We start from the raw sequence: 288,358 nt of genomic DNA, 5'->3' as shown, positions 1-288,358 counted from the left end.
CCTATCTCGGGCATGGCTGTGTGTGATGTCCTTAGGTTAGTTAGGTTTAAGTAGTTCTAAGTTATAGGGGACTGATGACCTCAGAAGTTAAGTCCCATAGTGCTCAGAGCCATTTGAACCATTTTTTCTGTAAATGTAGCCAAGGCATCCATTTTGTTCGTGGTGGAAGAGGATGTTGAGGAAGGGCAAGGCACCGTATTTTTTCTAGGTACGTATTAAACTAGATCTGAATTTAATGCTACGTTCTTATATTTTTCCTTTCTGTCCGATATAGAAAGAACCAATTATAGAAAACACACAGTATCCTTTACTTCAGCGGTCGTGTATTTGTCTGTAGTCGATCAGTTCAATAAAGGTAAAAGATCATTTGTTACTAACAGCAAGATATTACTTTCTACCACCATCTTACACCCTCACATGATGTACTCATTAGCCTGTGAAATATACCAGGTTGTTATAATTCAAATGATAATGCTGACAGACCTGCAGTGCGGGCTGTATACATAGCAGGATATTGAAACATCGTAAGTGTGTTCATTAATAGATGCGCTTGTGGTGTACGCTGAAAAACTAAGTTACTACACTTCCGGTCATCAGTTGAAAATGTGGCTTTTTAAGCAGTCAGAAAGTAGTGTGGTTGCAGGAGATGGGGTGAAACGATGAGACACTTGCTAACGGTGGTTCTGGACTTTTGTTAGGATATGGTCGAAAGTTACAACATTTGTTCATTATGGTCTCCCGACCCAACCATATGTTACATTATCAACATGGCATGGTAGACAGTTGCTCGCAGCACATCCGGTGTAACCGGCTGTTGTGGCCGAGAGGTTCTAGGCGCTTCAGTCCGGAACCGCTTTACTGCTACGGTCGCAGGTTCGAATCATGCCTCGGACATGGATGTGTGTAATGTCCTTCAGTTAGTTAGTCTTACGTAGTTCTAAGTATAACTAACTGATGACCTCAGATGTTCAGTCCATTAGTGCTTAGAGTCATTTCAACCATTTTGAACCACCCAGTGTAATCGGAGCGATATGCCATCGTATGCTACCCTTCAGATCAGAAAGAGTCCGGACACGTTCCTGATAGTCACGATCATTCAAATATCCACATAACCGAAAGAAATGTGGATTTATGTCTTGTGAAGTGGAAGGCAACACATCTTGAAATTGGCCAGAGAAGATGCGGTCATTACCGAATGTTTTTAGAAGCAGGTCTTTCACCTGGCAAGCAACATGTGGTGTCGCCCCATTTTGATTGAAAATAGTGCTGTGGACACAGTCGCGTTTTTTCAAGCCTGGAACCACGTGCTGCACAAGAAGGTCCTTATGACGCGTAGATTTCACTGTACACCTAAAAGGTCCATGAGTGGTCACCTCGTCGAGAAAAACGGATTGAGAACGAAATATCTTATAAAACCACACCACAAAGACACATAAATTGAGTGCAGTGAAGGTTCCTGCATAGCATGTATTGGAGCAGGGCTCCATATACGAAAGTCCTGTGCATTCATGGCAACGCACTGAGTAAAACATACTCCCAAAGAATATTCCCTCACATCGTGTCATCCATATTCATGCGTACCAAGGAACGAATGGCAAAACCAGAGCGTTCTAGCCTTTCTTCGGACATGAGTTGGTGCAGATTCTGAATCTAGTAGGAATACCAGTTAAAATGGAAAGTCTTTTGAAATGTTGAGCAGGAGAGATAGTATTCCCATGGCACAGCTAAAGCGTTGGTTGCAGAATCTAATGCATGTGCTGTACGGTTGGGTACAGCTACAACAAGTTCATCAATAACTACTGTGGGAATTGGCTGCCTCTCTCTCCCTGTTGCACCACCTAATCCACCTGTATCTTAAGATTTGTTAATGAAATTCATTTATTTATATGGGTCCTCTTTGCAGCTGTTTCTATTCAGAGATATCCAACTGTTGCCATGCTTATAGAACAACTTTACCAGCAGTGGACTCTCTTTTCTTTTCTCGATAGCTGCTGTAGTTCGCACGGAAAACTTCACCCTTGTTAACCCTTTACACCAACAGTCACTTCAGAAAACAAATCAACACGCGTTACCAAGTGACAAATAGCATGTTGATTTCAAAACAGGAAACATTTCACATTTTTACCGCTTACGGCGCAATACTGTAACCTCCTGCCAGAAGGTGGAACTATTATTTTTCCAGGACACTTTGTGAGCGCACCGATTAACGAACATACCTACGATATTTTAACGTCCTGTGATATATACAGCCCGTTCTACAGCACTCGGAACACAGTTAGTTCAATTATAAGTACCCGGATTCTACGGCCTATCACATCAAGCCTCCAGAATGTGCCAAATCGTCGGACTGATAATGAGCATGGTGCCAGTGGAAAGCTAATAACGCATAAGTACCAACGGGGACAGCATCTAGCTAATAACGCATAAGCACCACCAGAAACGTTAAATACAGTCCGATACAGCACGGGGGCTATTTACACAGTCAAGCTTCCGCCGTAACGCGGTCCGAATGCGTTCATTCTCCGCGGTAAACAACGAGTGGCTTACAAGACAACAAAGAGATGGCTCGATAGCCAATTAATTCATAGTAGTGCCGCTGATCGCTTCCGGTAATCTCTGCAATGATTAATGGGGACGCTATCTATCCCGGCATTAAAGTTACTCGCCGCAACAAGGGCTGTCGGCGCAAAACAGCGCGCTGTTGCGGTCCACGGCTGCTGCAAACGACAGCAGCGCCGCAGAGTGGGTGGCTGCGGAACTTTGCTACAAGCGCACTCGTTGTTCGCCAAACTCTGCTGCTCGTGGGGTGGTGCTGTGGCGAGTGCACCAGCCCGAGCCGCAAAACCGTGCTGAAAACGAAGTCTGAGTAATTAACGAGCTCACCACCTGGGATGAGAAATTTTCAGCTAATGACCCACAAGAAAGTGAGAAAATATTTAATTAATATTCGAATTCTTACTAGTAAAAATGCTCCGAGGTGTGTTTTTCGGGATTTCTGATTTAAAGCAAAGTGAAAATATTCTCCCACTGATCACGCCAGAGGAGGTAGGAACGAAGACTTGAAGAAGATACACACATCAAAAAATTTTTTGCAATATGTCTTTATTTCGAATGTCATGGTTAAGAAAAAACAAGAGTCGCCTTTTGCGCATAAGGTGATAATGCTCATACGTTCATTGATTGCTGTTATCCTTAGTGTCACGATGGGTGCTTACACCTTTGTTCCTCTGACGTCTATAACGCCTTCCTACTTTCAGTTGAATGCTGCAGTCCATTCAAGTGCGGCGTTTTACCCTTACGTAGCGCCTACGGTAACACTGTGTATGTTTACAAACAATGTCAGGGATGAGCTCGCAATCCGTAGAGGAACAGTCGCATTAGCAGCATCCCTGAATGACATACGGGGGTGACGCTAAACTTGATGTGTGTATATACGCAGGTAGAATAATATTGTCATTTAGAATTACAAGTATTTCACACAGTGAAGCTGTCAACTGGACCAAAATTAGAAAGAGCATTGTGGGCATTCGTGCTACAATAACAATGGTTTCAGGTGAGGATGCCACGCTAGGCAAATTTTAAATTCTGTCTACGCCTGGTTACGTCGGCAGCGAATTTTCTCTAATGCATGATGAAAACAAATTATTAATAGTATTCCGGGCGGGAAGGCGTGCCGGTCCCCGGCACTAATCCTCCCGGCGGATTGGTGTCGAGGTCTGGTGTGCCGGTTGATCTGTGGATGGTTATAAGGCGATTTTGCATCTGCCTTGGCGAATGCGGGCTGGTTCCCCTTATTCCGCCTCAGTTACACTACGTCGGCGATTGCTGCGCAAACACTACCTCCACTTACGCGTACGCCATAATTACTCTAACATGCAAACATTGGGGTTACACTCGTCTGGTGTGAGACGTTCCCGGTAGGTTCGCTGGGGGCCGAATCGCACAATAACCCTGGATTCGGTGTGGGGCGGCGGTGGGGTGAGTGGACTGCTGTAGCCTACTGTGAAGTTGTGAACCACGGCGGGGACGAAGCTCCTGCGTCGCCTTAGGTCCCCAGTTCAATACAATACAATGAATAATATTATATCATCTATGATTAAAGTACGATAATGATATTAACTTGCTAAGACGATAACACGCAAACATTGGGCCGAGCTGTTCTGGGCACTTCAGTCCAGAGCCGCGCGACTGCTACGGTCGCGGGTTCGAATCCTGCGTCGGGCTTGGATGTGTGTGATGTCCTTAGGTTAGTTAGGTTTAAGTCGTTCTAAGTTCTAGGGGACTGATGACCTCAGATGTTGAGTCCCATAGTCCTCAGAGCCATTTGAACCATAAGATATAGCCTTACGACTTCTCTTAGAAGATAAGTTCAGGAAAGGCAAACCTTTTATAGTATTCCTAGACTTAGAAAAGCTTTTGACAATATAGACTGGAATACTCTCAAACTCTGAAGGTAATAGAGGTAAAATACAGGGAGCGAAATGCTATTTGCAACTTGTACGGAAACCAACGGCAGTTGTAAAAGTTGAGTGGCGTGGAAGGGAAGCTATGGTTGAAAGGGAGGTGGGACAAAGTTGTAGGCTATTTCCCATGTTATCCCGTCTGTTCGCCGGCCGCGGTGGTCTAGCGGTTCAGGCGCTCAGTCCGGAACCGCGCGACTGCTACGGTCGCAGGTTCGAATCCTGCCTCGGGCATGGATGTGTGTGATGTCCTTAGGTTAGTTAGGTTTAAGTCGTTCTAAGTTCTAGGGGACTGATGACCACAGATGTTAAGTCCCATAGTGCTCAGAGCCATTTGAACCATTTGAACCCGTCTGTTCATTGAACAACCGGTAATGGAGACGAAAGAAAACATGGAGTATGAATTAAAATATAGGGAGAAGAAATAAAAGCCTTGACATTTGTCGATGGCACAGCGATTCTGCCAGAGACAGTAAAGGCTTGGGAGAGCAACTGAACAGAATGGACAGCGTCTTGAAAGGAGGATGTATAATGAACATCCACAAAAGCAAAACGAGGATAGTGGAATGTGGTCGCATTAAATCAGGTGATGTCGAACGACTTAGACTAGGGAATGAATACTGAAATTAGTAGATGAGTTTTGCTATTCGGCAGCAAAATAGCTGATGATGACGAAGTTGAGAATATATGAAATGTAGACTGACAATGGCTCGAAAAGAGTTTCGGAAGAAGATAAATTTGTTACTATCGGATATAGATTCAAGTGTTAGAAGTGTTAGGAATTTGTTCCTGAAAGTATTTGTGTAGACCGTAGCCATGTATGGATGTGAAACATGGACGGTAAACAATTTAGACACGAAGAGAAAGGTGGCTTTTAAATCGTGTTGCTACAGAAGAATGCTGTAGGTTAGATAGGGTAATCGGGTAGTTAATGAGGAAGTACTGAATGGAATAGGGGAGACGAAATCTGTGTCACAACCTGAGTAAAGGAAGGGATCAGTTGGCAGGACTCTTTCTGTGATATCAAGGGATTATCGGTTTAGTATTGGAGGGATGTGTGATAGTTAGAAGTCAGAGACCAACAGATGAATACATTAATCAGATTCAGAAAGATGTAGGTTGCGGTAGTTACTCGGAGGCGAAGAGGCTTGCACAGGGTAGAGTAGCATAGGAAGCTGCATCAAACGAGTATTTGGAGTGGAGAAAAAAATGGTTCAAATGGCTCTGAGCACTATGCGACTTAACTCTGAGGTCATCAGTCGCCTAGAACTTAAAGCTAATTAAACCTAACTAACCCAAGTACATCACACACATCCACGCCCGAGGCAGGATTCGAACCTGCGACCGGAGCGGTCGCTCGGCTCCAGACTGTAGCGCCTAGAACCGCACGGCCACTCCGGCCAGCTTGGAGTGAAGACTACAGAAAAGACAATAAGCTGTACTGGACAAACAGCAATGTAGTAAGATGTTGGAATATGGTGCTACATGGCTCAATTTTATTAATAGTAATATCTGAAGACCACATTTTTAATCCATTGTTATTGTACAGGGAATTTATTCGAGCCTGTATAATAGAGCAGTAAGTGTGAATTAGGTCAACGGTAAAAAAAAATAACAAAAAAAATAACTGACTACTAGACACACACACGTACGCTTAGCAACCTGTCTTCCACGCTCGCTTCTCTGACTGGTTCTCATGTTAAGAGCAGAGTACTAGAACGCTGAATTTCCGACCTGTGGTTATGTGCAAAGTTTAGATCCATTACGCTATTACGACCTCATGTTAGTTTTTACATTCCCCTGCGTACACTCTCATACAAAATGAATCCGATCTTCTTAAAAGGGCTTTAATTTGTTGATTTTGGGTATGCTATTACTTCAGGTACCACATACGTTGACCAGCCATAACGTTATGACCAACGACCTACTATCGATATAAACCTGTCCAGGCGATAGCAGCGTCACCTGTGAAGGAATGACTGCTAATCAGGCACACGCACAGTGTAGTATCAGTGAGCTTGCTGGCCATCTGTAGAATGGAGAAGGCGTGGTTCCTATCTTAATTGGACCGAGGGCATATTGTGAGGGCCCGGGGCTCAGCACGAGCATTTCGAAAACTGCAGGACTTGGGTATTCGATGTGTGTTGTAGCAAGTGTCTTCAACACATAGCGAAACCCGAATGAAACCACGTCCGGAAGTCGTGTGGTTGGGCTGCCACCCTTCATTACAGATGCCAGACGTCATAAGCTGGGCAGATGATAAAACAGGACAGGGGGCGAAAATAGAATCAGACTTTAAAGCTGTGCAGAATACGAGTGTTTCTGAACACACAGTGGACCAAATACTCCTAACAAAGGGCCTCAGCAGGCGACGAACCATGGAATAGCCAGAGTTAACAATACGACATCGGCAACTTTGAGTGAAATGGGCATGTGACCATCAACACTGGACGTTGGCGCATTGGCATAGCAGTGCATGGTCCGATACCTTCTTCATCATGCCGGAGGGAGGGAGCGAATGTCTGGTCTTCCAGGGGAACAGCTCCTTGACACTTGTATTGCGGGACGGAGACAAGCTGGCGGCAGCTCCGTTATGGTCTGGGGACCCTGCACATGGGCATCCATGGGTTCAGTAGATTTCGTGCAAGGTACGATGACACCAAAAGTGTGTCGTACGCTTGTTGCAGACTACGTACCATCGTTCATGACGATCATGTTACCCGACAGCAATGGTAATTTTCAACAAGATGTTGTGCCATGTTACAAGGCCAGGAGTTAGATAGAGTGGTACATGGGACACAGTCCCGCATCCGGCCATCCGGATTTAGGATTTCCGTGATTTCCCTAAATCGATCCAGGCAAATGCCGGGATGGTTCCTTTCAAAGGGCACTGCCGACTTGCTTCTCCGTCCTTCCCTAATCCGATGAGACCGATGACCTTGCTGTCTGGTCTCCTTCCCCAAAACAACCCTACCCCATGGGACTCAGTGGCGAGTTCCAGCTGATGTGCTGGCCCCAAACTCGCAAGATCTGAATCAGATCGAACACATGTGGAATGCGATTGAAAGTGGCGTCAGAGTTCATCGCCCACCTTACGGGAATTATGTTACGTGTGTGGTCAGATGCAGTGCCAGCTCCCTCCAGTCAACTACCAACGCCTCATGGCTTCCATGCCAGGACACGTCGCTACTGTTATCCGTGCGAAAGGTGGACATACCGGCTGTTACGTAGGTGGTTATAATGTTCTGGCTGATCAGTGTATGTAAGTGCACAAACTGTATTAAACGTCTCGCAGTCCGTCAGTTAGTGTACATTCCATAAGATTCTCGAAAAAAAAGTTATTCTTCGAGGTGCGTCAATGACTTACACCCTTTTTTAAAAAAAGGCATCATTTGTGACACGTGCCGCTTCGAAAATAAAACATCAAGCGCAGCAACTTACCAGTGAAGGTATTTTCCATCAACAAAGTAAAGATTGATACAAGTGCGGTGTATGGCTACCATGATGGTGAATTCAAGAAGAGTCCACATGAAGCTTGTTGATTTATAAAAGAATGATGTAGCATGCCAGAAGAATACTCCGAGCTTCATATATTCTCATACAACTTCTCATTTCTGAATAAGAATCAGTCAGCAGATTTCTGTTCTAAATAACCGATTCTGGGAGATTCATTGAAATTCGACATTACTTTCCAGAGAGAGAAGTTCTACTTCCTGCGTTCGTGTTTGTCATACTCTACGTTGGCAAACAGGGTCGCCGGTTTTCTTCCCAGTTGTGGAAATTTGCAGCACTAGTGGCGAGCCGTCTACCATCTCGGGATTTTGACGATGTATCTCGCCAATTGGACAGAATGTGGCACGATACACGTCAGGAGAACATCCAACAACTCCATTAATCAATGCTAAGCCAAATAACTGCTTTAACAAGAGCCACAAGCAGACCAATGCTTTACTGACATGCTCAATTTGTTAAGCTCTTTCCCGTGCATAAATCATCAAATATTTCTGGAATTGTAATAATTTGTTTGTCTGTACAGTTATATCACGCATACCGATTTCACACCCATTCTGATAAAGCCTTTGTGATGCGTCTTTTTTTGTCTTAGTATGTAATAAAATATATTTAACAACTATGTAGCTCCTCGAAGACTTGAAGAGCATCAAAAATAATGACAATGAAATGAATAAAGAGCAAATATTCGATGTAGTTTGTCTAACATAAGAGCAGCAAGGGTTAATTACAATTTCTTATATTTCACACTTGATTAGCTACATTTTTGCTTGTTGTGTTTCAAAACTGCTAATGTAACTGCCTTGATATCAACCATCCCAATGTAATCTTTCGCAATCAATCAAAACGCATGTGTTACATTTCACACAACCTGTTGCTATTGTAATAGCGCTAGGGTCTCTTCTGTCATTCTGACCTTCTAGGATGTCACGATATATATACTCTCGCTGTCTCTCAGGAGGGTGGAAACTAGCTGCAGTAAGAAATTATTTGTCTATAAAACATGACTTTTGTACATGCGTTTCGGAGTGCTTCAGTCGTCATGTTGAGAACTTTTATTGTAACGACTGCATGATTGATCACTGTATGATTGTTATATAAAAGAGAACTCACTACTATAAGCTCACATCCTACTGTGTACCATCATATATTGTTTCTAAGAATGCGGTATTTCGTCCAAAGAACAGTAGTTCAGTTAACTGAATTAATGACTGAGTCCTTTACTTTAAGTGGTTGTTTCACCTGTAATGCGACTAAGGCCTTCATGTAGACTGAAGTACGTATATGCTGCTGGAGATTGTGATTACATATCGTTAGGTGTGTGAGCACTGCCAATGTGTTTGCAGATATTTTCAATAATAATATCATTCTTTAAGATTACTGATAATGAGCTTGATAAATATTAGAATTGGTAACTTTCTCGTTGCTGTATCTGACAAACCATTTCAGCCCTTTGGAAACGTAGTGATTATTTTTCCCACTATTCAGGTGAGTCAGAAAATATCTTAATGAAATTTAAATAAAAATGAAAAAAGGAGACATGCATCTTGTCGCAAGGGCGATTGATTCGGTTCCGAATGAAGACCGTTCGAACCAGATGCGAAATGGGATTCCATTATTGTTTTATTAGTTACGTTAGCGAACTGTCGGTGTATCTGAGGTATCAAAAAATTTAAACAGTTAGTTCAACATTGTGCTCAAACTTACTTTTTGTTTAGTTACAAGCAAAATTTTCCTTTGTTGTGAGAGATGTTTACTATTTTCCGGAAATTTAACATAAATTTTGCAAAGTCTATTGCGTTGCAGACGATCGTGCTATGAAATTCATTTATTAAATTATCCTGCAGCTGCAACGAATTTAATAACCTTCCCGTTATCCAAATGAACTATGAATATTTCAGTAATCTGGTCTGTCACTCTCTCTTCAGTGAGATTATTTGGTTATTGCGATTACGTTTACATTATCAATTATCACACGCCCAACACGTAATTTTTAGTAGTTAAATATTTCGCTTCTTAGCTGCGATGTTTCATGGCGGCTTATATATTTCACATTAATAGAAACCACCCCTGATGAAACACTTACAGAGAATGCCAGTTTTTCGCTAAAGTTTTATTTATTTATTGTTTTAATTAGTCTTACTGGATTCGGAAGAGGAAATACACATATCAAAATTTATTACGAACAATTTTCAGTTTGTTTCAGTTATGTACATCTGATACGAGTATAATTACAATTATTACTGACACAAATATTAAATACGAATAATAATTATAATTATAATAATAATAATTATTATTATTATTTTAGTAACAGAGATTAAGAATAACAATAAAGTTAATTGGTCTAGCACTTCTGAAGCTATGTGTAACATCATCATTCACAGTAGCAACTATCACAGTTGCCAAGACTGATATGATATCAGAAACTGTTTAGAGGCATACATTGTAGGCTCTCGCAGTCGTTGTTTGCATTTTCTGAGTTTGTTTTATGAGCATCATGCCATCGTCGAGGAGTAATATGCAGAAGTAGGAAGATAAATAAGTCTTGGGCCACGGCCTAATACCCATGAAACAGATATAACCAAATATATTATGAAGTATTTCTATACAGGATTCTTTTGACAAAGAGGTAGGAAAGGTAAAAGGGGGGGGGGGGGGCGTTAACTGGAGTTAGCTGATACAAAATGGACGACTACTGAACTATTGAAAAATTGTAAGAGCATTCCTTTCTCCGGAATGGCGAGGAGGATCATTTCAATGTCGGTACGCGCTACAGCAAAAGTTTTTGAGTTGATAAATGTTATATGTTGGAACAGAGATTATCTACATAAAATCTCTAATCATATATGGGGTGGTACAGTGATAGTGACCGGGCCAAATATCTCACGAAATAAGCATCAAACGGAAAAGCTACAAAGAACGAAACTCATCTAGCTTGAAGGGGGAAACCAGATGGCGCTATGGTTGGCCCGCTAGATGGCGCTGCCATAGGTCAAACGGATATCAACTGCGTTTCTTTAAAAAGGAACCCCCATTTTTATTACATATTCGTGTAGTATGTAAAGAAATATGAATGCTTTAGTTGGACCACTTTTTTCGCCTTGTGATAGATAGCGCTGTAATAGTCACAAACATATGGCTCACAGTTTTTGACGAACAGTTGGTAACAGGTAGTTTTTTAAAATTAAAATACATCACATAGGTACGTTTGAACGTTTTATTTCGGATGTTCCAATGTGATACATGTACCTTTGTGAACTTATCATTTCCGAGAACGCATGCTGTTACAGCGTGATTATTTATAAATACCACCTTAGTGCCATAAATGCTGAAAATGATGTCCGTCAACCTCAATACAGTTGGCAATGCGTGTAACGACATTCATCTCAACAGCGAGTAGTTCGCGTTCCGTAATGTTCGCACATGCATTGACAAAGCGCTGACGCATGTTGTCAGGTGTTGTCGTTGGATCACGATAGCAAATATTCTTCAACTTTCCCCACAGAAAGAAATACGGGGACGTCAGATCCAGTGAGCGTGAGGCTTCGACGATCAATTCACCTGTCATTGAAATATGCTATTCAATACCGCTTCAACCGCACGCGAGCTACGTGCCGGACATCCATCATGTTGGAAGTACAACACCATTCTGTCATGCAGTGAAACATCTTGTAGTAATATCGGTAGAACATTACGTAGGAAATCAGCATACATTGCACCATTTAGATTGCTATCGATAAAATGGGGACCAATTATCCTTACTCCCATAATGCCGCACCATACACTAACCCGCCACTTGTCGCAGCCATCGTGGATTTTCCGTTGCTCAATAGTGCATATTATGCCGGTTTACGATACCGCTGTTGGTGAATGACGCTTCGTCGCTAAATAGTACTCACGCAAAAAAACTGTCATCGTCCCGTAATTTCTCTTGTGTTCAGTGACAGAACTGTAGGCGACGTTCAAAGTCGTCGCCAGGCAATTTATGGTGCATAGAAATATGGTACGGGTGCAATCGATGTTAATGTAGCATTCTCAACACCGATATTTTTGAGATTCCCGATTCTCGTGCAGTTTGTCTGCTACTGATGTGCGGATTAACCGCGACAGCAGCTAAAACACCTACTTGGGCATCATCATTTGTTGCAGGTGGTAGTTGACGTTCACATGTGGCTGAACACTTCCTGTTTCCTTAAATAACGTAACTATCCGGCGAACGGTCCGGACACTTGAATGATGTGGCACACGATACCGAGCAGCATACATTGCACACGCCCGTTGGGCATTTTAATCACAATAGCCATACATCAACACAATATCGACGTTTTCCGCAATTGGTAATCGGTCCATTTTAACACGGGTAATGTATTACGTAGCAAATACTTCCCGCACAGGCGGAATGTTACGTGATAACATGTCCTTATACGTTTGTGACTATTACAGCACATCTACACAAAGCGAAAAATGTGGTCCAGCTAAAACATTCATATTTCTTTACGTGCTATACGAATATGTAATAAAAAGTGGTAGTTCCTATTTTAAAAAAACGCAATTGATATCCATTTGACCTATGGCAGTGCCATCTAGCGGACCAACCACAAAGTCATCTGGTTTCCCCATCCATGCTAGACAAGTTTCTTTCTGTGTGGTATTTTCGTTTGATACTTATTTCGTGAGATATTTGGGCCGGTGACGATCAGTGGACCATCCCATATATATATATATATATATGTATACTTATTTTCTGATGGTAGAGGAAACACAGAGAACAATATTCTCTAAACTTAACTGTACGGGCCACTATAATTCGTCTGACAGATTAAAGAACGTCGCACATATGCGTTAATCGCCATATCCAGTTGGCGTGAGCTGTCATATGAAACTACTTTAGGAACTATTTTACAGTAATAAAAATGGGAGTAATAATGTTTCTAAGAGTTCCAATAAAAGTGCAAGAGGAAATATCTTAATTCTGTTAATATTTTTCTATTTCTATAGAGAAAGAAGCAACACAGACACCATCTTACAGACGATAGTGTTCAATGAAGTCTAAGTGATGGTCCGGAATCATTTCCAAAATCTAGGCAGTGAAGGAAAACGTTGTATCCTTACCTTACACGATTAGGTGTAAAGGTGATTCTCTGAAATGGCTGCCAGTAATTATTTTGTGAACAAAGAGAAGTCGTTGTGTCTTACATAGAGAAAGTTTCAAATCCGTACTCTGCGCCCCGAATCGTAACTGGTTCATGACGGCGTTTCCATTCTGGATTGCTGTGCACAGACTCTCTGGACCTGTACTTATGTACAAGTCAGTATCTTCAGCATATACGTGGGTATTAATGTGACTCAAGAGAAGTCTAGGTTCCATTATATGACGAGTAAGGGATATAAAATCCTGGTTCAGTTGAATAAGAGGAAGACGTACCCTGGGCAATCCAGTACCGGTGTTTAGAAAAATCCTCCAACTGAACGTATGAACATAGTGGTTCCTATGGATACTGCCCAACCCTGACCACACCAATAGTTTCTCACATTGAAGGGAAGGTAGCCATAGTAGCAAGTGCAATGCCTTTATTTTTAGTTCAGATACAACAGAATATTCCATTTACTCGTTTACTTAGTAAGCACGGTCGTGGTCACGTATAGTTCTTACTTTTTATTTGTGGATGACCGCTCTAGGTCTATAACAGAGATCATCATTAACAGCTCTATCCGTGATGACTCTGAGAACACTGCAGTGTTCTCAACGCCAGCACGGACTGTCCTGCTCCACGTCAGGGATTCCTACCACGGAATGTAGATTTGATGATTTCTCTAGTAGATCGAGATCGGTTGTCCATAAATAAAAAGTAATAATTGGTAGGCGACCACGACTGTGTTTACTACACAAATTACAGTATTTTTAGGTCGTTGTTTCTTGGGTCAATGTTCCAGAAAGTTTTGTTTATTCGTTACTTACATGAAATAATTTCTAATATGTTAGCGAACAAACGAAAATGGTTTCCTTTTTGAATTTATAGTTGTTTCAGTTAATTGTATGTTGTTAAGTGGCACTGTGGCATGGCAAAAGGTAACGACTTATTGAAAAAAGGTCCAAACTTTCACTCAGTAACTGCGAAGTAGCATTCCAAAATTGGAACTGGAAGATAGTCTTATGTTCATAAGGGAGAGGAAACCTAGTTTTCCTTAGTAACCTGTTGACGTAGCACATAACAGTTCTGTGTACATCATTGCGATTGAAGAAACAGTCAGATTTCGATAAATCCGGGGATGGAAGGAAGGCGAAAGTTTGGACAGCGTCTATCACCTGTGGTTTTAGAGAAAACCAACAGCCCTCTGAGCAAGCAGATCCTGTTGTGGAAACATAAGAGTGAAGCGAAAAACATTCAAGAATTCTGCAAGTCATGTATTCATGTACTTGTAATTCAAATCTTACAAACAAATTTTATTGAAAAGAAAGATTGTTAATCATTCGCTGATGACAATTTTATGCATATTTTGCCCATATAAATTAACAGGCAAACTTTATCTATGAGAATCTTGTCAAATGGAGTATTCTACCATATGTTAAAGCTTATTTATCGATAGAATATCATCAAATAAAGTCCCTTCTTGAAGTTATAGTGCCATTCTCAAGTAAACTGTAGACGTTACATTTGGTGAGTAGTCTACGTATCTTCATAAAAGTTGTAGATAAGGGTCAGTTTACATATAAAATTACATCTAGTTTGAACAGATGCCAATATTGCATCAGTGGTTAAATTGTCAGCGATCTATTTGTTGCTAGATTGTTACAATCACGTAAGTAATATTTTTATAGAATATTTTCGTGAAATAATTTTGGGAGCTAGCTTTATAATTTATTATTGTTGATGCTTTACGCTTATAATATGATCTTTGCTGCTTAATGATGTTATTTATGTTTTATTGATATTATAACATAATTTGCTTAGATACATTGTCAAACTAGCTCTCAAACGTATTTAACGCAAATATTCTATATAAACAGATTGATGCCCTGAGAGAAACAGCAGCCTAAAAAGAATTGGACTTTAAAACTAACTAGAATCTCCGTTAGCGAATGCATTCTCATGGATTTTCTTTCAATGCTGCTGGGCCTGTTCTTTATGCAAGGCGGACCACGTAGGGAATTTATTGTTTGAAATTGTCATGTTCTTCGAAGAATCTGAATTACCACCACAAGAAAATATTGCAATTCGAAACATTACATTCGTTGTTTCCTTATAGCTGTTTATGGTTAGGCGTGATTAAGTGCTCATTCTCAAACCAAATCACCTTACTGATGTCTCTGTATACTTTTCAGTTTTATACAAATCCTATTATTGATCGTAATATCACTCATGGGTCTTTATAAAAACGAAAACATCATTTCTGCTGCTTGTTTCCTGTTTAGTCACCTTGCCATGCTTGATGCTCGTCACGCTTCTGGATCAAAACTGAGAATCATCGACGTATTAAATCGTGAGGCATGGCCAAGAGACAAATACACTGCAACGATTCAAATTGGAATCGAAAAATCCCAAGAAGTATCAACAGTTCAAACCAAAGGGAAGGTTGCCTTTAAAAGGAGTATTTTTTATCAAATTTGATCTGAGTGACAAGTTCCTCAGGAAAGACCCTTGTAAGTGGCATAAAAGTAAAGGTTTCGTCAACGTTCAGCAACTAATTGCTAGACGAAAAATTGTAAATGCTTATGGCTGAGATGGCTGTCAACCTCATGATGACTGCAATACCTAAACTCCACCATCATCCTTTACTACACTTCTCCACCTTCTCCTCGCCATCCCCGCATCAGAGTAGCACCTTACACCTTTTTAGAGAGGTAAGTAGATTTCAGTTCACCTGGTTGTGGCACTTCCTATGTTTCCTACTTCTGATGGTTTGTATTTGTATCGTATTTTCGGTAATCTGTCATCATCCATCCTACAAATGTGACCTTTTCATTTCATTTTGTATTCACTTTTTTAATTTAAGTATATTACTCCTGACTCAGCTGTTATTTTTCACTTCAGGTTTCGATCTTGACTTATGTATGCCGCTGAGAATGTGAGAATTCTCGTTTCGGCGTTCTGTATTCTTAGTGTATCCTTTTTGTTGCTATCCAAATTTCGCTTTCGTACTTTACAACTTACAGCGTCATTCTTTTGTAAAATTTCTGAGTTGTCTGTCTGTCACTTTAATTTATGTGGTTAGTCTAATAGTAAATTGTGCTGTTAGTAAGCTTAAATTTTCTGTATGAGCTGTAGAAAATTAATTTCTCTTCGTGTGACGGATTTTATGACGAATATTTAAAATATATTGCGAGCTCTACTATTTTCCAGTTCATAACATTTTACACCTAAGTTCCTCTTTTCTAAAAAATAATTTGTTATATCAGCAAGTTGAATGAATTATAGATTCATTGCTCTTGATTATACCCAAGAAACGTAAGTCGATCAGTAAATACAGTCAGAAAAACGTATTCCACTCATCTTTCTTTTGTGAATTATTCATCTCTACAATAAATAATTAATAAAAAATGAGAACAGTAAATACAGGCACTATGGATTTCTAGTTGTATGTGTGTATTGCCACCAGTATCTTTGAAACATAGCGGCTAGCAAAGCATACGATTTTTTTTAAAGAAAGTGCGATTTTGTCGTATTATCTTTTGTGGCGGCGTTCGTAGCGACAAACAATTCGCTGTAGAAACGGCTTACGAAGTCACCGCCACACTTTTAATAGCGGGCCGACCGGTCCGCTGGAACAGTGAACAGAAAGATGAAAACCCAAACACTCTGGTTAAATAAAAGTCGGTACTTATCTTTATTACGAAGATACAGAAACACAGTAGTGAACTCCGTGTCTACAGAAATCTGTCTAGTTCGAGTCGGAGCGGATAGGTCAGTGTCGGCTGACGACAAACAACAACTCTGCTGCGATGAACACACAAATGACTAGCAAGTACACAATTCGGTGGCGAGTATACAACTGAGCGGCGAATACAGAACTGTCCTAGCGCTCGCGACTCCAGCGCTTAAGAAGCCAGAAGCCAGCGGTGGCGCGCGCAGACTTGCGGCGATTTCCTGTCTCGCTGGCGCTGCTTATGTGGACGGCGTCCGGACTTTGATGCTGCCAACCTTTTGGCAGCGGGCTCGGGTGGCATTACAGGCTAGGATATAACACTCCTCCCCCCCAAATCGCCGCACCGTCGTTGAATAATGACGTGGCGAGCGTCGACGGCGGGGGAGGGGTCTGGCCGCAGGCGTAGCAGAAGAGACCGGGGCGGAGACTGTTGTCGGTGGCAGTCCCCGGTCCGCACCCCAGCATTGGCTGCGCGGGGCCTCGGGAAACACCGACTGAAAACCGAGGTCATGGTGCACGCCTGTGACCACGGGCGCAGCTTCTGGTACTGGACGCGACGGGGCGTCGGGACCCACGAAGAGAGGCAGCGTCTCCTGACGCTGCGTCGACGGCTGCTGAGTGGGCGCCGGACAAGGCGCTGCGGTGTCAGACTCCTTGGGGGTGCCCAAGGAAAGCGGCTGCAGGACAGGCTGCACAGCCACCGCTTGGGAAGGCGGACCGGCTGAGCGGTCGACGTCCATCAGCTCCGAAGGCGGTGGCGACTGAAGAGGGACCGCAGGCGCCGGAGCGACCACCTGGGGCGCTCCCGGATGAAGCTGCGCGGGAGGCATCAACGGGACGGGCTGTCGGCGTGGTAGCGGCGACGGCTGCTGCTGCTGCTGCCCTGGGGGCGGCAGCGAAGTCGGAAGGCGCGGCTGGAACCCGCCGCGGACCAAATCTGTGGACAAAGAACGAGCGGCAGAATCCGGGCGGCCAGCGCGGCGCAACTGGTTCTGATGCCTCCTGTGCACCCCAGTAGCACCTTGAACAGTATAAAAACCGCGACCCTAGACACTTATCACGGTACCACGTTCCCAACGACGGCGACCGTGATAAACTCTGAAAAAACGGCGTCGTCGCGCTGAAAACGCGTGCGATGCTCAGAAGCGGCGGGTCGATCCGGGGGGTGCAACAATCGTAGTAGGGTGCGATGACGACGGCCGTGGAGAAGCTCCGCAGGCGAAGGGCCGTCGCGTAGCGTGGTCCGGTACGACGACAGGAACGTGATGAGGGCCTGCTGACGAGAGTGCGTAGCACGAAGGCGGTCCATATGATCCTTGAATGTGCGTACAAAACGTTCCGCTGCACCATTCGATTGAGGGTGGAACGGCGGAGTAAGAACATGGCGAATGCCATTGGCGGAACGAAAACTTTCAAATTCAGCAGAGGTAAATTGTGGACCATTGTCAGACACTAAAACTTCTGGAAGACCCTCAATACAAAAAATTGAAGTCAACGCCTGTATAGTTTGTGCATACGTTGTAGACTGCATGGGTACAACAAACGGAAAATTACTAAATGCATCTCTCACGATGAGCCAACGAGAATTCCAATTTGGACCAGCGAAATCAATATGTACTCGCTGCCAGGGACCGGCAGGGCGTGCCCACTCAAAATAGCGTTGAGGCGGAGCAGCTTGGTGTTCGGCACACGTCGAACAATCTGTAGACATCTGCGTAGTCTGCTTATCAGTGCCGATCCATGTACAATGACGGCGGGCAAGCTGCTTGGTGCGGACCACTCCCCAATGACCTTGGTGCAACAAGGCGAGGACCTTGGATTGGAGCACTCGGGGAACCACGACACGAAGCTGGTCATTCTCGGTGCGTAACAGCAAAACTCCGTGCGAAACAGACAACAGATGACGTTGCGGATAATAGCGACGAACCACAGGATCCGATATGTCCTTTGCCTTGGACGGCCAACCACGTTGAACAAAACGTAATAGTAAACTCAGATGAGGATCCGTAGCTGTCTCACGTGCCACCTGACGATAATCAATTGGAAAATCCCGGAGGGATTGATGCTCATCGGCGTCAATCTGATGGCAAGAGTCGTCAGAGGAATCGAAGACATCATCCGCAGCAATCGGCAATCTAGAAAGCGCGTCAGCGTTTGCATGCTGAGCTGTAGGGCGATACATTATCTCATACTGGTATTGTGCTAACAAAAGAGCCCAACGTTGTAGTCTCTGAGATGTCCGCTGAGGAACTGGTTTAGACGGATGATCTGTTACTAAATAGAATGGTCTACCATAGAGGTAGTGATGGAATTTTGTGACACCGAACACAATAGCCAACGCTTCCTTGTCCAATTGGCTATAATTACACTGAGCTTTGTTTAGCAATTTAGATGCGAACGCAATAGGACGTTCGGTGTTACCGACTCGGTGAGACAACACAGCACAGAGTCCGAAAGAAGAGGCATCACAAGCTAACACCAGAGGCTTGTTAGGGTCGTAATGGACCAGACAACGATCATTCAATAAAGCCTCTTTAACCTGCTGAAAGGCTGATTGGCAATCAGCTGACCACACAAACGGAACATTCCAACGGCGGAGACGATGCAACGGTGCAGCAATCTGTGATGCATTAGGTATAAACCTAATATAATACGTCAATTTGCCAAGAACTGCTTGCAATTCATGCAGATTGCGAGGGGCGGGCAAATCACGAATAGCTGCTAAATGTGACTGGGAGGGATGAATGCCTTGAGCATTAATAACATGTCCCAGATACTCCATCTCCGTAAGGAAAAATGAACATTTATCGATGTCGCAACGTAGGCCTGCCTGAGACAACACTTTAAACAAACACTCCAAATTACGGAAATGTTCAGCAGGCGTCCGACCGGACACAACAATATCGTCTAAATAGTTGCAACACGATGGCACATTAGCCAGAAGTTGTGACAAAAAACGCTGAAAAACACCTGGAGCTGACGCACAACCAAAAGGCAAACGCAGAAAACGGAACAACCCCAACGACGTGTTTATGACAAAATACTGTTGTGATTGCTCGTCGAGGGGCAATTGCAAATATGCTTCACGGAGATCAATTTTGGAAAGGAAACGAGCTTCCCCTAACTTATCCATCACCTCGTCCGGTCTAGGCAAAGGAAAACAATCAATGACAGTCTGAGGATTAACTGTCGACTTAAAACAAGCACACAAACGTAACTTGCCAGACGGTTTCTTTATAATAACTAAGGGAGAAGCCCACTGGCTCGCTGAAACGGGTTGAATAACACCGTTGTTTTGCCAACGACGAAGTTCATCTTCTACAGGTGCCCGGAGGGCGTGAGGCACTGGACGAGCACGACAAAATCGAGGCTGAGCATTATCTTTTAACGTAATATGAGCGGCAAAGTTCGCAGCACAACCAAGTTCGTCTTTAAATATGTCACTGTATCGTTTACACAAATCGGTTATGCTGTCTTGAGGAACAACAACAGAATTAATTTGCAACACATTGCCTTGGATAGACAGGCCAAACAAGTCAAAACAGTCTAATCCGAAAATGTTTACACTGTCTGTAGCGCGGAGCACTGTGAATGAAACTGTTTTTGTATTGCCACGGAACGTGGCTGGCACGCTACATACACCTAACACAGGAATTTGTTCTCCACTATAAGTAGCCAAAGAATGTTTTGCCGCTGAATGTTTAGGGCGGCCGATAGCCGCATACGTAGCACTATTTATGAGAGTCATAGACGCACCAGTGTCTAATTGAAAATTGAAGGTCTTATCCTGGATGCGTAGCTTCACAAATAGTTTATTACACTGTCTCTGGATCGGTGCAGTGGAGGCGGAAGACACAAAATCAGCGCGTTTAGCGCGTGTTCGCTGCGTACGACAACTCGTGGGTTGGGCGGGTGGAACAACAACTCCCGCTTCACTTGCAGTCTGTACATTACTTTTTACAGCGTTTGAATTACGCTTCGGTCGCATAGCAGAGGGCTGGGTGGGTGGCTTATTGCGAACAAGTTTATTACCCACACGAACCGTGGAAGAGTCTTTAAACGCGACCTTCTGGGCGGGCTGGCTTTGAAGAACATGAATATCCAGGGGCTGGGCAGCACTAGAATTGTTCTTGCGTTTACGCAAACAAACAGTCTGGATGTGTCCTTTCCTTTGACAAAAGTGACAAACCGCGTTTCTTAACGGGCAACGTTCACGAGGATGAGCAAGAACACACTTAGGGCAATACTTAACACTATCATGTTGCACACGCGGCGGACGAATGTGTTTAACATGACGCGGCCGGCTAGTGTTTACAGTCTGACTCTGCCGGTGGGGCCGCGGGCGTGACATAACTTGCGTAGCACAGGCAATTTGAGAAATACATGGCTGATCTAACTCACACTCAGCATAGTCAAAAGTATCTTGGGCTTCAATGATGTTCATCACAGTCTCTAATGACGGGTCAGGCAACTTTAAGATAGCAGCACGGATACGAGAATCTGCAATGTTTTGAGTAATAGCGTCTCGTAGCATGACATCACTGTAGGAAGCTCCACACACACAATTAAATCGGCACTGACGGGTGAGGCCCCGTAAATCTGTTAACCACTGTTTATTAGATTGATGTGGCAGTTTCTTTAATCTGAAGAACTTGAATCTGGCTGCTGCCACATGAACTCGCGACTCGAAATACTCAGCAAGCTTGTTAACAACAACGTCATAGTCTAAAGCTTCTGGCTGGGATTCCGGAAACAACTTACAAAGTAGTCGATAGACTTCCACGCCTGCAGTGGAAATTAAATAAAGCTGCCGCTCAGTACCTGTGATTTTGTAGACTGTCATGTGCGCCTGCAACTGCGCGAAATATTCTCGCCATACTTCGCTTGATGCATCAAAAGCACGGAAAGGTGGTGCTGCCTGTGCTTGTTCCTTTTGTGTTGGTGGATTAGCCGCTTGTTTGGCGATTGCTTCCACCAGACTTTGTATTTGCTGACTCTGTAACAAGATCAACTGTTGTAATTCGGCAGACATAGTGAACACAAATTAAACCAGCCCCCAAAATTTTATCGCTATAATTAGTATAACAAGAAACAAGTTGAACCAGCCCTGCACACGAGTTCGGAAGTCCTCGTCGCCAGTTTTGTGGCGGCGTTCGTAGCGACAAACAATTCGCTGTAGAAACGGCTTACGAAGTCACCGCCAAAAAATGGTTCAAATGGCTCTGAGCACTATGGGACTTAACATCTATGGTCATCAGTCCCCTAGAACTTAGAACTACTTAAACTTAACTAACCTAAGGACAGCACACAACACCCAGCCAATACGAGGCAGAGAAAATCCCTGACCCCGCCGGGAATCGAACCCGAGAACCCGGGCGTGGGAAGCGAGAACGCTACCGCACGACCACGAGATGCGGGCAAGTCACCGCCACACGTTTAACAGCGGGCCGACCGGTCCGCTGGAACAGTGAACAGAAAGATGAAAACCCAAACACTCTGGTTTAATAAAAGTCGGTACTTATCTTTATTACGAAGATACAGAAACACAGTAGTGAACTCCGTGTCTACAGAAATCTGTCTAGTTCGAGTCGGAGCGGCTAGGTCAGCGTCGGCTGACGACAAACAACAACTCTGCTGCGATGGACACACAAATGACTAGCAAGTACACAATTCGGTGGCGAGTATACAACTGAGCGGCGAATACAGAACTGTCCTAGCGCTCGCGACTCCAGCGCTTAAGAAGCCAGAAGCCAGCGGTGGCGCGCGCAGACTTGCGGCGATTTCCTGTCTCGCTGGCGCTGCTTATGCGGACGGCGTCCGGACTTTGATGCTGCCAACGTTTTGGCAGCGGGCTCGGGTGGCATTACTGGCTAGGATATAACATTATCCATCTCACAAACATTGTTTGTGGAACCTTGTTGATAGTATTTTTAAGGTTAATATAGCACTATTACGAATTAGATAGAAGGTAATAAAGTTATCGGCTAATTATCTGCTTGTGAATAACTTTTTCGATACCAGTAAAATTTTTGTGCGTTTGTTGCTTTCGAATGCAATGGCCTTAGGATATCACTTCTTATTTTTCCTGTCTTTTAGTTTTTCTAACAGAAAGAAACTGGAGGTAGCATAAAGGAAACGAAAAAGTGGAAAAACAGAGGCACTTTAGTGATTATTTACTTCAGTTATAGAAAAAAACGTGACACATGAAAAAAAAAAGATATGAAGCAAATATAAGGGAAAAATATCTATCCATTGTTAAATTATACTATTTAGAGGTGTCATAATTTCAGAGATCCATCATTATGTCCGTGTCCAGGTTGCTTACCCATGAGATAGACATTGGTGGGCTTCTTGGAGGCGTTCCAGCCTCCTCGGAATCTCCTTATTGGACATTGAAGAATAATATGCTCTAGTGATTTGCTCATTGCTTCACATTCATGTTCAGGGTTTCGAACTACCGTTCACTCATGCAGGGATGTTCCGCATCTTGGATTCCTGGTTCTGATGCGACTGAGGTGGCTAAATGCAAGGCGCATGCAACGGATAGAAGGCGATGAACACTCCGTGCTTCACTTAAGTATTGAAAGTGCCATACTTTTCGCTGTTAATCTTACAAGTAATGTCATAGCTATCAAAATTTCACAAGCACAGATTTTCAGGAGTATCCTTCCATAGTGATCTTTTAGATCTGATCACTACCCATTTGTAGCGGAATCGCTATACAGCACTTGAAGACATTTTTGGCTTGTGAGTTTCGCAAGCGTAATGTTGGTTAGCAGTGTCTGATGCTTTGCTAAAGTTCAAAACACACATAATAGTCGTATCTTGCGTGTCCACTGCTAGTTTCAATTAATCCGTCACTTTGTATAAAAGATATGATACTTCAAAACCTTGGATGTTATTTGCTTAGAAGGTTATTTGGGGTTGTGTAGTTACTAAGCCGATTGTGAACTATCTATTCCTAATTCTTATCAAATGCTGCCAGAACGCTAAAGGGACGGCACTCAGTGGGTTCTTACGTAGATTCCTTTCGGTTGTTGGTTTTGTATGTACTAGCGTCCTGACTGTTGACAAATCTCTGGTGGAGAAGAGAGCAGTAAAAGATGCCCATTATTTTACAAAGCAGTGCATCGACAATAAACTGCGTTATTCACGTTTTAATGTCTTAATCTCCTGCAGCTACCGAATGAATCGTGTAATTAATTTTCTGGCACTGATAACAGATATGCATCTAAGAAAATACGCTGCCTGACATAAAAAGTGAAGCAACTAGAAGCCATGATCGCATGTCAACGAAACAACGTGCACCCCACAGGCATGGATGTAAGTGATTAGAGTGGCAATTGTACCTACAGTGCGTTAGTTTTGGCCCTGTTTAGTAGTTACCATGCGTGGTGCGGTATATGTGGTGTAAGAGAACGTCGTTTTAAAAATTTGAGACAATATAAAGAAAGACATTTTGTACGTTCTAATACAAGAAACCTGCAGACAGGAAGGTAAAATAAGGTTTCTACAACACTATGCACTTTAGCTATATTTCGCTGGCTAAATGAAACATCAGAATACTGTATTTTGGAAAATAATAATTAACATCAGAGTTCAATCGCTCACTGTAAACCGAATCTATGGTTTCCCTACTGTAAAGTTCAATGTAACGACCATCAAGTTCGTTACATAATGTGCAACGACGAACCATGTTTAGAGGGATTCTGTATGATAACGTACACTTCTCTTACTGTATCAAACGCTGGAAAGATGCGCTGAATAAGTTGTACAGGTTAATCTGGAGTTGAGCGCACGAGGTGCTTGGTGCTTCACACAACGCCAGAGGAAAGTGTCAAGAGATGTGTGGTCAGTGGAGTGCACAGTTCCAAGATACTATAAAAAAAGTTTCAAATGGCTCTGAGCACTATGGGACTTAACATCTGAGGTCATCAGTCCCCTAGAACATAGAACTACCTAAACATAACTAACCTAAGGACATCACACACATCCATGCCCGTGCGACCGTAGTAGTTTCGCGGTTCCGGACTGAAGCTTCTAGAACCGCTCGGCCACCGCGACCGGCAAGGGACTAGACATCTCGTTCCAATTACTCGCTGTCCGAAGTTGTAGTCGCTTCCAATTACTCTCTGTCTGAAGTTGTCTGTGAGTTATGCCCTGGTCCGACGGTAAAAGTGCAATGGAGTACCATCGTTCTGAAACGGCTAACTAGTACGCAGTTGCAAATGGACGTCGATCAGAAGTTCAGGCAACGCAGTCTCCAGAAGTTCAAATACCATGCACCATTCAAACGATCTGCTAATATGTGCTTTCCAGTAAACTGATCTCTGAAAAGATGATGTTTGGTTTGTTGTGCGCTCAACTGCGCCTTCATCAGCGCCCATACAAAGTCCCAATTTTTACGTAATCCAAACTAGCCACTGTCGCGAATGATGATGACGATGAAATGATGACGACAACACAAACATCCAGTCCCCGGGCAGAGAACATCCCTAACTCGGCCGGGACCCTGTGATCCAGAGGTACCAAAACTAGCCACTAGACCACGAGCTGTGCACAGATGATTTCTAAGAACTCCAGTGTTCAGTGATAATCTCACCTCGTAACGTCTCATATCGTTAATATGTGGATTTTAATAGGCCAGTGCAGGCTGTAGAAACCTATAGGTCCCTTACATCAAAACGTTCAAACTTTCGTCCTGTATCCTCCCTCATTTTCAAAACTTCGTGCTCTTACAGTCTGTATAAGGGGCGTGAAATCTTGGCTGATCTCTGTGAAGGACACACAAAAGTTGAGTACTACTGTCAAACATCGTTATCAGCAGGAGTTTGAAAGGTACTCAGTGCGGATCTCCATTTGACTGGTCGAATTGTACAATATCCAGATTTGTGGGGCATTCAAAAGTGACGGTCGTCCACTGACGGAGAGCTTGGGAACGTTGAGGTCAGGCATAGTCATCGTCAAAGTTCCGGTCGACCGCATCTGACTGCTACAAAGGAGGATCGCCATTTGTGCAGCAAGCACATCGTAAAAGCTTCACGTCTGCGCCTGCTATCAGAGAACAAGTAATGGACTATTTGCAACATTCTGTGTGGTCCCATATCGTAGGTTAGGGAGTAGCGGGAGTTATCGCCCTGTACAGATGCTACTGTTAACACAAAAATAAAGGCAGCTGTGTTTGGAATGGTGCCGTGACCGGGGATGGGTGTCCCATTCGACATCTTGCCTCCTCAAGAGTTCCCTCTCTGGTGACCGTATGATGGAGCCATACGCGAGGGTGGATTGTTTATTAACGTCCTATCAGTTGCGATCACGTAAATATGCCTAGAAAATAGTGTCTTCCGCCAAGTATGCTTGGTGAGAGATTTCGTCTGATCTTATACAGCCCACATAACGTAGCTGTCACGCATTTTCTTCTTCGTGAAGATTCTCGACCGAGCGAGGTGGTGCAGTGGTTAACACACCAGACTCGCATTCGGAAGGACGACGAATCAAACATGCGTCCGGCCATCCCGATTTAAGTTTCCCATGGTTTTCGTGAACCACTTCAGCTAAATGTCGTGAAGGGTCCTTTAAAAGGGCACAGCCCATTTCCTTCCCCATACTTCCCTAATCCGATGGGACCGATGACGTCGCACTTTGGTCTCCTTACCCCCAAATAAACCAATAACTACGATAATTCTCGGTTCCACACTGCAGGGCCAATGAACATGCCCTCGCAGCATTTTCGAAGGAAAGTGTTCGATTACCTACCATAGAGCCGATATTTGGCTCCCTCTGAGTTTCATCTCTGCTCACAATAACATTCCGCCCCAGAAAACCAGCAGCAGACCGGCGTAGAAAGTCGGAGGAATTCACAGGAGGCTGCCTTCAGTGACAGAGCGGCGATTACGTAGAGAAATAGCTAGAAGGTGTACCTAGCAGTTGCAAATAAAACCATTTTGATGTTCACTGTGGTTTCCATTCGCTTCCGATCGAACTTTAATAAGCAGTTAGCCCTATATATATATGGTGTTACAAAAAGGTACGGCCAAACTATCAGCAAACTATCAGGAAACATTCCTCACACACAAAGAAAGAAAATATGTAATGTGGACATGTGTCCGGAAACGTTCTCTTCAAATCACATTACTCATGGAATGGAAACACACAGCAACAGAACGTACCAGCCTGACTTCAAACACTTTGTTACAGGAAATGTTCAAAATGTCCTCCGTTAGCGAGGATACATGCATCCTCCCTCCGTCGCATGGAATTTCTGATGCGCTGATGCAGCTCTGGAGAATGGTGTATTTTATCACAGCCGTCCACAATACGAGCACGAAGAGTCTCTACATTTGGTACCGGTGATGCGTAGACAAGAGCTTTCAAATGCCCCCGTAAATGAAAGTCAGGAGGGTTGAGGTTAGGAGAGCGTGGAGGCCATGGAATTGGTCCGCCTCTACCAATCCATCGGTCACCGAATCTTTTGTTGAGAAGCGTACGAACACTTCGACTGAAATGTGCAGGAGCTCCATCGTGCATGAACCACATGTTGTGTAGTACTTGTAAAGGCACATGTTCTAGCAGCACAGGTAGAGCATCCTGTATGAAATCATGATAACGTGCTCCATTGAGCGTAGGTGGAAGAACATGGCGCCCAATCGAGACATCACCAACAATGCCTGCCCAAACGTTCACAGGAAATCTGTGTTGATGACGTGATTGCACAATTGCGTGCGGATTCTCGTCAGCCCACACATGTTGATTGTGAAAATTTACAATTTGATCACGTTGGAATGAAGCCTCATCCGTAAAGAGAACGTTTGCACTGAAATGAGGATTGACACATTGTTGGATGAACCATTCGCAGAAGTGTACCCGTGGAGGCCAGTCAGCTGCTGATGGTGCCTGCACACGCTGTACATGGTACGGAAACAACTGGTTCTCCCGTAGCACTCTCCATACAGTGACGTGGCCGACTTTACCTTGTACAGCAGCTTCTCTGACGCTGACATTAGGGTTATCGTCAACTGCACGAAGAATTGCCTCGTCCGTTGCAGGCATCCTCGTCGTTCTAGGTCTTCCCCAGTCGTGAGTCATAGGCTGGTATGTTCCGTGCTCCCTAAGACACCGATCAATTGCTTCGAACGTCTTCCTGTCGGGACACCTTCGTTCTGGAAATCTGTCTCGATACAAACGTACCGCGCCACGGCTATTGCCCCGTGCTAATCCATACATCAAATGGGCATCTGCCATCTCCGCATTTATAAACATTGCACTGACTGCAAAACCACGTTCGTGATGAACACTAACCTGTCGATGCTAGTAGTGTAGAGCAATGAGTCGCATGTCAACAGAAGCACCGAAGTCAACATTACCTTCCTTCAACTGTGCCAACTGGCGGTGAATCGAGGACGTACAGTACACACTGACGAAACTAAAATGAGCTCTAACAGGGAAATTAAGCGTTTCCGGACACATGTCCACATAACATATTTTCTTTATTTGTGTGGGAGGACTGTTTGACTGTTTCCTGAAAGTTTGGCCGTACCTTTTTGTAACACCGCATATATATATATATATATATATATATATATATATATATATATATATATATATATATACAGGGTGTTACAAAAAGGTACGGCCAAACTTTCAGGAAACATTCCTGTCCGGAAATTTTATATGGAATACCTTACTATATACACAATTCAGTGTGTTGGTGATTTTTCCCTCTGTGTAGAACAGTATTCCCACAAACGCGTCACATAATTAAACTGCATAAGCGGTAAGTGTGCACACGTCCACATTTTAACTCCTGACCCGCTGCCCAGGCGCCCTTCAATTCTTCTGAGATTTTCTCGGTTTTCGAGATTCCTGATATTACTTTAAGAATTTTTGGCGTTATGTTTCTGTGGTCTAATTTCCATAATTCTGTAATAATTCCGTCTTCAAAAGGTACTCTATTGTTTTTTACTGATTTGATTATTTTCAGTTTTTCTTCACGTGAAGGCGGAAGCGAAGCGTGATTTGGTACTGATTTTACAAATAGGAGCCATTCAGATGACTCTTCGCAGTTTATTGCTGTACTGAAATATTTGACTATAACTTCAAAATTATTCTTTTTTTTAGTTTCCAGTGACCAATCAGGACATCGGAAACAAAGGCGAAGAGGCTGGTGGGTAACCAATTTTTCTTTGCCCGTCTTGTAAAATTTACTATTGTTGTTCTTGGTAAAATTTTTTTCTATTTCAATCAGCCTCTTTTATGGTATTTGCATTTTTCTCGTCGAATAATTTTAGAGGCGTTTCCCAGTACATCTGTTGTTTTATGACTCTTCGAGTTCAGATCATTTTGTGGTATCAACACTACGGATGTCTTCAGTTTATTTTCTTCTTGTTCAGTTCTAGATGATCGGGATCAGTGCGGAAACTCTGGGTTGGTCTTGTTCGTTTTCTGTTGGGCTAAAATTTTCCTTTGATTTTGAGTAAGAAGTGGTTTGACTTGAAGAAGCCTCTCTTAGTTTTTACATTGAGGACTTCCTTGGTGTTCCTTCTGGGCATAGCAGTATGCTCAGTCTGGAATTTCTATATCTTTATTTTTCGTGTGGGTATTGTGTTGACATAATTTTGAGATTAAAATTTCGACAGAAGATTGTACGGTGTTCACCATTTTTATTGGTCCTGTTATGAGCGGTGTATTGTCCTGTGATTCTCCTGTGTTTTTTTCTTTTCCTAACTGACCACTGAAGTCACGTAGTGGAATCTTGATGTAATGTTTAGAAATTTTGAAGGAATTTTGTTCATCATTTCTTCCAGAAATTAGCAGAAGTCTAACACCACCGTGTCTTTTCTGTTGTGGTCATTTGTTGGTGCGCGTACGTTAATGAGCGTGTATGCGTTTATTCCCAATTTTAGTGATAGTTTTGAGAGTCTTTCTTAAAGTGACGTAAATCAATGACTGAAGTTGTGATGGACTTTCATTCTGCAAATACTTGTGCCAAATTGTTTCGCTGCTGTGTTCATATCCACTGCAGGATTTCCTCTAGATAACCTGTAATTCTCAAGTGATTTTCGTCTGTAAACCGGATTTCGTGTCATAATTTTGATGCCCACACACACTCAAACACACACACACACACACACACACACACATATATATATATATATATATATATATATAGGGTGAGTCACCTAACGTTACCGCTGGATATATTTCATAAACCACATCAAATACTGACGAATCGATTCCACAGACCGAACGTGGGGAGAGGGGCTAGTGTAATTGGTTAATACAAAACATAAAAAAATGCACGGAAGTATGTTTTTTACCACAAACCTACGTTTTTTTAAATGGAACCCCGTTAGTTTTGTTAGCACATCTGAGCATATAAACAAATACGTAATCAGTGCCGTTTATTGCATTGTAAAATGTTAATATCATCCGGAGATATTGTAGCCTAAAGTTGACGCTTGAGTATCACTCCTCCGCTGTTAGATCGTGTGTATCGGAGAGCACCGAATTATGTAGGGATCGAAAGGGAACTGTGATGGACCTTAGGTACAGAAGAGACAGGAAAAGCACATTACGTCCACATGCTAACACTTTTTTATTGGTCTTTTTCACTGACGCACATGTACATTACCATGAGGGGTGAGGTACACGTACACACGTGGTTTCCGTTTTCAATTGCGGAGTGGAATAGAGTGTGTCCCGACATGTCAGGCCTATAGATGTTCAATGTGGTGGCCATCATTTGCTGCACACAATTGCAATATCTGGCGTAATGAATGTCGTACACGCCGCAGTACATCTGGTGTAATGTCGCCGCAGGCTGCCACAATACGTTGTTTCATATCCTCCGGGGTTGTAGGCACATCACGGTACACATTCTCCTTTAAGGTACCCCACAGAAAGAAGTCCAGAGGTGTAAGATCAGGAGAACGGGCTGGCCAATTTATGCGTCCTCAACGTCCTACGAAACGCCCGTCGAACATCCTGTCAAGGGTCAGCGTAGTGTTAATTGCGGAATGTGTAGGTGCACCATCATGCTGATACCACATACGTCGACGCGTTTCCAGTGGGACATTTTCGAGCAACGTTGGCAGATCACTCTGTAGAAACGCGATGTATGTTGCAGCTGTTTGGGCCCCTGCAATGAAGTGAGGACCAATGAGGTGGTCGCCAATGATTCCGCACCATACATTTACAGTCAACGGTCGCTGTCGCTCTACCTGTCTGAGCTAGCGAGGATTGTCCACGGACCAGTAATGCATGTTCCGTAGATTCACTGCTCCGTGGTTTGTGAAACCCGCTTCATCGGTAAACAGGTAGAACTGCAACGCACTCTCTGTTAATGCCCATTGACAGAATTGCACTCGATTATTAAAGTCATCACCATGTAACTGCGGATGTAGCGACACTTGAAACGGATGAAAGCGGTGAGGATGTAGTATGCGCATGACACTACTTTGACTCAGTTCACTGGCTCTCGCAATGTCCCGTGTACTCATGTGTGGGTTCATGGCAACAGCAGCTAACACACCAACTGCACCCGCTTCTCCTGTGACGGGCCTGTTACGCACCCGTTTGCGTTCTACGACCATACCTGTTGCATACAGTTGGCGGTAGATGTTTTGCAATGTGCGGCACGTTGGATGCTCTCTGTCCGGGTACTGTTCTGCATACAGCGTGCAGGTTTCAGCTGCATTTCGTCGACACTCGCCATAGATGAGTATCATCTCCGCCTTTTCAGAGTTCGAATACACCATGGTCACAGTTCCTACAACACTACACTATCGCAGACGTCTGGTAACACGGTGTACTACATCTGGTCTGCATGCGGAGACGAATGCTGAATAACAATAGCAGCAAGCTCTTCATGCGGACACTGTGACAGCTAGACCAAACCACAACACTGCACTACAGCCACACTCGTAAATACAGTCGTCATCGTAAACATGTCCCTGCAGATGCTGCTCGCCGACCGTGGTCGGAGTTTGTTACAACCCGCAACTGAACGCCGGAGGTTTCAAGCGTCAACTTTAGGTTACAATATCTCCGGATGTAATTAACATTTTACAATGCAACAAACAGCACTGATTACGTATTTGGTTATATGTTCAGATGTGCTAACAAAACTAAGATGGTTTCATTTAAAAAAAACGTAGGTTTGTGTTAAAAAACATACTTCCGTGCATTTTTGTATGGTTTGTATTAAACAATTACACTAGCCCCTCTCCTCACGTTCGGTCTGTGGAATCGGTCCGTCAGTATTTGATGTGGTTTACGAAATATATCCAGCGGTAACGTTACCCTGTATATGAGATGATTTTCAGAAGTCGGGTGCGAAATAGTAAACCAGCAAGTAAGATGAACCTGACTATTTCTTGCGAGTGGACAATAATATCGATAAAATATGTGCGGTTACACACGTAACTCATTGAACAAATATTTTCGTTCTCGTTCTTCTTTGTCACAGAGACTAGTTCACTTCGTCCCTCAAAGACTATGATGAGCGTCTGACTTTGCTTAAGGAATCATTCATCAAATACCATTGACGAATTTCTAATCATTTATGCAAGAACTTACTCCTGCACAATATGCTAACTTTAATTTGAAAACTGGTCAAACTATTCGGATGAGCAAAATAACTTCTCGTAATTACTAAACCAGTGGGCTAAACTTGGGTGGTTACCCGTGAGGGTATTACGAAACTGTCTCAGGCATAAAAACAAAAATGTTTCCGTTACGTTTCAATCATGACTTCATCAAGTTTTTATAAAATATTTTCCATTAACAATTTTTCAGTAGATTGAAACATAAAATAAGTACTCGTTTTCAACATACACAGCTTTCTGTCATGATCTACTTGAGATAGATCTAGTCTAAACTTTTATGTGTATTGCCATCTTATAAAAATCTATGATGCTCCTACACATTTTTTCAAGTGTTCCATCCATTTTTCATCTGGTTGTCATCTCGTTTTTGGTTTTCCATGAATCCAATCATTTATTGATGTACCATCCATCTATCGTTTTATGAGTCCCAAGCAATTCCAGTTTTTTTGCGTTACGTTTACCAGTCCAGACTGTTCCCTGGATCTTTGTTGGGTTTAGTGTCTCTCTTAGTAATCAGCACCATGTGTCTATCCATTGATCACGGACCTCCTACACTTTTTTAAATGTCCATTTCTGACTGCCATTAATCATAACTGTTAACGCAGACCGACTGTAAATTCTCTTTTTCAGGTACTTTGGAACCTTCGAATTGAAAAGTTATTGTTGCTACCTAAGAGAATTCTCGCTTTTTTAAACCTACTGTTTCCTTAGCTAACGATCTAGCGGTAGGATCTATCCGCTATCACGAGTAATACTTTTCATACTAACTATATTTCTGGTGTGTAAGAACTAGCAGTAAACGTCTACGAGCAAAGACCAGTTTCAGCGAATAATGAAATATATTCAGTTAATGAAATTCGAGTCAAAGTGAAACATATTGGATTTCACAATGACGTCATACTAAATTCAGATTTTTGTTAAGGCAAATGTGGCATAACTTCAGGGTTTAGTAATAATATTTTTTTTAAAGAAGTCGTAACAATCCCGCAGCTTTCAAGTAGGAAAGTAGATATTCGACTACGGTAGCAATGATAACAAAAATGAAGATTCCTATGTACTTGATGTATGAGTAATACTGCCTGATCAAAGGAGTCCAGAACTCTTTAGTGGACATTAATTTGAGGTGTGTCCACCATTCGCCTTTATGATGGCTTGAACACTGCTGTGGACACATTCAACGAAGTATCTGAACGTCTGAGGAGGAATGGCAGAAAATTGTTCCTTAAGAACAGAAAACAAAAATCGACGTATTAATTCATCCCATTGGGTTCGGGTCGGACTTGTTTGCAGACCACGCCATTTCAGCAATATTGTCCACACACTACTGCCTCACAAATGCTTATTTGTAACAGGTGGTAATGTCTTGCTGATACAAACACTCTCTCCATTGTACGCAGTACATGATGTAAAATAGTTTCATATTCTTCCTTGTTTAGAATTTTCAAAATAAGGGATCCACATCCCAAATACGAAAACCGTGTGCTATAATATCATTTAATCGGCATTTCGCTGTTGGCAGTACATCTGATGGCAGATGGCGGGTAATGTTCTCCAAGCATTCGCCAAGCCCAAACCCTTTCGTCGGATTGCCACTCGGTACACTGTGGTTCATCAATGCAGATCACTACTTTCTTTTCATTATCTGCGCCGTGGCGTTGCTGCTTACACCACTTCGATCGCCACCTAGCTCAGAATAGGACACGTGTGGCTTATGAGAAGCTGCTCCACCACTATATCGCATTGTTTTTAACACAGCCACTGTGAAAACAGAGCTGCTAGCAGGACTTTGGGACTTCATGACATTTTTTAAACCCCACTCCGCAGTGATCGACGTTCTCTGTCGCCAGTAGATGATGTCTGCCTGGCGTTGATTTATCAGTAGTTGTCGCTTCGCTTTTCCACTTCACAGTCACATCACCAACAGTCGGCTTGGACCACATTAGAAGGAAAGAAATACTTCTGGTGGGTTTGTTGCTTTGGTGACATCCAACGACTAGTCCACGGTCGAGCTCAGTGAGGTCTCTTGAATGACCTATTCTGGTGTTACAGTTTCTCTGACGATAACACAGTGCGCCCCACTTCCTTTTATGCTGACAGGTACGCCGCTCTTGAAATCTAGTGCTAAATTTCACATTGCGTAGGAGTGAGCGGTTACATTTCAGATAGTGGATAATACACTTTGTGATCAAAAATATCCGGACACCTGGCTAAAAATGACTTTCGAGTTCGTGGCGCACTCCATCGGTAATGCTGGAATTTAATATTGTGTTGGCCCACCTTGAGCCTTGATGACAGCTTCCACCCTCGCAGGCCGGATGCTGGAAGGTTTCATATGGACAGGCAAGTCCATTCTTCACGGAGAGCTGCTCTGAGGAATGGTATCGATGTCGGTCGGTGAGGACTGGCACGAAGTCGGCGTTCCAAAACATCCCAAAAGTGTTCAGTAGGATTCAGGTCGGGACTCCGTGCAGGCCAGTCCATTACAGGGATGTTATTGTCGTGTAACCACTCCGCCAAAGGCTGTGCATGATGAACAGGTGCTTGATCGTGTTGAAAGATGCAATCGGCATCCCCGAATTGCTCTTCAACAGTAGGAAGCAAGAAGGTGCTTAAAACATCAATGAAGGCATGTGTGCCACGCAAAACAACAAGAGGTGAAAGCCCCCTTCATGAGAAACAGATCACACATAATACCACTACCTCCGAATTTTACTGTAGAAACTACACACCCTGGCACGCGACATTCACCGGGCATTCGCGATACACACACCATGCCATCGGATCGCCACATTGTGTACCATGATTCGTCACTCCACACAGCGTTTTTCAAACGTTCAATCGTATAACGTTTACTCTTGTCACACCAAGCGAGACGTCGTTTGGCATTTTCCGGTGTGATATTTGGCTTATGAGCTGCCGCTAGCCGGCCGAGGTGCCCTAGCGGTTCTAGGCGCTACAGTCTGGAACCGCGCGACCGCTACGGTCGCAGGTTCGAATCCTGCCTCGGGCATGGATGTGTGTGATGTCCTTGGGTTAGTTAGGTTTGAGTAGTTCTAAGTTCTAGGGGACTGATAACCTTAGAAGTTAAATCCCATAGTGCTCAGGGCCATTTGAACCATTTGAGCTGCCGCTCGACCATGAAATCCAAATTTTCTTACCTTCCGTATAACTTTCATTGTACTTGCAGCGGATCCTGGTGCAGTTTGGAATTTCTGTGTGATGGTTTGGATACATGTCTGCCTATTACACATTACGACCCTATTCAACGGTCGGCTGGCCGGCCAGAGTGGCCGAGCGGTTCTACGCGCTACAGTCTGGAACCGCGCGACCGCTACGGTCGCAGTTTCGAATCCTGCCTCGGGCATGGATGTGTGTGATGTCCTTAGGTTAGTTAGGTTTAAGTAGTTCTAAGTTCTAGGGGACTGATGACCTCAGAAGTTAAGTCCCATAGTGCTCAGAGCCATTTTTTCAACGGTCGGCTGTCTCCGTCGGTCAACAGACGAGGTCGGCCTGTAGGCTTTTGTACTGTACGTGCCCCTTGAAGTTTGCACTTCACTATCGCATTGGAAACAGTGGACTTGGGCATGTTTAGGTGAGTGGAAATCTCGCCTACAGATGTATAACACAAGTGACACCCAATCATCTGACTACTTTCGAAGTCCGTTTGTTTCGCGGAGCAGCGCATTCTGCTCTCTCACGATGTCTAATGACTACTGAGGTCGCTGATATGGAGCACCTGGAAGTAAGTGGCAGCACAATGAACCTGTTATGAAAAACTTATGTTTCTGGGGATATAGGGATACTTTTGATCACACTGTGTATATTTTGGCCATTTCCCAACCAAATATGGAAAACGATGGCTACAAATAAACAGACCAAATGCCTCAGCTGCTCATTATTTCTTGGTTCAATAACAAAAACTAGAAAAACACACCAATTTTTATTTCTTTTAACGGTAAACAAGTATAGATTATCCTTCGTCACTTATGAACATTAGACTGTATTTCTTTTTCAGTCCTAATTTTAGTTGGGTTTAAAATTTTGATGGATATACTCACATTTATTTCAATGAACACAAAGCTTGCAAATATTCGCTGCTTCTATTTGTTTCAGAGTTAATAAGATTTCATTTCTCATTATTTTCTTTCGAACATGAGTTTAATAATATTTTTCGGTCTGTAGTTTGAGGAATTCTCCGATATTTCATATCGTTCGGGCGTTGTGGTATCATAAATGATAGACAGTACTGTCCTAAAGCGAAGACCAACCGTTGTATACAATATAAAATTCCTTCGTGAACCTGCTATACACATTTTTAAAGATAATGGAACCCCTTAGTTTAGGATAGGGATGGGGGCACTAACTAAAGGACATCAACAAGAGACGGAAGTGAAGAGAGCGAAACAAAGATGGAAAATTTGCTGTACTAAGGCCAAGGGACAGAGAATTGTCAGAACTGCGATTCGCTGAGCTCAGGACTAAACGCGAATGTGGAACTATTTCAGCGTAAACTACATTTATAGATTGGCCTAATTACGTAAATTCCAACTGAACTGTTCGATATGATCCCAAAAACTATCATCGGCATGCCAGTGTGGAGGAATCGTGGCCTGGCCTATGTCAGATCATTCAAAAAATTTTTTATTGCTAAATAGTTAGAGCTCTGGCGCAATGGACGCAATAATCGTCATTTTGGAAGGAAGAGTGCTGTAGTTGATTGACAAACCTCTATGTAGTCGTTCTGATTCACCATACCTGTCCCCTAAGGTAAAGGAACATTCCTTGTGCTTCCAGTGGCCTACAGTTAACAGATATTGTGCATCATTTACGTGCAGCAACGTAATGTAACTTGCTAAATGAAATCCCAGGGACAGTCCCATATATCACAGTCGAAAATGCGCTACAGGAAAAAAATTATTACACTCTTTTAGACGTTTCCAGTTTATTCAAGATTTATTGTTTCTACTGTACATATGGAGTATTTGAAATGATTGCATCTACAAATCAATAGCGCAAGCGGTTTGAGGTACCAAGTATCGACCCATGCTGAAAAACCCACATTAATAAGAGGTGTAGCCAACGAAGGCGCTGATACTGGCGTCCAGTCGATTGCACAAATGGCAAATACTGTCCTCACATACGTCATGTTATGCCTACCAAAACAGTTCACGTAGTTCCCTAAGGGTTGTTGGTTGTCGAATCCCACGACTCACGTCTCGTCCCATCACATCCCACAGGTACTCGATTAGAGGTAAGTCCGGAAATCGTGCTGGAGAGGGAAATTGCTGCCTGTCTTGCAGAGCAGGTTAGACTTTCACGGACAGCATTATCCTGTTGTAACAACTCATCAACTTCTTGTTGTGAGAACGGCCAAAACAACTGGTGAAACAACATTCTGCGCGTACCTAAGGGTGGTTAGCACCTCCTGAGATACATCAAAGGTCGAAGTGAGTTGTTTATCGCAATCCAGTTTATGTTAAACGAATGCACTCTACGAGACAGCGCTCACAGGTATACGTCGTATGCGCAAGCGACCATCACTTGCTTGAGGGCATTATCTGCTTTCATCGCTGAAGACCAAGGAGCGCCATTCTATCTTTTAATAATCTTCTGACAGCTGGTCAATACTGTGACGTGAGCGCAGGACTTGCTAGAGGAGTGCGTGTCCACAGTCGCATTGCTGATAACCGGATCGTAGCAGTTCGGTTTCACACATCTGACCCTACAAGCCCTCTTATGGGTGCTGTGGGAGGTGTATGATCTGCCAGTGCTGCCCTCACAATGCGACGATCCTGGAGAGCTTCGTCTGTACTGCGGGACGTTCACAACCTCGTTTACGGATGTGGAAAAAATCACGTGACATCTGATACCAGCATGGTTGCACAACTGACTGAGTTCTCATGCTATCATTCCTTCCTTACTAAAGGGTAGACACAGATGGCGCTCTGGTTGCTAACCTATCCCTTGATGGGCGACGTGAAATCATTATCAATACAGCTACTATCCCTCAGATGGCATACGCCGTCATCGGATCGAAATCGACGTCGTCTTTTTAGGTGTATAATTTTTTTATCAGTATATTTGTTTCAGCGTTAACAAGGTTTAATTTGTCATTCTTTGCTTTCAAACATAAGATTGACAATTTTTTTTCAGCCTGTAGTTTAGCTAGGTCCAAAAATTTATTTGGGGCATTTCTCGATATCTCATGCCATTCGGTCGTTGTGGTTTCAGGAATATTAGACAATAATGTACTGATGACTGACTGATTTGGATGTCACAAGCTGCGACATCGTCGCGAAAAACAGTGACCCGTATACGTAACAAGTTTGCGTTAATTTACGTCTATGGTCACAAACTTTTTGTTAACAGGGAAATTTCTGCAAGTCAGTAGTACTACTGACAACATGACTCGTGCATGTGATAATATTTATATGTATTTGACGATGCTGGTGATGATTCCGCATTTAACATTTGACGATGCCACTATGGCTGCAGTATATTAGGACTTTGTTTTTATGAAACAGATCTGATGATGATCTTTAAAGACCGAAACCGGTAATGTGTTAACAAAAAGTTTGTGACCATAGACGTAAATTAAAGGAAACTGATTGGTGTATACTATAAAATTTCCTCATGAATAAACTTTGCACATGTTTGTAAACATAATGGATCCCATCTGTTTACAATAAAGATGAGAGCACAAGTGGCATCAGTAAGAGAGAGCAGTGAAGAGAGCGATTCGCTTAGCTGAGGGATACAAATGAAAATGGAATTGCTGCAGCCACAACTTAATTTGTAGACTGGTCTGATTACATGAACACCAACAGACATGTTGATATGATCCCGAAGAGTTCGTCGGCATGCCAGTGTACAAGGACAGTGGCCAAAACTTAGTGATATCATTCGGAAAGGCTAAAATACTAAATATCGATATCATTGGCGCGGTGGACAAAATAATGGTCGTCTTGGAAGGCAGAGGTCCTAGATGATTGGCAAAACTCGATTTAGCCATTCTGATTCACCATGTCTCTCCTCTAAAATAAAGGAAGAGTTTCCACGTAATGGACTCATCTTGGATCGTTTGTGAATGTTTTCCAACTTTCAGTGGCCTACAGTGAACAGGAACTGTGCATCATTCACGTGCAGAAACGTAACACAGCTTACTATGACGGGCGCTCAACCAGTAACGCAACTTTTTTCTTTCTGGAAGCAGGTTGGTTTTATTCAGGATTTCCACACACCGTGTTACTCTCCACTCTTTCGACTACAAAACCCTGTTTTTCAACACAATCTCCTTTCAATGTGACATCCTGAAGCCATCGTAAAGGGAGATGGTGTATGTCCGCATCGTACCACTCTACTGATCGACGTCGGAGGCAGCGTTTTGCTGCATCTGTAGCCTCCCTATCACCCACGTACCGCTTCCTGCGGAGTTCATCCTCCGTTAGGCCAAACTGATGGAAGTTGGAACAAGAGAGGTCCGGGCTGCAGGATAGATGACAAAGAACCGTCTGATGAAGATTTGTGAGCTCCTATCTGGTGCGTAGCCTTGTGTGAGGTCGTGCTTTGTCATGGAGAAAGAAAAGTTCGTTCGCATTTCTGTGACGACGAATAGGCTGAAGTCGTTTCTTGGACTTCCTGGTTGGAGCACTGTACTGTTCAGAGTTGATAGTTGCACCATGAGTGAGTACATGAAACAGAACAACCCCTTCAGAGTCCTGGAAAGCCTTCGCCGGCTGACGGTGTAGCTTTGAACGTCTTCTTCGGAGGAGAGATGATGTGGCACCAGTCCATGGGTTGCCAATTTATTTACTGATCGAAGTGACGAACCCATGTTTCACTGCCTGTGACGATGTTCAAAGAAACTATGTCACGATCAGCCTCGTAACGTGCAAGCAATTCTGCACAGATGCTCCTTCGTAGCTCCTTATGGTCTTCTGTTAGGTGCGAGGAATCCAGCGAGCACACACCTTAGAGTACCACAACTGGTGGACGAGTGTGCCCGCACTATCAACAGAGACGTCCCGGTGAACAGCGAGGTGTTTGATAGTGATCCGTCGAGTGACAGTGTCCGCACGTTTAGACATAGTAGGAGACACAGCTGTGTGCGGCCTGCTGGCCAGTGGGAGACCGGACAGTTTTTCGTGACCTTCTTGTGATTACGGAAGGCGCCTCGCCCAACGACCTACTGTGCTTTTATTCATTGCCAAGTCTCTATAGACATTCTGCAAGCTCCTATGAATACCTGCGGTGCTGACGTTTTCCGTAAGAAGTAACTCAGGGACAACTCATTGTTCGGGACGCACCTCCGTTACAGACCGCATTTATAAGGCTAGGTATAACGCCGCGAAACTCCATGAAACTATAGAGGTTGAAGCGGGAATCATCTTCAATGTATCATAACAAATTCCATCTTTTGTTTTTAATCGAAACTGGCCGAGAAAATAAATTCGATGCAGTAGTATCGCTCGTAGGTGAGAACCGAGGCACAGCCTCACGTTTCACAGTCAAAAACATTTTGCTGGCGACTGCTTACAAAACGACTTGGTCAGCGGCTCTTGACTTCATATTTGTGCATTGATTGGACAAAATATTAGTTTCCTCTTGAGAAGGCACAATGGTCCATCTGAAGCACTGTAGTGTCACAGAGCTGGTGTCATGTGGTTATATAACCCTCCACGGCTGAAGTAACTGGAGATGTGAAGCTATAGCACGGAAGGAGCTATGGAGTTTGAATGTGACCGTGATGACACTGTGAATGAATTTACCCGATTCGAAGGTGTGTCAAGGCGGACCGTACTGCAAGAAATGGTCTATCACTCGTAGGCATTCAGAAATGCCTTGGTACAGTGGTCACTGAAAGACCTTAACTGAGAGCGACCTGTGAAGAGACCCACGCCTGTTCAGTTACTGCCAGTGTCACGTATGACAGGAGGTGCTGTTGTCCGTGATGAACCCCCTCATAAACCAGTTTCAAAGCGAACTTTGCAGAGGAAACTGCCTTCAACAATAACTAAGAGCCATTTACCTCGCAAAGGGCCATTATTCACAGCGGGACACAAAGCTCGAAGTATACAGTGGGCCAAACAACGCAGAAGCTTCACAATAGCTCCCTATAGATGTGTAGATGATGGAAGAAGTCGAATGAACCGTAGGTCAAATGATGCGTTTACCATACACAATGTAATTTGTAGTTCTGTGATGTTTTGGTGGTGTTTTATGCCATGATCTAGGCATAGTTAGGGTACCATAAAGAAAACCAGTGCTCATACCTCTACAAGTATGCATTTTAGAGCATGTTTTTTTTTTTTTTTTTTTTTTTTTTTTTTTTTTTTTTTTTTTTTTTTTTTTTTTGTTTAGGTGTAAGGAAATTTTCACTAAAGCTTGTACGCTACGGATCCTCCAGTTCGAAAACAGCCAGGGCCGCAATCATGCGCGCCTGGGTTGTTGAACACTCAGGCGCCTAAGCAGTTCGCCTAAATCATCATATCTACATCCGAAAGGAAATGTCGGAGACTGGTGACCATGAAGTAGTCAACACCCTCGCAATTATGCATTTAGCTAGCTGATTCTGATCTAGATATCAAAGAGAAGCTTCAGTTTATGTAGTATCCGTCAAACTGGGTGTGGGTTCGCTCTTAGCGCTGGACTTTAAAGTTCCACTAGAAATGCCCCTGATTATAGATGCACCATAAGCAAAATCAATGAAGCGCAAAGGAAATAATATTACTGCACGATTTAACTGCCCTCAGGAATGGTAAGTCACAGAGAAGTATAAGTAAAGCAACGGAAATTCTCTTGGCAACTGTAACGATGCAGTGCTTATTGTGACGTAGTACTATAACGTTGTTACAAGACACAATAGCGAAATGACGAAACAGGTGCGGGCCAGTAGCTCTCGATGCAAACTTATCTTCCGCGTTCCGAAAACAATTAGTAATGCTGAAAAAGCTTAATACTTCAGTACATGGTTCCAAGTGAGCAGCTGATAGAATTAAAGTACGGGAATATTTCTACAATTACCTCTGCATAAACCAACGGCCTTACAGCAGCGGTAACACCGGTGCCGGTCAGACCATCGGTGTTAAACGCTGTCGGACTGGGCTTGCAGTTGGATGGGTGACCGTCCAGTCTACAGAGCGGTGTTGGCAAGCGGGGTGCACTCAGCCCTTGTGAGGCCAATTGAGGAGCAACCTGATTAGGAAGCAGCAGCTCCAGTCACGCAAACTGACAATGTCCGGGAGGGTGGTGTGCTGACCTCCTGCCCCTCCATATCCGCATCCAGTGACGCCTGTGGGTTGAGGGTGACATGGCAGCCGATCGGTGCCATTTGGCCTTCATGACCTGTTTGGACGGAGTGAAGTTTTAGTTTTCACCTCTGTTTAACGCAATAGTGACTATTCAGTGCTCCTTCCTAAACTAATGCTTCCAGAAGTAACGCTCCATTTAATTAAGAAGGCGAAACGAAAGAAATAGCAATAAAGACCTGAGATTTTCTTCAGCGTTATTATTTGATCCCAGAAGGTTCAAGGATTCTACACATAACAGTTACATTAATATTACATGACTCATGTTTTGGTTTCAGCGCTGCCATAGAAAGTTCCATTCCATGACGTGTATATGAAAAACATTAAATGCAAAACCTCTTGGCTTCTTCAATTTGAACACGAATCAAAAGTAATACGTAAATAAAACAGTATCTGCCTCACATTGGCAGTAATCGCAAATATCAATCAGCTGCTCATTCGGTAACATTGCCTAAGTAATGACACTGTTCCTATATAGCTCGCCAGGCCGTTGAAAGTTTAGAAATAAATTAATTTGTGTGGCAGAATAGGTGCGTACAGAGGAGCTATATACGCTCGCTACAATCATTCCATCAGTACAAGCCCACTGCTGCTTTTACGCATGACTCTCTCTCCTTCTCTCAGTATACGTTGGTGGAGTCCCACCCGATACCATACCACACGAGACACGAGCAAAATACACCTTCAATCCAGAGCAGCCCAAACAGAACAGACGGAAGCATAACGTCATGTTTTCCTTCCAGACCAGCAAGCGATGCGTGGAAACGACTCCAAAGTACTCTCGCCTCAAAAACTGCAGTTAGATACACTTGCATATTCGAAGCAGCTGCGAGTATGCAGAAATCAATCAATGAGCCACGGAGATAATAGAAAAAAATCCCTTGCGAAAAAACTATGTAAAATGGGAGAGTATAATGGACACCTATGAAGATGCATGTGGTATGCCTTAACACAGTTGTGGACTCTCTTCCTGACCAAATAGAAGCCGTTGTCAGCGCTAGGGTATATGTTACACTTTAATAGCATGTTTTACCAAGTGGTGGGTAATTTTTTGCCCCTTCAGATCGTCTTACTTGCGTCCACTATTCACCAGGTGGCGAATAGTTACAGTTGTCATGTCTTTCGACTGGATGTGAATCATATCGCTTGTGTCGTTTCTAGACTTGATATTGCTTTCTGGTTATTCACTGTCGACGTTTCGGACTATCTTGTGGCGGAGTGAAAGCCTATTAAGTGGACGCCCTCAGGCTCTATTTAGTGTATTTAGGTGTCCTGCAGTATGGCATAACTTGGCCTCTGAATCTGACTTCAGATTTGTTGCTTAGGTGAAATGCAAACGTATCTGTTTTCTGACGATTAACTTGCAGGCTCCACTTCCAGAAGTATACATCACAACTTCCAAATCAATGGGTAAAGTGTTTTCTCTATCAGAAAATTTTTGGCTACGGCCTACCAAACAAATGTCATCAGTACAGATGAATTTTCTTGGAGATGTTTCCGGTAAGTTCAGTGTCATCGGACATGAGGTAAACTATGATTTAGTTTAAATACTCTGCGTCTGTCATTCTCACAATATACTTGAAATAGTCTGTTGCCTAGGAGGTGGTAAGGGGGATGCATGAGAAAATACGCGTTCACATGAAATCTGGAGCAACAACTGCTGTTTGAGAGATAATTGAACCAAATTTAGCACATGATATCATTATGGTATTTCATAAAATCTGGATTTTCCACTTTTTTGCCAAATAATTTGATCAGAAAGGTGCCAGATACTTGTGGGGCGGCGGATGGAATTAATGTTGTTGTATAAATGTTTGAATGTAGAAACACTGCATTTCCCGGCCGATTAACCATATGTGCGGCGGCGGGTGGACTTATTGTTGTTAAATGTGTTCCTATTATTTAGAATGTTATTTATGCTGTCTTTCGCCGTTCTCAACACTGGCTCTCTAACTACAATATTGGCAACCAGAAAGTGATTAGTAAAACGTGAAGGCTGTAATTAGAATTCCTAGTGCCCACTTCATCTGAGAATACACTTATAGTTACAGCTTATAGCTCTGAGGGATTAGGAGATTGTCCGGGACTTATAATCAAAAACGATTTTCTAAAATAGTAGAGTATATTGTGAAAGTCACAGATGAAAAACAAAAGAATCCACACAACCTAACTAACAGAGCAGTTCAGAGTCTAATGCGCTGATGCAACTATAATTGCCCAAATTGAATATTTAAATGAATGCTCGCCATAATTTGATGATAAGGTTTATCAAACGCCACGCTTTATAATGGCAGAATGTCTGTCCCGCGACGGCACGTGAAAATACGACATACGCAAACTGAAGCTAGATAGTTAAAATCATCCCAGAATTAACACTTCACTCGAAAATAATTTCATGTTACGCGTATCTCGAGTAACTTACTACGGCATCCGAGGCCGTTTATAGCAATGATACCGACGCGACGCTACTCCCGACACAGGTGGTGTGCTATTCAGCGTCTGGAGAGAACTGGGGCCTTGCTTCCTCGCGCAGCGTTCTTATACACTCCTGGAAATTGAAATAAGAACACCGTGAATTCATTGTCCCAGGAAGGGGAAACTTTATTGACACATTACTGGGGTCAGATACATCACATTATCACACTGACAGAACCACAGGCACATAGACACAGGCAACAGAGCATGCACAATGTCGGCACTAGTACAGTGTATATCCACCTTTCGCAGCAATGCAGGCTGCTATTCTCCCATGGAGACGATCGTAGAGATGCTGGATGTAGTCCTGTGGAACGGCTTGCCATGCCATTTCCACCTGGCGCCTCAGTTGGACCAGCGTTCGTACTGGACGTGCAGAGCGCGTGAGACGACGCTTCATCCAGTCCCAAACATGCTCAATGGGGGACAGATCCGGAGATCTTGCTGGCCAGGGTAGTTGACTTACACCTTCTAGAGCACGTTGGGTGGCACGGGATACATGCGGACGTGCATTGTCCTGTTGGAACAGCAAGTTCCCTTGCCGGTCTAGGAATGGTAGAACGATGGGTTCGATGACGGTTTGGATGTACCGTGCACTATTCAGTGTCCCCTCGACGATCACCAGTGGTGTACGGCCAGTGTAGGAGATCGCTCCCCACACCATGATGCCGGGTGTTGGCCATGTGTGCCTCGGTCGTATGCAGTCCTGATTGTGGTGCTCACCTGCACGGCGCCAAACACGCATACGACCATCATTGGCACCAAGGCAGAAGCGACTCTCATCGCTGAAGACGACACGTCTCCATTCGTCCCTCCATTCACGCCTGTCGCGACACCACTGGAGGCGGGCTGCACGATGTTGGGGCGTGAGCCGTAGACGGCCTAACGGTGTGCGGGACCGTAGCCCAGCTTCATGGAGACGGTTGCGAATGGTCCTCGCCGATACCCCAGGAGCAACAGTGTCCCTAAGTTGCTGGGAAGTGGCGGTGCGGTCCCCTACGGCACTGCGTAGCATCCTATGGTCTTGGCGTGCATCCGTGCGTCGCTGCGGTCCGGTCCCAGGTCGACGGGCACGTGCACCTTCCGCCGACCACTGGCGACAACATCAATGTACTGTGGAGACCTCACGCCCCACGTGTTGAGCAATTCGGCGGTACGTCCACCCGGCCTCCCGCATGCCCACTATACGCCCTCGCTCAAAGTCCGTCAACTGCACATACAGTTCACGGCGACGCTGTCGCGGCATGCTACCAGTGTTAAAGACTGCGATGGAGCTCCGTATTCCACGGCAAACTGGCTGACACTGACGGTGGCGGTGCACAAATGCTGCGCAGCTAGCGCCATTCGACGGCCAACACCGCGGTTCCTGGTGTGTCCGCTGTGCCGTGCGTGTGATTATTGCTTGTACAGCCCTCTCGCAGTGTCCGGAGCAAGTATGGTGGGTCTGACACACCGGTGTCAATGTGTTCTTTTTTCCATTTCCAGGACGGCTAACGGAACGCCTGATCTAATCGGCTCTCCCGACTAGCCGCTGGGCTAGTAATGCACCACTTTAAGTTACCGAATAAATCATAGCTTCTTTTGCTGATGGCTGATGAAGCTCTCAATTTAAATGTGCATTCAGCACACAGGTAAGTAATCATAATAAAATTTTAATGTGGCTAAGTTAAATATTTTGAGCGAGAGAATTAATTTAATTACACTGCACGCATAGACGAGCTCTGAACTGGCCCTTTGGAGATACGATATCGCTATAGTTTTATAGGTATTCAAATGAAACTTCTCAAATCCTTATGGTGATAGCGGGTCTCCATTCTACTTAAATATAAACATCCTAGCCTTATTTATTAGCCTACTTAATCTATCTTGCTTCCTTAAGTTTTGAGACGAAAACCAGAAAATCATGAATTTCCACTAAAATCTTAATTTGTGAGATCCAGAAGACTGTTTTTATTAAATAATCATGAAAAATGAATCTAATTATAAATTTTTAACTCTCTAGCTCTTTTCTGTTGCGCCAATGATTTTTACAGAAGAACGTCCAAATTTCGAAAATGGCTAAAGTTGTCGAACTGATATTTAACACACATTAATTTAGTATTACTCCTGACATGCTAGAAATGTTTTAGGTTATTTGCTTGATTTTTAATGTATTGCGCAACATTTATGACGTCAGAGCTAGTTACAGCGGACTGGCTGGCAGACAATGGAAAGACTGATGTGAATTTACTACAGCATGAGTACGCTGCTACCCTACATCACCCTCTACTTAAATTTTTTGTTTATGAATGTTAATGAACGAAAAAAAATTTAATTACAAAAAGGGAAGCAAGAGTACAGCTTAACTTCCTACGAAAATTTAAAATAGAAATGTAAACATGTAGAAGCATTAAAAGAAAACTGATTACCTACATTAATTATTTAAACTGTGGGCATGTTCACTGCTTCTTAAGCAACATTATCCCTCAAAATTTAAGCAAAATCAATGAAACACTTTGGCATACATATTGCCTTAGACAAACAAACACATAAAAATATGTAAAATTATGAAAATCATAAATCCATTAAATACGTTTTTACATACACAAATTCAAAGAAAATAAGTTATTCAAGATACATAAACAGATGATTATATCTTAGCAGTCTTTTCTAAACCTGAAAGAAAATTTTACAAATCATTTTTACACACGTGGTTGTAGCCGCTTTGGCTGGCGTCCTACACTTCCATTCACGAGGGTAGAGGAGGGGAAGTGGCTATGGTGTGCGTCCTTCACGTTCACTCTAAATTACATGGGGAAAGGGGATGGGTCACTGTGAGTTGTGTCCAAGTCACTCCACGCTTTCACGCAGCTACGAGGCTGCCATTATCTGGTTTGTCCTCTAGAACAAACAAAAAGAGTGCCTCAGACTCTGTTCACTTAACATCTAAGGGTGGGTCACAATGAAATGGGGATATATACATTTAATTAAGAAGGCGAAACGAAAGAAATAGCAATAAAGACCTGAGATTTTCTTCAGCGTTATTATTTGATCCCAGAAGGTTCAAGGATTCTACACATAACAGTTACATGACTCATGTTTTGGTTTCAGCGCTGCCATAGAAAGTTCCATTCCATGACGTGTATATGAAAAACATTAAATGCAAAACCTCTTGGCTTCTTAAATTTGAACACGAATCAAAAGTAATACGTAAATAAAACAGTATCTGCCTCACATTGGTAGTAATCGCAAATATCAATCAGCTGCTCATTCGGTAACATTGCCTAAGTAATGACACTGTTCCTATATAGCTCGCCAGGCCGTTGAAAGTTTAGAAATAAATTAATTTGTGTGGCAGAATAGGTGCGTACAGAGGAGCTATATACGCTCGCTATAATCATTCCATCAGTACAAGCCCACTGCTGCTTTTACGCATGACTCTCTCTCCTTCTCTCAGTATACGTTGGTGGAGTCCCACCCGATAACATACCACACGAGACACGAGCAAAATACACCTTCAATCCAGAGCAGCCCAAACAGAACAGACGGAAGCATAACGTCATGTTTTACAGTTGACATGTATTTCGACTGGATGTGAATCATATCGCTTGTGTCGTTTCTAGACTTGATATTGCTTTCTGGTTATTCACTGTCCACGTTTCGGACTATCTTGTGGCGGAGTGAAAGCCTATTAAGTGGACACCCTCAGCTGTTACCGTGAATTCCTGCTCGTTACATATCAAGAAAGCTGTAGTAACTGCTATAGATTCAGTTTCCTCACAAATATTTTCTACAGATGCATCAGTGTTGACGCAAACGATTTACAGATTTCGAGTACGAAACCCATTTGAGCCGAAATGTTAGAGTAAACAGCAAATACTGTTCCCATGATGATTACCATTCAGTTGCTTTAAATTCTCTGTAGTTCTGTAGGTGTATCCAAGGACCGGAGGAGATGCATGGCAAACTCATCACTATTTGATACCACGTTCATCATTAGCAGTAGTGACCGCTATTGGCAACTCTACATCACAGATCCCCTCAACAATAATTTCTCGAACCTGACTTCCGTTTCAAACCATATCGGATACCATGTATTAAAACAGCCATGTCAGGAGATTAATCTATCTTTCCAATTGACTTTACGTATATCTTTCAACGCCCAGATATTTCTGAATTTAATCTTCGGGCACCCCCAAATTCCTTCCGTAGCCTAGCTGTCACAGTTTAGTGCAAGAGAAATAATTTATTGGTCTCTGCTCAGAGGGAATATTGTACCTGAGCGGTGACATGCAGTTGCCTATAACCCCAACTTTCGATTACTTCGAAAAATTCCTTTTCCTTCCATGACTTCAATTCCGAAGGGTATGAGGCATATAAGATCTAACTATTTATTTATCGTATGATGAAGACAAATACATACATGCAACGTGAGGGTAAAATGTGTACATTCACAACCTTGTACAATCTTCCATTTCCAAATCAAGTTCCCTGATCGCATTATCCAATTAGTGGTGAATGTCAATTTTCTTTGCTTTGTACCCTCGAAGAGACCAGTCTGCAACCATATTGGGGGATTGACTATAAGGATGCATCACAATCACAAGTTGCGGAAAGAGCCCATCACCACTTGTGCCCTAAACAGCCACGTCTGCAGTGTTTGGGTTCGAAATCGGTTCATGATTCTCCATTGACGCCTGGGCAGATAGAATCCTTGTATCCGCATGGAAGGGCTCTTGGCTGCAAGTTTAACGACTACAGATGACTGCTCCTAGTGTATTTTCCATAAACGGTTCACTGTAAAAGAGGACTCAACAGGATTGTTTTCTGCGTTTCACGGCCGTTTCCTTGATTTTCAGTGTTGGTGTTCCGATTGTGCAATATCTCAATGAATGAGTATGTGGTGTCACCGCCAGACACCACACTTGTTTGCTAGGAAAGGTTCACTGACAAATACGCTCACATTTGCCGAGACGATAGTTAGCATAGCCTTCAGCTACGTCATTTGCTACGACCTAGCAAGGCGCCATTATCAATAGATATTTAACTTGTGATTCCTGTACCGTCAGACCGATGTACACCACTTATGGATTAAAGTTAAGTATTCTACCAGTTACCTCCTGTTTTGCTAGTCTTATTTCTCTGACCTGTTCCAGACCTCACGCCAATCTACGTGAGCTTAAAAGCGTGCATTTCGGCCTCCTCTAGCAACACGGTGTTGGCTCTTCTGCCAACACTTCAGAGTAGCTGAGCGAATTGGCTGAGGATTCTTTTGGTTGTTGTACGAGAACTTCAGGAGAGCCTCTTATCTTTTTAGAGCTCGAGTGCGATATTGCTGAAACACTGCGAATATTTCACGTAATTATTGGCATCGCCTGATTGAGTTTCGCGTCTTCTTAACTGTGAGCACTGCTGATCGTGGCCAAATGGAATTACTCAGAAACAGAGTATGATAGAGCTAAGACTGTGAGTCCCATGAAGTGACAGGTAGTTTTTGAAGAATTTTTTTTCTCGTATCGACTTTGGCAACTACGTTTGAGAGATGGTGCTTGTAAGTTCAAGCTCTATTTAGTGTATTTAGGTGTCCTGCAGTATGGCATAACTTGGCCTCTGAATCTGACTTCAGATTTGTTGTTTAGGTGAAATGCAAACGTATCTGTTTTCTGAAGATTAACTTGCAAGCTCCACTTCCTGAAGTATACATCAAGACTTCCGAATCAATGGGTAAATTGTTTTGTCTATCAGAAAATTTTTGGCTACGGCCTACCAAACAAATGTCATCAGTACAGATGAATTTTCTTGGAGATGTTCCCGGTAAGTTCAGTGTCAACGGACATGAGGTAAACTATGATTTAGTTTGAATACTCTGCATCTGTCATTCTCACAATATATTTGAAATTGTCTGTTGCCTAGGATGTGGTAAGGGGGATGCATGAGAAAATACGCGTTCACATGAAATCTGGAGCAACAACTGCTGTTTGAGAGATAATTGAACCAAATTTAGCACATGATATCATTATGGTATTGGATAAAATCCGAATTTTCCACTTTTTTGCCAAATAATTTGATCAGAAAGTTGCCAGATACTTTCCGAACACCTTCTACCACTTGAGGAACATTTTGTCACAGATGAATTTACTTACCACTTTCGAAATGTGATATGGTATTCCTAGAAATTACCTAAGCAGACCTGTGTATCAGTTTTTGATGTCAGTGTTACAACTCTCGCAACGCTTTTCTATTTAAATTTGTGTGTATGAAGCAAAGCAATTTTTATTTCAGAAAATTTAAATAAATTTGACAGGAATGCAGTTTGAAACATTTTGTACCACAGAATGTTGTGTTACAGTACTTACAAAGTCTGTAGGAAGTTGCACCTTTTTATCTGTATTGGTTCAGCAGAAAATCTTCCTTACAGACTGAAAATTAAAGTTGTGGGAATTGCCGAATAAAGATTTTTTTTTTTAGCATTGATGGCAGAAACGGAGACCTTAATGTTGGTCATAATCATGTATTTGGTCTCTCTAGTCTTCTTGTAGCTCTTTTCTTTTAGTCTTATCCTTTTGGAATCCCCTTTCGGCTATATCTTCGACTGATATTAAAGAACTAGCAAGACGTCCCTCCAGTACGTTTTCAGTGAAGCAGCCTGCATTAAATCCTAGCCTCATAAGGGTCGCGATTCTTACCATCATGGAACAGCAGAGATGCATCAGCTGAGAAAATTTTAACAATATTAGATGAGCAACATGTTACCTTTGGGCTTTTTTTTTTTTTTTTTTTTTTGATGAGATTATTAAGGCTTATGTACGGGATTTGTTTTCCAAAACGGGTGCATTTCATTAATAAATCGTAAATAATCGCTTCGTTTATGGGCTTACAACCTCCTACACTCTATAGCTGTGTCCTCTTACGGCAGGAAATAATAAAACATCGCTAACAAGGACAGAGCGGCGTGGAAAAAGGGTGCATGGCAATATGCATTGGTTGAAACCAGATAGCTTTTACATTATTTGTAGCACGAATTTAACTCTGAAAAATTGAAATAATATTTGTAACAAGCTACAAAATTATCTAGTGGTAAAAAAAGAAAAAAAAAAGATTTCAAAGTTTTTGCTAATTTTGCTTACATGTCCCCGTAGTAGCTCCGTAAGTTTAGTCATTAATTTAAAAAGACGTCATTCACGTCCAAAAGTGCCATAAGCAGCTGATAGAGCCAAAAAAGCAATTAGTCTTACTGATTTATTCTCAAGTTCATTTTTCGATATGACTAGCGAGAGCTATAGATGTAAGACAGGGAAATATGACCAATATACACCACGAAGATGACGTGCTACAGACGCGAAATTTAACATACAGTAAGACGATGCTGTGATACGCAAATGATTAGCTTTTCAGAGCATTCACGCAAGGTTAGCGCTTGTGGCGACACCTACAACGTGCTGACATGAGGATAGCTTCCAACCGATTTCTCATACACAAACAATAGTTGACCGGCGTTGCCTGGTGAAACGTTGTTGTGGTGCCTCGTGTAAGGAGGAGGAATGTGTACCGTCACGTTTCCGACATTGATGAATGTCGGATTGTAACCTATCGAAGTTGCGGTTTATCGTATCGCGACACTGCTGCTCGCGTTGGTCGAGATCCAATGACTGTTAGCAGAATATGGAATTGGTGGGTTCAGGAGGGTAATACGGAACGCCCTGCTGGATCCAAACGCCCTCGTATCACTAGCAGTCGAGATGATTGGCATCTTATCCTCACGGCTGTAACGGCTCGTACAGCCACGTCTCGATCCCTGAGTCAACACATGGGGACGTTTGCAAGACAACAACAATCTGCACGAACAGTTCGACGACGTTTGTAGCAGCATGGACTATCGGCTCTGAGACCACGGCTGCGGTTGCCCTTGACGCTGCATCACAGACAGGAGCGCCTGCGATGGTGTACTCAACGACGAACCTGGGTGCACGAATGGCAAAGCGTCATTTTTTCCGATGAATCCAGGTCCTGTTTACAGCATCATGATGATCGCATCCGTGTTTAGCGTCATCGCGGTGAACGCACAATGGAAGCGTGTATTCGTCTTCACCATACTGAGGCATCACCCGGCGTGATTGTATGGGGTGCCATTGGTTACACGTCTCGGTCACCTCTTGTTCGCATTGACGGCAGTTTGAACAGTAGACGTAACATTTCAGATGTGTTACGACCCGTGGCTCTACCCTTCACTCGATCCCTGCGAAACCCTACATTTCAGCAGGATAAGGCACGACCGCATGTTTCAGATCCAGTACGGGCCTTTCTGGATACAAAAAATGTTCGACTGCTGCCCTGGCCCAGCACATTCTTCAGATCTCTCACCAACTGAAAACGTCTGTTTAATGGTGGCCGAGCAACTGACTCGTCACAATACGCCAGTCATTACTCTTGATGAAATGTGGTGTCGTGTTGAAGCTGCATGGACGGCTGTACCTGTACACGCCACCCAAGCTCTGTTTGACTCAATGCTCACGCGTATCAAGGCTGTTATTACGGCCAGACGTGGTTGTTCTGGGTACTGATTTCTTAAGATCTATGCACCCAAAATGTTTGAAAATGTAATCACATATCAGTTCTAGCATAATTTACAGGGTGTTACAAAAAGGTACGGCCAAACTTTCAGGAAACATTCCTCACACACAAAGAAAGAAAATATGCTATGTGGACATGTGTCCGGAAACGCTTACTTTCCATGCTAGAGCTCATTTTATTACTTCTCTTCAAATCACATTAATCATGGGATGGAAACACACAGAACGTACCAGCGTGACTTCAAACACTTTGTTACATGAAATGTTAAAAATGTCCTCCGTTAGCGAGGATACATGCATCCACCCTCCGTCGCATGGAATCCCTGATGCCCTGATGCAGCCCTGGAGAATGGCGTATTGTATCACAGCCGTCCACAATACGAGCACGAAGAGTCTCTACATTTGGAACCGGGGTTGCGTAGACAAGAGCTTTCAAGTGCCCACATAAATGAAAGTCAAGAGGGTTGAGGTCAGGGGAGCGTGGAGGCCATGGAATTGGTCCGCCTCTACCAATCCATCGGTCACCGAATCTGTAGTTGAGAAGCGTACAAACACTTCGACTGAAATGTGCAGGAGCTCCATCGTGCATGAACCACATGTTGTGTAGTACTTGTAAAGGCACATGTTCTAGCAGCATCGGTAGAGTATCCCGTATGAAATCATGATAACGTGCTCCAATGGGTGTAGCTGGAAGATCATGGGGCCCAATCAAGACATCAACAACAATGCCTGCCCAAACGTTCACAGAAAATCTGTGTTGATGACGTGATTGCACAACTGCGTGCGGATTCTCGTCAGCCCACACATGTTGATTGCGAAAATTTAAAATTTGATCACGTTGGAAAAAAGCCTCATCCGTAAAGAGAACATTTGCACTGAAATGAGGATTGACACATTGCTGGATGAACCATTCGCAGTGGAGGCGAATCAGCTGCTGATAGGGCCTGCAAAGGCTGTACATGGTACGGAAACAAACGGTTCTCCCGTAGCACGCTCCATACAGTGACGTGGTCAACGTTACCTTGTACAGCAGCAACTTCTCTGACGCCTACATTAGGGTTGTCGTCAACTGCACGAAGAATTGCCTCGTTCATTGGAGGTGTCCTCGTCGTTCTAAGTCTTCCCCAGTCGCGAGTCATATGCTGGAATGTTCCGTGCTCCCTAAGACGCCGATCAATTCCTTCGAACGTCTTCCTATCGGGACACCTTCGCTCTGGAAATCTGTCTCGATACAAACGTACCGCTCCACGGGTATTTCCCCGTGCTTATCCATACATCAAATGGGCATCTGCCATCTCCGCATTTGTAAACATTGCACTGACTGCAAAACCACGTTTGTGATGAACACTAACCTGTTGATGCTACGTACTGATGTGCTTGATGCCAGTACTGTAGAGCAATGAGTCGCATGTCAACACAAGCACCGAAGTCGACATTACCTTCCTTCAGTTGGGTCAACTGGCGGTGAATCGAGGAAGTACAGTACATTATGACGAAACTAAAATGAGCGCTAACATGGAAATTAAGCGTTTCCGGACACATGTCCACATAAAATCTTTTCTTTATTTGTATGTGAGGAATGTTTCCTGAAAGTTTGGCCGTACCTTTTTGTAACACCCTGTATTTGTCCAATGAATACCCGTTTATCATCTGCATTTCTTCCTGGTGTAGCAATTTTAATGGCCAGTAGTGTGCTTCTTCTTATACCATTCCCGATACTGAAATATATTTTTATTTGATCCTAAAATAACATATTCAAGAATTTCACAAGAAAGCTAATTTCCTATTGAGGCTTTATTCCATTGACTTTTAAATAAAATGCCGTGGAAACGCTCGCTGCTACTGCTGTGCGCTAGACCTCGAGAGCTGCGCAGCTATCCTCGCCCGCCCGTCGGCGAGAGCGCGCCAGTACAGGACGGGACGGGACGGGCGATAGCCAGCCGTCGAGTTTGCACAGAATTCCATTATTGCGCCGTTATAAGCCGCCCGTCGAGAGCTTTAGATCGGACCTCTCCGCCAATATCGGCACGTCCGCTGGGAAGAGCTCGCACGAACGAGCCGGACCCCACGTATCGAAATGCCTCCGTCCTGTGGCGCGTAGTGGCGTTTTATACGTAACAAGGGCGACGACAAAGAACGGAGAAAGATCAGAGATCTACTAGACGGTGAATGGCGTTAGATAAATCTGTGATAACGGTCGTCGTATTGGGTTCTGTGTTTGAAGGAATTGAGGTCAATCGAAGACGGGGACTGCTCCCCTGTCTATAGGATTATTTGAAAATAGGATACTACCCAACTGACAAAAGCTTGCTAGGACAGGAATTTTTTTACGATAACAGCACATTTACGCATCTATAGCGATTGCTTACGAAAAGTTAATACTGAAAATACATTTGTCGAATTCTGCATGTAGCAATGATTGGCCATTTCGCGAAATACATGACAAAAGGCTGCGTTATAACAATTTATTTACCACTGCTATCGGTCACTTGGTACCTGAAACAACGTTAAAAAGTCAAAAATGGAAGCTTAATCGCAATGTACAGAAGACATAAAGACACGAAAATACAAAAACGTTGCTTACAAAAGTCACATGTCAATCATGCAGAACCATAAGAAGGCAATGGTTTTCCCACATCAGCAACCTTCGTACTGCACACATACAGGAAACTGGGTATACGTACTCTGGGCATAACTTGAGAAGCCAAAGTACCTGTAACCTCAAAAGTAACTCTACAGAGATATCTTATCAATATGGACCATCATACATAAATTTAATATTCATTAGCACTACACACCTTTGTATAAATATTGCTTTTGACGTTACTGTAATCGTAGTGTTTATGATCATATTTTACTTCAAATTACTTTTCTGTGAGGTGCTTTACACTGACTAAACATCCTTATGGTGTTTTGTCTGAGGTTACGAGTACTTTGGCTACGCAAGTTGTGTCCAGACAACTATGTCCGGTTTCCAGTGTGTGTGCACGAGAACGATGCTGATTTGAGAAAACAGTTGTCTCCTGTGTTACTATTCATGTACTTGACAGCTAACGCGGTTTTATGGTTTAACACGATAGATATGTGACACGTATTTCCCAATTTTTCGTAAGTAGTGGTCTTGTACTCTCGTGTCTTTGTGACGTTTTGTATATTGAGGTTTTGCTGTGATTTTTGTCTATTCAACGATGATTCAGGTGACAGTAGGTGGTCGTTGACCGAACCGGTAATGAATAAATAAATATTTCTAATGGAGCTGTGTGTCAAGACTTTTTGAAACATATATCCGCTGCTGACAATAGTCTGAAGGAAATTGTTGAACAAGAAGTACGTTGAGGAACGAGAAACATCCAATTTCGTAAGAGATAGGTTACAACAGGGGGAACATTGTAAAAACCATGAAATGTACATTTTTCGAATAGCACGTATAAATTGAGATTTCGCAATTGTTGAAGTCCATTAAGAATCTCGCACTCAGTTTGAAATCAGTGGCGTAGTTTGTGTAAGTGGCTCCCAACGAAAATTTCGGCTATGCGTTCACCTACATGTCGTCCGCCCCAACATACCCATGCTGTTAACAAGATATCACCTCTTAGCTCAATTATTTGTTAACTGAGATCACCACTACTTTTTAGAATGAAGCAAACGCTCCATATTTTATCAATTCTTTTGTGTGTAACACATTTCGAAACATGTAACAAGATGCAGTCCATATTCTACTTGCTTTAAATACTGTCACGATACGTTGTTACCATTGTTTTAATGTAACAAACAGAAAAAAGTCTCAAAATATACTCCTTTCTTCCTAAGTTGCCATGTTAAGAGTGGCTTCTTTAGATACCTATAAACAAGACCGAAGACTCAAAATACCAGGAGAAAGTACGCCGTGGAAATGATGCTCAACACAGTCGAATCCCCGTCACAAATCTCCGCTGCTTTCTATTTTAGTGACTTCCAGTTGTTTCGCTTCTCCTTAAATGTATGTACCAAATCTAAGTGCAGTAGAAACTTACTGAGGGGTAAATCATGACTTGGGCTTTTGAAAGGCTGGGGAAATGGGAGAGGGAGGTTTTGGGTGAGGAGGAGGGGGGGTTGAAGTTGTGGGGAGTAGAGAATTGAGGGAAAGCAGGTCCCTGAATTGTATTCATGAAACTTGGTACATCGTAGGTGTGCAAACTGAGGAACGAGAAGGTAGGTCCCTCCGCTGTCTACCGAAGCACAGTTTCACCAAATTGTACCGACCCTTCCGCAGCTCGCGTTGAAAATCACTGGCGTCGTAGGAGGCAGTTGCGCTTGGGTGTGTTGTTTTTCCACAACGTCACAACATGCACTGCACTGCACTGAATAAATATATGACTTACTAAAATACTAACGTGACAGTCCCATACGGATAGATTCTACGTAAATTTCCGCACACTGTTCTCCATGCCTAGAGGGGGAAATGATTTTTAGTCAACCTCTACAGGATATCTAACGTTCTTTCAGGAAAGCGATCTTCCTCACCTCAACTGTTGTTCGTTTTTCGGATTACAGACAGTTTTTAACTCCCCAGCATATCCTATCCAATTATCTTAGCTGAGCTCACAAAATAACCCAATTGAGCTTGTGTTTGGGTAGCAGTGTTATTTCCAGTTAACTAAGTGAGTACCTATTTACAGCTGATAAGTGAGCTTTTCGTTAAAATACGTTCCTAAAAACAATAGCTGTGAAGCGTTTAATTTTCCCGAGTATTCAGTGAACTATGTAGTGTCAGTGGGAAAGGGACAGAATTGGTAAATGTGGCTCCATGTTTCTTTCTATCGTTGACAGCGTGTTGTAGACCCATCAGTATTGTAGTCACTTGGTGGTGAACCACTGAATGACCAGAAAGTTACTGAACATCTCTCACCATTCATTTTGTTACTGGGAGACTTAATAAAACGCTTCCATTCAGGAATTGCTGGTCCTTGTTGGGTGGACGGGACTGAGTGAACCCACCTACCACAAACATACACACACACACCCAGTTTATCTTAAACTGATCATTTTCAATCTGCTCACAGGGGTAAACAATAAAATTTTTATTTAATAAAATTGCAGCCAAATAGCCATATACAGTTACTTTGCTTATCATTTTACATTTACATTTTAAATTTTTGCATATTCATTTATCGATTTCACTCTTTTACTGCACAGTTCTATGTGATATCACTCACAGGCTTCGTTACACAGTTCACATACACATATTGTGGTTGGATCGTGAAAAGTTTTGTTTTTGCAAATTAGATGATGAAAGTCGTGAACAGAGAATCTAGTTACGACATGTCGCAGCTCGAAGTTTGGCGCTGTCCATGAGCGGTTTGTCATTGCTTCAGTGCCATAGAACACCGGCCACACTTTTTCTCGTTTGTCCTCCATGATCTTCAGTTGATTTCTGGAAGCCCTGGTGTGTGGCATCATATATCGAAGTTTGATGTCTTCAATTAGGAATGTCTCTCTCGCTAGCAGGTACACTAGTCTAGATCTTGTTGTCTTTGAGAGACCTCGTGCTCTTTTTAGATAAGTCGATTTTACCTTTTCTGTCAGGTGGTCCCATATAAACTCCATCCCATAGGCCAGGATTGGCAAGATTTTTGCGTTCAATAATTTCATGGCTGTTTCTAGATTGAGTAGGTGGACGTTTTTGATGTCCTGTATTGCTATTATTGCTTGGGCTGCACGTTCTGTTGTATGTTTTGTGAAGCATTTGGCTGTTGGTTACAATGTCACCCCTAGGTATTTAAAATCAGATGAGATTTTTATTTTTTGTCCTCTGATGTTGATTCCCGCATTCTTGGGTCTTTTACCTCCTTTTCTGAAAATCATCATTTCTGTCTTTGTTATGTTTATGTATAGTTTGTGTTCACTGCACCATTTGTCTATTTTCTCAATGATTTTCTGCAGCGTCTGTATATCTGATAAACGTACGGCTATATCGTCAGCGTATGCACATACGTATATATTTCCTTCACTTTCTCCAATTCTGAGTACTTCTTCAGTGTCAAAAATGTACAGCAAAAGGCTCATTGAGTCACCCAAACGCTATCTTCTCCCATTGCGTTTTCCAGTGAGATCTCTTTCCAGTTGATCAACGGCTCTGGTAAAGTCTATGAACACTGTTTAGAACATTTGTTTCTTTTGTCGATGTGGTTTAGAAGAAGCCTGACTGCCGTAAGTGTTGGTCTTCCAGTTCTGAAACACGTTTGTCGTTCTGGGAGATGACTGTCCACAGAGGCTTTGATTTTTTGTGTAAATATCTTTGAAAATATCTTGAACTGGGTATTTTACAGGGATATGCCTCTGTACTTGTTTGGGTCTTTTGGGTCTCCTCTACCTTTGGTAGAGAACTCTCATTGCTGAGTGTCTCCACTGGGTCAGAATTCTTCCAAGTTCTATGCATTTGTTGAATAGTTTGATCCATACGTGTTGGAGGGCCTCTTTTGCATCTTATATATATATATATATATATATATATATATATATATATATATATATATATATATATATATAATCGGGTCCTGCTGCTTTCTTGTTCTTCATTCTTCATCCTTCATACTTCATTCTGACCACTCGCCACCTTCAAGGACTGAACAACAAGGATAGAGTATCAAATAGTAAAATTCAGGTAGATTTGGGTACATGATAGGTTAAACTTGTAAATGTTATTTGATTCAAATTGATGGTAAGATTTAAATTACGATCATAACGTAATTCACCTGTATATGATCTGTTGTCTAAACATTACAAGATGGCAAATGGTCGCAATGTTCAAGGATAAGTTGTTCAGTAGAACTGTTTGTTGTCGAGACAGTGCAATTGTGCTACATAGTAACATGGATGTACTGGGTTCATTCTCCAGAGACTAAGGCTGCCGTCGTTTTGAGAGATGTCAATAAATTGCTCAGTCTGGGGGCGGCATTTGATAAGATTCAAGAGAATCGTCTTCTTGGCCTTGAGGTACACACGAACACAGAAAACCCTACCGTCCCAACGGTCGAGACGACGCCAGGTTATAAACCCTCTGGTGAAAAAAAAAAAAAAAAAAAAAAAAAAAAAGGGAGCGGCGAATTCAATGGCCCAGCAGGTGACAGCTAGTCGCTTGACCACCCAGCAAGTTGTCGACGGAAGTACATTTTTCAGTCGTAGGCACATTAGCGTGAGTTGCCGACCAGCTAACAAAAACCTTGATCATCGCCAGTATGGCCCACATTCCGTAACGGTAACGTCTTCTTGGAGGGTCCACCAGCTGCCGTCTAGTCCGCGACCGCCTTTTGTCTGTAGATACTCTCCGCTATGCTACGGAAAGTCTAACGGTTCGTTACTTCGAACACAGTCTACTAATGATCTTCGGTGTCGATCGCCGTTCTACCACCATCTCCTCAGCATCAACACAAATACGGGTTTCCCTGCAAGTAGGGTCGTACTCCATGGTCTCAACTGGGTACAACAATAATAAAAGATCCCTATGGCCTAATGATAATTATCTTCGTCTTTTTCTTCTTACATGCATTAGACTTTCACTCAGCCTGTTGCAGCTACTCTTGGGCATTTCATCGTTTTGTAGGTCTTCCAATGCATCTTTTGCCTTGGTGAGTATATCGCCAAAATTGTAGTGGTAATCTTGATTTGTCCATTCGTAACAGATTGGACATCAATTTTTGTCGGTATCTGTCGACCTGAATGTTTATATCGAATATATTTAATTGCTTCCTGATATCTGTATTTCTTTCGTGGAGTATCTTGCTATGTCCCCTAGGAATTTCATTTCATTGACTTGTAATCTTATCTTATCTTTCTTTTCCTTTATCCAAGATTCACTTCCATAAAGGAACTTTGGTACTGACATAAGTTTATAAAATTATAGATACGTGTCTGTTCTTAATTTACGTTGGAAGGCTCTTTTGATAGTCCCATCAAAGTAGTTACATTTCTGAATTTTCTATATCTAGGTCTCCCTTGTATGACAGCATAGTTCGTAGAAATTTTAATCTATCTACTTACTGTATATTCTTTTTGTCTATAATAATTTTTGTTTTTACTGGATGATTACCACAGAAACCCATGGCTTTGGTTTTTTTTATGTTGATATTGACATATTATTTATCTGGCATGTTTGGTATAGTTCAGAGGCAGCTCTCTGCAGTCCATCTTAATTAAACGAAAGTAACACTTAGTCATCTGCGGATAACAAAGTCATACTGTAATCTTGTTGGTTGAAGTTATATGTATAGTTCTTGAGTTTTCTTCTCCATTGCCGTACAATTTCGCCAATGTATGTATTAAAACCAGTGGAGAGAGGCTGGAATCTTGTCGAACTCCTAAATTGATAACCTTTGTTGTTCTTTGTTGTTTCTTCATTACCTCAATTATTAGGATTCTTGTGTTAGCATAGATCTTTTGAACTCCCTGTACAATGTGTATTGAAATAACTATTCTCATTAAAATTTCTCACAATAGCTGTCTATTTACTTTAACAAAAGCCTTTACGTAATCGACGAAAAGGGCGTGTATTTCTTTATTGACCTACTTATGTTTTTGTATAATTTGCTGCAGTATAAATATGAAGGGCTTATTTTAATAGTGGTACAAGTCCATTTTTGTTCATATTGAGATACAGAGTCGTAAAGTTAAATGAGCGTCGAGAAATTTGCAGTTGAGATACTAGAAATGTTCAAGCATATATCTTCTTGCTAGAGATGAACCTTTCTTTGTGTTTGTTTGGCTCATTAATTTCAGAAGTATTATAGACAGAAAAGTGGAGGTAATGGACTTGTACCACTACTGAGGTCTATCATATGTTGTCTGTACTGCTTCTCCCCTTCCTGAATCCTTTTTCTTCTTCTGATAGCAGGCACTCCATTATGGGTTTTAGTCTTTCTGTTATTATTCTAGCATAGGTCTAATACGCTGTATTTAACAGTAATATGCCTCTATCATTTTCGGGTTTTCATCTGTTTCCTTTTTTAAATATTCGTTTTATGAATGACATCATTCTTTCTTTTGGTATTTCCTTTGTCATTCAGCAAAGATTCAGAACTCTGAGGAACTTTTTTTTGTAAATGCTACTGCAGAATATTTTATTAGTTTGCTGTTAATGCTATCACTTCCTAATGCCTTTCGGTTCATTGTACACTCCTGGAAATGGAAAAAAGAACACATTGACGCTGGTGTGTCAGACCCACCATACTTGCTCCGGACACTGCGAGAGGGGTGTACAAGCAATGATCACACGCACGGCACAGCGGACACACCAGGAACCGCGGTGTTGGCCGTCGAATGGCGCTAGCTGCGCAGCATTTGAGCACCGCCGCCGTCAGTGTCAGCCAGTTTGCCGTGGCATACGGAGCTCCATCGCAGTCTTTAACACTGGTAGCATGCCGTGACAGCGTGGACGTGAACCGTATGTGCAGTTGACGGACTTTGAGCGAGGGCGTATAGTGGGCATGCGGGAGGCCGGGTGGACGTGCCGCCGAATTGGTCAACACGTGGGGCGTGAGGTCTCCACAGTACATCGATGTTGTCGCCAGTGGTCGGCGGAAGGTGCACGTGCCCGTCGACCTGGGACCGGACCGCAGCGACGCACGGATGCATGCCAAGACCGTAGGATCCTACGCAGTGCCGTAGGGGACCGCACCGCCACTTCCCAGCAAATTAGGGACACTGTTGCTCCTGGGGTATCGGCGAGGACCATTCGCAACCGTCTCCATGAAGCTGGGCTACGGTCCCGCACACCGTTAGGCCGTCTTCCGCTCACGCCCCGACATCGTGCAGCCCGCCTCCAGTGGTGTCGCGACAGGCGTGAATGGAGGGACGAATGGAGACGTGTCGTCTTCAGCGATGAAAGTCGCTTCTGCCTTGGTGCCAATGATGGTCGTATGCGTGTTTGGCGCCGTGCAGGTGAGCGCCACAATCAGGACTGCATACGACCGAGGCACACAGGGCCAACACCCGGCATCATGGTGTGGGGAGCGATCTCTTACACTGGCCGTACACCACTGGTGATCGTCGAGGGGACACTGAATAGTGCACGGTACATCCAAACCGTCATCGAACCCATCGTTCTACCATACCTAGACCGGCAAGGGAACTTGCTGTTCCAACAGGACAATGCACGTCCGCATGTATCCCGTGCCACCCAACGTGCTCTAGAAGGTGTAAGTCAACTACCCTGCCCAGCAAGATCTCCGGATCCGTCCACCATTGAGCATGTTTGGGACTGGTTGAAGCGTCGTCTCACGCGGTCTGCACGTCCAGCACGAACGCTGGTCCAACTGAGGCGCCAGGTGGAAATGGCATGGCAAGCCGTTCCACAGGACTACATCCAGCATCTCTACGATCGTCTCCATGGGAGAATAGCAGCCTGCATATTGCGAAAGGTGGATATACACTGTACTAGTGCCGACATTGTGCATGCTCTGTTGCCTGTGTCTATGTGCCTGTGGTTCTGTCAGTGTGATCATGTGATGTATCTGACCCCAGGAATGTGTCAATAAAGTTTCCCCTTCCTGGGACAATGAATTCACGGTGTTCTTATTTCAATTTCCAGGAGTGTATATCTGAGAGCATGATCTAGTTCTTGGGATTCAGGATGATCTGGATTTGTTTCAAGATCTTCATCATTTTCTGTGTTCATTTTATCAGTCCATATTTCTTTGTTCTCTATTGTACTGATATCTGCCATATCCTTTTCGCTGCAGTTCAAGTGTCTTACTATTTTACAAGCAAGTGTTAGTCTCCCATGGATATCGTGTTCCATCCTGGCAACAACGTTATCCCAACGGTCTTGATGGAGCTTCCTGCTTAGTTTATCCACTTCTACTGTCTGCTTCTTGTAGGCTTCATTAATCTCCTGAGTTGGGTGTTGTAGATATTTTTTATATAGTTTTCTCTTTATTTCAACAGCCTCCTTAATTTCTTTTGTCCAAATAATACCGCCTTTTTTTCTTCTTCCTGTGTTTCGTTTTACGTAAAGCTTCACTACCTACAGTTTTTAATATGCGCTTTATATGTTCCCACTCATATCCAATGCCCTCTGGTTCTGGAACTGTGCCCATCACTGTGTCTAAGCGTCTTTAATAGATTCTTGACTGATTCATGTTCTATTAAGTAGACTTTATATACCTCCGTTGGATTGTTCTGGAGATTTTTTACGTGTTCTATGACATATTTGCTTTAGGGCAACTTTTGCTTGTAGACGAAGTGGTCTGTGTCAATATCCTGTGGTGAACGGTTGATCTGAGATTCTGATATTCTGCGCAACGGATTAATCTGAGTTGTAACCTTTACCCTGTGACTCCTGCATGATGAAATTTCCACCCCCACACTACTACATAAGTGAGAGAGACGCTCCTAACGTTGTAAAGAGAAATGCCTGGAAAACTTCCAGCAATAAATATCTTCTGGAGTCGTCCGCTGTAAGGAAATGACATAAAAATTCACAAAATTTCTTACGTAACTAGTGGGATAGCTGGGTACTGGAGTAGTGCTAGTTAGTGTAAGAAAAACATGAAACTAACAAAATTTATTATTCATTTTGCAAAAATTCTGAGAAATCACAATGACACTTTTAGTTATGAATTGAACAAGTTATATCCTGGTTCTTTTCGGAATGTGAAGTTACCTCTCAAGGATAGGATTCGCTAACGAAATTTCTATACAAAGTATAAGATTGTTGTTGACTTGGCAGAATGGCTGAGAGGCGCGCCTACTTAACTTGAACAATTATCCTTTAGAATGTTGCTAGGTACGTCGAGGCTGTCACGTGTGAAGTGCAGTGAAGTGTACTGAAGTCGAGGAAATATGGAGCTCGCAATAGCCCTAATGCACATTACCATAAGCTGCGATGACTGCTGTCAGTGCCACCCGCTGCAGACAAATAAGATAACTCTCGGTCTATCTGGATTGACCTTTGCCAATCAAACTCTCCCTACGCCTTGATGAAGTCAAGGATTCCTATCCGCCCCTAGTCTAACTATTGGCGTGGTACACCGGTCAGGTAACCAGTCCATCCTGATGCCACTCAAAAATTCGCTTGCAATCGTTTAACTATAACTCTGTCAGTTCACACCGCACAATAAGTGTGTCGGCCAACACAGTGAACAATGCTTAATCGCAAGGACTCAATATAGAGAGTCACACTTCGATTCGCTCTCGATAGAGGTGCTTTCCCAGTGAATTACTGAGGAGAGTCTTTTTCCTCGCTCCCAGAGCGACAACGGAACGGCGCCTCTCCACGCCAGAAGTGAAGGGGTATATCTTTCGGTCTCTTTCATTACTTCTTCAGCTCAAGGCGTCAGAAATATAGTCTGCCAATCAGCATTGCTCTTCTAAAACGGGAGAACGACGTTTCGTTTAAGGCGACCAATCCAGAAATCTGTAGTATCGGCGTTTGGCGTTTGCTGTCTCCCTGTGAAAATCTCAGAAACTGCGTGCTATGTGTAAAGATTGCATAGGCGGGCGGCTCCAACACAATGTAGCGGAATTTGCATTTAAGCCGAACACGGGGTCGTTCCTCCTTTCCCTCGGGCGAACACCGTCTGCTCCACGGGCGTCCACCGGCCGACGTAGATGGGATGGGACTGGCCACCTGGCGTGCGGTTGCCACTCTCGAACTAAAAGCTCCTGTGACCATCGTCTCTGGAACGTATGTGTGTACGCCAGCCTCGAGTATTTCAACCATGGTGCGCACTTGAGATTTATTTGTTATTCGCATATCGTTTACATGAATTCATACAACATTGACTTTATCTTATCGAGTTTGGATTCGAATGAAGCGTCTTCATGTGCGGAATATGATTGTGAGGGCATAATATGTAAGCAATGAAGGTCAGGAGACCATGACGTCTTACATACCTCCCTCCTTCTGACAAAATTTTTGTCTGGGGTTTGTCAATGCTGAGGAAAACATTGACAAAGTCAGGAAAAAATTGTTCTTTTAGATTTTCCAATCAATTTTTCTCAGCCATTCTTCACAATTTTTTCTAATGATTTCTTTATAGCTTTTGTTTCTATTTTTTTAATTCTACAATTCGTGTTTTGTTGTTAGGCAAATATAGACTTTACAAAGGTTGTTATTCTTTGTCGTTGCCAGTATGTGTCTTTGTTTTTCTTTTTCGTTTCCAAAAATTTGTTTATACAATTTCAATTTTTCTAAAGTCGTCAGTGTACAGTGTATCATGTTTTAGTGTGGTTATATCTTTCCTTTAGTTAAGGTTGCGTAAATGTTCGCAAAAGCTCTGTTGTGTTGCTTTGTTTTATTTATTTAGGCACTATCTTTTTCTTTATGTGTCACTTTTTTTTTTTGTAAGAATGAAGTAGTGTTTCCACTTTCCTCTTAATTCTATCCTCGGTATTAATATTATTACCCCAAAAAGGTGTTTTTGAATGTTACTTAAACAAGAAAATTCCTGCGTAAATCCTTTTCTAATTTTACATTAAAAGAACTAAATAGATCTTCTATGAGTTTGTGAGATTATATAACTATACTAACTAAGTTTCTTTACAAAATGTTTAAGGTATCTATAAATTCTGGACTTTACATACATAATAAAAGTAATTACTTTTACAAGAAAGGAAAAAGGTACTTTTACAAATGTATCATTTCCTTAACTCTACATTTCTGTTATATCAGTCTTTTCCATTTTTGCTGCGTCGGTTCCTGTGCTCGACGATCCCCACTGAAATAATGGAAGGCGTCGAGTCATTTGTATGGGTGTCACAAATCATGAGAGAAGCACTCTAGCATGCGATGCCGGGTCTTACTTGTTGACACTGCAATCATGGAAGGGTACTTTTAACCGATGATGATGACTGTGGTTTACTGCATAAACTGTGATTTCTTGGTACTCCTTTCCTGTCACACCTGCGACGGTATGGCCGTTCGATGATTGTTGTCGACTATCGACGATCGTCACCCAATGTTGTGGTGTGACGTCTTGGTACTTCACACCTGGTTCGGTATGGCGATTTGATGATGTGGTCGGGAGAATACTGTTCATTTTGCTGAATCCATTTTTAGGTAATGTTGGTTGGTACTACTTAATATTCCGTTTGCCTTTCGCTTGTATTTGTTTGACTATTCAAGGTTCATCTTTGGAGAGATAGTTGTAGTAGTTGCCATGCCTCAAAGTTCATGGAAAGACGTTTGTAGCAATTTGCTTTTGTAGGATAGAAGAGATAGGTATCTTGCTGTCTTCTGCCCTTCTTCATCTTGCATCTTCTGTTCTTCTCTTTTTTCTTGCATTCTTCTGTTCATCTTGGGCTAGGAATATGTGAACTTTAGTGTTGGAGAGATATAGGATTTGTAGGATCTGACTGCCTTTCCAACTGTTACTTGATGAGTTTGTAGATCTTAGTAATTTTTTGTACCTTCATTGTCGTCTCGTCATATTATGATTCTCCCCACACTCTTCTGTTCTGTAGCAGTGTCATGACATATGAAATGTCCGTGCTGCGAGTAGTCCCCCGAAGTCCAGCCTGGTTGCAACCTGCATTTCCAGTGTGGCGTTGGTCTTCATGTTGTTGTTGTTGCCCTAAGTGCTTTCTCAACTCGTCTGTACCCTCTCCGTTACTATCTCGAAGCATCTGGTGTTAAGGGAGCTGGTGATTGGTGTTAGTGGCGATGTCCCTCTGACGCGTAGAAATATTTACAATTTTTTGTTTTACATATATTTGTTATTTACAAAAAAACTATGATTTTATATAATGCAAAAATTTTCTGATAGTGACAAAAATTATTGTATATATATATGATTTCTTTTCTTTATTCTAATTATGTCCTACCACTTCTTCATTCTTTTAATTGTTGTGTACCATTCATTTTTTGTGTGCATGTTGTAGTGTACTTCATACTACAAGAGATTGTTAGTGTGTATTATGTCTATTTTTCTTTTAATTAATGTGTAATTTTGTTGATCTATTAATTTAACTCTTATTTAGTGGTTAGTATAAGATAGGGTGGACCTCTTCCACATTTTTCAATTCAATTTTTACGTTGTGCAGTATTTGGTGGCCTAATTTCTACATCTGGTTTCTCTTTGCTGTGTTGTTCTTGTCTTTGTGGACCATAATTTCCTCGGTAATTATTCGCACCCTAGTCTCGCCAGTTGCTGTTTCTGACATCGTGACCTCTTTCAACGTACCCTTGACCGTTGCCATTTTGATTCCTAAATCCATATCCGCCACTGTATGAATGTCCATTACCGTTCCTATTTCGGTACCAATTATTCTGGTTATCGTTTCTATGCTAATTGTCTCCATTGTGCCACTGTCCTTGTCTGTTAGATTGCCTGAAATTATTGATGTTAGGATTATGATTATTATTATTGGAATATTCGTTCCTAGTCCTGTCCTTTTGCTGTTCCCTTTCCTTTATTTTTTTCTTTCACCTCGTCTTCTTTAAACATAAATTCAAGTTCCCTTAAAACCTCTTTGAATTCTTCAGTATTTTCGTTTTTTCCTACTGTCGCCTGTTGATACTTTACCGGTAATTTCTTTCAACACAGACGTATCAACTCTCCGTTAGTGTATGGTTTGTCAAGGTGTTGATTCTTTTTGTCCACCGTATCAAAGAATTTTACCACGCTTTTCTCTCCTGAATTTCGATATGGTGTCATCTGAAGCAACTCGTATTTAATTTTGTTTTGCGCCTCCTTGGACCAATATCTTTCGAGAAATGCTGTTCTCAACTATAGGTAAGACGTACAGGTAGCCGCGATCTTTTGCATCACCTCTGCTACTGTCCCTGACATGTGTGCACAAATGAAGTCAAGTTTGTGAGCTACGCTCCAGTGGTTTGGTAAGCCTACTTGAAACTGGTCGATGAATGTGCGTGCATGCAAGCTACCTCCTTCCTTCTTGAAATGTTGAAATTTTCTAACTGTAAGGAAGTGGTCTGTATCATATCTACTCATAAATCCGGTCTGGGGCTGATTCATGGACTCAAATAATCTGCCACTGCTTGTGTCGTCGTGTTTATTCTCTGGTAATCTGCTGCCTGTCTGCCTATTCTCAATTTCCTGACTCATATCCGCGTCATATCGTATCATTGGTGAACGAAAGTGTTGTTCGTGTGTTTCTACTCTCGTCGTTCGTGGTATAGTACCTGTGCTGCAATTATGTTGTGTCATTGGATTTACTGGTTCAGTTGCCTGTCTTTCGATTGGTATCGGCTGAATGTATGTGTTCTGTTTTTTTAGGTACTGTGCCTGGTCCTGTGGCATGTCATGTATTACTTTAATCTGGGTTTTCTGTTTCGATTTCTGCGCGATTGTTACGTCTAGCTTTGGTTCTACTTGAACTTTCTTAGACGGCGCGTGTTCGCGTACTGATATTAATGCCTGACGCGTCAGTTGTTTCGCTACAGGTTAATCGGTCTCGATCTTTTCTTCGATATTTCGTATCAACTCTGTTCGAAGCTTTCCAAACTGATCTTCGTTTTTAAGATCTATTTTATTGATCCGCTGATCATATTTTTTCAGTGCAACCTTTGCGACCTTGCTTTGCATTGTTTGTTCTTCCGAAATCTGTATTTCTGTTCGAGTGGCTTTTTTCGTAAAACGTTCCACCTTTTTGTCAACGTTTACGATGTCCAATTGGACCTTGTCCACGTCAGTGCGTAATTGCTGCTGACCTTGTGTTAGTACCTGAATTCATTCTCTAGATTCTTTCGCGTCTTAGTTTATCTGAGTGATCTGACTATCAATTCTGGTGATCCCTTCTTCCATCTGGATTTTAACCTGTTGGATCTGTGTCTTAATCTCTTGTCTCAAGTTCTGATTATCCTGTTGGATCTGTCTCTTAATAGCCTGATTCTGTTTCATCATACAAGTGTTCATTTTTTGTAACATCCCCATGATCGCGTCCTGTCCTGTAACACTACCTTCTGCAGAACAATGTATTCTCGATCTATTGTTTTCCACTAGGCCAGTTACGTCGTTTACTGGGCTATGCTGTGGCGTTTCTAAGTTTGATAACTGCAATAACCCGTGCTGTCTGTGTTGAGGACTAGTTGCGTTTGTCATTGAACCATTACGTGGCGAAAACAATTCCGCATTCTGCCCTCTCTGTTGTGTATGTCTTGTGTTTGCAGGTACGGTAGCGTCTGTTACAGAACCTTTTCGTGGCGCTCGTAACTCCGCAAAATTCTATTTCTGCTGTTGGGGCATATTTAGAGTGTGTACGATAGGTTCGACGTATTCTAAATGTTCCCCCTCTTCCTCACTGTCTACTTCTCTTTGAACGTTAGCTAACTGCCGGATCATTGACTGTATTGATGCGTACTCTGTTCCTGAATATGCGGTAAACAAACGCGTTTCCTGTGCTCGTTTCGCTTCTAATCTTTGCCATTTCCTACGTGGGCTGTCTATTTCTGGCTCAGAATGTGCCCTATCTGGAATTTCATATTCTGGAAATTTCTATGTTCTCATCCCTTCGATTCCCATCTGTCTGATCTGTCTCAATTTTATCCCAGTCTAACTGAGCCTGCTGATTATGTAGCTCCCCGACTGTCCTTCCTCTTATTCACCGTCTGTCCTATTATCAGGTTCACCTTCTGTCCTATTCTCAATCACCTCGTTTACTTGCTGTCTATCTGGTTGATTCTCCTCCCATCTTGTCTACTTGCTGTCTCTCACGTAACCTTTTGGCTTGTGCTCTCGTCAACATGGAAATTCTTTCAACGCACCACAACCCTATCTACAAAACTGTGCGACCACTTACCAGTTGGTTGAACCAACAACAACAACAACGTCGTGACTTTTCGGGTAATGTTCTGTCTGCTCTGTTACAGTCTCCAATCTCTACCTGTGCGCTTGCAAAGGGAGGGAAATGTTATTTCTTAATTCTAATTTATATGTTGCTGCGTCACACAATAACACACGCCCTTTTCCCTACAATTCTGCTTTCTTCACTACCTGTATCTATTCTGATCCCAATCTTTGCAAATCGCTATTTAATACATGAAAGGAAGTTCTTCAAAGTGTTACTGCTGCGAGCTGCCATACCTAACTATCCTGACACTTTCCTATCCTGGTAGCTTATGTATTTTACCTATCCTGGCAAGGTCGCCATGTTCTGTGTGCCGCTGATTAATCTCAGATGTACCCTTTACCCTGTGGCTCCTGCAAGATGCAATTTCCACACCCACACTACTACAGAAGTCTGGCAGACGCTCCTAACGTTCTAAAGAGAAATGCCTGAAAAACTTCCAGCAATAAATATCTTCTGGAGTCGTCCGCTGTAAGGAAATGACATAAAAATTCACAAAATTTCTTACGTAACTAGTGGGATACTTGGGTACTGGAGTAGTGCTAGTTAGTGTAAGAAAAACATGAAACTAACAAAAGTTATTATTTATTTTGCAAAAATTCTGAGAAATCACAATGGCACTATTAGTTATGAATTGAACAAGTTATATCCTGGTTCTTTTCGGAATGTGACGTTACGTCTCAAGGATACGATTCGCAAATGAAATTTCTATACAAAATTTAAGATTGTTATTGACTTGGCAGAATGGCTGAGAGGCGCGCCTACTCAACTTGAATAATTATTCTTTAGAAAGTTTGCTAGGTACGGTTGAGACTGTCATGTGTGAAATGCAGTGAAGTGTGCTGTTGTGGAGGAAATATGGGGCTCGCATTAGCTCTAGTGCACATTACCGTAAGCTGCGATGACTGCTGTCAGCGCCGCTCGCTGCCCACAAATAAGATAACTCTCATTCTATCTGGATTGATCTTCGCCAATCAAACTCTCCCTACGCCTTGATGAAGTCAAGGATTCCTATTCGCCTCTAGTCTAACTATTGGCGTGCTACACTGGTCAGATAACCAGTCGACCACCATGCCACTCAGAAATTCGCTCGCAGGCGTTTAACTATAACTCTGTCAGTTCACACCGCACAATAAGTGTGTCAGATAACACAGTGAACAATGCTTAATCGCAAGGACTCAATATAGAGAGTCACACTAAGATTCGCTCTCGACAGAGGTGCTCTCCCAGTGAAGTACTGAGGAGAGACCCTTTCCTTGCTCCAAGAGTGACAACAGAACGACGCCACTCCATGCGAGACGTGAAGGGGTATATCTTTCGGTCGCTTTCATTACTCCTTCAGCTCAAAGCGTCAGAAATATCTTCTGAAAATCAGCATTGCTCTTCTAAAACAGGAGAACAATGTTTCGTTTAGGGCGACCAATCCGGAAATCTGTAGTATCAGCTTTTGTCGTTTGCTGTTCCACAGGCGATTACCAGCTGACGTAGATGGGTTGGGACTGGCCTCCTGGCATGCGGTTGCCACTCTCGAACTAAAAAGTCATGTGTCCGTCATGTCTGGAACGTATGTGTGTACGCCAGCCTCGAGTATTTCAACCATGGTGCGCACTTGAGATTTATTTGTTATTCGCATATCGTTTACATGAATTCATACAACATTGACTTTATCTTATCGAGTTTGGATTCGAATGAAGAGTCTTCATGTGCGGAGTATGATTGTGAGGGCATAATATGTAAGCAAGGAAGGTCAGGAGACCGTGACGTCTTACATACCTCCCTCCTTCTGACAAAATTTTTGTCTGGGGTTTGTCAAGGCTGAGGAAAACATTGACAAAGTCAGGAAAAAATTGTTCTTTTAGATTTTCCAATCAATTTTTCTCAGCCATTCTTCACAATTTTTTCTAATGATTTCTTTATAGCTTTTGTTTCTATTTTTTTAATTCTACAATTCGTGTTTTGTTGTTAGGCAAATATAGACTTTACAAAGGTTGTTATTCTTTGTCGTTGCCAGTATGTGTCTTTGTTTTTCTGTTTCGTTTCCAAAAATTTGTTTATACAATTTCATTTTTTCTAAAGTCGTAAGTGTACAGTGTATCATGTTTTAGTGTAGTTATATCTTTCCTTTAGTTAAGGTTGTGTAAATGTTCGCAAAAGCTTTGTTGTGTTGCTTTGCTTTATTTATTTACCCATTACATTTTTCTTTATGTGTCTCTGTTTTTTTGTGTGTGTAAGAATGACGTAGTGTTTCCTCTTTCCTCTTAATTCTATTCTCGGTATTAATATTATTACCCCAAAAAGGTGTTTTTGAATGTTACTTAAACAAGAAAATTCCTGCATAAATCCTTTTCTAATTTTACATTAAAAGAACTACATAGACTTTCCATGAGTTTGTGAGATTATATAACAACACTAACTAAGTTTCATTACAAAAGGTTGAAACGTCCCCTTAGGAAAATTATACATGACTGTCCTTAAACTGACACACAATATTTTTAGCGCAACGCAATCTGACTTTCAATAATCCCTACAAAAGAATGGCCCTGACTAACATTATCCTATACCTTTCACAAATCACTTACTTCACCAAAAATCTTTGTTACTCGAACTACTATAATACAGCGAGCGCCACTACTGCCAGCTAAATAAAAGATTCAAACTACTGAAGGCACTAACTAGTGATGAGCATAGTTAGCAAATGAAAGATTTTGATAGAGAACAAACAATGTATTTACCTTAATAGTCATAATATATAGAGCAGTTCATGACATCCATTCGTAGGAATGTACTGTTTGTGATGGACACACCCCCAGATTATCCATTCTCAAAAATCCGCCATCTCACTTCCCCACATCCACCACTGCTGGCGGCTCGCCTCCAACTGCGCAATGCTATGCGCTGTTAACATCCAACAGCCCAACACTACAATAGCGACAATTGCAACAATGCTGACCAGCCTCAGACTGCACACAGCACAGTCAGTGATTTTCATATAGAGCGCTACGTGGCGTTACCAATAAAAGTACCTAAACAGCCTACTTACATAGCCGCCATGCCCTCCACAAAAAATTTTACAAATAGTTTTGGGCAGTGGCCAATACAGATTTGAAAAAATTTTTCATCATTACAATAACAAAGAAATCAAATGTGCACAATTGTTGATACAATGTTCGTCAAGAGCCAAAATTTTCTTTCAGTCCCTAAAGACAGTCTTGATCATTCATCACAGTAGTAATTAAAGTTTTTTTCACAAAGTCTCATTAGGAAAAGAAAATGCACATGGATGTAGTGGATTTCCATGCGGTCTTGAAGAAGTAGTGTTGTCCTTCCAACGGAAAGACAGTGCTGACTCTTGACATGCAGACACGTAATGGGCCATAACACAGCAAACCCACAGAAGAGACAGTCGAAGTTTTGATGAATATTGGTAGGTAGGTCACCAAAGAGCAGACCCACTGTAGTCCTGGTAGAGATTACGGTATTTGTGGGCCACCAGAGGTGCAGATTCACTGCAGTCCTTGTAGAAATAATGGTATCGGTGAGTCACCAAAGGTGTAGACCCACTGTAGTCCTTGTAGAGATGGCTAGCAGCCATCCATTGCGACTGTGCAGGTGCACAATCACCATCGAAGAGTCTTGTGGACAATATAGCAAGTCCATGAACCACCACTTGCGCACTCACAAAAAACTTTTTTGAAACTTCCTTAGAACCAGCAATGCTGTTATCCAGTCCCTTGCTGTATTATTAACAGATGTGCAAACACTAACAGTCCCAACTTCTCACATATTGTGCATTACTATGACCAACAGAAACGTGTGCAGTGAAATGTAACTTACAAGTTACTTAATTTGATGAACTAATGTCAATTACAATTTTCTAACATGAGAATGCAATTACAAAGATGCAGAAAACATCATTAAAAACATAATAATACAGATAACATTTGTAGTAATACAAGCTTTACAAAAGAATCGAAATAACATATACATCAGCGTTACAGGAATTATAAGTACATAAATAAAAGATCCGAATAACTTTTGAAACATCAGCTTCACACACAGCAACAAAGCAGAAAGAATAAATAATGTCTAAGCATATTTACAAGGTAAATTACATATTATTAATGCCACTTATATTTGAGGATAGCAGTATTCCTCATCATAGTGAATGTAGCTTAGTATTATAAGAAGAAAAGATTCTATGAAACTACATAGAGACAGGAAGAAAACAAATACACAAGGGTACACAAACAAATAGTGGGATAACACAAAAGGAAAGGACAGGGTTTGTTTTCAGTGTAACATTTGGTACTGCAGTCCAACCCAAAACTTCATTCCATAGATCGTTCCTCTTATTTCGACATTTGCTCCAGCCAAAAGAAAAAATCCTATCCAAGCATGCTTTCTGTATTCTGTTCACATCCTTTTTCAAAAATAGTTTTTCTCCACAGTACACTACTTTTTTTGGCCAAACCATTTTCTTATAGCATCTCAATGCATTTCTTCCAATCCATCATAGTTAGTTTCTTATATAGTCTACTCCCTCTTAAGCTAACTAAAATCTACTGAGCTCAGATATATATACCAATGGACGAGGCAATGCAGCAGCACATAACAAATTAACACAAACCGCAAGGACAAAAAATTCAAATTGGCAAAGCAATTGCAATATTACAACTAATATAAGGCACTGTGCAGTAAACAAGAAAAATAAATCCATAGTAAAACTGATTTAACAGAGTAATGTAAAGTGAAATTTAGTAGCACTATGCCTGGCAAACATCAGCAGCAAATGCAATAACTTACATCTAAACGTGACAAAGCTCAAGCAGAAAAAATATTACATTAAAAATGGCCATGTTTAATACCTATGTCACATCTTAACACTAGGGTGATGCATCACCTTAACTTACACTACTAAATAAGTTACCCAGTCATTGACAAAAATTATGTATGCAATTCCTGTGAAGGGAAATGTCTTTTTGTGCTCCCTCGTTTTTTTGAAGTAGATTATAACATGGTTATTTACTGGATCTGTAGGCATAAAATATCTATATTAGTACATCAATTAAATTTTATTTTAACCAATGCTGCAGTGCAGCTAGGAACTAGATATTAAACAAAATAGGCAAAGCAAGGCGTGAAACGTCATTCAGTAGCCATATGGCATTTCGTAATGCAGTAAACAATCTTTCAACAGCAAGGCAATAGATGTGAAATGTTTCTCATCATTTCATTAGGCATTTTAGTAAACATCATAAATTACGAGCTCTACAGTGTAATCATATGTTTTCAAGTTTGTGCGTGTCGTATTTGCGATGCTTTCTACAAAGAAATGTCAATAGCGAGGATAATGGCCTCCTTTTTTCTCCACCTGTGCCTCTGAAAGGCACACACTAATGGCTTTTTTCCAGGCGACTGTCGTGCAGCTGCCCACATAATGCGTCGTGCGCACGATGCATTACGTGAAGGTCACTTAACTTTCTTACCGAAATATTTACAACACCAGTTTGCACCACAGTGTCAGTCTCATATACAAAATTTCACGGATCGAGAATTTGCGTTGCAAATGAGTAGAAACAAAATCTTATGAATATAACAGTGTCCAAAAAATTTTCAATGGCATTGTGATACATTCACACATTTACGCACATTTCATAACTCTTAAAGTACGATTCTTGGTTTCCAACATCCTTTTCCACAAGTCAGAGTCCCTAACCACTATTCATTACTCCTTACCTTATTACACATATATATATTCGTCGACACGTCAATCTTGCGACGACACTTCAATATTTCATCATATTAAATACATAGCATAATCAAATTCCTCATATAGCATCAGCTTATTGATCATAAACATACCGCAACAGCGTAATACACATCGTCATCATAACATCATAAAACCTCAGCCAAATCTCAAAAAAGGCATAGCTTTCTGCAATAATGTCAAAACCTAAAAAAAAATTCTCTGCTCATTTCAATAGTGTCATCTACCTCCAACGTACTTGAAAAATCATGACCCCATACCAAATACATCACTCAAAGCTCTCATAGTATCACAATGTTTCTGAAAAAATATGAACAGTTCACAAAGTACAGACAAAATACAATTCGTAAGTGTGAAGTTATCCAACAGTGTAATTACGTAAACATCTGTCACTGATGTAGTAAAATAAGTGTTTGTCTCTCTCAGTTAAATGATCACATAGCTGTGTATTTTGTGTTGGAGAAATATGGTACCGATGTGTAAAGTTGTATAAGCAAATACCATATTAGCTAGGGCTCCTTGTGCTTGCCACACACATGGTACACAAAGTAAGCGTGTACCCCCCTGAGGATTAATGTAATTATACCCTCAGGTGTTACAGATTACAGCAATGGAATGAATTGTATCACGGAAAACCTTTGTATCATTGTACTTCAAATATCTTTAAAAATAAATGATTTGAGTACAAAATTAATCACTCAAATACGTGTACTGTAGTGCTAAACTGTGCGTCTTGTTGTAAGATAATCTCTATGTAAGTGTCGTAGTTATCGTCCTCCGAAAGCTAAGTTTTGCAGAAGTCAATGTACTTACCCCATGACAAACAAAAGTGAAATGCTTTGCGTATAGATATCGTTGTTATTACGTACAGTACTGTGATCAAGAAAGTACTACACTGTAATGTATTGTTGTGCTACAAAACAAAAAAAGGCAGTCTTATTGTAGCTATAGCACTATTAAACATGTTTTACTTTCCAGAAGAATTCAGAAAAACTTTGCAGATATAAAGCAGATACAGCACAAAAGCAACAATGTAAATTGTGTCACACAATAGTAGCGTCGTGATATAATTGTGTAGCTGTCAAAGAAACCAAGAGCTAAGTCATCTTTAATCGCACAGAAAGTACTTCAAATAAAGAATGTCTTTTCAAGTAAACCAAAATGTTGCATGAAAATTTCATTAGCAGTGCCGGTATATGTTCTAAGTATGTGAGCCTTATAGTCGTTACGTGATCGTGCAAGTAACAAGGAAGAATGTACAAATAACAACACTGTGTCGTCTGTTCACTATAACAATGCATTCGTAATTTCTGTTTAAATAAGTTCTCTTGGTTCTCGACTCGATATTTAACTTCAAACATTGTTGCATGTTAACAGATTCTAAGTCTGACAAAGCATACTGGTAATGTAAAGTGAAAAGTTATATGGCAAAGACAAAGTTAAGAAGCAGATTATCTTTCAATAAACGGTTTTACATGTGAAATATGATTTAAGCCTTTAGTCTTCCTACTATGCAGAGCTCCAGCTTCTGTCTCTTTGTTGGCGTGCGTCGTTATTGGGATTTGGAGGTCTAACTTCTACAAATTCACCTTGTCGAGAGTGCCCTGCTCTGTTTGAATCCCGCCAGTTTTGATGGAATTCAGGTCTGTCGTTTTGTCGGTAGTTTACATATTTTCTTGTTTGTCGGTCATGTGGTGGAGAATTTCTCCCGGAATCGTAACTGCGCGCTGAACTGTTTCGTCTGAAGTTATTCTGTCTTCCTTGATATTAATTGTTTTTGTTCCCATATTGTCTGTTTCAAAGGTAATCTCTGTCATATTCATTACTACGGAAATGCGATCTTTCTCTGTAACTATTATTACTCTGCCAGTGGTTGTCATATGGGTGGTGTCTGTTTTGGTCACGATTTGCGTTGTAAGAATAGACTTGTCGTGTCCAGTTATTGTTTCTGTCGTCACGGAATTGTGACGGATGTGACCTGTAGTGATTGTTTTCCTGTTTTCGCATCCCGCGACTGTCTGTGTCAATTTCTAATTCTTGTAAGAGTCCCTTAAAAGCTTCAATGTCGTCTTTGCAACGTCCTGCCAAAATAATATGTCGTAAATGTTCAGGTAATTTGATTAAGCAAATGCGGATGAGTTCTGAGGGGCTGTATGGGTTTGACAGGTACTGATTCTTATGCAACATGTCTTCAAAATATTTCATAAGACTGGAGAATTCAGATTGTTCGAAACGTTTCATCATTATGATGCTATGTTTTACTCGGTCTTGTGTAGCTTGAGACCAATACGCTGAGAGGAAGGAATGATAAAATTCTCCTTCACTGTGACAATCGTGAATGACCGATCGCATTCTTACAGCTGGTCCATTCTCTAAATAGCCACACATAAATTCTAATCTGTGATCTAATCACCAGTTGGGAGGAAAACAATGAGAGAATTGATGGAGCCACGCTTGTGGATGAATGTCGTTGCCAGAATTCTTAAATGTTTTGAATTTACGTGTAGTAATGAACAGCTTATAGTAAAAATCATCGTGTCGGCGAGTAGCATATCGGTCATTGTTATGTCGTGTCGGCGGTTCCATCTCAAAATTCGGTGCACCTTGCCAATTTCTTTCATAATTTCCGAAATGCCCTGTGTTATTATTTTGTGACTTTTCCGTGTTTCTCAGTCCCTCTTCCCGTGTTGGAGCGCGAGTGTCCTCTGAAATATGTAATTTTTGTATTACCTGTGACAGCTGATCTTGTACTTCCCGGATGTCTCTTTGGTGTTCCGTATTAATTTGATTCTGATTTTGTTTGAATTTCCTAATTTGTTCGCTCTCTTCTGTGTCATTAAAGACTACCGGTTTTGTGTCATTCAGATTATCATCTACCTTTGTAGATAAGTTAGTGAACTGATCTGAAAGTTCGGCTACTTTATCCGATAGTGAAATTATTTCCTCTGTGTGTTTTTCTGAACTAAGTTTCAGAGTGTCCACTTGTGTTGAAATCGTATCTACTGTGTCCTTTAAGTTTTCCTGAGTTTTTACAAGTTGCGTAACCGAATCGGTAGATGCAACTGAGTCAATTTTAGCTTGCAAGGTCTCATGATTTTCATGAACAATAGTTTGCAGTTCTTTTGTGGGTGCTTCGTGATTCTGTAATGCATTTTCATGCCGCGAAAAAATAGGTTGAAAATGCTCACAAATTTGTGTTTTTACGTCATTACAGACTTTTTGACATTTCGATTCAATGTTACGTAACTCAGTAGTTAAATCTTCACGTGTTTGTTCAAGCGTGGCGTCTAACTTCCGAAGATTTTGTTCCATTGTGTCTAACTTTTGAAGCTTTTGCTGTGTTTGTCTCTGGTGTTGTTCCATTGTGTCTAACTTTTGAAGATTTTGTTCCATTGCTTCTAACTTTTGAAGCTTTTGCTGTGTTTGTCTCTGATTTTGTTCCATCGTGTCTAACTTTAGAAGACTTTGTTCCATTGTGTCTAACTTTTGTAGCCTTTGTCCCATTTGTTGCATTAACTGTAATAACAATGCACTGGTGTCTGAAACATGTTCCTCAGTGCTATTCGGCAGAGCATTTGAACAGGCAATATTCGCATTTTGAAAAGCAGAAAATGTGTCTTGACTTATTTGAGAAAACGGTGAGGACGCAAAACCTGAATCTACAGTGTTTGCAAGATTGTGCCCTGTCATTTCGGATTCCTGAGGCGAGCTGTTGCCGACCGATCGATCGATAATGCTTCCCTGTTTACTATTTGTTTCACTGTCTACGCCATTATTTGCCGCCCGCTCCATTTCCCTATGCGCAATTACCAAATTACCACTTTGAATGTCTGTTAATTCATTACACAGTGGTGCTGAAAAGCTACGCTCGTCGTCACTATTATTTCTCAGTTTACTTTGGAGCCTAGTGTTACGTTTTTCACACGCCATAATTATCACGTATTTCACACGATAACACAGAAAAGCACAATTTGAAGAGCAAAATAAGAATACACATTAACATAGCACTGAAAATAATATCTACTTAATTGCAAGCGCAGCTGCGAAATACTTGGTGCAAATCTACATGCATGTCACAACTGTTTTACTGTACAACAACGAAAAACTACAACTGCAAAGGAAATTCTCTCTATGATTACGCGCTAGCAATAAACAATAGCTACACTAATTACACAAACTACAAGAACAAAATCAGAAGATTCGAGTGAGGTATCCTCGGCTAAGGGTCGACATATGAAACGTCCCCTTAGGAAAATTATAGATGACTGTCCTTAAACTGACACACAATATTTTTAGCGCAACGCAATCTGACTTTCAATAATCCCTACAAAAGAATGGCCCTGACTAACATTAACCTATACCTTTCACAAATCACTTACCTCACCAAAAATCTTTGTTACTCGAACTACTACAATACAGCGAGCGCCACTACTGCCAGCTAAATAAAAGATTCAAACTACTGAAGGCACTAACTACTGATAGGCATAGTTAGAAAATGAAAGATTTTGATAGAGAACGAACAATGTATTTACCTTAATAGTCATAATATATATAGCAGTTCATGACATCCATTCGTATAAATGTACTGTTTGTGATGGACACACCTCCAGATTATCCATTCTCAAAAATCCGCCATCTCACTTCCCCACATCCACCACTGCTGGCGGCTCGCCTCCAACTGCGCAACGCTACGCGCTCTTAACATCCAACAGCCCAACACTACAATAGCGACTATTGCAACAATGCCGACCAGCCTCAGACTGCACACAGCACAGTCAGTGATTTTCATATAGAGCGCTACGTGGCGTTACCAATATAAGTACCTAAACAGCCTACTTACAAGGTTTAAGGTATCTATAAATTCTGGACTTTACATACATAATAAAAGTAATTACTTTTACAAGAAAGGAAAAAGGTACTTTTACAGATATATCATTTCCTTAACTCTACGTTTGTGTTATATCAGTCTTTTCCTTGTTTGCTGCGTCAGTTCTGTGCTCGACGATCCCCACTGAAATACTGGAAGGCGTCGACTCATTTGTATGCACAATAATCGCAACGTTTATATTGACCGAGATAATGAGGCAAGTACATGTTTTTTAAAAAGTATGCTACACTTTTTTTTACCATCATTCGAACGCTCTGGAAAAGACGCGTATAGTGATGTAATCCATGTTGCTATTGTGATTTAAACTTCGCTTAAAAGACGCTGGGAAATATTGTACGATTGAAGGTCGAAGCGGTCGGAAGCGGCTGCAAACTGTAAGCACGCCTCGCGCGACCCGCAGGCCGAGTTGCCGTGCTAAATGCAGCATGCACGGCCTATGCTGCATAGGTAAATCCTCATCCGCGCTCTTTTAAGCAAAGTTTGAATCACAATAGCAACATGAGTGACATCGTTATACGCGTCTTTTCCTGAGCGTTCGAATGATGGTAAAAAAAGTATAGCGTCCCATTTAAAAACATATATTTGCCTCATTATCTCGGTCAATATAAACGTTGGGATTATTGTGCATGTAGCAACGAATGTGCCCCGTAGTCCGCAATAATTCGCCGAAAACCGCATGCCGATACGTGCAGTCGCCCCCGGAATAAAGGGAGTGTTACGTCTTATGCTACTCACCCTGTATACGCACATCCTGAAACAGAACAGCTGGCTTTTGGATTGCTACGAAGTAGTCAATTATGGTTCTGTATCCTTTGGGGACCAAGTGTATTTGTGTATGTCTTTGTGTTTAAAGAAAGAGTTTAATATTCTGAAGTTGTTGAAAGTTGCAAAATCTCCTAACATGTGTCCATTTCTCTTGACTGTAGTCTCTCCAGCATACCCAACTACAGGGTGTTACATAAAGGTACGGCCAAACTTTCAGGAAACATTCCACACATACAAAGAAAGAAAATATGTAATGTAGACATGTGTCTGGAAACGCTTACTTTCCATGTTAGAGCTCATTTTATTACTTCTCTTCAAATCACATTAATCACGGAATGGAAACACACAGCAACAGGACGTACCAGCGTGACTTCAAACACTTTGTTACAGGAAATGTTCAAAATGTCCTCCGTTAGCGAAGATACATGCATCCACCCTCCGTCGTATGGAATCCCAGATGCGCTGATGCAGCCCTGGAGAATGGCGTATTGTATCACAGCCGTCCACAATACAAGCACGAAGAGTCTCTACATTTGGTACCGGGGTTGCGTAGACAAGAGCTTTCAAATGCCCCCATAAATGAGTCAAGAGGTTTGAGGTCAGGAGAGCGTGGAGGCCATGGAATTGGTCCGCCTCTACCCATCCATCGGTCACCGAATCTGTTGTTGAGAAGCGTACGAACACTTCGACTGAAATGTGCCGGAGCTCCATCGTGCATGATCCACATGTTGTGTCGTACTTGTAAAGGCACATGTTCTAGCAGCACAGGTAGAATATCCCGTATGAAATCATGATAACGTGCTCCATTGAGCGTAGGTGGAAGAACATGGGGCTCAATCAAGACATCACCAACAATGCCTACCCAAACGTTCACAGAATATCTGTGTTGATGACGTGATTGCACAATTGCGTGAGGATTCTCGTCAGCCCACACATTTTGATTGTGAAAATTTACAATTTGATCACGTTGGAATGAAGCCTCATTCGTAAAGAGAACATTTCCACTGAAATGAGGATTGACACATTGTTGGATGAAGCATTCACAGAAGTGTACCCGCGGAGGCCAATCAGCTGCTGATCGTGCCTGCTCACGCTGTTCATGGTACGGAAACAACTTCTCTGACGCTAACATTAGGGTTATCGTCAACTGCACGAAGAATTGCCTCGTCCATTGGAGGTGTCCTCGTCGTTCTAAGTCTTCCCCAGTCGCGAGTCATATGCTGGAATGTTCCGTGCTCCCTAAGACGCCGATCAATTGCTTCGAACGTCTTCCTGTCGGGACACCTTCGCTCTGGAAATCTGTCTCGATACAAACGTACCGCACCACGGGTATTTCCCCGTGCTAATCCATACATCAGATGGGCATCTGCCATCTCTGCATTTGTAAACATTGCACTGGCTGCAAAACCACGTTTGTGATGAACACTAACCTGTTGATGCTACGTACCGTTGTGCTTGATGCTAGTACTGTAGAGCAATGAGGCGCATGTCAACACAAGCACGGAAGTCGACATTACCTTCCTTCAATTGGGCCAACTGGCGGTGAATCGAGGAAGTGCAGTACATACTGACGAAACTAAAATGAGCTCTAACATGTAAATTAAGCGTTTCCGGACACAAGTCTACATAACATCTTTTCTCTATTTGTGTGTGAGGAATGTTTCCTGAAAGTTTGGCCGTACCTTTTTGTAACACCCTGTATATTATCGATTCTTTCCTTTCCAATTGTTGCATTGTAGTCCCCACTAAGTAGAATATAGTCATTCTTATGTATCCTAGCTCGTGTTTTCTACAGGTATTCATAGAACGTCTCGCTTTCTTTGGTTCTCCCTTCGTCTATGGGATACACTGCTATACAGGTTAGATGTTTCTCTCGCCCGTCAGTTGGGTCAAGCTCTCTTCATTCATGCTACCTGGTATATGGAAATCACGGCAGTCACCTTAGGTGAGGTAATGCACCTTGTGAATCTGCAAAAGTCGGACGCCACATCCACAGGCCTTAAGGTTCCTTTCGAGAACCAACAGGCCGTTTTTCACATGTACACGTAGACCGCGTTGGGTCATTATCCTCGGTGCAATGATTCAAATTCATACTGACGACTGTTGACAGGCCTACTTTCTGGGACGAAGTTATTACAGTCGTTCCTGCAGGGGCTTGGGTGTCTGACAGATGTTGGCAGCTGCTTTCTTTGGAATTCGGTTTATTATATTCGTCTTGAAGTTCTGATATGCTTTGTAATCTTGTAGCGTGGCCTTTAATTTATTCTGAGTGGTTAGATCTTAATTCACTAAAAGCCCATACGAAATCGGAAGTGCCTAGTTGTATCGACGCAAGATGTGTAACAAGTGCACAAAAGTGTGGACCGTCTTTGTGTCTATGGCATGAACGAGCTAACGGAATCTTCATTTATGTGTGCTCCTTGCTTTTTTTCCTCCAGAACATTCATTAACTTTTGAGTTCGATTAAACTAATAAACCTATAATATTTAGGACGCCTGTATTCAGTTGTGCCTAATAGTTCCCACAGGGGCATCAATCCAAGAGCCGGCTGGGGTGGCCGAGGGGTTTTAGGCACTATAGTCTGGAACTGCGTGATCGCTACGGTTACAGGTTCGAATCCCGCCTCGGGAATGGATGTGTGCGATGTCCTTAGGTTAGTTAGGTTTAAGTAGTTCTATGTTGCAGGGGACTGATGACCTAAGACGCTAAGTCCCATAGTGCTCAGAACCATTTGAACCATCAATCCAAGAAGACGCTACCCAAGGGGCCTAAAAATACAAATCCCCTGCTAATCTGTTAACTATTTCAGCCACCTTGCACTGGATATTATTTCTAGTTATCTGACTTTGTATTCAGTGTGAGTTTCCTCTCCCACGGAACTAACAGGACTTTCAAGGAATAAACAGTATGCCACTTCGACATAAGTATATTTACACACAAGAACGAATGAGCTTTCTCAGTATAATACTCCGACCAAACAATCGCCTTAATAATTTCATTAGATAAAGTAAACTACTAATAACAAGTCAAAAATCTTAGTAATTCAAAAGCGATGTATGGGTATCTATGCAAAATCACGTGTACCTATTATAACCCAAAACGCTATGCATAAAAGCTGGACATTCCAGTGCTCTTATCTCGGATTCTATTGATAATAAAGAGGTAGGGTCAAGTGTTTTTGACAGATCTTGAGCTAGGGACCATTCGTATAGCTAGCAGGAAGGATCGTCTTAGTGTCACTATAGTACAATAGAAGCCAAGTTATGAATATTGCACATTTCCTCTTGTTTAGGCAAATGGAGGAAATCGGTTGGTTCTTCTTACATTTGATGATGTCTGCAATGGGCTTGACAGGACTTATGGAGGCATCATCAGTTCACGGGCTATTTCTCTGAAAATCCCAAAAATTGTTTTTGGTGCTATATTTTTGCCGTCACCAGCGGGCGAAAAGCCAGTCGAGGATTCCAAGACCATTGTGCACAGAAAATAGATGCAATTTTTACGATGTATTCTCAAGATTCATACTTCAAACAATAATGAAAATTTTCTTCCTGTGTTTCGTCGCCTCCAAGACATAATAGTTCAGAGTTAGAATACTTGCACCCATATATCACTCACATTAAATCCGGGGTGAGTCGAAAACGTAGTTTATGAAGTGACGAGGCACGGAGATACGATGTAAAGTGTCTCTGTTACATCTGGCAGCCCTACGTTTTAGTACTGAAAACACTGAAAAATGTTTTCCGTGTAGAATCCTGTCTGAGGTGTAAAATTAGTTTTGCATTATTTCAGTTTCACAAAAGAAAAGTATCAAAATTTTACTGACCAGTATAAGAGTTACATGCCCTGCTGCAGCAAGGAAAAGAAGGGATCAGTAGAAAAACACAAAGACAAAAAATGTAAATATGTTTCTGTTTACTTACAAGACTTCGACTTAATGTGGGGTACCAGCTGCCTATCTTCCTTAGCACCTTTAAAAATTTCCCAAAAAATTTGGCATGAGAACATGTTCACACTTATTTGCGCTGTAGAGATGAGAACAGCGGCAGCGTCAAGGAAATGGGAAAATTATAAAGACTGGAAGATAGTACTTGTGTGCAGGAAGAGCAAAGGAGATAATGGGAGTCTGAGAGAAAGACAGGGACACAATGGCAGTGGAACATAGTTGTCAGTGACAGAAGAATGCTAGGAAAAGAGTGAAGGATACAGTGCCTGGGGTAGGAGAAATAATGAGAAGGTGAGAGTGGAAGTGGGTGATAATGAGAGACAGAGTATATGACAATGACACCGAGGAAGAGAAAGAGATAGTTACAGTGATAAGGAAGGAATGAGATATTAGCAGTAAGAGAGAGCAAGAGGGAGACAGTGACGGCGAGATAAGGCTGTAGTAGTAGGACAGAACGAAGGGGACTGTGGCTGTGTCGCGGGAGACAGTGACAGAAAGACAATGAGCTGGGCTGATCAAGTGAGTGAGAAAGAGAAACTGGGATTGGGTGGGTACGAGCGAATTACAGTGATGAGCTAGTGGATATGAGTGTGTTACAGTTAGGGGAACTTGGAGTTTGAGGTTAGTTTTGCATGTTTAATAAAATAGCGTGTGTGTTAACATGGGAAAACTTTTGAGAATGTTTTTAAAGGGGCTTATGAACGTAGAATGAGAGAGTGGAATACCACTTTTCAGTCACTCTTTTAAATAAACTGGAACGTATTTCTATTCTATTTTTCCTCTGGTTCTTCTTATTCCAATACGTACGAGGAGGTTGCTGCGTAATTTCCTGACGTTCTGTAATATTTCAGTTCAACTTCAAATCGCGTTGAGCTGATCTGGCGTATATGGGCAATACAAGTCATTTCCGTTGACAAACAATACACCACTGAATGATTATAATATCAATAAACAATTCTTTCAGTTATTAGCGGGCGCAGTCAGCCGTTCTTCGACTACTGCTGCCATACAGCCTCACTGTCGAACCTTCACTTTCGACTAGCAGTCACTGTGCCCCAAATCTAATGGAAGAGTTTTAACCAATTTAATGCATGGGAAACGGTAGATCATTGGCCACTCAGCAGTCATGTTAGTGAAAAAGCATTTGCAAATCGTAGTTGTACTGAAACTTCTGTGGTGATAATAGTTAGAAACTACTACTTCCAGCGGCTAGTGCCCTAATCGTAACACTGAAGGCAAAAAAGTGTCTTAACGGAATCCCAGTGCCTTTTTAATACTTAAAATTCAGGGATGAGAACGCGCTGCAAATGTAGAAGGTCGTGCAAAAGTCGACTGTATTAACGAGCATATACCAATTTTCAAACGGTGTGACGTTTCGCAGCGTCGACCTCGACTTTTCGTTCATTTCCCGTGTTTGAAGCAGGTTCATGAAGGGATTCATTACCTTGCACATTATTGTCGTTTGCGGGTTGAGACGTGCTTGAGAGCGTTTTGTTCCTTGATTTTCGCGTTTGATCAAAGTAATAAAGTTATAATATTTACAACTCCTATATTTGGTTGCTCCTTATTGTTTCCACAGAGTCGTCAATCCTAGTGGACGCTACACAAATTCGGGTACAAAAAACATACTCTGGTAATCTTAACTTTTTGAGCTAACTTGCCCTGGATATTTTTTCCAACTATCTGACTCCGTATTCAGTGTGAGAAAAAATGAGAACTATTACCAATGAAAAGAATTTCCGTTTCCATGGAACCTACAGATTTTTCAAGGAATAAGCAGTATACTACTCTGACGTAAATATTTTTACACACAATAACGAATGCTCCATCTCAGTGTAAGACTTCAGCCAAACAAGTACATTAATAAATTAGCTCGGTAAGTTCACTACCAGTCATAAGTCTAGAATGTCAGTAGATTAGTAGCGATGTATCTGACTTCCTCCTGCTTAGACAAATGGAGCCAATCGGTTGGTTCTTTTTGCATTTCATGTAGTCAGGGGTGGGTATGATAGGACTTATGGAGGCATCATCAGTTCATGGACGGTTCCTCGGAAAATAAAACAAGCGTTTTTGGCACTATATTTTTTCCGTTACCAGTGGACCAAAACGCAGTCGAGGATCCCAAGACGGGTATGCACAACAAATGGCTGTAATATTCACCAGGTATATTAAGATCAAGATCTCGAACAACGTTGAAAACTTTGTTCCTACCTTAATCCGTTATGTAGGCTGGCAAGTGGGGCACCATTACTCTAATAAATAAGAACAAATTAAGTGACGATCATGTTTAAAGTCAGTGAATATCGTCATTGTAATGAACTGAACTGAGAAATGACAAATAATCTTACCCCGCGCAGGGCGCCAAAATGTAGTTAAATGGATTTCATCTGATTAACCGAACAAGAAGTAACCCGGATATACGCTCCAAACTGTAGTAAATTAAATTAACTCTATAAATTAATATGCAAATGGCTCCACATTGAATGCCACAAATGCAGTAAATTGATTTCATTTGACTGGGAGATTCATAAGGCCGCATCACAGTAGTGACCTAAAACATGGTACATATACGGAACGTTTTATTTTTATTAGTGGATTAACAGCAGAAATATGATCTCAGGGTCAAATTTGACTGGGCAGAGACATGAGTAAGTAAGAAGGAGTTGTGGGTTGGCAGGAGAGCCAACACCGGTACGAGAGGAAGCCGAAAGGCACGCGTTTTAGCTCACGCATGCTGGTGTGAGGTCTGGAACAAGACAAGGAAATTAGACTTAACAAAAAACGTACGTAGCTGCTGGAATACTTAACTTTAATCCATAAATGGTGAACATCGCTCTTGATGGTACATTATTCATAATCTCAATAGTAACTGGCAATGGCGCCTTGGTAGGTCGTAGCAAATGACGTAGCTGAAGGCTATGCTAACTATCGTCTCGGCAAATGAGAGCGTAATTTTGTCAGTGAACCATCGCTAGCAAAGTCGGTTGTACCACTGGGGCGAGTGCTAGGAAGTCTCTCTAGACCTGCCGTGTGGCGGCGCTCGTTCTGCAATCACTGATAGTGGCGACACGCGGGTCCGACGTATACTAACGGACCGCGGCCGATTTAAAGGCTACCACCTGGCAAGTGTGGTGTCTGGCGGTGACACCACAGAAGGCAATTTGAAAGTACAATGATGAAGGGAGGGGAAATAATGAACACCCTCATCTCAGTTTTGCATGAAGACGTGCATGCGGGTGATTCAAACTCGGCGTAACATTTCGTTCATCGCTCGTCGTGTGGGTGACTGCGGGTAGAGAGCTGGTAGTTTACATCTTCCAAGTTCTGCTGGCCTGAGGCGATGCCCCGGCTTTGAAGTGACGACCTGGGCAGCTCGCTTTGTTCCTTCTCTTTCCGCACTTCCTACCACTTGCCTTCAGGTAAACCGTGGCCTGTTATAGACCTTGCGCTCGCCATCTGCAGCGATTACCTAGCAGAGATAATGTCAGCCATATATTTACAATCTGAGGGCAGACAAGGAAAAGCAATCGTATGCTTGAAGATTCAGGCTCCGGGCTGCAAAGAAGTCGATTTGACATTCAATGGAAAAGGAATGTGTCAGAGAGTGTCGACAGACATTGGAGTAAATACAAATGCTCAAAATATGAAATTCGTGTCTGTTCGTGACTATTGATTGTTCTTAAGCTGGCGCTCTGTTCTTGTACCACTCAATGTTTTCTGCTGGCATCATTGTGACTTGTATACCAGTAGCAACCGCTACAAGTAATTGTCTGTATTTGTGAGTTAAGAAGAAGGAAACACTCCTACAATGACTCCCTGCTTTAATTTCAATTAACGTGCCTGTCGGGCTTGGTCAGTGATCTGTTTAGTTGGACCAGAGGAACCACCCCATTCCATGTAAACAGAGGCACACCATTATGGAGCCACCAGCAGCTTTCACAGTGCCTTGTTGACAAAATGTGTACATGTCTTCGCGGGGTCTATGCCACACATGAACCCTGCTAACAGCAATCACCTACTGAAATTGGGACTCATGTCACAAGGTCACGGTTTTTCAGCCGTCCAGCTTCCAACAGGTATGGTCCAGAGCCCAGAAGAGGCACTGCAGGCAATGTCGCGCTATTAGCGAAAGTACTTGAGTCGGTCTTCTGCTCCATAGCACATTAATACCAAATGTCGCCGCTCTGTCTGCACGGATATGTTCAATGTACGTCCCCATTGATTTCTGCGGTTATTTCGCGCATTGTTGTTTGTCTGTTAGCACCAACAACACCACTCAAACGACGTTGCACTCGGTCGTTAAATGAAGGCCGTCAGCCACCGCGTTGACCGAGGTGAGAGATAATGCCTGAAATCTTTTATTGTCCCCACATTATTAACACTGTGGAGCTCAGAATATTAAATTACATAACGATTTCGAAATGGAAATTCGCAAGCGTCTAACTCCAACAACAATTCTGCTTTCAAAGTCTGTTAATACCCATCGTGTGGTCGTAATCACTTCCGGCAGCTTTTGATATCAGTCACCTGAGTACTAATGATAGATCAGGCATTTCACTGCTCTTTTATACCTTGTGTACGCGATAATAGCGCCACCGGTATATGTGCATATAGCTATCCCGTGACTTCTGTCACCTTAGTGAATATATCAGTAATAATAACAATGACAGGATGTATTAGCGGCATATAGTCGAATTAAAATAAAATTTCGTAATTAAGTTGTTGTCAAATGTGAGAAGTGACTTGTGAGCGAAATGTGTGGCACTAGTACAGAAGGAATCGTTGTGGACAAGATATTGATTCGCCAAACGGAAAGCGGAACATGAAAGGGTAAGGTTACTAGATAAAATGGAAGGAAGAAAACACAAGTAGAAATGTAAACTTAGTTTACAAAATGACAGAGGTACCAGTTCCTTGTTGGAAAGAAACAAAACAGCTGTATTATGCCGAGACTGAAGCTACACCAATTGTAATAGATATTTCATTAAATCCTGATATGAATATAAACAAAGATGTAGTGTTGTGCAATAGAGCAGCCTTGATGGACGTATCCCATCTTTTATTGCAACTATGGAATGATGACAGGAATTTACAACGGTGTGCAGAACTTAAGGACGAAATCTATAACTGGGTGTGTTACATGTTCCCGCCTATAACCATTTGAGGGTACTGAAATTCACCCAGGGACGATGCCCGACAAAATAGTTTTGGTGGTCAATGTGCTACGGTGTGGGAAGGCATAATGTTGCATGGGTGTCCTGACTTGTAAATCTTTGAACACGGTATACTAACACGTCAACGATATTGCGGCAATGTACTGTTTCACCGTGTGCCCCTTTATGGGGTGCATTCGCCACTGACTTCGTTTTTATTGATGATAGTCCGCAAACGCACAGAAGGGCGAAAGTGGAGGAGTTCTTGTAATGGGAGGATATGTGGAGAATGGAAAGCCCTGACCGTTCTCCGATTTAAATGAAACAATGTGGGATGCGTTGAGCAGACGTGCTGGAGCACGTCCACATGCAGAAAGGACCATCCAACTATTGTGAACCACATCTGTAAGGAATGTAATGTAACGCCCCCTCACGCGAACTCGTTAACAACCTTGTGGCCAGCATGGGAACGCGTTGCAGACCGTGCAGTGCCCACCGTGCGAATCCACACTCTGTTAAGAACTATGCCATACCTCTTCTTATGTCTGTGGGACCACATAAAAGTGGCGACTTTAGTGTAATTTTTGTCTTTGAATAAATGTGTCATTTCTATTCGTCTCACTGCATATATATTTCTGGTACCTTCTGAAATATACTGTAACAGTCCTTTCTACATACGCTCACAGTTTTATCGAACCATATTGCTTGGCAGTGACACATTTTGCGGAAGTTCCTTTAATCGTTAGTTTTGCGCACCACTGTATCTGTGCGGAGAGGTACCAATGAGATAACAATGAAACATTGAGAGCTTTTGTTGATCATGGTATCTGCTCATTCAATCTGGTATAGGAAGGAATCACATGATCAAACAGAAGAATGTTGCACACGTATCATACGCAAGCGTTCATAGTCATCTCGAGTCTTCTGAAGTTTCGCTGTTTGTGCCGTGTCGAACTACATCACAGTAGTAAGATTGTGGCAGTGTAGGAGAGAGGAACATTTTTGTTTAGTTGTGGATGGAAATATTTTTATGGGGGCAGACGAGACGTTTCCCAGCATGCTGCAACATTTTTTCCGCAGTTAGGAGACTCAGCGAGGATGAACAATGATTTAGTGTTATAAACGGTACTGGATAGACATAGAAGGAATATTTCGTACTACCTTTATTTAGCAGTAACAGAGTTTTATGAGAGAACGTTGAGAGCGAGCAAGAAATTGGTTTTTCTAAACGAAACCATGTAATTTTCAGAATCCTTCACGAATCTCTATGGAGCACAGCAAGTGTTCTATTCCTATATACACTTCACTGCATCACACAGTCAGCGATATGCAATAAGATAAACTGCGGCGTTATTGCCTCCACAACACTTTGTCACATCAGTTTGAAAGTATGCTGGCACTGTAAGACACTGTAATCGTAACACCAGCCGGCCGGGGTGACCAAGCGGTTCTAGGCGCTACAGTCTGGAACCGCAATGCCGCTACGGTCGCAGATTCGAATCCTGCCTCGGGCACGGATGTGTGTGATATCCTTAGGTTAGTTAGGTTTAAGTAGTTCTAAGTTCTAGGAGACTGATGACCTAAGAAGTTAAGTTCCATAGTGCACAGAGCAATTTGAGCCAATCGTAACTCCAATCGGAAATGATTCTCCGACGGTTTTAGTCAGTCACATCAGTCGCGTTACGGGATAATTTGTGTAGTGAAAGAGACGTTTACTGTGTGTGTGTGTGTGTCTGTGTGTCTATGTGTGTGGGATAGAAAATGGCAGCGACACAGAGAGAGAGAGAAAGAGAGAGAGAGAGAGAGAGAGAGAGAGAGAGAGAGAGAGAGAGTAGAGGGAGAAGGTTCCAAAGAATAGATGTAGTAGGTGCGGTGTATTAACAAGCCAGTCGTGAACGTGACAGAGGTAAATGGTAAATGTATCGTTCACCTTTCTGGAAAACTAAGAATTTCGTCATGTCTCTAATGACCTTGAGTTCGATAAGTCTCCTTCTCTCTGATGGGTTTACCAAATGTCTTAGAATTCTCTTGGACGCAATTATAATCCGACAGTAACTTGGGGAATACGTGACTGAAAGGAAGAAATTACCCATACGTATGCTACAAGGACAGGATTTGTAATGACAATACCTATGTGATGTAACGTCAGTTTACATTATTTTCTTGAAAAAACACACAATGAAGTGTAAGTAGGTAATCGTAAGTATGTGTCGATGTAAATATAGATAGCCACTAAATGAAATGAAGATAAATGATTTACTTTATCGAACAAACTCGAGTACTGCGAGATCCATCCGAACTTACACGCCTTGACGTAAAGCGCACGACGCCCACACCTTCATTTTAGCACGCTTGCAGAGAACGACGCTGCAATCTCTAGTTTCTCTGCCCTCTGCCGAATCCTTCAAGCTCCTTCATCTCTCCCGGAGACCGCCAAACTCCGCCACCGCAAGTGCTCTCGAGGGCGCTCCGGAGGAGACTTTAGTGGATTCTCTGAAAATAATAACAGGTTTCAGCCACGTCGAGGGGCTCTCAGCGGGCGAAGCCGTTTCTGGAACTCTTCTTTTTCCCAGTGAGTAATCCGTCTTTGACGGACAACCAGTGTCCAGTTACTGTTATTACGCACCCCTCGCTGGCCTCTTTCACCGCTCTTACATTCCACCGCGACTTCTCCTAACGCCCGCCACTTCCATTCCACGACTTACCCTCTCTCTTTCTCTATCTTTCTCTCTTCCCTCTCATTGTGTGCCTCTCTTCCACCACATGGGCTCCGTCTCTTTCAGGCCAATGAAAAGTACTGCCTGGTTTTGGTGTTCCCGAGATTTATAAGGGCCATCCGTCTAGCTGTTCCGAATCGCGAGGAGGAAAAGAAACTCCCTTCAACCGACCCCTTGTACTCCATCCCACGCGCACGCAGCGTGCTGGAACGTAACAGTCTCATCAAAATTCTCTCACCTGGACGCCGAGTTGGAAATGCTTTACGAGAGATATAAATCGTTGTCAATTGTGCCTGTGGGCGGTCCGACTGAAGGGGGACGGAGAGGGAGGAATCGAAGGACGCAGCGAGAGGGGAGGGGAGTCCGCCTCTTTGGGAGTGGGACGGGCCACGGCGAGCCGGGGCGGCAGAATGCCCCGACCTCGGTGCCCGGCTACCAGGAATTTACGGCATTCTATTTTTACGTAATACATACGGTGGTCTTCGGATAGCGTAATCTCCGGGAAATGGATGGTGATAAAAACGTTACAGAGTGTGGCGGATAGGGCAGCGGCTGTGCTATCAGACGGGGGTGAGCAGGTTTAATATCCTAGCCGAGAGGCAACCGGCGTTACTGCAGCCGCCACTGCGCCTGCCGGCTGTTGGCTGCCTTGTCGCAGGTGGTTCGTTGGGCGGTCCGAGAGACTCCAAAGACTGGACGACGTGCGTCACTGGTTCCACATCGTGCTTTCAAAGACAGTCTCTACATTTAATGTATCTGCCTCAATTTTCCTAGCAGTTCGTAGAGTATCCTAATTTGAATATAGTGACAGTATTTCAGTGAACGAACATAAAAATATACATTACACCAGTTCAGCATAAGAGTCACCATTCTATTGTCATGAATGTTACAGTCAAGTAACGAAAATGAATTTAGGTTGGGATTATACTGAATTAATGTTACTTTGAGAATAAATTACAATAAAGTTTAATGTGATGTAAATATGCAACTGAACAAAACGTCATCGGATGCAGCCGATACAGAAATATAAAGTAATATATTTTGAAAATAACAGCTTTGAGAACAAGGTGGTTACAGGATCATATTGACCATTGCGATATTAGGAAAGTTACAACAGCCGAGGCAAGAAACCCCAATAACTGTTAAAAATGTAAGGCGCAAATAATATTTTCATTGTTACAAGTGTTTAGTGTAACAGCCGTTCAACCTCAGTTATCATTCAATTTTCTTAAATGCTACATTCAGAAACAAAAAAAAAATTAAATTACTCCGGTGATATGAGGTGAAAAACAACATGAATAAATTTTAATGTGTTGAAACATAGAAAATGAACAAAATATCATTTGATATAATTGGCCCTAAGGAAGAGAGTAATATATTTTGAAATCAGTAATTTTTAAAGAAAGGGGGATATACAGGGTGGGTCACCTAACGTTACCGCTGGATATATTTCGTAAACCACATCAAATACTGACGAACCGATTCCACAGACCAAACGTGAGGAGAGGGGTTACTGTAATTGTTTAATACAAACCATACAAAAATGCACGGAAGTATATTTTTTAACACAAACCTACATTTTTTAAATGCAACCACGTTAGTTTTGTTAGCACATCTGAACACATAAACAAATACGTAATCAGTGCTGTTTGTTGCATTGGAAAATGTTAATTACATCTACAGAGTGATCTGCCGACGTTGCTCGAAAATGTCCCACCGGAAACGCGTCGACGTATGTGGTATCAGCATGATGGTGCACCTGCACATTCCACAATTAACACTAGGCTGACCCTTGACAGGATGTTCGACGGGCGTTTCATAGGACGTGGAGGACGCATAAATTGGCCAGCCCGTTCTCCTGATCTTACACCTCTGGACTTCTTTCTGTGGGGTACCTTAAAGGAGAATGTGTACCGTGATGTGCCTACAACCCCAGAGGATATAAAACAACGTATTGTGGGAGCCTGCGGCGACATTACACCAGATGTACTGCGGCTTGTACGACATTCATTACGCCAGAGATTGCAACTGTGTACAGCAAATGATGGCCACCACATTGAGCATCTATTGACCTGACATGTCGGGACACACTCTACTCCACTCCGTAATTGAAAACGGAAACCACTTGTGTACGTGTACCTCACCCCTCATGGTAATGTACATGTGCGTCAGTGAAAAAGACCAATAAAAATGTGTTGGCGTGTGGACGTAATGTGTTGTTCCAGTCTCTTCAGTACCTAAGGTCCATCACTGTTCCCTTTGGATCCCTACGTAATTCGGTGCTCTCCGATACACACGATCGAACAGGGGAGGAGTGGTACTCAAGCGTCAACTTCAGGTTACAATATCTCCGGATGTAGTTAACATTTTACAATGCAACAAACGGCACTGATTACGTATTTGTTTATATGTTCAGATGTGCTAACAAAACTAACGGGGTTCCGTTTAAAAAAAACGTATGTTTGTCTTTAAAAACATACTTCCGTGGGTTTTTTTATGGTTTGTATTAACGAATTACACTAGCCCCTCTCTTCACTTTCGGTCTGTGGAATCGATTCGTCAGTATTTGATGTGGTTTACGAAATATATCCAGCGGTAATGTTAGGTGACTCACCCTGTATATTTCCTATTTTCCAATAGGTTTATATTGACCCCATGTGTTATGTATTTATTTATTTAATGCTGTTGTTTGCCATTCTCAACACTGGCTCTCTAGCTACAATATTGGCAACCAGAAAGTGATTAGCAAAACGTAAAGCCTGTAATTAGAATTCCTAGTGCCCACTTCATCTGAGAAATACATTTATAGCTACAGCTTTTAGCTCTGAGGAATTAGGAGATTGTCTGGGATTCATAATCAACAACGATTCTCTCTAAAATGTTCACTATATTGTGAAAGTCACAGACGAAAAAGAATCCACACAATCCAACTACCAGAGCAGTTCAGAGTCCAATGCGCTGATGCAACTCTAACTGTTCAAATTAAATGTTTAAGTGAATGCTCGCCATAATTTGATGGTAATGTTCATCAAACGCCACGCTAAATAATGGTAGAATGTCTGTCCCGTGGCGGCACGTGAAAATACGACATACGCAAACTGAAGATAGATCATTAAAGTCATCCCAGAATTAACACTTCACTCGAAAACGATTTCATGGTTACACGTATCCTGAGTAACTTATTATGGCATCCGAGGCTGTTTATAGCAATGATACTGATGCGACGCGACTCCCGGTACAGGTGGTGCGCTAATCAGTGTCTGGAGAGCACTGGGGCCTTTATCTCTTGCGCAGCGTTCTTATATATAAAGCCGCGGTGCGGACGGCTTAGGGAACACCTGATCAAATCCGCTCTCCCGACTAGCCACTGGGCTAGCAAAGTTTTCGAATAAATCATTGCTTCCTTTGCCGATGGCCCATGAAGGTCTCAATTTAAATGTGCAATCAGCACACAGGTAAGTAGTCATAATAAAAGTCTGACATGGCTAAGTCAAATATTTTAGGCGAGAGAATTAATTTAATTACACTACACGCAGTAGACGAGCTCTGAACTTGCCCTTTGGAGATACGCTATCGCTATAGTTTTATAGTTATTCAGTTGAAACTTGTCACATCTTTGTGATTATAGCGGATCTCCCTTCTACTTAAATTTAAACATCCTAGCCTTATTTATTCGCCTACTTAATCTATCTTGCTTCCTCAATTTTTAGGACAAAAACCAGGAAATCATGAGTTTCAACTAAAATTTTAATTTGTGAGATCGAGAATACTGTTTCTACTAAATTTTTATGAAAAAGTAATCTAAATATAAATTTTTAAGTTTCTAGCTCTTTTCTGCTGCGCCAATGATTTTTACAGAAAAACATCCAAATTTCGAAAATGGTTAAAGTTCTTGAACTGATATTCAACACATATTGATTTAGTATTACTCCTGACATGCTAGAAAAGTTTCAGGTTATTTACTTATTTTTAAAGTATTGCGCAACATTTATGACGTCAGAGCTAGTTACAGCAAACTAGGCTGGCCCACAATGGAAAGACTGATGTGAATTTATAAGGCGTGAGTAGGCTGCTTCCCTACACCCAGTGGCACTAGGTGGGTAAATAGAAAAATTCTGTACATACAGTTAAAATAACGTAGAGATCTTTCAGTATGTGGATAAAAGCAAAAACAGAAATATCGTACAAGATATAGAAATATTTTCAAATAGAACCACATCACAACACAACATTCCAGCTTTTCTAAAAAAAAAAAAATGTAAAAATATACTGTTTGATGGGTTGCAAAAATAGACACCGACACCCTCTAACACAAATGTGTGCCACCTGTTCCTGTTAAAAACTGTGTGTAACATCGATTAAGTACAACACTTCATATTTTATGCACAAATATATTTCACATGTATTTTTAAGGCATGTCTATTTAGTAAACTGTATTACATAATGAATATGAAGAATAACAAAAATGTTAAGGACACACACTCCAATCCCACATAATTAGTATTAATATCTAAGAGATTCGAGTTTTAAGGAAGCAAGAATAATTTTGTACTTACAGATTTTTTCAAGGAAAACACTGTCAATATCATGCTAACTCCTCCCAAGCATATATAATTAGTGTCTGCCGTTCACTGAATTATTTGTTTTTTATTGACGACTGCTTACTGATATTGCTGTCTCTCTTTTAACTCATCGCTGATACCTAATCTAAAAACAAATACTTCTCCTTCATAGCGTCTTAGTTTGCTATCTGTCTACATATAACTCATGATGTTACTGTAAAATCGGTTTATTCACTTTAAAAGTGCGAATGGTGACCACATTTTACTCGGACTATTCGTAATTATGTTTTTTTTTTTGTTTTCTTTTTTTGTCATCAGTCTACTAACTGGTTTGATGCGGCCCGCCACGAATCTTTTCCTGTGCTAACATCTTCATCTCAGAGTAGCACTTCCAACCTACGTCCCCAATTATTTGCTTGACGTATTCCAATCTCTGTCTTCCTCTACAGTTTTTGCCCTCTACAGCTCCCTCAAGTACCATGGAAGTCATTCCCTCATGTCTTCGCAGATGTCCTATCATCCTGTCCCTTCTCCTCATCAGTGTTTTCCACATATTCCTTTCCTCTCCGATTCTGCGTAGAACCTCCTCATTCCTTACGTTATCAGTCCACCTAATTTTCAACATTCGTCTATAGCACCACATCTCAAATGCTTCGATTCTCTTCTGTTCCGATTTTCCCACAGTCCATGTTTCACTACCATACAATGCTGTACTCCAGACGTACATCCTCAGAAATTTCTTCCTCAAATTGAGGCCGGTATTTGATATTAGTAGACTTCTCTTGGTCAGAAATGTCTTTTTGCCATAGCGAGTCTGCTTTTGATGTCCTCCTTGCTCCGACCGTCATTGGTTATTTTACTTTCTAGGTAGCAGAATTCCTTAACTTCATTGACATCGTGACCATCAATCCTGATGTTAAGTTTCTCACTGTTCTCATTTCTACTATTTCTCATTACCTTCGTCTTTCTCCGATTTACTCTCAAACCATATTGTGTACTCATTAGACTGTTCATACGGTTCAGCAGATCATTTAATTCTTCTTCACTTTCACTCAGGATAGCAATGTCATTAGCGAATCGTATCATTGATATCCTTTCACCTTGTATTTTAATTCCACTCCTAAACCTTTCTTTTATTTCCATCATTGCTTCCTCGATGTACAGATTGAAGAGTACGGGCGAAAGGCTACAGCCTTGTCTTACACCCTTCTTAATACGAGCACTTCGTTCTTGATCGTCCACTGTTATTGTTCCCTCTTGGTTGTTGTACATATTGTATATGACCCGTCTCTCCCTATAGCTTACCTCTACTTTTTTCAGAATCTCGAACAGCTTGCACCAGTTATATTGTCGAACGCTTTTTCCAGGTCGACAAATCCTATGAAAGTGTCTTGATTTTTCTTTAGCCTTGCTTCTATTATTAGCCGTAACGTCAGAATTGCCTCTCTCGTCCCTTTACTTTTCCTAAAGCCAAACTGATCGTCACCTAGCGCATTCTCAATTTTCTTTTCCATTCTTCTGTATATTATTCTTGTAAGCAGCTTCGATGCATGAGCTGTTAAGCTGATTGTGCGATAATTCTCGCACTTGTCAGCTCTTGCTGTCTTCGGAATTGTGTGGATGATGCTTTTCCGAAAGTCAGATGGTATATCGCCAGACTCATATATTCTACACACCAACGTCAATAGTCGTTTTGTTGCCACTTTCCCCAATGATTTTAGAAATTCTGATGGAATGTTATCTATCCCTTCTGCCTTATTTGACCGTAAGTCCTCCAAAGCTCTTTTAAATTCCGATTCTAATACTGGATCCCCTATCTCTTCTAAATCGAGTCCTGTTTCTTCTTCTATCACATGAGACAAATCTTCATCCTCATAGAGGCTTTCAGTATATTCTTTCCACCTATCTGCTCTCTCCTCTGCATTTAACAGTGGAATTCCCGTTGCACTCTTAATGTTACCACCGTTGCTTTTAATGTCACCAAAGGCTGCTTTGACTTTCCTGTATGCTGAATCTGTCCTTCCGACAATCATATCTTATTCGATGTCTTCACATTTTTCCTGCAGCCATTTCGTCATAGCTTCCCTGCACTTCCTATTTATTTCATTCGTCAGCGACTTGTATTTCTGTATTCCTGATTTTCCCGGAACATGTTTGTACTTCCTCTTTTCATCAAACAACTGAAGTATTTCTTCTGTTACCCATGGTTTCTTCGCAGCTACCTTCTTTGTACCTATGTTTTCCTTCCCAACTTCTGTGATGGCCCTTTTTAGAGATGTCCATTCCTCTTCAACTGTACTGCCTACTGCGCTATTCCTTATTGCTGTATCTATAGCGTTAGAGAACTTCAAACGTATCTCGTCATTCCGTAGTACTTCCGTATCCCACTTCTTTGCGTATTGATTCTTCCTGACTAATGTCTTGAACTTCAGCCTACTCTTCATCACTACTATATTGTGATCTGAGTCTATATCTGCTCCTGGGTACGCCTTACAGTCCAGTATCTGATTTCGGAATCTCTGTCTGACCATGATGTAATCTAATTGAAATCTTCCCGTGTCTCCCGGCCTTTTCCAAGTATACCTCCTCCTCTTGTGATTCTTGAACAGGGTATTCGCTATTACTAGCTGAAACTTGTTACAGAACTCAATTAGTCTTTCTTCTTTTTCATTCCTTGTTCCAAGCCCATATTCTCATGTAACCTTTTCTTCTACTCCTTCCCCTACAACTGCATTCCAGTCGCCCATGACTATTAGATTTTCGTCCCCCTTTACATACTGCATTACCCTTTCAATATCCTCATACACTTTCTCTGTCTGTTCATCTTCAGCTTGCGACGTCGGCATGTATACCTGAACTATCGTTGTCGGTGTTGGTCTGCTGTCGATTCTGATTAGAACAACCCGGTCACTGAACTGTTCACAGTAACACACCCTCTGCCCTACCTTCCTATTCATAACGAATCCTACACCTGTAATACCATTTTCTGCTGCTGTTGATATTACCCGATACTCATCTGACCAGAAATCCTTGTCTTCCTTCCACTTCACTTCACTGACCCCTACTATATCTAGATTGAGCCTTTGCATTTCCCTTTTCAGTTTTTCTAGTTTCCCTACCACGTTCAAGCTTCTGACATTCCACGCCCCGACTCGTAGAACGTTGTCCTTTCGTTGATTATTCAATCTTTTTCTCATGGTAACCTCCCCCTTGGCAGTCCCCTCCCGGAGATCCGAATGTGGGACTATTACGGAATCTTTTGCCAATGGAGAGATCATCATGACAATTCTTCAAATACGGCCACATTTCCTGTAGATATGTGATAAAAAGTATTTTGCGTAGTGAATCGGTGTTAAATGCAGTATTTGGAGATACAAGACAAAATGAACTCTTCGAAGCATGTAGGACACAGTTACTGGAAGTAAATGCTACATACGTTTATCACTTAGTTCCCAACACAGATTAATTTTCTATTTCACTTTCCTCTTGCAAACATTTAACAGTGTGAAGTATTTTCACTGTGGGGCATTACAGCGTTAAATGCATTCAGCAGCTAATTAACATTTCGTCCTGTAAATACAACGCCGTCATGTGATGAGCAAACCGTTCGAAATAGGTAATGTCAGGGAATATAGGGTCTCTTACAGAAACACGTCATCGAGGTAGTGTTTTTATAACGTATACTATAAAGTTTAATTTTGCACTATGTTCGTGCAAAATATTAACTATATTACTCATAATATAAAGGAATCATAAATATTGGATCCTTCTATCATCCATCAGACTCATCTCCTGATGTCACAGAAAATTTTAGAGAAAATCTCAGTTGACTTGTACGTAAGTTCCCCAGTCTTACTGTAATCATTCATTAATTAATTAGAGAAATTAACAGTTTTGTTCGTGGTGAGCGTGGCATCCTGAGAAACTTTATTAAGTACATTCTCTGAAAACTATCTAGGACAGATAGTTAGGAAACACACCTACGGTGGAAATATATTGTAACTAATGGCAACAAGTAGACCTGACCTCTTTGAGGAGTTCTCATCGAAACAGGTATCAATGACATGACAGGGTTGTGGCATAATGACTAATTATGTATGGACAACTAAAACAAGCAGAAAGCTATATATATTCAGTAAACTAGATAAAAAAACCAGTAGTGTCATATCTAAATGAGGAACTTGAAACTTCCAGAACAGGGCAGGATCACGTAAGCAAAGTATGGGTCAAGTTTAAAAGAATAGGTGACTATACACTGGACAGATGTGTATCCAGTAGAACAGTTCATAATTTGAGGGAGTCTCCATTGTATATAGTCACTGTAACAAAACTTATAAAGAAACACATAGTACTGGATAATAGGTGTAAAACGAAGTATAGCCAAGAGAGCAGTGCACGATGCCTTCAGTGACTATCGTACCAGAAATACTGCCAAGTGATCTTGCACAGAGATAAAAAAAAAAAATTAATTAAATAAAAAATGAAAGAGTGGTCATACGTAAAAGCTGTTATTGGCACCAAAGTTTATGTTCAGTCCCTAGTGAATGAGACAACAACTAAAATTGAGGGTGTTAAAGAAGAAGTGTAAATGCTTATCACCATTACCAAAAGAACCTCTACAAAGGAAAAACAGCAGGAGAATTGTTCCAATGTAATCCTGGTTCTACTGAAAAGATGAATGAAATAAGTATTAGTGCCAGCTGTGTTGAGGAACAGCTGAAACCGTTCAAACTGAAGAAAGCTCCACAGCCTGATGGAATATCTGTCCAATTCTACACAGAATTATCTGCGGAATTAACCTCTCTTCTAACTATAATCCATCGCAGATCCTTTAAACAAAAAGCTGTGTGCAGTTGTTGGGAAAAGGCACAGCTCACACCCATCTACAAGAAGGGTAGCAGAAGTGATCCACAAGTTACCGTTCAATATCTTAGATATCGATTTGTTGTAGAAACTTTGAACATATTCTGAGCTCTAACATAATCAGGTATCTTCATCAGAATGACCTTCTCAATGCCAACCAGACGAATTTCGAAAACATCGGCCTTATGAATCCCATACCGCTCTTTTCTCACATGACACATTGAGAGCTGTAGTGTCACGGAATAGTAAAGAGTTGGAATCGTGGAATATTGTCAAAGTCTCGTTGCCTATGCCTATCGGCATAGGCAGTAGGTTAGCCAAGAGGTAAGAGGATTGCACATATATTGGAATGTGTCGTCACGCAGGGGCAATGGCCTGGTTACACACAACAGGCGAGAGACAATTGCTTAACACGCGGGTTTGTGTCAGACAGAGACTTTCGTAGAGTGTAAGACAGAGGTATAGCATCAGCTGTACAGCATTTCACAACTTCGCGTAGGTCTGTCGTAACAACACATAACTCTGTCGCAAGAACACCTAAGGGTTGAGTACGACAGATAAGTCAGCAGTATAAGTGGAATAAATGCAGTCATTACAAACGAGCATGACGTCAGGACGTTGCTTGTGCTTCCTTTAAAAACTCCAGCTTTGATAGGAACAAGGCACTCGCAGTTAGATGCCTACTGGGTCGCAGCGTAGCGCTCAGCTCGGTGATCGACATGTTAATGTTTATTAAGGAGATGTTGCAGTAAGGGCAGCCCATCCAGCAGCAGACGTAAGGGGACAGTACTAGCTCTGGTCCTCTCTGCTGCCACTGTCAATCATCAACCCAGGATTAGCAGACATCGCGGCAGACTCGCTCGTCGCCAATGCTGACCACATCAGTGAGTCGTCGTCGAGATCGTGCGGGGCCTAGGCCCTGTGCATCCGCCATCACAAGTGGGTGAGCCGACGACGCTGGGGGAGTGCAGTCCGTTCCGCCCGTCCACCGTGGACAAGCCACCAGGAGGAGCAAGGAAGAAGACGGGGTGGGATAGAGTACACTCCACACTACGAGAACGCCTCTCATGCCGACAGTGCCGGGACTCCCTCCCTGAGTGTCCTACGCTCAGCAGCTTGCTGTCTGCAGCCGAGCCAGCCGGCCACCTCGGCGCTACCAGCCACGTGCGGCCGAAGTACGAAGTAAGGACATTCCTTCGCTATGTCACAGCATGGGGCGCTGTGCTGGCAAGACTGTGTGGCCCAGAGCTGGTGTCATCGCTAGGAGTCAGCGAGGACTCGAGAAGGTCGTTGATATCACCAAGCCACATTGTACTCTGCAGGAATAAAGGTGTAATGAATTTCTTTGGCGTTTCTGACGCGTTCACAGTCATTTCCTAGCATCCTGACAACTAGAGAGGTCACCGCTCGGCCTCCAGTCCAGTGTAGGCGCCCAGGATCACCGGGGCACTTAGAGATTTGGTGTCAGAAGTCCTCGCGCCCACCAACTACAGATTTGGTGTCAGAAGTCCTCGCGCCCACCGCCTACAGATTTGGTATCAGAAGTGTTCGACCCGCCCACTACAGCATTCTCCTGCAGATCTGGTATCTGGAGTCGTCAACACCGCCACTGCAGGACTCACACCACAGAGTTGCGGTCAGAACTGTCGACTCTACGCAGCCTTGTGGTAAGTGCACGAGGCGATTTTTGTTAATAACTATGGATACACGTTCTTTGTTGGGAGTGCACTTTGTGAGACCTGCAGAAACAGCAGATTTATCTGAGTTTAAGGGAAACAGTTGGGAAACGTAGTTGGTACCAGTCTGATGTACTGTGTGTAATTCAGTGGGGCATGGGAATCCATGCACGAAGTTTGTACCAGTAGAATGTTCAAGTTGTAGACGGTTTGGTCACGCAGCGCACAATTGTAGAGAGTGTCGCTGGGCAATAACAAGGCGGAGGGACCACTTTGTTTAGTTGTGCATTGTTAGTCTTGTTTGTCTTCTTGTGGGTAGTGCTCAGTTGTGACAAAGGAGTTGAATAGCTAGTGTAGTTATTGTTCTGAGGAGTAAATTCAGTATAGAGTAAGTTGTTGGTAATTTGCATAAATCATGCCGGAAACAAGATCCGTTAGTACTGAAGCGAGTAAAGCTGCACTGACGAAGCAAGTCTCAAAATTGTTAGAAGAGAATGCGCAGCATAAGTTACGTCATGTAGAATTAATGGCGCAAATGGAGACCTTGCGTTCGGCGCAAGAGTCGCAAACTGGTTCAAGTGAGAGCAATTCAGTAGAAATGTCCAACCTTACAATATATCCATCAGTACCTAAACTGATCACGCCATTCTCAGGTAAAACAACAGAGGATGTCACAGCGTTCATTAACGATGTTTTGGCAACAGCTGCAATGAGCAATTGGTCGGACGTAACTACGTTACGTATGGCAAATTTGCGACTTGCAGGGGAAGCCAAGACGTTCGTGATGTACCATGAGACGCTTAGTAAGGGGAGCACGTTTGATGAATTGGCAGATGGGTTACTACAAAGATATCGTAAGCAGAATAGTGCAGGATTTTTTAGGGAGAAGTTAGCTAATTTGACACAGAAGGTCCCGTGAAGGCTGAATGCAGACAGCCGCAGTGCTATGCTTGTAAAAGCTACGGTCACAAGGCGAATGAGTGTCGTAGTAAGCAGAATGGTAACGGCAATAAACAGGAAAAAGCGTTAAACGGGAACGGGGGTGTTTCGTCCGTCGGAAGATATTCCCGGTAAGCAGAAGTACGGTTGAAAGTAGTACAGAGATCGATTGTTGCTTGATGGGTGTTGTAAGGAATAACAGATGTAAGATTTTCATTGATACAGGGGCACATGTATCTGTTGCTGGTCTAGACCTCGTGGGTAGGAGAAGACTAGGTATTCCTAGGTAAACATTAAGTGGAGTAGGGAATTACGAATTGCAATCACTGGGTACAAGACAGCTCATTTATAAGATTGGAACTGTAGTGTTCGGAGAGCAAATGGAAGTGTTGACAACTATGGGAGAAGGGTATTCTGTGATTCTCGGACTGGACTTCCTCGATAAACACCATGCCAAAATTAGTCTTTCACAGCGTACAAGTGAACTTAGTGGAAATTTGTTTTCAATGGGTACAACAGCTGTAAATGTTTCTACGTCGCGAGGTGCATCCGTTGCTAAGATGTCACTAATTTAACCACGTACAAGGGCATTAAAGACGATTACGCATGTCAAAGTGCCTTCGGGTACAGGGAAGTTTGTTTGGTTGTCAGTAGGTACCGATATACCACAGCAGAGACTATGTGTGGCGGAGCCACTGCAGAGCAATGAAGCATTGGATGAAATGCATTGTTTTATAAGGAGGAGCGTTGCGCGCGTAACGGATATAAATGGGGAACTGATGATTCTGGTCAGTGTAGATAATTTTGGGGCAGATGAAGTGGATCTCGCAAAGGGTTTAGTGGTAGCCAGTTTGGAAATACTCGACGATGAGGATATAGGTGAATCCCAAGGTGATAATAACGTCAAGCAAACCGTTAAAGCATCTGTACTACGTGATAAGATTCGGCATTTGGAGAATGGTATTCGGAAAGCTATGGAAGCTTTGTTATTACAGTAATTAGATTTGTTTATTTCAGAAGGTCCATTACCAGCAACTCCTATTACACAGCACCGTATACGGACTGGCGATAGTCCGCCGATCTATAGAAACCCATAGAGGATAGCGAAGCACCTACAACCACTAGTGGAAGAATTTATTAATCAACAGCTAAGGGACGGTATTATACGAGGTGCATTCAAGTTCTAAGGCCTCCTATTTTTTTTCTAATCAACTACTCACCCGAAATCGATGAAACTGGCGTTACTTCTCGACGTAATCGCCCTGCAGACGTACACATTTTTCACAACGCTGACGCCATGATTCCATGGCAGCGGCGAAGGCTTCTTTAAGAGTCTGTTTTGACCACTGGAAAATCACTGAGGCAATTAAAGCACAGCTGATGAATGTGCGGCCACGGAGAGTGTCTTTCATTGTTGGAAAAAGCCAAAAGTCACTAGGAGCCAGGTTAGGTGAGTAGGGAGCATGAGGAATCATTTCAGAGTTGTTATCACGAAGAAACTGTTGCGTAACCTTAGCTCGATGTGCGGGTGCGTTGTCTTGGTGGAACAGCACACGCGCAGCCCTTCCCGGACGTTGTTGTTGCAGCGCAGGAATTAATTTGTTCTTCAAAACATTTTCGTAGGATGCACCTGTTACCGTAGTGCCCTTTGTAACGCAATGGGTAAGGATTACGCCCTCGCTGTCCCAGAACATGGACACCATCATTTTTTCAGCACTGGCGGTTACCTGAAATGTTTTTGGTGGCGGTGAAACTGTATGTTTCCATTGAGCTAACTGGCGCTTTGTTTCTGGATTGAAAAATGGCATCCACGTCTCGTCCATTGTCACAACCGACGAAAAGAAAGTCCCATTCATGCTGTCGTTGCGCGTCAACATTGCTTGGCAACATGCCACACGAGCAGCCATGTGGTCGTCCGTCAGCATTCGTGGCACCCACCTGGATGACACTTTGCGCATTTTCACGTCGTCATGCAGGATTGTGTGCACAGAACCCACAGAAATCCCAACTCTGGAGGCGATCTGTTGAACAGTCATTCGGCGATCCCCCAAAACAATTCTCTCCACTTTCTCGATCATGTCGTCAGACCGGCTTGTGCGAGCCCGAGGTTGTTTCGGTTTGTTGTCACACAATGTTCTGCCTTCATTAAACTGTCGCACCCACAAACGCACTTTTGACATATCCATAACTCCATCACCACATGTCTCCTTCAACTGTCGATGAATTTCAATTGGTTTCACACCACGCAAATTCAGAAAACGAATGATTGCACGCTGTTCAAGTACGGAAAACGACGCCATTTTAAGTATTTAAAACAGTTATCATTCTCGCCGCTGGCGGTAAAATTCCATCTGCCATACGGTGCTGCCATCTCTGGGACATATTGACAATGAACGCGGCCTCATTTTAAAACAATGCGCATGTTTCTTTCCAGTCCGGAGAAAAAAAATCGGAGGCCTTAGAACTTGAATGCACCTCGTAGAGAACAGTGAAAGCCCGTGGTCTGCCAACATAGTGTTAGTTCCTAAGAAGTCATTGGACGGTACTAAGAAGTATAGGTTTTGTTGTGACTATCGTTTTTTGAACGCGTAAACTGTAACAGATGCGTATCCAATACCGAACATCACGGAAACATTGGATAACCTAGGTCGGTGTAAATATTTTTCGACACTAGATCTAAAGAGTGGGTACCATCAGATAGAAGTAAGTCCCGAGGAAGACCGAAGACGGCATTTGCAACAAGCCTTGGTCACTTTCAGTATCGCAGAATGTCTTTGGGTTGAAAAACGCTCCTGCTGCTTTCCAGCATCTGTTAGATGGTATGCTTCGCGGACTGAAACCAAATATTGCTTTGGTATACCTCGATGATATTGTTACTTTTTCGCGTAATATAGAAGAGCATGTGGAACGACTGAACGAAGTATTTAGTAGGCTAAGAGCGGCAAATCTTACGCTTAATGTCGAGAAATGTCAGTTTGATCAGACGCAAGTGTCTTATCTTGGGCAGGATGGGGTAAGAACGGATCCTCGTCCAACGTCGGCTGTGCGTGGTTTTCCAGTACCACAGACTACTAAATAAGTTCAGCAATATGTCGGTTTATGTAATTACTACAGACGATATGTAAAGATGTTCGCGGAAAATGCACATCCATTAACGAGATTGTTAAAGAAAGGTGTTAAGTTTGAATGGACAGCACAGTGCCAGGAGGTATTCGAGAAGCTCAAACAGATACTAACTTCAGACCCAGTGTTGCTACTTCCTGATTTCGAACATGAGTTCATACTATCTTGTGATGCTAGCAATATTGCTGTAGGTTGTATTCTTTCTCAGAGGGTTAATGGACAGGAACATCCAGTGGCTTATGCTTCCAGGCAACTGAATAAGGCAGAGACGAATTATTCAACTACAGAGAAAGATATGTTAGCAGTGATTTACGGTATCTCGTACTTTAGCTCTTTTTTATATGGGCGTATGTTCAAGGTGATTACGGATCACGCAGCATTGAAGTGGCTGTTGGGGTTGAAAGATCCTTCGAGTCGTTAAACGAGATAGGCACTGAAACTAAATGAATTTGACTACGAGGTAATTCACAAACCAGGGTAAAACTTACGATTGCAGATGCGCTTAGTAGAAAAATAGCAGCTGTACAAGTTGTGGGCATAAGTGAGAAGGAGTGGGTAAAGGCGCAAGCCACTGACAGAGAGTGTCAATTGTTCCAAACGCAACCGCAGTGTGAAATGCAGGATGGGTTGCTTTGCAGGAAGACGAAGTGTGGACTACGTGTCGTAGTACCGGAGTCGCTGAGGGAAGAAGTGATGAAACAAGCGCACGACCATGTATTGTCGGGTTATGGTGGTAAAAGAACGACTGATAGAAAGGGTAGCTGAAAGGTTTTGGTGGAAGACACGTCGAATGATGTAGAGCAGTATGTGCATAATTGTATACCGTGTGCGCAGGGAGCCGATTTAATTCATCAGAAAATTCAGTTACAGAGACTACCTGAAGCGGATCGTCCTTCGCATTCATAGGATTAGACGTAATCGGAGCATTTAACAAGATCCAAGCGGGTAATAGATACATATTAACAATATTAGATCATTTTTCCCGATACCTGGTAATGGTAGCTTTACCAGATCAGAAGGCAAACACTGTTGCGCAAGGCTTAGTAAATAACTGGTTGCTGAAGTATGGTGTGCCTGATACTATAATTACAGATCAGGATAGTAACTTTATGTCGTAGCTGATGAAGCACTTATGCCGTTTATTGAAAGTTAAGGAATTGTGGACAAGCTCGTTTCATTCTCAGTCGAATGGACGAACAGAACGGTTTCATAGGACGTTAGTTAGGATGATTAGTCATTGCGTAAATTGAGAACACACGGATTGGAACGTGTATTTAAATCTGTTGACAAGCGCATATGACGCGAAAGTTCATACAGGAACGGGGCTCTCTCCGTATGACGTAATTTATGGTCGGAAAATGCTATCACCATTTGATGTGCTCAAACCTCAGGTAGGTTCACAGGATGAGTCAGTGAAGAATTTCACCAAGATATTGAGAGTGATTTGGCAAAGGGTTCGGCGTGCTAATACTAAAGCTTTGGAGAAACAAGAGAGTATTGGGCAAAGAACAGGTGAACTGCCGCAATACACAATTGGTCAATGGGTATTGTTGGCTAATCCTTATGTTCCGAAGGGTAAAACGAAGAAGTGTTTGACGAAATATTCTGGATCGTATCAGATAAATGAAATAGTGTCTCCAGTGAACGTAAAGTTGCAGTTACCACACAAGTCGTCAGAGCTCATGTGAGTAGAATTAAACCGTTTAAGGGCGCAGTGGATGCGTAACCGCAGATTCCTCCAGCAGTAACAAAGGGTGTGAGGGTACCGAAGCTAAAAGAACAGCAGAGGAACGTTCCTCACGCACGTAGGTCTAGGGATAAATAGATTAAGTGTCCGCGAGGAGGAACATGTCGTATTTATTGTTATTAGGTAATAGGGTATGTGTAGTTTTTACTTGTCATTTGTGTGTTTTAGACGTGGTAAGGAAGGGAGCGATTGACATGGCTTCCTTTTCCTTCAGGTGCCGTGCCAGGATGTGACCTGGGAAACTTTTCGTCAGTCTGGTACTGCTACACTGTTGCAGAGGAGAGGTGGTGCACATGCAACCACTAGATAAAGGAATTTTATTTGCAAGGCAATTAGATGTGGTATTGTCAAGCTGCAGGTGGACAATTGTGTTCACGTGTAATATATGGGGAGTGAGGAATGATGTACGGACACTACAGGTTAGGTTTACGGCGCTACAGGCGGCCACGGACAAGAAGGAGTTGTCTCAAGACATATGGAACGAGTATCAGGAATTGAAGCTCTCATACGAAAAGCTGAGAAGGCAGCTGCGACTACTAACGGAAGTGGTCCCGCAAACGATCGTTCGCAGGAAACGAGGGTGGTTGGATGCAGGGGGAAAATTGCTGAAAACAGTGTTTGGAACCGCGGACGAGGAAGATATAAGGAGCTTAAATAGTACGGTGGGGGAGGTGCAGGAGTAGGCAGAGGAGACAAAGTCGAAAGTGGATTGGCACACGACACATATAGGTAACATGGAGCAGGGGATATTGAATGTCACTAGAACACTGCGGGGGTTGACGTCAGACCTAGAGCGGTATGCAGCAAATACCGAGAAAGTGTTGAATGGGGATATAGAGGCTATACAGGCGAGATTGAGTCGAACAGACGGGAAAATACATGTAGCAGGTTTATTGAGGTCATTAGCAGGCAGGGTGGATGATGCGCGTGTAGAACTGGAAGCGTTATACGAAGCTATGCATCACGCAGTGCATGGGCAATTGAGTGCCACTTTGTTAGGTCCAGATCAGATGCTCAAGGCGTTGCTGAAAACGCAGAAAGAATTCTCGGAAGGAGTGCGTCATGTCGTTCCTCGGGCGAAGCGGAATTTTCCGTTATTCTATCGCATGTGTAAAGTGAGAGTAATTACAGATCAGGCGAGTATACACGTAGAAGTGCAAATACCAGTGATGGGTATCAATTCGCGCTACCAGTGTTATATATAGTACACCCGTATGCAATTAGATGGGGTGCACTTGGGAAGTGGGTGCAAGTGCAAACTCGGGAAGTGCTGTTAGTGTCAAGACAGAGGAGTGCTCATCTGGTAATGTCTATGAAAGATTTGACAGGCTGTTTCAGGGGAAGTGTTTTTATTTGTCCAGCAAAGGAGGTGGCAACCCACAATTATTCGTGTGAGATGCAGTTGTTCTTGCGGAGTATGGAAACGTTAGAATGCGAAAAGAAGGTGTTACTTCCGATACCGAAATTTCAGAAAGTTGAGGAACATTGGATTTACTCTGTGTTCAAACTAGAGACCATAGTTGACACTTGTTACAGAAATGGTAGATCGACAGATATATCAAAGCTTGAATTGCAGGGCAGTGGGTTATTGATTAATGGCACTGGATGTGGAATAGTGGGGAAGCATTTTCACCTACCATCTACTTTCACGGGTACAACAATGATTAACGTGACACAGCATATCTTGTATTATCCAGAGGAACCACCACACATATTGCCTCGCCAGAACCTAACGTTTATTAACGAGTCCTTGGATGCCACATTGCTACCGTCTTTAGATAGCCTGATTATCTGAGAAAAAGAGCAGATCTCAGTTAATCAACTACTGCAGCATGTGCAGCAATATCCGGACGAATTTTCTGAAAGGAGGGGGATGTGTAGTGTCGTGGAATAGTAAAGAGTTGGAAACGTGGAATATTGTCAAAGTCTCGTTGACTATGCCGAGAGCCAGAGGCAGTAGGTTAGCCAAGAGGTAAGAGGATTGCACATATATTGGAATGTGTCGTCACGCAGGGGCAATGGCCTGGTTACACACAACAGGCGAGAGACAATTGCTTAGCACGCGGGTTTATGTTAGACGGAGACTCTTGTAGAGTGTAAGACAGAGGTATAGCATCAGCTGTACTGCATTTCACAACTTTGCGTAAGTCTGTCATAGCAACACATAACTCTGTCGGAAGAACACCTAAGGGTCGAGTACGACAGATAAGTCAGCAGTATAAGTAGAACGAATGCGTTCATTATAAACGAGCATGACGTCAGGACGTTGCTTGTGCTTCCTTTTAATACCCCATCTTTGATTGCAACAAGGCACTCACAGTTAGACTTGTAGTTAGATGTGTATTGGGACGCTGCTTAGCGCTCAACTCGGTGATCGACATGTTAATCTCTATTAAGGAGATGTTGCAGTAAGGGCTGCCCATGCAGCAGCAGGCGTAAGGGGACAGTACCAGCTCTGGTCCTCTCTGCTGCCACTGTCAATCATCAACCCAGGATTAGCGGGCATCGCGGCCGACTCGCTTGCCGTCAATGCTGACCACATCAGTTTGTCGTCATCGAGATCGTGTGGGGCCTAGGCCATGTGCATCCACCATCACAACTGGGTGAGCCGACGATGCCGGGGGAGTGCAGTCCGTTCCGCCCGTCCACCGTGGACAAGTCACCAGGAGGAGTTAGGAAGAAGACGGGGTGGGATAGAGTACACTCCACACTGCGAGAACACCTCTCGTGCCGACAGCGCCGGGACTCCAATCCTCAGCCTCCTATGCGTAGCAGCTTGCTGTCCGCAGCCGAGCCAGCCGGCCAGCCGGGCGCCACCAGCCACGCGCGGTCGAAGTATGAAGTAAGGACATTCCTTTGCTACGTCACAGCATGCGGCGCTGCTAGCCTGGAGCTGGTGTCATCGCTACGAGTCAGCGAGGACTCGGGAAGGTCGTTGATATCACCAAGCCACATTGTACTCAGCAGGAATGAAGGTGTTATGAATTAATAATGTTTCTTTGGCGTTTCTGACGCGTCCACAGTCATTTCCTAGAATGGATGGAGAGTCGTCGTAAGATGAAGATGTAATTTTTGATTTGCTCAAGGGAAGTTTTAATTTAGTCTTGTATATTAATGATCTTGCAGACAATATTAATTGTAAGAGGAGGTTTTTTGCAGATGATGCGGCTGTCTGTAATGAAGTATTATCTGAAAGAAGCTGCATGTATATACTCAGTCACATCTTCATAAGATTTCAGTTTGGTGCAGAGATTGGCAACTTGCTTTAAACGTTCAGAAACGTAGAACTGTGGACTTCACAAAATAAAAACATGTAGTATCCTACAACTACAATATTAATGAGTTGCCAATGGATACAAATACCTGGGTGTAACACTTTGTAGGGATATGAAACGGATGCGTCATATGTGTTCAGTCATGGGTAAAGGAGATGGTGGACTACGGTTTATTGTTTTACTGGGGAACTGCAATAAATATACAAAGGAGATTTCTTACAATTCACTTGTGAGAACGGTTCTAGAATCCTGCTCACGTGTGTAGGACCCATATCAGATAGTACCAACAGGCGATACTGAACGCGTACAGAGGACAGCACAAATGGTCACAAGTTTGTTTAATAGTAGGAGAATATCACAGAGATTCTGAAGGAACTGAACTGGAAGAATCTTGAAGATGGACATAAAGTATCCTGAAATAGTCTATTAACAAAAGTTTCAGGAACCGGATTTAAATGGTTATTCTAGGAATGTATTACAGCCCCCTATGTATTGCTTACATAATGATCGTGAATATAAACTGGAATAATAACTGGACGCACTGAGGCATTGAAGGAATCATTCTTCCTGCGCTCTATACATGAATGGAAAAGGAAGAACTCATAATAATTGGTACAATGGGATGCACGCTCTGCCATACACCTCATGGTGGTTTGCAGAGTATAGATGCAGATGTAGAGAGGAGGGTTACTATAATTAGCTGATATGCTTTACACATGCCTGGACCTGTTGCTCATGCTTGAACAGTTAATTCGAGTATGTTAGTTCAGTGTGAAATGAGTAGGTTACCTCACTTCTCAGATGGAAGATTCACTTAATAAAATAACATTTTGTAAGAAATGCAGCTTAATCTTTGTGGTATATTAAGGCCCAAGTGACACAAACCTCCCATTTAGACGCCAGGCTTAGAGCTTTAATAATTCTATCCAAGATGTATCACAGATACTAGCGATAGACTGCATGTATAGAGAGAGAGTGGCCAACACCGCTACGACGGCCATCTTTCTGGCAAACCTCTGATGTAACGTTTCGAACGGGCGATAGTGGAGTGCAAAGTCCGCGGAAATAGATTTGTCCCTGAGATGAAATTGCGAGAAATACTCAACTAAACGTTTTTCGAACGACTGGATACTTACTGGAACAGTAATACACACCCCTAATAGTGCACACATCAAAAAATTTTGCATCACCATGGTTCCCAGAACTCATGTAGATAGACTTTGACTGTGGGTATTGTATCACACACACAGTCCCTTTGACTGATCAGAGATGTCACTAAACCCGCCCAAAGATGTAAACAGCAATGTATGAGCAGCACTTATTACACGGAGCGGGTCCGTTAACCGATCAGTTTGTCATTCCACCAGGAAGGAGGTACACTGCTCATGTTGTCTGTAGTTCTGCCATGCCTAGACGGTCAATAACACGGTTAAATCGTGTCGGCATTGTTACTTTGTGCCATGAAGGACGTTCAACAAAGCAACTGTCCAGTTGTCTCCGAGTGAAACAAAGAGATATTGTTTTGAAATGGAGGAGATACAGAGAGACAAGAACGGTCGATGACACGCCTCGCTCAGACCGTCCAATGGCAGTGGATGACCACTACCGACGGACTATGGCTCAGAGGAACCCTCACAGCAACGCCACCATGTTGAATAATGCCTTTCGTGCTGCCATAGGACGTTGTGTTACGACTAAAACTATGCGCAATAGGGTGCATGATGCGCAACTTCAGTCCCGAGGTCCATGGCGAGGCCCACCTTTACAACCACGACACCTTGCAGCGCGGTGCAGATGGGCCCAACAATATGCCGAATGGACCGCACAGGATTGACATGATGCTCTCTTCACCGATGAGTTTCTCATATTCCTTCAATTAGCCAATCGTGGAAGACGTGTTTTGAGGCAACCCGGTCAGTCCGAACATCTTAGACACACTGTCAACGAGTGCTGCAACGTGGAGGTTCCCTGCTGTTTTGGGGTGGCATTATGTGGGCCAACGTACGCCGCTGTTGGTCATGGAAGACGCCGTAACGGCTGTATGATACGTGAATGCAATCCTCCGACCGATAGTGTAACCATATCGGCAGCATATTGCTGAGGCATTCATTTTCATGGACGACAGTTCGCGCCCCCATCATGCACATCTTGTGAGTGACTTCCTTCAGGATAACGACATTGCTCGACTGGAGAGGCCAGCATATTCTTCAGACATGAACCCTATCAAACATGCCTAGGATAGACTGTTTATGGGCGACGTGGCCCACCAACCCCTCTGAGGGATCTACGCCGAATCGCCGTTGAGGACTGGGACAATCTGTACCAACAGTGCCTCGATAAACTTGTCGATAGTATGCCATGACGAATACAGGCATGCATCAAAGCAATAAGACTTGCTGCTGGGTATTACAGGTACCGGTGTGTACAGAAATCGGGACCACTGCCTCTGAAGGTCTCGCTGTATGGTGGTACAACATGCAATGTGTGGGTTTCATGAGCAATAAAAAGGGCGGAAATGATGTTTATGTTGATGTCTATTCCAGTTTTCTGCACAGGTTCCGTAACTCTCGGAACCGAAGTGACGCGAAACATTTGTTGATGTGCGTACAATTTCCTACCGTGATTGTGGAAACTATTGCATCTGATAAAATAAAGTCATAAGCAGTGTACCACTTGAGACGCACAATAATGTTTGAAGACATGACAAAAAGTATTCATCAGTGGTTCTCACAGACTAAATGCTTCTCATGGCTAACTTCACCATTAAGAAACATTACAGATACAGGCGATGCTAAATGCCCTGCAGTAACAATCAAATATGCCAAGAATCTGCAGACGTGGTACGCCACAGAACGGAAAAGTTTTCAAAGACGATTTGATCAACAAACATTTTCAACTGAATAGTGCTGACGCATGTGTCAATAATTTATCCGTGTCGAAACTCGGGCGATACTATTAGTGAAACACAAAAATGCCTTGTGTTCTAGTTCTCAAATAAACTTGAAATTGACGTCACAAATTCTGACGCCCACTGCAAAGCATTTGATGAAACTTTCCGTTAACATTGAGGACTGGCAGTTACAGGCTTCGTAAAAAAACTGTAGGTTAGAGGTATGAATATTTAAAGAATTACAGAACTCAAAAAACTAGTTCACTACAATTCTTGTTGGCGCGATAGTTTTACAAGGAAACAAGAATAGGCGCCTGGAACTGAGAGTTACTTCAGTGAAGTAAAGAAGCAAACTATTTTGGTTACAGGAATAACCTAAAAAATCTATGAACATATGCTGTTAAGGAATTAGCAGCTGCCCTGCATTATGAGATTCTGTAAGAGGTCAGATGTTAACAAAACAAATGTGTGTTAAATTCATCTTCCTTTCCTATTATAACTGATTGGGATTGCCAATTTTCATCGTTTGGTCGTAATTCCTCAGCCTGTTTCTAAGTTGGATGATGCATTACACATTTTGAGCCATTTGTCATTATAACGATGACAGTAACAAAACATGAGCATTGCTCAAGTGTATAGCATCTTAAACTGCTTTTTAGACTTTTCAGGGGTCCTTAAACTTCCAGATTGTGTGCAAACCTATAATATTCATGCATTTACATCAGCTTGGACTTACCTCAGATTGGCTGTGTCCTGCGTTCAATTACATGAGGTTTCAGGCCGCTTCCTGTCGACTGGACATTATAGAAGGCAGCAAGGAGGTACAAATTTGAAACAAGAGTTCGAATCAGACAAATTTCAATTGAGTCTAGTAGAAATCATGTATATAAACTCCCTTTGCCACAGAATATGAATGGTCAAGTTGCAACCATCAGCGAAGAATTGCATCTCCCAACTGACCAAAGCAGTGCATAGCTTTGAGGTGGCCTGGAAGTTTGATAAGCCGTCCTTACTGTCATTCTATGTAGTTTCCTATCCACATGGCCATCATCAACAGTACTGAATTAGATTACATTGGAGTGAGGAAAAAAATGCACATGAGGACATGTCAGGATTCACATGACAAAGAAGCACTGGGGGCAGACTGGCACACAGAAAGAACTGTGTGTGTGTGTGTGTGTGTGTGTGTGTGTGTGTGTGTGTGTGTGTGTGTGCGGGCCTGCTCATGATTGTGAGCTGGTCAGAGCTTATTGCTCTAGGTACAAAAATAGAAATTCATTTTTATTACACACATGTCCAGCAGTACACTTACACCAACCTGACCTCATTTTCGTAAGGTGAGGCCGGTTTAGCATCATTTAGCACCAGTTGTTTTGTTTCATTCATATAATAGAGTCTAACATTGTGGGCAGACAGAAAACACTGCCACTACCCACCTTAAAGATATTTTAGTCAAACGCAGAATGAAGAGGAAGTGTAGAACATAATGAGACAAGAATGTAAAAATGTGAAAGTAGACGACATTCTTCAAACAATTATTTGATGAAGCATTTCCTGAAATATTTCATTAGACTGTCAAGTAATATGGTGACAGGAAATCCTTTGGAAATTCCAAGTATCTTCAAACTTATTAAGAACCCACAGAATGCCCCAAACACGCTGCATCATTTTCATTTAACTAACTGATATGGAACAAAGTGTACATCAGTAAGAATGTATGCAATCAAAGCAAGTGAGTAAAATAAAATGCAGTATCTCTATTTGTCAGTAATTAACGACATTATTACCCTTATTAGGGCTTTAATTACAAAGCAGAAACAAAATCCAACATGCAGTGCATAAACAATATAGACATACAAATTTGTTGCATGCAATAATTGAAATTCATTTTCATTACACACATACCAATTAACACTATAGAATAATGTGCAGCAGGACACTCATAACAAGAAACCATAAAGTAGCTAAACATAAAAAAAAGGTTAGTGTGATACTTAATTCTATAAAAAATGTCGTGTGATGAGGGCCTCCCGTCGGGTAGACCGATCGCCTGGTGCAAGTCGTTCGATTTGATGCCACTTCGGCAACTTGCGCGTCGATGGGGATGATATGATGATGATTAGGACAACACAACACCCAGTCCCTGAGCTGAGAAAATCTCCGACCCAGCCAGGAATCGGACCCGGGCTCTTAGGATTAACATTCTGTCGCACTGACCACTCAGCTACCGGGGCGGACATACTTAATACTAAGATCTTGGTATATTTTACAAAAAAAATTCTTTAGCAGTGGTGAAAATTACCTGGAACATCATTTATTAACACATGCCACTGTACACTACCACTAGTATTTGTGCTATTGCCTAGCAAGAGGCAGTTAGTAATATTGTGTTCAGTATTAAAAATCAAACTTCTAGAGCCTTAAACAACAGCGTAATTGCCGAGAGAATGCATTAACAGGACGGTAGGACTTTATTTGACAATGTTAATATACCTTTCATACCAAATTACAAACCCAGTACATTTCAAACACATTAAGTTTCTTCCTATGCACACAGATAAACTGACACTCGAAACGTAGGATATTACAACAATTCACAGCACTGTCATCTTTCACAAAGATATTAAAAACTATTTAAAAAACAGGCTTATGAATCACTTACAGCAGACTTCTCAGTAAATAAATATTTGACTTCAGATTTAGAAAACATATAACTTATGTGATGGCACCATTTACAGTAGTAGTTCTGTAAACTGTTTGATGAAGAAAACATGTAACTGGCATATTCATATACACAACTAAAACCTTTGACCCATTGGACCAAGGAAATTTGTTAAAGAAAATGGACATGCTTAAAATGTTGAGGATAATGAGGAAATGATTTCTCCCTACCTAGAAATCAGGATGGAATCAATCAATGAAACAATTAACTGGATTGGTAAGCGTCTCTCAGAACAAAAATATGTAAACAATGCAATTGATATGCATTGGGTACAATGCTATTCCGAGTTTACATTAACGATTACACATACTGCATCACAATAGCAGATACAATATAGTTCACAGATGTCAACAACTTTTTATTTACTGCTCAGTCACCAGATATATTGAAGTGATAATTGTGCCTATGGTAGCAGAAACATAGGAAATAAATAACAGAGCTGCACAGATAAACTGAACACAATGAACTTCAGCATAACAAAGAAATCTGACCTTGGAAATCTGATCATAAATTATCTGAGTCCCAAACATTAAATTCTTTGCTGTGTTTGTTGACAGGCAATTGATATACACTCCTGGAAATTGAAATAAGAACACCGTGAATTCATTGTCCCAGGAAGGGGAAACTTTATTGACACATTCCTGGGGTCAGATACATCACATGATCACACTGACAGAACCACAGGCACATAGACACAGGCAACAGAGCATGCACAATGTCGGCACTAGTACAGTGTATACCCACCTTTCGCAGCAATGCAGGCTGCTATTCTCCCATGGAGACGATCGTAGAGATGCTGGATGTAGTCCTGTGGAACGGCTTGCCATGCCATTTCCATCTGGCGCCTCAGTTGGACCAGCGTTCGTGCTGGACGTGCAGAACGCGTGAGACGACGCTTCATCCAGTCCCAAACATGCTCAATGGGGGACAGATCCGGAGATCTTGCTGGCCAGGGTAGTTGACTTACACCTTCTAGAGCACGTTGGGTGGCACGGGATACATGCGGACGTGCATTGTCCTGTTGGAACAGCAAGTTCCCTTGGCGGTCTAGGAATGGTAGAACGATGGGTTCGATGACGGTTTGGATGTACCGTGCACTATTCAGTGTCCCCTCGACGATCACCAGTGGTGTACGGCCAGTGTAGGAGATCGCTCCCCACACCATGATGCCGGGTGTTGGCCCTGTGTGCCTCGGTCGTATGCAGTCCTGATTGTGGCGCTCACCTGCACGGCGCCAAACACGCATACGACCATCATTGGCACCAAGGCAGAAGCGACTCTCATCGCTGAAGACGACACGTCTCCATTCGTCCCTCCATTCACGCTTGTCGCGACACCACTGGAGGCGGGCTGCACGATGTTGGGGCGTGAGCGGAAGACGGCCTAACGGTGTGCGGGACCGTAGCCCAGCTTCATGGAGACGGTTGCGAATGGTCCTCGCCGATACCCCAGGAGCAACAGTATCCCTAATTTGCTGGGAAGTGGCGGTGCGGTCCCCTACGGCACTGCGTAGGATCCTACGGTCTTGGCGTGCATCCGTGCGTCGCTGCGGTCCGGTCCCAGGTCGACGGGCACGTGCACCTTCCGCCGACCACTGGCGACAACATCGATGTACTGTGGAGACCTCACGCCCCACGTGTTGAGCAATTCGGCGGTACGTCCACCCGGCCTCCCGCATGCCCACTATACGCCCTCGCTCAAAGTCCGTCAACTGCACACACGGTTCACGTCCACGCTGTCGCGGCATGCTACCAGTGTTAAAGACTGCGATGGAGCTCCGTATGCCACGGCAAACTGGCTGACACTGACGGCGGCGGTGCACAAATGCTGCGCAGCTAGCGCCATTCGACGGCCAACACCGCGGTTCCTGGTGTGTCCGCTGTGCCGTGCGTGTGATCATTGCTTGTATAGCCCTCTCGCAGTGTCCGGAGCAAGTATGGTGGGTCTGACACACCGGTGTCAATGTGTTCTTTTTTCCATTTCCAGGAGTGTAGGATCAGCACATCAAATACCTTGAAAGTACAATGTATACACTACAAATACTGGGCCATCTATGTAACTCCTCATTGTTAATAACATTTTACTTGTTTGGTGGAAATGATGGGACATGAAACTTGCACTGGTGATTAGATGAAACTGAAACACAGTCCTTCAGCCCAGAAAAGTTTCATAGCTGACGCACAAGAAATAATTTCTTATAGCTGTAAGATAATGCAGGTAAGCCTCACTTCAACTACCTAACATTTTGAGCCAGTGCATGCATAGCAGAGGTTTTTCTGGCCATAGCATGGCCAAATTTCAAGCACATTTTTAGACAGAATATCTTCAAGCAAAATCTGACAAATTGTTTCACCAATTTCAACTTAATTTTGTACTACCCAGGAAATTGAAATCCTTGGATTTGATCATCACTATGAAATTTACCAACGACAAACTGAAAACATTTCAAATTCTATGAGTTTCGAAGTGTAGAAGCAATATTCCTACAGATCACTTCCATTAAAGAAAACCGGAACAGCATTTCTCCCAGGCATAGATAAGGCTGTCTTTTTTTTTTTTTTTTGCCTGAATTGTTTCAAATCCACAAAAGTACAATATCTTTGGTTTGTCTGGTATATGAAGCTACTACACTCAGTCACTTCTCATATACCTTGTCAAATATATAACATACACAGCATTCCTTTCAGTGTTACTATAGTCATCCTCACAACTGATTTCATGCTCTTTCCTATCTTTTGGAAGCTTAAATACAGGCTGAGTTACACATGATGTGGGGTGTGAAATGGAAAGTTAGTCAAGAAAACTTGAAAGGTAGACAGAATCACTCTTGCCATAGGACACTTTCCCTACATCTGTGAAATACTGAGCGACACAAATAGTTTTCAAATTGTTTTTGTACTGTAGTGCTGTGGGAAACGTCTGAATACTCCTAACACAGGAGAACAAATTTTCTAGGCAATCTTGTGTTAATCAAGGTGTCAGGAAAACTCTGTAACTATTCTTGTGCAAATAGATTTCCTGCAGATCAACTAAAATATGTGTGTGTTGGGGGGGGGGGGGTCTCTCACCATTTTGAACTGGTTTCCAGTGACCAAATTTTCCAGTTTCAATATGCTCAAATATAATCATAACTTCATTCAGCAACGTGATAGCCTCTCTGTAATTTTCTGGATTGAAGGGCCTGAAGGCAGTAATTGGATACCTAGAAGCTAATGTCGAAAACCTCTTGTCAACTATATTAGCAACCATGCTGTCGTTCAATATTCACCAGTATCAGTTTCAGAGGACATACACTTCAGGCTACAACTAGTTTTGTGACTGAGAAATGTACAAGCCTCAGAAACTTACATTTTGCTGAACTTATTCTGTTCTATTGCATCTGTTGTTAGCTTGCGAACAAGTTTCAAAACATTATCCTAATCAAAATAACGTAGTTGCTTAATATGCTTACAGTCAACAACTGTAGATGGCAACTTATACTTGTTCCGTATTCTCTCAGGAATGTTTATAACAGTGTTGGACTGTAAACATCGTTTAATGTTTTCATAAGGGGGGAGGAAGCGGCGAATTATAAGTAGCTCATGTATAAAGGTGTTCCCGAACCGGCCCTGAATAGAGAGGAATACGTCCATTTGTATCAACAATGAAGAAAGTGAAAGTTGCGGAAGTATACGGAGGTAACTGCTGCTGTGGCCAACGATACCTGTATACGAGCCCTATTGTGTGAACTCCTACGGATAGTTGTCTTCATGCAACATGCACTTTTTTTAATGTTTTACTGTCATTCCCTACAGAGCGTTCCCTGAGAATGTTCATACACAGGTTATGTTAGTTTTAAGGAGTTGTTTAGTGGCACATAATACGAAATTGTGTGCGGATGAAGTACTAATAAATACAACAAGCTTAGTTGTATTGCGTAACTTCTGTTGTTCATTAACAGACTAGTTCTTATGTTCAAGTCACAGGTATCACAAATAATCTGGTTGTGGCACCTTCTGAAAGTAATTTACGTATTTCTGAGGATGAGGATGTGTTAAAGCTAATCCAGAATAAGTCAGGTTTATTTTTCAGTACTTATTGGCGCAAAGCGTTTTATCAGCATGCTGCTGTCATCAGATGCCAAACTGTTATTTATATATCAGATTCATATTCAATATTTCTGCAAAGTGCTAAGGAATATTTTGCAGGGTGTGTCATTGAGGTAACATTACGAATAATTGCTGCCCCTCTCCAAAAGGACTATGAAAAGACGACACAATATCAGTGTTTCACATAGTAAGACTACCAGATTCGCACAAAAATCAGACCATCAAGACTCTAAAAAGGCAGCATTAATTACATGACATCCAGTCAGTCATTGTCATCTGTTTATTGATCACTGTTAAACATTAAAACCATTGTAACTACAGACTGGAACAAAAGGCCTGTTAACGTATTACCTAATGTGTAAATCAGATACTCTGCTGGATTCTATAATAACGAATCAGGTATTATGCAACGTTAATCTAGAAACGATACGATCATGATTGCACTTATTTTCTGAAATTAATGTTATTTACATCTGACGGTTGCAGTTTCTTCCGCCAAAACTAGTAATTTTAATGAAATGATGTGCAGCTACTCTACTAAGACATGATTAATTTAAGAAATAATTAAAAAGCAAAAATACGCTTCGTTAGACTTAAATGAATTAAAATTAGCAAAAAAACAATCTTGTTAGCAGTCACTCTATTTAACCCGTCGCAGCTCAGCCATCAGCTGCAGTTTTGAGACTAAGGTCAGCGCAACTGTTACGACCGTCATCATTGACAGCCTGATGGGAATTGACACATCATTTTAACGTACATTAGTATTAATGTTTTTGAGTTTCCTGTGTAAATCAGTTTTTTAATTATTATCTGTACGGAGCATTATCTAAATGTGGCCTACTACTAGAGGCAGGAACCGATTATATTTTTAATAAATGACTGTGCGATCGAGACTGTTTTCTACTAACTATACTTAACTGATAGATTGCTGTTTTTCAATAATGTTATCTAAATAGTGTGGATCAAATAATATTAGCGTGGATCATTCTGCATCATGTGTTATCTTAATTAACCGATGTCTGAATTATTAATGGTTGGAATACGTCCTTATTTGGCACACAGAGCCCAAGAGCAGACACCATCACTTCATCTTCTAATATATGGTTGTAAACTATAGGGTGGCTTGAGAATGTAGAAGATTCTTCAACAGATAATACATGCAATAAGTGTGCCACACAACCTGGAAGTAGAGCTGCAGCCTCTGAGAATATAATTCCGTGGTCTGGAGATCGCCGTCATCTGCCGTGTTGTAATTAGGCAAAAAAAAAAAAAAAAAAACGGTCTGTATATTGTAAAGAATTATTTACTTATTTTTGATTCCGAACTTTATGTCAATATGAATATGTGACGTAATAGGCTTGTACACAGCAGAATCGGAAACTATCTCCGTTTTGTGTTTGATGACACCTCGTGGCAGCCATACCGTAATTAGGCAAGAAACGAAATACCGAAATACGGGCATCTTTGGTCGGCACACTCATACATCTAGAGTTTGACAGCTAGATACCATAGAGATCACTGAAGCGTTCAGACGTGTTTTGCACTGTGATATTTACATCATAGAACATGTTATATAGCGTGGCTTCCAGTCTTTATTTATTTACTCAGTGTGAATTGGTAGTTCTCACTATCTTATTTCAATACCAGAACTTTACTATTTGTTGTGGACTGACAAGACGGCCAGTCCACAGTGACGGGTAACCGAAAGGCACGCGCTTAAACTCACGCAGGCTGGCGTGAGGTCCGAAACAGGATACGTAATGAATGCTATAAAGAAAAGTACGTAGCTTCTGGAATACTTAACTTTAATCCACAATTGGTGAACATTGGTCTTGTTGATACAGTACGCGTCATTAGATACATAGCAAAGGAAAATTGGCGTCTTGCTACGTCGTAGCAATTGACTTAGCTGAAGGCTATGCTAACTATCGTCTCGGCAATTGAGAGCGTAATTCTTAGTGAACCATGGCTAGCAACGTCGGCTGTACAACTAGGGCGAGTGCTAGTAAGTCTCTCTACACCTGCCGTGTGGTGGCGCTCGGTCTGCAATCACTGATAGTGGCGACACGCGGGTCCATCGTATACTAGCGGACCCCGGCCGATTTAAAAGGCTACCACCTAGCAAGTGTGGTGTCTGGCGGTGACACCACATTCCTCCCCCGCAAATCGGCGAACGGTTGTATTATAAGGCTCCCGCCCGCCGTGGGGAGGACCCCATGTTGGCGTATGCGACGAGGTGGGGAGCCTAACAACAGGCGAGGCCGTGCCACCCGCACCCGGCCATTCGGTCCGAGGGGAGCTAGGAAACGCCTGAAAACCTAGTCCAGGGTGCACGCCAACAGGCGGTGTATGCGCCCTAAGATAGTCAGGAGGGGCCGATGGGTCGACCTCCATCGAGTCGGAGCACCCGACTGGCGAAGACGACAGATGGTCCGGAGCGGGTAAGAGTTCCATGCGGGAGGACAGCTGGTCACGGGAAGCGAACGGCGGCGCGTGACCCAGGGAGGCGCCCGGCGGCTGCAGCGACGCGTCCACTGCGGGCGGCGCCGGCGGCGGCTGCGACGGCGGCGCGCCGCCATGGGGCAAAATGGAAGGCAGCGACGGTAACACCTGGGGATGATGCGAGCCAGTAGATGGGTCCCCAGGGCGCTGACCGGACGGCACCGTCGCTGAAAGCAGACGGGGAGCGACAGAACCCGTGCGACGACAGAGGCGCAGCTGATTGAGATGCCGACGCACCTCACCAGTGGTCCCCAAAACCAGATACATAGCGCTGCCGAGGCAGGGAAGAATGCGCCCTGCGAGCCAACGCTGTGAACCGCGATAGTTGCGATAGTATACAACGTCGCCAGGAGCAAAAGCAGGTGTCTGCCGCTGCACGAGAACCGGATGCGGCGGATGCAACTAAGACATCAAGGTTCGATGAGGACGACCGTGAAGCAACTCAGCCGGCGAGCGACCATCGCGGGGCTGAGAGCGATACGAGGACAAAAAGAGCAATAACGCGTCCTCCCGAGAATGTGACTCTTTTTACTTCAACATCTGTGACTTGAAAGTCCGGACCAATCGTTCAGCGGCACCGTTTGAGTGAGGCGAAAACGGCGCGGATGTCAGATGTTGAATACCATTGGCCTTGCAGAATGACTGAAATTATGCGGACATGAATTGTGGGCCATTGTCGGAAACAATAGTCTGTGGAAGACCTTCAATGCAAAAGATAGCGGATAACGCTTGGATGGTGGCAGAAGACGTAGTGGAAAACATCCAGACAACAAAAGGAAAATTACTGAAAGAATCGACCACAACCAACCATCGAGCATTCCAGAATGGAGGAGCAAAATCGGTGTGCAAGCGTTGCCAAGGGGAAGTGGCTTTCGGCCATGCAAAGAATTTCCGCGGTGGCGCGGATTGTTGTTCGGCACACGCCATGCAAGAAGAGCACATATTCGTAATCGCAGCATCGATTCCGAACCAAGACCAGTGCTGACGAGCAAGTTGTTTCGTTCGCACTATACCCCAATGTCCTTGGTGGAGAAGCCGTAAGACAGAGGACTGTAACGAACGTGGGACCACGACTCTGGACTGATAATTATCAGAACGCAACAACAAAACACCACGTCGTACAGAAAGTCTCTCCTTGTGAGCAAAAAATCGGCGAACCAACGGATCCCCGATCCGTGACTTTGACAAGGGCCATTGCGTAGCAACAAAACGCAAAACGGTAGCAAGGACAGGGTCAGCAGCTGTGGCTGTAGCTGCACGACGAAAATCAATCGGAAACGATTCGACCACGTCATCAGTTTCCGCATCAATGAACATGCAAGCAAGTTCGGAGGAATCGAATGCTCTATCCTCAGCAACAGGGAAACGGGACAACGCATCGGCGTTTCCGTGCTTAGCAGTGGACCGATACAAGATATCGCAGCGGTACTGCGAGAGGAAAATAGACCAGCGAATGAATTTCTGCGCTGTACGTGGAGGTACAGGCTTGTTCGGATGAAAAAGCGATGTCAAAGGTTTGTGGTCTGTGATGATGGTAAAGTGACGACCATACAAGAAATCATGAAACTTTGTAACACCAAATACGAGAGCCAAAGCATCTTTCTCGATCTGTGAGTAATTTCGTTGCGCTGACGAGAGCAATTTGGACATTAATGGCAACGTGATCCCATCCTCGTCGCCAATTTTGTTGTGGACTGCTTACTGAACGCTCTTAAGAGGAGAGTAGAGAGACAGCCAGTCCACAGTGACGGGTAACCGAAAGGCACGCGCTTAAACTCACGCAGGCTGGCGTGAGGTCCGAAACAGGATACGTAATGAATGCTATAAAGAAAAGTACGTAGCTTCTGGAATACTTAACTTTAATCCACAATTGGTGAACATTGGTCTTGTTGATACAGTATGCGTAATTAGACACATAGCAAAGGATAACTGGCGTCTTGCTACGTCGTAGCAAATGACGTAGCTGAAGGCTATGCTAACTATCGTCTCGGCAATTGAGAGCGTAATTCTTAGTGAACCATGGCTAGCAACGTCGGCTGTACAACTGGGCGAGTGCTAGTAAGTCTCTCTACACCTGCCGTGTGGTGGTGCTCGGTCTGCAATCACTGATAGTGGCGACACGCGGGTCCGTCGTATACTAGCGGACCGCGGCCGATTTAAAAGGCTACCACCTAGCAAGTGTGGTGTCTGGCGGTGACACCCCACTATTAATGCACATGCATTGGATAAATTTGTTTACAGTGAAACGAACAAGCGTTCTGCTTTGGAGAAATTTTTAAAGAAATTTGCAGTGTTCCTTCCTAACGTGAACTTGCTTCCATGCAATATTCCACTGATGAAAATTTTACCTTTGTAAGGAATTCCGGGCTGAGTGTGCATGGACGGAGCACAGATCCAGATTGTATGAAGTATTTGCAAGACCTTCCCACTGAAACTGCTGCAGCGTACTTCAAACATGGCAATACGTGGGCGGAAATTCTACAGGCAGGAATTTTCGAGTGCACTGAAGATGTTTTGCTGAGACGCCCTTGCACTTCCTCCTCACAATCCGGATTTCTTCATTTCACACCATATTACGTAGTGCTTAAAAGACGTCAGCGTTGCTCCCATTCCTGAGTTACTGTTCTCTCAAGCATTACACGGTGTTTATAAAGTCCCTTGTCATTTCTCTCTTAATTTTAAGAATTTTGGCTTTTGTGCAAGTAATAAAAAAGATTGTTATCAGTAGAAGTTGCTGACCGAACGCATCAGAGATTAACTGAATGCTGCCTTTTCTGGGAGATGTACTGGCAGCTCATATGGAACACTTTAGATTACCCACTCGCATGATTTGACCCCAGAGGATTTTTCATCTTGGATTTATGAAATCCAAGGTGTATGAAGTGGAACCAATTATGTTCAAAAACTGAAAAACCGCAGTTTTGCAGGTATGGAAGGAAAAACACCAGCTGCCTTAGCAAGTGGGTTTCGCTCTACACGGGGTTGTGAGTAAATTTTTGGGTCATCACAATGACATGAATTTTTCTATTAATAAATCTCTCATTGTACATTCATGCGGTTTATGGTCCATAATAAAATGTTCAAGTGGCCAATGGTAAGTGCCACCATGTAATTATATCTGCCTTTGCATAGAGAAGGATATATTTCTACGTCTAACTTGTTTAGTACATGGACATCTTATTTTCTATCGTTTCATGTATAGTTATTTTGCTAATCACATTTTTCGATAGTTGCTACTTCCAACACAGTAATGTGATTTAACGACCCGAACATCCTGATAATTCAATGCGCTAGTGTCCCTGATCTATGAGACTTCATATTTAGTCAATTAACACTGGAAACAACCAATCACTTCACTTTTACAGTTCGGAACATTCATTTGTGAGGGTGTTTCGTCTGATAATTAAAAGACTGTAACAAGATGAAATTTTCGGAATTTGCCAGTGTGACATAATGTCGCGAGGTGATTAATTTAGGGGTCTGAATCAGTATCTGCATAAGAATTTGGGAATACACGTTCATTTTAATTAGCGACACTAATGAGATCGACAGGAAGTGCGAAATGGCTAAGCAGGGATGGCTAGAGGACAAATGTAAGGATGTAGAGGCTTATCTCACGAGGGGTAAGATAGATACTGCCTACAGGAAAATTAAAGAGACCTTTGGAGAAAAGAGAACCACTTGCATGAATATCAAGAGCTCAGATGGCAACCCAGTTCTAAGCAAAGAAGGGAAAGCAGAACGGTGGAAGGAGTAATAGAGGGTCTATAATGGGGCGATGTTCTTGAGGACAATATCATGGAAATGGAAGAGGATGTAGATGAAGATGAAATGGGAGATAAGATACTGCGTGAAGTGTTTGCATTGAAAAACCAAAGTCGAAACAAGGCCCCGCGAGTAGACAGTATTCCATTAGAACTATTGACAGCCTTGGGTGAGCCAGTCCTGACAAAACTCTACCATCTGCTGAGGAAGATGTGTGAGACAGGCGTAATTCACTCAGACTTCAAGAAAAATATAATAATTCCAATCCCAAAGAAAGCAGGTATTACAGATGTGAAAATTACCGAACTACCAGTTTAATAAGTCACAGCTGCAAAATACTAACGCGAATTCTTTACAGACGAATGGAAAAACTGGTAGAAGCCGACCTCGGGGAAGATCAGTTTGGTTTCCGTAGAAATGTTGAAACACGTGAAGCAATATTGACCCTACGACTTATCTTAGAAGAAAGATTAAGGACAGGCAAACCTACGTTTCTAGCATTTGTAGACTTAGAGAAAGCTTTTGACAATGTTGACTGGAATACTCTCTTTCAAATTCTGACGGTGGCGGGAGTAAAATACAGGGAGCGAAAGGCTATTTACAACTTGTACAGAAACCAGATCGCAGTTATACGAGTCGAGAGACATGAAAGGGAAGCAGTGGTTGGGAAGGGAGTGAGACAGGTTTGAAGCCTCTCCCCGATGCTATTCAATCTGTATATGGCAAGCAGTATAGGAAACAAAAGAAAAGTTCGGAGTAGGTATTAAAATCCATGGAGAAGAAATAAAAACTTTGAGGTTCGCCGATGACATTGCAGTTCTGTCAGAAACAGCAAAGGATTTGGAAGAGCAGTGTCTTGAAAGGAGGGTATAAGATGAACATCAACAAAAGCAAATCAAGGATAATGGAATGTAGTCGAATTAAGTCGGGTGATGCTGAGGGAATTAGATTAGAAAATGAGACACTTAAAGTAGTAAAGAGTTTTGCTGTTTGGGGAGCAAACTAACTGATGATGGTCGAAGTAGAGAGGATATAAAATGTAGACTGGCAATGGCAAGGAAAGCGTTTCTGAAGAAGAGAAATTTGTTAACATCGAGTATTCATTTAAGTGTTAGGAAGTAGTTTCTGAAATTATTTGTATGGAGTGTAGCCATGTATGGAAGTGAAACGTAGACGATAAATAGTTCAGACAAGACGAGAATAGAAGCTTTCGAAATGTGGTGCTACAGAAAAATGCTGAAGATTATATGGGTAGATCACATAACTAATGAGGAGGTATTGAATAGAATTGGGGAGAAGAGGAGTTTGTGGCAGAACTTAACTAGAAAAAGGGATCGGTTGGTAGGACATGTTCTGAGGCATCAAGGGATCACCAATTTAGTCTTGGAGGGCAGTGTGGAGGGTAAAAATCGTAGAGGGAGACCAAGAGATGAGTACAATAAGCAGATTCAGAAGGATGTAGGCTGCAGTAGGTACTGGGAGATGAAGAAGATTACACAGGATAGAGTAGCATGGAGAACTGCATCAAACGAGTCTCAGGACTGAAGACTACAACAACAACAACAATCACTTTCACTATTTCTTGTGTGAGTTTATATTTTCTGAATTTTGTTTCCTATTGATGTACATGCCCATCCCAAATGGATCTGTAAATTCTCTGTTTTTTAATTGTACATTATATTTTTTTGTGTAGAAATTGGTGCATTTATTGAGTTATTGCGATTTAAGAAATTTGCGGACCAGAGTTATTACTCAGGTAATATTTTGACCCCTTCGAAACACGTGTCAGTTTTCTGAAAGCTAGAGTGCTGCGATATTGTGCTGCAAACAAACAGCATGCCGCTTACAGTTTTCCTTTGAGCAGGTGGTACTATTTTCACAGTATTATAGAACCACGTGGTCATTCCAGTATCTTCTATAACTTCGAATATGGGCCCTGCCCTATCTTTACGTTACAGAGGCGTAACTAGTGCCGCCAGGCCTCTGGGTTAAGCACCTAAAGCGGGGGCAAGAGAAGACCCCTATTTTCCGCCCCCCCCCCCAAGCACTCTATCTTTCAGGAAAAAAGTAATATAGACAGCAATTTTTCTTTTCAGTTAATGATTTAAGGCACAGTGTTACCTAGACTTGAACAGGATCTGATATGGAAAATTTTTATGGCTACTCACAACTATTCAGTCGTCTGCCTGCCAGACTGTTAAAGCTACACCATACCCCCAGGACTTGCCGGGCCCCCCCGCCCCACCCCACAAACTATCGGATGGGCGTCCCGGCAGCTGCCCATTCCGGCATGCCTCCTGCAAACTCACCTGATTCCCAGCTCAATGAAACGTCGTCCGCAGTACAATTGAGCATGCAGAGACCATATAGTTTGTGGATGGTAACCGTACCGATAAACGGAGCTGCCTTTTGATAAGCCTCATAACTTCTGCAGCGCTTGTAGGGACTACATTCACAACGCGACCAGATTCTTTTTTTTTTCCGATTCGTTATATACGCCCTTCCTGATTAGCGCTTCGTCAGAGCCCTGGCCAAAATACTGTCATATCTTATCCCTTTCTTTCTATAGATTCGGTTGACCAATTTCGACACTGAACTTCGCCTTTGATATACAACGTTAACGATTCTCAAATATTAACCAAGCCAAGATTTCCAAATAGTTTACTTTAATTTGATTTATCCTAATTTTTTTCCTTTTTTTTACTTCAGGCGTCAAAGGCACATTATCACTGGGCGCATTGCCCCAGACGCCAAAGACCAATTACTCCCCTGCTGTTATTTCCGAGCAGTTACCTTAAATGTGTGATTATTATATCCCGCACATCCTCTGAGCGTAAACAACAAACTCACGACGTGAAGCACTTCTCAACAATACAGGGGCCGCTGCAGCGGCAGAGGCCGTTGCTTAGCAGCAGTCTTTGACGAGGCGACTAGCGAGTAACATGAATGTTCCGTCCCCAGTCAGCAAAGTCTTAAGAAAACCGGAAAAGTAAGAATCCCGAGCAACGACAGCAGCCAGAAGGTAAGCTACCAGCAAACGTTAATTTCTGCAAATCGTGGTACCAATGACATCTGTCAAACTGTCTGCGTTTTTCGAGGACAAGTAGCATTAATTGAGGCACGTATTTTGATCGATTACGCAGATCTACGACGCCAGTGGTCTTTCCTCAGTGGTAACACCGGTTCCCGTCAGATAGCGGATATTAAGCGCTGTCGTGCTCGGCTAGAACTTCTAAGGCTGACCCCCCCCCCCCCCCCCCGGGCCTGCTGAGCGCTCTTGGTTAGGAGATTAGGAGGTTAGTGTTAAACTAGCCATCGACAACGAGGTCATTAGAGACGGAGCACACGCTCGGATTATGGAAGGATTGGGAGGGAAGTCGGCCGTGACCTTTTAAAGGAACCATCCCGGCATTTGGCTGAAACAATTTAGGGAAATCACGGAAAACCTGAATCAAGATGGCCAGAGACGGGTTTGGACCGTCGTCCTCCCAAATGCGAGTCCAGTGTGCTAACCACTGCGCCACCTCGCTCGGTGCTCTTCGTTAGCGGGCTTCATTCAGCTCTCCCTAGTCCAGTTGATAAGCAACTTGACTGAGTAGTTGTTGGCCAAGCGGTTAAAGGCGCTACAGTCTGGAACCGCACGACCGCTACGGTTAGGTTAGTTAGGTTTAAGTAGTTCTAAGTTCTGGGGGACTTATGACCACAGCAGTTGAGTCCCATGGTGCTCAGAGCCATTTTTTTTTGAGTAGTGGTGGCTCCGGTCTCGAAAACTGACAACATCGGGGAGAGCGGTTTGTTGACCACATGTTCCTTCACATACATGCCCTTTCCTGTGACACCTATCGGCTTAGGACAACCCAGAGGCCGGTCGATACCGATGGTCCTTTAGAGGCCTCCTCTGACGGCGTTAGTTATAGATCTTCGACCTTTAAGTTACATTCACTGTGATCTGATTTTTCAAACCAGCCGTCCAGACTATATCAATGTTTGTCTGAGTTATTTCGTGTTGGAGGAAGAGTACTGAATGGATGGAGGGCGCTGAATTTAAGGCGGATAATAGATGGGATCGACAAAAATATGAAAACACCGCGAAACATGCATGACTGAACATGAATGCAGATGCTAGCTACTCTTGTATGTTGCGCTGTTGTATTTGACCACGAATGGCTCCTGTGATAAGTCCTCAATACTTCGAAAGTATCAGTCGTGGTCAGAACAGAGTTCTGTGTAGTTGTGAGTGCAGTATGTTAGGGCTACACGGTGTCTAACGTAGGCAAATTGTTGGTGCTCTTTTGACGCGCACTTCCGTAACCGAGACGGCTGAAGTGTTTGACGTTTCAAGAGACATAACACCGAAGATTTATACCGCATACAGAGAAAGCGGAAAAATACCGTCCGCTAATTCACAACGCTGACGAATCTGTATGTTGACTAATCGTGATAGATGGTAATTGAAGAGGATTGTGACGAAAAATAATAAGATGGCAGCTCCAAAAGTCACTACAGAACTGAATGTCATACTCACGATCCTTGTCAGCTCCAAAACAACACAAAACGAGCTCCAGAATCTGGAAACTTCAGGGCGAGCTGGAATCGCCAAATCACACATAAGTAATGCAAATACCGTTAACAGGAAAACGTTGTGCCGAAACCATAACACCTGGACAATGGAGCAATGGAAGAAAGTAATTTGGATGGATGAGTCGTACTGAACACTGTTTCCAGCTTCTCTGAGTTTTGACGGAGGTTCGATCATGATATGGCCAGTCCATATCGTGGTATTTTGATGGGCCTCTTGGTTACTCTGCAAGATCGCATCATTGCCAAGGATTATGTGACCATTTCGGTCTATCAGCTCCGTCTCGTAGTATAATGTTTGTTCCCCAATGGTTTTCCCAGCTCGCATCGTCCAGGACTCGTTTTGCAAATACGAGGATGAATTTTCGCTTCTCTGCTGGGCACTACAGTCACCAGATCTCAGTATTATTGAGGCTCTGTCATCTACTTTGAAGACAAGTGTGTGTGATCACTGTCCACTTCTAACATATGTGAGGCTGGTTCTGATCTATCTTCCTGTCACAGTTGCGAAACGACGCTCTGTGAGTGTTTTGGGAATTCTGTATTGTACCGACGGCCTGCGAGATAGGAAGATACCGTCTCACTTATGGACAGTTCAGAAGACTGTAGCAGTATCGACAGCGACATAATCACATAATCAGACAATGATATCAACGTTGGCTCCACTGCGCTCCCTGTAAAGGAAACGTGTTCCTGTAGAAGGGCTTTCTGAAGGGTCGTCGTTAAATGCAGGGACAAGGGGCGGCTTTTGTCAGTTGCCTACGCAATGGTTCCAGCGTCCCATTGTTTCCGCTAGGTGTCCTTCTGTGAGCTTTTAGTCGAATGCGGGATGGCCCTCCCGTCGTAAAATTCTCCTTCCCTCAGAACTGCGTCTCGTAGCTCGGGTCTGGGAAATTACTGGCGTGCAATTACTAGTTGAGTGTTACTGCTTCAAACTCAAGAGATTTTGGTTTCTTTGTTCGATTTGCATATCAATAAAAATTGATATAATTCCAGGTAACCATGTCGTGTTACATATCGATTTAACCAGAATTGTTTCAGGAATTCAATTTAGGGTGTGTTATTTGTTTGACACCTTACACACCTCAATCATCCTTACTTGAACGTGACATTGTTTTGCAGCATGAGTCATACATGATCCCACTAAAAACCACGCAGGACTTATTTGTATCCTTTCTGAGATAACTGGAAGCTTTTTTTTTAATGCTAATGTATTGTGGTTCAGATGATTCCGTATTTTTACTTACCCTTTGTTACCAACTTTGGCTATGTGCAGTAGTCCTGACACTATAGTCATCATTGTTTAATCATACGTAATTTATCGCTGTATTACTTGTACAAGACCTGTTACATCATTGTCTACGCCCTGATCTGACACAGCAACTAGTTCCGTCGACGACGAGGTTATTAAGTGCCCATACACGAGCAATAAAGCGCTAACTGTGTCGCGAGCAATCATCACCCCCAGTCGATCGCACTACCGATTTATCGAACAATTCCAACCAATATTTCAAATGCTACTATACTAAGAAATTCTGTTTTCGAAAATTAGCTATAATGTTTAACGAAACTTTATGTGTCAGCTAACAAGAGCAGAATTGTAGTAAACTTGACATGGAATGTTTTTGGTTTAAAACTGTAACATATTCATTAAGGAAGTGTTTAGGATTAAATTATCTGCTTTGTACATGAAAAAATCCATTTCCATAATTTCAGAACTATTTTTCATCTCTTCATAATTACGCTCGGAAATTTATTCATTTTCCTGATTTTACTTTCCTACCTCCAAATACTTTTTGTTGTCGCGGAAACTGGTTTTCCTTGAAAACACTTGTTGTAGTAAAACACTATAATCACATTCGGGAGTGCGACGTTTCAAATTCCCCTCTGACGACGTTTCAAATTCCCCTCTGACCACCCATACTTTGGCTTTCTGTTATTTCTAGAAATCGCTGGCGTGCAGTGGGATGATCCATTTGAAAGAACACGGCCAATTTCTTTCCTCATTCGTCCTCAATTCGAACTTGGTGTCTTCAGTAACTGCATCGAAGTTGCATTTTGATTCTGTTAGGGTTTTTGTTAGAAATTTGCAATGAAATTTGTAATGTAATTTAAACCTGTGCTCCTCGATGCTTAGTCTGGGTGCTGATTCTGTTTGCAGAAAAGGATTGAGGAGCATGTAATCTACATACGCTAATTTCTTAGAACAACTCTTTTCAGATTAGATATCGTATGTCTGTGTTACAGAATATCTTATATATTTCATTCATGCCAAGAACGTAGTACAGAACATTCCTATCTTAATTTCGCAAATACAATTTGAATTTGACAGTTTCGTCATATTCCTGGCTGCAATTTTTGCTTAATATCAGTCCCTTTGGTTCTACACATCTAATTGCATGAAGTATGAGTCCTTAGAATGATCTTTGACCTAAATAAAGAAGTAAATGATTCCCTTTTCTCTGTCTCTGGCGGATATACAAAACTAGCAAAAAATGGTTCAAATGGCTCTGAGCACTATGGGACTTAACTGCTGTGGTCATCAGTCCCCTAGAACTTAGAACTACTTAAACCTAACTAACCTAAGGACATCACACACATCCATGCCCGAGGCAGGATTCGAACCTGCGACCGTAGCGGTCATGCGGTTCCAGACTGTAGCGCCTATAACCGCACGGTCACTCCGGCCGGCACAAAACTAGCTTTTATTATTTCAGCATAAAAAATATTTCATAGAATTTACTTAGTTTTCTTCCGATTTTAATTATTCAGAGTTTTGTACGATTATTTCTTTCGGGCAGCAGGTGCGCTCATGTTCTGGTCTACGAGCAGCGAGTGGACTAGAAATGCTGTTTTGCTTTGTGCCATTACCAGACGTAGAGAATACGGTGCATATGTAGTCCAATTTAATGGATGGAAATCGGTGCATCTTCCTTTTCCTTTCTATTGTGACAATTCCGTATAGTAGCAAAATATATCGGATAATGTGTCTAAGAAAACATTTGCGAATGGTACCAATCGCTTTGACGACGATTTGCACTTATATTACAGATAGACAATATCACTGGCATAGAAACTATGGTACGGATAATTGTTGATGAAATTTATTTTTTTGTTTGGTGACGTGAACTGTGCATAATTTGTCAGAATGTTATACAGAAGAAATTTTTCAGAATTTGTAACTCTTAACTGTTTGCACGTCACAAAATACCAGTAACATGTCTCTTTCAGACTGTTGTTTGCAATGAACTTCCCTGCTCAGCTTAGTCGCATTTACGCCTATGTGAAACTAAGATGTAGAGTTCAAATGGTTCAAATGGCTCTGAGCACTATGGGACTTAACATCTGTGGTCATCAGTCCCCTAGAACTTAGAACTGCTTAAACCTAACTAACCTAAGGACACCACACACATCCATGCCCGAGGCAGGATTCGAACCTGCGACCGTAGTTGTCGCGCGGTTCCGGACTGAAGCGCCTAGAACCGCAAGACCACCGCGGCCGGCGAAGATGTAGAGTGAGCTTGTTCGCAGGTGGATATATGTGGCTAGATAGAGGATGTGAACAAACAAACTTTGTTGTGTAACAAACGTTCAAGTTCCAGGAATGATGGAGCAACCTTTTGTGGCTAGAGAGGACATCAGTGACTCTTTCGGTAGCACTGACGTCATCTCAAGTTTCTGACACAACTGATCTTACCATTGAAACCTAGCTGAGAGTCAGTAAGAAAATGAGCTCATATTAAACGCTAACAGTTGCCAGTCGTGTATCGTGCTAATGCCAGCATGCCTTCTTCCATCCAGCACATAGGCGCTCATTACCTTTTGTTGCAGGGTTAGGTGGTGCAGCTTTCTTGCTGGCAATTTCTAGCACATAACCAAGTGTGAATTTGTAACACGATACTTTATGTTAGCGATGTTGTAAAAATAATATTTTTGTGACCTCTAAGTAAATGTTGATGACAGCTATTACTGTCCGTTTTCAAACGCAAGCACTCCTTTCACTGAGTATAATTGAGAGGTATAATCCTTTTGTAATTCAAGTATCGAAGTACTAATACTAATACTAATGGTTAGGAAATGAAAAGTAGAGTTAAGTCCGCCTATGTATGAGAAGTATTGGCGTAGTAGTCGACACATAGTGAACACGAAGTCCCAAAAGTGATGGTCTGGGGTGCCATTTTATTTCACAGCAGGACCCTTTCGGTGCGTCGACGATGTTCCGCGCCCCCTTCTGTTGCTCTTCACGTCAATCCACCCTGGGCTTTTATTTCATCATGATAATGGCCGCCCGTAATCGGCGAGAGATTCTACTGCTTATCTTCGTGCTTGTCAAACCCTAACTTTGCCAACAAGGTCGCCGGACCCCCCCCCCCCCCCCCTAAATAGACAACATTTGGAACATTCCGTGCTGGGCCCTACAACAGCGTCAGAATTTTTACGATCTAACCCGCCAAACAGGACAGAATGTGGCACGATATTCTTCAGAACGACATCAACTACTCTGTCAGTTATTGCCGAGCCGAGTAATTGCTTGCATAAGAGCCAGAGGTGCAACAATGCGCTATTGACTTGCTCAATTTGTGGAGCTGTTTCTCTTGAACAAAGCGTTTCTGAAGTTGTAATTTTGTGTTCGTCTGTACATGTACATCACTTCTATACATCTGAATAATTTTTTCGTGGTGCGTCGCTTTTTTTGTCTTAGAGCGTATTTAAGTGTATTTTACATGTACTTGTACATATATATTTCACCTGTATCTTAAGCGAATTTCGCTCTGCAGTTTCACTTTCAGCGAAGCTTAATGTTTGTAACGACGTTATCCCCGGATATATGTGCGGTACAGTGATATAGTTAGTCAGGTACACGCAGTGGTGTATGTGGCTGCTATTTGCGAAATGTGATTTGAATAGAGTTAGTAGTGAAGGAAGTAATACATTTAAACGTTTTGCGTGATGCCGCAGTTTTTCACGCATCTCAGTGTTAATGACGTAATATATCCTGAACTGTATGTCGTAAGTCAATAAAATTCTTCTGGGTTTGAGGCCACATCGTCAGCTATAAAATCCGACGTTTTGGCGACTATTGCAAGTCGCCTTCCTCAGGGTGTATTGCTAACTGCTGAATGAGCACTAGTTTGGTTACTTGTACACTATGGAGGAGTGCTGACATTGGATATGAGGGTGAGGAGGAAGGGTATTAGGCGTTATTTTATTGGTCTTTGCATTGCGTGTTGTCATTGGCGGTAATAGACGTTTTTCATTGGAATTTCCTTTATTGCTTACCATTGCTGATAATAGGCGAATAGGAAACTGAGCGGCGACTGCAGCATAGCGTTGTTCACTGACTGCCTAGTATCGACTAGGGCGCGTCAGTACTCTGTGCACCCTTCGCCACCGTGGCTTACCGCGCGCCTATTGCTCTCTAATCTTACTACTCAAACTAAACGCCTGTTTCGCCAGTACGCAGGTCTCACGAAATTCGATCTTCATCCTGGTCTGTTCCTGGTGTTTTGCAACCGCTGATTTGTTGTACTGTTTGAGACAGATATCTCTCGTGTTCAAATAACCATGTGCTTATTGGACGCGCAGTCTCATCTGCATACATCAGTCCACATTCGCACCCTATTTCATGAACTCCGGTGGCATGAAACTAGTCAGCTCTATATTCCGTCGACATCAGTACGTATTATTTTTTGTTCTTGCTACGAAAAATCGGCTTAATATCTTCCCGACGGAGAATTTTTCCCAGACGTTCAGTAACCCTTTGTACGTGTGGCAGCAGGACGGTGTTCCGTGCTTCGTTCTGAATTTACATGTTGCTCTCCACCTTCGGCGCCATAGTTTTATGCGTCATCCTCATGTCGTAGCCATTAGCTCCAAAAATGGACCTAAGATTCTGAAGTTCAGCTTTGAGACTGTGTTCATCGCTGATCCTGTAGGCTCTCGGTTAAAGTTTGCAGGGCCGAGTTCTTTTGCGTAGGATGGTGGTGAGAGGATGCATGCAGGTACCTGTTGGTGTTGATGGGCTTCCTATAAACTCTGTGTCCAAGCTTCCCGTCAGGCTTACGGTAAGCTTCCACGTCGAGAGAAGGCAATATCCCGTTCTCTTCTATCTCCATGGTAAAGGGAATTTTACGGTACTGCTGATTGAGATGTTGGTGGAAGCTCTGAAGCTACTCTTCTGCGTGTGGCCAGATGGCAAAGGTGTCGTCAACGTATCGTAGAGGACATTCTGGGCGTAATGGTGCGGACTGGAGTGCTGTTTCTTCGAACGTTTGCCTAAAAATGTCTGCTGCTACATGCGATAGAGAAGAACCCATAGCTACACCGTCCATCTGCTCATAGAAATCCCCTTTCCACCTGAAATAGGTGGTCAACAAACAGTGGCGCACTAGCTCGCAGCTATCAGGTGCCATGCGTTCCTCTAAGATATTCATGGTGTCCGTCACGGGTCCATTCGTGAATAAAGACTTCACGTCAAAACTGACCATCGGATCTGTACCCGAGACCCGCTTTTCTTTCAAAAGTGCTACAAAGTGGGTCGAAGCATTGACGTATGACTCTTTGTAACTCAGTAGACGTCTAAGCTTCGAAGCCAATTCTTTCGTTAGTTTGTACATCGGTGGGTTAATATGCTCACTATCGGCAATAAAGAAAAGGCTTCTTTGTGGACCTTTGGTGCACTATGTATTCTTGGTACCTGTGGCGATTGTGGAATGTCAAAACTCGTCCTAGTTTGCTTTAGCAACACTTGCGTCGATTTCATTATCTTGGCCGTCGGATCTCCCTTACGTTTATGGTAGAAGATTCTCCATCCGCTTGTCGTAATATACTGTGTCCAACACTACGGTGGCATTTCCCTTGCCCACCTGTATTATTACAATCTGAAAGTTGTTCCTCAGCTCCTTGATTGTATAACCTTCCTCTTTACTGATGTTTTGCTTCGGAGGCTTTGCGTGGTCGTAAGGGAGCTGAACCGACGGACGTTGCTTCAAAGGCTTCCATGAATATGTCGGCTGCCAGCGGAGATAGGGGAGACCCCATTGCTACGCCGTCTGTCTACTCGTAGTATTTTCCTTGACATTTGAAGTGCGTTGAAGTCAGGCACAACTCAACCAGGTTGCATTTGTCTGGCGGGACACGCTGCTGAAGGATGTGGATAGTTCCATCTACTGGCACGTTCATAAATAGTGATTTCACGTCAAAGCTGACCATTATGTCCGTAGGTAAAATTGTTTCTCCCTTTAGGCGTTGTATAAGGTGTGTCGAGTTCTTCACATAAGAGTCCGTCTTGCCAACTAGACGTCTTGGTTTGCAGGCTAGGTACTTTGTGAAATTGTAAGTAGGCGAATTGATCCCATTCACTATTGGCCTCAAAGGGCAACTTTCCTTATGCATCTTTGGAACACCGTAAATTCTGGGAGAGACTGGTACTCTGGGAATAACACCCTTGGCTCTGTCAGCGTCAATTCTCGAGTCCTTAATCGCGGCCTACGTCTTTCCAATTATCTTCGCCGTAGGGTCCGCCCTTAATTCTTTGTAGATCGGATCATTTAATAATTCTTTCATCTTGTCTTCATACTGCAAGGTGTCTAAGATGACAGTAGCATTGCCTTTGTCTGCTGTTAATATCACAATTTCGTCGTTGTTCTTCAGTTCCCTGATAGCTGCTCTTTCCTTTCTGTTAAGGTTGTGTTTCTGTGGCGTGGCAGGTAGTAGAACTCGAACGGTTTCCTGTCTAATTTTCTCAGCTTCTACCGCAGATGTGTGCCGGAGTGCTGTTTCCACGGATTCGATAATTTCTTCCGTAGGAATCCGCTCAGGTGTGACGGCAAAGTTTAGTCCTTTAGCTAGTGCTTCTGTAGCTGCGTTGCTGATGGGGTGGGAAGAGAGGTTCACCACTGTTCGAGACGTATCCAGACGAGGCGTAGTGTTCCGTGTCGTCTTTGCTAGGTGTTCAAATTTCTTCTTCTGGCGAATGGCGGCGGTTTCACTAGCTGCATACGCTTGTAGGTGAGTAATTCTGTCGACGTTATTCCAGTCGGTAGGCGATAACGTAGATGATAGCAGAAGATGTATTTGCAGCAACTGTTTGTTGTTGAAGTCAAGTTCTCTCCGCACCTGCTGAATACGCTCCTTCAGAAGAGCCCAACTGTCAACACGACGCACTAGCACTACCGGCGAGTAACTGCCGCCGCGCGGCCGACGTCCAGCACGACGTACCGAAGCACGACTCACGCCCGGTCCTCACAGCTTTACTTCTGCCAGTGCTGTGAGGACCGGGCGTGAGTCGTGCTTCGGTTGCTCAGATGGTAGAGCACTTGCCCGCGAAAGGCAAAGGTCCCGCGATCGAGTCTCGGTCGGACTCACAGTTTTAATCTGCCACGAAGTTTCATATCAGCGCACACTCCGCTGCAGACTGAAAATCTCATTCTGGAAGAAGCAAACTTCTCATTCGACGGTGGCCACCAATCATGGTACATAACACAGGAGCCAATGGACAACAGAGGTCACGTTCTCCCTCCACCGCAATAACTTATTAAAATAAAGTTCCCTCTCCTTCTTCCTTGAGTGACCAATAAACTAACTACATTTTTAAAATTATGTCGTAATGACATGCGCAGTGAACACTAACAACAAAATATAAAGGACACTGCATAGCTAGAAAGCACCATTAGACGCAGAAGAAGGCGGCTGCAATCGTGGCCGAAACGTTGGCTTTTCTATAGCAGCAGTAGTTTTTACATTATGACGCGGTACCAAACCCAGAAAACTTTTATGTCGACTGACTATGGCCGCGGAAGCCTACGCAATTATATAAGGTTCACCACTGTTCGCAGCGTGTCCAGAATCAGTTCGCTATTCGGCCATTTTCACCAATGACATGCAATAAAGGAAACTCCAATATAAAACGTCTAATTCCGCCAATGACAACACGCAACTCAAAGACCAATAAAATAACACCTAATATCCTTCCTCCTCACTCTCATATCCAATGGCAACACTCCACAATGGTATATAAGTAACAGAACTAGTGCTTATTCTGCAGTTAGCAATACACCCTGAGGAAGGCGCCTTGCAATAGTCACCGAAACGTCGGAATTTTATAGCTGACAATGCTATATGATGATCAAGTTCTCCTGGTACTTTCAATAATACATGTGAATACTGTATGAAAAATGTGTCGCGAATACAGTTAATAGTGAAGAAGTGATAAATTAAAACGTCTTGCTTCATGTGGCAGTTTTACTCCATGAGAAGCGCTTACGTAGCAAGCGATACACTTTTTGCCGTTCATCATTTTGCGAGGGTTATCAGCTAGAAATGTTTCCGAGAGGTTTGAAATTGTTGCAAAGATTTTTACAAGTCACTAAGGATTCTCATTCTCAAATACCCGATCACTCAAGTACAGCTATTCACGTGTTGTGATTTATACTTCTATTTCACCTCCATCCCCCCTTTGATAGGTAGATTGTTCTTACCTGCACAGCGATGATTTCCAGGCTCTAAGCCATAGGTGTACCAAATTTGATTGGTACCGGTCCAGTAATTTAGGAGGAGATGCTGAACATACATACATATATAAGCATATCCGTTTTTATTACAGGTATAGATAGGAACAAAAATCGTCCACTTTTTGTAGCAGTTGAGTATAAATTGCAGTTGCTTACAAGAGAAACTTCTTTAGCATGCTTCACATGCAAAAGGCGTCTTTATTGTAAACAAGTACCATTTCTATTAAACTGTATATAACTCTCTACCGAAAATGAGAAGAGTCCAAAATATTTTCCATGCAGTGATTTGTGAGTACGCATGCTGCATTGTCGCTGCGTAACGAAGGATCACTTCGAGGCACGGTGCCTTCTTATTAATCATTCTCGTCGGCATGATAAATTGTATTTAATCTTGTCGCACGAGTGAACACCGCCGCAGCTTCATTTTGATTCGCCTACACTACGCGCAAGCTCATTTCTCTTCAGAAATTACGTTGCTGTTCATGCCCCGACAAACTACAAGAAAAGATGGGGTGTGACCCGACCCGAGAGGGTTAAAAGAGAACAACGGCTGCCGGAATCGGCGCATTTTTTCGTCGCGATGAATGCGTGTGCTTCTAGTCGAACGCGCGCGACGAAAATTAATAACGCGGGCGAGCGGGCGCCGCCTCTGGGGCGGTTCTCGCCTTGGCGGCTGTGGGAGCAGTGCTGCGCTCTGCTGGCACTGCCATTAATCAAAGGCTGGGCCCCTCTCCCTGTGTGTGTGTGTGTGTGTGTGTGTGTGTGTGTGCGAGCCAGGGCATGCACAACGCCCAAGTCGGGTAGGCCGGAAAAACAGTCCCGGTACTGCCTGGCAGCAATGGGCACAGAAGACCCGGAAAGAAACACACAAACGTTGCGGCGCCCTGTATGTAATTCTGACAGTGTTGCTTACTGCTTTGTAACTTCATCTACGTTCACATACGAGGTGTGTGAGAAAATGAGACTGGAAACATTGACAGCGATCTAGCAACACTGCGTTATTCTGCTTGTGTAGACCGATGTTTAGATTAGATTATTCTAATGACCCCGTTGTCGACGGGACGTTAAACTAGATTAGATTACATTAGATTCAGTTTTCGTTCCATTGACCCGAAAAATGAGATGATTCTTGTGGGTGTGGAACATGTCAGAAAGTTTAACATAAAAGCATAAAACATTAATATAATACTTATTACGCTGAACATTTATCATGACATTGTCGAAATATGTGAATACAAAGCGGTAAACTGGAACAGCTAATACAGAATTAACACGCAATGATTTTGAAACATTGTTATGCACTATTAATAAATTTGTTATACAAAAAATACCTAATCTTGACTGTTGTGACCAAGCGCTGTCAAAACTGAAATGTACCAGACATTTTTATTTAAGCTGGCTTAACGGTCTTTGTTAAGATATTCATCTATAGAGTAGGAGGAGCTGCCTGTCAAAAAGTCTTCCAAAGTCTTTTTAAACTGTGCTTTATCTGAAACCAAGTTTTTTATGGTTGCTTGCAATTTACTGAAAATGTGTGCTCCTGAATATTGGACCCCTTTTTCGACAAAGGTAATTGACTTTAGATCTTTATGTAGATTGTTCTTATTCCTAGTATTTATACGATGTGTTAAGCTATTTGTTGCAAATAGAAATGTATTACTTGCAAAAAAATTCATAAAGGAATAAATATACTGAGAAGCAGTGGTTAGAATACAAAGTTCCTTGAACAGTTTTCTAAATGATGTGCTTAAATTTACACCACATATAATTCTTAACACCCGCTTTTGCAGTCTGAAACCTTTTGTTCGGTTTGATGAGTTACCCCAGCATTTGATCCCATATGATGCAATAGAATGAAAGTAAGAAAAGTATGCTAGTTTCTTTTTATATTTATATCTCCTACATATGACGTCATTCTCACTGCAAATACAGACTTGTTTAGGCGGTTAAGCAATTCTCTGGTATGTCCTTCTCAACTGAATTTGTTATGAAGTTGTAATCTCAGAAATATAACACCATCAGCCTCTACAATCTACATGTCTTCATACGTTATACACATGTTGCAATGAAATCTCGTACAGGTTCTGAACTGCACATAGTGGGTCTTCTCAAAGTTTAATGAAAGCAAATTAGCTTTAAACTAGTTATTAGTATCAGTGAAAATTAGATTAACAGGTATTGCTAAATCTGCACTTGACTTGCTACTTATTGCAATATTTGTACCATCTGTAAAGAAAACAAACTTAGCATCTCGCAATGTAACAGATGAGAGGCCATTAATGTAAACAAGAAAAAGTAATGAACCCAGGATGGAACCCTGAGGAACATCACATGTAATTACTTCCCAGCCACATGAAGACTGACTGCTTACTGCACAGGTATTTTCCAACGACACCCTTTGTTTCCAGTTAGATAGATAAGACTCAAGCCATTTCGCAGCATTGCTGGTGCCACCATAATATTTTAATTTACTTAAGAGAATGCTGCTTGTACGTCCCTTTCAGATGCTCAGTCCCAGTTGCAGCTCTTTACAGCCTTCACGCGATTTTTGAGAGTACCATCAGTGAGGTTGTGCTTCTGTTGTGAGCTACGAAAAGACATAACGGAATTTAGAGCAACTTTATGCTATCAAGTTTTGCGTTAAACTTTGGGAATCCGCGGGTGACCTATGACAAATTGAATCAAGCCTGTAACATTCCTTATCACAAGCAAAAGTTTTGCGCTGGACGGCTGAGAGCACGTTGAAGATGAATCTCGCTCAGGCAAACCATCAACTTCAAATTCCGATGAGAACGTCAAATGCGTGCTTGCTCTTGTGAGATCAGACTTAGGTTTAATGATAATGGTGGCGGGTGACCTGTTAACCTTAAACACTCACATAAAATTTTGACAAAAAATTGGCACCTACTAAAAAGATTTGTGCCGCAACGGTGCTGAAAAAACTCATAACTGAGCAGAAGGACAATCGAAGAAAAGCGTGCATTGATCTGTGTCCTCGGAGTCTTTCCCGACGACCTACATGAATAAAACGTTCTCGGTTTTCCAGCCGAGTCGTCGTCCTGACGACGTTAGCGGAGATGGCCATCGAAAGTTCGAGGATTTTATTCGAACTGACGCGGCTGAAAAACCGAGAACGTTCTATTCTTGTGCATTGATCTTTTTGAAAGGACTGCATACGCTCACGAATAGTTGAGCAGTGTAATCACAGGTGATGAATCCTGGATTTCTGAATATGATTCTGAGACAAAGCGGCGAAGTCAGGAGTGCCACATTGGCACAAGTCTTCGACCGAAGAGAGCTGTAATGAGTAAATCAGATCAAAAGAATGGTAATTTGCTTTTTTGATCGTCGGATATCTTGCATAAAGAATGTATTAGTCTAGGAAACACTTACAACCAAGTGTTTTACAAAGATGTCCTTCAAAGGCTCAAAAACTGGTGAATCGAGTGCGACGAAACATTGCAGACAAGTGGATGCTGCATCACGAGAAGACCCCACGTCACACGGCCACTTCCACTTCGGAAGTTTTAACCTGAAAAGCCTCTCCTGTTGTTCGACGGGTACGCTATTCACATGATCTGAGTCCTTGTGACTTGTTTTCTTTTCCCGAAATTAAAAAAAAAATCTTGTAAGATCGTCGTTTTGCAACTCTGGAGAATATTTAAAAGATTGTGACCAGCTGAAGTCTTTCAGCCCTGTTACCAAGACGGAGAACAACGACCCTGCCGGTGTGTAGCTGCTAAAGGGAACTACTTTGAAGGGACAATGTTGTTGTTTGCAAAAAAATAAATAAAAAAACTTTGGTAGATAAAAAATTTGGTAGATAGTTATATTCATGGACATTGTGGCTGGTTATATTGACTCCTGTGATTATACACATGCATGCATCAAGGATGATGTATAAATGACATGTTGGAATGGTTTTCTGAAGCAGTTGTTACTGAAACTCCAATTACGGATGACATTCAACAGCTGTGGAAATTATGGCAGAGATCCAATGGCTATTCTCGACGGTTATCATGTAAAGTGAGTTCCAACATTAACTGAGTGTTAGATCACTTCTTGACCCAACATGACAATGACATTAAACAGAATACTTTCATGTTCTTCACATTAATATTTCCTTGATCAAGAACTGGCTCCCGGCATCTTATGCCAATAGTCAGTTGACAACTGCATGTCTCAATATAAATGTGTGGGTATAAGAATATTTCATGTTACTTTACCGTTCAGATTAGTAACCCCAGCGTATATGGAACTTAACAAATAGTACATGACACACTATTCTGTCAGCTACCAATATATAAAACGTATCTCTAAAGAGTTTGAACAAAATCCAATTAATTACTGACAATTTCAGAGTTGCTTTCATCGATGTTAGCTACATTTAGGCAAGCATATTGCAGCGCACTTTTGCAGGGTATATTAGTTCATATCATACGAGAAAGTGCAAGGTCTCTCGGTTGGTGTCCTTGGTCATTGTGTAACAAATCAGGTTTGCTGACCTAATTTTCAAAAACCAGAATCGGTGATACGTGCAAGTGCCACCAACGTAAATCACAAATGTAGTATAACAATTAAATTAAACCTAATTTACCTTTCTCCTTCTACGTTGGGCTAGTATTCTATATCAAATGTCCAAAGTCTTCAACAACCATGAAAATAGGGAACCAAAATTTAGAAATATGTACTGAAATTGCTTTAATTTGGGTACTTATTGACATTTACTGTTGGATAGAACGATTAGAAACACATGCTGTAGATATAAATGTAAAGAAATGGCAAATACATGAACATAAACAACAAAACGAACATTCTCCAGCTGTTAGTTTTGTGTACTGCGCTGACTGAGACTCTTAGCCAATGAGAATTAAATAAGAGATAATGGTTCATTTACATGCGTGCTTAGTAATAGTGGACACCAGCTCTCTTTAGTTTAAAGTTGAAAATACATACTATGCGAAAAATTATAGGTTCATAATTTTCGAAAGTGCTTTACGTTCTTTAGAAAAGTGTAGTTATTGTTACAAAAGTAATCAGCTATCTAGACATTGGAGAGAAAATTTTAAACATAAAATTGAACATGTTGATGGAATCTTGGACAATATTGGCTGTAATTTACCATGCATGATTACTAGATAAAACTAGTTTTTAAATCAAGTTTTCACATAATCTGATTTTAATTACTCTCATGATCTGCATTATTAGTGGATATATAAATATACCTACACTCGTCAAGTAATTTCGAAACCAATTAGATTTTAAATGAAATTATTCAATAATTATTTATAAGTATAGTATAATACTGAGTTTAAAACATTGTAACAATAAGGGACATTGAAGAAAGACTGGAGAAAAGTTTTAGGAATTTTACTAATGGAAGAATCAGCAGTGGACAGAAATTAGATTTGAGATTTAATAAGATATAAAATTGAACCAGTTAAAACAAAAAATTGGTAGTGCATTATTTGCATCTGTGAGTGCTTCATTTGTGCATGAGTTCATTGCAGATATCTCTGCAACGACTGTGTTCTGACTCATGTCTGCATTTCAGGATGTCGTGAGTCAACGACTGGCACTGCATACATTGACCGAGTATTAATTCGACATTGATGATTCGAAGTTACTCATTCGTCCATTTCAGATGGAGTTCCGACTAATGACTTATTGTTTTAATTGTTGTCAGAACTTTCATATCCGACAGCCATGTGTATAACGACGTGAACACATGGCATATAGATCACCATTGTCCATACCATTTGTGCATTACCACAGTCTGTAGTAATTACATAACTGTAGTCATTAGTTTAGCTTAATTTGTCCTTTCACAGTTTTTTCACAGTCACTTGCAGATTATTTGAAGCCCCCTTGAATTTTTCATACTCTGCTACGAGTAGAACGGGTTATTCGAGAACTGTCCCATTAAGGTCTCTCGTTACACTCGTTATCTTAGTTCTTACAGCATCATACTTGTATGGTTTGAAGTGAACAATATTTGGTAATGATTACTCTGTCACAGATACAAATTCATTAAACTGATATTTATTGACAGTTTTATGCTACTGTTGCATCTTTATGTTAGATTAGATGTAATTTGAGTGACTTACTACCAGAAGTATAGGACAGCAAAAGAGAAGACGCTGCAGTCGAGAAACTTCAAAACGGAAATAGAGCTGCAACCAGCTCGACAAGCCTGTGTTCACTCAGGCTGTGAACTACATGACACGACCTCAAAATATTCCGATTGAATTTGGCTCACCTCTTTAGATGTCATTTTGTCTTTCCTAAAACAAAAGATAATCACTTCATCGTCTGTTTTTATTTGGCTTACGGTGGACTTAATATTATTCTTTTCTTTCCGCTTATTCGGACGACGTTGTTTCTACTTTCTGTATCGCACACAGATTGTAAATTCTCCCTTCAAATTGCAAAGAGGATTTCATATGATTCAGCGATTGATGACTTTCTCCATTTCAGAGTAAATGAACATACTGGGGCTTCTTTTGAGGATTCGTAAATTAATTTTGTCTTTCTCTCTGAGCATTGACTGTATCCTCATCACTACCACTAAAACTGTTCTAATCTTTTTTACTTCTTAACCTTTCCCTTTCCGTTATTCTTTCACACCTACTTTTATATCTTTCTAAGTTTCCTTCCTTACATTAATTAAATCCAATCCCAATGCAGAGTATGACACTCTGTAACGTTTTGAGGATTCTCTCTGGACCTCACACTCTTTTGTTTTTCAACTGCACCCACGCCTGCTAATCTTTGGACATTCTCTTTTACCTCATACCCATCTATAATTCATAAGTTGCAGTTAATCTTCATCTACCCTACCATATTCTTTCAGGAATATGTCTTTATCAATTGCTTCCAAGTATTAAAATGTCCTCCCCTTTCCTGTATTACTTTTCTTATAGTACACCGACTTATCTTAGGTCATTCACTACTTGCTTTACGTTAAGTGGTTCTGGAGAAACAAAATTTTTTTCACTTGTTTCGCTTATTCTACTGCTTAAGGTTTTCTAGAGTACCTTCGTTTCTCACAATTTCTTCCATGTGTGTGTATAAATCGTTCACTGTTTTTGTTATTACTCTCTCTTTTATTCCATTTATATCATTATTTCTCTCTTCTTCATTAAAACCTCCATTCCTACCATCACACGGTTTCTCAAATTCTTTACACTTTTTGCACATACAACCTAACTCATTTTTACACATCACTATTCCTCTATTCTTTTATCTTCAACCACTAATATTAATTTAATGTCGCCTTTTAGTTTATTACCGATATTACGTCTTTCGTTTACCCACTACTTTCTCCATTTCAGAATAAATGAATATACTAAGGCTTCTTTCGAGGATTCGTAAATTAATTTTGTCTTTCTCTCTGAGCATTGACTGATCTTTTGCAAATCGTCGTCGTCAGTTTTGTAAAGACCTCGTCACTACTGCTATGGAGGCCGAGTTGCCACTGTTGTTAAGGCAGGTCAAGATTGTGAATTCGTGAAATTCTGGTGCGGTACAGCGCTAAGACAATTTCTCCCTGTCACAATTACACAGCTATGACCCAGGGTCAGGTAACAGGATAGAAGGACGAAGGTTCTACAACACTCCAACAAATTACTAATAAAGTAACATAAATGAGTTAAATGGTTTACTTATCTTTGTGACTTGTTGAATTAAGAAGTCTGCACCAGTAATATAACACAAAAGAGGCCCACAATGGCTAAGCGCAAGTAATTGTGGATTAGCTTCACAGTAAATAGCAAAAGCAATTTACAACAACTGTCTGTTCACTTCTAAGGGGTCACTAAACGACGCTCCCTGTCAACGTCAGCCCTGAACGATGATCTACGACCAACGGGGCGAGAGCTGCTCTTCTATCTTCCGGGAATGCTTCTGTCCGTGTCGTCTGGTCATTGGCGGATTGTACTCGGCCGGCAATTGGCCGGGGCGAGGTCGATATCTTCATCCTCAGCGTCACCAGTAACGGTGGTGGAACTCGCTGAAGTGGCGAGTCTCTATGGCACTGGCACCAGCTGGCCTCTTTGCGCCTGTGGTGCTTTTTCCCTGGCTGTGCCTTTCTCGGACGAAACGACATGATTATATAACCGTTAGAGCGGTATTTCGTTTCCCGTGTAGTATTCTCCATCCTATGATTACTTCTAAAAGATCTAAAATCGTCACGGCCTCTTCTTCCTCCTCCTCTCACACTTGTCTTACGAGGCAGTCTCTTCATGATGATCTTCAGCCTGTGATTATAATCTACTTGTCACCAGTTTCCCCTGCCTTCTAATACCTATGATTATCATTCTCTGATTACGTCGTGTCTTTTCCATTAATAAATTTACTGTAACGTTTTATGCTCAGGAATTTTAAAATTGTGTTTATTTCCTAGCTAATTCTTTACATTTCTCCTGCATTATTTCCAGTGATTGACTAAGATACTAAGTTTCCTTCTGACACTCGTAATTGGTTCTTATTGTTAAGCGCGGGATCAAAGTTTATCAACAAAACTTTCTGCAAACTTATCAAAATGTTCGAATCCCTCTGGCGCATCTTTACCCCTGCATACACTTTTACATCTAAGAGATGCACCAGGGTACCTTAACTTATATTACTTGTCCAACTGCCCATTGTTAAGAAGACTGATTCTTTCGCCTACTGATAATTGAGACTGGATTTACTAATCCATATGGTTGAAAGCTCCAATTTTTAGCATTGCCTCCATCATTTATACACTGATGAGAAAACGCTTTACACTCTTCGCTTACTGGGAAATTGAATGCCCCTAGTGCTGCGGTAAGGAAAATGCGAATATATAAGCGGAGCAGAAACAAATATGAAATCAGTTAACGTACATTATTAAACTCCTAATTGGAAAATTCACTAATATTTACAAAGAGCAGATATTACGAACTGGCGCCTGGGAACGAGCATCTCGTATACGACGAAGCTGATCGGCTGTTCGCGTGCTACTGCCTATGGAAAGTTGTTCGAAGGTGGTGGAAACGCGAGTAGGCGACAGTGTGTAAAATGATTTAAATGTCTCTGAGCATTATGCGACTTAACTTCTGAGGTCATCAGTTGCCTAGAACTTAGAACTAATTAAACCTAACTAACCTATGGACATCACACACATCCATGCCCGAGGCAGGATTCGAACCTGCGACCGTAGCGGTCGCTCGGTTCCAGACTGTAGCGCCTAGAACCGCACGGCCACTCCGGTCGGTTACAGTGTGTAGGACATCAATGTTCCATCACAGGTCCCTGAAACTGGAGGCATGCCTGTTCCGTAAAATGGGATATGCTGTGGTGTGGAGCAGTTCTGGCGACAGAGTACGGTGCTGATTCAGGCACAAGTGTCTCGGAGTACGCCGTACAGCGAAAATTGTTTAACTTTCTCCCCACAGCAGACAAGCCTGCATGTCCTCATGTGGACACAATGACATCAACAATTACAACTGCAATAGGGACAGGATCATCAAGATTGTATGGTGGATCAATTCACCTGGGCTTTCATGGGACCAGCTTTAGTGGCAGAAAACGTAGACACAGCTGTAGACTACTTGAACAATACTGTGGAATCTTTCCATCACGTCATGCTTCTTGTTTCCATGAAACTTGGGGGCATCTTTCAGGGGGTATCTGTGCGTGGCGCAAAGCCGTAATTGTGCTACAGTGATTTGTAGACATGATAATGAACTTAAGTTCATGTCTTAGCCACCAAATTTGCCTGATCTGAAGCCAATGGAAAACGTCTGGGACGCTATCAGATGCTAGCTCCACGCCCACAAACTATTGCCCGTAATGAAAGGGAAATACGTTACTTGTTCGTAGTTTCTGCTGCCACATATCCGTGTATACCTAGCAAATGCTTTTTGATTCAATGCGACGCAGATTCGCTGCTGTATCGAGTTTCAAAGTTAGACCAACATGCTATGTATCATGTAGGTTCTGGTTCGAAGGTATATTTTTTATCAAGGACTGAAATGCTATATTCCCCGTATTGAATAAGTTTCATTAACCTTCATATTTTATAATTTACTTTGGAGGTGACGGTCTATGTCATATTTTCCACCTATTTCCTAGTTTTTTTCTTATGGTCACAATAACTTTGGACTTCATCCCCGCTTTATACCCTCTCTCTGCTTGGTCCTCAAAACGTTTACTTAAGTCTTTTACTCGCCTGTCTACTGTAAGTTCTAGTACAGATTGTTATTTTGGGACATTATCTGCGGCTTCTTAAATAACTTCTCTCCATGTAGTTTTATATTCTGCTATCTCTTCTTTTATCTCTTTTGATGCTTCCCACACGTTAATTACTGTCTCTTTCTTTAACTCTAGCTTAAATGTCTTCAGTTGGTCTTTGAGCACTACCAACTGTTCACTCGCAGATTTTTGGTGGGCCCAGGTTCCACCTTTATTCACATTTTCAGTTCTCCAAATTTTGACATTTATGACTTAATATTTGACTTCTTTGATTTCTGCGGCGCTCTTCGATTTATAAATTCCTCATAATGACTTTTGGATACATTACTCATCATAATTAAAGCTCACAAGTGAACTTTTTTGCACTTTTTTCTATTAATTTTCTTCTCAACACCTGGTTGTCTCGGTCCCGAAACCTGGAAATGTGGCATACTGTAAAATCTATCAAATATGTTTCTTTTTTCACCAGTGCAAAACACTATTGCCACCAACTATATGTTCAGGACTCAGATGCTGTGTGACACAGCACCACGTGTAAAATATGACTAAGGAAAGAAGGTGTAAACTTCCAATAACCATTATTGGTGGGAGTGTTACAGGACAATTTTTCCCAAAACTGCTCCAAACCTTGTTGATAGCTCGTCATTGGCTGACATTTTTCTAAATCATTTGGAAAACGAATTCTTTGACGAAAATCCTGATATCACTGAGAAAATTGTATATTGCAGGAGGATTGCTGACGACTCTACTTTATTATACAAAGGTGATAAAAATGATATCGAAAACGCAGCAAGAAAAATTAGCTCTCAACACCGAAAAATTAGATTGAACACTAATAAAGAAAGATGGGAAACATGAATTTAGCATATTCAGAAAACATACGTGTACAGATTTAGTTATTAATGAGCGCTCTTGTTACTCACCGTGATACAAATGGGCATATTTTACTTCGATGGCATACCGGGTACTAAGATTGCCACTACACCAACAGGAAGTAGAAAAAGAGCTAAGCATTTTAAAAAAGTGGTCGTAGCGAAAGGATGTACGTGTAAGGAGGTGATCAATATTTATAATAAGATAAAGAAGAGGCAAATGAAACAAACAGAAGTAAGTTAAGACCCAGTTAAGAGCAACAACAAGAAAAAATAAGTGTCTCTCACTTAACAGTGGAAAAATTACAAATAAGATTGAAAGATGCTTATGTAGATCCGACTTTAAAATAGGATTCCAAACAAATAACAGGCTAAAATTGAAGCTCAATTTCAGGATTCAGGTGTATATAAAATCAAATGTGATGACTGCTGTAAACAATACATATGGCAGACTGGTAGAAACTTTGAAACCTGATTCATAGGACACACCTAATCTCAAAAGAAAACAGCATTTGGGGGGTATATGGCTGACTTAAAGCACTCGATGACGAACACTGAACAAAACTTAGACATCCTACATAGAGCTCATAAGGGACGGTTTCTAAACATTTTGGAGGAAGTTGAATACACCTACAAAAAGAAAAACCCGGATTTAATCCTCAACGAACAAAGTGAGTTCAGTCATAACGCTGTTTTAGTATTTATGACGACTTACTAAAATGATCGCTGTTGCGTATAGAAGTCGAAGCCGAAGGATAAAAAATGGTGCACGGTGAAACAGCTGGAATATGCGTGCAGCGCCTAAAGTCGTTGACGGGGCCCTCCTGCACGGCTCTCATACCCACGGCGATGGACATCAGCTGATTGAATGGGTCGCGGCACAACACCGAAATAGCGGGAACCACGGAAGCAGACCATGGAGGAAAACAAGTCTACACCAGTACCTTGGGCATAGAAATCGCCCTTTGTTTTCGATCATACAAAAATGATAATTTTAATTCTGACAAGAACAGATTTTAACCTTGACAACTACAGATTTTAACTAAGTATTTTGGGAGATAAAAGCAAACTAGAAAAATCTACTTAATTCAGTATGTGCATATGTAATGTAAAAAATGTACAAGACGCCACCTGTCGGTAAGAGTTTTTAATTAATGTAAATTACTTGCATTCTACCAACCAATTTAATGTGAGGCAGCATGTGAAGGTTGCTGTGTGTGGACGGGTTACTCCTGTAATCGAAATTGCAGGTACGTTATAGTACATTTGATGTTGATCAGGTATGATGAAATAGGTTTGCATTTGTAAAATAGTAGATTAGTATCATCGTCATTTCAGAACTGAAGATGCTTCTAGAGGAACCGAAACTGGCAATGCAAATAAACATTTTTGCAATCAAGACGAATTATAGGTAACATTGTATAACCAGTGATTGCGGTATCCCATCAGACATTCTCTGTTTTTTCAAAGCCTCGCTGAAAGCCTGAGATGTGGGCCAGGTACAGTATGGATTGATGGCTCCTGTCAGAGGCAATGACCACTGTTCCAGTAAGAGCCTCACAGAGAGGACTGGAGGCGGCATTCATCAGGCTGTAAACTTCGATTCTGAGAAGCACCGTAAAGAATGCTTCCTAAAAAGACAGAGATCTAGAAGGGGGTGGGAGAATACAATTCACCTAGAGCGATAAGAGCCTATTCGACTCAAAAGAAGTCGGCTGTAGTTGATGTCTAAATTGTATAAGAAAGTCCCTAACTGGATCACCAAAATTATTTTCGTAATGAGGACGAAGATTTGCGAGTGAATAGTTGCAGCCACCGGACAAAATGTAAAACTAGTACCATATTTCAAGAGAATTTGTGCTTTGTGCTCCCCTGACGCAGATGAATGTGTATTACTGGTTGAACACAGAAGTTTCAATAAGAGAAGGAAGACTGTTGTTATAGTTATCAATTTCTCATTGGTAGCGATATGAAAGGTTTACAGTAACTTGCTAATGAAATTCTAGTGCTGACAGAACCAGCAAGATTTTAGAAGTTCAGCGGGTACGCACTTCGTCATAGGCCTTCGAAAGAACAATTTCTTCGTCTTGAACTGTCACAGGGTTCTGCGTTCACCTTAGAGCTGCACTGAGGGTGGAATCTACCCTAGTGATGATCACAGATGCAGGAAATGAACTTATTACCCTCAGCTATCACTGCGTTTATCCTGTGCACATGACTTTTAGAATGATGGTAAGCATCAGCTGCATCTGCATTCTTTGTGATGAGTGGACCACGAAGTCATATGTTTCGAGTTAGGGTCTTGCTTTTCAAAATTAATCCACTCAGTCGGCAAGTTAAACCGAGCATATGCTAAGGCAAGGGAGCTGATGCTTATATGTACTTTTTTGGGTGTTTCGCTCAATGTGTTCTCTAATTCACTCTTTTGGTGGCTTACGTGGGCATAGCAAATTGCATCATTTCATTTACAGTTCCACCACCCTCACCAAGAGATTGTCATGGAATTTTTATTACTCATATGAACCTTTGTACTCTCCATATTTATCTGCTTTGCTTCTTCAGTTATTAGTATCAACGAAATGAAATCATGCCACAATAACATCGTGTGTACTACTATCAACTTAACGCGTCTTAATTGCGTACACCATTTTATTGTGACCTTTGGTCTTATTTCATAGTTCGATAAAATCTCTTTCTCAATATATCAATGTGAGCTTTGGTACCCATATTTTAAGTTTAAAGGGGTAACCAGTATTTAAATTCGGATGTCCAGTAGTTTGTGTTTGCCATTTACCATAATTCTTCACATGATTTTATGGATCTGCTCACTGCATAGGTCACTGGGTTCATATCTTATTACCATAGAATCTTCTAGTGCCTGAGAAGAAAGGTATATTGCTTACTGGGCCATATATAATCCTATAGTCATGTGCCGTACTAGCTTAGAAAATGGGCTTGTTTGCAAGAAGACAGATATCTACACGTACCGAGCGCAAGGACGTTCACAGGAACTTCCCTTGACATCGCAACCGTGTGTACAGTACTGACAGTCGTACACCACACGACGACTGTGGAAACGGGCGCAACAGCACGTGGTTGGAAACGGGTTCCATTTCACCGTACAGCATTTAAATGGATGTGTCCATGTGCCTAGGTCCTAGGAGAATGAACGTGTCCAGTAATCATAAGATGCGACATCAATCGAATAAATTGGGCAGCGCACTCCCCAGACTTGAATGCACTTGGGCATGCATGTGATGTAATGAAAATTGTCATTGCAAAGCGTCAGAATCCAACTGAAAATGATCCTGAAGCTGTCACTGAGGTTTGGGAGCTCGTTTCCCAAGATAGATTTGATAGCCTCCTCCAGAACATGTCTCGCAGAGTGGAAGAACTCACTACTAAGGACTGATAGTCATCATCATGACAGAAAGATGTTTAATACTTTTGTTTTCAAGATGTGCACATATGGAAGAGCTAGTTTACTATGTAATGATTTTTTGTAACAAACCAAAATAGTTCTTATTTTCAAAAGGAATTATGTTTATTTTGTTAATGAGGTATTGTACAAGCCTCAATGGATGTACTATAAGAAGTCATTTTAGTAAACTCTTTGATACTCAAAACTTTTGTTGAGGTGTATATTTTAAACTACTGTTTCCAATGAGCAAGAAGCTTTGTCAACAGAACAGCCCATCAACATATTAAGTCGGATACTTCTACGTAAACTGGCAAGCGTTGACGAGCTGTGGGTTAATTTAGAACTCACCACAAGTCATTTGTGTGCGCTGTCACACGTTCATTCTTTAGTAAGGCTCACTTGAAAATGTTGTGTTAACAGTTACGACAGAAAAAATTAGCTGCTAATGACTCACTGCGTGCATCAAAAGGACGACAGAAAATGAATGCCCAGGAGGTGCAGAGATCAACCTTCTGTGGGATGTATGTATTATACTTGACGATACGGACATCGTCGACATTCAATAAATATTCAAAACAAGCCATTAATTTGCGCCATGATCACAAAGACTCGCACCATCAAGATCGAAGCGAACTCCTCCGAAATTTCAAAGCTTGCAGGACGTTCGGCTAGGTATCCACTCATAATGAATGCACGTAGACTCATGCTGGTGTAATGGGTTGATGAGAATTGATGGAAACGAGTGGAACCGTACGCAACCGAATGGTAAACAGTCTGTCGTGGAGCTTATCGTGAAACTTACTACACCTTAAGGCGCAGCTACAGATTGTGCGATGATATGTTTCATAGGCAGGCAAAAAGAAAAACAGAAAAAAACATGCAGAGTCTGAATCTGTCCAGTGGTTCTAGGTGGAATGAGTTGCAATTTTACACACTTTTCAGGAGGGATAGTTTGCTCTACGGGAGTATGATTCTAATACACAGGCCAGGAATTAAGCAAACGAAAACTATTTTGACCAGCTGTCGGTCAAAAGCAGTGCTCATACCTCATATGTGGTTCTCTTACGCCCATTTTCCCACTCTTGTTTGCTGTGGCAAAAATATTCTCTACCGCCCTTACACGATTATGCAGACGATAAAGAATCGTAGGGGACAGAGCACATACAACTTCTCGCAGCATAGTCAATAACTTCCCAGCCAATTTACCATCCAGATTAACAGTTGGCATAAATTTATACGAGTGCTTTAAGGCATTGATGTTACATGGTCTTGAGACAACTCTCTTATTACTTCTAATCTCCAATGTATCTTTCGCGTGCATCTCCTCTTCAAATCCCGATTGTTTTGGGGATGAAAACAAATTCTTTCCTGAACGATGACATAAATTTCTTTATCTCATCTACAAATTTTCTGGCCGATTCCGTAGTTTGCTGTGCAAGTTTTGTTTGAAATCTCGTTATATCACGTCTTCCAATTCTGTAGCACGGTTTTAAGTTAGGCTTTCATCCACCGTTTCCATTGAAATCATCGTAATCTATGCCGCGCGCAGTTTGATGTGCATAACGTAGTAGATCACCATCATGCGCATCCTGTACGTTGTTCCAAGCGTTCTTGAAAGGCGCAAACTTCAGTTTTTGTTAGAAGTACGCCCAGTCCTCCGTTCAACAACCATAGTTTTTGTTATACACCACGCTGTCAAACTGCTGCGGACTTACTCGAAATCGGTTCATGTTTGTTGTTGTTGTTGTCTTCAGTCCTGAGACTGGCTTGATGCAGATCTCCATGTGCAAACTTCTTCATCAAAAATGGTTCAAATGGCTCTGAGCACTATGGGACTTAACATCTTAGGTCATCAGTCCACTTCTTCATCTCCCAGTACCTACTGCAGCCTACATCCTTCTGATTCTGCTTACTGTATTCATCTCTTGGTCTCCCTCTACGATTTTTACCCTCCACGCTGCCCTCCAATACTAAACTGGTGATCCCTTGATGCCTCAGAACATGTCCTACCAACCGATCCCTTCTTCTAGTCAAGTTGTGCCACAAACTTCCCTTCTCCGCAATCTTGTTCAATACCTCCTCATTAGTTACGTGGTCTACCCATCTACTCTTCAGTATTCTTCTGTAGCACCACATTTCGATGGCTTCTATTCTCTTCTTGTCCAAACTATTTATCGTCATTGTTTCACTTCCATACATGGCCACTCTCCATACAAATACTTTCAGAAACGACTTCCTGACACTTAAATCTATACTCGATGTTAACAAATTTCTCTTCTTCAGAAACGCTTTCCTTTCCATTGCCAGTCTACATTTTATATCCTCTCTACTTCGACCATCATCAGTTACTTTGCCCCCCAAACAGCAAAACTCATTTACTACTTTAAGCGTCTCATTTCCTAATCTAATTCCCTCAGCATCACTCGACTTAATTCGACTACATTCCATTATCCACGTTTTGCTTTTGTTGATGTTCATCTTGTATCCTCCTTTCAAGACACTGTCCATTCCGTTCAGCTGCTCATCCAGGTCCTTTGCTGTCTCTGACAGAAGTACAATGTATTCGGCGAATCTTAAAGTTTTTATTTCTTCTCCATGGATTGTAATACCTACTCCGAATTTTTCTTTTGTTTCCTTTACTGCTTGCTCAATATACTTCGGGGAAAGGCTACAATCCTATCTCACTCCCTTCCCAACCACTGCTTCCCTTTCATGTCCCTGGACTCTTATAACTGCCATCTGGTTTCTGTACAATTTGTAAATAGCCTTTCGCTCCCTGTATTTTATCCCCACCACCTTCAGAATTTGAATGAGAGTATTCCAGTCAACATTGTCAAAAGCTTTCTTCAAGTATACATATGCTAGAAACGTAGGTTTGCCTTTACTTAGTCTAGCTTCTAAGGTAAGTCGTAGGGTCAGTATTGCCTCACGTATTCCAACATGTCTACGGAATCCAAACTGATCTTCCCCGAGGTTGGCTTCTACCAGGTTTTCCATTCATCTGTAAAGAATTCGCGTTGGTATTTTTCGGCTGAGACTTATTAAACTGATAGTTCGGTAATTTTCACGTCTGTCAACACCTGCTTTTTGGGATTGGAATTATTATATTCTTTTTGAAGTCTGAGGATATTTCGCCTGTCTCATACATCGTGCGCATCTGATGGTAGAGTTTTGTCAGGACTGGCTCTCCCAAGGCTGTCAGTAGTTCTAATGGAATTTTGCCTTGTTTCGACATAGGTCTTTCAGGGCTCTGTCAAGCTCTTCACATTGTATCATATCTCCCATTTAATCTTCATCTACGTCCTCTTCCATTTCCATAATATTGTCCTCAAGTACATCGCCCTTATATAGACCCTCTATATACTCCTTCCACCTTTCTGCTTTCCCTCCTTTGCTTAGAACTGGGTTTCTATCTGAGCTCTAGATATTCATGCAAGTGGTTCTCTTTTCTCCAAAGGTCTCTTTAATGTTCCTGTAGGCAGTATCTATCTTACCCCTAGTGAGATAAGCCTCTACATCCTTACATTTGTCCTCTAGCCATCCCTGCTTAGCCATTTCGCACTTCCTGTCGATCTCACTTTTGAGACTTTTGTATTCCTTTTTGCCTGCTTCTTTTACTGCATTTTTATATTTTCTCCTTTCTCCAATTAAATTCAATATTTCTTCTGTTAAACAAGGAGTTCTACTAGCCCTCGTCTTTTTACCAACTTGAACCTCTGCTGCCTTCACTATTTCATCTCTTAAAGCTACCCATTCTTCTTCTACTGTATATCTTTCCCCCATTCTTGTCATTTGTTCTCTAATGCTCACCCTGAAACTCTCAACAACCTCCGGTTCTTTCAGTTTATCCAAGTCCCATCTCCTCAAATTCCCACCTTTTTGCAGTTTCTTCAGTTTTAATCTACAGTTCATAACCAATAGATTGTGGTCAGAGTCCACATCTGCCTCTGGAAATGTCTTACAATTTAAAACCTGGTTCCTAAATCTCTGTCTTACCATTATATAATCTATCTGAAACCTGTCAGTATCTCCAGGCTTCTTCCATGTATACAACCTTCTTTTATTATTCTTGAACCAAGTTTTAGCTATGATTAAGTTGTGCTCTGTGCAAAATTCTACCAGGCGGCTTCCTCTTTCATTTCTTAGCCGCAATCCATATTCACCTACTACGTTTCCTTCTCTCCCTTTTCCTACTACCAAATTCCAATCACCCATGACTATTAAATTTTCGTCTCCCTTCACTATCTGAATAATTTCTTTGATTTCATCATACATTTCTTCAATGTCTTCGTCATCTGCAGAGCTAGTTGGCATATAAACTTCTCTACTGTAGTAGGCGTGGGCTTCGTGTCTAACTTGGCCACAATAATGCGTTCACTATGCTGTTTGTAGTACCTTACCCGCACTCCTATTTTTTATTCATTATTAAACCTACTCCTGCATTACCCATATTTGGTTTTGTATTTATAATCCAGTATTCGCCTGACCAAAAGTCTTGTTCCTCCTGCCACCGAACGTCACTAATTCCCACTATATCTAACTTTAAACTATCCATTTCCATTTTTAAAGTTTCTAACCTACCTTCCCGTTTAATGGATCTGACATTTCACGCTCCGAACCGTAGAACGCCATAACGACGTCCTCTTGTGTAGTCCCCGCCCGGAGATCCGAATGGGGGACTATTTTACCTGCGGAATATTTTACCCAAGAGGACGCCATCATCATTTAACCATACAGTAAAGCTGCATGCCCTCCGGAAAAATTACGGCTGTAGTTTCCCCTTGCTTTCAGCCGTTGGCAGCACTAGCACAGCAAGGCCGTTTTGGTTAGTGTTACAAGGCCAGATCAGTCAATCATCCAGACTACTGAAAATGCTGCTGCCCCTCTTCAGGAACCACGCGTTTGTCTGGCCTCTCAACAGATACCCCTCCGTTGTGGTTGCACCTACGGTACGGCTATCTGTATCGCTGAGGCACGCAAGCCTCCCCACCAACGCCAAGGTCCATGGTTCACGGGGGAGAATCGGTTCATACCATTAGCGCCATAGTAAAGAAACACAATCGGTTCATAGTTGTGTTTTTTTACTGTGGCGCTAATGGTATTCCATGTACACAATTATGTTTAGCACGTGCTCCTCGGACAGCAATTGTCCGTTAGTATGTTTCATTGAAGACTAGGTTTTGTCGCTGCCAGTCCGACAATGATGATGAACTACAAGGGCCGACACCTCTTTCAATATCATTGTAACTAGTTAAGCACGTATCGTCATCATTGACTGAAGCGCCTAGAAGCGCTCCGCCACAGCGGCCGGCTTTACGATAGTATTTCATACTTTTGTTGAGCAGTGAATTTCTTTCCTGCTTCCTCTGACGACAGTGTCTCGGCAACCTGTGACCAGATGATTCCAGTGGGTGAGACATCTACAGAATGTACTGATGAGGGCAACGTTTGAACACCCTCTGTATCGAAGTGTGTCAGTGCCGAACGGGCAACACTTGGTTCTGCATTATCTTGTTCAGTTACAGGGTTCGAAAACAGTCGCTGTGGAGGTTTTCTAGCGAAATGCCTCTAATTATGGCTTGGAGGTAGAAACATTTCCGGATGACGTATTTGCACGCCGCAATTTAAACGCGTTAAGTTGATAGTAGTACACACGATGTTATTGTGGCAGATGATTTCATTTCGTTGATACCAATAACTGAAGAAGCAAAGCAGATAAATATGGAGAGTACAAAGGTTCATATGAGTAATAAAAATTCCATGACAATCTCTTGTGAGGGTGGTGTAAATGTAAATGAAATGATGCAATTTGCTATGCCCACGTAAGCCACCAAAAGAGTGAATTAGAGAACACATTGAGCGAAACACCCAAAAAAGTTCATATAAGCACCAGCTCCCTTGCCTCAGCATGTGCTCGGTTTAACTTGCCGACTGAGTGGATGAGGCTCCTAGCATAACAGACAATATTTTACGAAAGGTCAAATGGTTGAAATGACGCTAAGCACTATGGGACGTAACTTCTGAGGTCATCAGTCCCATAGACTTAGAACTACTTAAACCTAACTAACCTAAGGACACCATACACATCCACGTCCGAGGCAGAATTCAGACCTGTGACCGTAGCAGCAGCGCGGTTCCGGACTGTACTCCCCTTGTTCATTGCCTGCACAATCGAACGTACAAACCACACATTCCACTGATTCATCTTACAGAAATGATAGTATTTCTTCTGACACTTCTTTCTCACTTTGCGGAATTCCGTGGATTCCTTCCTGACGAAATTTAAACTTCGTCAACTGTTGTTGTACATAAAAAGCAATGTGTGCTTTGTTTATCGATGCCACTGCTCTGCTTTGTATCAACATCACTAGCACTGTAGAATTGTTGTCCGCTACTTGTCGACTAACCAGTTCAAAGCTGGGATACCTCATGTTTCGCCCCCTGTGGCCTTTAGCAGGCAATACTCGTATTATGGCTGCTTGGTGGAAAATATGTGGCGCGTAGAATACCGTAGGAGTCATTGGCTTTTTGCAACCACGCACTCAAGGCGTTCCTTGTCAGTATTAAATGTCTCTCTTGAAATATGTATTAAGTAACGTGATAAAAAATATTTATAAAATGCTGTTGAAACAGAGTTTGTTACGCAGTTAGTACGAAAGATAATAGAGTGGGACCTTGTGGCTCCGTTAACTGTAAGTATAATTGATGCAGCAATAAAACGAGTTCTTACTATCGCCAGTTATTTCCACAATTATACATTTCTGAAGACCCTAACGTTCGTTGCAATGCTCTGTTGGTCTTAATTATCGAAGAAACGCGGCGTGCAAATACGTCATCCGGAAATGTTTCCACCTCCAAGCCATAATTTGAGGCATTTCGCTAGAAAACCTCCACAGCGACTGGCCGCCAATTAAGACAAAATAATTAGCTTTTCAGTTTGCTCGCCCAGTTGAACGCGGTAGCGGCTGGTTCTACGTAACGAGCGGACGTCCGCCGCTCAAGCGTAGCTTTACAGATCAGAGGAGAAGGTTAGAACACGTAGCTGCTCAAGTCAGCCGGAGGATATACAAGACGAATCTCTCTACTATCTTAAATCGAGGAACCAAAAGTTTATACCTTCAGATACAATTCATATTCACGGATACATGACTGTTATAAGGCTCTCCGGTTGAATAAATCAATCGACACTAATTGTTACCTGTATGGTAAACACTCCCGGTTCCACTTCCACATCTGTACTCTGCAAGTCACTTTACGGCGTGTGGTGGAGGATACATCTGATACCACCATCCTCAACCACCTTCTTTCTTCCATTCGCGAATGGTTCGTCGGAAGAACGACTCACTATTAGCTCCCGTATGAGCTATAATTGCCCGATTTTCTGGACGTTGTCATATCGTGAGACACACCTGCTAGGAATATAAATGTTGCTTGACTTTTCTTCCGATGTACGCGATCGGAATTTCAACAGTAACCCTCTCTGTGATGCAACACGCCTGTCTTGTATCGACTGCCGTTGGAGTTTGATGAACACCTCAGTGATGTCCTCGCGTCGACGGTATGACCCTGTGACGGGAAGTGCTGCCCTTCTTTGTATCATCTCCATTTCCTCTGTTAATCCTACTTTACAAGCAGTCCAGAAAGATAAGCAATACTGCAAAAACGATGGAAGAGAGTTTTCTAAGCCAAATATTTCGCTTAATTACATTTTCTGAAGGTGTATCCTATAAATCTCAGCTTAGTATCTGCTGTTCCTACAATTAACATTGTGTTGTCATTCCACTTCGTTACTGTTTCCAATAAGTTTTCATTAACAGCGTTTTTAAACAATGTTACGTCCACTACTGAATATTAAAATTTAGCAGCGTCTCGGTGTTATGTGACACATAACTGCTGTTCATCAATTAAACAGTTTCTGAATGACCTCAGGCCGTTTCCAACTACACGTCCTACTGTATAGTCAGACTGAACGTGAGCATACGCTCGTTTGTGCAGACTGTGTGTGAATCAGTTAAATTTATGAGTTTATGATTGATTAAATCAATTAACATAACACAGAAACATTGGACGTTTATCTCCAAAGTTTGATAAAATTCAAATAAAAAAACCCAGATTAGCATATAAAATATAAGATATTAAAAAATTAGATGATAATTGGTAATCAGTAAGGTTTTTACTCCCGTCATGTTTTAATGTGTAGCGTAAGTCGAGTGGAATGAGCCATACCAAAGTTGGGTGGTAACGGCCATATAAGTTTTTAGGGCATGATGACAAGTTTGAAGAAGAAGCCTGCCAGTGAGTGAGGGTCGACATAAATGGTGGGAGACTGTAGTGAAGCAAGTAGCTTCAAGTGTTCAAGAAGGCGAAATGATCGAAGCGGCTACTGCCTATCGCTTTAATGTTCTTACAAATGCACTGCAAAGGAATTGAAACTAGTTGCAGAGGATCGCCAGACTTCTATGACATATCAGATTGTGATTTAGGAATCAGCAATTGAAGAAATTGAAGAAGAAACATGAGAGATTTAAATTCCAAGTTAAAAAAAGCTATCTAAGATTGGGTTTCAAAAGTTGGCTTACGATTTGCCATGAATATTTAAAACTGTTCCAGAGATTTTACAGGGGAAAGAAACTGATAGGTAAAGATTCCTTTATGAAGAGGCACCTGGGATTGTCTTACGGAAAACATCAGGCCAATTGTTTAATGCTCTGTGTTAGCCTTAATCGACCACAAATTGAAAAGTCTTTAAACTAACTGTTCTTTTATTATATTTCATGTTGGATTCACAAACAGATTAATATATTTGTGAACCACAAAAGTACCCTTTTTGTTTAAAAATACGTATTTTATCTTACAGGCACTTTTCTTAACATCTCGAATTGTAAGTCGAAGGGAATCTTTTCTTGGTTAATTTCGTACTATTTATAGCCCTTGTTTCGATATTTACGCCAAAACGAATGTTCAAGTAAAGGTTTTAAGCAGTTATACCTTACTGAAAAAAGTTTTATAACAATTTTGGCTTAAGTGACGCTTACTAATTGCAACTCCTCTTGTTTCAGCGACATTAAACATTGATATAGAACATTTCAAGTCCCGAAACACTCCTAAACAATGGAAATCAAGAGGTCTCGTGCGTTAGAGAGGGAGAGAGAGAGAGAGAGAGAGAGGGGGGGGGGGGGAGAGAGAGAGAGAGAGAGAGAGAGTGAGAGAGCGAGAGCACATGCCTCGCGACATACGGCATGGCACGACTATGAATGTAACAGGATTGTAGTTATGAGATTAACTCTGGCCGTCGGCATCGCAGCTGGACAGAGGCTGCGTAACGTCAGCCCACACGACCGCGGTCTGGTGCATACCGGCACTTTGTCATGCGTGCACTCTTAAGTTCTTGACGAAAACTGCGCTGCCTTAGACACAAAAGCCGTGGGGTAAGGCCCTGTTGATGGCACGTTGCAGTGGACTGTCGGTAATTGTAAAAGGTAATATAGTGGCAGAAATGAAGCAGCTCAATTGCGTGTTCAATGTTTCACAACTGCAACCGGCTTGAAAAAAATACTATCTGGAAATGTGGGGTAGAGGAGGCGCCGTAATCCCCGTATACCATTTCCCGCCGAACCCCCTTCTGCTCGGAGATTATCGCGGGCACAGGAAGACCGCCGTTGGATCAGAGAACACGGAAGGGAATGCTCACATTACATCAAGTAGTGTACTGCGTTTGCCGACAGCACACAGTTCATGTTGATAGGGAAAGTAGTTAAAAAATCTTAATTATTCTATCTTCTTAGGCTACGTCATTTTTCAATTCAATTTCTACTTTCGCAATCAACGTTGAACCTTCCAGCTGATGTTCTTTCCAGGGTCTCCCAGTGATCGCGATTACCTAAATAAAGTCAGAGACAATTTTTTTCTCTTATTGGCAACGGATAAATCCGAAGGTTGCAAAAATAGAAGAAAATTGTTAAAAATACGTAAAAACAGATGACAACACATGACATTTAAAAACACACTGGCGAACTAAAATTGAAACAAATGAGCCCTCGGTCACAATTTTTAGTCTTATTAAGAAGATTTCAACACTTATAAGAGTGCCTTCATCAAATTTAAATGTTAAAGTGGCCTATAACATAATCACAAATTTATGGGAAAAGTTTTTTTTATATAAAATTGTAAGTACTGACTAGAAATGCAAGACATAGACATTACTTACGTGTCACGTATAAAATAAATAACAGACCAGAACGCATATAGTCACAATTTTTAAAAAAGAATGCATCAAGGCGAGGCACTGTCCGTTGCAACCAGTGGCTGTAGAGGTATGAGCAGCCCATAGTGGCTCACCTTCGTGCATTCTTTTTTTTTTTAAAAAAAAATTGTGACTAAGGCCCTTCTGGCTTGTTATTTACTTTATGCGTGACATGTAACTACTGTTTCTGTCTTGTATTTCTAGTCAGTACTTACACTTTTATATAAAAAAATTCTTTTCCCATTAATTTGTAATTATGTTATAGGCCACTTTATACGTTTAAATTCTGGTGAACGTACTCTTAGAAGTGTTGAGACCTGGTTAATAAGGCTAAAAATCGTGACCGAGGGTTCATTTGTTTTATTTTGAATTTATAGACGGTCACTGAACCAAATAGCCATGTTTAAAACTGGTGGACTATATTAACGATTTTTACACAAAAACGCATGACAACAAATGAAGATTTTTAAAAGAACACAGTGGACAATACTGATAATTTTTTAAAACTTTATAGATGATTTTCTATTGCTGTTACAATACAGTGGTGATGTATGAAAATCACCATGGTTATTACGTAGGTGTAATGATGAGTATGACTATCTAGATCTACATACATTCTCAACAAGCCACCATACCGTGATTGGCGGAAGATACGTTGTGCCACAACCAGTCACTACCTTTCCTGTTCTATTCTCTGACTAAGCGAAGGAGAAAGCATTGTACATATAGCTCCGTAGGAGCCCTAATTTTTCTTTCCTTACGTTCGTGGTTTTCACGCGAAAGTACGTTGGTCGAAGGGAGACCGTTCAACAGTCAGCTTCAAATGTCGCTTCTCTAAATTTTCTCAATAGCGTTCCTTGAAAAGAACATCCCCTTTCCTCCAAGGACTGATACTTGAGTTGCTGCATCACCTCCTTAATACGCTCTGAGACAAAAAAGACGATGAACCACGAAGAAGTTATGCAAGTTGGTCAAAAATTCGTTTTCACACAGGCATCAACGTAAAATGGAAAATTGTAAACTTTGGCGGCCAATGGATAAATCTGGGACCCTGTAGCGCAGTCTCACCGCGCAGATGGTTAGGATAGTAAAAAGTGGCATGTAGTTAGTGGTGCATACAGTCTTGGCGAATTTCATTACCTGTACTCATTTGGACGGTAACTGTGCCTTGCAGATACGTAGATGCCAGCGTTTGAGAGAGGACGTATAGCTGGGCTCAAAGAAACAGGTTGGAGCTATCGGTGAATCGTACGACATTTGAATAGGAACTCAAAAATTGTTCACATGGCTCTAAGCACCATGGGATTTAACATCTAAGGCCATCAGTCTCCTAGACTTAGAACTACTTAAACCTAACTAACCTAAGGACTTCACACACATCCATGGATTCGAACCTACGACCGTAGCGGTCGTGCGGTTCGAGACTGAAGCGTCTAGAACCGCTAGGCCACACCGGTCGGCCTGAATAGGAGCAGTGCTATTGTTCGCCGATGGTGGCACGTCTGGGTGAACCATCACTGAATGCACCATCAAAAAGGAAGCGGTAGACCTAGAGAGGCGACAGAACGAGGGGACGGAGCAATCGTCAGAGAGGCACTCACGGACTCGGATTCATCATTGTCATCGATACAATGCGCAAATGGCGCTCCAGTGATCGCAAGGACCATTCACAGGCAGCTCACAGAAATGGGGCTGAACTCACTGTACCCCTTGCGCCGACTATCAATGATTTCTGTACACTAACAATGTTAATTTTCAGTGGTGTCGGAATCATTTGGTTTGGAGTCTCAGTGACTGGAGCGGAAGTGTCTTCAGTGATGAGTCCCGCCGCGAAATTAGCACCGATGATCAGCGAAGATGTGTCTGGAGACATCCCACACAGCGGTGGAATACCAACCTGTCGATCGGCATAAGGGGCTGACAACCAGGAATGATGCTCTGAGATGCCATTTCATTTCATAGAACGACCATTTAGGTTGTCATCCGTGGCACCCTTGTCGCCGTTCATGGGAATGCATCCTGGGCATACAATGCAACAAGACAATGCCCACCTGCAAACGGCGAGAGTTTCTACAGTTTGTCTTCGTGCTTGCCAAAACCTTCTTTGGCCAGAAAGATCGCCGGATCTCTCATCAACTGAGACCATTTGAAGCATTATGGGCAGTGTCCTCCGACCAGCTCGGAATTTCGACGATCTAACGCCTCGTTTGGATGTAGTGTGGCACTACACCCTTCAGGAGGACATCTAACAACTCTGTCAATCAGTGCCATGGCCCAGAGACGAATCAACACGTTATTGACTTGTTGTGTTTGTGAAGTGCTTTCCTGAAAAAAATCGTTAAGTTTGTCTGAAAATGTAATCATTTGTTGGCCTGCACATGTACATCTACATGTTTCCATGCCACTCGCATAATTACATCTTGGCGCTACGTCTCTTTCATTAACTTTTTATTTATTTCTTCATCTATTTAATTTTGGCACATTCTTCCATGTTTCCCGCCACTGAGCTGATTCGACGTCTTCCTCTAATCCAACTTGCTGGGGATCCCAAGCAATCAAACGGTACTCAAGTATGGATCGCACTAATGTTCTATATGCCGTCACCTCTAGATATGAACCACACTTTCCTAAAACTCTCCCAGTAATCCCTAGTGGACCATTCACCTTCCTAACTACAATCCTTATATATTCGTTCGATTCCTTATCGCTTTGCAACGTTAGGCTTAGATATTGAATCGATTTGGCTACGTCAATTGGTACACGATTAATGGTGTATTCGAACATTATGGGATCGTTTTTCCTACTCATTTGCATTCGCTTATAATTATTCATCACACAAATTAGAAATTATGTCTAAGGCATCTTGTATCCTACTGCAGTCAATCAACTGCCATACCTTCCTGTAAGCCACAGCACCATCAGCAAACTGCAGCAGATTTCTGCTGACTGTGTCCGTCGATCGATAATGTTTTTAGAGAAAGTTAGCGGTCCCGTCACATTTCCCTGGGGCTGTCCCTATGATAACCTTGCCACTGATGATGAACAGCCGCCGTCGAGTACAATGTACTTTTCTATTACTTAAAAAGTCTTCGAGCCACTCACATGTCTCGAAACCTATTCCGCATCCACTTCATCCATAGTTCGCGGGATATCGTGTGAGAAAAGAGCAAGCAGTTTCGCTCAAACGATGCTTTGTAAAACCGTGTTGATTCGTGGACAGTAGCTCTTCCATCGAAAGCTACTTTATTGTATTCGAACTGAGAATGCATTCAAGAATTACGTAGCAAATCATTGTTAAGGATATTGGTCTGTAATTTTGTAGTCAGTTCTTTTACGCTTCTTAAGTACAGGAGTCAGTTGCCCCTTTCCAGGGTCGCTTGTGATTCTGCACTGGACGAGAGATTCGCGACAAATGAATAAATGCAAGATGTGTGAGGGGCCAATGCCGTAGAGTACTCTTTGTAAAACCGAACTGGGATTCCATTTGGAAATGGTGACTTACCTGTGTGCAACGTTTTCAGTTGTTATGGGGCCTTGTCGAAACGCAGACAGTGAAAAAAGTCAGAAAGCAGAAGTATGCGTGAGGGACGAAACTGGAAGGTGTATGTGAGGAGGAGAACGTGCAAGTGGGGTTACTTGGTGCAATTTTTCCGGCTGCTATCGGTGGACCATCGTTGGTGGAACTGACAGTGAAATAGGCAGAGTAAGAGTGGACGAATGTTTGTCAAAATACTGTTCTCGTGGCGTAGATATTGCTTCCTATGCGTGTTCATCGCGCACCGTGGCTGTGTATTACTTCTTAGATGGCGGGAAACCACGAAGATAGAGGCCTATAGCGGTGATCTCTGTTAACATTACATTGTGTCTTAGGAATCTCCATTACTTCTCGGACTATACTTCTAAATATGCGTGCTTTCCGTGGCTACCACTATTACGTTGTGTGTCTGCCTTGCTTTGGAAAAAGTCTCTTATTTTGTATTTACGGAAAAATAATGTTTTTATACGAAGTTTACGAATAATTCCTCTTACGCGACCGGTAACTCTGAAACGAACTGTAGCCTGACAGAATAGGTAGGCAATAACTCATCCTTGTTATTTACATGATCCATAGTGTCCTGTACAAGTCGTGCCGCGTGGGATTAGCCGAGCGGTCTATGGCGCTGCAGTCATGGACTGTGCGGCTGGTCCCGGCGGAGGTTCGAGTGCTCCCTTGGGCATGGGTGTGTATGTTTGTCCTTAGGATAATTTAGGTTAAGTAGCGTGTAAGCTTAGGGACTGACGACCTTAGCAGTTAAGTCCCATAAGATTTCACACACATTTGAACATTGTACAAGTCGTATCTATGAGGGACAGTCAAATGCAAACCGAGCAACCGCCACAACGTGACCGTGGATTGATTCATCTCAAACGTAATCACCACAAGCGTTAAGACATTTATCCCAATGAGAGACGAGAAGATAAGTTCCTGGTTCGTCGAACGCCATCGGCCTCTGGCGGTTCCACAACCGCACCCACTCCTGCATTTCCTAGTCAGACTGAAACCGACGTCCACGCATATCTTTCTTCATGTCGCCCAAGATGTGAAAATCACACGGTGAATGATCCCTATGTATGGAAGATATTGCTGTGTTTCCGAAAAAAATCACTGATGAAACATAGCCCTCATCTGATTGACACTGTGGTGGCGGGCGTTGTCGTGCAACGAAATGATTCACTTCGACAGCATTCCTGGGCGTTTTAACTTTACGGATCGTCGCAGATTCTGAACAGTGTTTTCATTGCGCTGCGCATCGGTTGTGGTTCTGCGTTCGAGGAACTCTGTGAATAGAGGGCCCCTGTAGTTGAAGAAGACGGTCATCATGTCCTTACCAGAACTTGTGCGAAGAGCTTTGGATTTCGCTGGCAGGGCTGATGTAAGATGATCCCAATTTTCTCTTTGCCGTTTGACCTCTGGCTGTGGGACGGAATCATCCTGTGGCACGATAACGCCCGCCCCCACTCCGCCAATCGGACAAATGCTACGCTTCAGCGATTTTGTTGGGAAACACTACAACTTTCCCCGTACAGGCGTGACCTCTCACTGCGTGACTTTCACACCTTGGGCGACGTGAAGAAAGACATGCTTGGACATCAGTTTTAGTAGGATAAGTGGATCCGTTATCAGCCGACGGCGATCTAGGAAACAGGAATTAATCACCTCGTCTTCCAGTGAGACAAATGTGTTAACGTTTGTGGTGATTACGTTTGAATGAAACCATTCCATAGCCTCGTTGTGAAGGGTTTCAGTTTGAATTTGACTGCCCTTTACATATACCATCCATCATTGCCTTTGGCCTTCAGTATCTTCTTTAAGAAGCTGAATTGCGACCCCACGACATTATTCTCACTGATACGGAAGGAACACGAAAACAGTGTGTTCAGCTCTGCTTGCTTCTGCGCACGGTGGTGGTGCGAAATGGCATCCAAGTCATTTTCTGTGTTTACAGGCCTTCCATACACTATTAGTTTTAATGTGTTATCAGATCGTCTGTACATAAACACAGCTAGGAAAGAAAGACCGACCTCATTCTTTACCTCCAAGATGAAGTTAATTTTGGAGTGAGTTTCGTTAGCAAATTGTGTAATCCATGCAGACTCGGTGGTACATTACTTAACACCTCTTATTCAAAATATTGGGTTTCCACAATTAAAATTTCACTTCGAAAACGCTATAGAAAGAGGACCACTACTCAGAACGACATCAAATGTGAGCAGCAAGCTATTGACGCAGGAAGAGCCGCCAGGGGAAAGAATTTAAAGAATATGTTGCGTTGTGAGCGTCTTAACGTGAATAGGGGCTCTACAAATGACAGATTATGCTTAATACGTCGTCTATGCCTTGAGCTGCACAGTTTCTTCTGTAGTATTCAATCTGCATGACTGCACAAGTTTGGCAGTCAAAAGTTGTCGTAATGTCGTAATGTTAGTTAGGGAAGCCCATCTACCACGCCAAAGTCTTACCACATCGGGTGAGATAAGTTAGTTTCTAACTGTCCTGAGGCCAAACACCACACAAAAAGCTAACTGATAGCGGTTTTATTTGTCCTGCAGCCAAAAACCGCATAAAAATCAGAATCACATATTATTTTAAATTCCGGGCAATTGTGTACTAATAAAAAAAGTGTACCCGCTGCGAGCGGAGTTGTTCCTGAAACCACATAAGTTTCTATTTGCCATGAGACTGGGGCAAGAAACTTTGAACATAATGATCACCGTTTTCTGCCACAAACTGAAATCAAGAAACGGCAAAATTCCACAACAGATCGAAGTGTCATGGCGGGGCACGTTCAGAATAGGTTGCGAAATTCATGCCTTCAGTTCAGCTACGTTCGTAACTGTGTAACCTCCCCGCAAGAAATAAAAATTGAATGATAATGGAAATGGAGCCAAGCGTAACCTCCCCGCAAATAATATTGTTAAATAAGAATGCAAATTGGAGCCAGATGTAAACTCCCCACAAAATTGATAAATGATAATTGACCAAAAACCACACAATAATATTAATTAATTAAATAATGAACCATGAACGAAATGTAACCTCGTAACAGAAATAATAATATCTGGTAAATTTTATAAGGACAGCAGCACTGACCTTCGGCCCTGTGAAATAATTAAACCTGATAAATTTTATAAGGACAGCAGCGCTGACCTTCGGCCCTGTATTCTGAATAAAAAAGCAAAAATTATTACCTCAATAAAAACTGCATCTATATCTGCTCTTATTTATCGACACAGCTTCGTGCAAAGCTGGCGTATATTTTATTTTATTCTTGGAAGGAATGCATAGGAAAAATTCTTTAAATTGAAATGAATGCATTTTCTTCAAAAAGTGGAAAAATTCTTTAAATTGAAATGATTACTTTTCTTTAAAAGATTTACTTTATAAAAAATATTATTGGGGCATTTTTTGAACAAATTAATTACAGTTAACATACATTATTAGATTTGCGCAATGCTGCTTCATTACCTTCTACAACAATACTCATCGTCCACCACAATCCTGACCAGAGTCACTAGAAGAGCACGCCGCCGACGCATGCCGACTTCTGCTCAGTACAACCGTCCACTCGCTACTACTGTCGACTGACTACTACTACAGACAGATTACAACTGAACACTCGCGCGGTCAAGCGCAGACTAGCAACAGCTAACGATAAACTACTCTCTGGTCAGAGATTCTGTCATGCTTCGCCCACCGCCGGCGAAGCATACGCCTTACAACTGGAGCACGCCTTACAACTGGAGCACTGAACACAACATCTTTCAGATAACACCACAGCCAGAAGTCACAGAGATTGCGATCAGGTGATCTGCATGGGTAGGCAGTCGGGAAATGATGGCTGGTAGCCCTAGCATTGCCGAAATGTGTTTGCAGCGGTCACTTCACTGTCTGTACCGTATGCGGAGGACTGCTATCTTGCCTAAAAATGGTCCTACTACAAGAGGACTACAGTCGTCATGAGAGAGCTGAGAGGGAGGTGGTGGTTTAGGATCTAGTTACGTTGGAGAGCGACAAGAGAAGGCAATTAACAATAACACATTTATTAGACAATATTACAGGACTATCTTCCAAAGCGTCGTTCCAGAGACAGGCCAGAGGAGCAGCGCCTCGACGGTGGCGGAAGGATGGCGTGCTCTCCACTCGCACTACCCACCAATGCAGCGAAGAGTTGGGTGGCAGCTGTTGCGCCACGGGGCGGCCCTCAACCTGCAGACTCTATTGGCCTCCATCTCTACGTATCGAGTTCCAAAGTGCACTCGTTAGCACAGAAGATTAGCACTCAGGAGTCAGGCTCCTGTTCCACTGAAGTACTAACTGGCTTGCAGAGATTGGCTTCAGCCCCCTTTAGGAAACAATATCCGGTAGCATCGATATCTGCCACTGGAACGAGATGAGCAGCAGCAGCAGTCCTTTCCTCTCGAAGGGGAATGTTGAACAGCATGCTGGTCACGCAGGTCAAGCTTCCAGGAGGTCTGTGCTGTGATGGTGACGTCCGCTCTCCATCAGTGTTGCCTCGAAAGTTTGCAGTGCAACAGGCAGCAGCAGACGATGACAGCTAGGCCTGCCGAAGATCGACCGTCATAGCCCCCCCTCCCTCCCTCTTTCATTAGATAGCTGCAACTGGCACAAGGGTTGAGACTACGTACTGGGCGGTCTTCAATCAGCACTCTGTAATCACACTCTTTTTAAGAAGGGTGGGGCGTTTTGTTATTGCTTTCCGTGCGCTCTGCGGTAGTTGGGATAGGTACGTCATCACGTGTCCTTCTTTTCCTTCGCTGTAGCTCCGCTACTGACTTTAGAATTTCTCTGCTTCGCTTTCAGAGGCTCATTCCCGATTGCTTGTTACCTGAATACTTTATCACTAGTATGACGGTATCTATCTGCTTCAGTGACGTCACTGAAATAGCTTGTAGATTTGGGCGCTCTGTCCTTCTCCCGTGCTGCTATAGATTCCGTGTTCGCCGCAACTCGCTAAGAATTTCCCCTTAGGTGCCAGTTTACTGGTCACTGACACAGGCTGTTAGGCTTCTGGGAGCTTCCGAGGCAGAACTATGAAGAATTTTTAGTGTCTTCCGGGAATACTATCCTGAGGAGTATCGCTACCCAAAAATCCACGCTTCCAAAGAATTCAAATGATCCACAATGGGATTTACACTCTGCAGCGGAGTGTGCGCTGATATGAAACTCCCTGGCACATTAAATATGTGTGCCGGACCGAGACTAGAATGGCCTTTGGCGGGCAAGTGCTCTACCAACTGAGTTACCCAAGCACGACTCACGCCCCGCCATGAGTCGTGCTTGGGTAGCTCAGTTGATAGAGCACTTGCCCGCGAAAGGCAAAGGTCCCGAGTGTCGAGTCTCGGTCCGGCATACAGTTTTAATCTGCCAGGAAGTTTAAATTCAAATGGTATTGCTGCACGAATACTCTCATAGCGTATAGCAGTGACAGTACAGGCAACAGGAACCGCAGGACCCACCTCCTCAAAAACATTACAAACTGCATCCCGTAGTTGGCAAGATGGCGTAACACTATACAAGCTAACATGCTAGAAGAATGTGTACGTGCAGTTTGTGTCCTGCAGGAAAATTTATTTTATGCTACAGGTGGAACAAGATATTCACCAGCAATACACCAAGATCACACGTAGAATAATCTCAACACACATAGTAGGACATAATAAAATATATATTGTGGAAACGGTTAGAGCTGTTTGTAGCTTACTAATAAAATATATATTGTGGAAACGGTTAGAGCTGTTTGTAGCTTACCTATAGGTGAATAAATAAGTTGAAATTGCTGCAGACTAACGAAAATGTTTATAAACTTGAGGGTATGGAGGCAGACTTAAGAAATTGAGGTTATACGCTTGTAACAAAAAGTTTTGCATTTATTCGGTTGCATGCAGACTGTAGAAAACAACATTAATATTGCATAGGGGCTTAATTAAATAGTTTGTAAATATTTTTAGTTATTAGTAGCTGTGTGTCCGATTACGCTGTGTCTCGTAAACGGTTGGCCCTGACTATTATTATTACGCAATCTGACTGCTTAGAACAACAACAAAGAATGAAATGAAAATTTTCGTTAACACAATTAATTAATTAAGTCCCCAGCAACTATAAAACCTACGAAACCAAGCACAAGTATCACTGTTCTGTATGTGGAAGTATGCCTCAACGCACATCTGGCACGGTTCTTCTTCAACGAGACAAGAATTTTTAAATACCAATTTTACTAACGTGATAAAAGAAAATTACAATTACTATAATCGCGTAATGAAATCAGAATTCACTCTAATACAAGAACACAAGCCAGATGCTTTGTTGACTGAACCTGTAATGACGCATTATTTAAAACATGGAAATAATGAAAAAACACGCAATATTTTACCTTCATATATATTGACGAAATGCACTCTGGTCATTACAATATCTTCATTAGAATATCATCTGCTATCTCTCCCATCAAATAACTGCATAAAACATGGAACAAACACTCCCTACTACCACATATCCACTCCGACTTCACGACAAGCAGTGCCCACCACAACTTCTCGGCAAGAACTGCCTGCCGCTACCTCTCAATAATCACTGCCTGCTACAACATCTCAACACAGACTACACCGAGTCCTCGACAGGCACTGACTACTACGATCTCTGGACAAGCACTGACTGCTACGAGTTCTTAACAGGCACTGACTACTACGAGTTCTCTCCAAGCACTGACTTCTACGAGCTCTGCCCACGCACTGTGGAGGCGGCTTAATAATACTCTTTGGCGCAATCTCTGGCGCAGTGGCTCAGTGTAGCCACCTTTCATATGACCCTCCTCCACAGGCCGGAATTCGATGGTATTTTTGCCAGCATTGGTGGTGAAAATACCACCAAATTCGTCCAGAAAAAATACAGACAAAAATAAAAGATAATATTAATACCTAAATATCACATAACTAGTTAAAATTTTGGCTTTGCACTGACCTTTCAATAACCTAATATATGAAACACAGTAAGCAATACAAATTCTTTTCATACATGTGACTTTACATAAGAGTTCACACAATACACAAAAAATCAGTTTATACAAATGTTCACATAAAATGCTTTCAATGATTAGTTTATACAAAAAAAAGACAACAACAGGTGACATCTTTTCAGTAGGAGCAGTCCATCAGTGGCACCCAGTAAAGTTTAGTAGGTGCAGACACCAACAAGTGACTTCATTTCAGTAGAAACAGTTCATCAGTTGCACCCAGCAATGTTGAGCAGGTGCAGACACCAACAAGTGTAGAAGCAGTCCATCAGTTGCACCCAGCAATGTTGAGCAGGTGCAGACACCAACAAGTGACTTCATTTCAGTAGAAACAGTTCATCAGTTGAACCCAGCAATGTTGAGCAGGTGCAGACACCAACAAGTGACATCATTTCAGTAGAAGCAGTTCCATCTGTGGCACCCAGTAAAGTCGAGTAGGTGCAGACAGCATCAGGTGACATCATTTCAGTAGAAGCAGTCCATCAGTGGCACCCAGCATTGTGGAACAGGTGCAGACAGCATCAGGTGACATCATTTCAGAAGAAGCAGTCCATCAGTGGCACCCAGCATTGTGGAACAGGTGCAGACAGCATGAAGTGACTTCATTTCCATACAAGTAGTCCATCAGTTGCACCTAGCAATGATGAGCAGGTCCAGAGAGCAGTCCATAATATTCACTAACACTGATCACACAGTTCAAGCATGAACAATAGTTTGAATACACATACTAATCACACTGTTCATCAGCAGAAATTAAACATGTCCTAGTGGCACCAATCATGTAGCGAAAATACAAGTAACAGTCCATAATATTCACTATCACTGATCACACAGTTCAAGCAGAAATTAATCATTCCTAAGTGTCACACATTACGTTGAAAAAGTGCAGGTAACAGTTCATAATATTTACCATCACTAATCAGACAGTTCAAGCATGAACAATAGTTTCAATACACATAAAAATGCTTTTACATTGCTCTTACACTAAACATACAAATTCTAATAAACACACAAATGATATCAGATAATTGTCGTAGTAACTATTACAAATACTCAAATATCAGTAAACCTATAATATTTATGGGTGTCAGTGCAAGCCACTACAAACAATAAAATAATATTTAGGAGATAGGTGGGTAGGATTAGGAAAGGAAAACACACAAAACACACTCACTCATCTTTCATCCACATTAAGTACTACTGTGTAATTGAATAGTGTTAACTGTGTAAATGCAATTCTGTCAAAATTTGATGTTCATCATGTGTATCAAGTAGTAGTGGCAGCAATGTATAACAGTCAGTAATAGTTAAGTCAACGTCATAGTCATCATGTCAAGACCAATGTTTGCCAAGCCAGATCAAATGTACTGTTGTTGAACAACTGTCAGTGAGCCAAGATGTGCAAATACTTCCTCTCTTCAAAAAAAAAAGTATATACTGCTTAGTGATTTAACAAAGTGTGTATATAGACTATCTTCCTTCTACTTTAGTGTTCTAGTCTGCTATCTTCATCCTCCTTGCTCCATAAGACCAAATATGCCTCTCACTTACTTTACCTCTTATCCACCAAAACTCCAATAATCATCAACTTCACATAATCTCAATACTACCTCAATAATACCTCTTCAATACATCGATACATATAAACCTTATCATTAATAGCATTTACCTTACCTCTTGTCCACAAAAACTCCAATAATCATCAATTTCATATAATCTCTATACCTCAATAATACCTCAATAATACCTCTTCAATACGTCGATACATATGAACCTTATTACCAATATCACTTCACTTCCATAACAACTCTTTCCTCTAGTCAGTCTCCTCGAACAAGTACAGATAAAATCCTAATGCAAACTTCAGTTCATCATCCCATACAATCTGAAGACACATGCCAACACACAACCTCTGTGTAATCCATCTGACCCAAATCTTCTGCTCATTATGAATTATGAACAAAGAAATGCATACATGAACTCTAACAGACTTAGTTCGAATAACTTTCAGTAATTAAGTACGATTACGGAGTGTGAATAATCATAATATTTCACAGTGTGTACACCACTTCAAGAATTATGGCAGAAGCAAACATGTGGAGTATTTCTTGTGTCAAGTGTCACTTCCTATTTCAATTGTTCGCGAGAAATGCAGTGTAATAATTGTTAATGGTCTAAACCTAGTAATGGTATGTCACGTCGTTAGCTTCCTTCCTATTAGCATAAAGTTATACAGCTTCCATAAAACCTCAGCTCATGTGACTTCTATGAAGTTTCTTGTACTAATGTCGTTCGTCGAATTATGGCAGTTCATTTTCTTATCTTGAAAATATAAGGCACTTAGCGTAAGCAAAACAAGCAATAGCGAGTAAATATACCAGTAGAGAACAGAATGTCAACAAGTGGATGCAGCACAATTCTTACAACGAGGCTCTGCCAAGCGAACAATCTATAATTACCACCATACTGTAACCTAAACTCTATGTTCGTACACTGTACAACCGCATTGCTATATACCAAATTAAAGAGTAGTTGTGACAACAAACAGAAATGTATAAATATGCAATCCATACGCATAGCAGCAAACAGGTCATTAGCATCATATCAGCATAAGCAAATAAATGTTCATATGTATTCTTAATAAGTAAACATGAAGGCGCAAGCAGATAAATCACAAAGTATAACTTACATACCTAACCACATCAGCACACTAAATCAGGTTACAATTATAATTTAAATAAATAAGCACAGCAGGCACATAATTAAAAAAAATATGACATCAGTGAAAAAGCAGTGCAGCCAAGCGATGCATAATATATACAAATAACAATCCTGTTCATTAATAAACATTGACAAAAATCAGAAAATGTACGCAAGCACGTCGCTTCACGCGTAAATTCATAGAACATGAAATTAGCACAAAGTATGAATCACGTAATTGCGAGCAGCAAATTACTTCTAAAGTACGTACCAAAGTGGAAATATGTTACCTGAAAAAATAAACTCAATTAATAGTTACCTTTTTAGATTATTAGTTTCTTCTTGGAAATTACATTCTTCCTGAAAATTTCTCGATAGCAAGTCGTCTTAACGTCGGAGACACACAGAATTTACCTGAAGGTCTTAAATATTTTATAGAACCGTATCCTGAAAAATACTGAATGTTAATAACATAATTCATCAAGTCACTATAGCTGTATACTGAATTTAGTCGGAGAAATTAAACTGTGTATTTGTTTACGGCTGTCAGAGCATTCGCACTGAGCGCTCGATCAGCTGTAGGCGCGTACGTAGGAAGCAATTGTTCGCGGTCAACGACTGCCTTGTGCGGCGCGCAGACTTGACTGTTGCTTTGAGTATGTGCCGCCGCCAAAACACAGTGCGGTATCCTTGTATTCTCCGCGTGTTTACATGTAGCTGTTCGTTTCTCACAAGTATGTCATTCCACAAAAATTTTGACGTTTGATATATGATGTATTCCTTTAGAGCGTCGAGATTTAAGAGTTTCTACTTCGACAGTGTTATCATGTATAATTTTGCGAATTCTATATGGACCGTTATAAAGCAGAAAAAATTTGCGACACAAGCCTTTTCCTTTGTGAGACAAACGGTGGGACTTAATTAACACTTTTTGACCAACTGACAAGATTTTTGAACGACCAGGACGCTTAGCTGATTTCTCTTTTCTAGCAGCCGCAGATGCAATAGGTGTAGCCACCTTTCAATATAACACATTAAAACTAAGATCATCTTCAAAAATGTCTTAGCTAAAGAAATTACATTCGAATTAAAGTAGTAGGTCTGCTCTTCGAAAGGAGCTGAATGATCTCTGTGTGATATATATGTTAATTACTGAAATAATTTAGTATTATTTCAAAGTTAGACAGTTACCTTTACCTCTTGTATGTTATTGTTAAGGTGACTGGAGATGGTCTGAAGGAACGAAACTAATCGTAACGTTAAGAAGAACATATCTGCCTGCTGTTGGTGTATATAAATTATGAGTTTCAAGCTCGTACCTTACCTTTGAACGAATTTCTTTGTGGTGCAGTGCACTTTGGAATATAATTCAACGTTTTTACATCGAGTACATGCATCATAATGATACAAAGACAGCTGAATCTGTATATTAGTTCTTCTGTGTCCGCCACAGTTCTAATATTTAGCATATTACTTTTCTCCTCTCAAGTCTACATACCGTTTGAAATTTCTGCTGTTGTTGTGAAGCTAATTTTTGTGTTTCGTGCTACAGTAACGGAGTGAGACTCGAGGTGTTTGAGATGTGGTACCTCAGACAGTTGTTGAGAATTTTATGCAGTGATAAAACAGAAAGGAGGAGATTCCTGTAAGAATAGGTCAGGATAATACGTGTGGAGAACATTGACAAGAAGGAGGGACAGGAACAGAGGACATGCGTTAAGACATCAGGGAGTAAGTTAAGTGCTATCTTTGACAGGAAGAGACTGGCACCAGAGATTTGTGGTACTCAGCACCAGCCGTAAAATCAGTCAGAAGACCGAAAAAAAAAAGAAACGGTGTGTGGCATGAGAGTAGACCTTATATCTGAGCACACGAGGCATGGCAGTACGGCGTACGTTGGGATGATACACATGAGTAATGTGATCGTATTATGTCGAAGACTGTTCAAGGACTCTTATTGGCGACATAATAGTGCCTAGGGTGGATAGTCAATATCGCAAAGAAAACGTTTCAAAATTTGTAAACCGCCGCCTTGAAAGACCACAGGTTTTTAATTAAAGGACAACGCTCTACCTCTGCATAGTCCTCTGGGAGGTCGACAGAATACTGTGACGTAGATCACCGGCGATTCAAATGTTGCTATTCAAGGAGCACCACCAATTTTCGACCTATTTTGTATCTGTATCGATATTTCTATGTCAATTTGTAGTGTTCCTTTTGTAGAGTATTATGTCTACCATGGAAATTCTATGACTATGTATACGTGTCTCAGTTATGTGAAATCTTTTAACGATATTGTTTAAAATGTACTTGTGAATTGAAATAACTACTGGAATTATTGTTACATAATATACTGTAAATGACTTGGTCCATACTTAGGAAACGTAGGATTGAATGTAAAAGATGCTCGGAAGCCCCGCAGCTATGGAAGAAGCCTGGCGGAGTGAAAAAGGTGTGATTAGCGCGCAGGTGTCAAATGTTCAAATGTGAGTGAAATCTTATGTGACTTAACTGCTAAGGTCATCAGTCTCTAAGCTTACACACTACTTAAACTAAATTACCCTAAGGACAAACACACACACCCATGCCCGAGGGAGGACTCGAACCTCCGCCGGGACCAGCTACACAGTCCATGACTGCAGCGCCGAAGACCGCTCGGCTAATCCCGCGAGGCGCCCAAGTGTCCATCTCGCTAGCAGTAGCGGATCATTGTGGCTCATATTCCTGAGTTTTGAGGCCAGAAGAGCTTAAGGGCAGTATTTATGGGCTTCGGATGCTGTATTTGGTGATACCATTATCATGGCATAGTTTTTGGTCCTATAAAAATAAAATTCCGACGCCATGAAAATATGTTACAGGGTGAGTCCAACAGTATTCCTATGACTGCACCGCCGCCAGGTTAACAGCCACTGCAAGTTGCGCCACCAGTGCCACCAGCCTTCCACTAATTTGTTCGTATTTGGCACTCTGCAAATGGACCAGGTGTTTGTTACATTTGGTTGATTTTAATAATAATCATGGTGTTGCGAGAAACTCTATCTTACACCTGTGATTATCTCAAATCAAAAACCTGGACATGAATCCTATTCTAGTGAATATAATTCCGAGTGTCCTAATTTATTGTGGCAGGACTTATTCGGTAGTTGTAAAAATAGTTATGATTGCTTTCTAGTGTGTGGGGCTATAGTGTTTAAAGTTCAGTTTTATAAATAGTCTTCACGGGTTTGCACAACGTGATCTGGCGGAAAACCCGTGAAGGCTATTTACAACACATCCGCCGGGAAAGCTTGAAGAGTCACTTCAGTTTTATAGTTTGAGAAGTACTCCATTCTCAGTGCAATTTCAAACCAACATGCATTTATTTTCTTAAACAATTTGCTTCACTTGAAAAGCAGCCTGAAAATATTTCACTTAATTTAAAATGACAAAGATTACTAATTGTAGCATTCATGCACTTTGACTCGTATTACGAAGTTTTATCAGTGTTCATTTCATGAGAAAGTATCTGAATTTGAATTTGATGTTGTGTTGGCATTTGCATGGACAATTATATATTGAGTAGGTTAAAAGACTGCTTACCAAAGCACATTTGTTATTTAGAGTTATAGTTTGTTGTTCTTTATATAATTAATAATTATTGATGAGAGTACTTAGTGTTTCTCATATATACTGGTGTAGTTTTGTTAATGAGCATGGTTCTTCAACCCATGAAAGTTTAAGGGCCCTCATGTACTAGGCTGACTGGTTGATGAAGCAATGTAATGGCTCTTCCTGAGCCAGTGTAGTTAGATTTGTATTTGGTTTAATTGCTCCGAACCGAGTTTAAGAAAGACATATTTACTGTGTTAGCTATTCTAATGCAAGTTGATTAATGCACAGGCATAGAGGTTCTTTACTTAGCAATAATACTATAGAGTATGATCATTTACAGACTCCCAGATTTAATTCACTATCATTTCATGCTTATCCGTGTTTAGTACTACTACTAGTTTCGTGTGAGTTGGTAACTGATTCTATAAATAATTGCCTCTATTCGTATTTCATTTAAGGTACTTGTTGAGAGGCATATGTTACTGTCTGAGATCTCATTGGCCATTTGTTTGTCTGAGTTACTAATTAGTAGCACACTTATCTGCAGGGATAAGTTACAGTGTTCTAGTGTGATCAGATGTAAGGAAAGAATTTTGTGTGTGTGTCAAGGAAAGATAGGTCAACCTTAGCACTGCCATCTGCTTTATTGTGTTGCTTGAGACAAGGATGCCTAATCAGGCTGGCGACCGATATTAATATATAATGTTACAATTTGTTTTTGTGCTGGGAGAACGTCTGTTCCCTGACCTATTTGTTTACTGTTAGCTATACTCCGCTGGAGTGTTTCGTCAACTTTCTCAAACATTCCTCGCAGAGGTATAACTTTAGCATCGATTGTCGTTTAAAGACGACCGGTATTACGGTTACAAGTGGACAACTGAATACCGTCAAGACCCTAACAGTGGATTTTGGCTAAACAGTGTGTATTGCACTGAAAAGTTGTGAATTTTCCTTTCGTTCAATAGTACAGGCTATTATAATTGTGAACCTTAGGAATAGTGCCGTGACCCTATTAATTCCTTTTTGGGTTTATTGTCCCTTTATCATCTTAGCACAAGCCTGTTTGGTGAAAGGCATTGTCTGAGATAACACGAGCAGGCAACCCGACCTGACGGGAGACTTTGGCGTCGCGCCACTGCAGTCGCAAACAGAGGGCATTTCGGGTGGCGCGTATCTCAGCTTCTGTTTAATTACTGGAGGAGGGAATGATATTGCGCGCAGGTAGCGGCCACGAGTGATGGGCCAGAGCCGCTGCGCCCCACGGCAGATGGATTACCCTCTGAGGCAGGCCAGCCGCCTCCTTCTAGGGATAGACCCTGTGCAAGCCGTGGAGCAGGCTGAAGCTGCTGCTCAAAGGTAAGGCGAAGAGCTCTGCCATTCTGCTCTTAGGTAGAAGTACGTGCCAAAAAATAATGCTTTTGTAGGGGACGAGTGTCTGCGCCTAGGCTGTTCTTCGGTAAGGAAAATTATATTTCGTTTCGCAAACTGCCCTTACCATTGTTAATCCGCCTTTCTGCGCTAACGGGTTACATGTTGACGGAATTTCCCTTCACTGTTTGTTGCAATCTCCTACACAAAAATTTGGTTTTTTACTTCTCCACGTTAGTTTATCGTTTATAAGGCTCTTCTTCTCTGAATAGCTACAGAAGACTACTTCCATTTTAACGTTTCTACTGCTGTAAAGCCTTGTTCCCCTGCTCCAATTTTTACCCTGTGAACTTCCTTCTGTTCAGAACTAACTACACCTTCAAAACAATTCAGGGGTTCGCCTTCGCATCCTGGGATGGCCACACTCATTTACATCAGGAGTTCTACGCGGTGCAGCTAGTCCTCTGCTTTATGTTTTATTTTGAAAATTTTCCAGTAAGCTGCTTACTGTAGAGTTAATAATGTACTCTTACTATATCACTGAATACAGACAAAGACAAAATAAAGTATCCTTGAAATAGTGTCAATCTAACCGAGTCCGTAAAATGTACAAACGAGCCTGATTTTTTTAAAAATTCAGGTAAATGTGTTTGTATGATAATGCCCTTCCGTGTGCTGTTTACTAGAACAAGTTCAAAATAAAACACAGAGCAGATGATTATGAATAAAGCAGATATGTCCCTGAAAACTGTAGAATCACGTCGTGATATCTCGTTTTGGCTGTTAAGTACACTGCTGGCCACCGTAAATGCAACACCAAGAAAGACAAGAGGTAGCACAACAAAATTTATTTTGTAGATAACATGTTGACCAAGTATCAATAGATTACGTTTACAGACGTCTGTGACATGTGGTTCCTGCCAGAATCAGTAGCCAGAGTAGCCGCCATTGTTGGAGATCACCGCTGCCACACGTCTCGGCATTGAGTCAAAGAGACGTTGGATGTGTTCCTGGGGTACAGCAGCCCAAGGAGCTTCCACACGTTGCCAAAGATCATCTGGTGTGGCAGCTGGGGATGTAATCTGGGTCACTCGTTGAGCAAACATGTACCCCATGGTTTCTATCGGCGAAAGATCCGGAGAGCGAGCCGGCCAGGGAAGCAATTCAATCTGGTTATTGACGAAGAACCTTTGGACAATGCGTGCCACGTGTGGTCGCGCATTATCCTGTTGAAATATGGCTGTGGCCGAGCCCTGAAGGTAAGGAAGGACAACTGGCTCCAGCACCTCGGATATGTAGCGCCGGCTATTTAAAGTACCGGCAATGCGTACTAGAGGCGTGCGAGAGTAATATCCAACACCGCCCCATACCATAATACCCGGTGCAAGACCAGTGTGGCGGTGCATAATGCAGCTGTCCAGCATCCTCTCTCCACGGTGTCTCCACACTCGAATCCGACCATCATGGTGCTGCAGACAGAAGCGTGCCTCGTCAGTAAAGACAACGTCATTCCATTCTGCCGTCCACATCCGCCTGTCATCACACCATTGGCGACGGAGACGTCTGTGGTACTGCGTCAATGGGAGACGAAGCAATGGACGTCTTGCGGACAGAGCACTCTGCTGTAAACGGCGTCGAATGGTACGCGCAGACACTGGATGATGCGTTACAGACGCAATGTGCTGTGCTATCGTTCGGGATGTCACTGAGCGATCCGTCACTGCTATGCGCACAATTTGCCTATCAGCACGTGCAGTGGTGCACCGAGGTGAATGCGATCGACCACGTCGGTCCGTCGTACCCTCCTGCATCCAACGGTCACATATCCGCATTACAGTTGTTTGGTTTCGTCCAACACGACTAGCGATTTCTCTGTATGCTAATCCACAATCTCGGTAAGCCACTATCCTTCCTCTGTCGAACTCGGATACTTGATCAAACGATGTTCGCTGTTGTCTACGAGGCATAACTGATCGTCTTGTGAAACAACCACAAGGTAAACACACGTGCCGAACGCACACTCGTCGAAATCGCCAAGCCTTATATGGCGCTATGAGGTGGCGCCACAGGCGCGCGTGATGTACGTCTGCCCTGAAATTCTAATCAGTTGCATATCTTATCGCTGCAAACCCATGGTGTAAATTTCACTTGATTCGGATGCTTCCTTCAGGGTGCTGCATTTACGGTGGCCAGCAGTGTACTTCAGTTCTAAAAGATTACTTGTGACATTAGTAGCGTATCACACCCATAAATTAAAGAAAAAAATCAGCAAACTTAACTGAAAGCTATGTGTTTCTGTTCAGTAAAATATTGCACACGGCATATGGAGCCCAAACGTGTGTGCTGTTCTCAGGCACGGGATGAGTAAGTTGCTGTTCGTAATCGGCTGGAAATCGTCCAGACGACTGTTAAGCGATGCCAGGTTGATGTTAATGGTTGAATTGGGAGGCTACCAATAGTCGTGTATCAGAGACACCTCAACAACTGTCCTCTCCTGTGACATTGTCTCTTATGCACGAAATACAAGATTTGACACTATCTCTCCATTTAACTGCGAATATCATGCCAATGGCAGGTCCAGGAGTCCAATACATGGGAGACAGGGACCAGGGGGAAGTTTGCATGCTACACCCATACCTCGAACCACCAAGTTGCTGTTGCTGTTCGTAATCGGCTGGAAATCGTCCAGACGACTGTTAAGCGATGTCAGGTTGATGTTAATGGTTGAAAGGTAAAGGTAGGGACGTAATAATCGTCAAAAATTCAAACCATTGAAGATATAAGCAAAAAATCTCACGAAAATAGAGACAAAAAATAGCGCTTCAATTGTACGGTTTTATTAAATTTTTCCATCCTTAGATCACGTCCTGTTTCGGGCTATTACATACCCATTACCAGGTGTAATACTGAAAATAAAGAAGAGATTGAAGCTAATAATAATTTTACACGCACTAGTATACATGGCAAACACAGAAGAAATTACCATACAAAATTTTAGAAAAGACCGGCTGGGCTACGTGCGATAAGACATAGGCCAATGCCAAAGCGCTGTCAGACAATACAACTGGCGACTGTCTGGCTAACGAAGTGTTGAATGAAGACCGCGACACTTACATTTTGTCATGCCGGGATGGTTCCTCTGAAAGGGCACGGCCGACTTCCTTCCCCATCCTTCCCTATTCCGATGAGACCGATGACCACGCTGTCTGGTCTCCTTCCCCAAACCAACCAACCAACTTACATTTTGTCCTGTTACCCCGAGTGCTGTGTTCGATGAGTATAGCACACGGTGTACCACCAGCAAGCGCAGGGAACGAAGGAGCGTACACGAAGGAGAAAGTAACTGCTAAACTAGGTTGACAAAAGTACTAGGCTGACAAAAGTATTGCCCGCCAGAGTGGCCGAGCGGTCCTTGGCGCTACAGACTGGGACCGCACGACCGCTACGGTCGCAGGTTCGAATCCTGCCGCGGGCATGGATATGTGTGTGATGTCCTTAGGTTAGTTAGGTTTAATTAGCTCTACGTTCTAGGGGACTGATGACCTCAGAAGTTAAGTCCCATAGTGCTCAGACCCATTTGACAAAAATATTGACGAGAAAAACAACGCAGTACCGACTATCCCGGCAGTCCGAAATTTGAATTAGTGATCTGCAGGCAAAAGGGAAAAAAACATTACAAAAAGGTTGCATGAAAAGCGTTACGAGTCCCTTACGTCTGGTAAAGAAACACATTATATAACAGGAACATTGCAGAACCGTAGTAAAAGTCCTAACTGGGAGTCAGCGAGCTAAAGCTTATGCATAAAACTGTAAAACTGAATGATTTTCTTTCATGCAGAATTTTAATTTAGTGAGGATGCATAAGGTGACGTGGAATGACGTACCATAATCACGAGTTACTAAATAAACTGGAAGGTAGCTGAAACTTAAAGTCCTCACTGTTAAAAACCCCTAATATCATTTAATAGTTATCATAAATAGCAGTAAAGGGACACATTAAACCTCGGAGCAATACAGCAAATTAATAAAACTGCTAACCAAAAGTTGGTGTGTCAACAACGTTTACTTAAGAGACAATTAAATGTACATAATGAATAGCATGCTAATTATAATTTAGTGAGGACACACATAACGAAGCAGAATAACGAGCCGTATCACAGGTTAAAAAAATTAAACATATGTAAACTTCTATTAAAAGCGAACATTTTACATCTGTGCAAGATTGAAGCTGGGTGGACCTTGAAGTCCCCATTATGAAAACACACACAGACCATTTAATAGCTATCCCTAACTAAGGGCCACCAAAGAAGTAGTGAAAGTACTGACTCAATTAAAAAGAATACATGTCTAACGTACAGTAATCAGAAACCAGAAGAAGAAAGGAATGAGACTGGAGATCGCTTCAAGAAAGAAAAGTTGTTCAATACGGCAGCGTGCTTAAGTGAAATTTATTCATTCAAAATGCACCACGGGCTATAGTTACTGCTGTGGATAATTTCGATTTCTTTCAAAATACTTAAAACAGTGCCGTTACGTTGAATATGTAAAATGGTACAATGCGTGTTTATATGTAAAATGGAATGATTTTGTAGTCCCAGTTGTTGGGTGAGGGCGGATTTAGAATTCTTAAGGTCCTGATGCTCTGAACCGTAAGTTAAAAGAGCGGCCGGTTTGGCCAATGTACGTGGAATAAAATTCAATACGATGGAAGCGCGTAGCGATTGTATTCCATAGTTTAGTAGTGCTTCAGTAGATGTGCGACATTATTCGGGATGCATGACGCGGGTATAGTTTCCTCTGTTCTAACTCATTTACCGACCCTGTCAGATAAAACCTGGACGGCATCAGAAGACTCATGAGTCAAAAAGAATAGCCGAGACTTAACAAAGTGCATTTCTTTCGTACTTAGATTAGGTACAGTCATTAATCTGTTTTCACATTTCTCTCTATATGTTTGACTTGAAGTGAATACATGTTATTTATGTGAGATCATATTGTTGCATTACAGAAAAATTTTAAAGTGATAACAGAAAGAGCAAGTGTTCACTTGACTACCAAGAAAGAGGAAAATAATTTAAAAAAGGAATACAGGTATCGTCTCCAAATTGTCAGAATTTTATAGAAGACCTACCCTACAAGGTAGAGCGACGTAATTGTAGTACTGTGAGGACACATACGCTACAGAGAAATTTTCGCATCAGTTTGGGGAGAACAAATGTTTCGAAACAGTTTACCCTACTCGTTTAGGAAACCTAAAACAAAATTGTAGTATACCAGTTACAGCTGAAGAAGTGACTTACAGGATCTTGAGACAGATGTATCAAGATATTTGTTATTAAGAGCTGTTATGAAACAGACAAACACCGACTATGTTTTAATTCCATAAGGCTTAATCATTGACAAAGTTGAGAAATTAAGTACGAAAACGGGACGTTAAACAGAAACCAGTGAACAGAAAATTTATACTCCAAGTATCTTTAGATGTAATTCTGCACCGACAAGCAGGTGTGGCTGGAGACAAGTTTGATCATCTCTTTTTGTTCCGTGGTTACAGTCGTAGTCTGAAATATGTGCACTGTCAGGCAGAATCGCTCGAAAATTAATGGTCCCGCTACAATTCTGTGGCTTACGCACGTCTGCCATCGTGATGCGTTGATTTAGCAGAAACCACCAAAATTTCATGATCGTCCGAAATGCTGGAACTGCCCTACACTGAGTCTGGCATGTTGCCGATCACAAACTGACATTTCAATAGCTCATCAAAATACAGGTGGCAAACGGTTCAAAGGCATCTGCACCGCAGCACGTCCTGTTATATTCATTGATCACAGACGGGCGTGGTATGCCTTTGTTGACAACAACGCTAGGAACGTTTCACGAAAAGAATGACAAATGCAATGCATACCAAACACACGTACTGACAGAGCGAGCACGCCTCACCCCCACTTGGCCGTCAAACACACAGCCAACCAAAGGACGGTCACATCGAGAAAAGAGAACACGATTGGCTGAGGTACAGAGAAAGAGAGAGAGAGTGGAGGGGGGGGGGGGGTGCGAGAGAGAGAGAGAGGGACATGATAGGAAGAACGTATTTTGTGTCTACAAATTTTATTTCGGCCCTCAAAGAAGGCAAATGTCGATTGTTAATAACCAACTGCAGTTGAAAATGTGTGACAAGGTAACAAAGAGAGAGAGAAAGACGTTAGGAAGAACGTATAGAGTGTACTGTTTACTTAAGTTTTGAAAGAAAGAAAGTATCGGTAGTAAATTATCAACTGCAGCTGAAAATGTGTAACAAGGTAATAAGGAGTTGGCGAAATTTAAAACTTTCCCGGCTTATAGACAGTTTCATTAAATTTGGGACTAGCTGACAGATGTCAGTATATTACTGCCACGATATTTCGGAGGAGAGTCTTCTCAGTCTATCAACTGGCGACAGTACAACGTGATGTCCCCTAATTAAAATCCTGCCGACGCATGAGCGTCTGCTGCAAATCTATTTGCCTCTTTTAGACTCATTAGTGCGATCGAAGAGCTGCGGTACACTTGAAAATACGCATCACACCTGAATAAGGTAACTAGTTATCACAGCCCAGAACAAGCAACGGGTCTACTGAAGACTTAGATTCTTCGAGTCCTTACCATCTCGGACGCCAATAGCCTGCAAGAGGAAATGGAACAACTCCAAACTGCGTTCCTGGAAAATGAATACGTGTCTCAGCAGATATGGAGAGGGTTATTGACCTATAAATGGCAGATCAAGAAAGAAGATCAGGGTGAGATCTACAAGACGACAGCCTACCCGCTGTGAGCTGGAAAACTTTCCTCGAAAATGGGCAGAGTCGTGCTAAATTAGAAGATTAAAGTGGTCTTTGCAACTGCAAAAAAATATCGGCTGTTCTGAGATCTGCTAAAGACGAATTAATGTCAAGCAATTATAAGCAATAATAAGAATCTGAGCGAGTGTAGTAAACTGCATACAGGGTGATTTTTTTCTATAGCGTGCTACCTCTAGGGATTGATCGATAAGAGGATATTGAACATAAAAGGTCTAATGAACTTATGTCCACAAGTGCATGGTTTCCATGCTAGAGATCATTTATTCAATTATGTATTTTACAGGGACTGCGGTCTAATACGCTCTGTATCGTGCAGTCACAGTTACAGTATGCGTGGCATCCTCCTAAAGGATTCCCTAGCGCTCTCACGTGCAATAGTAATTGGTACCGTTGTGTGCGATTTACTTCTCTCAAGGACTCACATTGTAGTGGTTGTGATGCGGTGTTGCACACAGTGGTTCCGTATTCTAAACTAGAGCTTGTCGACATGGTGTTTACATACAGAAAGGCAAACAGCAACGGGCAGCGGGTAGCAAAGTTGTATCAGGAGACCTATCCCCACCGACAACGACCACAGCATTCAATGTTTGCAACAGTGTTTCACAGTGTGCCTGATTCAGGGTCGTTTCAAGAAGCTGGAAACCATGGAGGGCATACCCGAAATGTTCGGACACCATACTTAGAAGAAAACGTAACACCGCGGAAAGCGACCGCCGTGTCAGTTATCAGGCAATCGGCGTGCCAGTACAGGTTAAGCCAGACGTCCGTGTGGAACACTCTCCATTACAACAGTTGTTATCGTTATCACTAGCAGCGTGTACAGGTCTTATTAGCGACAGACTTTCCCCACTGTGAGCAATTTTGTCACTCGTTTTTTCAACATGGCAACCACGATTCCGGGATTCCTATACGCGGAGTGGTATCTTCAACTTTCATTACAGTCATCTGTGACTGAGCGCAGAACCACGATGGTATGATAGCAGAAAATCATCAGCATCTGTGCAGACGCAATGTGTGGGCCGGAATCATTGGCTAACTTCTTTTGGGACCAGTCTTCCTTCCACGTCGCCTAACAGGCTGGAACTATTGGCGTTTTTTAAGGATGGCATTGCCTAGCCTGCTGGAAGAGCTGCCATTGAAGATTCTAAGGTTTATGTTGCTGCGACATAATGGTGCTCCAGTACATTCCACTGTTAACGTCCGGACGCATCTCAATCGTGTCTTCCCTGGTCGATGCATCGGACGAAGGGGTCCAGTTGCGTGGTCTGCACGTTTACCGGATCTCAACCCGTGCGATTTCTGGTCGTGGGGTCTCTCAAAATAATCATGTATGCAGAGCCCATTCCAGATATGGAGACTCTGGAGCAGCGTATTCATGCTGCCTTTGATACTTAGCTAATTTGTATGTGTGAGACAAAACATGCCACGGCGCTTACACGCATGCACTGAGGCGCATGGAAAGCATTTTCAACAAATACTGTAATTCTAGCTGCACGGTACAGCGTTTATTTGACCGCAGACTCTGTAACAAAGTATGATTGAGTAAATGATTTCTAGCATAGAACCTACGCATTTCCGAACATAAGTTCATTAGACTTGCTGTCGTCGGTCAACCCCTAGAGTTTGTAAATAGTAGAAGAAATCACCCTGTATGGGCAAGAAAGGGGCAATGTTGAGGGACGCATTGTGCCACACCAGCAGCGTATATCCCTCTTCCAAGTCAGAAAATCCGCAGTCGCTGAACTCGGTGTTTCTACTCGTCATTCGGAGAACAATATGAATGTTAAAAAAATTCTGCACATAAATGAGTTCCCTGAAGGACTGATAAATACATCAGTAGAAATAGCACTATCTGCGGCTCTTAGGTATGAGATCCCTGAAAGACTGATCAATGAATCAGGAGAAATAGCACTATCTGGTGCTCTTACGAATCGGTACGGTGGTTTCCAATTAGATCCTGCGAGGAATCATGTCGTAGAAAAAATTAGAGTTCTTCGTAGGCGTTCTGCACTTACACCCCGTAAAAGACTAGCGATCGTACATAGATCAGTCGAGTTTTCGTCACAGAGGGAGATCTCAACTACAAGTCTGCAAATGGGACTTTTCGCTAGCTCGCACTGGCTCGAGTTCACCACGCTCCGGCATGGGTTGCCCAAGATCGAACGCACTAAGCGCACAGACTGGTCGAACGAGGTGCTCGGGGAGGGCAGAGGGCTCACAGTCTGGTGCGCTCGCCGCGCTGCTGTTGCGGCCGTTTTTGTGGCAGCTGTGTGTGCCTGCAGGTGGTGTAGCTCCTCCCATACTGCCACCAGTTGAATGCTTTCCATGCGCCTCAGTGCATGCGTGTAAGCGCCGTGGTATGTTTTGTCTCACATCACTTTGTTATGCTGCAGACCTATATTCCTGTGTCGCACTCTCTAATGGCGACACTATTATGATCCATAAGAGAAATTAGCGTACGTTATTCAATAACCCAGTTCTAAGCAAAGAAGGGAAAGCAGAAAGGTGGATGGAGTATATAGAGGGTATATACAAGGGCGATGTACTTGAGGACACTATTATGTAAATGGAAGAGGATGTAGACGAAGATGAAATGGGAAATATGATATTGCGTGAAGAGTTTGACAGAGCACTGAAAGACTTGAGTCGGAGCAAGGCCCCCGGAGTAGACAACATTCCATTAGAACTAATGACAGGCTTTGGAGAGCCAGTCCTGACAAAACTCTACCATCTGGTGAGCAAAATGTATGAGACAGGCGAATACTCTCAGACTTTAAGAAGAATTTAATAATCCCAATCCCAAAGAAAGCAGGTGTTGACAGATGTGAAAATTACCGAACTATCAGTCTAATAAGTCACGGCTGCAAAATACTAACGCAAATTCTTTACAGACGAATGGAAAAACTGATAGAAGCCGACCTCGTGGAAGATCAGTTTGGATTCCGTAGAAATGTTGGAACACGTGAGGCAATACTGACCCTACGACTTGTCTGAGAAGAAAGATTAAGGAAAGACAAACCTACGTTTCTGGCATTTGTAGACTTACAGAAAGCTTTTGAGAATGTTGATTGGAATACTCTCTTTCAAATTCTGAAGGTGGCAGGTGTAAAATACAGACAGGGAAAGACTATTTACAATTTGTACAGAAAGCAGATGGCAATTATAAGAGTCGAGGGGTATGAAAGGGAAGCAGTGGTTGGGAAGGGAGTGAGACAGGGTTGTAGCCTATCCCCGATGCTATTCAATCTATTTACTGAGCAAGCAATAAAGGAAACAAAAGAAAAGTTCGGAAAAGGTATTAAAATCCATGGAGAAGAAATAAAAACTTTGAGGTTCGCCGATGACATTGTAATCCTGTCAGAGACAGCAAATGACTTGGAAGAGCGGAATGGACAGTGTCTTGAAAGGAGGGTATAAGATGAACCTCAACAAAAGCAAAACGAGGATAATGGAATGTATTCGAATTAAGTCGGGTGATGCTCAGGGAATTAGATTAGGAAATGAGACACTTAAAGTAGTAAAGGAGTTTTGCTATTTGGGGAGCAAAATAACCGATGATGGTCGAAGTAGAGAGGATATAAAATGTAGATTGGCAATGGCAAGGAAAGCGTTTCTGAAGAAGAAAAATTTGTTAACATCGAGTATTGATTTAAGTGTTAGGAAGTCGTTTCTGAAAGTATTTGTAAGGAGTGTAGCCATGTATGGAAGTGAAACGTGGACGATAAATAGTTTAGGCAAGAAGAGAATAGAAGCTTTCGAAATGTGGTGCTACAGAAGAATGGTGAAGATTCGATGGGTAGATCACGTAACTAATGAGCTGATATTGAACAGAATTGGGGAGAAGAGGAGCTTGTGGCACAACTTGAGTAGAAGAAGGGATCGGTTGGTAGGACATCTTCTGAGACATCGAGGGATCTCCAATTTAGTATTGGAAGGCCACGTGGAGGGTAAAAATCGTAGAGGGAGGCCAAGAGATGAATACACTAAGCAGACTCAGAAGGATGTAGGCTGCAGTACGTACTGGGAGATGAAGAAGCTTGCACAGGATAGAGTAGCATGGAGAGCTGCATCAAACCAGTCTCAGGACTGAAGACCACAACAACAACAACATTCAATACAGAAAATTAGGAAACAACATGGAATTTCCCCTATGTTACTACGAACTTTTGTCGTTCTCATAATTAAAGCTCACATTGCTTTTTTTGTAACACCGTCTGCTTCTTTCATTCCAATGTACACATGTGAGCTTGACCACCTAACAAGTTAGAAATCTAACAAGAACAAAACTGTTTCCAAATTATTCCCTGTTGACATATTTACAACTAATCGATTCGTTTTGGACCAAGTTTGCTTCGACCGTCCTAGATAATGTTTCAAACTGCTTCTTTCGCTTTTCACATTTAAGGGTGAAACACAAAACATTATCCTCGCTAAATTTGATAGTTTGTGGAAGAGACTCTGGTTACACTTTCACCTCTCAAGCGGATCTTCGTAGTCATGACTATGTATTCGGGTTCAATACAAGTCGTCGGTATTTGAGTATGACGTGGCCCACACTGCAGTCATTTCGGAAATAAAGTGGAGCCTTCATTTCTTTGGCTGCTGAGTGCAGCTGACATTCTCCAAATGGTCATAAATAAATATTTACAGATACAATAGAAACAAAGTAAGATTTAACTGCCGCGTTATAATTTTGTTCTAGCTTATCAGGAACTAATATTTCATCACACATTTTGAAACGTCCCCTTGAGAAAATTAATGATGTGCTGATAAACCCCTTACGTTATTTGATTTTGAAACAGCTGAGCAAAACTGAACGTACTCAGACATTTCTATCTTTACTGCAACGGTCGCAGGTTCGAATCCTGCCTCGGGCATGGATGTGTGTGATGTCCTTAGGTTAGTTAGGTTTAAGTAGTTCTAAGTTCTAGAGGACTGATGACCTCAGATGTTAAGTCCCATAGTGCTCAGCGCCATTTTTTTTTCTCTCTTTACTTATTCTGATCATCACTAAAAGGACACACAATATTTTTAGCGCAATGCAATCTGACTTTCAATAATCTCTACAAAAGAATGGCCCTGACTAATAATAACCTATACCTTTCACGAATCACTTACATCACAAAAATCTTCGTTACTCGAGCTACTGCAATACAGCAAGCGCCAGTACTGCCGGCTAAATAAAAGATTCAAACCACTGAAGGCACTAACTACTGATAGGCATAGTTATCAAATGAAAAATTTTGATAGAGAACAAACAATGTATTTACTTTAATAGTGTTCAAAAGTCATAATGTATATATCAGTTTATGACATCCAGTCTTACAAATTTACTCTCTCTAATGGACACACGTCCAGATCATCCGCTCTCAAAACTCCGCCATCTCTCTCCCCACATCCACCTCTGCTGGCCGCTGACCTCCAACTGCGCAACGCTACGCGGCGTTCACATCCGACTGCCCAACACTACAATAGCGAATATTCCAACAAAGCCAACCAGCCACAGACTGCACACAGCACAGCCAATTCTTTTCATACAGAGCGTGACGTGATGTTACCAACATAAAAACCTAAAGAGCCTACTTACAATCTGACTCACAGTGCCTTGCCTTGGTGATAACACAAGTTCCCGTCAGATCACTGGTGTTAAGCGCTGTCGGGCTTGGCTAGCACTCGGATGGGCCACCGTCTGGTTCTGCCAAGTGCTGCCAGTAAGTGGGGTGCATTCAGGCCTTGTGACGCCAATTGAGAACCTACTTGGTTGAGAGGTAGCGGCACCGGTCACAAAAACTGACAATGGCCGGCAGAGTGGCGTGATGACTACAGTCTTCTCCGTATCTGCATCTGGTGACGCCTAAGGGCTGAGGATGACTCAGCGGCTGGTCGGTATCGTCGGTCCTTCAGGGCCTCTCCGGACTTCTCTTTGACTCAGTGTATATCGCCTTATCTGTATCAGAAACAGACATCATTTGCAATAACAGGAAGAACAACCACATAATCGTTACTGTTTTAGGCAGGGTCGGAAATTCGACTTTCTCATCTGTGAGACGGAGACAGCCATGTTTCAGCTCTCGTAGTACCTACAGCTAACAGATGATAATACGACCATTCTATTGTACTGCCAAAATACCGCTGACACTGAAACTGGCGTTTTGCAATTAAGTGGAATTTTCATTTGCTGAGCCGGCCTGTGTGGCCGAGCGGTTCTATGCGCTACAGTCTGGAACCGCGCGACCGCTACGGTTCGCAGGTTCGAATCCTGCCTCGAGCATGGATGTGCGTGATGTCCTTAGGTTAATTAGCTTTAAGTAGTTCTAAGTTCTAGGGGACTGATGACCTCAGAAGTTAAGTCCCATGGTGCTCAGAACCATTTGAACCATTTATTTTCCAGGATGTGGTTCTTACTAATTCCCCCTATTTTTTTTTCTTCACAGATAAGTTAGTTGTCACCAATATCATAATGCCCAGTGCCTGATCTTGATAAACAGAGTGCACAGTACTGGGCAGGTCACATTTTCCGACACCTATTTGGACATATATCATCTGTACATCTGTATGCATTTATGTCTGTGGCCAGGCTAATGCTGGGCATCTTACTCGCTCGTGTTTCTTCTGCTTGACTTTCATTGTTTCGTGCTACCATCATAGGATGAGGCAAAATTTTGGAAAAGTCAGTATGTCCAAATTCTGAACCGACATTCACAAGCTGATGATATAAAGCGCGAAATCCTACACCCATTGTTAACGTAAATGGACGAAAGTGTCTGGTACCCATTTTTGCACCTTTCCAATTACTGTAGCTTTCACTGAAACTGGCAATGCTACACAACTTATATTTTTGTCGTGTTGTGCAAACACATTCCTTCAGATATGTGGTGACCGATCTGTAAGACAAGTGGGAAGAACAAATGCCATACTACGTGTAGCCGACACCTAATCACTGAATAACGAAATATCTCTCCGACACATTATTACGATTACCGCCTTTCGCACTTAGAATATATTATGTAGAATGAAGTTTCACTTTCGCAATCTCCTTCCTCTCGCGTTCGTGCCCCATGATCTTACAATGAGTGACAGAGCGGCGCTCGTGTAACTGCAGTAGACTGCCGGGGATTTCGAGCTATCGAGCGTCATTGAATTCGAGTGCGATTACCTCATCAGTCAAAAGTGGTTGTATTGTCATCTGACGGAGTTACTCGGAACCACAGGCACCGACCAATTCGAACGAGCGTGGACGTCAGATGCAGACCTCTACTCTCTGCAGCTCACGGACTTTGAGGACAAGAACACACTCTCAATCAACACAGAAGTAGCAACAACTTGATACACCACTCATGCACCGGCGGTGTTTTCAACAGGGGAGTTCAGAGTACCGACGCCAGTATACACCTTACTATGACCAGAAGAATGTGCCCTGAAAGTAGGTGCCACCACTTACTGGCTTCTGGCAGTTCAACCGAAATTTTATTAGTCAAAAAGGAAGCTACGAATGTGTCCTATCGAAGTGGTCAGAGTCTTGTGTACTGAGGTACATTACATGCTACAGACTATTTCGTGTTGAAAATCAGACCCCGAAAGTAGCAATGAAAGAGAGAAAAGCAAAACTCCGTTTATTTTATCTCTTCTACAGGGTGTGAAAAATAACTACTTACAAAGTGGCAATATAGATGTGTAGATGAAGTCGCAACGAACAAATTGGTGAAGATCACTTGTAGACTATCAGCCCGGGACACAGCCTGAAGTTAGTTTTTGCCTTATGTTTCCAAAAGCGATTTTTCTTTCGTTACACGCAAAGGATCTTAACAAACTAGCCGATTAAGCCGGTGACATAATAGAAACCGAGGATATTGAAAATTCTGGCACCCCACTAGCTTTGTATCTTAAATGGTCTTCGTAGTCAGTTTAACTTTATTTCCAGGCTCCCTAGATCTCATGTGTCCCATAACAAGCAATTCGTTTCGACGTGTCGTACATCACTGTGGTACGTTGTAAACAGTTATCGTTTACGTGGCGTATGGTGGTAGATATTGCCGTACATCTCACTGAGGAGTTGGCAGGCACTCTTGCCGCCTCTGTGCAGATCGGGCTATAGCTGTCGGGGCTTGGTGGTCCACCCGGGCCCTCAACCTGCCTGTTTTTTTACTCCGCGTCCCTCCTTTCGCGTGGTCTCTTCGATTTGTTCGTCTTTTGTCATCAGTGCTCCTCTTGCCCTTCCGTCTGCTAGTCTTCGCTAGGCAGTTCGTTACCTCTGGTAAGTGGCGAGGGAAAAATGGTTCAAATGGCTCTGAGCACTATGCGACTTAACTTCTGAGGTCATCAGTCGCCTAGAACTTAGAACTAATTTAACCTAACTAACCTAAGGACGTCACACACATCCATGCCCGACGCAGAATTCGAACCTGCGACCGTAGCGGTCGCTCGGTTCCAGACTGTAGCGCCTAGGACCTCACGGCCACTCCAGCCGGCTAAGTGGGAAGGAGTGGCGGATATATGTCCCCTCATTGCATTCTGCTTTCTCAGGTTTCCAGATCCTTACGATATGGGGCACCTCGCCTGGCTCTTTCCGTGTGCCTCCCTCTCTTCTTTTTATCCCTTACGTAGAATTCGTTGATATTTGGTAGACAATGGAGTTTCTTCCCCTGGGTTTTGTGTTTAGGCCGATCTCTGATGTACAGTCCATTGCTGTATAAATTCATAACAAACCTTCTACGTGACGTCAGACTCTGAAGCCGAATGGTCAGCATGGCTGATTGCCGTGAGACGTCCTTGGGTTCGATTCCCGGCGAGTTCTGGGATTTTATCCTCTCTGGGACTGATTATTGCGTTGTTCTCATCATTTCTTCATCATAGACACGCAAGTCGCCAAAATGGCGTCAAATAAACAGACTTGCACCAGGCGGCGAACTCATCAAAACGGGACTCCACGCCAACACATCTTTTATGACGTCACGCTGTACCTTTAGACTGCCTTTGCCTTTAATTCTACTTTCGGATAATTTTACAACACTGATTTTAAGCGATGTGCTTGGTGCACAGATCTACAAGTACCGCGAAGATCCCCGGACGAGATGGAGCTAATCGGCTTGTGATCGCCTGAAGGTGGTGTTGCGGTCGCATCCTGCGAGCTGCGGGCTCCCACCGAGTGGCCGAGCGTAAGCCAGAGGTGGCGGCAGAGCAACGTCGCCATTAATCTTCGCCGGCCGATGCCGCGGACGCGCGCTCGTTAAACAGCGAGATTGCCTTCCACCGCCAGCGCCGGGACCATTCTTTGCGGCGGCAATTTGTTTCGGAGATGGAGACCGCTCAGCGTGATGGCTCCACTGTTCCGAGGGGCGTGAATCCCTGACAAAACGAGCGTCCGCAGGTAGCAATGCGTAGCAATCGTTCGTAAGAGACAGGCACGCTGCAGCGAACTTCACCCCAACAACTATGAATATTAAGTATCAGGGACAGCCGAAAAGTTTTCTGTTAGGAGGTCGTAGAGTGCTGCATCGGTACCAATCAGGCAAAATTGCCGAGAGCAACGAGACAATAATATCATGGACTCACCAGGTTGACATACCCGTTTGGTGAAACACCGTGTGCTTCAGCGTAAAGAAGTCCGTAGGTGTCTGCTGCACATCCTCTTCCGATAGGAACCATCGACCAGTTAAAATCTATTTTACGAGATCGAAAGTGTGATAATCACAAGGGGAGTGATCAGAACTATCCAGCGGATGCTCGAGTGTATCTCTCTTTCATCGACGGGAGTCTTGTGTCGAATCGTGACCAGCACGGAGCTTGCCTCCCAACAATACGTGAATGTTAAGTGTTACTGAATTACAAATAATCTCCCACTTCGACAGTACTGTACGATATAAAATCTCACAAGCGTTTCCTACCTTCTTGTAGTTAAAAACGGTTTGGGTATGTTGCTGATGAATGTGTTATGATGACGACGTACGAGTAGTAGCCAATGTTGACTGGTGGCCAATACTAAATAGAAACATATAAATCACAACAGGTTTGTCAGTAACGTCGATGAGGTGCTGGCTGCATGGTCTGCATCTGCAAAGACTAAAATTGTTAGAAGTCGTTGGTAAAAAATTATACGTATTGTACTTAACTGGTTGTACAGGATTCTTCTTGGCTGCATACACATGATTATCAACAGATAGGTATTGAGGCCTCACTTACGCCATACGTTACTAAGCGCCTTGTTAGAGGTTTCTTCCTATCAGCTGAAGGCTATGCTACTTTACTACATGACGTGTCAAGCAAGAGTGGACGAGATCTCACTAGAAACTTGATACAAGCCGCGGAACGGCGCTAGCGGCGCTGGTCGCGTCTTGTGGGTCGAACGATACTAATACGGACCGCGGTAGAAGACTGCAGCCCTAACAAGTGTGCTATCGAACGTTGATACCACGCAATGTCCATGGGGTCTCAGTAAAAATCTACATTAATACACAGCAGGCCACTCAGCGGTGTACAGCCTCCGCGCGCCGCCCCCTACTTTCTCTCCCCTATCTCTTCCTTCCCCTCTACCGGCCTCATTTCAGTTGCCAATGACACGGCTCAAAAACTAATGCCGATAAGCCTACGTGTGTGGTCCCGTATTTTTATTATCATGTGAATGTCATGTTGGGGTGAAACGTGCTACTTTCCTGAATACATTTGACATTTTCAGAAAAGGAGTAAGTGATAGGAAGCAGATAATCAAATGTAAAATTATGAAAACTTTGTACAAAACTTTTTAAAACTTTTAAAAGTTTGCTGTATATAATTGTCTGAATTGCATTCAACATTTACAATGTGATGACCAGTTTCAGTAGCTTAACTGCAATCTTCTGATCTGAGAGCAGACACACAAACACAAATATTACCTTAAATAACGAAGGTAGGTAAAAATTGTTATTTGCTTACTTTTAACTTTTTTGACAAGGAATTAATGTACCACATTTAGCGTTATCAACGCACTCGCCGTATATGAAGCCGTCCCTTCGCCCATAATATTCTTGTTTTAATTTTTTTCAATTTTCAGCTAAATCGTACTATGTACAGCCTGAAACGAACGTAAGGGAGATACGTCATGTAATGGCAAACAAAGAATAATAAGAAATATCCATTTAGAGAAAGACTAATTCGTTGAACGTACCATGTTATCTATGACAGAAATTCAAACGAAAAGCCTGTGCAGCGCCGTAAAAAATGTTTTATACATTGACGCGTCCATGCAATTATTTCCGTTACCGTTTGCAGATGACGAAGAAATTGAAGAAATGTATGATCAAATAAAAGAAATTATTCAGATTGTGAAGGGAGACGAAAATTTAATAGTTATGGGTGACTGGAATTCGAGTGTAGGAAAAGGGAGAGAAGGAAACATAGTAGGTGAATATGGATTGAGGGACAGAAATGAAAGAGGAAGCCGCCTGGTAGAATTTTGCACAGAGCACAACATAATCATAACTAACACTTGGTTTAACAATCATGAAAGAAGGTTGTATACATAGAAGAACCCTGGAGATACTAAAAGGTATCAGATAGATTATAGAATGGTAAGACAGAGATTTAGGAACCAGGTTTTAAATTGTAAGACATTTCCAGGGGCAGATGTGGACTCTGACCACAATCTATTGGTTATGACCTGTAGATTAAAATGGAAGAAACTGCAAAAAGGTGGGAATTTAAGGAGATGGGACCTGGATAAACTAAAAGAACCAGAGGTTATACAGAGATTCAGGGAGAGCATAAGGGAGCAATTGACAGGAAGGGGGGAAATAAATATAGTAGAAGAAGAATGGGTAGCTTTGAGGGATGAAGTAGTGAAGGCAGCAGAGGATCAAGTAGGTATAAAGACGAGGGCTAGTAGAAATCCTTGGGTAACAGAAGAAATATTGAATTTAATTGATGAAAGGAGAAAATATAAAAATGCAGTAAGTGAAACAGGCAAAAAGGAATACAAACGTCTCAAAAATGAGATCGACAGGAAGTGCAAAATGGCTAAGCAGGAATGGCTAGAGGACAAATGTAAGGATGTAGAGGCCTATCTCACTAGGGGTAAGATAGATACCGCCTACAGGAAAATTAAAGAGACCTTTGGAGATAAGAGAACGACTTGTATGAATATCAAGAGTTCAGATGGAAACCCAGTTCTAAGCAAAGAAGGGAAAGCAGAAAGGTGGAAGGAGTATATAGAGGGTCTATACAAGGGCGATGTACTTGAGGACAATATTATGGAAATGGAAAAGGATGTAGATGAAGATGAAATTGGAGATATGATACTGCGTGAAGAGTTTGACAGAGCACTGAAAGACCTGAGTCGAAACAAGGCCCCCGGAGTAGACAATATTCCATTGGAACTACTGACGGCCGTGGGAGAGCCAGTCCTGACAAAACTCTACCATCTGGTGAGCAAGATGTATGCAACAGGCGAAATACCCTCAGACTCCAAGAAGAATATAATAAATCCAATCCCAAAGAAAGCAGGTGTTGACAGATGTGAAAATTACCGAACTATCAGCTTAATAAGTCACAGCTGCAAAATACTAACACGAATTCTTTACAGACGAATGGAAAAACTAGTAGAAGCCAACCTCGTGGAAGATCAGTTTGGATTCCGTAGAAACACTGGAACACGTGAGGCAATACTGACCTTACGACTTATCTTAGAAGAAAGATTAAGGAAAGGCAAACCTACGTTTCTAGCATTTGTAGACTTAGAGAAAGCTTTTGACAATGTTGACTGGAATACTCTCTTTCAAATTCTAAAGGTGGCAGGGGTAAAATACAGGGAGCGAAAGGCTATTTACAATTTGTACAGAAACCAGATGGCAGTTATAAGAGTCGAGGGACATGAAAGGGAAGCAGTGGTTGGGAAGGGAGTAAGACAGGGTTGTAGCCTCTCCCCGATGTTGTTCAATCTGTATATTGAGCAAGCAGTAAAGGAAACAAAAGAAAAATTCGGAGTAGGTATTAAAATTCTTGGAGAAGAAATAAAAACTTTGAGGTTCGCCGATGACATTGTAATTCTGTCAGAGACAGCAAAGAACTTGGAAGAGCAGTTGAATGGAATGGACAGTGTCTAGAAAGGAGGATATAAGATGAACATCAACAAAAGCAAAACAAGGATAATGGAATGTAGTCTAATTAAGTCGGGTGATGCTGAGGGAATTAGATTAGGAAATGAGGCACTTAAAGTAGTAAAGGAGTTTTGCTATTTGGGGAGCAAAATAACTGATGATGGTCGAAGTAGAGAGGATATAAAATGTAGGCTGGCAATGGCAAGGAAAGCGTTTCTGAAGAAGAGAAATTTGTTAACATCCAGTATTGATTTAAGTGTCAGGAAGTCATTTCTGAAAGTATTCGTATGGAGTGTAGCCATGTATGGAAGTGAAATATGGACGATAAATAGTTTGGACAAGAAGAGAATAGAAGCTTTCGAAATGTGGTGCTACAGAAGAATGCTGAAAATTAGATGGGTAGATCACATAACTAATGAGGAAGTATTGAATAGGATTGGGGAGAAGAGAAGTTTGTGGCACAACTTGACGAGAAGAAGGGATCGGTTGGTAGAACATGTTCTGAGGCATCAAGGGATCACCAATTTAGTATTGGAGGGCAGCGTGGAGGGTAAAAATCGTAGGGGGAGACCAAGAGATGAATACACTAAGCAGATTCAGAAGGATGTAGGTTGCAGTAGGTATTGGGAGATGAAAAAGCTTGCACAGGATAGAGTAGCATGGAGAGCTGCATCAAACCAGTCTCAGGACTGAAGACCACAACAACAACAACAACCGTTTGTAAATGTAAGCAGAGAATTGCCTATGAAAAGTAAGAAGCAAGTCAGAAATGTTTGCTTTTAGTTAATATCGCATAACAGTAATGTGATTATTCCAAACAGTAAAATACTCGTAGTGAAATATACCATGTAAGCTGTACTGAAAATCAGTAGTGAATCATAAAATTTATGTACATCATCACACAGGATAAATTGTCGAAACAGTAAAGATATATGTACGCTGGGTGACACATGATACCAAGCATACTCACAGTTACAGCAGTACTAACCGTTGTGGTTGGTTGGTTTGGAGGATTAAAGGGACCAGACTGCTACGGTCATCGGTCCCTAACCGTTGTGTTTACATGCAAATGGCAAGTAATTGACATTTCAGTACATAAGCTGTAAGTGTGAGAAAAGAATTTTCTTTTCCTTCTTTCTCTTTTTTAAAATGAAAAGTGATTAAATGTTAGCTTTTATTGATTCATCTCTGTCTCCTGTATTAGTTATTAGTTTCTCCAGGATTGGAGAGCGCTACTATTACTGAACTCTGTGTTCTGATATGAAGTATTAACGCTGCAGTTGCTTACGAGTTCTTTCTTTTACTCCACGACCATTTTCGGCTTTAATATTGAAGGCATTTTCTATTGGAATTTGACACTAACATACCTTCAACCAAGGGATCGCTATAGCAAGCAGAAATCTAATACCAGTCTTCTGGTCCCTCTTTTCACCATAACCTAGGTGGAATCTTCCCACACGTCGATCATGTGCCGAAGATGGCGTGGTAAATCGCCGAAACTGGTAGCCAAATAAAATAAATTAGGAAACTGGACGGCTGAAAGGTGTTTGATTTTACATCCTGTACACCAAATGTATTATCTTATAGTGTCGACAGCTCATGTGGGAGCTGTCGACGGAGCTAGCGTATAAAATGACTTTTTTTTATAATAAGAATATTTATAATATGTATTAGGAGAGAGAGAGAGAGAGAGAGAGAGAGAGATTGATTTTTGATTCAAAATTTTTACTGTAGGTCGTAATTGGTACCTGAATTTTGGTTGCTGACTCCTTGAATGATCAGCATATGCACCAGTTGGTTACGTATTACAATTTGGAGGAAGTTATTGTTCTTTATGGTTTAAAATACGACTCTGTTACTTACTTGGCCGTACTGCGGATAGCTTTGAGCCTAAGTTTTTGTAGCTTTTCATACCTAAGGGACCACTGTTGTAAGTAAATAAGATCAAACAGCAATCTGCTTTTCGTGAGAAAAGAAGATTGCTTGGCTCACAAACTTCCTTCAACCTACACGTCCTGCTACATCAAAATTGGTCAGTAGAGATCAGCACAATACTATTGTACAAGAACATAATCCAATTACTGTAATTAAGAAATGATGAGGGTTGTTACTTATTGAATGAAAACTATAGAGAATGCATTTCTTTTCCTATATTTTAGTGAACTTTGTACACTTACAATTCTGTCGATTGATAGACGGCAAATACAATGAAGTTCACCTCCTTTTCCAAAAACAAGATATTTCTATTCTTCACTTCTAAAAAATTTGTATACATAAATGTTTGACAACTCTTACGCATAATTCACTCGGTTTTATCACTAAAATATCAATTTTCATTAAATGTAACAATACGTTCTGAGCGACGGCCTAGCAACACGTCCTCTTTCCACAAGATACAGGTTAACAGTTCTCTTTATTTTAATAAATCGTCTTCTTTTTATCCATAAACAAAGTTTCACGACTACTATCGTTGCGGGGATTGCACCCTAAAGAGTTTCTTGCTGTCCACCTGCGCTCCACTTCACTTCAAGTACTTTTTGAATCAAATTTACATTTGCGGTATTTACATACATTACTTAGCTTCTCAGAATAAAATCAGACACAAATTATTAAATAAAATAGCAGTGAGGCTCTCATAACATTACAAGCCGGTGAATATCCTGTGAAACCTCCTTTCGCTTCCGTCGTACGCGGAACATCCTGAGTAAACTGCTGTGTGCACTGTACTGTTTGCCACTGATGCTGTTGTTACCTAATGTTTTTCTAACCTTGTTGAATCTGGTGCATATCACAGAGACAGCTAGGCTGAGGCACCACTTGCCCTACGCATTAGTGAGGCACGACGGAAATCAAGAACGAGGTTTGTGGTTGGCACAACTTTTCCGATGTTCCGAGGGTAGATGCGACACGGGCGACCGCCACCTGGTGAGGTGTCAAACTGTCAGAATCCGCAGCCGACGCCTTCTCGGCTCTCGAGAACGCAAGTGCCCTCGCACTATACCACGGAATGCAGTCAAAGCCTTTGCCTGGTGTGCCTGAGGGTGCGAACTCAGAACTCCACTCGACTGCCCTTCTAGTTTGTTACCCTGATTAAATGCTGAGGACTGGCACTTGAACAGTGCTTCAACTGCCATCGTAGCCAGGCACCAGATTCTGTTGCTCATGAGAATGGCTCTGGCTTTAAGAGGACTCAGATTCACAACTGAACTGACAATGCTCTCCTGGCATGTGCTCGTATATACTAGCAAAGAAAGTAAAATTTGTTACAAAAAAGAATTAAAAGCTGCGACCTCATTTCTTGCGGCACGGCAGATGTGGACAGATGTTCTTTTCGTCCTTTATCCTCAAAATGATGAGTGTCTGAGATGAATAACAAACGTGCAGTACGATTATAGTATTTAATAACCCTTAACATTTGCTGAAAGTCCAAAATTTGTCTTACATACATTTTAACAGTCACAAACACCAATTCTAAGTAATACAACGTCTAGTGTTTCCAATGGTCACAAAAACAGACAGAATTATATCCCTGAAAACACACATCAAAGAAAAGGTGTGCATCACCTCGGTTCCGAGAATTTAGGAACCTGTACAGAAATTTGGAACAGAGGTCGACGTAAACATCTTTTCCGCCTCTTACATTGCTCGTAAAAACCACATATGGCATGTTGTACCACCATACAGCGAGACCTTCAGAGGTTGTGGTCCAGATTGCTGTACACACCAGTACCTCTAAATACACAGGAGCATGTCCACTTGCATTGATGCATGCCTGTATTCGTCGTAGCATACTATCCACAAGTTCATCAAGGCACTGTTGGTACTGATTGTCCTACTCATCAAACGGCGATTTGGCGTACATCCCTCAGAGTGCTTGGTTGGTCACGTCGTCCATAAACAATCCTTTTTGCGATCTATGCCAGGCACGCTCGATAGCCTTCATGTCTGGAGAACATGCTGGCCACTCTAGTCGAGCGATGTCGTTATCCTGAAGGAAGTCATTCACAAGATGTGCACGATGGGGAGCGAAATGTCGTCCATGAAAATGAATGCCTCACCAATATGGTACGGATATGGTAGCACTATCGGTCGGAGGATGGCATTCACGTATCTTACAGCCGTTACGGTGCCTTCGATGACCACCAGCGGCGTACGTCAGCCCAAGATAACGCCACCCCAAAACAGGAGGGAACCTTCACCTTACTGCACTCGCTGGACAATGGACAGTGTATGCAAGATGTTCAGCCTGACTGGGTTCCCTCCAAACACGTCACCAACGATTGTCTGGTTGAAGGCATATGCGACACTCATCGGTGAAGAGATCGTGATGCCAGTCCTGTGCAGTCCATTCGGCATGTTGTTGGGCCCATCTGTACCGAGTTGCACATCATGCAGCCTATTGCGCACAGTTTGGGTGTTAACACAACTTCCGGTGGCTGCACGAAAAGCATTATTCAACATGGTGGCTTTGCTGTCAGGGCTCCTCCGAGCCATAATCCGCAGGTATCGTTCATCCACAGCAGTAGTAGCCCTTGGGCGGCGTGAGCGAGGCATGTCATCGACTGTTCTTGTATCTCTCTGTATCTCCTCCATGTCCGAACAACATCTCTATGGTTCACTCCAAGATGCCTGGACAATTCCATTTTGTGTGCCCTTCCTGGCGCAAAGTAACAATGCGGACGCGATCGAACCGGGGTATTGACCTTCTAGGCATGGTTGAACTACAGACAACACGAGCCGTGTACCTCCTTCCTGGTGGAATGACTGGAACTAATCGGCTGTGTAATAGGCGCTGGTTGTTTGCATCTCTGGGTGGGTTTAGTGACATCTGTGAACAATCAAAGGGACTGTGTCTGTGATACAATATCCAAAGTCGTCTATCTACAGGAGTTCTGGGGAATGGGGTGATGTAAAACATTTTTTGATGTGTGAATCAGCCCTGAGTATCTTCAAAATACTTTTCCACAAGCGAATTGTGTGTTAGTGCAGCAGCGTGCGAAACATAGTTTGGGCACCGATAAACAGCAATGTCGGTTTATAATATTTTGTCTTCTGTATCTGTGTCTTACAAATCGTCGTAGTCTATGTGGGACCAATACCATGGGTTGTAATTGCCGTTAACCGGTATATATCATTACCGGTGTGTCTTTTGCATTTCCGCAGTCGATGGAATATTGTTAAAGATCGGGTATAAGTTCACAAATATACGTGTAAGAATTAGATTGACAGAAAAGCAAAATGGATTAGTAGTAATGGCTGAAGAACAAATGCAAGGCTGCTGAAGCAAACGTAACTAGGGGAATGATAGATGACTCCAATGGGAAAATTATAGAGAACTTGGGAAAATGAGAAGCAGCTGTATTAATAGGAAGAGCTCACAAGGCAACAAATATTAAGCAAAGAAGGGAAAAGCAAAACTAAGAATGAATATATGGAGGGTCTATGCCTTGGAAACACTCTTGAGGACAATGTTATAGAAAGCGATGGGAGTCATGATACTGAGAGAAGAATGGACAAAGCACTGAAATATGTGAGAAGAAACGAGGTTCCTGGAGTAAATGACATTCCGTCACACTTATTGAGATGCTTGGGACAGCTATCCATCACTAAATTACTGAATCTGTTGTGTAGGAGATATGAAAGAAGCGAAACAATGATTTTTTTTAAATGAATTTTTCAAACATGAATTTTTTAAGCTTTCCTCTGCCAGCGCTAAGCCAGGTTAAACCAGGAAAGGGTGCCATGTAACAATAGAAATGACAAACAGACAGAGAGCCTATACTGCAAATAATGTGGCACACCCCGGAAGCTATTGCTTCCCTCTCTCGAGTGGGAAGCCTGAATCGTTAGTTCAGCAACATGACATCGCTGAGGTGGAATCTTAACATCAATCCAACGGTACAGCATGATTGCACAGGGACGAGTAGTTGTTCCATAAGAATGCCTGTAAACCCGCTGACCTTGAGGAAAAGCATCAAACTGAAACCCTGGAAGCCGCTACTGCGACACTGAGGTGGAGCAAAGAACAATGATGAGCTAAGAAAACGTGGACAAATTCGGTCATCCTCAGCCAGACATAACGTCATTGCCTCACACAGGCAGTAACAGGTCGTCAGGCTTCCAAACCAATATCCTATTCAGTTATAGTGAGAAAGCTATGTCGCAGACACTGTGATGTGGACCCTACTGTTCGCCAGATGACTTCTACCTCCTTGGTCTGCCAAACCTGTCGCTGTGGGCTGTCAGCATCTCACCCACTGATGTGAGGATTTCATGACTTCTGCCTCTGGCTTGCTGAGAGCCGCACTTATGGTGTTTAGCGCACATTCAATCTGTCACTGTATCCGCTAAGGACACTAAATGCTGCTGCTCCTAACTTGAGTGTGTGTGCAGACACTGGCGCCCATGGTCTGCCTCTGGGGCAAAGGCCGGCCGTAACTCTGTACTTCCACCTAGATCGCGTGCAGAGTTGCTGGAGACACCTCTACATTATCCACCTGAGTGACCAAGAAACATACAGTCTAAGATGTGGTGGTCGACGGCAATATACGAGCTGTGCCTGCCTCCCACCGCCCTGCGTTACATCACTGTTCCGGCGTAAAGTCAATCGCCGACACGCCGGCCAGGAACATCAGAGCAGAGACGGCTGTGAAGAAGACGTCAGCCAATAGTACGCGGACCGCCACCTCTTTAGGACGACAACCTGACATCACCGACCTCTGGGCGAAGAGAACATAAGCGCCGCGAACGCTGTCTGCGTCCCAGTTGGAGATTAGCCGTTCTACGAGCTCTACAAGGGCGACTTAGGAACTTTATAATTTACAATGAAATAAATACCCATAGCTGCATACAGGCGTTGATATAAGCCAACTGGGACAATTGAAAATGTGTGTCCCGACAGGGACTCGAACCCAGGAGCTCCTGCTTACATGGCAGACGCTGTATCCATCTGAGCCACCGAGGACACAGAGGAGGGTGAGTGTGACTGCAGCGACTTATCCCTTGCATGATTCCCGTGAGACCCACATTCGCAACTTATTGTACCGCACCATATTCATAGTGCCCCTGCGCATTATACTCATTACTCGTGGCTTTACTGCCGATTCCGGTAAGATTTAGGGCACTGTTTGTGCATCCACACAGAAGAATATGGAGCCTTAACTATATCTATATGTGAAGATGGTATCGTTTTTTCGGACATGTCGGAAAGAACAGATACCATCTGCATATATATACTGTATAATTTCACTTCTGTTAGGTATTGTCTATATTGATGAGATTTCTTATTTAGTCTGTCGCCCATCGCTTGCGACTCATCAATTTAAAGTCTCAAAATTAAGAACTGTCATTTATCTTGCTGTAATAAACATTCATTAGTATGATTTGCTTTAATTGTTGTCTAGCGATCAGAGTATGAAGGTTTCCTAGACACCCCATATTCGACGAGTAGGTAGGACACAACAACCACAGTATTACGTGAAATACAACAACAGAGACAATGACCTCAAAAATCTGTTGAGGTGTATGAATCAGCTTTTCTCGTGGATGATACAGAGATGATGATTCAAATGTAACACATAGGACATAGAGCGTTACTGGCCTACACCGCCTTACACAAAATTTTCCTATCTAAGGGCCTCACCCCAGGCTGTTACAGAATATAGGCTGAAGAGAAGCAAATCTTCGTTTACAGAATTTCTAAATATAGAACAGAATTTTGTCAGTGTTATGTGGAATAAACTCTATGAAATTTTGAAGGCAGCATTACAAAACACATGGAACTAGAAGTTGTATAGAACCAATTCAGAGACTACACTGCAAAGAGGAGCGTCGGAGGTAGTGGTTGAGAAGACAGTGACAAGTTTAAGGCCTTTTCGGTATCCCCCACTCTGTAGACTGAGGCACCAGTTGAAAAAATTAAGGTGACATTTGTAGATTAATTAAGGGTCACGGAAAATAAGAAAAACATTGAGGTTAGCCGATGTCGCTGTAATCCCGTCAGAGTCGGCAAAACAGCAAAGGACCTGTAAGAGCAGTTAAACAGACTGGATAGTGTATTGAATATAAATTCTACGACGAACATTAAGTAAAGTAAAAAGGAATGTAGTCGAGATAAGGGGACATGCCCCTGAACGGACTGCATTTTTAGCATTATCTTCAACCTCATAGTGCAACTGTTCTATAAATGAGAGATAGCCCAAAATTCTTACACACAATTTGGGTCGTTAGTCAAAGCATTTCCCAAGAAAACCATTGACATATTTATTTAATTTTGTTGTTGTTGTTGTGGTTTTCAGTCCCGAGACTCGTTTTATGCAGCTCTCCACGCTACTCTATCCTGTGCAAGATTCTTCATCTCCCAGTAACTACTGCAACCTACATCCTTCTGAATCTGTTTAGTGTATTCATCTCTTGGTCTCCCTCTGAGATTTTTACCCTCTACGCTGCCCTCCAATACTAAATTGGTGATCCCTTGCTGCCTCAGAACATGCCCTACCAACCGATCTCTTCTTCTAGCCAAGTTGTGCCACAAGCTGCTCTTCTCCCCAATTCTATTCAGTACCTCCTCATTAGTTATATGATCTACCCATCTATTCTTCAGCATTCTTCTGTAGCACCACATTTCGAAAGTTTCTATTCTCTTCTTGTCTAAGTTATTTAACGTCCATGTTTCACTTCCATACATGGCTACCCTCCATACAAATACCTTCAGATACGACCTCCTGACACTTAAATCAATACTCGATATTAACAAATTTCTCTTCTTCAGAAACGCTTTCCTTGCCATTGCCAGCCTACATTTTATATCCTCTCTACTTCGACCATCATCAGTTATTTTACTCCCCAAATGGCAAAACTCCTTTACTACTTTAAGTGCCTCATTTCCTAATCTAATTCCCTCAGCATCACCCGACTTAATTAGACTACATCCCATTATCCTCGTTTTGCTTTTGTTGATGTTCATCTTATATCCTCCTTTCAAGACACTGTCCATTCCGTTAAACTGCTCTTCCAACTCCTTTGCTGTTTCTGACAGAATTACAATGTCATCGGCGAACCTCAAAGATTTTATTTCTTCGTCATGTATTTTAATACCTACTCAAAATTTTTCTTTTGTTTCCTTTACTGCTTGCTCAATATACAGATTGAATAACTTGTGGGAGAGGCTACAACCCTGTCTCACTCGCTTCCCAACCTCTGCTTCCCTGGCATGTCCCTTGACTCTTATAACTGCCATCTGGTTTCTGTACAAATTGTAAACAGCGTTTCGCTCCCGGTATTTTACCCCTGCCACCTTCATAATTTGAAAGAGAGTATTCCAGTCAATATTGTCAAAAGCTTTCTCTAAGTCTACAAATGCTAGATCCGTAAGTTTGCCTTTCCTTAATCTTTCGTCTAAGATGAGTCGTAAGGTCAGTATTGCCTCACGTGTTTCAACATTTGCTCGGAATCCAAACTGATCTTTCCCGGGGTTGGCTTCTTCCAGTTTTTCCAATCTTCTGTAAAGAATTCGCGTTAGTATTTTGCAGCTGTGACTTATTAAACTGATACTTCGGTAATTTTGACATCTGTCAACACCTGCTTTCTTTGGGATTGGAATTATTATATTCTTCTTGAAATCTGAGGGTATTTCACCTGTTTCATACATCTTGCTCACCAGATGGTAGAGTTTTGTCTTGACTGGCTCTCCAAAGGCCGTCAGTAGTTCTAATGGAATGTTGTCTACTCCCGGGGCTTGTTTCGACTCAGGTCTTTCAGTGCTCTGTCAAACTCTTCACGCAGTATCGTATCTCCCATTTCATCTTCATCTACATCCTCTTCCATTTTCATAATATTGTCCTCAAGTACATCGCCCTTGTATAGACCCTCTGTATACTCCTTCCACCTTTCTGCTTTCCCTTCTTTGCTTAGAACTGGGTTTCCATCTGAGCTCTTGATATTCATACAAGTGGTTCTCTTTTCTCCAAAGGTCTCTATAATTTTCCTGAAGGCAGTATCTATCTTACCCCTACTGAGATAATCTATTTTGTTACTGACCACAATATTTATAATAGTATAGAAAACGGAACACTATTACACTGCGGTACCATTTTCTCTGGTACCACTGACTCCACAGCTTGGAGAAAAGTGTCAGAGTACATACAACATTCACGTGAGTGTGTTATGCCTCCAACATCCTTCCCTGATGCTGATCTGTGACAAAGAAAAGTAATTTATTTTACTACAGCAATAATATTTAAAAATGTAGCTTAAATATCACCAACATCATCATCATGTTATAAATTTTTCAGGAAGAAGTAGGCAAGAGATGTAGAGAAGGTCATTCTAAATATCTGTACCAATTTTTGTGAGTTTAACTTCAGTCATTTAGGAGAAAACTTTACCTGAATGATGAAAATTCCGGTCTTCGGTAAATCGCAAAGGAAGCCTTACAGATTTTTTAACAAATCAATATGCTCGTTTAGAACATTCCAGCTGCATACTCCATTTGTCCTTCTATTTCCTTATCCTCAACACCCTTTCTCTTCATTCTATTCTTTATCCTCGACTCCTTGGTAGCAGCCTCTTCAGCTGTCTCTGCTTTGGTTACCCGCCGCTTATCAATAGCAATTAGAGTTGAAGCCATATTCCTTCTAGTCTGGATGTTCAATTTCGTCATAACATTGATCCTTGAAATTGCACCCTCATTGAATGTTATTACTGCATCAATTACACCAATCTTCAGCACTGTCAGCCGAACATATACATTTTTGCGCATTCTCTCCGATATACAGCTGTTCAAGCTTTCATTTGCAATCTGACAGAGACCAAGTAGATTTTTATTTGCCAGATCCCAGTATATAGGCTTAAATGCCTCCATTACAGCAAGTGGTAAGGAATGATTGTGGGCATATTGTTTGCCTATAACATTGCTCAACCAGTGCTTGCACCGCGAATTGTCCCCTTTTGGACACAAACCATGCTGTATTGTTTCATCTGTTGATACTCTACGAAACCATGTTGCCCAAATAGCTCGTCTCATGTTCTCCAAATCTCCTACATTTCTCCTTATTGATAGTCCATAACATTTGAATCAAAGAATCAGTTTCACTTTTTGTAAGATGACTTGGACCATCTACGTGGTTTTCGTCTGACAGTTTTTTTTTCCACTGAACTCTTTACATAATTTCCTCAGCAGAGTTCCCATCCTTTCTTGTACATACCAAACACATTCAAGATTTTTTGTCAGAGTGTCTCCATTTGGTCTGACATTAACAACAGTCGTGTGTCCTTTATAGTCACTATCCCCAAGGTAGCCTACATACCTCACACCACGTCTGACCTCTGATCTTCTAAAAATGTTTAGAGCTTCTTTCGTTTCTATGGTTCCACTTGGGTCAACAAAGATCTTTACAAAAACATTGGTACCAATAAATTAACTTGAATAACCCTGGCAGTGCTTTGTTAGACATTCATAATCCAGTATCTTACCAGTTTCAATACATGTGGCACTTACAACCCCATTCAGAGAAGTATGGTCTCATTTCTGCCAAGATCCATCAAATGCTACTACAATTTGTGTACTCTCAGACAAGGCTACTGATTGTTTTAACCGACTTGAAAGACCGGTCCTTGCTGAAATGCCCTCAGAAACGTCAGTACTATCTTCACAAATGCAGTACTTACATTTCACAGCACTCTCCAAAGTCTTGACAGCATATTTAGGTTCACAATAACATTTCCGTCGCTACTGCTGCTCACAATACTACTAGGCTTGTTCTTTTTACGTTCACAAAGCGAAAGTTTACTTCTAGAAGCACTGCCTGTTGATACAGTTTCTGAGGGCGACTTTTGAAGCCACTGATGTATATTATTCGGTTGTAGTTGGAATTTGTTGCCGCTAAACTTTCGTTTGGGGCTAAATTTCTTTACTGTTGGCATTTGTAGTACAGGAACCACACACACACACAGAAACAACACAACACACAATAACTACAAAACCACACGCATATAAAATTCCGAAATCATATATTCTCAGATCTTTGTTTAAATTTGAACCATAGCCTGCTAGACATGCCTGTACTTTGGTTCCAGGAGTCAGAGCCTTCTAGAATACACCTGTGTTAACGATCTGTAACTAAAGATTGGAAAAAAAGGAAGAACAAAATAATGCATCGTGTATTCTGACGCACTTCAACCTGACAGAGGGCGTGGCCCCTGTGCAACATTACGTTCAACTTCAGTTTTAGAATAAACGGAAAATGATAATGACCATAAACTATACATTTTTGAAATAAGCATGAATTGCTCTTTTCTGCAGACCCAGAAAATGATATTCAAAATTTGGTCATTTTTCACTAACATGTCCCCATTAATCATGCGATTGTGACGTAATTAGTTTCGTACTTGAAAGACTGTAAGTAGTCGATGAGTTTTGTTATTTGGACAGCAAAATTACTATGACCGAAGTAGCAACTAAACAAAATGCAGATAGGCCATAGAAAGAAAAGCGTTTCTGAAAAAGAGGAACCTGTTAACAACTTATATAGATTTGTGTGTTAGAAAATCTTTTCTGAAGGTATTCATATAGAATGAACTCTTGTGCGGAGGTGAAAAGTGGATGATAATCATTTCATATAAGAAGAGAATAGCAACTTGTGAAGAGCGGAGCTTGTAGTGGGACGAAATTAAGCGTCACCCATCCGCCAGTGTCAGCCCAGTTTGCAGGTGACTATAAGTTTAATTTAGTTTTGTTTATGTATTTTTCTTAATATTTGTAATAGCTGTGAATTATCTAAAAGTTTTGTATTTTTTTTATGTTTCATGTACGGAGAGGGCGGCGCAACGAACGGAGACAGCATCTTCGTTGCCGCGACCAGAGAGGAAATTGCTGGCCGCTATACGTGGCGGGTCGACAGCCAAGGAGCAACAGAAGATCCTGCAACCGAGTTGTTGCGTCGTGCTTCTAAAAATTAAAAATGAATTCTTGTACTCTTTTTGTACAACAATGACGTCATATAGAGCTTAATCTTATTAAAAAGTCAGTCATATTTTGCCAACGGTCAAGTTCACATCTGTATGTGTAGCAAGCTAATAAAATAGTGTATGCTACTAAAGTTGAAACACGTGTTCTGAGGATTTATTTATGAAGAATTATGTGAACGGATTAATAATATATTTGACAAGATTATTGATTCTGACAGCGTTCATCGAAACTTTGAATCTCAAAAGTTTATTTAATGTGTGATTCTGATATCGATTAAATCAAGATAACGTGTGTCAATATAATTTCTGAGGAGAAAACAAACGAAATTTAAATCGAAAAAGTTTATGAAAACCAATTGGTCCAAGTGATGTAATTCTTTGCATACGACTCAACTGATGTTTTACAGTTTCGTTCAAGAACCATTCTATGACAATTTAAAAAGCACATAAATCATTTTGAAGTGGGTTGTAACCGACGTAGGTGACGAAGTCTGCACATGGTCATATATCAAACGAAAATCGGTTATAAAAAAACTTACGTCGTTACACTACACCGTGGCGACCTTAGAAACAGGACTTTTGTGCAACTAAGGCACACAGGTACGAAACAAAACATCAAGAGTTCTTCGGAAGTCAACGCGAGTTTTCGTGGAGCTTTCACCAGCCAGCGGCGACTTCGCGGGTGTGGGCGTCTGACGGAGCGCAGCCAAGCAGTACGGTCACGCAGTTGTTCCACGAGAAGGCGCATCTGTTGGGCAGCAGCTGAACGCTGCAAACCCCGACAACCTTTTTTCTCCCTAAACTAATAGGCCCAGTACGTCAGCTGCGGGGCGTTCCTCCGGCTGGTATTAGAGGTGTTGCTGAGGGCTTCGCCTGTCTACGGCGGTGCCGGGCGTGGTTGCAGCCAGTGACGTCTCCGGTGTTCGACTCAGCGTCCTGCCGGTTGCGGAAGCGGGGTCGCAGCATCTCAGCGGCTGCATCGACGGCTGTTACATCTGCAGCCCATAGCAGCACACTGATCATCGAGAACTACAAATTACAATATTAGTGTCCGGTGAGTTTGTTTCAAATTGGAAGTGGAGTGTTGTATATAGGGAGTGTGCTTTTACAGGATTGTTGATTACAAGTCTGCGTGTGTAACTAGTTAATATCTTACAATAATGTCGGGAAGTGAAATGTCAGACGAAGAGCAGTCTATGTCCGATAGGAGCATGAGATACCTTTTTAGGGCGATCGCTAAATTGAAACAATCCAACGAAGAATCTAATGCTAGATTAAAGGAGGAATTAAAACAGTCTAACGAAGAATCTACTGCTAGATTAAAAGAGGAACTCAAACAGGAATTAAAACAGTCTAACGAGGGATCTACTGCTAGATTAAAAGGGGAGCTAAGAAAATCTACAGACAGGTTACAGGAATATCTTATTGAAACCAGTCGAGAATTAAGTGATAAAATAAAGTCTTCTAAAGTTGAAATGCAGGAAAAACTAGTAGGACTTAGTAATAAGATTGCAGATAATTGTAAAAGGTTAGAAGAACACATCCAGGAATCGCGCGAGGAAAAAGCTCGCATGCGAAACGATATTACTGACTTAACCGAGAGACTAGATAGTGTCAATATCTTAGTTATAAATGAAATACAGAACACGTAACGATATTACGAGAATTGTTTAACCGTTTAATTGACAGAGGAATTACTTTAAAATTATCTAAGTCTTACTTCGGAAAGGAGGAAGTGAGATTTTTGGGGCGTATAGTGGACAGTAAAGGTATTAGGCCAGACCCAGCACGTATTGAAGCTATTGTTCGATGCCCGAGTCCTAGAAATCGGAAACAAGTGAAGTCATTCTTAGGAATGGTAGGATTCCTGAGAAGACTTCTTTCAGGGTAGGATATTGTTAATCCTAAATTACTAGATTTATTAAAAGAGAAGTCAGTATGGCTCTGGGGACAAGAGGAAGAGGAAGTTTTTAATAAGATAAAAGGAGCGTTAACCGAAGCCAGAATGTTATACTACCCAGATTTCAATCAGGACTTTTGTATGTATACGGATGCCTCTGATTATTGTGTGTCTTGTGTAATATTCCAAGGTGATCTGACCAATGAAAAGGGATTATATCGGCCTATTGGATTCGCTAGTCGAACTTTAAATAAACATGAAAGAAATTATTTTGTATCCGAGAAGGAAGCTCTCGCAGTGGTATGGGGTTTTCAACGATTTAGAGGATTATTAATGGGAAGAAAAACAATTGTATATACTGATCATCAGGCTTTAATCTTTTTGAACAATTGTCGGTTACTTCACCGTAGACTATTACGTTGGGTATTATGCTTGCAAGAATTTCAGTACGAAATTAGGTATATAAAAGGATCTCAGAATGCAGTTTCGGATGCTTTTTCGAGACTTCCAGTAGGAATGGAGAATATTAACAATGCAGAAGAACCAGGAACAAATTACCATGTTTATTTCCTTTTAACTCAGGAGAACGAACGTAAGGTTAAACGGATGGTAACTGCTATTAGATGCAATCAAAGAAATGATGATCAATATGGGACCTTACACAAAACCTTAATAATGGGGATGAAACAGTTAACACCCGGGGTGTGTGGTTATATTTCAACGACTTGTTGTATTGGATAGCACAGAGGGAACACCAGAGATGGAAAATCTGCATTCCGAAAACTGTTGTGTACGAGTTAATTACTTATATTCATGAAGGTTACGGGCATTTTGGAATTCATAAATGTATTAAACATCTAATGAAGTATTATTATTTCAAAAATATGTCCCGTATTGTGAGAAGTATTATTAGGGCTTGTGAAACCTGTCAAAAGGTTAAAGTTAATAACAAATCTAAGCGTTATAAATTATATGCTGTAATTCCTCGAGGTTTGTGGGATCTACTGTCATTTAGATTTTTTCGGCCCTCTGCCTCGTAGTTCAGGAGGATTAACTTATGTGTTTGTTGTAATGGAATGTTGGTCACAAACATCTGAAGCTATATACTTTGAAACGAGCGAATACAGCAAGCGTTATACGCTGCCTCACCCGAAATTACTTTGTTAACTGGGGCATTCCTAAACGACTTATGTCCGACAACGGTAGTGCCTTTATTAGCCAAAAGTTTCAAGATATGATAAAACAATATGGAATCAAACATGTCTTAATTTCGAAATATCACCCTCAAAGTAATTTAGTAGAAAGAGTCATGAAAGAATTAGGACGATTATGTAGAACTTATTGTGCACATAAACATACTGGGTGGGCCAAACTAACGCCTGAATTCGAAAAGATATTAAATGAATTGCCTCACCTAACGACGGGATTATCACCTATAGAAATTTTAGGCAAACGAATTATAGGTGAGCCTTTACTAGCAGCTCTACCTTGGCCACCAGGAAATGAGATCCAACAATGCATTCCAGAAAAAAAGGTTGCGAACAGATTGTTAAAAATGCCGAACGGAGGATTAAAAGTTATAATCAACATGCTATAGAACCCTCATTTCAGGTAGGAGATCTTGTGTTAGTACGATCTCATCCTAAAAGTTCTAAGATCGGTTAGGAATGTAGAAAATTCTTCTTTATCTTTGAAGGTCCATATGTTGTACATAAGATTGTACATCCCAAAGCGTTACTTCTTATGGAACCTTCATCAGGTGTAATTAGGGGATTATATAGTGTTGATCAAATGAAACCCTTCATTCCTAAATAAGTTAATATTTAGTATATGTTACACACAGAAGAGCGTTCATAGTTTATTCATGTGAAGTTTTTCATGATAGTTACGTATTATTTTAAAGAATTAAACAGAAAGCTTAAACAAGTGTTCTACAATAATCTACTGGTACTTCAAAAAGAGAAAGATAACCAAAAGGGGGATTTATATGGAAGAAATTTTGCTATTAGGTCAAAAGGAATTTTGTATATTTTAAATTTACTCGGATAGTAGGAACCAAAGGGGATGGTTAATAATTTTAGGGACCATGGGCGTCCAGAGCTATATGGCTCACAAGAACATAGCAGAGTGCCTTTAATAGAGGTTTGTAATAGTGTTAATATAGAACACACCAAACGGGGCTCTCTCGCTTGTTTCTCCTAATTAAATTGCCATTACCCACCAGGGTGTCCGAAGGTAAAGAAAGCCGTGCAGAGATTCTAAAGAAAGTTTTGCTTGATTTCTTCTTGTCCTCAGGCATAAATAAGGCATTAGGGAAAAGAATAACGTAAATAGTACTATTAGTTATTGTGAGAGACTTATTAGTAATATACATTTTTGGAAAGAATAACTCTAGTAAGTGAATAAAACTGAAACTAATTTATCACAATTTGAACGCTCTGTCCTAATGTAACAACGTTAAAGAACGTACTAAATTAGTATTTATTAGCAACTATTAAATGAAGAGGAGTAATCTCCATATATTCGGTTATGAATTACCATAATAGCACAATTAAGAGTAAATGGCAAATAGTTACAACAATATCGTATTAAAAGGATTAAATCTATCTAAGATTAAGGACTCTTAGAGTATGTAAAATGTGAGGAAAATGTATTAACATTTAAATATTGTATATTGAAAAGTTTTATTTTCGGTTAAAACCTGACAAACTGAGCTTGTGGGTGGGGTATGTAGTGGGACGAAATTAAGCGTCACCCATCCGCCAGTGTCAGCCCATTTTGCAGGTGACTATAAGTTTAATTTAGTTTTGTTTATGTATTTTTCTTAATATTTGTAATAGCTGTGATTTATCTAAAAGTTTTGTATTTTTTTATGTTTCATGTACGGAGAGGGCGGCGCAACGAACGGAGACAGCATCTTCGTTGCCGCGACCAGAGAGGAAATTGCTGGCCGCTATACGTCGCGGGTCGACAGCCAAGGAACAACAGAAGATCCTGCAACCGAGTTGTTGCGTCGTGCTTCTAAAAATTAAAAATGAATTCTTGTACTCTTTTTGTACAACAATGACGTCATATAGAGCTTAATCTTATTAAGAAGTCAGTCATATTTTGCCAACGGTCAAGTTCACATCTGTATGTGTAGGAAGCTAATAAAATAGTGCATGCTACTAAAGTTGAAACACGTGTTCTGAGGATTTGTTTATGAAGAATTATGTGAACGGATTAATAATATATTTGACAAGATTATTGATTCTGACAGCGTTCATCGAAACTTTGAATCTCAAAAGTTTATTTAATGTGTGATTCTGATATCGATTAAATCAAGATAACGTGTGTCAATATAATTTCTGAGGAGAAAACAAACGAAATTTAAATCGAAAAAGTTTATGAAAACCAATTGGTCCAAGTGATGTAATTCTTTGCATACGACTCAACTGATGTTTTACAGTTTCGTTCAAGAACCATTCTATGACAATTTAAAAAGCATATAAATCATTTTGAAGTGGGTTGTAACTGACGTAGGTGACGAAGTCTGCACATGGTCATATATCAAACGAAAATCGGTTATAAAAAAACTTACGTCGTTACACTACAAGCTGTGATAGATTACTATGAATGTTCAGATCGAATAACATATGTAGGACTACAGACTGTTAGGACACACCCTGAGGCATCGAAGAATTCTCAGTTTGGTGGAGGATAGAAGTGTGTGGGTTAAAAATCGTGGAAGGAGAACTAGACTTAAATAAGTAAAGTAGAATCAAATGGATTAACGTTGCGGTAGTTATATGGACAGGAAGAGGCTTTCACAGGACAGACTACCGTGGAGCACTGTATCAAACCGATCTTCAGAGTACATTCCATAGTATTTTTCCATAACAATTCCTCTGTTCGCTTACGAATCCCTTTGCAAGTAATACTGGCAGAGCACACGTTATGTCATGCATCCGTCTGTAGCAATACACTTGAAAAGTTCCCACTCTGCTACGGTGCCCCCTTCTCCCACAGTGATTATTACAATAAGTAACCTTCACATGTGAAGTTCTATTGTAAAACACGTAACATAACTCTAAAATTATTTTGAAATTGTAGTGTAGTGAAGAAAGGGAACCTTCCTGACACTAACAAAACTGTCTTGCTTTTTAGCTTTACGTCATACTTTTCCTTTACACATATGTAATATGCAAGTATACCCACATCATGAAACCAGACGTACATGTCACCAGGAAAACTGCATTAAAGTTGCTTTATTCAGTGTTTTGTATATATATAAGACCACCTCTGAATTGCTTCGATGTTTTCCTTCGCCTTTGCTATTACAGTTCTCACATGTTCGTTCTGCCTCATATCGCTTTGCAACGTTATGCCCAAATATTGAAACGACTGCACTGTGTTAAGCAAGACATAGTAATACTGTATTCGAACATTACAGGTTTATCCTTCCTACTCATCCACATTAACTTACATTTTTACTCGTTTAGGGCTAGCTGCCATTCATCCAACTGGAAATTTTGTCTCAGTCCTCTAATATCTTCCTACAGTCACCCAACTTCGGCACCTCACCGTACACCACGGCATTATCAGCAAAAAACGGCAGATTGTTGCCCACCCTTCAGCCAAATCATTTATGTATGTGGAGAACAACAGCGGCTACGAGCCACTCACATTCCTATGAACTTATTCCATAAGCTCGTATCTTCAAAACGGTTCAAATGGCTCTGAGCACTATCGGACATAACATCTTAGGTTATCAGTTCCCTAGACTGAGAACTACTTAAACCTAACTAACCTGAGGACATCACACACATCCATGCCCGAGGCAGGATTCGAACCTGCGACCGTAGCAGCAGCGAAGTTCCAGAATGAAGGGCCTAGAAGCGCTCGGCCACAGCGGCCGGCTCGTATCTTCGTTAACTGCCTGCAATGGGGCACCTTTCCGGAAAACTTGACATATGGCATCTGCCTGTTGCACTTCATCCATAGTTCACAGTATATCATGTGATAAAAGGGCATGCTGCGTTTCACACGAGCGATGCTTTATAAAACCATGCTGATTCGTAGACGTAAGCTTCACAGTCTCGAGAAAGGGCGGGAGGTGTGCTAGGGTAGTCCGTTCAGATATGGACGAGACTACAGCAGCAGCAGCGGCCGTACTGCAACGCAACGGAGCTGACAAAGGCGACTTGACAGCACTACCACCTGCAGACACGAAGGCAGACCACAGTGCTCTACATGAGAGAACGCTGGGCGTCCCAGAAGGGGGACGTCACTAGGAACCTGGAGTCACCGCCGAACAAGCGGGCAGGACAGATTTTGTTGCGTGCCTGGTCAGCCTTGGTTGGTTGCCACTAAGAAGGAGGAGAAACAATACGCCCCAGGAAAGACAGCGGTAACTCAGCAAATGTTACCTGAAATTACTTAACTGTGAGCGCCATCCTCCTTATCCAGCACAGGATATCCTCAACGTGTCTAACAAGTTTGAAAAAATTCTTACTCAATCAAGTCATCCATGTACTGATACACAATCTTAAAATTGATGTCTGAAAAAATGTTGTCTAAGAGTCGGGATAGTACTGCCGCTCCAGTCGACAGTCCAAATGGGACATTAAACTCATAGATATGTCAATCGTTTGAAAAGGCTGTGTTCAGTTTAGAGTCTTCAGGAAACGGAATCCGAAACAAACCTGTTTTAGATCTAGTGTACTGAAGAATTTATACTTGCAAATCCAGGAGAAAATTGAATGCAGATTGAGGAACGGAGTGTACTACAATATTATCTTTCTGTACAAAGCATGATAACCCACTATAGGCCAAACTCCCCCTCTCCTTTCTCACCCAAAAATATGAAAGAAGAGTATGGGGAGCCAGAAGGTCTAATGATTCCATCCTGAAGCATTTCCACCATTACTAACTTGAGATGTTTCAACCTCGAAGGAGAATGCCTGTATAGTTAATGTTCAGCAGGAATATCAACAAACTCGATATTGTACTCACCGAATTTTGCAACTCCCAAAACGTCGGTTACCACATCGCGATATGCCTGATATATGCACCGCAACCCCCCCATGAACCATGGACCTTGCCGTTGGTGGGGAGGCTTGCGTGCCTCAGCGATACAGATAGCCGTACCGTAGGTGCAACCACAACGGAGGGGTATCTCTTGAGAGGACAGACAAACGTGTGGTTCCTGAAGAGGGGCAGCAGCCTTTTCAGTAGATGCAAGGGCAACAGTGTGGATGATTGACTGATCTGGCCTTGTAACAATAACCAAAACGGCCTTGCTGTGCTGGTACTGCGAACGGCTGAAAGCAAGGGGAAACTACAGCCGTAATTTTTCCCGAGGGCATGCAGCTTTACTGTATGATTACATGATGATGGCGTCCTCTTGGGTACAATATTCCGGGGGTAAAATAGTCCCCCATTCGGATCTCCGGGCGGGGACTACTCAAGAGGATGTCGTTATCAGGAGAAAGAAAACTGGCGTTCTACGGATCGGAGCGTGGAATGTCAAATTCCTTATCGGGCAGGTAGGTTAGAAAATTTAAAAAGGGAAATGGATAGGTTGAAGTTAGATATAGTAGGAATTAGTGAAGTTCGGTGGCAGGAAGAACAAGACTTCTGGTCAGGTGACTACGGGCTTATAAACACAAAATCAAATAGGGGTAATGCAGGAGTAGGTTTAATAATGAATAGGAAAATAGGAATGCAGATAAGCTACTACAAACAGCATAGTGAACGCATTATTGTGGCCAAGATAGATACGAAGCCCACACCTACTACAGTAGTACAAGTTTATATGCCAACTAGCACTGCAGATGACGAAGAAATTGAAGAAATGTATGATAAAATGAAAGAAATTATTCAGATTGTGAAGGGAGACGAAAATTTAATAGTCATGGGTGACTGGAATTCGAGTGTAGGAAAAGGGAGAGAAGGAAACATAGTAGGTGAATATGGATTGGGGGTAAGAAATGAAAGAGGAAGCCGCCTGGTAGAATTTTGCACAGGGCACAACATAAAAATAACTAACACTTGGTTTAAGAATCATGAAAGAAGGTTGTATACATGGAAGAACCCTGGAGATACTAAAAGGTATCAGATAGATTATATAATGGTAAGACAGAGATTTAGGAACCATGTTTTAAATTGTAAGACTATTCCAGGGGCAGATGTGGACTCTGACCACAATCTATTGGTTATGACCTGTAGATTAAAACTGAAGAAACTGCAAAAATGTGGGAATTTAAGGAGATGGGACCTGGATAAACTGAAAGAACCAGAGGTTGTACAGAGATTCAGGGAGAGCATAAGGGAGCAATTGACAGGAATGGGGGAAATAAATACCGTAGAAGAAGAATGGGTAGCTTTGAGGGATGAAGTAGTGAAGGCAGCAGAGGATCAAGTAGGTAAAAAGACGAGGGCTAGTAGAAATCCTTGGGTAACAGAAGAAATATTGAATGTAGTTGATGAAAGGTGAAAATATAAAAACGCAGTAAGTGAAACAGGCAAAAAGGAATACAAACGTCTCAAAAATGAGATCGACAGGAAGTGCAAAATTGCTAAGCAGGGATGGCTAGAGGACAAATGTAAGTATGTAGAGGCCTATCTCACTAGGGGTAAGATAGATACCGCCTACAGGAAAATTATAGAGACCTTTGGAGAAAAGAGAACGACTTGTATGAATATCAAGAGCTCAGATGGAAACCCAGTTCTAAGCAAAGAAGGGAAAGCAGAAAGGTGGAAGGAGTATATAGAGGGTCTATACAAGGGCGATGTACTTGAGGACAATATTATGGAAATGGAAGAGGATGTAGATGAAGATGAAATGGGAGATATGATACTGCGTGAAGAGTTTGACAGAGCACTGAAAGACCTGAGTCGAAACAAGGCCCCGGAGTAGACAATATTCCATTGGAACTACTGACGGCCGTGGGAGAGCCAGTCCTGACAAAACTCTACCATCTGATGAGCAAGATGTATGAAACAGGCGAAATACCCTCAGACTTCAAGAAGAATATTATAATTCCAATCCCAAAGAAAGCAGGTGTTGACAGATGTCAAAATTACCGAACTATCAGTTTAATAAGTCACAGCTGCAAAATACTAACGCGAATTCTTTACAGACGAATGGAAAAACAAGTAGAAGCCAACCTCGGGGAAGATCAGTTTGGATTCCGTAGAAATGTTGGAACACGTGAGGCAATACTGACCTTACGACTTATCTTAGAAGAATGATTAAGGAATGGCAAACCTACGTTTCTAGCATTTGTAGACTTAGAGAAAGCTTTTGACAATGCTGACTGGAATACTCTCTTTCAAATTCTAAAGGTGGCAGGGGTAAAATACAGGGATCGAAAGGCTATTTACAATTTGTACAGAAACCAGATGGCAGTTATAATAGTCGAGGGACATGAAAGGAAAGCAGTGGTTTGGAAGGGAGTAAAACAGGGTTGTAGCCTCTTCCAGATGTTGTTCAATCTGTATATTGAGCAAGCAGTAAAGGAAACAAAAGAAAAATTCGGAGTAGGTATTAAAACCCATGGAGAAGAAATAAAAACTTTGAGGTTCGCCGATGAAATTGTAATTCTGTCAGAGACAGCAAAGGACTTGGAAGAGCAGTTGAATGGAATGGACAGTGTCTGGAAAGGAGGATATAAGATGAACATCAACAAAAGCAAAACAAGGATAATGGAATGTAGTCTAATTAAGTCGGTCGATACTGAGGGAATTAGATTAGGAAATGAGGCACTTAAAGTAGTATAGGAGTTTTGCCATTTGGGGAGCAAAATAACTGATGATGGTCGAAGTAGAGAGGATATAAAATGTAGGTTGGCAATGGCAAGGAAAGCGTTTCTGAAGAAGAGAAATTTGTTAACATCGAGTGTAGATTTAAGTGTCAGGAAGTCATTTCTGAAAGTATATGTATGGAGTGTAGCCATGTATGGAAGTGAAACATGGACGATAAATAGTTTGGACAAGAAGAGAATAGAAGCTTTCGAAATGTGGTGCTACAGAAGAATGCTGAAGATTAGATGGGTAGATCACATAACTAATGAGGTAGTACAGAATAGGATTGGGGAGAAGAGAGGTTTGTGGCACAGCTTGACCAGAAGAAGGGATCGGTTGGGAGGACATGTTCTGAGGCATCAAGGGATCACCAATCTAGTATTGGAGGGCAGCGTGGAGGGTAAAAATCGTAGAGGGAGACCAAGAGATGAATACACTAAGCAGATCCAGAAGGATGTAGGTTGCAGTAGGTACTGGGAGATGAAAAAGCTTGCACAGGACAGAGCAGCATGGAGAGCTGCATAAAACCAGTCTCAGGACTGAAGACCACAACAACAACAACAACAACAACAACATGCGCCGCAACTGCGCGGCCTGCTCGGAAGACAGATGACTCAAATTTTCACTTTCTTGATCCAATGTTTCTTTCAGCCGGCCAAACTGCACCAGTACTTCACGAAAATGGTTACGGAATTTATAACTTCGCTCCATAGGGAAACGAAATGAAAACTCGCGTTCCCTCAAGTTAATAATAAAGCCAATGTGTTGGATACAATCAGGACTACTATTCGGAAGAATGACTAACACACACTCCGCTTTCAACTCCCAAACTAAACCCTCGATCCTCAGCTTGATGGTGAATTCCCCCAACACACGCAATTCACCAAAGCTGGCCACCAAGCAGTTACTAACTTCCGCGCTCAGCGGAGGAAACCGACATGGTGATTGGCATTTGTGACATCTCTCTTCATTAATTAACGATAATGAGCGTACCGTGTCAAACCGGTTCTTCGGTCATACTAAGACAAAAAAGTGGAACAGGAGCAAATAGGCTTATCCACCATCTTATCACACACTGCGGTTCTCTTTCCCTAACGTTGTTCATATGCCTAGCCGTTAGTCAGTCAGAAGTCTACCTATTCATTGTTTAGATGCAAGGGCCGTTTCTTTTAAAATGGTCAGGAATCCCATATCTAAAACACGAATAAGGCATCCTATTAACTGTAAGGCAGTCCTTTCCATCTCCTTTAGGCGCTTCTTATCCGCATAAGAGACAACGTCCGGCAGCAGTGCCACACCTTGTAAACCATGAATGACTGTTTGGTGTCGACACAAGCAGCTACCAAGGCATATCTTCCGGGCTTATCCCTTCGAGAATATTGCTAATAACTTCTGCTTTATTATATGGTAGACATAAAGCCTTTACTGTGTACCCGATATGCCACACATACTGTGGCAATGGTTCCCCGTTTTTGTGTGTCAACTACTAGTGCTTGCGCATTAACTCCTGCAGTGCTCGCGGGGATATTAATTTCGTACACAAACATTCTCGAAAGGTAGTAAGGCTACATGCGTCAACCTAGCTTCCACGTGCATTCTGGACGTTGCCACTAATAAAATGTCTCGTCAATCGCTAAATTTCTCCTTGCTCCGGTAGCTCAACTAGGAAGCACAACAGGTACTGTATATAGGCTAAGTTATCTACCTACAGTTTTCCCGTTTCTTGTAAGTTTCAACCGAAGGATAACGTAATTTAATAAACTAATCACTGAACTCTTGGTCTGCTGTGACCTCTCGCAGTCCGTCAACAACCCTCCTATCGATCTGGCGGCTGTACGCAGTTTCCTGTCGAGTAGCTTCCACGCTTTTCACTTTTAATTTCTCCCCTACCCTCGGAGCGGACATTTTCGTAATACGTTCCGAGACGACGGAGGCTTGGTCTTGTAACTGGTCTGTCAGTTCACCCAAATGTTCCTCGCCTTTAATGCAGTAGAATTCACACGACCTATTCAAATAATGCATTCTTCGAGCCTTCAAACTATTTACTTGAGCGGGGGAGGGCGGGGGTTTACCTACTTCAATAAATGAAACGACGTTTGCTATTTCAGCTACAGGAAACAGAACAGAACCACCCTCTCACTCTTCTCATTTGTAAGCGTCGATGTTGTGACAACATGACGGTGCATTACGACGTACAGAATGCGTACTTGATAGACTGCGCTCCCTGGAGGTTCGCAGCCACTAAGATCATATTATAATCGTTCTTTACTAAGCTCGCTAACTGGAGGCATCTCTCTGGCACCTTCCCGAAATGAACAAATCTCGAGCAGTAGATATGTTCCAATGTCATCAACAGAGAATAATATACTAATTAACAATAACCCACGTAATTAAAAGCAAACTCTCCGCCACCATTGTGTAAAAGACGGATAAAAGATTGGATGCGATGATTGATTAAGTAGTTACTCTTAACAACTATTATTAAAAGAAATAAATTAGAACGAAACTGAACCGCGTCTAATGGACACAATACAAAACGCATCTAAAATAGTTAGGCCCAGCGGTCACATTACGAAAATATTTTAAAATTGATTTAATAATTAGGTCCTGTGTTAATTTCAACAAAACCTATCTGATGAAGCGACAACAGGTGCTGTAAGAAGAATAAGAGCCTGAATCGAATATTTAGGCACAGCAGCCAAATTATATGTAAAGGGTGTGTGTGTCCTAAGAGTCGCCAGAAGAATTTCCTGCGGGGTTGTCATCATATATTACAATTTAATTTTTTACGATGGTAGCTGGAATCATCCCAAACAAATACTGCTTATCCGTTCATTCATCCGACACGCATTTCGATGCAAATCGTCGGATTGTTTCCCATAACAAACAAAATAATTTTTAAAACGGAAATTTACTTGTCCGTTCGTTTGAGAGGTCCAAAAGGAGTCTAGTGCGATGTTCGCTACATCGACCTGTGAGAGACAGTAGAACTTGAAGAATAACCAGCAATCCAGTAGCGACGGCCCCTCCCAGGCCTTCGCTGACTGCTGCCACCACGGAACAGGGCTGCTCGGCTCGCTGACGGTCTCACATATACTAAGGAGTCAAAAGTCATGGGATGCCTCCTAATATCGTGTAGAATCACGGATTCCCCTGAGTAGCGCAGTAACTGGATGCTGCATGGACTCAACAAGTCGTTGGAAGTCCTTTGGAGAAATATTGAGCCTTGTTATCTCTACAGCTGTCCATAATTGCTAAAGTGTTGCCGGTGTAGGATGTTGGGCACGAGCTGATCTCTCGATGTTCTCTGATAAATGTTCGATAAGATTCGTGTCGCGCGTCCTGCGTGGCCAAATCATTCGCAAGAACTGAATGGAATATTCTTCAAACCAATCGCGAATTGTTGTGGCCCTGTGACACGGCAACGTTATTTGGGAATATCAAGTCATCAATGGCTGAAAATGGTTTCCAGGTAACCGAACATAACCATTTCCAATCAATGATCGGCTCAGATGGACCACGGAACCGAGTCGAATATACACGCAGCCCACACTATTATGGAGCTACTACCATGTTGCTCATTGCCTTGTTGAAAACTTGGCTCCATGGCTTTGCGGGATCTGCTCCATACTCGAACCCTACCATCAGCTCTTACCAACTGCAATCGGGCTTCATTTGACCAGGCCAAGACTTAACAGTCGCCTGATGTCCAACCGATACGTTCACGATCGCAGGAGAGGCGTTGCAGGTGATGTGCTGTTAGCAAAGCCACACGCAATTGTCATCTGCTGTTATAGCCCGTTAATGCCGAATTTAGACGCACCGCCATAGTAGATACATTCGTTGTAAGTAACATATCGAAGTCTGTGCTTATTTCACATTGTGTTGCTTGTATATTAGCAGCGAAAACTCTACGGAAACGCGACTGCTCTCAGCCGTTAAGTGAAGGCCGTTGGCCACTGCTTTGTTATAGTGAGAGGTAACGCCTGAAGTTTAGCATTCTCGGCACGCTCTTGACATCGTGGATTTTGGAATATTGAAATCCCTATTTCCGAAATGGAATGTCGCATATATCCTACTACTACACCGTGTTCAATGTCCTAACTCCCATTGTACGGCCATAACTACGCCGGAAAGAATTTCACAAGAATCACCTGAGTACAAAAGGCAGCACAGCCAACGCACTACCCTTTTATACCTTGAGTACGCGATCCTACCGCCACCTGCGTACGTGCGCGTAGCCACTTCATGACTTTTGTCTCCGCATTGAACACTATATCAGAAGTTATTCGTTAATACAATTGAATCTTCACCACATTTTTCATTTTAAGTTTAATATTATTAAAGTATAGTGCCTAATATCGGTTTGTGCATACACTAAACACATGTTATAGATGATCTATTAACTATCGTCACTGTCAAGTAAGGCGTTTCATCATTTAAAGTTTGTAAGGTTTCGAGGTCAGAACAACAACTGTGTAAGCTGTAAATATTTTTGGTTTAATGTTGCAATCTTATTACAGAAATACACGCATTTACACAGTTTACAGTGTGTCAATGTCACGACAGTTGTCAAATGAACGCACCTCGTCCTCAGAAAGTGAAATAATACTAAACCCAACAATGTTAAATTTTAACTAGTAGTTCCTTTATAAAATTATTTTTACGACTATGTCATGATGTTGGCCAGTACTCTGCGCCGCGCGGTGTGGCCGCACTCGTTGAGGCTCCATGTCACACATTGCGCGGCTCCTCCAGCTGGAGGTTCGTGTCCTCCCTCGGGCATGGATGGGTGTGTTGTTCTTAGCATAAGTTAGTTTAAGTTAATTTGCGTAGTTTTTAAGTCTAGGGACCGATGGCCTCAGAAGTTTGGTCCCTTAGGAACTCACACATATCTGAACATATTTGGCCAATACTACGATAAATCATCCGATTCTGGTTCAAAGTTCGGTACTATTGAGGAAGACAATCAAGTCTGTAGAGGATGGTTAGTTTTGTGACAAGTTGAGTAAAAGATTACCCGAGGTCGCTCGAATTTACAGTGGACACAGGCTGGTGAAACAACAAGTTTACGCCACTACTCACGATATTTACCTTAGTTGCGATGAACTGTCGTCTGCATGGCTGCACTCGCCCACTGAAATTCCTATAAAAACTAATTAGGCCTTTGCTGATTTTTCAGCAGAAACTTTCCCTATGTTTCTCGTGATGCAAGAAAACATGACTCATCCCCAGTCTTGGAATATGGCTATATGCACGCTCTTGGCTGGAGCAGCGTGCATATTAAAATGCCCTCTCAGTCCTCAGGAGAACAATTAACTGACTGGATGGTTCGTTTCTCGCCAGTTGGAGCTGAACAACGCTACAGCTAATCTCTACTTGAATGTCAGCCACAGTGAACGCAGTGTTCACTTAAATATCTCGTCTGCGTCATACAGAGCGCTATGTGTCCCGTTCTGCACTTGCCACCAGTTCAGAGAAGAATCCTTGAAAATTTCGCTCTTATCTTTCTCATAGCCAAACTGTCTTCCCACCTGGGTTCTTTCGTTCTCCATGTCATGGCTTTTTTCGAACAATGGGAGTGTTCCTCTTATTTTCTGGAAACTATGCCAATCGCAAGGGCCCTACCTTTGAGCTTCGTCGAAGTCTCAATGCTTTACCCCTTCCTCGTTCGTTTCCACGAATCGGACGTTTTGTGCCCTCTCCAGACTCCTGAAAGTTACATTCGCACATCACATGTGTACCATTCACTGTTCACGTGACCAACTGCGTCACTGGTTTTGTTCATATCCATTTGGAATTCCGAAACGCAGTTATGTAAAGCTTCTTTTTATCCTACTTCTGGTGGCCCGTCACTTGCTCTCCAGTATGCGTCACCCATCTGGTTGCTGACTCCCGCCGCGGGACGCCCTCTAAGAGCTTATCGCGGCGCCTCCGATAGTGTGGCCTCTGCTTCTGCCCTCGCCTGCTTCTACACAAAACGTTCCCGCCCGCTGCTTGTTTCACCTTCTGCTGATTGCAATGTATTATATAGGAGTGGTGTGTTTATACCGTCGATTGAGTATCGTCCCTTTGCATTACACACCTACAGGCAAATCTGCTTATTAACACTGAAGTAAGTTAGGTGTCATATTCACCTTCCCGCTATGATGTATAAAACTCTTATGTAAGGTACGAAATTGACCTTCATTTATTCTGCCCACTTCCAATTTTAAGACCGAGTTTCGTTTCGTAATTTTATTTGGGTGGAAGAGGGGATTTTTTCAGGCCTCCTCGCCATCATCGAAAAAGATATTTACTGGCCAGATTCAAATATGAGGCATTTTGTAAAACTAAGATATGGGTATATGTTCACTGAAGGAAAAATAATCACAATACCGAGAAGGAATTGTGGGACATAAACGAAAATTGGTAAGCATGTTTCTTCATCTGAAAGACGATGTATATTCACATTTCCTACCAGTCTCGGAAGAGTGGCGCTAGTAGCGCCACTATTAGGAAGCAAATCATGTTTACTCTAAGTACACGTTGTAACGATCATCAGCGTTAAAAAAAACTTGAGATTGAACATGGTGAACCGATGTCAGTCAAGAACGCGTTTAAGGCGACAAAGACGCCGTCCTCACTGTGTTTGAACAGAGTCGTGTAATAGTGCAAAGAGAAACTGGACGTTACTTCTGGGATACTGCAGAAAGTCTTGGTAGGAATGTAGCCACTGTACATGACTGCTGGCAATGGTGGTCACAAGAAAGTACTGCCACAAAAATGAGGGTTCTGGGAAGCCACGTGACACTGACAAGAGGGAGACCATCATGCTTGGCGTATGACCCTGATGCATTGTATTGCAACTGTAGCAGCAATCTGTGCAGCAGTTGGCACTATAGTGATTAAACAACTGTTGTAAGCCATTAGCTTCAAGAACAGCTCCCAGCCAGCATGCATTCCACTGACCCTAAACCACGGGGATTCCAATGCTATCAAACGAGAGCTGATTAGAGAGCAGAGAGAAGTTTCGTTGAGTTTTACTGCAAATGATGGTTGTACCACAATGCCAATGATGGTCATGTGTTGGCTAGGAGATGGGTAGTTGAGGACCTGAATCCAATCTCTCTTTGTGCTGGACACACTGGACCTGCATCTTGAGTTACGGTCTGAGGTGCGACTTCGTATGACAGCAAGAGCATTCTCTTGGTTATCCCCCCCCTGACAGCAAAATCGTACGTCAGTCTGGTGATTCTACTTAGTGTGCTCATTTGTTAAGAGCAATCCAGAATATGTTGTCTGACAGGATAACATTCGCCCACATACTGCTTTTGTAACCCAACAAGATCTACAGAGAGTCGACATGTTGCTTTGGCCTGCTCGATCACCAGATCTGTTTCAAATCGAGCACATATCACACATCAATAGACAACTCCAGCGTCATCCACAACCAGCATCAACCGTACCTGTAGTGACTCAGTACGTGCAGCAGGCATGCAACTCCACCCCACAAACTGACATCCATCACCTGTACATCACAATGACTGCACGTTTGAACTCCTGTATTCAACATTCTTCTGCCTACACTGGTTATTACAGTACCAGCCTTTCACATTTGAAATGGTTTGTCTCGCACTTACATTAACCTGTGATCTTGCTGTCTTAATCACTTAAATATTTTACCTTGAGAAATACATTCCTGAAATTTTTCATTATGCTACATTAGTTATACTTTGGTACTGCGATTTTTTCTCTATCAGTATATTTTACACAAAGCTTCAAAACAGCAAAATCTTCCAGTGTGTAATATGTGTTTATTTTCTTACACAGCCTGGAAACATTCCTGTCGGCGTCTTCAACAAGAATTACTGAAACACATTATTTATTATAAATAACATCGACTGCAGCAGTTAATATTGACATTAAATTATTAAGGGAGACCGAGTATCTTTCAGAAAAAAATTAAAAAAAAAAACAGAAAAAAACTGAAAGCAGGCAGACAAACCAGCTACATTTCTGTTCACAGCTTAGACACTATCAACTTAGCTTCAGCTTCGACACGACAGTCAGGTCTCATTATATGATATACACTTTATACAGACTGCATATATAGATGTCGTTTGTTATTTAACAATGACAAATAGTATCAGGACAGATTTTAATATAGCATCATCGTGGCGTAGCATCGGAACGGTATACTTTCATAGCACACTACTTATAAGATAAAAGCATCAGACTGAAGAAGCCTTTATTAAACGAAATTTAGTTTCCGGTCATTTTGCTACAGAAAATTGTTGCTAAAACTAATCGTTTTCGCGAGATTCTCAGTTTGCTGACACATCGAAACTGCTTAAACTGATACTAAGCACTTTTTGATAAAGACAGTCAGGTTGGTATCCCACTATCTGATGCGTCTCCAGAGATGTCTTCTCTCATCATCGGTGCTCATTTCGAAGCGAGACTCAACACATAAGGCACATCTACACCAGTAAATGAAATTCCAGAGCGATTTAGTTTCTTTGTATCTTCGTGGCGTGGCGTAATGCCCTTTCTGTACCACTATCATTTGTTAACCTCAGTAAGAAAAGTCGTATTTGGCATACGTCTGCGAATCGAGTGAACAGTGTTTCCGTGTGTTTAGGTGTTTTTACTAGGGGTGAACATAAAGGAACTATATAGTGTATCTCTAGAAATTTTTTGCAGGTTACAGCGTTCTGTCTCTGAACACAGTGTTAGATGGACAACATGGAATTCGTGATACACTTTACACATGCAGGGCTTCGCATCCGCAGCTGTGTCAAGGATTCCGTATACCCCAAAAAACAATCACAAGGAGTTAAGTATGTTGCTCGTGGTGGCCATCTGTTCCACACGTCATCATTAGCTCCTGAACGGCCGAGCCATTGTTCTGGCAGGTGTGTATTTATGTGTTCCCTTACAGCCAAGTGTAAGAGAAAAGTGCAAAATATTAATGTAAAATGAATCTGCAATTGCATTTGATGCAGAATTTACAAAGAAAGCCTGTCTAAATAGGATATGGCTGCGTCGTTTTTCTCCATGAAGAGAAAGGGGCCATAAATCTACTCCCTCCGTTATGGGCAGCATACATGACTCCAGGCGAATATCGTTCACATTCGATGGAGAAATAAAGGTTTCCTGTTACAATAAAACGAACAATGTGCCGATTAACTTTACCATTAGCGTTAAACGTTGCTGCGTGACGTGTCGTTGTCAATGGCCACCATTGTCAATATCTCGAGGTAAAATTCGGATTGTGCAGCATAATATCCTGGACTGTTCGGAAACGATGGTTTGTGGTAACTGAAGTTGACATCTTTCTCGACCTGCTGATTTCCGTGATCATCACAGGAATGCAGCTCGAAGGTGATCAACATTTTTCTCCGACGTAAGGAGCCAACCAGGGCTTTTGCTACTGCAAATTCAGTGCTTCTCTTCAAATATTGCCCCTCAGCAATGGTGACGCCGCTATTTGGCCCCTGGTAAAAATGTGTGCTAGATGCAACAGTTACCGACAACCATTCTGAAAACTGAATGACTCACCAATTCTCCTGTTTCGTTGTAGGTGCCACTTTCTACCGTTGCAGTCTCTCGTGGTGGCATCTTCACTTGTGGTACTCCTGTATCCTTGCATCGTATATTATGAGGCAGACACGGGGTACGAACTCAGAATTAGCTTGAAAGAACATGGAAACCTCTTGAAGCCGAAACTAAGGCTGACCAGCGTTCCAGACTAAAGTAGTCCTCCCACGGGATGTCAAAACGCATGAGGGCGTCGAGTTGGTGACGTCACAGCGTGGAATTTCACATTCCACTACACATCGGAGCGTGGAAAGAAGAATTTGATATGTCCAGCTCCTGCCTCGTGGAGAGGAACGTGGCCAATGATTTGTGTCATCGTTTTCACGTCCCAAGCAGAACGTAGAAGCCGCCGTGTTGTGCTGAATTAAATTGTGCATTTTCCTGTTATAGGTGATAAGTGTGAAACATTTTTAGTAATAACAAACACGTATTCTTTATAAGCTCAGTGAGGTATTGATGCAACGTTTGATATATATTTGTTTTGCATTTTTTCATTCCTTTTTTTTCATTTTGCCTTTAGCTGGGGGTGTGGCCGAGCGGTTCTAGGCGCTTCAGTCCGGGACCACGCTGCAACGGTCACAGGTTCGAATCCTGCCCCGGCCATGGATGTGTCTCATTTCCTTAGGTTAGTTAGCTTTAAGTAGTTCTAAGTCAAAGGGGCTGATGACCTCAGATTTTAAGTCCCATAGTGCTCAGAGCCATCTAATTTTGCCTTTTCTTGAGGAACGTGCAGTTTATGGCACTATGTGATAAATCTCTACTTTATTTTTATTTTTAATACAACATCTCTCTGTTTCACGTTACAAATTAACAATTTCCGAGTAAAGAAGCCTGAATTAAACACTGGTATTTTTACTTTTGCTCTGAATACTGTTTATTTTTAAGCAACATACTGGAGGATAACTATGTAGAACAAAAACGTCCCACAGGTTACGCGGCTATTTATATACTCTCACGCAGTTCTAAAGGGTTCACTGCTTCCTCTTTGTAGGGGAATCTAGCGGGACACTGATCTCATATGCAAACAAAGCTATTAAGAGAGAGAACGCCGGCAGGTATGCAACACGCTTAACTTGCAGATTACTTGGTTACCATCTTAAACGACGAAGGTTACTAGGAAAGCTACCGTAGCCTACGCTTACTTACGATTGCCTTGAGCAGTCTACAGCACTTTTACAGCTCTACGTGTAGCGGAAGGAAACTACACACCAATTTACGACTAATAGTGACAGAATTAGGAATTTCGGAAGGAACTCTTAGAAACGAGGACCATAATTCAGCTGCCCTTTGTCCGACCTTGCACGAACCCCTTCCATCCGAAAAGAACGGCTCGTTCTGGTGGTCGTAATTCCGGCGGAAATCCCAGCCCCCGTCCAGGAAGTCGGCCACCTCGTGTTTAACCAGTAATTGAAACGAGTTGGAGGCGGTCTTATTTCCCGCGACAGCGGCGGGACCGACCCGTATCAACGGAGCTGATCTATCGGAAACCACAGGCGGAATCGGAGGGATTTGGCCGTAACCTCTCCATTACAGCGGCCTTAGTAATATACGGCCTGATGTAAATTACTCCTTCTGCCAGCCGCCCCTCCGGACTGCCTTCTTCTGAAGGTGGAGATCACAGAAGCAGAAGCAGTAGTAGAGCGGCACCCTTTTTCCTTCTTCCAGACGAAAGTAAGTGCGGTAATCTGAGGTGCAGTCGGGCAGAAATTAGTCTTATAATTTTACTCACGTTGCTGAGAATCCTATAGGAAAAGTTTCTTTCTAGCTCAGTCACTTTAGCCGTAAACCTACTACGATAAGATGAAAATGACCTATATCTGGAGAAAATAAAGTACAGAAGTAATGGGTGACCTCTACGGATCTTAACAGAATCAGATGTGTCAGCCACTCTTTTTGTGCTTTTCATACAGGTGCCACTGAAAAGAAGTTCGTTTCGTTTACTGAAAGACAATTAAAGAAATGAATGAAAGCTACTAGACTAGGAAGAGACTTGTGAACAATAGAGGAGATCCAGGTAGGTCTACTATGCACTGAAACTTCAGTGCAAAGCCCATCTGCAACTACAGCTTTTCTACACTTCGTATGGTTAAGGACTGACTATAGTTCTGTGATCATAAATGGAGAAGGGAAATCTGGATTACGTTGTAGAGATTCATGGCTTCAGTGAGTGTTTTCTTTAATTGTTGAACGTTTGTTTTGTCTGCTGGAAACTTGGAGACTCTCACTCAGGATTTTCTACTGTAACGTGTGAATTCCAGGTTCCTGGTCTCTTTCTGCCCTATCTCTCTTCCTTGGTCATTCCAGCAATTCAGCTAATTCGTAGCTCCTTCTTGGCCCCAACTTCGCCTGAAATTGTTAAATATCTGGTTGATATCCTGGTTCCATCCATCTTTATGGCGCCCTCTTTGCGTGCTGTATTTGGTAGTAGATAAGACAGCCCTTAGAAACTTTGATTACTCTTTTGGCAGGGCAGAAATTACATCAACTGACTAATCCAATACTTTTGAGAATTTATCCCAGTCTGCTTTTCGAAAATTCCAACGGGATACAGGAGCAGATCGCACTGGAAGAATATTTTGGCCGTAGGAGATGAGAATGGTGTGGCGTATGACTTCTGGGAAAGTCATGCAGGACCGCTGCGATGGCGGTTCCACTGTTACACCCAGAAGTGTCCTTAGTTGACTGGCAGACGTTAGGAGTGTTCACTGTGCTCCATCTTATAGACTTGAATGTGCTCTTTCCTCTTGTATCGTAATGTAGCGTTAACTTGTTTGGTTCCATCCATTTTGCGAGAATTCTTCCATTTCCTCCCCTTCTATACAGCCCTATTCACAGCTGAGATTCATAAAGTTGCCTATATACTCGTGTATTGCAGGACGTTCTATCACAGAAAGTTGTTAGGGAAGAGTTGTGCTGCATTGCTTGAGGATATTTATCGTCTTTGTGTTCCCAATTTGAATCACCACTACCGTCACGTTTTCTTCATCCTATTCTCTTCGAGAATAACTGAGAAATGCTTTAAGTCATTGCAAAACAAAGTTGGAAATCCCATTTTGACGGTGGTTAATCCTGGAAACAAGTTTATAATCAGGAATACGACCTCACTTCCACGGAGCGTTCTCACCTTCGGTGTGAATTTCCTGCAGGGTTTAGACATCCACCTTACTTCCTCATAAGGGTACCGGTAGTATTTAAGTCTTATTTCTGAAGAGGATCTCAACATCCACTTGGAAAATTCTGATGACGTTTGCGGGGTGACTCTGAGAAGGGACATTTGCATAAGACGACAAATTTGTGTATATTTCATGTTCGATATTGAAATTATTTCTGAAACCCCTTCTGTGAGAATTAGCCTAATTGGAACTATCCAATTAGTTGCTCAGGGAGCACTGGCACTAATTAACAAACAAAAAGACGCATTCGAAGGCGAACATATTGTCCGCACATATGGAGCTCTGTCCACGTGATTGACGGTACTTGTTACAGTTTATTATGGAAATTCTGTTCTCAGTTATAGCTATGTTAGTACATCTAAAAATTCACAGCGATCTTCTTTCAGATAGAATACTGAGCAGTTGCACCTATACCTGATACGTAACAGGATGCAATAGTAAAGACGTTTATGGCTTCCCAATGTTGTTATTTTACATTTAATAAATTACTGAAATGTAAATATCGTAACCCTGATTCTTCATATTGCTAACCTCTTTTCTGCATAACCTAAAACACTTAGAAGTATAAACTGAAATAAGGCGTATAATCATAATATATAGGGTGTTTCTCAATTCCAACTACATTCTTAGAGGAACTGTAGAGGTGATTTGGCAGATACAGATTTGATAAGGAATCCATATCCGAAATTGTAACGTTTGGATGTAAAACAAGTTTTGTTGATCTGATATCTACGTTTTGGGCATTCATTTTCGATTTCTCTTGTATGTGAAGAAGGACGTCCACCTCAAAGTTGAGAATGTGGAGCGTCCGCACAACACCACGAGTAGCCATTCTAGTTGCGAACATACAGTCCCACAGCCTTTGTTTTAGCCGGACGGAAATGATCCATGATGTCATAATTGCTACAGGGACTGACAATGACTCCCACTACTTCGTTTGAGTGTATATCGTGATGCGGGAGATTTGAAAGCATCTGCCCTCTAAACTTATTTTACATGGTTTCCTTATCGAAACTTCGTCTACTAAGTTCCCTTTACAACTTCTAGAAGTCTACAGTTGGAATTGTGGAGCACCCTGTATATCATCTCTCCTTAAATTATTCTTTATATGTTAAATGGGGAAACAAAACATGGCGAGCAGAACTGTAGTTTTCTCATATTAGGGAATCTGCATATAGGTGGCCACCATTTCCTTCTTTACCTTATTGCCCCACAACAACAACATTTGATCCAGTTTTTAATAAAGTTGGTTTCTAATTGGGAGATGTACTATTGAAATGTAGCTTAGTCATCCTGATTTAGAATTTTCGTATTTTCCTAAACTATTCCACACCATATCTGGAACCAATTCTCCAAAAATCCCCGTCCAGTCCCATTTTGTCATATAATTACTTTATTGGAAATCCATGGCTATTAGGTAATATAAAAAGTTCAATGTGTACAGCGGCAATATGGGTAGCTATTGCTGCACACTATCTATATTCTCCAAAGAAACCCTTTGCTTTCAACTTGCTTAAATTAGAAGTTTGCGAAACGAGACGATAGAGTTCACTGCACGGCCATCATTCCAGGACGAAGTGATCTACATCTGGATTTGAATAAGCCTAATTTCGGAACAGATACAAATATGCGAGACCAACAAATCAGAACTCTGCAGGTTTCCAGGCAAGATATTCCCTCAGGTGGATAGTAAGGAACAATTAAGATTGCAAATTGGATTAACAGCAAAAGTAAGAAAATATTTGGATCATAATTAATGGCGTGCATAGCATGAGTTTTGCAAGAACCATTGTACCAGAGAATTTATAAGAAATTTACTCGCAAGGAACTCAGAATACCAAAAACGTAGAATAAGTGAGATAGTGATGATTACGAAATGTGATTTCTTGTACAAAAAAAGAGCTAGTTGCTTGAAATACTGACATGAAGTTAAAGAAAATTTCTGAATCATTCCTCCAGGAGCACATAACTGAGTTAAAGCGAGAGATCAACAGTATGTAAACCACAGCAGTAGAAAATAGCACTATACGAGGTATATTACTATGTGGGAATGTAAAACGTTAATTAGATGTGTAAGATAGGCTATGGAGGGGTACTGAAGCAGAAGATGGGCGGTATTACACCACAAGAACTTAGCAGTGGACAGTTCTCCAGAACATTTTCCTTCGTGTTAATTTATAGCTGTAAAAACGTAATTTCTGCCTGTTTAAAAAAATTTTTATTTGTTGTATTACACGTCGGTAATGTTTATCTATAAATTAAATATGATACTATGTACTAAATCACATAAATTATTCATTTTCTGCAGAATACGATAAGACATATTTCTGTACGAAATTCCTACGAGTTAGTGACTAAATTAATACTTGCAGCTCATCACAGTGAAGTACTGGAAATTGTGATTGCAATCTGCTAATGGCCGTTCAACGTTCGCGGTTCAGATAAGAGTTGCCATTCCCACATTTCGTTTTCCAAAAGCGACTGGCGCAATTAGCTGATTGTAGTGAGGTGATCTGCAAGGTGATTGTTCCCCACTCCGATTACATTTTGACGTCTCGCGTTACAATTGACCCACAGCTCCCGCCCCTCTGTTACCTCCTCTGCATTCTATCCCTTTCTGTCTCTGTCTCTCTCTCTTTGCCCCTTCGTAATTATCCTCCTCTCTCTCTCTCTCTCTACCTCAGCCCCTTCTCTCTTCATATCACTATCTCTCCCTCTCTCTTTCCCTCTTTCTGTCGACTGAATATGTAAACTGCAATATTTTGCGTAAGTCATCCACGTCATAACTGACAAAATAAACTTAAACATTCATGCTACATATTTCAATAAATGAGAAGGCAAATTTTTCTTCCTGGGAAGAAAACTATAATCGTAATTACAAAACTTGCATCTTGTTTTCAGAAATGTATTACATTAAGGTTCAATTTGAAACTCCACAAAAATACATTTTATTACAGAAGGCATAAGAATTACCTGCCAAGAAAAAAATTTACGAATATTGTATCACATCCTTTCTTCTATTGATACAAACTAACATAAAACGTAATGTCTTATCCTTAGACGAACTCTCGCTTCATGATAGCTGTCTCATATTGAATATATTACATGTCCAATAGCTACAAATAATGCCAGATGTATAAAGTAACCTATAGGAAAAGATGGATAATATTCAACAGTACTGAAAGACCAGCTTATACTGCAATGAAGGAAAATCGGGAATAAAAGAAAAGATCAAGAGTAGGATTAAAATTCAGAGTGCAAGCATGTCAGCGATAAGATTTGCTGATGACACTGCTATCCTCAGTGAAACTGAAGGAGAACCTCAGGATCGAATTAGTACAGAATGTGGACTGAGAGTAAATCAGAGGAAGTTTATTGTAATGATAAATAGCAGAAATGAGAATAGCGATAAACTTAATATGAAAGTATGTGATCACGCAGTAGGTGAAGTTAAAGAACTCTGTTGCCTTGTAAGCAAAATAACGCATGACCGACGGTGAAAGGAGGGCATGAAAAGAAGACTAGCATAGGTAAAGACAGCATCCCAGGCCAAGAAAAATCTACTGGTATCAAAAATCTACCATAATTTGAGGAAGAGGTTTGTGAGAATGTACGTTTCCAGTATAGCATTGTACGACAGAGAAACGTGGACAGCGGAAAGCCGAAAAGAATACAATCGAAGCATGTGAGATGTGGTGTTACACACGAATGTTGAAAATTCGGTGGTCTGAAAAGGTACGGAATGAGGAGGTTCTTGGAGAATCGGCGAGGACGGGGAGATACGGGCAACAATGATAAGAAGAAGGGGCGGAACGGATGGCCATCTGTTACGACGCCAGGGAATAACGTCCATGGTACCAGAGAGAGCTGTAGAAGTTAAAAAGTGCTGGGGAATACAGAGACTGGAAAGCTTCCAGCAAATAAAGGACGACGTAGAGTGCAAGCACTGCTCTGAGATCAATACATTATCACAAGAGAAGTATTCGTGTTGGGGAGCGCGATACCAGTCAGGAAACTGATGACTCAAACAGAATTGTTTTGAGTGATACATGTTGATGTGAAATTAAAGTTTAGGAAATTCACTCTGGATCTACTTAGTATAGATTTGTCTGTCCTGAATTGCCTTTCAGTAATTCCATACATGTAGCAGAGTAACACCAATGAAAGAAGGAAAAATTTCGTAGCACTAATATGTTAATAAGATGTTACGTAAAGATTTCGTACAACAGTCACAGGTATCTTATTTAGATCGCTGTCTATACTACTTCTCATGAAATTGATAGAATAATGTGGTCGGCTATTATTATATTAGAGAAGAGAAAGAGTGTCAATAGGCTTAACTAGAAGTGACTTTATATAGACATAGGTGAGTAATACCTCAATCAAACTGTTTGGTCCATTACAGAGTGACATAGAAATGCATGGTATAACCAAACCAATAATGGAACCCAGTTTCTTTCAACTCTTTCTATACTACAGTAACCATTTTATGTTGAGTCTTATGGCTCGTGTAAAGTTCAAAAAGTCATATTTAAGTGGAGAAAATGCAGCCGTATTGAAATGATAATTATGTTGAATATCCTGTAAATTTACATATTGACAATTATCGAAATATATAAAATAAAATCGTCAGAACTTCTGAACGGTTTGCGTTAGGACGTTAAATGTGCATGGCTGGCCGCAGGGCATGATGGCAATTAGTATCCTCCTGCGCACGCGCCTTGTTGTTCTTTATACCGAAAGACGGAGATAGAGGCAGACCGAAAAACAAAGCACCCTCCACCACACAGCACACTCGAAAGCGAGTTAATATTGCTGTGTCATCCAGTTCTTACATCAAGTATCTACTCTCCGCCACACACCAGAAAATAAAGCGATTTAATACGGTACGGTACGTGAAGAAAGATGATTTCATCCCCATTACCCAAAGTGAAACTGATTTCTAGAAGATGTGGTTCATACAAGACGGAGCCTAACCCCATTGAAACAGGAGAAAGTTTGATGTTCTAGAGGAGCACTTGGGAACCGCATTCTGGCTCTGAGGTACAGAGAGGCTACTTGCGTGGGCCTCGATTGACTACCACATTCTCCGGATCTGAACACTCCTGACTCCTTTTTGTGGGGCCACGTTAAAGGCAAGGTGTACAGCAATAACCCCAAAACCACTGCTCAGTAGAAGACAGCCATTCAGGAGGTCATCGACAGCTTCGATATTTCGACACTTCAGCGGGTCATGCAGAATTTCGCTATTCGCCTGCGTCACATCGATGCCAATAATGGCATCTACATAGAACGTGTCATAAACTAAATCTGAATATCTGTAGTAACGTTTACAACGTGAATAAAGTATGTGCACGCATTAGTTTGTAACTAATTTAAATTTTTTCCATATAGTTTAATAATTGTCACCCTATATATGTTCCTGTCGAGTCAACAAATCGACGCTAACTAATTATTAAGTTTCCTTCCCTTTCAACGAAGATTTACTGATCCGTTTATGTAATTACAACACTTACCGTATTTCGCGTAGTTTGTAGAGGGTCCTGCGATGCTGTGTTGCTTTAAAGCGCGTCCTGCTTTGAATTCTTGTTTCCTGCTGTCTGTTCCCACGAAACTGCTCATTCAAGTAGTAAAGATCTGTAATTACAGAAGGAATCCCAACTTCAGCGTCAAAATCTTGAAGGTTGTTCTGGGATAGCATCTGAATATTTTAGAATAACAGACACTAGCATATCGGTTGACTATTCATCGGTATACCTACCCATACTGTTGTGTATCACTGTTAACGTACAACTAACACAATAGAACCGAGATAAATTGGATGCAAGCTGGAGCGCTAAGAGGAGAGTTGCTACAACTGTCTTTAAGGAGCAAGTTTGTTTATTATCGAGGCATCATGCAATCCGTCGACATTTGTCTAGTGAAATACCGAAACAAATGTGAGAGGGAAAACAGATTCAGAAATCCAATGAAATGCAATTTCTTATTAACGATTCATCGGAGAACAAATTAAAATAGTCGGAAAATATCCATTAACTGTCTCAAAAAAATGAATCAACTGCAATCGAGAGGTGGAATTAAAAATCTACAATTTTTGACGTACATCCTGTACAGCTCTTATACCTATCACTATACTGCACACATGTTCAATTACACCAGACGGATAGATTACTTCTCGGATTACCAGCAAAGAGCTAGAACTTTAATCTACTTTTAGGAACGCTATTTCTTTTATGCATACGGTTAGTTCCATAAAAAGGTCCTGATCCAGAGACAGGTCAGATTCACTACCATAGGAAATTAGCTGTCTGAAGAAGTGTACAGTCCAAATTAGTTGCCATGTGTGCTCCTGATGAATACTGTGCCAAATTCTGGTCAAATGGAGCGTCAAATTGTCAAAATCCAGGGCTGGTTGGACAGTCATGTCCATAAATCCGCAAACGTTTACAATTGAGGAGAGATTCAGCAACCCTGTTGGCCAAGGTGGAGTTCGGCAAACACGAAGACAAGCAGTAGAAATTCTCTCCTTGTGCGTGCGGGTATTATCTTGCAAAAATGCAAGCCCAAGTTGCCTTTCCCTGAAGGGCAATAAAACGGGGAGTAGAATATCGTCGACGTACCGCTGTGCTGTAAGGATGTGGACGATAACAACCAAAAGGGTTCTGCTATGAAATGAAATGTCACCACAGGCCATCATTTATGGTTGTCGGGCCGTATGGTAGCAACAGTTGTATTGGTGTCCCACAGCTGTTGGGCAGCTCCTGATACGTCTTCGCTGGTCGTCGGGGCTCAATTAGAAGCGTGACTCATCGCTGAAGACAGTTTTACTCCATTCAATGAGATTCCAGGCCGAGGACGTGACTGGAGCCGCTCCAGTGTTCGGATGTGAAACTGTCGGCCCTCATACGTCCCAACAAACAAGAATCATAGACTGCGGTGCACATATTTTTTGATAGCAGGACCCCTTTGTTTGCCATCTTTGGTATCTTTAAGAAATAGTGGTACGTCGACTTGAATAGCTGCTTTCATAAGGGCCAGAGGAAGACCAACCTGTTATTGACTTCCTCAATTTCTGAAGCTCTTTCTCTTGAATAAATCATCCATTTTTCTAAAACTATAGTCATTTATTTGTTTGTACATCTACAGCACTTCTACCGATTTCAGTCACATCCCGATAATTCTTTCGTGGCGCGTCTTTTCTTTATCTTATTTTACTTTATTTATTTATTTTTTTGAGCGTATCTGGAAAAGTTACCAGTGCTAAAAATATGTTGTGTACTAATGAGCGCTGTATCCATTATACTAGAGCGTCATGTTGACTCAGCGTGTTTATTGTATTCGCAGCACTTTGCACGACGGTTATCGTAATGAGTCCAGTACTAAGGCGTCGACTTGCTGCAGTCAGCATCTAGCAACGTGGGCTAGCCTGAGTCTAGAGTTTTTGCTTGGCTCAGCACACGGCAGCGGGTTCAAATGGCTCTGAGCACTAAGGGACTTATCATCTGAGGTCATCAGTCCCCTAGAACTTAGAACCACTTAAACCTAACTAGCCTAAGGACATCACACTCATCCATGCCCGAGGCAGGATTCGAAACTGCGACCGTAGCGGTCACGCGGTTCCAGACTGAATCGCCTAGAACTGCTCAGCCACCAAGGCCGGCACGGCAGCGGGAGGCGGCCCGCTGCAAAGACTCATAAGTCGGACAGGCGTACCACAGTGAATCAGCGACGCCAGCACACCATTAAGTGTAGAGATGCGCCACCACTGGGCAGGTGGCAGACACAGCATGGCAGCTAACTCCGGCGTAAGCCATTCACGGCGCTCAACGCAAATACGCGACCATCTAAAATCCAGTGGTATGCCCACTGCAGGAGGCATCCGAGTGAGGCGGAGAACGAGAGACACCCGACGCAGGACACAGCGTTTGTGGCCCATGGGTGCAAGCTTCCTGTAGCAGAATGCGTGCAAACATGGCACGCGGTGGCTCTGTAGGACGGCACAGTAGGCTCCCGGAAGTCAGTCGGGGGCAGTCAACAGTTGGACCCCAGTTCGAAGATGCCAGTTCAGCTCCTGGCATGATCACCAGTGGATACAACTCATAGTCTCACAGACTGCGGAGGAAGCGTTTAGTGGCAGTTTGAACGTTGTGTGATACTCATCAGGTTGCTGACTGTGGTGGAGTAATACTCGCTGCTGGCTGTGAACGATGACAGAAACTGGATTGCTGGAATGGGCAGTATTTGTCACCCTCCAGCCTGCCCTTTTGAAACAGGACACTATTTTTTGTCACGAAGACCACCAACGTATCTCACCCTTTCAGTACTCGTAAACTAATTTTCAGTGATAATGCTCATCGTGACCCTCCACCTTTTCGTCAAACAATGTTTACAGCTGAGAAGAATTGACGGAACATGACTTTAATTGCCATACTCCACTGAGCAATACTGATGGCTGGGTATGTTAGCAGAGTATACCTCTGGGAACAAAGTCTTTCGCGACGGCACTTATATGTTAAACATTCTCAGTTTTCTTGCCGTGTCAATGACGATGGAGGTAATCGTCGAAAGCTTGAAATTTTTTCCCGAATTGACGCGGCAAGAAAACCGAGAAGTTTTACATATAGAGTATACTTCTATCTTTCACGAATTAAATACACAAGAAAACATCATCACATCCTCAATGCTTTACATAAAAAGACAGGAATAGAAAAGGATGGGGAAACAATCATTCATAGCGTCACCATGGTCGCTTTTCATTGGGTGTTGACAACTTCAGCAATGTGTATGCCATCCGTGAGTATTTATCACTTGTGACACTCACGTGGCATGCTGCGTGGTATCCGTTCCCATTCTAGAATGAGGGCCAATGAGAGTTTTTGGAGAGTCTGTACTGGAACAGGACGACCACGAACCGTCTGTCAAGCGTGTCCCACGTATGAACGATTCCAGAACTTCAATGTCCAGGCTTCATGAGACACCCCTGCTAACTCCCACCGCCTTGGTATTAGAAGTAATTCAGGGTAACCACCGTATGTAACAGCTACTATATGTTCCAACAGGATTTGTTCGATGTACTGCCTGGCGGTAAGGCAAATACGGACAGTGACAAAACCCTTATGGCTGTCAACACTGAAGCCTGCTGACCTCATCACGAACCCTGGAAATCTGTCGATATCTTGGACAAAATTTGGCAGGTACCACTCACCATGGGTCTTTGCACACGAAAAAGGCCATCACCTCGCGCCAGAAGATATCTGGACTCATCTGTGTATAACACATTTCGACAGTGATGAAGTTGAAAGTTGATACGGGAACGGCAGACCTGTTGCTATTTCACAACACTGATTCGCTACGTTGACAAAACCAAAATCTATTAGCCTCTAGTGCTCTCCGTCTTGCAGGTAGCGTGCATAAATACTCTCGATGGTTTCTCAACTGTCCTAGCAGAAGCCTTCATAGACTTCAGGGCAACTGGGGATTTCAGAAATAGTTTATTAATAAATCGGTCTTTGAATTTTATACAGTGTATCTTCTGGCAACAAGTGCCAGAACGAAGAAGAACGCAAAACCAGAGAATGCGGTGAGACTACCTCAGCCAATAGCGCTCTGACGAGAACGTCACCACGATAGGTGCGGCATCTAGCCGAAGTGAATACAAACACCGCTCCTGCCGGCCTCGCGCGGACGGTAGTGGATAGTATTCGCAGATTATTAGCACGATCTTGCAGAGACTGTTACGATATCAATTAGTAGTGATCCATATGCATTGCTTACTTGGACATTGTCTATAGAGAAGAACATTACTTATTTGCATGTCGCCCATCGCTTGCAACACCATTGTAAAGCCTAAGTTAGGTACTGTCAATCTCCTTGTTTGTAATAAAAACTATTAATGTTATTTGCTTGAATTGTTGTGTAGCATTCCGAGAACGCAGCATCCCTTCGGTACCCAATACGTGACGAGTGAGCGGGACATCACAGGGTAGACTGGTGAGATTTCAGCACTGAAAAGAAGGCTATTTCGCATACTATTATTGTTTTCTATATCCTACCTTTGTGAAACCAGATATTCTTCAATTTCGGCTTTGAAGATAACATATACATCTCGGCTAAACATGGAAAAAGGTCTCAGAATGTCTCTTTCTAATATTAAATGTTTTCTGTGAGTCAGACCCAAGAAGTCACTGATAAATACAAAACTTGTTTTTAATTTAGTGATGAAAAGTTTATTATTAAATCGGTTGTGCAAAACAGATACATTCATATTTATAAGCGCATTGTGCCATTGTAAACATGAATTTCAATGTTTTGTTATGTCAGAATGTTCTTTGCTTTCCTTTTCCTTCAGTAAATTGATCAATTTTTCATTTCTTTTATTTTTCAATGAGGGCGCGACCCTCATTTAATGTCGTCACGCTCCCGTGGGCGGGGAAGCCCTACAGGTCCTTAAAGTCCCAGGCGTACTTCGCGGAAGTGGCTCATTGCCAGGCCTGGACCATGTATACTTCGGTTCATCACCACTGCACCGGTCTGGCCTTCCCACGACAGTGTTCCGGCCCCGGCAGCAGCCAACGGTACTGGTCCTGTGGCAATCAGAATCCGCATTTGTGCCAAGTCGGAGACTTCTGTCTTGTCGGCTTGACCTCATTCGGCTTCTGGTAGAAAAGTTCACTGACAACTTTCTGTTTAATAGGTCACAGTTCACGGAAGTCAGTTAGAAAGACAGTGGTGCAACAGTCATTGGCTAATGATCAAAATTATGGAACTGTTTCGCAGAAGTCTTAAACCTTTAGATACCAACTTTATTGATTCAGAAATTTGATTAATAGCAGGAGCCCCACTGCAAGTAAGTACTAGAAGTCAACACTTTTGAGATATATCCCTATTTCATTTTTCATTATTTTCATTTTAAAGTAGGAATGTCTGCATCTTCATTGATGTTATATTTTTGATTATCATACTGTTGAGTGCTTTCCCCAAAATTAGAGTACCACTTACGGAATGAATGTAATTGTGGACGTAAGTATCAAGTGTCTGACGGTTTCCTAACGTCGGACTTCATGAATTGTAAGTGGGTTGAACGAGCAATCCGCGCGGTTCCCTAGCGGGAGTGGAGTGCTGTGTCTAAATAATGATAAATGTCAAAGGAAATGAAAAATGTAAAACATACGCTCAGTGCTTTGCTAAAGTGATACTGTCTGTCGCACATGAAGTACGACTTGAAATACGTTGCTACATGTGGTAGCAGCGTGACTGGTGCCCAGCTCGCCACTCGCCTGTGGCTATGAAAGCGCTCAATTAGTCTTTACTGGTCATTGGATGAGTAGTGAAGACGTTAGCAGCTGAGTTGCATATCCGCCTTATTTGGTGCCACTTGACTGAATCGCCATATTTGGTGAGGAAGGGAGCACCTGTGACATCGCAACTAGCAGTGCGGCTATATAAGGGCAACAGGACCGTCTTTTATCACTTGAAAGAGACCGAGCTTGGTGGGATTTTAAGTACTCGGCGAGGCTGGCATCCCGAGGAGAGTTTATTAATTCATATCGCCGCGAGACCACACATTACATACTTCTCCAGGGAGGATACGTGGCTCAGCATTAAATACCTGGGGAAGGTGCGTATTAAGAAGGCTAGCCTGTTAAGCTCTCTAGCCTTGCTGGTAAGCTGCCGAAATGAGAACACGAGTTGCTCTTCAAAGGCGTGTATCTCCTCCGGAGGAGATACACCCCTCTGAAAATGTCCAGCGCAGCTCTGGATGAAACGTTAGGAGCTGAAGAGTTTCATGGACCACGACCTTACATCCCGGAAGGTTTACCAGAAGATTTGAATAGTTCGACTATTATATGTGAGTCGATAACGTTGTGAACAATTTCGATGGACTGGCAGTTGTAGATTACGTCCAGTTATTCAACTAGATTTCAACAGTATCTGAAACACTGAACTCTTCCGGAATATGTTTGCGTGATATATTTTCTATCTCTTTTTATAATTCATAGAAAGTGTCCTCATAATCGTTCAGAGTGCGTTTGCTACACTTTTGTTATGCTGAAAAGAATAATTGGTACCACACCACATAAGCATTTCGTACAGAAAAATTAAGCATACCTGTTTATTCAGCCATCTCGCGTATGAGTTCATGAGAAAGGAAATACTAACTGAAAGACTAGGGTTTAGGTTCGTGTCAACTGACAAATTATATACGGTGCTCATAATACTGCTTAATCTGTGAATTGCCCCACAAGATAAATTTTCAAAGAAATAGAGACCCTCATTAGGGCCATGTCTAGTGAAACGTATAAATAAATCGATATAAATCAGATGACTATCGTTTGATATTCTGTTCTGTAGGAAACTCTGGCGTATTATCGTCAAAATATATTCAAAATCTCAAGATATATATAAGGAAGAGAACGACGTTACAGTATACTGTTACGAAACTCTTGACCTGAAGTCGAATATCTTCTGTTTGGCAACTACGTACGTCCGTCTCATTTCTATACAAAAATATTTCTGGTCCAGTCGTCAAAGGTGCACTAATTAATTACGAAATAATTAAGAAAATATTTAGAAAGCTACGGTAGGAAAAGGGAAAATTAGTCCGAAAGTCCAGGGGGAAAGGTAAGTGTTCCTCGGTGCTGAAAGAGTAAAGTTTTTTTCATCTGCTGCTAATTAATTATTTCACCGACAATAAACATGAAATGGGTCTTGCGGGACAACAGTCCAATCACGTAAATTACTTGGAACAGCTCTGGCAGCGAGACGCTCCGTCCGTCCACGGCAGGGCACTAAATCCGATTGGTCCATCGCGCCTAGCTCTGAGCCGCCTCCTCCGGCAGACGAACGGTTACACCCCTACCGTGCACGTTAACAAGGCGAGCTTCAGATACGTGGGACCCTGAGAGAGGAAACGAAAAGAATTTATTGCGAGGAGCAACGCTTGCAGCTGAAGTACCAGCCACTCGACAAACGCAAAGTTCCACCAGCTGCGTGATTTATGTAAGATTACTGTGAATGAAATGCGACCGCAACCGTCGCTTTTTATATTTGCTACAAAAGTTTCACAGGTCACACCAGTATTCAAGAAAAGTAGTAAGAGTAATCCACTAAATTACAGGCTCATATTACTAACACTGATACGCAGCAGGGTTTGGAACACATAATGAATTCGAACATTATGAATTACCTCGAAAAATAATCGTCTATTGACACACAGTCAACATCGATTTAGAATCTTGTGAAACACACCTAGCTCTTTACTCGCATTAAATGTTGAGTGTACTGAAAACGGATTTCAAATTGATTCCGTATTTCTGGATTTCCGGAAGGAAAATCATTCCAACCATACAAGTTGCTTGCATTGAAATTGCGTGCTCATGGAACATCATCTCAGTAATGTAAATTGATTCGTGATTTCCTGTCAGAGAGGTCACAGTTCGTAGCGACTGACGAGTAAAAAAAGAAGTGGTTTCTGACGTTCCCCAAGGTAGTGTTATAGGCCCTTTGCTGTTCCTTATCTATATAAACGATTTGGGAGACAATCTGAACAGCTGTCTTAGTTCGTTTGCAGATAATGACGGCGTTTATTGACTAGTAAAGATATCAGAAGATCAAGACTAGTTGCAAAACGACCTAGAAAAGATATATGTGCGATGAGAAAATTGGCATTTGACCCTAAATAACGAAATATGTGAGGTCACCCAATTGAGTGCTAAGAGGAAGCCGTTAAACTTCGGTTACACGATAAATCGGTCAAATCCAATGGCCGTAAATTCAACTAAATACCGAGGAATTACAATTACCAACAACTTAAATTGGAAGGAACGCATAGAAAATGTTGTGGTGAAGGCTAACCAAAAACTGCGTTTTATTGGCAGAACACTTAGAAAATTTAACAGATTTACTATGGAGACTGCTTACACTACGGTTGTCCGTCCTCTTTTAGAATACTCCTGCGGATTGTGGGATCCTTACCAGATAGGACTGACGGAGTACATCGAAAAAGTTCAAAGAAGGGCAGCACGTTTTGTATTTTCTCCAAATAGGGGAGAGGGTGTCACTGAAATAATACAGGAGTTGGGATGGACATCGTTAAAACAAAGGCGTTTTTCATTGTGGAGGAATCTTCTCACGAAATTCCAGTCACCAACTTTTTGAAACTTCTAAATATAATATATTTTTACTTGAACTGAAATAACTGAGAAGATGAAACTTTTTTATTTAATTCTGAAACTGCTGAGTGAAACTGAACGTACTGTCAGTTTGGTTGTCTTTATCATTTCAATAGTGACCTGAAAAAAACAACTCAAACTTATTCTGTTCATTTATTGCACACGATATACGAGGCTAACGCAATCTGATAATTAAATAACACAAAAGAATGGCCCTCAATTACAACAATAACCCATAGATACAATAAGTCACTTGCCTCACAGAAAATCTTCATGACTCTAACTACAGCAAATACAGCAAGCATACAGTCAGCTAAATAAAAAGATTCGAATTATTGTATGCTCTATCTACTAATAGGCATGTGGTTAGCAAAGAAAAGATTTTGTTGCAGAGCAAACAATGTATTTAGCAGATTTTACCTTAATCATGTGACATCCAGTTGCAAAAATTATATAATCAAAATAATTCCAATACCCACATTTTACAATCCATGTCCAACCAATATTAAATCTCCATGACGGACACACGTCCAGACCGTCCGCATGCGCTATCACTGGTTCTAGCCTCCATCATTACGTACTAATTATTAACTTCTAACTTGGAGTCAGACCAGTCACAGACACTCTTAGCAAGGGTGCCGAGCCCTGTCAGTGATATTAATACAGTCTATAGCCCTGAATATCGCTGCCAACATACAAACACAGAAACAGTCTACTTACATTTCTCCTCCGAACGCGAAAATATTTTGTTGACACCGACCTACATAGGGAGAAACGATCACCATGATAAAATAAGGGAAATCAGACGTAGTACGAAAAGATATAGGTGTTCGTTTTCCCAGCGTGCTATACGGAATTGGAATAAGAGAGAAGTGTGAAGATGGTTCCATTAACCCTCGGTTAGGCACTTAAATGTGGTTTGCAGAGTATCCATGTAGATGTAAATGTAGAAATGAGTTAAGAACTTACGAACGAAGCATGGCGATTAAGATTGTTTAATTGAGACTGTTGTAGCATGATAACGAGATCTATATATACATGTTGATGTCCATAAAAAGTTGACCTCATTTAGTAATTAATCTAAATTCAGTAGAATGCAAATATACCTATAGTATAAATAAGGGTATCAATAATCTGCTTAATATTGACCCAGAAAAGGCAGCTTTCTTGGACAAATATCGTAACATCCATTCACAGAAACACGCTGGTAAAGCAAAATATTGCGATCATAGCCCAGTGGGAGATTGAATGTAGTCACGTGGGAGTTTTTGCTGGCACGTGATGCACTAGGGAAAGTATATAAGATGATCAGAGGCGCATGGGAAATCATTGTAGCAACTACGCGGGAAATTCTAGCGACTTTGACTGAAGGTTGACCGTTGTTAACCCGGTTCCTGTTAACGAATATTTCTGAAACGCTGTACCATTTGACTGTTTACGTGCTACTGTCATGAGCATCCATGTAAAGTCGTTGATGGACAAGTTGTCGGGTGTCCAGGCTTCAGCATACAACTTGTATGTGCAGCAGATCGGGACAGGTGGTGATCTGTTGTAGATCTAACGACATTTACAGCACTGGTGCAGGTACCAGTGTTTCAGAGTACATAGTTCACCACACGTTGTTGATACTGTGTGCCGTAGCGGACTACCCCTAAAGCAGCGCTTACACCTGTGCGCCCTGCGGCTGTAGCTTCCCCCACATGGAAGTAGAGGCGCCCAGTGTGAACACAGGTGCGAATGAAGTCACTGATACGCACATGTTGAAGAAGAGGCATGCAACCAAGACGCGTCTGTCTGCTTGTCTGTGGGGCAAGCGCAGTCGCACGGCGACTACGCCATGGCACACAGGTGTAAACGCACCTTAAGTGTTCCCATGTTGACTACCATATTTACCCAACACCAACGACAATTATGATTTCATTGAAATTGGTGCAATCGACATGGGACAGTGAATCACTGAAAACGTTTCGCCGGGTTAGATGAATCACGTTTCTTATTGAAGACGTTTGATGGCCAAAATGTCGGTAATTTGGATATGCCGTCACCCAGAAGAAGGATGACTGCTCGGAACATGGACTACGCGAAAGATATAGGCAGTATTATCGTAATTGGGACATTCTCATTGGACTCTAATGGCGTTATGCAATTAATCAAAGGTACCATAACCGCTTTAAACTACGTGGACGTGATGAAGACAAATGCACGTCTTCGTGCTTCGCGTCTTTCCTGATGGCGATGGTATGTTCCAGCATGATGAATACCGTGTAACAAGGCAGGAATCGTGGTGCAGTGGTTCACATATTAGAAAATTCGCTTCATCTGAACTCAGTTAAACACATCTTTAACTCTATTAAGTTCCAGCTCCAGGGCGATCATACCAACAGCCAGTAATATACGGGAACTGTGTTAACATCCGGTGCCGCATACCAGCAGAAATCTACCAAGGCCTGCTTGAATAGATGCCACGCTGAATAGCTGCTGTTGTAAAATTTGATCAAAGAACTATCAGCATTTATTCATAACGAGCTGGCTATAGCTTCGACATTGTTAGTTAAAATTCAGTGATGAACAACGGTGACGCTATTAGACCTACATAGACCTACATAGACATGCGTGATGTAGGTATACTCTCGGCAGAACACGGAAGGTGAGGTGAAAGGTTTCTATAACTATGAGACTGCAATTTTCTTGTCCCAGAAACATCTCACATATATATAAATCAGATAGAAATCTTAGGAAGGTCTTAGCAGACAACATGGTAATGTGCTTCTTTGAGGCTCCGACAGGACAAAGTCAATAGACATTCCTTTCTTTAGTTTGGGCCTCTCGCCGCGAAAATGCGGGTTATTTCAGTGGTCACCTTGGTATGACGTAGTAATTTTGGGAAGTTATTCAGAAGTGGGACGACACTCCAGGAAAAACGACACTTGACAGGATGACTGCCCGTGAGAGGATAGGATTGATTCTTTAAGATGCGAATGATACGAGGGAAGACAGCAGGAACGAAGGAGTCACTTGGTCCGCTGCTCGTGAGAGGACCACTTTGAATTCTCTTCCCAGAATTCGGTGTGAGAAATAGTCAGTTCCCTTTACAGCTTAGACTGGAGCATTATGCAAGGTTTGCTTTAGATAGCTTTTCGGGATTCATAAGCATCATACGACACAGTGGCTGCCAAAAGCAGCACTGGCAGACAAAATGAATCTATTAAAAAAATGGTAAAATCTGCAGTAGCCTTTGGCTTGTATCGGTCGAAATATACTTAATAAACGTTATAGTGTTAATGAGTAGGGGAAAGACGTCCTTCTGGCATGCATAACTTTACGAACTGAAATTTTGGCAATCACTGGCATCAGTCCGTGGAAACGGATCAGTGGGCTCATCGTGTAGTTACCTACCTGTCCGTTCTTTGTCCTGAATCTCAGCCAGCCTAGTTCCTCGGCACTGTTTGTTGCTCTTGTGATAAATTGTCAGTGCATAGGATGTTATTAAAATGTTTGTGTTATACTTCAGTGCAGTTACTGCATCCGTTTTGTTGTACGATTTATTGTAAACAATAAAACTTACGGCAACTTTTTCTGTCATTACGTACGTGTCTCACCTGGTCACAATTTTTAATTTAAATTCCACCACCCTCTTGAAGTCTGTAGGGCCATTAATAAAAAACCTGTCATCTACATACCGATACAGGATGATTACCTAAAGGCGTAGGCAGTGGGGTAATACAAGCATTAATCTTAATTTCTTTCTGTTGTAAGAATATATAGCAGATTTTAAACTCGAAGATCATGATACTGCTAGAAATAAGAGAGCTTACCTAAAATAAACACTAGGAATCACCAAATGAGGCATTCTGCACATTTTGGCACAAAATTAGGTGGGAGTAGATGTTTAGTCCGTCATTCCTATATTACTGAATGGTTTTAGACTGTATTGCATTGGTGGCTGACACGTAGGACACGTCTCCACAAAAATGTGAGTAGATCGAAAATCTTTCCGTGGCTGAATATAAGAAGCTATACTTGGTGCCAGTTGTTCAAACAGAAAGTGAAGTTTAGTATGCAGTGTTCCTACAAATATGTCAGTATATTCAAAGACTTAATAAGTGTCAGCAAAGCTGTCGGGAGATTAGAAGGTAGTCGGTGCGCAGGAAAGTAACCTGTGTCTGCGAGGAAACGAAGTGTGACTTAGACAGTATGTACAGTTCATGCCCTAAATGGCATCTGTCTGGAGATAAACGCAGTAGGGCCTATAATCCCAATAACAACGAGAAAGATCCAGATCCACTTCAGATACGTTAGTGGGTATTTCATAGTCTTTGCCACATCATTTCAGGCAAGTGTAATAATGCGAAGAGATATAAAAAGAAACGAACGAGAGAAACTAAATCGTCATCGCAACATTCAATTCTAAGGTTTTCTCAAAAGTACAGTGTATACACTGTCTGACCCGAAGTAAACGGACACCCCTATCTACCGCGGAATTAACCGGTTTAATTTACAAGAGGCGGACCCACCAGTAAAAGGAGTTGGGAAGCAGTGTATTGTGTAGTAAAGCAGTATCAGGTGAATGGTCGGTCAGGAGAGCTGAGTACCTGGAGGTCACCTTAACAGCAAATAGTTCCACCAGGGACATTTTAACTTCTAACGCAGCCCAAGTCCACTGCTGGTGATATGGATTGTAGAGCGCATACGTGAAGAAACGACAGCATTTATACCAAGACCAGGACCAACTTATTTATTGCTAGACAGGGACAATCGAGCACTCGGAAGATGGTTGTAAAAAAGTAGCAAAAAAATCTCTCGTGAGTTCTCAAATTGTACCAACACTCCAGCTAGGACAGTGACTGTGTGAAGGTAGTTTGACGAATGGGGTAAAAGGATCGAGTATGTCCTCAGAAACCACACATAACTGCAGTCAGTGCTTGAGGCTGTGAAGAGAAAGACGGCGCTGGGCAGTGAATGACTGGAAACTAGTGATTTGAAGTGATGGATCACGCTATAGCGTGTGGCAAACTCGTGGAACGGTTTGGATTCTGCGAACGCCAGGAGAACGTTACCTGCTGTCATGTATAATATCAACAATGACATACAGAGAAAGTGATGTTACGATGTGCGGGTCTTTCTCATGGTTAGGGTTTGTTCGCTTCATTGCGCTTAGAAAAAAGCTAAATGTGGAAGCGTATGAACATCATTGAACTCTTTCGTTTCGGCTCTTGGGAAAGAATGGGCTACCATTCTTACTTCGATATTCATACATCTCACTGAAGCTATCCTCATCAGAATTGAAGCCGACTAAAGGGAAGCGTGGACTCAACTCATATTAAATTAATATCCACCAACAACTATACGGATACTTTTGATCAGATATTGTATGTTATAGAAACCGTATGTTTCACGTTGGTGTGCGGGGTGTATGAGACTGGCGATATATCATGAAACTTTCGGAAAAAGGTCATCCACTCAGTCCCGAGGGGTACAAGAGCTCGTCATTGCGAGAATTATCGCGAAGTCAACGTAACAATTCATTCACCCAAGTTCGGGACAAAAATTATATACAGAAGAACGGAGTAGAAAATTGAGGCTGTGTTAGATGACTATCACTTTGCCTTTAGGAAAGGAAAAGGCACCAGAGAGGCCGTGCTCCCGTTCCGTTTGATAATAGAAGTAAGCATGAAGAAAAAAATCATGAACGTTCATAGGATCTTTCGCACTGGGAAAAGTTTTAGGCATTGGAAAACGGTGAAGAATGTTCGAAATTCTGGGAAAAAGTAGGGGTACGCTATAGGGAACGACGAGTGGTATTCAATACGTGCAAGAACCAATAGGGAACCATGAGAGTGGAAGACCAATCGTGAAGCGCTCGGACTAAGAATAATGTAAGTCAGGGATTTAGACTTTCGCCCGTACTGTCCAGTCTACGCTTCGAAGAAGCATAGACGGATTTAAAAGAATGGTTTAAGGGTCAGACTAAAATTAAAGGTGAAAGGATATCAATAATAAGATTTGCTGGTGACATTGCTATCCTCAGTGAAAATAAATATGGATTACAGGATCTCTTGAATGGAATGGACAGCCTAATGTCTGAAGAATATGCAGTGGTGGTAAATCGAAGATATAGAAAAATAATGAAGATTAGCAGAAATGAAGAGGGCCGGGAACATAACATGAAAATTAGTGCTCACGGAGTAGATGAATTTAAGGAATTCGGCGACGTAGGTAGCAAGATAACCCATGACGGTCGGAGCAAGGAGAATATTTAAAAAACAGAAGAGCGCAGGCAAAAAGAGCATTCCTGGCTAAGAGGGGCCTGCTAGCATCAAACATAGGCCTTAAACTGAGAAAGCACAGCCTAGTATAGTAGTGAAACATGGACTGTTGGAAAACTCGGGGCGGCAAAGTATCGAGGTGTCTGCTACAGAAAAATGTTAAAAATTAGGTGGGCTGGTAAAGCTAGGGGAAAGAAACCATTCACGATTTTTGGAATCAGTTCCTGTTCAGCAGTCACTTATTACTTGCGATCGCCTGTGGCGTACCTAACACGTGAAGACTCATAGGAAGAAACAATAAGATTCACGTATTAGTTAGTTATGATTACTCTGGTTGTTCGTGTGGAAGATATTCTTTAATAGTATTTTATACATGTGTTGGTGACCTATTTTGTAAAGAGAGATTTGTATTGGAAAGGTATTACTGTTGATCGTATGTTCAGTTGTGTAGGAATTTGTCGAAAGAGTGCTGTGCACTTTAATACATACATTATTCTCCCTAGATGTTTCGTTCAAATTAATGTTTTCTATTTTTCAATTTATGGATTTTTCCCTTATTTCTTGGTGGAACATGTTTCCTGAAGATGGCCCAAGGCCGAAAACCAGTTTGAAATACATCTACATCAAAATGGATACTCTGCAAATCGCACTTAATTGCCTGCCAGAGGTTTCACTGAATTCATTTAAAACATTCAAAACAATTTTCTATTTTTCCACTCTAGAAAAGTGGGCGGAAAAAGCGAATACCTGTATCTTTCTGTGAGAGCTCTGAGTTCCATTACTTTATTATGATGATAGCTTCTCCCTGACTAGGACGGCATCAGCAAAAATTTTCGCATAGGAGGAGAAAGCTGGTTATTGAAATTAGTGAGGAGCTTCCGCCACAACGACAAACGCGTTTGGGGTAATGATGTCCACCCTAAATCCTGTACCATGTCTGTGACACTCTGTCCCCTGTTTCTCTATAATACGGAACATGCTGCTCTTCAAAATGGTTCAAATGGCTCTGAGCACTATGGGACTTAACATCTGAGGTCATCAGTCCCCTAGAACTTAGAACTACTTAAACTTAACTAACTTAGGGCCATCACACACATCCATGCCCGAGACAGGATTTGAACCTGTGACCGTGGCGGTCGCGCGATTCCAGACTGAAGAACCTAGAACCGCTCCGCCACTGTAGCCGGCTGCTGCCCTTCACTGAACTTTCTCGATGTGCTCCGTTAATCCTGTGTGGAAAGCAGCAGAATTCGAAAAAACGGTCGGACAAGCGTAATGTTGGTCGTCTCTTTAGTAAATCTATTACATTTTATAGGCGTTCTGCCAATAAAACGCAGTCTTAGGTTCGCCTTCCCCACAAGATTTATAACGAACTGCATCATCTGCAAACATCCTAAGACGGCTGCTGAGATTGTCTCCTAAATCGTTCATATAAATAAGGAATAACAGGAGGCCTGACACTTCCTTGGGGAGCGCCAGAAGCCACTGCTATTTTACTCGATGACTATCCGTCAGTTACTACAAACTGTGACTTCTCCGACAGGAAATCAAGAATCCAGTCGCATAACTGAACCATATAATATAAGCATGCAATCTGGTCACAAGCTCTTCTTGAGTAAACAGCTAACTGTGTTTTACAAGAACAATGTTTTTTAAATACCTGTAGACTGTTACTCAATAGATCGTTCTCTTCTAGATAATTCATTATGTTCGAACACAATATACACCATGGGCTCAAAGGTATCCGGACACCTGGCTGAAAATGACTTACAAGATCGTGTCGCCCTCCATCGGTAAAGCTGGAATTCAATATGGTATTGGCCCACCCCTAGCATTGATGACAGCTTCCACTCGTAGGCATACTTCCATTGAGGAGCTGGAATGTTTGTTGGGGAATGGCAGCCCATTCTTCACGGAGTGCTACACTGAGGAGAGGCATCGATGTCGGTCGGTGAGGCCTGACACGAAGTCGGCGTTCCAAAACATGCCAAAGATGTACTACAGGATTCAGGTCAGGGCTTTCTGCAGGCCACTCCATTACAGGGGTGTTATTGTCGTCTAACCACTCCACCATAGGCCGAGCATTATCAACAGGTGCTCGATAGTGTTGAAAGACGCAATAGCCATCCCCGATTTCAGTAGAGGAAAGCAAGAAGGTGCTTAATACACTCCTGGAAATTGAAATAAGAACACCGTGAATTCATTGGCCCAGGAAGGGGAAACTTTATTGACACATTCCTGGGGTCAGATACATCACATGATCACACTGACAGAACCATAGGCACATAGACACAGGCAACAGAGCGTGCACAATGTCGGCACTAGTACAGTGTATATACACCTTTCGCAGCAATGCAGGCTGCTATTCTCCCATGGAGACGATCGTAGAGATGCTGGATGTAGTCCTGTGGAACGGCTTGCCATGCCATTTCCACCTGGCGCCTCAGTTGGACCAGCGTTCGTGCTGGACGTGCAGACCGCGTGAGACGACGCTTCATCCAGTCCCAAACATGCTCAATGGGGGACAGATCCGGAGATCTTGCTGGCCAGGGTAGTTGACTTACACCTTCTAGAGCACGTTGGGTGGCACGGGATACATGCGGACGTGCATTGTCCTGTTGGAACAGCAAGTTCCCTTGCCGGTCTAGGAATGGTAGAATGATGGGTTCGATGACGGTTTGGATGTACCGTGCACTATTCAGTGTCCCCTCGATGATCACCAGTGGTGTACGGCCAGTGTAGGAGATCGCTCCCCACACCATGATGCCGGGTGTTGGCCCTGTGTGCCTCGGTCGTATGCAGTCCTGATTGTGGCGCTCACCTGCACGGCGCCAAACACGCATACGACCATCATTGGCACCAAGGCAGAAGCGACTCTCATCGCTGAAGACGACACGTCTCCATTCGTCCCTCCATTCACGCCCGTCGCGACACCACTGGAGGCGGGCTGCACGATGCTGGGGCGTGAGCGGAAGACGGCCTAACGGTGTGCGGGACCGTAGCCCAGCTTCATGGAGACGGTTGCGAATGGTCCTCGCCGATACCCCAGGAGCAACAGTGTCCCTAATTTGCTGGGAAGTGGCGGTGCGGTCCCCTACGGCACTGCGTAGGATCCTACGGTCTTGGCGTGCATCCGTGCGTCGCTGCGGTCCGGTCCCAGGTCGACGGGCACGTGCACCTTCCGCCGACCACTGGCGACAACATCGATGTACTGTGGAGACCTCACGCCCCACGTGTTGAGCAATTCGGCGGTACGTCCACCCGGCCTCCCGCATGCCCACTATACGCCCTCGCTCAAAGTCCGTCAACTGCACATACGGTTCACGTCCACGCTGTCGGGGCATGCTACCAGTGTTAAAGACTGCGATGGAGCTCCGTATGCCACGGCAAACTGGCTGACACTGACGGCGGCGGTGCACAAATGCTGCGCAGCTAGCGCCATTCGACGGCCAACACCGCGGTTCCTGGTGTGTCCGCTGTGCCGTGCGTGTGATCATTGCTTGTACAGCTCTCTCGCAGTGTCCGGAGCAAGTATGGTGGGTCTGACACACCGGTGTCAATGTGTTCTGTTTTCCATTTCCAGGAGTGTACATCGATGTAGGCCTGTGCTGTGATAGTGCCACGCAAAACTACAACGGGTGCAGGACCCCTCCATGAAAAACACGACCACACCATAACACCACCGCCTCCGAATTGTACTGTTGGCACTACACAAGCTATCAGATGGAGTTCACCAGGCATTCGCCATACCCACACCCTGCTATGGGATTGCCACATTGTCTACTGTGATTCTTTACTCCACACAACGTTTTTACACTGTTCAATCGTCCGATGTTTACACTCCTTACACCAAACAAGGTGTCGTTTGGCATTTACCGGCGTGATGTGTGGCTTATGAGTTTTCTCACCTCCCGCCCAACTGTCATAGTGCTGGCAGTGTATCCTGACACAGTTTGGTATTCCTTTGTGATGGTCTGGATAGACGTCTGCCTATTACACATTACGACCCGCTTCAACAGTCGGCAGTCTCTGTCAGTCAACAGACGAGGTCGGCCTCTACGCTTTTGTGATGTACGTGTCCCTTGACGTTTCCATTTTACTATCACATCGAAAATATTGTACCTAGGGATGTTTAGTAGTGTGGAAATCTCATGTACAAACGCATGACACAAGTGACTCCCAATCTCCTGACCACGTTCGAAGTCCGTGAGTTCCGCGGAGTGCCCCATTCTGCTGTCTTACCATTTCTAATGACTATTGAGGTCGCTGATATGGAGCACCTGGCATTAGGTGGCAGTATAATGTACCTAATGTGAAAAACGTATGTTTTTGTGGTTGTCTGGATACTTTTGATCACATAGTGTATGTTCCTAAATCCTGCTGCATACGACGTTAATGATATGGGCCTGTAATTTAATGGATTATTTCCGTTGTCTTTCTTGAAATTCGGTGTGACCTGTGCAACTTTTCAGTCTTTGTGTGCTGATCTTTTTTCGATCGAGTGGTTGTATATGATTGTTAACTATGGAGCCATTGCTTCGGCATACTCTGAAAGGAACCTAATTGGTATACAGCCTGGTCCGGAAGACTGCTTTTATTAAGTACTCTAAGCTGCTTCACTACTGCTACGATATGACTTCGAATACTGGAACACTTTCTTCGCCTTCTTTGGTGAAGTAATTTCCGAAGGCTCTGTTTAGTAACTCTGCTTTAGCGGCACTGTCGTCTTTAGTATTTCCATTGCTATCGAGGAGAGAAAGCATTGACTGTGTAATGTCATTAGCACACTTCACACACACCAGAATCTCTTCAGATTTCCTGCTGTGTTTCGAGACAAAGTTTCGTCATGGAAACTGTTTTGAGCACCTTGCATTAAAGTCTGCACTAAGTTTCGAGTTTCTGTAAAAGATCGGCAATCTTGAGGATTTTGCATTAGTTTAAATTTGGCTTGTCTTCTTTCATTGTTTGTGCAATATGTTTCTGACCCGTTTTGTGTACCATGGGGGATCTTCTCCGTCGTTTCCTAATCTATTTGGCATAAATGTCTCAATTGCTATCAATTCTATGTCTTCGAATGCAAGCCACATGTGGGCTATGCTTACATTGTTAATTTGGAAGGAGCGCGGATTGTCCCTCCAGAAGGTTTCAGGCGAATTTTTATCTGCTTTTTTGAATAGATAAATTTTTCGTTTATTTATAGGTTACTTGAGAGTTACGATATTCAGTCTTTCTACGACAGCTCTCCGTTATATGATACCTGTATCCGGTTTGATGCTGGTTATTAGCTCCGGATTATATGTTCCTAAGACGTCGAGTGTGTTTTGACAGCCGTTTACTATTTGTGTGGGCTCATTAACTATTTTCTCGAAATAAGTTTCAGAGAACGTGTTTAGTTCAATTTCGGATGATGCTTTATGCGTTCCTCCGGATTTAAACTTGTATTTTCAGCACCATATCGAGAGAAAATTGAATTCACTAACAACTATAAGTGTATGAGTCGCGTGCGTATTTGAAATTAAACTCACATTTTCTATGAATCTTTTAGCAGTTGTATCATATGAGTTGGGAGGTCGGTAAAACAATAAAATAGTTTTTTATATCGGTTGCCAAGAATGACCTCTACCCGTAATAACTCTCAGGAGATGTGTACTTCAATTTAGGTACAAGATAAACTATTTCTAACAGCAAGAAGCACGCCACGGCCAGCTGTATTTACCCTATCATTTCGCAAAAATTTCGGCCAAACTTATCTCTCGCTTTAGCGAGTTTTCACTGCCTATAACGATTTGAGCACCAGTGCTTTCTATCAGAGCTGGGAGCTCTGGTACTTTCTCAAGACTGCTACTACAATTTACAATTGTTATACCAATGGTTCCTATATCGACGTTACTCCTGTTTTCGACACTCGCTATTTGAGACTGAAGCCCTTTTTGTGTTTCCCCGAGATCCTCTAACATAAAAATCCTGCCAGTCCACGTCACACAGTCACCACTAACAGTGTAGTCGCCTCCTGCAATGTACCTATGACTTGTTCAGCGGAACATGAAACAGCACCACCCCATGGAGCGAGTCGATGAATCTGAAACCTACGCTGTCGCGTAAACGTCTGAGCCTCTGATTCAGACCAAGCGCTCGGCTCTGTACTAGAGAAATAAACGAAAGTCTGTAGAACAGTCACCGAGTACTTGTATGCACCCTTAATATTCTCTAAGTAAAGAACTCTCATATAAAACGTAGCCTATACCTTATCCGACGGTAACCGTAATAACCTGTAAGAACTTCTGGATAATTACACAGTAACAACCTTAACATATTCGTAATCATGCTGCGTTTTTGCCAACTATCTAAGCCCGATTGTCTCACTTTTCAATTCCAAGACGAAGGACAGGAAATTAGTTTGTAGCCGTTAATAGACGGCAATGTAGAAAACTGTTCTGAAGTGTAATAAACTGCTTACATGTTAATATTCCGCGGATTTTATTTCAGATACTTTGGCTACTGGGAAATTAGTTTTAGAATTCTTTGCCATTGTTTCCCAGTTTAAAAGTTAATTGTTGTGTTCTGAGGACTGTACAGGCAATTATAGTTACCAAATATATGTAGAAAGGAAGTCAACTTATTTAAGATCTGATATAAATATTTTGTATGCCAACGTTTCATTATTTATTCAGTTATCATAAATTTTCATGCGAAACCCTGTAGATGTTGTCCTCAATGTGTACATTTATTTAGCTCTACGTATATAAAAGAAAATAGTCTGCATGTCATCTGCAACCTATTGTTCGTTACAGAAAAATTTCGAAAGATAAAAGACAGTTTATACTGTTGGGTTTGCATTATTTATACTGGAATAAACTGACGATTAACTGTAACTATATACATTTTCTTTCGACTGTAAACAAAAGAAGAATGTTACGTTATTCAACTATAAAGAAAAAAGGAATCGCCATCCAGAATTTAACAAAATGAAATTGGTGTTTCGTTTCAAACTTAGTCACCAGTTACTAATCATATTCGCAATCACTATTTGTTATTATTGAGTTTTGATGCGCCGATATGATTTTGCGATCGAAGAAGCGGTATAGAAGTTGAGTGCTGCAGCTTCATCTAGTTGCGAGTTGCAACAAAGTGGAAGCATAAAATACTTCTCCATAAAAAACAACGAAGGTATGCCATCTTCCACAATGATCGGTCGAACGATATCGAGATCTAGTAATCTCAAACAGAAATACCAACAACCGTTTTTGTATCTATAGATTAATCATTACCCATTGTTACATCCTCTCTTACACTGTGATTCGATAATCAGTAATTAATTACATCGGTTGGCTCCACAAACGTATGTACATTTTTCCCGCAGATTTATGTCTACTAGTACAGTGGCTCAGTCTTTACTCGAGTGAGTTATCACCATGGATGGATTTATTTTCGTTTTCTCCATTAACTGTTGGAGATGTGTATACCAAATCATTCTATGAACAAGTGCCTACTGATTAAGAGGCTGAGCGGTTCAAGGCGCTTCAGTCTGGAACCGCGTTGCTGCTACAGGCGCAGGTTCGAATCCTGCCACGGGCATGGATGTGTGTGATCTCCTTAGGTTGATTAGGTTTAAGTAGTTCTAAGTCTGGGGGACTGATGACCTCGGATGTTAAGTCCCATAGTGCTTAGAGCCATTTGAACTTAGTGAGAAACAACTTCCTTCTCCAGGATATCCACTTGTCACTGGTACTGGACACACTTTGAACACTGCGAAGTATTCAGATTGTTGTTATGATGTCTGGCATACACGTTTCCAAATTAAATTTTCAAACCGAGCTACAGTATTTGAAACAGCATTTGCTGGAAACACTCGTTGCTCACTTGGAGAAACTTTTCATTACAGTTTTGAGACAATGCACACACAGCCTTTGAGCTTAACCTGCAGGTATGACTAAGTCATTATTGATCATATCACAACTTCGACATTCGTAAATTTTATGAAGTTCTAGTTCAATTTCCTGTTGGTAATTTTAGAAACTGCGGGTAAATGCTTCAATCGGGGCAAGACAAAGGGTAATATGATCCTCTTTAAAAGTGTTTGGCTGGTGAGTATCGCATTTTACCTTCCTCTGCATTTCTAAAATTTTATTAAAAAAGTTTTGCATGCGAACATATTCAAGCTCTTCCATGCAACTCACATTTCACGCCCACAAGCTCCACTAACTGTCACTCGCTCAAACCCACTAGTCTATAACTGTAAGTCGCTCATACCCGTCCCCATTCTCGATCCGTAGTTCTGCCGAACTCACTGTCATTACATTTTTGTGTCTCTATAATTGTCACAGTCTCCTGCTCCACAACCACAGCGTCCTTTGTTCTGCCCTATTACTACTGTTTCCTATCACTATCGATTTCTCCCTCTTGCTGTCCCCTGCTGTTACAGTCTTATTTATCCCTTCCCACTGCTGCTGTCTCTTCTCGCTGTCACTATCTCTATCTTCCTCATTGTCACTGTCGTAGACTCTGTCTCTCATTGTCACTGGCTCTCGCACACTTCCACATTCTTTTCCCCTTTATTCCTATTGAGGCGTAGCGCCTCTACATCGTGCCTATTGAGATCGGAGATCTGTGAACAGGGGTGCAGTGTGAGTCATGCGCGGGACAAATGGCGTCAGATTCTGTTGTGTACGTAGATTCTATGCGATCTGGTAGAGATCACTGCGTGACGGACACTGATTGACCTGCGGTCAAAGTACTGTCATTTTTAGTTGCAGTTCTGTTCGTTTAATTTTCTAATTGTCTATTAATTACTACTGTAACTGTGCCTAATTAGGAGAGAGAGTGAAGGTGTAAATGTGAAATACTGTTTTATGTAAAGTTTTTATACTATACGCTGAAGTAGCTGGTCACGTGAGGAGTATTCTAGAATGACGAGTGTCTTAATCGTTCGTACAGTGGAATTTGTCACCAACTATTTCGTCAGTTTTGATACTGGGGAAATGAGATTATGAATTCAGTAAAGTCATTTTGTTGAGAGAGAGTTAATTTTATATATGTGGGCTTTCAAAATTTATTCAAAGCGATTCACTGCTCTAATTCAGTGACAAATTTTGATTGTATTTATCTATATGTGGGCTTTGAGCGGGTTTGATGCAGCTCCCCGACTGGCGGTGATGTTTCTCTGCCAATCAGAAATAAGCATATTCGCACGTATTTTGAAAATTAGAAACGTATTTGGTGTAGGGAGATGAGTAGAGTTGGATCTCATGGTGATAAGACATACTGATAATGTTCTCCGACGAAAATTATTAAATTCGTGGCATTTCTGTACCAAAATGTTTGAGACGCGCCGTAATGTGTGAAAGAGAGCTGGATTTAAGGCACGGTTTGAAATTCGGAAACTTTTGGTGACATTTTAAATAGCTAAATTCCGCGTGGCGTGCTGCTTTCTCTCTAACGTGAACATTTTGTTACGTGAGGCTGATTATAGCAAATTCTAAAAGAAACAATCCATTTTAAACTTTCTGCAAAGTATCATTAATAAATACTATGAACTGGCCATGGTTATGAATAATGAGCGCATGTTAACTTCTCAGACTTTCTACAGCTTAGAGTGAGGTTTGGTAGTGACTGGTGTATGAAAACTTACCATAATAGAGTCATATTTTACGCATATTAGTACTTTAATTTAAGTATTTCTACTACCAACAAAACAATTCTTTTTGCGACTTGTGGTTACGAGATGTACAGCTGCTTTTTCTATAGGACTGAATTTCAGTAAGATGAAGAATGCGCGTGTGTGTGAGAAAAGATTCACCTCAAAGTAAGGGGAACTTTGCACCACTACGCGCTGCCACACTCTCGCACTGGCGCTGTCTACTTCGCTCTTTTCCTAGCACTGTCTTTTCACTGTCATCTATGCCCCACTGCCACAGTGTGTCTCTTTCTTTCCCACATTTCCAGTGTCTCTTTCGCTCTTTCTATAGCACAACTGGCTATTACCTACCAGAACTTATCACTTTTCCGTCTCCTTTCCACTAACACTATCTTCATCTCTCAAAACAAGATAGCTTGAATATTTACTCATTCCAGAATTTTTATGCAAATTTTAAAAGTGCTAAGGAAGATAGAATCAGGCAGCTGATACCCCAATTTTCAGTGAAGTCCATTTAAACAGGAGCACATTAGTCTTTATTTGTGTTCCGATACTAGGATTTGGGTGCTGGTTCCCTTCTTCTACCTAACACAGGTGGGCATGTTACTCTCATGGAAATAAGTTTATGGGTCAATAATATTTTGTTGTTTTACTTATGAGAAACCGAAATAACGCAAAACTAATTTTACAGCTCATACCGGATTTTACGTGCACAATGTTATGGATGTGCTACAGTACTAACCACGGGGCCCTCAGAATCTTTCTGTTGATAACGAAAGCACATTGCAGCACCTTTCTCCGCGCTGCGTCACTTTATAAACTACATTTTCGCCTGACATCGGATGTTACGTGAGAGTTTTATGTATGCAAGTCGAGCAAATTTCAACCTCTGTATCTAGGAAACGGGTAAAGATACCAAGAAAATTTTCAAGGCTGTTCGAGGTCTGGGTCTTAGGAATATATATGGTACAAATTGTAGCCACTTACTGTGGGTACCAGAAAACCAAGTTTTTTGGATTTTCTCAAGAACCAACCAGGAGTTAAACAGTTCCTCCATAATCTTTTTAAGTAGCAACATAGACCACATATAATGCAGAATGAATCAAACGATTTGCTCCATTTTCCCAAGCCGAACGAAGTGTGTAATATTCAAACTCAGACAATTTGCTGTACGATAATTACAGTAAGCCGGACTAATCTTGTGGTTACATTCTGTTCTTCGAAAGAAAGCTGATCTAGTACCTTTTTGTACGTTTTATATTAGGTATGTAGCTGCATGTAGGGTTGCAAGTTTTTCGATACACACACACACACACACACACACACACACACATATATATATATATATATATATATATATATATATGAATGTGTGTGTGTGTGTGTGTGTGTGTGTGTGAGAGAGAGAGAGAGAGAGAGAGAGTGAGAAAGAGAGACAGAACTGTTACTTACCTGATTCTTTTAATCCTACTGTATGAAGAATGCTGAGCTGTTATACGATTTGCAAAGCCCACTCATGGTCATAACGCCGTCCCACAAAGCGTCTGAACTCTAAGCTACATATACGACCTAGTTGTTATAGCGTGCTGTTACAGCATGAGTAGTGCTAGCAGCCGACCGGTAGCGTTCCTCTTGAAGCCTGGCCCGCCTAATCACCTAATGGAGAATCCCCATCCCGTCCGTACGTAGAGCAACCAGTCGGAAACATCGCCCGTGTGAAAATGAGAGAAAGAAAAAGACCCCTACAAAACCTGGACACATCCATTCCAGGATCCTGTCTCGTCCCTTGAGCCCCTAATGGAATTTTTTTCTTCGTTACTTTCATCACGTCCCCCAACTGATCTTACTTGTTGCGCTCGGACGCTCGGCAGTAAGTTGTAGAAAAGGGCTAAAAATAGTGAATTTAAGCTCACGAATGTATGGTAACATAGTTATACCTTTTTCAGAAGTATATTCGCCATCTCTTAAGGCTATTGCTTTCGTGCATTATCTGATGCGCGTTTCAGTTTATACTGCGCAAGTGGACAACACAACATATGCTCACTAACGATGATAAATAAAGATTCAGCTGTTTGAAGGTGCTGATACTAACACAGTGCATAGTATGGTGCGTACAGAGATGAGACAGGTAAGACAGAAATCTTAGTTACATTAAATGGCCAATTTCTAAATTGTAACTCCAAAATAGCGGCTATGATATGAAAATAGCAGCCACATATCTTTTTCGTAGCTTTGACACAAAAATCCGAGCGAATTAAAAACCTATGACAAACACGATTCTTCACCAAAAATATTTGTTATACGTGGGCATTCGACTGTTCATTATGCTAACTCAGAGAAGAGAAATTCACAGACGATTGTGGCGTTTCCAATCACGCTGACTTGTGACTTTTTAAAGACAGGATCTATTATCTCTGTTGTTGATGTGGCTTTCTTGTAAGACTTTACCGGGGTGTTCCTTTAGGAGAGTCGGGAAAAACACACATTCTCCCTCGCCCCCCCCCCCCTCCCACCCGCAGACGCCACCGATAACATACAACCCCCCCGCACCCGCGTCCTCATACACAAACGGCAGGAGAATGCAAATTTCAGTTGCATACTTAATTATTTTTTGACAGCGTTACGAAATAGTTACATAATTGAATGCGTCACATCAAGTAGTAACAATTTCTACATAGCACACGGCAAATATAATTTGGAAAAAAAAGGAAAAAAAGCACTACCGTTCGTTTCTTCTCCATCCGTTTGTTTGGGAATCCATACATATTATTATTGTGTATGTATGTACGTATGTTCCGCATCTCCTCGTAAATCACTAGGCAGACTTCAAACAAACGTGGTACGCATACCGCTTACCGTCTCGAGCGAACCACTGTGAGGGTAGAAACCACCAACCTTTCAAAAGGGGGGGGGGGGGGGGGATGTAAAAGTAGCATATCACGCGGCACGCGATTACTCATACTGTAGTCGACCAGTAATTGAGAATGAGACTATTTAGTGACTTGCAACACACTTTACACATAATTTCAAACCTTTACGACACTTTCTTTCGCTCACGATCCCCACAATACCATGAAAGGGAAAAATTTTCATCATTTACTACAATTTCTCTGTTCTTGCAATAAAACTGTCGCATGTAGCACGGTGTTTTAATTTATTACTTTTTTACGACGTACTATATTTTCGATACCTTTTATATGTGGTATCCACATAAAACGATGAATGTATCTACAAAAATATATCGCTCTACCATACATATGACGTGAAATACTGAGATGTGTGAAAATGGCCGCATAGTGGGAATTTGTGGTAAGGTCTTATGAGAGAAAACTGCTGAGGTCATCGGTCCCTAAGATTACACACTACTTAATCTAACTTAAACTAACTTACGCTAAGGACAGCACACACACCCATGACCGAGGCAGGACTCGAACCTCCGACGGGGAAAGCCGCGCGGATCACGACAAGGCGCCCAAGACCGCCCGGCTGCCACGCGCAGCCACCGCATCGTTAATCATGCTTTAATTTATTACTTGTTTACTTCTAACTTCATTCGCAACACATCTTCCAGACGGTATTCATATATGCCGCGGAATGTAGTCCTAACTAGAAAAATATACCATTATACGACACATAGTTCAGGGGATATGACGTCATAAATACCATGATGCCTGAAAATGAGCCGCTTGATGCATAGCGATTTAATTTATGACTTCTTTTCAACCAAATCTACAAGACATTTCGTGGAAAGTAGCCACGTATACCTCTGCATGCAATTGCAAAACCTGTATCATTCTGCAGCACTTAGTTCAGGATATAAAGGTATAAAATCGTAAGCCGGCCGGTATGGCCGAGTCGTTCTAGGCGCTTCAGTCTGGAACCGTGCCATCGCTACGGTCGCAGGTTCGAATCCTGCCTCGGACATCGAGGTGTGTGATGTCCTTAAGTTGGTTAGGTTTGAGTAGTTATAAGTTCTGGGGGACTGATGACCTCAGACGTTAAGTCCCATAGTGCTCAGAGCCATCTGAACCATTTGTATAACATCACAAACATTATACTCCGTTAAAATGGAACAGTAGGGTGAAATTCACTATAAGTACAAGTGATGTAAGTGTACGTACAAATGTGAAATATATTGAATATACACCAAAGAGCCCAAGAAACTGGTATACCTGCCTAATATCGTGTTTGGCCCACGCGAACACGCAAAAGTGCCATAACACGACGTGTCATGGCCTCGACTAATGTTTGAGGTAGTACTGGAGGAAATTGACACCATTAATCCTGCAGGGCTGTCCATAAATCCATAAGAGTACAAGGGGTGAAGATCTCTTCTGAACAGAACGTGGCAAGGTATCCCAGAAATGCTCAACAATGTTCATGTCTGAGGCGTTTGGTGGCTAGCGGAAGTGTTTAAACTCAGAAGAGTGTTCCTGGAGTCACTCTGTAGCAATTCTGGACGTGTGGGGTGTCACATTGTCCTGCTGGAACTGCACAAGTCCGTCTTAATGCACAATTCACATGAATGGATGCAGGTGATCAGACAGAATCCTTATGTACGTGTCACCTGTAATATTCGTATCTAGACGTATCAGTGGTCCCATGTCACTCCAACTGCACACGCCCCACACCATTTTGAGCCTACACCAGCTTGAGGATTCCCCTGTTGAAATTCAGGGTTCACGGATTCATGAGTTTGCCTCCATACCCGTACACGTCCATCCGCTCGATACACTTTGAAACGAGACCTGCCCGGCCAGGCAACATATTTCCAGTCGTCAAAAGCCTAATGTCGGCGAGGCGTATATCTTAGTGTCGTGCAGTCATCAAAGGTACAAGAGTGGGCCTTCGGCTCTGAAAGCCAATATCGATTATGTTCCGTTTAATGGTTCGCACCCTGACACTTTTTGATTGGCCCAGCATTGGAAAGTGCAGCAATTTACTTGAGGGCTGCACATCTGTCACGTTGAAAGATTCTCTTCAGTCGTCGTTAGTCCCGTTCTTGCAAGATCTTTTTTTGCCGTAGCGGTTTGATGTTTAACGGATTCATTATACTCGCGGTACAGTCGTGTAAAGGTCTTACGGAAAAAGTCGGAGATGCCGATTACGAAACGACGTTCAGACTCATTTAAATGTTGATAACCTGCCATTGTAGCAGCAGTAATCTATCTAGCAACTGCGCCAGGCACTTGTTGTCTTATATCGGCGTTGTCTACTGCAGCGCCGTATTCTTCCTGTTCACATATCTCTGTATTTGAATACGAATGCCTGTACCAGTTTCTTCGGCGCCTCAGTGTATGTGAAATATATTTGACATTTGCGTCAGTGCGTAAAGCCACAAATCGTTCAAATGGCTCTGAGCACTATGGGACTTAACTTCAGAGGTCATCAGTCCCCTAGAACTTAGAACTACTTAAACCTAACCAACCTAAGGACATCATACACATCCATGCCCGAGGCAGCATTCGAACCTACGACCGTAGCAGCAGCGCGGTTCCGGACATAAGAGCCTACAACCGCTTGGCCACAGTGAGCTCATCCTAAGCACTTCTTAGTTACGAACAGGAAAGAAATATTGTGAGTGTAAGAACCATCAGCCTCCAAGTGGGGTGAGCAGTATAATATGGAGATAGAATGGGAGGTGGGAGAGACTCAGGCATCGAGACGGAAGGACAACATGGACATATACTGGGTGATCAAAACGTCAGAATAAATTTGAAAACTGAATAAATCACGGAATAATGTAGATAGAGAGGTACAAATTGACACACATGCTTGGAATGACATAGGGTTTTATTAGAACCAAAAAAAATACAAACGTTCCAAAAATGTCCGACAGATGGCGCTTCATCTGATCAGAATAGCACTAATTAGCATAACAAAATAAGACAAAGCAAAGATGATGCTCTTTACAGGAAATGCTCAATATGTCCACCATCTTTCTTCAACAATAGCTGTAGTCGAGGAATAATGTTGTGAACAGCACTGTAAAGCGTGTCCGGAGTGATGGTGAGGCATTGGCGTCGGATGTTGTCTTTCAGCATCCCTAGAAATGTCGGTCGATAACGATACAGTTGCGACTTCAGGTAACCCCAAAGCCAATAATCGCACGGACTGAGGTCTGGGGACCTGGGAGGCCAAGCATGACGAAAGTGGCGGCTGAGCACATGATCATCACCAAACGATGCGTGCAAGAGATCTCCCACACGTCTAGCAATACTTTTTTTTTGTTCTAATAAAACTCCACGGTACCCGTGGTCTAGAGGCAGTCCGGCTTTCGCAGCCGTGCAGCGCGGACGTGTTATTGTTTCCGCCTGCGGAGCGCGCGCGCTCGCTGTTGTTTACATTTCCGCGGCCGTCACTTACGTGTCGCTTACGTGCATTAGAACCATGGCCAACCGTTTTAGAAAATCAACATTACGATTCACCTTCTGCAACGACTACGCACGACCAAAGGCCTTGGAAGTGGAACGCTTCCTACGCGACGTTGCTAAGATCCCAGCTTCCGACACCTTGGGCATCCATTTGTCCATATTAAGCATTACGGTGTACGTCAAAGTCGTCAGTGACGTGGTATGTGAAAGAATACTTCGTGACACCAACCATGGATTACGCTTTTGCCACGCCGACGGCAATGTCGGAGCGGTCACTGTCGACCACGCCGGCTTAGGAATGCGCACCATTCGAGTTTTCGAACTCCCGTTTGAGCTCCCGGCGGAAGACGTTATCGCGGCTTTCCGCCCATATGACATTGTACACGGCCACACTGCCGAACGCTGGGCGCAATTCCAAACGTACCCCGTTCTTAACGGTGTACGGCAGATCACCATCGATCTCCATCGCCACGTGCCATCTTACCTGCAAAATAGCGGGTGCCGCGCGGTTGTCATATACGACGGCCAACCCAGGACCTGTTCCGGGTGCGGCAAATAAGGACACCTCAGATCTGAGTGTCTTCAGCGACGAATCACCCAATTGCCAGCCGCTACCGTGGCACCTCCGGCTCCGACTACGGTTTTACCGATCACCTACGCATCGGCGCTCTCTTCTCCTCCCACCGGCCGCCGCCCATCGGACCATGCACCGGTGACTCTTCCAGCTGCTACGGATACCGCCGGGGCTGACACGTCGCGCTCAAAGCCTGGTGCTACTCCGGCGCCACTACCAACAGCGACGACTTCCGACCCCCACCCGCCCGACCATATGGACGCCCCTTCATTTGACGTTCCCGCGACGGCCTTCGTCTCTGAGCGACGCGACTCCCTTCCGTCTTCTGACACGGAGGGACGAACCCGCAAACAACGTTCACCTAAGAGGCGCAAGAGGAGGCGCCGTACGGTCTCGGAACGAGACGGATCGCCTCCCCCTGATGCTCCAGAGGCCGTCCGACCCGACGCGGCCTCGGAGAACCTGCACGACTATGGATGTGTCGATGCCTACTCTACTGACTCGCCCAGGTGCTCCTGAACCAATGGATTCCATCGCTGCGACTGCCGCCGAGACGTCCCCCGCCCCTACGACTGACGTGGAACGTACGACCATCACAACGACAGCGCCTTCAATGGTGTGGAGTGAGGACGTCGATGAGGACCCGTACCACACGCTGGGGCCAGAGTTACCCCAGACGGAAGCATCGTTACACCGCTGATAACGCCGTCAGGTGACGTACGGCACGACTCGCCGTTACCTCGCCCCTCTTCATCCTCCGCCGGTGGAGTTCCCCTCCACGGCGGTGTACGGCTCCAAACCCACCGAATAGCGACGATCAACACTAACACCATTAGCTCACCCGTGAAACTTCAACTGCTGCGAGAGATGATATGGGCGTCGGACGTCGATATCGCACTACTATAGGGAGTACACTTGGCCACACTTCCAGACGTCGACGGATATAACACTTATCCTTCTCCTGGTGACCACCTGGGACGCGGCGTAGCCATCTACGCCAGAGAAGGGATTCCAGTGACCGATATCACATACCTTCCATCTGCCAGAGGCATGGCCGTCACCGTCATGGGGACGCGTATCGTCAACATTTACGCTCCGTCAGGCTCCACCCGTAGACGCGACAGGGCACTCTTCTATACAGAAGAAATCGCTCCTTTGTTTCTTGGACGCTGCGACCATTACTTGCTTTGGGGTGATTTTAATTGTGTCTTGCACCCCAAAGATCAAGTGCCCCACTACAACACCTGTCAAGAACTGCGTCTTGTCGTCCGCGATCTGTTGCTCCGCGACACTTGGGAAGTTCGGCACGGCGACGCGCCTGGGTATACTTACCAGACGAGTCACTCCGCGAGCCGCCTTGATAGGATTTACGTCTCTCGGGAACTCACACCTTCAGTCCAAGGTGCAGAACTTTGGCCCCTGGCCTTTTCGGACCACTGTGCCTACATCTGCAACATTCTCTTCCCCAAGCAAGTGGTCTGGCGTAGTCGTGCACCGTGGAAGCTAAACATCACCCACCTTCATGATCCCGAATGTCTTCAACGTGTTACTGAGACATGGACCACCTGTGAACGTCGCTTACCTACATACTGCACGACCTTGACCTGGTGGCTGGAATGTGCCAAACCTGCCATTCGACGTACTTTGATTCAGTATGGAAAGGAAGAAGCTGCGTGGCACCGGCACACTACCGACTATTTCTACGCCGTTCTCCGCGACCTGGACGCCCAACCGCCCACCCCCGACAACCAGAAGGAACGCAGCAGGATTAAGGCGCAAATTATAACGTTGACACGCCGTAGACTGCAGGGGGCCATAGTGCGAACCCGATGTCAAGATTCAGCGGAACAAGAACATCCCACCATGCATCCTATCGCCTCCGATAGGAAACATCGACGACAACAACTCATCACCGAGATGAACACCTGTCACGGCCAGCACGTCACTTGCCAAGCTGAAATCGTCAGTGCCTTGGTCGACCACTACCGCACAATGTACCAGGAGGAGACTACCGACAACCACGCTGAGGAGTCTGTGTTACCACACGTAACTCGCACCCTCACCAACGACGAAGCGGACGAGATGATGGAGCCAATTACGCGTGACGAAGTCCATGTTGAAATCAAAAAAGGTGCTCTGAATAAGTCACCTGGTGTCGACGGATTGCCGATAGAATTTTATCGCGCTTTCCTCACACTAATGGCGTCACGGTGGAGAACGAAGTTTCATGAACTGCTGACGATCGGGAACGCCGTACCGCCGTCCTACGTCACGGGAATTATTATACCCATCCACAAACCGACACCAAGTGTGACGACAGCACATTACCGTCCCCTGACTCTGCTTAACGCAGACTATAAAATTTTTACACGCCTACTGGCAACGCGATGCCGCAAGGTCCTGCCTAGCATTCTATCCCCGGAACAGACAACTCCGGGCGGCTCAGTTAATATACAAACGGCCACAGGAGTATGTCGCGATTTAATTGCACTGGCAGCGGCGTGCAGACTCCGCGCCGCAGTGGTTGCCATTGATTTTGACAGCGCATTCGACAAAGTGCGGCATCCTTTTCTGTTCTCAGTGATTAACCGCATAGGTTTTCCACCAGCCTTTATCGACGTTATCCGGCGCCTGTACGGCACCGCCGAATCGCTGATTCAGTTTAATGGCCGTGTGGCGGGACCAGTGGCGAGCCGGCGTCCGTACGGCAAGGCTGCCCACTTTCGACCCTACTCTATGCCATAAGCCTGGAGCCACTCATCGGGAGTCTGACGAGCCACCTTTCTGGTCTCACTTTGCGACAGCACAGTTTTCGATGTCGTGCGTATGCGGACGACCTTCTCCTCTTGATCCGCTCACGGAGTGAAACACACACGGTACTTGATTTGATATCAACGTACGGCACTGCAGCGGGCAGTAACATGAATGTGGCTTAATCCGCGGCGATGCCCATTGGACGCGGCCTCTCACGCGACGACTTAGCACCTCTCCCATGTGTACAAAAACTACGATACCTTGGTATCATTTTCACCTCCACCTTGCGCCGCTCCGCTGCCATCAATTTTCGGCGTGCACTCCAAACTATCCGCACGACGGTGCGACAAAATCTTCTCCGACGACTCGATTCTTTACAGCGTGTCCAATACCTCAATCAACATGTGGCGTCCAGAATGGTCCACATCGCATAGGTCCTCCCGCTGCCATCAACAATTGGACGCAGCCTCTAGGCTGCCTTCGGATACTTCCTTACGGCCGGTACGTTCTTTAAGGTCCGCTACGACACGCTCACCCTTCCCATGCGAGCGGGAGGCCTCGGCCTTGTCAATGTGCGATTCCGAGCGGCGTCCTTGTACATGTCCACCATGCACAAGCAGTGGCACGGGGGCACCTCTCTTACGCGCAGCTTGCTGGAAATTCTTGTGCCCGCGACCATAACACCACCAGTACCAGTCGGACACATCAAGCACCATCTGACGCACGTTTCTGATTTCATCGTCGACTTCAGTTATGCTCACACACACTTACCGACCACGCGTTCTCCTCGACCTAAAGATTTTTACACCTCACTGCTTCGTTCCATATCCAGCAACAATATCGAACTCAGACATCCGTCCAAGCGGTGGCCCACTGTTTGGCGTCATATCCACCAGCCTTTCCTTCCCTCCAACGTCCGGGCAACATGGTACCAAGTCGCAAATGAGAAATTCGCCACAAATCATCGCCTTCACGCTATCGGACTAATGGACTCACCACTTCGTTCCATTTGCCACCTCGTGGATGACGATGTCCATCAACTGACTTGTGCTGCCACCAGTGACGTCTGGAAACTAGCCCGACAGTTCGTTGCCTGTTACCTCCGCGTTCCGCCGGACTCGATTGACGAATGGACTTTTATCCATCCTGAGAATACTTATTTCCCAGCCGCCAAAAATCATGCGATATGGGTCAAGGGATGGACGATCACCTGCATGTATAACGATGGCGACAAATCACGCCTTGATTTCTGGCAGTACTTACAAACCGCCCACAGTCAAGTCGAACACCGACCGCGCTACCGCGCCTTCTTCGCCAATTACCTACATGCTATCTTTACGTCACCCCAGCTCAGTTGGATGGTGCCACACGCCGACAACACTCCCGCCCCCCCTGCTGACATCTGAGACTCCCCGCGCTACTTTCTATAATGTAACCCACAGTGGAGTAGGCACATGGACCCGCGCCTCCTTTCTTTTATGCAATATTTCAGAACACACTGGTTTCTCCCTCACTCCACTGTATATTGCTTCACAATTCTTAGCTTACGTCAGTATTATTATTCTTTTTTTCCTACACCTTGTTCATAAAAACAAAACAAAAAATTGCGCGCCTTGTACGAGTATAATGTCTTGTGTTATTTTCGCTGGAAGGATGGCATTTCTGTTGTATTTCAGTTTCTACCAATAAAGATCTTATGTTAAAAAAAAGGGGGTGGCGTCTTTGATTCATAATCAAAACTTCTTCGGTCCCGGGTTCGATCCCCGCCACTGCCTAAATTTTGATAAATAATCAGCATTGGCGTCCGAAGACTTCCGGCATAAGAAGTCAGCCTCATTGTGCCAACGGCCTTGTCAAAGAGGGCGGAGGAGCGGATAGAGGTTCAGGGCACTCTCTTGTCCTAGGGGTGGGAAATTGCCCCTAAAGGCGGAAGAATCAGCAATGATCAACGACATGAGGATGCAGAAGGCAATGGAAACCACTGCATTAAAGACACGTAACGTGTATCCACAGGACATGTGGCCTGTATTTGAAGAAGTGTCATGATGGTCTCTCGATTGGCAAAAGATTCCGGAACAGTCCCCCATTCGGATCTCCGGGAGGGGACTGCCAAGGGGGAGGTTACCATGAGAAATAGATTGAATAATCAACGAAAGGATAACGTTCTACGAGTCGGGGCGTGGAATGTCAGAAGCTTGAACGTGGTAGGGGAACTAGAAAATCTGAAAAGGGAAATGCAAAGGCTCAATCTAGATATAGTAGGGGTCAGTGAAGTGAAGAGGAAGGAAGACAAGGATTTCTGGTCAGATGAGTATCGGGTAATATCAACAGCAGCAGAAAATGGTATAACAGGTGTAGGATTCGTTATGAATAGGAAGGTAGGGCAGAGGGTGTGTTACTGCGAACAGTTCAGTGACCGGGTTGCTCTAATCAGAATCGACAGCAGACCAACACCGACAACGATAGTTCAGGTATACATGCCGACGTCGCAAGCTGAAGATGAACAGATAGAGAAAGTGTATGAGGATATTGAAAGGGTAATGCAGTATGTAAAGGGGGACGAAAATCTAATAGTCATGGGCGACTGGAATGCAGTTGTAGGGGAAGGAGTAGAAGAAAAGGTTACATGAGAATATGGGCTTGGGACAAGGAATGAAAGAGGAGAAAGACTAATTGAGTTCCGTAACAAGTTTCAGCTAGTAATAGCGAATACCCTGTTCAAGAATCAAAAGAGAAGGAGGTATACTTGGAAAAGGCCGGGAGATACGGGAAGATTTCAATTAGATTACATCATGGTCAGACAGAGATTCCGAAATCAGATACTGGATTGTAAGGCGTACCCAGGAGCAGATATAGACTCAGATCACAATATAGTAGTGATGAAGAGTAGGCTGAAGTTCAAGACATTAGTCAGGAAGAATCAATACGCAAAGAAGTGGGATACGGAAGTACTAAGGAATGACGAGATACGTTTGAAGTTCTCTAACGCTATAGATACAGCAATAAGGAATAGGGCAGTAGGCAGTACAGTTGAAGGGGAATGGACATCTCAAAAAAGGGCCATCACAGAATTTGGGAAGGAAAACGTAGGTACAAAGAAGGTAGCTGCGAAGAAACCATGGGTAACAGAAGAAATGCTTCAGTTGATTGATGAAAGGAGGAAGTACAAACATGTTCCGGGAAAATCAGGAATACAGAAATACAAGTCGCTGAGGAATGAAATAAATAGGAAGTGCAGGGAAGCTAAGACGAAATGGCTGCAGGAAAAATGTGAAGACATCAAAAAGATATGATTGTCGGAAGGACAGACTCAGCATACAGGAAAGTCAAAACAACCTTTAGTGACATTAAAAGCAACGATGGTAACATTAAGAGTGCAACGGGAATTCCACTGTTAAATGCAGAGGAGAGAGCAGATAGGTGGAAGGAATACATTGAAAGCCTCTATGAGGGTGAAGATTTGTCTGATGTGATAGAAGAAGAAACAGGACTCGATTTATAAGAGATATGGGATCCAGTACTAGAATAGGAATTTAAAAGAGCTTTGGAGGACTTACGGTCAAATAAGGCAGAAGGGATAGATAACATTCCATCAGAATTTCTAAAATCATTGGGGGAAGTGGCAACAAAACAACTATTCACGTTGGTGTGTAGCATAAATGAGACTGGCGATATACCATCTGACTTTCTGAAAAGGATCATCCACACATTTCCGAAGACGGCAAGAGCTGGCAAGTGCGAGAATTATCGCACAATCAGCTTAACAGCTCATGCATCGAAGCTGCTTACAAGAATAATATACAGAAGAATGGAAAAGAAAATTGAGAATGCGCTAGGTGACGATCAGTTTGGCTTTAGGAAAAGTAAAGGGACGAGAGAGGCAATTCTGACGTTACGGCTAATAATGGAAGCAAGGCTAAAGAAAAATCAAGACACTTTCATAGGGTTTGTCGACCTGGAAAAATCGTTCGACAATATAAAGTGGTACAAGCTGTTCGAGATTCTGAAAAAAGTAGGGGTAAGCTATAGGGAGAGACGGGTCATATACAATATGTACAACAACCAAGAGGGAATAATAAGAGTGGACGATCAAGAACGAAGTGCTCGTATTAAGAAGGGTGTAAGACAAGGCTGTAGCCTTTCGCCCCTACTCTTCAATCTGTACATCGAGGAAGCAATGATGGAAATAAAAGAAAGGTTCAGGAGTGGAATAAAAATACAAGGTGAAAGGATATCAATGATACGATTCAC

The sequence above is a fragment of the Schistocerca piceifrons genome, chromosome 8, assembly GCF_021461385.2.
Source record: "Schistocerca piceifrons isolate TAMUIC-IGC-003096 chromosome 8, iqSchPice1.1, whole genome shotgun sequence".
NCBI lineage: Eukaryota > Metazoa > Arthropoda > Insecta > Orthoptera > Acrididae > Schistocerca > Schistocerca piceifrons.
The sequence above is the reverse complement of the archived record's forward strand: the minus strand, read 5'-3'. Positions refer to the sequence as shown.